The sequence below is a fragment of the Trichomycterus rosablanca genome, chromosome 2 (genome assembly GCF_030014385.1).
Source record: "Trichomycterus rosablanca isolate fTriRos1 chromosome 2, fTriRos1.hap1, whole genome shotgun sequence".
NCBI lineage: Eukaryota > Metazoa > Chordata > Actinopteri > Siluriformes > Trichomycteridae > Trichomycterus > Trichomycterus rosablanca.
In genome coordinates, this window is record NC_085989.1 from 43,795,596 (window position 1) to 44,076,247 (window position 280,652).

Genomic DNA, 280,652 nt, shown 5'->3' on the forward strand with positions numbered 1-280,652 from the left:
TGTGATGAACATTGATTCCCCAAACAAGGTAAAACACAAAGTTGGTTGTCAAGTGGCTTAAGCTGATTTAAATAGTACATTCACTGCAGTAATTGGATTTAAACCTGACTATGATAGATGTATTCAAGTGTTAGTGTGTGGTTAGAATCTGAACACCAGCCAGATACAAGATGCATAAAACAACTAGGTTTCAAAAAGGTCATCATCAGCATTTCAACCTGCTGTCCAGACATCAACAGAAAAATCCTAGCAAGGTAATACAGTCTAATCCCTAAAACTGCTTCACTTTCACTTATTCACAAACACACACGCTCTTGTTAAACACGGTTTCTCCTTTAGTGAAAGCAAGACTGTAAAGCTGCTGGTTCCAGAAGGTTCTGGATCAGAAACCCTGCAGGGAAACAGTGCCTTAAGTGATTCATAACCAAGAGTATGTCTCGCTCACCTGCTGTGCTGCTTAGGCCCGTCACAATTATGACAATTTTATAAGTGCCATTATTTTAGCCAGTTGTGAGAAATGAACACAATAAAATTATAAGATTTATTGTAATCTATTTAAAAAGTCCAGCAGCACTGCTGTGTCTGATTCAATCATACCAGCACAATACACACTAACACACCACCACCATGTCAGTGTCACTGCAGTGCTGAGAATCATCCACCACCCAAATAATACCTACTCTGTAGTGGTCCTGTGGGGGTCCTGACCATTGAAGAACACGGACTACAGTCAGTAATTGTAGAGCTACAAAGTGACATTATTTTAGCCAGTTGTGAGAAATGAACGCAGTAAAATTATAAGATTTTACATACATTTATTTTCATGTTTTACCACCACGTTATCCTGGTCAAGGTTGCCGTGGGTCTGGTTTCCTCTGGTTTACTGAATGCAATGAAGCAACACTCTAAACACCCCCTCCCAACTGTTAGTCTCAGGTAAAGATGTTGTAGTGACATCTTAGCCATTTAATATACAGTAAGTTGTATTTCATACAGTGTTCATACAATGTACTTCCAGTGCATACACCGATCAGTCATAACATTAAAACCACCTCCTTGTTTCTACACTCACTGTCCATTTTATCAGCTCCACTTACCATATAGAAGCACTTTGTAGTTCTACAATTACTGACTGTAGTCCATCTATTTTTCTACATACTTTTTTAACCTCCTTTTTCTCTGTTCTTCAATGGTCAGGACCCCCACAGGACCACCACAGAGCAGGTATTATTTGGGTGATGGATCATTCTCAGCACTGCAGTGACACTTACATGGTGGTGGTGTGTTAGTGTGTGTTGTGCTGGTATAAGTGGATCAGACACAGCAATGCTGCTGGAGTTTTTAAACACCTCACTGTCACTGTTGGACTGACTTTACATCTACAAGGTGGACCAACTAGGTAGGAGTGTCTAATAGAGTGGACAGTGAGTGGACACGGTATTTAAAAACTCCAGCAGTGCTGCTGTGTCTGATCCACTTATACCAGCACAACACACACTAACACACCACCACCAGGTCAGTGTTACTGCAGTGCTGAGAATCATCCACCACCCAAATAATACCTGCTCTGTGGGGGTCCTGACCATTGAAGAACACTGACTAGAGTCAGTAATTGTGGAACTACAAAAAGCTTCCATATGGTAAGTAGAGAAACAAGGAGGTGGTTTTAATGTTATGGATGATCAGTGCATATATATATATTTCAAATTTCCCACAAAATGTCTTAACAAATCTGAAAATATGAACAAATCAGGGCTGTCATGGACATACACTAAGAAAGTTCTGAAAAAAAGAGATGTTCAAGAATCATATTTAAAATGTAAAATAATGTGAATTTTAGACATTAATGCTGCAACTGTTTTGTGTAGAACTCAATTGTAAGGCTTTAAAAAATTATTAAACTGTACTTAAATGGAAAAGCTTCAAAGCCGTAACAAAAAAAAAAAATCCTCCAGTATAGAGACTGGTAGTTTAGTGGTTAAAATACTAAACTAGTAATCAGAAGGTTGCTGGTTCAAGACCCACCACTGCCTCACCGTTGGGCCCCTTATTTACATTTCTGGCATTTAGCGGACGCTTTTATCCAAAAACACTTACAGCTGTGACTATCATTCGTTCCTGCCGGTACAACCAGTTTAATACTCTGCAAGTAGAAATCTCACATGGCCACATAGCATCCCTGGGCAGGGGCACCAGACAAGATTCCACAGCATGCCTTCAGCCTTAAAATAAGGAAGTCAAAAGAGGAGTGAGCCGTCACTCAGTTCCAGGATGAGCTGAAAACTGTAGGAACAGCATTTACATTTGCGATCCACTCGCTAAAATAGGTTAGATAAATGTCTAAAAGTTTGTACAGTCGATGGCATGTATTATTCCAAGAACACCAGACAGTGGATGAACAGAGTTAAACAGAGGGGGACATTAGTAAAATAAAGAAATCTCATCATATACGAGAATTTACCAAGATATTGACGACATGAAAACATTTCCATACTAATTTTTGGGCTTGCAAGGCAATTTTCACTACAAACATCCAAAAGCTGAGGTGCTCCGGTGGAGCCTACACAGACGTGATTGATTATGTCTGAGAGTGTGGTGGTTGAATCACTGCAATACATACCCTGCCTTGCACCCAGTGTTTCCCCAGTGGAGCCAGGCACACCATAACCCTGACTAGGATAAACCAGTTAATAAAAATGAAGTGAAATAAACACTTTGAAACAGTTTGAGAAAGCCAAAGAGGCTTAAACCAACATTTCATTTTGGACAAGACTGGGGGTGACTAACGGCCCTTCCTCTTTAATGGGTCGTAACATATTACTGAATCGTAAGTGACCGAAACAACCTAGCTGTTGGGAGGTGCACTTGTAAGTGCAGGTCCCAAGCCTGGATAAAAATAGGGTTGCTGCAGGAAGGGCAAAAAAGTTTATGCTCATAAACACATACTGTATGTTTTTTAATACTTGAATGAAAGAAAGAATTGAAGACATGTTCTGTAAGATTCGAATTCTAATACATATATTTACACACAAACTGGCTAAATACACCGATCAGCCGTAACATCTACACACATTGTCCATTTTATCAGCTCCACTTACCATATAGGAGCACTTTGTAGTTCTACAATTACTGACTGTAGTCCATCTGTTTCTCTGCATGCTTTGTTAGACCCCTTTCACCCTGTTCTTCAATGGTCAGGACCCCCACAGAGCAGGTTTTATTTAGGTGGTGGATCATTCTCAGCACTGCAGTGACATGGTGGTGGTGTGTTAGTGTGTGTTGTGCTGGTATGAGTGGATCAGACACAGAAATGCTGATGGAGCTAACTGTCTAACTCCACTAACTGTCACTGCTGGACTGAGAATAGTCCACCAGCCAACAGCGCCCCGTAGGCAGCGTCCTGTGACCACTAATGAAGGTCTAGAAGATGACCAACTCATACAGCAGCAATAGATGAGCCATCGTCTCTGACTTTACATCTACAAGGTGGACCAACTAGGTAGGCGTGTCTAATAGAGTGGACAGTGAGTGGACACGGTATTTAAAAACTCCAGCAGCGCTGCTGTCTGGTCCACTCATACCAGCACAACACACACTAACACACCACCACCATGTCAGTGTCACTGCAGTGCTGGGAATGATCCACCACCTAAATAATATCTGCTCTGTGGTGGTCCTGACCATTGAAGAACAGGGTGAAGGCAGGCTAAAAAGGTATGTAGAGAAACAGATGGACTACAGTCAGTAATTGTAGAACTACAAAGTGCTTCTATATGGTAAGTGGAGCTGATAAAATGGACAGTGAGTGTAGAAACAAGGAGGTGGTTTTAATGTTATGGTTGATCAGTGTATATGTTTTTTTTTATTGATAATTATTTTATCAATGTAAATTTTTGGAGTAACCTGTTTAATACTGAGTATTTCTCTTCTACCATTAATGTTAATGAGTGCCATGAAGTCAATCAATGCAATAACTACATTTCATAATGCTGACAGGCCTAATGCTGCTCCATGCTGGAAAAGTAAGATAAAATCGATGGACTTGCAACTCTTACGCAGATCTTTATTTCAGGTAAATGTGAATAAAAAGAACACAAAGGCCTAGGCTTTAAGACAAATGTTCATGAAGGTCTCTGGCTTGCTTTCTTTTGTTTTTCTTTTTTTATTCTTCTTCCGCTCTCAACGACTGAAAGAAACGGGTCTCAGAAACAGCTGATGTGAACGGAGTAGCATTTTTTGACAGTAAAATACCCCACTTTTACATGTGCGTGAAAGCCGGATGAGGACGATTCCCTCCAGCAGTAAGGCATAATGACAGAAACCATCAGGAATAAAATAAAAACAGACAAACAGGAAACAAAAGCACAATAAAAATAAAACCAAAAAATAATCATAAAAAAATGAGAAATGAGGAGGTACTGTATTAGCAGCAGTTTGTCTTTCCTTTGTTATTCTTCTTCTCCTTTCCTCTATTTGTGTCTCTTTTTTTTATATTCTATTGTGAACTGGGAATCCCCATGTTGGCATAATTCTTATTAAGAGTTCAGTCAGGAGCCAGTGTTACAGGACCTCGTCACTCTCCGTAGTGTGGAGTTGTGTGTCGTCCGCGTCCGTCATGCTGCTCTCCTGCGACTCCTCCACCTCCGCTGTAATACACAACAATGTCACTACACACAACGATCACAAAAATCGACAGCACACATGAAACTGTTCAGGTTTTCTTTTAACTGTTCTATTCCAGGGGCGGCACGGTGGCTCGGTGGGTAGCACTGGCGGCACAGCAAGAAGGTCCTGGGTTCGATCCCCGGGTCCTTTCTGTGCGGAGTTTGCATGTTCTCCCTGTGGCTGCGTGGGTTTCCTCCGGGAGCTCCGGTTTCCTCCCACAATCCAAAAGCATGCATTCAGGTCAATTGGAGACAATGAATTGCCTTATAAGTGAAAGGGTGTGTGTATGTGTGTGTGTGTGTATGTATCTGCCCTGCGATGGACTGGCGTCTTATCCAGGGTGTTACTGTGTGCCTTGTTCCCATTGAAAAGCTGGGATAGGCTCCAGCCCCCTCCACGACCATAATTGGATAAGCGGATAAGAAAATAAATGAATGAATGTATATTCTATTCCTGTTTAGTTGCTGGCACTTCCCACACATTGTGTAGGTACACTATATGGTCAAAATGTATTTATTAGGATTTTAACATCATGTTTTACACACTTCGATTACATTCATGACAGGACTGGTTACACAAGATTCAGCAGTTCACAAGTTCAATGTCAAACACAGTCATGGAGACAATTTTGAATCTCCAATTCACCTCACTTGCATGTCTTGGACTGTATGAGGAAACCGGAGCTCCCGGAGGAAACCCACACAGACATGAGGAGAACACGAAAACTCCACACAGAAAGGACCTGGACCACTCTACCTAGGAATCAAACCCAGAACCTTCTTGCTGTGAGGCGACAGTGCCCCTTCTATGACCAAAATTATGTGGACACTGACCATTAGCTAATGGAAGCAGCCTGTGCGTTTCTAGGTTTTCCACAAGATTTTGAGTGTGTCTGTGGGAAATTGTGTTCATTTGTTTAAAAAAAAGCATTTTGTGAGGTCAGGTTCTGATGCAGGCCTGGGTCACAACTGATTTTCCTGGTCAAATCTTTATGGACCTTACTTAGTGCACAGGTGCATAGTCATCCTGGCACAGGAAAAGAACACCCCTACACTGCTGCCATGAAGAACAGAATAGAATGCCTTTATTTGTCATATATACACATACACATGTACAGTACAATGAAATTCTTTCTTCGGCTTGTTTGGAAGTTGGGGTCAGAGCGCAGGGTTAGCCATTGTACAGCGCCCCTGGAGCAGACCGGGTAAGGGGCCTTGCTCAGGGGCCCAACAATGGCTACATGGCAGAGCCGGGAATCAAACTCTCAACCTTTCAGTTGATAGCCCAAAGCTCTACCCACTAGGCTACCACTGTCCCTTGAAGCTATAGGCATATAATTTATTTTGAAACACATGAACAAATTAGATGCGTCCACATTCATTTGGCCATATAGTCAATGCGCATGCTATACAGCAGTCGTGGTGTGTCAAGATGCCACAGTGAGCTGTGCTTACTAGAGTAGTAGGGGAAGTCATCGGGGATGACCGGCTCCTCATCGTCAGGGAGGTAACGCTTGTCTATGGCCTCTTTGATCTGATTGTTGGCCCCTTTGGGGTCTAGGTCCATGGCCCAAGAGAAGTTCATCAGGGCTAAGTGAGTCTGACCGAGCTTTTTATAGACCTGCAGAGAAGAGCATGCACCCAATCAGAATGGCAGGAGTAATAACACTGATGATTCAGATGGAGATCTATGCCTTACCTTTCCTATTAAAAAGTAAACAAGAGACTCTTTGGGCACGATCTGTTTCAGCTCGTCGAGCTCCTGTAGAGCTGCCTGTGTGGAGAAAGAGAAAGATCTAGTCAGTAAAACTCTGGCGAGTGTGGGTATAAAGGTATAGGGCAGCTGTAGCCCAGGGGTTAAGGTACTGGACTAGTAATCAGAATGTTGAAGGTTCAAGACCAACCACTGCAAGGCTGCTACTGTTGGGCGTCTGCTTAATGCCAGAAATCGTTTTCATGAAACCAGTTTTAAGGTGACATGGCATCATTATTAGATTATAAATTGTGGCCAATAATAAAATATACAAGGTCAGCAACAATATTCAAATATGCAGTGACATTCAAGCATTGCTTGATGGTATTAAGGAAAACCTCATTACACCACCATCTCGAGCCTAAGCTTAATCATTCTATTTCTGCTTTTTTCTATTTCCTCCTTATCGACTCGTATCCAGTTCCCCAGTTATATCTCATCTACTGCTGCAGACCCCAACCATAACCGAGAAGGGCCGTACCTAACACACACCCCCTCAAACACGTGCAGTAGCCAGGTTCACAAAGGGACCCGTATCACGTACAGAGAGTCAAGCACCTTCTCCGTTATGCCTGTCTGCACCCGACCAGCCGACAGAAGAGCTCAAATTCCATCTCGAGATCCCAGCAGTGGTGGGCTAGCGCGTTAGAGCACCCTCAGTCTGGTCTTTAGACACAAGTTAGTATAGGCACATTGATTTATTTAAATTCTGACCCCACTATCTGCATGTTTCTACAGAGAAGGTGAAACTATACAGCTGGCGATACAGCTCAGCCCTTCTTAGTCAGTGTGGGGGCGGCCATAGCAGCAAATGTAAGAAGACTGGACTGGGAGCAACTAGGTGGAAGAGCAGGTTTCTCAGACGATGCAATATTTCATTTAATCTTTATTATTACAGATTCTGTAACCCTGAGTGCACTGTAGTACTGATTCAAGTTATTTAAATACAGCAAGAGTATTTAAGGGTTAAGATTCAGTCTGTTTCGTGCAGCCTTTAACCAGCCTGTGTTGATTTCATGCTTTGGGCCACTGCTACATGCTGTGTGCTGAATGACGTGATAAATACATGAATAAGCAGGTGTACAAGGGTTCCTAATAGAGTGGACAGAGAGTGTATATTTGGGTGGCTGTCTATACACTTGGATAAGCCACCAAAGTACCTAAAGGAAAAAGGTGCACTATTATGTGACTTCTGGGTTAAAATGAGAGTGTTCCAAATACGTCTGATCATAAAGAAATTTCAGCATTGTTTAACCCACCCTCTGAAAAACCTGATGTTTACTTATTAATATGATGTGTATTAGCTTACCTTGTACTTTTCATTAGCAAAGAGTATAGAAGCCCTATGAAATTTGCATAGTGGGTTCTTGGGGTCGATGCTAATCGCTCTGTTTAGCGTCTCTAATGCATGGTCAGATTTCTTTAATGCGTGCTGAACCTGTGGAAGACAAAAATAGCCTAGAATGAGATTCATAATATAGAATCATGGCAAAAATATCTATTCATTATATCACACAGACACTAACTATTAGTATAAAAGCCTATCTATAAGAGCTTAAAATGCTGGATCAGATCTACTATGCACCAAAGTAGGGATCCTAATTTTTAACTGACAGTCATTAGCTAACAGTTAATCAATACGCATTAGCAAGCTTAGAGTGTCCCAACTGGTCTATTTAGGGTGGAGTTATACTCACCACACCGATGTGACAGAGGAGTACAGAGCTCTGGGGATTAATACTCAAAGCCTTCTTAAAATGAATTTCAGCCAGGTTGAACTTCTCCTGCTTGTAGTAGATCATTCCCAACCCATACCTGAGACAACACAAGATAACATACATTCAGATTTTTAAACAAAAATGTACATTTTTTTCTATTTTACAAAAGAGCCTATAGAGGGTAACATGTACAGTCAAATGAAATAAAAGAAAAACTATGCTATATGGATAAAGTATTGGGACACCCCTTGTAATTACAGAATTCATGTGTTTCAGCCACAATAATTACTAGCAAATGTAATAAATCAATTATATAAATAAGATTATATGGTTCCAACTTTCCTGTTCCAACATGACTGTGACCCTGTGCACAAAGCAAGCTCTATGAAGACATGAAGAAAAGCTTGATTTAAATAATCTGCAGTGTCCTACACAGAGCCCTGACCTCATCCCCACTGAACAGCTTTGGAATGAACTGGAACATTAACTGAGGCTTTCTTGACCGACATCAGTGCCCAGTCACATAAATGCTCTTTTTTTTGCCAATTTTTCCCAATTTTCCTCCCAATCTAGTCATGTCCAATTATCCAATTGCATTTCGCTTCCTCTCTACCGCTGCTGACCTCCACTCCTAACACACGCCCCCTCCGACACGCACGCAGTAGCCGACTGCATCTTTTCACCTGCATGAGACGAGTTCATATGGGCCTCAGTCTTGCACTGATCCCCATTATCCCTCACCTCTGATGCAGCCAGCCAGCAGAGGCCACAATTGCATCAGTTATAAAGATTTCCCTCTGGCATCCAATCGTGATAGGACAAACCAATCATTGTCCGTGTAGGCGCAGAGCTGAGATTTGAACTCACAAGGTCGAGATGTCAGCTCCGGTGTACTAGTGTGTTTTACCGAGTGTCATTTGAACGCCCCAAACGCTCTTTTGACTGAACAGGCACAATCCCTCACAGACATACTTCCAAGTCTTGTGAGAATCCTTCCTAGAAGAGTGGTTGTTGTTATAGCTGAAAAGATCACACCTTTTGATTGACACCATTTGTTTGGGAAATGAAATGACCAGCAAGCTCATGGTCAAGAGTCTAATACTTTCAGGTATATAGAGTATTGAAATCTGTTTGAAAAGTTTTAAGTATTAGACATTATATTAATATAAACATGAGCTTGGCAAGCTATCAATCATTAATCACAGTGGTAGACACATAAATAAGGGCAGGGGAAAAAAAATAAAAAAATCACCCAGTGAAGGAAAGACTTAAAACTTTTACATGTGTATTGGTTGGACTGAACCAACCAACCAACTATCCAGGTTTTTTGTTATTTGACTGTGCCGACTACCGTGTTAGGCAGTTGTGCCAGCAAACAGCCTCTAGATATGGATTATTTTAACATTTTTGGCAACAAAACACACTCCCTATGCCACTATAGACACAAGTCTCTCTCTCACACACATACACACACTTTTTAAGAGTTCAGTATTGAGTACATTACTGATTTGCTATCTCGGTGGTACATTTACAGACCCCACCAGATCCATAATCTCCGATATATGTAATTCTGAGAATCATACCAAGCATTGTAGTGGCGTTTGTTGAGACGGATAGCATTGCGGAAGCAGCCCAGTGCTTTCTCCAGCTCCTCCGTGAGCACCAATTCATGGCCCAGCAGCGTGTAGGCATAGGCGAAGCTCGGGTCCACCTGGATGGCCCGCGTGAAGAACTTGATAGCAATGTCGTGCTCTCGTTGCAGACTGAAACAGTTCCCTGCTACACACCAGGGCTGTGAGGCAAGAGAGAAAGTAGATACACATTCTAACTATAGTATATATAGCACTACAATTCACATTTTAAATGTAACAAAACTTGCTTAGTATTGGTGTTAAAGCTAAAATAGAGATCATATATAGGCAAGTATAGGCAACTAACATCAATTACTATATAAAAGCTGCCATTTGGCACAATGATCTGATGTGCTAGTTAACCACCGCTGAGAGCATGTGCACTGGAGATCAACAGTGCTTTCGGCTGTGCCTGAGGGAGGGGATTCGACATGACAACCCCACACTGTAATCCAACTCAGCTTATAATTGAAGCAACTGAGAATTAAGGACCTGGCCTAAGGGCCCAACAATGACAACAGTAACCTTAATCCTACAATCTCATTTTCATGTTTTTATTATCTAGGTCATGGATGCCAGTAACTACTGGAAATGATGCTAACGTTACCTCTGGTGAGTTTTTGTCCATATCTGTGAGGTCTTTGGAGAGTGCAGACAGTGCTACGTCTTTCTGTAGGTGCCAGAGTGTGGTGGAATAGATTTCCATGCCTTCTACCCGGTAGCTTTCGATGCGCCGCACTTCTGAGAAGATTCTCTCGGCCTGAAGATGGACGCGAAGAGATCGCAAGTTACGTTTACACAGGTTAGACTTTTTGCGCTTCGAACAATAGGTCAAAGTTCCTCAGGTCCAGTCGTAAAGGCCCGTTGCCCTGCTGAGCTTCAAGTTATCCCTGCTCCCAGCAGGGATAACTTGAAGCTCTGCAGGGCAACGGGCCTTTACGACTGGAATCATGTAATACGATGCATTATTGTCCTTTATTCTGGTTTACCTGCATGTACTCTGCCAGTTCGAAGTGCGCCCGTCCGATCTGTCCCAGCACCCACCCAGTGTTGTAATGATGTGCAGGAAGCTGGCTGAGGATGTTGATGGCCTCTCTGCAGTTATACGAACACAGTGCCAAGTAGCCCCGCCCAATGTCTCGCATTAACGACATCAAGCCGTCTGCAACACAACCAAAGAGGAGATTTATGGATGCGGTGAAAACCGACAGAGGAGGATGTTCAGGACAGAAAACCACCTATACCTGCTGCAGCTTTCTGCATTGTGAAGGCCTGAAACTGGGGTGAGCTGATATTGCCCCTTCCCTCAGATATAGATGAGTCCAGCTTGAGGATTTCAATGCTCTCATTGAGACTGGACGGAGTGATTCCACCCTTCCCCGTTTTCGTCTTGGTCTTTCTGTTGGGGATCTTGGTGGGAAACTTCATTTTTAACTTCTTGCTGTTTTCCTGTGGAATTTAGTACAAAACCAATGGACAAAAATATTAGGACACTACTTCTCATTACTGAATTCATGAACTATTAAATTGTTAGCAGCCTGTAACGCTAGCTAACACAAACCAAGATGAGGGTCAACATGTCAGTTTAGTGTTGTAAGTAAATCAAATGACCATTTTGACACAATGAATCTGGACCTTTACTATAGTTTAGTATAAAACAGCACAGCATTGCAAACAAGCTGATAACAATAGTGTTAACAAGATTATGGTGCAAAGTAAGCATATTTTTTAGCATAAGCAGCACTTCAGTCAGCATTTTCCTTTCATACCCTCCCCCCCCCCTTCTTTTCCAGGAAAAGACACCTGTAATCACACTACCCCCTCACATGTACAGTTTACTACCTCTTATTTTTACCAACTAATCCGCTGACAGTGGGAAATCAACATAAGATGATTTGTGGTTTAGCAATAGAAATGCTTTCTGTGGGCATTCTGGTGGCACAGCGGTCCAACGTGCTAGCACACTACTGTGGAGTGTTCAAACTTGTGAGTATGAATCTCAGCAGAGCTACCAACCTGGTCAGACCGGGTCTCTCCCTGCAGTAATGTGCAATCTACAGGACTGGTTGGGGTGTCACACGGAGCTTAGTGTGGCTCTCCATACACAATACAGCTCTGTGTAGGAATTCATGCTGGCAGGTGATAAGAAGTGGTCACAGATTGGATATGTGACGGAAAAGGACACGTAGTGAGCCGGCTACCGTTGATCAGATCAGAGGTTGAGCAAGGGGCAGAGGATTAACAATCAGGATTTAAAAATGACCAGATTGGAAGAAAAAGTGGAAAAAAGCCAGTAATTTAACCAGAAATAAACCAAGACTGCAGCAAATTATACTCAACAGAAAACAGCAAGAAACTGTAAATACTGACTGCAAACTCTAACAAAGAGAGCTACACTTCTTTTCACCCTCCAGGCATTCAACCATCTCTCATATACTGCCACTGCAGCAACAAGGAGCCCACTCGACTGTTCGCTTCCTCCACGCCCAGCCGAGAACTACAACCACAAGACCTAAAAAGTTCTGCGCCACTGCACAACCCAAGTGCCTGGACTTGCAAACATTTTTTTTTTTTTTAATTTAAAAAATCTCACTTCCCATTATTATTAATGTCAGGTGTATTCTTTTTTGTTAGACTGCTGAAATTTCCAAGCTTCAAGCACACCTTCATAAGTGCATTGTGCTCTAAATAAAAATTAGACTGATATGCTGTAATGTTGCCCCGATTTTCTCAGGTTTGATCAATACATCTAGGACACAAGATCAACTCCGTTACAAACATTGCAAATAATTTGGCAGCAAGATTCATTTTCACAGTAGCTGGGTTATATCTCTTCTCCTATTCCTAGGTAAATCACTACTGTTTGTACATAGAACATGTATGTTAAGTCCTGCTGTACGGTCTCCTGTATGTGAGGAAAGTAGTGGAGGAGGACTGTACCTTGGCAGTTGAGCTGGCACTGGTAAAAAGTCTGGAACTCCGCCGAGGCTGCACGTTGGGAGGAGCAGCGATGGTAGGACTCAATACTTGAGGTGTAGTACTGCGAAAATCCACACACGAGATAAAGCATGTAAGTATTTCAACTGAAGACTGACAATTGTGCACCAGTGACAGCTGCCTTCAAGTTTCATAATTTTGAATAATTCAAGTCAAGGTGACTAATCTTATGGTTTAATCCCACAAGCTCTTAGTTTAATTTAATTTAATAACTGTATGGAAATGGCATTGTTGGGGCTAGAACTTGCCAGGGCCAATGGCATTTCATATCATTTTTTTTCTATTCTCATTAACCACTTCATCCTGTTCAGGGTTGCAGCAGGTCCGGTTCTACTGACAAACACTGGGCACAAGGCAGGGCGTCAGTCATCCCCCTCTACCTCATACATAGCTAATCACATACAGTGTATCACAAAAGTGAGTACACCCCTCACATTTCTGCAGATATTTAAGTATATCTTTTCATGGGACAACACTGACAAAATGACACTTTGACACAATGAAAAGTAGTCTGTGTGCAGCTTATATAACAGTGTAAATTTATTCTTCCCTCAAAATAACTCAATATACAGCCATTAATGTCTAAACCACCGGCAACAAAAGTGAGTACACCCCTAAGAGAATACACCCCTAAATGTCCAAATTGAGCACTGCTTGTCATTTTCCCTCCAAAATGTCATGTGACTCGTTAGTGTTACTAGGTCTCAGGTGTGCATAGGGAGCAGGTGTGTTCAATTTAGTAGTACAGCTCTCACACTCTCTCATACTGGTCACTGAAAGTTCCAACATGGCACCTCATGGCAAAGAACTCTCTGAGGATCCTAAAAGATGAATTGTTGCGCTACATGAAGATGGCCAAGGCTACAAGAAGATTGCCAACACCCTGAAACTGAGCTGCAGCACAGTGGCCAAGATCATGCAGCGTTTTAAAAGAGCAGGGTCCACTCAGAACAGACATCGCATTGGTCGTCCAAAGACGCTGAGTGCACGTGCTCAGCGTCACATCCAGCTGCTGTCTTTGAAAGATAGGCGCAGGAGTGCTGTCAGCATTGCTGCAGAGATTGAAAAGGTGGGGGGTCAGCCTGTCAGTGCTCAGACCATACGCCGCACACTACATCAAATTGGTCTGCATGGCTGTCACCCCAGAAGGAAGCCTCTTCTGAAGTCTCTACACAAGAAAGCCCGCAAACAGTTTGCTGAAGACATGTCAACAAAGGACATGGATTACTGGAACCATGTCCTATGGTCTGATGAGACCAAGATTAATTTGTTTGGTTCAGATGGTCTCAAGCATGTGTGGCGGCAATCAGGTGAGGAGTACAAAGATAAGTGTGTCATGCCTACAGTCAAGCATGGTGGTGGGAATGCCATGGTCTGGGGCTGCATGAGTGCAGCAGGTGTTGGGGAGTTACATTTCATTGAGGGACACATGAACTCCAATATGTACTGTGAAATACTGAAGCAGAGCATGATCCCCTCCCTCCGGAAACTGGGTCGCAGGGCAGTGTTCCAGCATGATAATGACCCCAAACACACCTCTAAGACGACCACTGCTTTATTGAAGAGGCTGAGGGTAAAGGTGATGGACTGGCCAAGCATGTCTCCAGACCTAAACCCAATAGAACATCTTTGGGGCATCCTCAAGCGGAAGGTGGAGGAGTGCAAAGTCTCGAATATCCGCCAGCTCCGTGATGTCGTCATGGAGGAGTGGAAAAGCATTCCAGTGGCAACCTGTGAAGCTCTGGTAAACTCCATGCCCAGGAGAGTTAAGGCAGTTCTGGGAAATAATGGTGGCCACACAAAATATTGACACTTCAGGAACTTTCACTAAGGGGTGTACTCACTTTTGTTGCCGGTGGTTTAGACATTAATGGCTGTATATTGAGTTATTTTGAGGGAAGAATAAATTTACACTGTTATATAAGCTGCACACAGACTACTTTTCATTGTGTCAGTGTCATTTTGTCAGTGTTGTCCCATGAAAAGATATACTTAAATATCTGCAGAAATGTGAGGGGTGTACTCACTTTTGTGATACACTGTATGTTTAGACATCCTGGAAAATAGCACCTATAAGATTGGAGCCTTCTGCGTCACTCAAGAAACTTGAATGTCTAAAAGCATGCCTTATTCCTATATGTTATACATTTAATACAGTCTGCACTTTAATATGCTTGATGACTGTGTCAAAAGGTCTGGTTTAATTCAGTAAACTGAAAATGCACATCAGAACAACTATAAATTTTACCTCAAGGTTTTCAGTTATGTTTGACAAACTGGTTTCTGCTATATTTGCCTTAACCAAATAGAAAAAAACCCTGATTTAAATTACTGATCCCAGCAGCCACTATGACATGAGTTTGCTGTAAACATGAAGTGGTTAACAGCCTTGTGGATATATGTGTGTGTACGTATATAGATATGTATATATTTCTTTATTCAAATATCTCAGCTTCTTTAAAAGATGGGGTCACAGCACAAAGGCAGACATTGTATGGAAACCCTGGAGCCAAAGGGATTAAGGGACTTGCTCAAGGGCCCAACAGTGGCTACATGGCAGAACCAGTATTCGAAACCTTTAAACCTTCCAGCTGGTAACCCACAGCTCCACCCACTAGGCTATCGCTGTCCCAGACAGTCTGTGCAGTATTCACTTTGGACAGAGTGAAACGTCTTCACTATGGATAGGTGTCCTTTTATAAAAACTCTATTTAAGCATACTAAATAAAGGAAACAAAAAAAGCTGTTTAATCTTTATATATAAGTGGCCTCTTCAGAGCTCTGGTTTTCTGGAACTAATTAGGACTTTAAATAAATCACCAAATGTAAACTTAAACCAAGTCAGGTTGCTGTGACTTACATAACAACATTTAAGAAATTTATAACACATGCTCACCTGGTCTGTGGTGCAGTGGTCTGTGTCTGATTAAATGGGTTTGGTATCACCTCTCTACTGTTTCCACTCTGTGCAAACACTGATTTCGTCCCCACCTGACTAATTCTACTGACAGTCTGCGAAAGGCAAAGACAAAATCCGGTAGATAATGTTAAATACTTTACAATTCAGGAATAAATACCAAAAGCACTGACTCCTTTATACAATAAACAACTTTGTTTTTAAAAATAATTAGGTAGTAAAATAGATGTGAAACCTTCTTTGTTGGGCCAGGTGGTGGTGGTGGCACCATCCCCGTACCACTGTGACTGCAGTTCTGCAGATAGACAGGGTCACCCGGACTTGGTTCCAGAGGTAAGATACCAAAACTGGACAGTAAAATAAAAAGAAACACACAGTTAGAATGTAAATGTGAGAACACTTGCATTGTTACTTAAAGGCGCATTTACATAAGGTGGCAAAACCGCTTTTGCGCCGGCTGTGCCGTTGATGCCTATGGAGTGTTGCGGTGCTGCTTGGTTTGCCGCTGCACTTCCCTGAACTGCGCATTTTTGCCATGTTGGGCTTACGTTTTCTGCGCTTGCTGCATCGCTCAAATTTCATCTGATTAACCCCTGACCCAGTTTGCCGCGGACCTTTTCAAGACAAAATGTTTGATATGACTGTAAAAGCAACTCATGAGTGAAAACCACTTAACAAGTCTTATTGTACTAAAACAATGACCAAGAAATGTCACTTGAAGAGAGCTTATAACCAATAACAACGGAGAAAACGTTAGCGCTACTGTGTCATACTTTTAATACATTAAACCATGTTAAGTTTTTTTGACTCTCAGAAAAGCTGATTCTCCCAATTTCTCAGAACCTTAAGCTGTAACACAAGTTTAAAAGTGAAACAGTGAGGAAAATAAGGCTAAATATAGATGTGGATTTGACAGTTATTGTACACAAATGCAGATTTGTGTTGTGGAACACTTTAATGACATTTTACCACACCACTCAAGCCAAGCGCTGCGCAAAGCAGCGATTTGCGCTAATGCCTAGTTCACACTACACGATTTTTGCCCTGATTTTCGCTCGGCGACTGGTTGATTGATTTTCCGGCTCGGGAGAAACTCAACGTTCGATCGGCGATCAAAACTCTGCTCTCGATCGCTAAGTGTGAACTATCCAACAACTCGACCCGACCGGCTCGGCGACTGGATTGAGTTTTCTAGCACGTCAGATATCTGATCTCAGATGTGCGACTGGGAATGAGTGACATGTCGAACAGCCAATGAGAACGCAGGATACGGGGCGAGGGGAAACGCAGGAGAGGATATAGTTTATATCAGAATACACTGGCACACACACGTTTTACAGTATTTCTGATTTGATCGTCCTCTACAAAACATAATACCCACGCTGCATTGCAAAATTATTAATTAACCTCAAACTTACTATAGAACAATCTATACTGTTTGTGTTGCCAAATCCACTCAGATTCATTTATTTTTCCTCCTTGATTTTACGCTGCACATCTGCACAAAAACACTTTGATCACTCGCTACTTGCTGACGTGCATTTTTGGACGTGGTATCATTAAACCCCTCGTCACTTCTCACGTGTGTTTTTGTAAAGAAAAAAAAGGGAGACCAGAGAGGCTCGCCTGTGATTCCAGTTGGTGATGGATCGTGTAGTGTGAACCCCCCTATCGCCGATCAGTCGTGTAGTGTGAAATATACACCGACTGAAAGACTCCCGAGTGCAAGAGATCCAGTCATGTAGTGTGAACTGTACAGCGACCTGACCACTTGGAAAGTCGTGTAGTGTGAACTTGGCATAAGGCTCACGGTGAGCAGAGTGCAAAACACTTCTCACGTAAATGCGCCCTAACACTCACAAGCTAAAAGCAAGAGTGTAGATTATATGCTTTTTATTTTGTAGTAATTAAAAAATAACAATTCAATGCTTTTCATTTCATTTTCACGTTTTACCATCACTTTATCCTGATCAGGGTCTCAGTGGTTCTGGCTTAGCCGAAATCACTGGGCACAATGCGGTTACACACCCCAAACAACCCCCACAGTGCAGCTCCCCTGATGAACCAAACCCTGTATGAAAGCTAAATTTATTGTAGTCTAGTCATTTTCAATTCCCAGTTGTGAATCTGCTGCTGCTTTCACAACCCCCAATATGATCAAGGAGAGCCTGATCACCACACACCGCCTCAGACAAGTGTCCAATCTGCAGCCACTTGTTGGATTCCCACACAAAGCCATATCACATACAGCGAGTCACATGGATATTTATACCAAGCATTATTTATGACAGAAATATAACAAACCCATACAAAGCATTAGTAAAAACACTTTACTACTACTACTCATTTTTTTTACAGTGACATTACCTGGGTGTGATTGGGCTCATTGTGGCGGTGCCTCCCAGTAGACATCGTCCACTTTTGGGTTTGTTCTGTACTTGCTTGGACAGCAGAGAGCCGCCTGTGCCCAGAGGTGCAGAATCAGGCGAGATGACCGATGAGTCAATGTAAGACATGGAGGAGTCCGTGTTTAAAGACGAGTACTTTGAGTTGGACGACTCCAGATTGAGACGATTCAGTTCCTTTAAGCAGATAAAGATGATGAAAGAACAGGAATTATGATTAGATGTGATGCATCTTTAATCTAGCAACTCTAGCATAATAAAGTACTGGTTTACAGACTATCAGTTATTTTATCAAGATCAGGTATGTTACAGGTCTGTCCAAATCTCAGTGCAACCTCCTAAAGGCGAAAAGCTAATGTAAAACATGATCAGTTGTCTCAAAGTTAAACATGCCGAGCTAATTTAATTTAATGAACTGCTTTATCCTAGTCTGGCTCCACCGGGAAACACTGGGTGCAAGATAGGAATACCCTAAACATCCCAAACCCAATCCATCACAGGGCTACCCTGGAATACCCTGGAGAGGGCACCCCCCCTGCCCAGGCATAGCCAATCATGTCTGTGTAGAAATCTGGCCAATCAATAGCACCACTGGAACTGGAACCCAAATAGAATAGACATAAAAATGAAACTCAGAATGACGACGCCTCCTCTGCAGTGACTATAAACACACTCTTCCTCCTCTGAGCGACAGTGTTTAAAAAGAAAGGTGTACCAGTGTGTCCTGAGGCGTCTCCATGAGGACCGAGTCGATCTGTCTGTGAGCTATGTTGTGGCTGGGAGTGTGAGCAGGGCTCATTGGGAAATAATTTGTGCCTCCTCCGCTGCCCCAACTGAAGTTCTGCAGAGACGTCAGTTTAAAGACCTGCTCGGGATCTGGTCGTTCACCTGCAAAGCACACGCACACACAAAAGATATATCATTTTTCTCCTTCATTCTTTTAAGGTAGTCATTTCCAATATTGTCATTTCGCCTTTGCTGCTTGCACCACCCTCACGCTGGAGTTGGTAACTGTTGGAATTTACAGCTGGCTGGCATAAAGTAGCAAAGAGCTGCACACTGTGCCCTTTGAGCGAGTCCATCACTTACAGTGGCAATAAAGAGTAACCTTGTGCAACCATCCCTTTCTCAGCCATGGCCAATTTTGTCTGTGGAGCACCCAGCCACGCAGGTAGCACTGCTGAAACTAAAACTTCAGAGTTTTAACTCTCACCGTTGGTGAGCTGGCTTTTTAGCCTACAACGCCACCTGAGTGCAGAAAACATATCTAATGCAGTTGTGTAGGGCAGCTGTGGTTAAGGTCATAAGGTTGCAGGTTCAAGCCCAACCACTGCAAGGTTGCGACTGTTGGGCCACTGAGCAATGCTCTTAACCCTCAATTGCTTTGATTGTATAGTCACCACTGTTAGTCTTATTTTCTGCAGAAGCACTGCACAGATTGGCAGAGTACCTGCTCTAATGTATCTATCACAGACACGGTGGAGAGAAACTGATTCTCACTTTCACAAAACCATGAACTGTTTAATTCAACTTTAAATTAGAACCACTGCAGCTCTTTAATAAGATTTAATTTAACCTTTAATTAACTAAACAATTAAGTTTTATGAAGACACCTAATTCTTTTCCTAGGTTTTATTTCTTCTCACGTCTCCAAATGAAAATGCTGCAGAGCGTTCTCTTATAAACGAAATCAGATTTCATACAAAATTGCATGCGAATAAACCATCAATACCATCAGTCAATATTGTGGATTGTTTTTTAAGCCTAGTGCTCGGTGGCACAGCCAACAGTAAGCAGTTTCGCCATGTATCGAAGAAAGGTGTACAGAGCAATATGTGCACAGTGAACAGAGCATAAACCATTCACATTTCCATTTCCGGCATTTAGCAGACACCTTTATTCAAAGTGACTTACATTACAGTTACTGTACACAGTATACAGCAATTGAGGGTTAAAGGCCTTGCTTAAGAGCCCAACAGCAGCAACCTGTCAGTGGTGGGGCTTGAACCAGCGACCTTCTGGTTACTAGCCCAGTACCTTAACCACTAGGCTACAGCTTGCCCACTTAGCATGTAGAAGCAGAATTAAGTGGGTGAAGGCAAGTGTGGTGTAAGACTGTACAGGTTTATTTGTTTGATACTCTGGGCCACTGTGGTTCATACTTTGAGGGTATATGGCTGGTTAACAACCACATGAGCAAAAGAACTGAAAGAGGTGTATTACTTATTATATTATAAAGTATTATTATTAAAGGTTGTTACAGATAATGACAGGCATTTATTTATTGTTTATGATTAGCATCATGTTTTATACTTTTTGGTTACACAAGATTCATCAGTTCTACACAGAAAGGACCCGGACTGCTCCACCTGGGAATCAAACCCAGGACCTTCTTGCTGTGAAGTGACAGTGCTACCCACCGAGCCACCCAACTTAAGTTTTTATATGTCCTCAGTTTAGTTTAGTATAAAAATGCATCCAAGTTTCTCAAAATAAATAAATAAAAAATAAAATAAATAATAGTAATAATAATTTGACTCACCAATCTGACAAAGGGATTCAAAGGGTGACCAGAGAAAGGGATTTTCAGTTAGACTCTTTTGATAACATTCTGCTCCTTTTGATAAGCGATCTGTTTTGCTGCAGAATAGAAAATAGGACAAAATAAGGATACAACAATTTGCAAAGCCCAGTCTCCAAGTAGTCTTTTAACTGAACCAGAAACTCATAATTCATAGTTGCCTTTTTCATTTTGGGCTACATATGGGCTATCTAGTGGAAGAAGAAGCTTTCACACACCAGTAAATTTGGCCAAGCAGCGCTAAGGTGAAACAGGAGGAGTCACCAAACTCTGTGACAATATCATCCTGGCTCTTCTGTTTGTTTAAAACGCCTCCTGTAAGGATCTGCTCACCCTCAGCCAGCCTGAGAAAAGAAACACAGCAATTTATTTTTTGGGGGAAAACCCAAATCACTTTCTAAAAAACACTTAATGCATGTACACACATGAAAAACCCTTCTCAGACACAAGCTTTATGTAGCATTTCTAATGCAGCAAGAAATACATGGAAAAGTGTCAGATTTTTTTGACTGGCATTTGCCCTTCTGTGACCCTGATCAGAATAAAATATTTAATATGGATGAACAAAGAGTTTTCATATCGAAACAGTATCACAAACAGTTTCAGTATCGATAGAACAGAGCTGATACAGCACTATAATCCAGTCTAAGTAATGAAAATGTGAACACCTGCATTTAGTTTCAAGTGTGTAGTTTCCTTTACTTTAAGCGAGTGTTGATGTGCAATTTAAATCCTAGAATGGACGGGGGAAGCAGGCTAGTCATTAGTCAAGAAACTGTAGTTTCATAATGAAGTAAATCTGCTGCCTGCTATGTTATGGTAACAAACACAGTAGATCCTCTTTGAAGGTACTCACTGGTAGCTATGCTATTCGGAGCACATCCGATCTAAGGTCCATGTGGAATCTGTAATTTCCAATTGGATCTCAGTAAAACTCAATCTGACCAGCTGAATAAGATTTCATGTGGTTTTTCATTTCATTTAGCAAGCAGAGATTTGAGTACCTGGCAAACTGTCAACTTTAATCTTTACTATAAGCATGTGTGTTTTAGAATCAGATTTGTCCAGACTGCGGTCTTCTCTATGGTTCTTTATGAATGTTAAAGTTAAACAGTTAAAAACCAAAGAAGATTGATGCTAGTGAAAACTTTGAAGGTAAAAGAGAACGACCAGCAACAAGATGAGTGGATACAATTAGAGGTATAATAAATGAGCAACTAAGAAGCCTGAAGACCCAAACAGTTTAGGTTCCAGTCCAGGATACTCTGGAGAAACACCATTCATATCCATATGTACTTTGAAACAATGTCTGTTGTATTTAACCTTGAATAAGACACAACTACTACACAACTAGATCTCTTGTAATCGGGAGTCTTTCAAGTCGGTGTTGCTTTCACACTACACGAAAGATCGGTGATAGGGGGGTTTCACACAACACCATCTATCACCAACTGGAATCGCAGGCGAGCTTCTCTGATCTCCCAAACTACGTTTCGTCCTGAAAACAAACGCGAGAAGTGACGAAAGCTTGGATGATACCACGTCCAAAAATGCACGTCAACAAGTAGCGAGCGATCAAAGTTCAATGAGAAAAAATAAATGAATCTGAGTGGATTTGGCTATGCGACCAGCAATGATTGTTCTATAGTGAGATGGAGGTTAATAAATATTTTTGAAATGCAACGTTGGTGTTTTGTTTTGTAGAGAAAAATAAGGTCAGAAATAATGTAACTTGTGTGTGTGCTGATGTATTCTGATATAAACTATATTATGCCCCTGTCCCACCTTTTTACAACTCCTCCCCTTCGTTTCCCCTCACCACGTATCTTGCGTTCTTATAGGCTGTTCGACATAGCACTCATTGCCAGTTGTGTGACTCAGATCCAGATATTTGACAAGATAGATATCTCTCTAAGAAATCTAGCGCTGACCAGTCGGCAAGCGAAAATCAGGGCAAAAGTCATGTAGTGTGAACTAGGCATAAGTGGTGAAACAATAAGACAATGATGGTTTGTATTTTAGATAGCAATCCCATGTTTACTAATCCTGGAATCACTTGTTGTGGCTTCGTAGCTCTTAACATTTAATGCATCCTTAGATTAACACAATTTTATGAACTCACTTTAATCATTTGCTGGGGTTTTTTGTGTCCTCACATCTCCAAATGACGTTCTTATACAAGCAAAAATAAATTTCGTACAAAACTGCAGGTGAAGAAACCATCAATACCAGCAGTCAATATTGTTATTGGTGTATTATTTTGCTGTGCATCATATGAAAGGTATTTAATTTAAGTACAATACGCACCCAGCTTCATTTAAAAGCAGCCCTAAGTAAGGATAACTTATCACCAGATAACTTATCCAAACATGCCAGGAATTGCTTTCCTTCTGAACACATACATAATGCTGTGCTTTTTCCCAAATGAACCAAGTAAACTGAATACTTACTTGCTGAGCTCCACACAGCACTTGGCGAGGAGGTATTTGCACTGTGGTGTGGTGCAGCTGTGGCCTTTGAGAAGATGATAGGCTTTGTAAGCTTTTCCAGAGCGATAGTAACACGTAGCCAGAAGGAAGAGTGCTTCTTCTGAATGCACTGTCAGGAATAAACAAACAAAATTATATTAAAATAACCAGTTTATCACATCATACATTATATCAAGGTTAGAAGCAAACAGTGAATAATGACTGCAGATTTAGTCAAAAATGTCAAAGTCTACTTTATTGTCAATACTGCAATTATGTACAGGACATACAGTGGATTGAAATTATGTTTCTCTCAGACCCATGGTGCAACAACAAACATTAAATAAACACTAAACGTAAAATATATACACACTGAAACTTAAAATATAGGTCTCTGATAGAGAGCAAAGTGACATAAGGCACCTAACAGATTAAAGTCTGTTGGTATGACCAGTGCAATTGTAAACAGTAGTGCAAATTGAATGAGCTTATAGACCGGTTAAAGTAAAACACATGCTAGCACACCGGAGCTGTTCAATGTTCACATAGGGGAGGGGTAGTAGTAAGCCGGATAGGGTCTCCTCATAACTGATGCAACTACAACCTCTGCTGGCTGATTGATGGCGCCTGCACAGGGGCAGGGAAAGAGTGCGTTAATCAGGGTGTGTCTCTCCGTACACAGGGCTTATCCACATTAGCACTCGTCTAGTGCAGGTAAAAAAATGCATACGGCTGCTGCCCACGTGTTGGATGGAGCATGGGTTAGCTTTGTTCTCCTCAATCAGCAAGGGGATTGACATTAGTGGAGAATAAACAACATACAAAAAAAATGGAAAAAGGATTTTATTAGAGATCATAATTAGAGATGGGACGATCGATCGGCTACGAATCGGTATCGGCCGATTTTTAATCAAAATATGCTATCGGCGATCTTTCCTAAAAGTAGCCGATCCGATCGTGTGATATATAAAGACCATGTTAAGTTAACAGCTCAGTGGATTGATAGAGACTTTGAGCTACGAAGCACCAACCATCACATCACCATTCATCAACAATCGTACAGAAACCATCGTGAAAGCTCTTACGATGTAATTTTGCTGATTGTAATATTTACTTTAAAAAGATAATTCAACCCGGTCACATCTGAGTCGATTCTATCAGCACGTTATATAATAAAGCAATAAGCCACGAGAGGCCGTGCATTACTGTGATTTTAGCACGGGGATGACGTTTTTGGCACGATGCGAAGCGGAGTGCCTAAAACTTTTTTCCCGTGCTAAAATCATAACAGTAATGCACGGTCTCGACCCTAACCCTAACCCCCCCCCCTAGGGTTCCCTTAATTAGCCTAAGACTAACACAGTGGCATGATGTTCTTATTGTGGAGTGCTAACTATAACCCTAGCTTTTGTTTAGACATAATGGGGCACATGATTCTATAAAAATACACTATCCACTATCATATCAACTTTTTTGCCCATTTGCCAATTGTATTAAGTGAGATAAATATAGCAAAACAATAAAACAAAATAAAGAAGACATTTTAATGGTTATACCTGTAAAGTATGCTTTTTATATAAAACTTTTAAATCTGTGTAAACCTTAAATGGATATTACACCTTATAAATAAATTAAATATTAGAAACAAGTGGTTGAATACTTGTGAGCCAGTAATCTAGTTAATAAAAGCATCAGTAACACGGACGTTTCAGAAGATCGAAATAGAAATGAAGTGATTGTGCGGCAGTGATAAAATGCCAGGACAGAAAAGATTGAAGTCCTTACCTTCAGCATAAAGCCTCTCGGCTAGGAACACGGCGTCTCTGTAGGCATAGTGATTTAACGCATGCCAGACAGCAGCCTATGGGCCAACAGAGAAAGACAGAGTTTGTCTGGACTGTCATTACATTCCCTTTTCCAGAGAACACAATAGCAAGTGCACAAAAATGAAGACTTACAAATATATACAGATACTTAAGTGCTTAAATAAAACATTGGTATCAAACCAAGACAAAGAAAAGTCCAATTTGACAATCATGCATTGGAACCTGGGAGCACCTTTATCCTACATAAGACATTTAGACTGAATAGTGTAAACGCTTGACTAACAGGGACAGATATCACACTGCAAAGCTTGAAGATACTTTCACAGGATACAGTGAGAAAAAAAGACCAATACTAAAAACTAAATTTTTTGTACCGGTTTAATGAACCTGCTGCAGAAGTGGCTGGGCAGCTGTTTCTATTCAACAACTGGACATTTTTGGAGATTGTACTGTTTGGTTAAGGCAGTGCCCTGTTGCAACAAGAATTATAATGTATTACTATATTCCCATATAAACACCATCACATTTTTAATTCAGTATAATCACATCCTATATTGTCACAGGGCTATGCAAAACAGGACAGGTGTTATATCAGAATGCTTCAGAACAACATACACTATATTGTCAAAAGTATTCGCTCGTCTGCCTTCACACACATATGAACTTGAGTGACGTCCCATTCTTAATCCATAGGGTTTAATATAATGTTGGCCCACCCTTTGCAGATATAACAGCTTCAACTCTTCTGGGAAGGCTTTTCACAAGGTTTAGGAGTGCGTTTATGGGAATTTTTGACCATTCTTCCAGAAGCGCATTTGTGAGGTCAGACACTGATATTGGATGAGAAGTCCTGGCTCGCAGTCTCCGCTCTAATTCATCCCAAAGATGTTCTATCGGGTTGAGGTCAGGACTGTACAGGCCAGTCAAGTTCTTCCACACCAAACTCGCTCATCTTTATGGACCTTGCTTTGTGCACTGGTGCGCAGTCATGTTGGAACAGGAAGGGGCCATCCCCAAACTGTTCCCACAAATTTGGGAGCATGAAATTGTCCAAAATCTCTTGGTATGCTGAAGCATTAAGAGTTCCTTTCACTGGAACTAAGGGGCCGAGCCCAGCTCCTGAAAATCAACCCCACACCATAATCCCACCTCCACCAAACTTTACACTTGGCACAATGCAGTCAGACAAGTACCGTTCTCCTGGCAACCGCCAAACCCAGACTCGTCCATCAGATTGCCAAACGGAGAAGCGTGATTCGTCACTCCAGAGAACGCATCCTATCACGGTACCACGCTGGAATTCACTGAGCTCCTGAGAGAGACCCATTCTTTCACAAATGTTTGTAGAAGCAGTCTGCATGCCTAGGTGCTTGGTTTTATACACCTGTGGCCATGGATGTGATAGGAACACCTGAATTTAATGATTTGGATGGGTGAGTGAATACTTTTGGCAATATAGTGTATGTGAAATTGAATCTGACAGCAGTCTAGTAAGTCAGTCCAGTGTTAGCCTTGATAATGGATGACAGCCTGCCCAATATTACCAAGGTATCATGTAAGCATTATCAAAGGAAACATAAATACAATCATATGCTCTGCAATCACAGGTCTGTAATTACTTTTCTGCACTCAAGTCAGAAGCATTTTTTTTTTTTAAAGAAGTGGCAAAAAGTCATTCATTTTTACTTACAGTAGTAACCTAATGTAAATAAAGCACCCCATCAACAAAGCATGCTGCAGGTCCAGCTTAAACAGGGAATATTTTAGCCTTCATGCTTTTTAAAATCATCAATAATGGAACCATTTCCCCTTAAAAAAAAAAAAAAAAAAAAAAAAAAAAAACCTGGGAATTAAGGATGCAAATTTTGCCAGTTTCCCTAAGCGATTAACCAACAGTTATTAGTTGAAGGTTAACAAATGACTGAGAAGCATTATCAGCTAGCATTATCAAATTATTAAACATCACTAAGCTTCATATCAACACATTTATCCTTGTGTAATGTAGCAAGTATGTAAAACATAAGGTGAACATAAACACAACGTCAGCAGAACAGTTCAGCTTTCAGATTGTAAATTTTATACAGACAGTAGTGAACAATTCAAAATAAGAGTTAACTAACCTATCTAACTATCTGTTTATTAAACTTCACCTATAAACTGGGACATAAAATATCCACATCATTTAATAAGCAGACACACACAGATCCACATGTGCGGATGGTAGTCTCATGTGGTGGTGGAGGCGGTAGCCTTATGTTCTGGGGCTATTTTGCTGCCAGTGACACTGGTGCATTGCAAAATGCAGACAGAATATTAAAGTAAGATTCCACCAAAATTCTTTAGCACAACCTCAAACCATCAGCCTAGAGGTTAAATTCTGGATACAACTGGGTGTTGCAACAAAACCCTGAACAAAAACTAAATGGCCAAATCAGAAAAACAAATAAGGTTTTCGAATAGACGTTGAGACGACCTGACCTTATCCATGTTGTTACAACAGTATGATTTTATAATCGTGAGAAGGTGCTAGACTGGCCTGGCCCAAGAAAAAGATTTACACATCATTTCTGCATTTTACTTACATTTTTCTTACAATCCCAACTGTTTTTAAATAGGGTTGTACTCCCTCTGTATATATCCAATTCAAAATCACACACAATATTTATTGACTTTGTACTACCACATTTAAACTAAAACTACATGTTTAAAGCACAAACAAACCCATAAAACATTGACAGGACCAAGTATTTAGATGCTACAAATAAAAAAAAATCACTTTACTGCAAAGCTGTCGGCAAGAGTCTACGGTACACAAACTAGACATCAGAGAATTGAAATAAGGTCAACTGGTCCTGTTCAAAATCTTGTCTATGTGCATGGCATAATTGCAAAAGAGTTGGCACCAGGACGCAATGAAGGATCCACCTTGTGACATACAGAAGTTGGCTTTGGTAATGTCCTGGTTCCAGATATCACAGGACAGCTTTGATGCCTTGTGGAATCCATGTCTTGGTGGGTCAAGACATGACAGGATACTGGAGTTGTTGGTCCTAATATTTAGGCTTATCAGTTTAATAACCACCATAATGTTAATAAAACCTTATATTAATAAATGATCAATTTCTATTGTTTATCTGGAATTTCAGCACGCATGAAGCACTGTGTGGTGGTATAGTTCAGTCTAGTAATTCAGACCAGTGTTAGTCCTGATAAGAAATGACCACTGGCCTGAAATTACCACGGGAACATGTAAGCATTATAAAAGGAAACATAAATACTATCATATGTTCTGCAATCACAAGTCTAACTACTTTTCTGTACTAAAGCCAGAAGCATAGTGACTTTTTTGAAAGAAAAAATGGCAAAAAGTCATTCATATTTACTGACGGTGATAACCGAGTGTAAATAAAGCACCCCTATAATGGTATAATTGCAGAAGAGTTGGCACCAGGACGCAATGAAGGATCCACCTTGTGACATACAGAAGTTGGCTTTGGTAATGTCCAGGTTCCAGATATCACACGACAGCTTTGATGCCTTGTGGAATCCATGTCTTGGTGGGTCAAGACATGACGAGTAAGGGAGTTGTTTGGTCCTAGTGTTTTGGCTTATCAGTTTACTAACCACCATAATGTTAATATAACCTTCTATCAATTGTTTATCTGGAATTTCAGCACGCATGAAGCACTGTGTGGTGGTATAGTTCAGTCTAGTAATTCAGACCAGTGTTAGCCCTGATAAGAGATGACCACTTTTACCAATATTACCATGGGAACATGAAAGCATTATCAAAGGAAACATAAATACTATCATATGCATATGAAGGATCCACCTCGTGACATACAGAAGTTGGCTTTGGTAATGTCCAGGTTCCAGATATCACATGACAGCTCTGATGCCTTGTGGAATCCATGTCTTGGCTACTAGGATACTGAAGTTGTTGGTCCTAATGTGTTGGCTAACCAGTTTAATAACCACCATAATACAAGCTTATATTAATAAATGATCAATGTATATTGTTCATCTGGAATTTCAGCATGCATGAAGCACCGCTATTATATTATATGCGTGTGGTGGTTTAGGTCCAAAAGCATTTACATTATACAACAACTGCAAACAGGTCAATCAATATTTGACTAATAGATAAACAGATTTAAGGATAAAACAGTCCTAATAAAGAATGAATGTTGTGTCTAGGTGACATTACAGCAACTCCACTAGTTACACATGACAAACAACATGATTCATTAAATCTGGAATTAGAATGACTTGGTATAGAAAACGACCAGATTATAAAACAAACTATCAACACACAAGTGCTAAACTTTATACACATATTACAACGTGTTTGCTTTGATTATCAGTGGCATGGTTTATTACTCAAAAGCTTTATAATTAAATCATGATAGTGTTACACATATAACACTAACAAAAACGCTTTAAATAGCTGACGTTAGTTGGGAGACCATGTAAGCTAACATGCAAACACACACCGCGTTTGTACAGCCAAACATTTACTATATTAGCAATATTAGGAATTAAAGATTAAATTTTATCCATTTTCAGGCTCAAAGCTTCAATTTTTAATCCACTTCTTCAAATATGTGTAGTGTCACAGAGTAGACAGAAGCCTTGACGTAGCGATTAGCATAGCTAGCCGAGCTGTGTAATTCAGGCCCCGGTATACACATACACAGACTGCTGAATCGTCCCGTCAGCGCCAGCAGCAGTTTATTTTCAAACATAACTCGCTCTGTGAGAGATTACAAACATTTTACTGAGAAGTTGAATTACCTGGACAGGTTCCTGCAACACCGTCATTCCTGAGCCCAGCTCCTCTCTCACTCTCTCCTCTTTAGTTTCTCTCTCTACTGCACTACAGGCCAGAAGCAGCTATTAGCACACTGCAGCTAGCATAGCAGATTTGAACGCTAACCGTTATCGGCGCACCGAACAAATCCGGAAACAGCCGAATCGAATCAACCCATTACGGAAAAGACCGAGTGGTGGCGGAACTGACGAGCGCTCGAATGTCATCAAGCTTAAGAATAATATACTGGGACACCCCTTCTAGTTATTACAATTGCTAATATAGGTAAAAAAAAAAAAAAACACAACTATATAAAGGAGATTACATGCGTCCAACTTTGCAGCAACAGTTTAGGGAAGGCCCTTTCCTGTTCCCGAATGACTGTGTCCCTCTGCACGATGCAAGGTCAGGCGGCACGGTGTCGCCTTATGCCAAGTTCACACTACACAACTTTCCAATCGTCAGGTCGCTGTACAGTTCACACTACACGACTGGATCTCTTGTAATCGGGAGTCTTTCAAGTCGGTGTGGTTTTTACACTACACGACTGATCGGTGATAGGGGGGTTTCACACTACACCATCTATCACCAACTGGAATCAGAGGCGAGCTTCTCTGGTCTCCCAAACTACGTTTTGACGTATTTTGGTGACGAAAGGTTTAATGATACCACGTCCGAAAATGCACATCAACAAGAAGCGAGCGAAGGTTTGTGCACTGATGTGCAGCGTAAAATCAAGGAGAAAAAAATAAATGAATCCGAGTGGATTTGGCTATGTGAACAGCAGGGATTGTTCTATATTGAGTTGGAGGTTAATAAATATTTTTGCAATGCAACGTTGGGGTTTAGTTTTGTAGAGAACGATCAGGTCAGAAATACTGTAAAACTTGTGTGTGCTGATGTATTCTGATATAAACTATATTATGCCCCTGTCCCACCTTTTTACAACTCCTCCCTGCGTTTCCCCTCACACCGTATCTTGCGTTCTCATTGGCTCATTGGCGACATAGCACTCATCGCGACTCAGATCCAGATATTTGACATGCTAGATATCTTGAACCCAGGGCTGGACTGGGAACAAAATTCAGCCCTGGACTTTTTTCTTGACCAGCCCACTACAAGCACATTGCGCCACACATATCACCCCCTAATCAAGTGTTAGATGATTGATATTAATAGTTTTCATCTATCTTACCACTAAAGTTAATAACTCACTATAATAAAAATTAAAATAATAAAAAAATAACTACAAACAAATATATATATTTCCAACACTTTCCTTTGGGATTAATAGTTCTATCCATCTATCACACACATAAAATTTACAATTTCTTAAATGGTTCTATTGGATTTCCCCATCCTGTCTCATTAAACCACAAGAAATAAAATTAAACCTTTCTTTCATTAAACCTTTAACACTGGTAAATATGCTTTTTTAGCACTTTTATTCACACGTGATTCACGTTTGTTCCAAATTAGTGCATTGCTCCGATGAGCAAAGAAATAAATATTGTATATGTTGACAAGGGAAATTAACCATGTGAGCTATGAACATAATCACTCTAAAAATGTCCTGAACAACTGCATTTTCCTTTCTGTATTATAGAGGACAAGATAGTGTTTACTTTTTCTGAAGAGCAGAGACTAATGGTACTATCTTAAATTATATCCACCGCCCTATGTAGTGCACTATGTTGGACATGACATCATAGAACTTTTACAAAAATCGTCCTTAACACAGCTGGTTTAAAGCCCCTGATATCCAACAGTAGCTTAGATAACTACTTATTAATCATTCAGTGACTGTTAAAAGAAATGTTTTGTACTGTTAGGAAGTACCCTAAGTAGGGCATAGGCGACATTTGAGATGGGCCCACAGTCTCTTCTTAAACGGCGTTACTAACGAAGCAGAGTCACTGAACACTAACTTTTCCTTTTCTGCTCTCTGGATATGCTGTAGTTCCTCACTGCCAAACAGGTTGTCCAGTTTCCTGCACTTTTCTGCATCTGCTTGCAGCTTTTTCTGTTTTTTTATCACGGGCTTTTTCTGCACCTCATTTACGCTTTTTCGACCCTTTCTCCATCTCGCACTCATTCATAGTTTTTGTACTGGTGCTTGTGATCAGTGTTGCCAACTCCTCAGTAAGGAAAGTAGCTATTGGCTGTCCTAAAAGTCGCTAGAAGTCGCTAAATGACGTCATCGCCTAATTTGCATATGATTCATTTGCATGTAATTGACGCTGTAGAAGAGGAATAACATCGTGGGAGAGACAAAAAGTGGGTAAAACACCCTAAATATGTTTAGAACTACAAATGAACATTCTTCTGTTAATTCGTGGTTTGTTTTTGTTTTTTAAGAAAACACTGAGCTACTCTGGGCAGGGTTGCCAGATTGCGACAGTAATTTTCAGCCAAAATGCATGAAAAAACGCCCAAAACACAGGATAAGCAGATGATGTTTAGCATTTCACAAATAATAAACCAGTTAAACCATCATGACTTACAAATGAATATCTTAAAATGTACAGATCAGTAATTATACATTATTAAGGAAAATTTTTTTTTTGCTTGCATGTCTTTAAAGTAGCCTACCAAGTTTGTAAAATGCATTATTTGTTAGGACACACAACCCTTTGCATGTAAATAAAAATAAACTTGCAAGAAATGAAAGTTTAACCTCTCGTACATATGAGAGGTTGTATGTACGAGACTTGCTTACCTTCATATTCAACTCAAATCACTTGTCTAACATATGAATCAGTGTATTTATGGGCGTGGCAACAGTGTCTTGGACTGGAAAGAATAACCTGTCAATCAAACGTTTGACAACGGGTTGGATGTGGTGGGAGAAGGGAGACCTGTTTATATTCCACCTGCTTTAGCAATAGCTTTTTTATATTCATATTTTAAGCTGCCAAAATAATTACAAACCAGCCCAAATTTTGTCCACCTGCCAAAGTGTGTTTTTCCCTGCCAATTTCCAACAAAATCCGCTCATTTTGTTGGAAACCCGCCCAATCTGGCAACACTGACTGTGATACTGACCGCCCGTGCTTTGGGACGGGGGAGGGGCTCACGGCAGGACCCACTGCTCGTTGAGGACAGTAACTGCAGAACAATATGTGTTTTCACGTTCGAGTCTCCAAAAGTCTCCAATAACACCAGAAAAAGTCGCTAGATTTGTCGCTAGTCGCTTTTTTGAAAAATAGTCGCTAGAGGGGTCTGAAAAGTCGCTAAATATAGCGACAAAGTCGCTAAGTTGGCAACACTGCTTGTGATTACGGTTTATCCTGGGGGCGGGACATTTCTGTGATTGGCCAATGGACATGCAGCGAGGATACTGTGGTGGGCCAATGCACACTTCAGGATTATTTAAAACAGAATTTATTTTTCACTCTCTCAGCAGCCCACATACAGAGCGGCCCACCGGGAAAACTCCCGACCCTCCCGATGGCCAGTCCATCCCTGCTTGAACCTCTTGAACAGTTCACACATAGCGATTGAGAGCCGAGTTTCGATTGCAGGGCGAACATCGAGTTGCTCCCTTGCCGGCAAATCTAGCAACGACCAGTCGGCAAACGAAAATCAGGGCAAAAATCGTGTAGTATGAACTAGGCATTACAGCAAGAAGGTCCTGGCTTCAATTCCCTAGTGGGCTGGTCCGGGTATTTTCTGTGTGGAGTTTGCATGTTCTCCCTGTCTCTGCTTGGGTTTCTTCCAGGAGCTCCGGTTTCCTCCTACAGTTCAAAGACATGCAAGTGAGGTGAACTGGAGAAACAAAATTGTCCATTGTTTTTGACATTAAACTTGTAAACTGATAAATCTTGTGTAACGAGTAACTACCATTTCTGTCATTAATATATCCCAAGTGTGTAAAACATGACGTTAAAATCCTAATAAATGAAATAAAAAAAGCAAGGTCTGTAAAGACATGAATAAAAGCATGGTTTAAAGAAATCCTGGTGGTCTGCACAGAGCTCAGACATCAGCCCCATTAAACAGCTTTGGAATGAACTGGAACTTTAAGAATTGAGACTTTTTTGACCGACATCAGTGCCCAGTCATACAAATGTTCTTTTGACTGTTGGGCCTGGCAAGTAGAGAAGGTGGAACTTGGACAGATAATAAGTTAATCCTTGAAATTCACTTCAAAGCATTCCCTGTACCTAAATGAAAACACTTCATGCTACACCTGGGTTCAACACTTTAAAAAGCATACCTGGGACTCAACTAAGACCCTTTCTGTTACCGGTTTTCCATGGGTAGTGTGGCAGAATTTCGAGGTTGTAGCTGTTTTTCTAAGTTTCCCATTTTTGTGTCTCTCATAAGCATTTGGGTTGAAACTCACTAGTGGATTGAGTTTGTTTGTTTGTTTGTTTGTTTATTGGGATTTTAACGTCATGTTTTACACTTTGGTTACCTTCATGACAAGACATTCCTGCAGGAACGGTAGTTACTCATTACACAAGGTTCATCAGTTCACAAGGTTATATCAAACTTAGACAATTTAGTGTCTCCAATTCACCTCACTTGCATGTCTTTGGACTGTGGGCGGAAACTGGAGCGCCTGGAGGAAACCAACGCGGACAGAGGGAGAACATGCAAACTCCACACAGAAAGGACCTGGACCACCCCACCTGGGGATCAAACCCAGGACCTTTTTGCTGTGAGGCGACAATCAGTGTTACACCTGAGTGCTCTTTTTGTTTCATCTTGAGCCTGTACCTGTTTGTTCTCTTTTTTAGGCCTGTTTCTGCTCCAGTGGTGGAATCACCTGTCTATTCTATTCTCAACTTCTGCCTCAGGCTGCTACTTTTTCTTAATTTTATTACTTTGATTACTTACAGATCTGAGATGTCTATAGGAATAATATTTTATATTTTATTTATAGCAGCACTTTAGTTCAGTTTTGAACCTGTATCTTGTTCACACTGATGAACCTGCCATTTTAAAAATGCTCCATAGCTGTTTCATGTGATACTTGTCAGGAAACAAATAGGCCATACAAGCAGCTTCACCTTCTTTTTTTTGTCTTCAGTGTTATTTTTGCTTTATCTAGAAACCTGCATTCCAGCTTCATACTTTATTGTGGGTGTGGAGGTTTTGTTTTCTTTTTTTAAATACGACAGCTTGAATTTCAGCAGAAGAGTTTTATTGTTGTTTTATCTGACTATGATTCTGATTTGTAGCTTAACGTGCAAACTTTAATTAAATGTGTGCTTATTTTTGTGCTTTTTTGTGGAGGGTGTAGAAACAGAAACGCATGCTTATTGTTCCCTTTTTAATTGTTGTTTCAACTTCTCTCTTATCTGTCTTTCATTATGTATTAAGCAAGATGCCTGATCTTATGGGGATCACCTGTCCAGGGACACTTTGTGGGTTATTGCACCAGTAGTGACAACAGTTTTAAGTTTAAAGTGTTAAAGTATTTGTAAGTGTTGTTTGATACACTTGTCATAGAAAATATTAGGATGCTACTTCACCTTAACCATAACTGCATATTGTTGCATGAAATCTCACAAATAGGAACCTCTTTGTAATGAAACCCGGTTCAAGTTGCACAAGAACAGTTTTATTTCCCTTATTTTGCACCAGTGATTTGTGAACATGTATTCAAACCAGCTCAAACCAGCTTAATAACTGTGGGGTCCTTCCTGCATTTCAGGTCTGCAACACATTCCAAAAAAAGTTGGGACAGTAAAGCATTTACCACTTTGTAATGTTGCTATTCCTTTTCACCACACTTAAAAGACGTTTTGGCACAGAGGATACCAAGTGATTTAGTGTTTCAGGTTTTATGTTGTGAAATTCTTCCTGCAAACACGTCTTAAGATGTGCAACAGTACGGGGTCGTTGTTGTCGCATTTTTGTTTCAAAATTCTCAATACAGTACATTCACTATTGGGGACAGGTCAGGACTGCATGCAGGCCAGTCCAATACTCGTACCCTCTTGTTCTGCAGCCATGCCTTTGTAATGTGTGCAGCATGTGGTTTTGCATTGTCTTAATAAAAAATGCACGGACGTCCCTGGAAAAGATGACGTCTTGAAGGCAGCATACGTTGCTCTAAGATCTCAAAGTACTTTTCTGCATTAATGCCGCCATCAAAGAAGTGTGAATTACCTTTGCCAAGGGCACTGACACAGCCTCATACCATGACAGACCCTGCTAATAACAGTCTGTATGGTCCTGTTCATCTTTGAATGAAATGGGTGGAGCACACTGTGTCCAGTACTTCCAAAGAAATATGTGAAATACTGATTTGTCTGTCAACAATATACCTGTTTATAACCTGTTTATAATATAACTGTTTGATGTTCATCCCAGATGCCTCAGAGCCCAGAGAACACAATGCCGCTTCAGGACATAGTTAACATAAGGCTTTTTCTTTGCACAGTATAGTTGTAAGTGGCATTTGATCAAACACAGATCCCTCTCACACCTCGACACCCCTGGGAACACTGTGAGGGTCATGTTTTTCGACTTCTCCAGTGCTTTCAACACGCTACAACCATCACTACTTGGAAAGAAGCTGGAGGTAGCTGGAGTTGACCGTCACCTCACCGCGTGGACGATTGATTACCTCTCCAACAGACCACAGTACGTGAGGCTTCAGGACTGTGTGTCCAACGTAGTGGTTAGCAGTACAGGGGCACCGCAAGGGACTGTCCTCTCTCCATTTCTTTTTTCCGTATACACCTCAGACTTTCAACATAACACACAAGACTGTTTCCTGCAAAAGTTCTCGGACGACACAGCCATTGTTGGATGTTTATCTGACTGGAAAGAACAGGATTACAGGAGTATCATCAAGGACTTTGTTACCAGGTGTGAACTGAATGTGTTTCATATTAACACCAGCAAAACTAAAGAACTGGTGATCGACTTCAGGAAAAAGTCTCATAACACCACACCTGTGAGCATTCAGGGTTTGGACATTGAGATGGTGAAGGAGTACAAATACCTGGGTGTTCACCTCAATAATAAACTGGACTGGTCTAGCAACTTGGATGCCCTATATAGAAAGGGCCAAAGTCGCCTCCACCTTCTGAGGAGACTGAGGTCTTTTGGAGTGTGCTGACCACTTTTAGATCCTTTTACGACACTGTGGTAGCATCAGCCATCTTCTACGGAGTGGTGTGCTGGGGTGGTGCAATATCGGAGAGAGACAGAAAAAGACTGAACAAGCTGATCAAGAAAGCGAGCTCTGTCTTGAACTGTCCTCTCGAACCTGTAGAGGAGGTGGGAGAAAGGAGGATGATAGCCAAGCTGTCATCCATCCTGGACATCACCACACATCCACTACATGAGTCTGTAGGAGACTTAACAAGCTCCTTCAGTACCAGACTCCTCCACCCCCTGTGTAAGAAGGAACGCTACCGCAGGTCCTTTATTCCCGCAACCATCAGAGCTTACAACAATAATAATATACAATAATATCACTCATTCCTAATCTTTCATGTTGGGTGTAATAACAAGTGCAATATGTAACCTATTCACAATAAGTGCAATAACTTAATATATTTTGCATGTTTTTAATGTATATATTATTTTTTTGGTATTTTATAGAGTAAATAACTACACACTATGTGTGCAATATTTTTTACTTAGTTGTATTTCTTGTATTCTTGTCTTCATACTGCTGTAACAAGTTAATTTCCCTAAGGGGATCAATAAAGTCTTATCTTATCTCTTATCTTATCTTATTTGTGCATGTAACTCCATATTGTTAGTGATTGACAAAGCTTTGCCAAAGTAACTGCCCCTGTCCTGACTTTTTTTGGAATGTGTTGGAGGCCTAAAACGCAAGAATAGATGCAATTTAATACATGGAATTAAGTTGACCAGACAAAACATGAAATATCTTGGGTTCTAACTGTCTGCAATGAAATAAAATCAAAGAAAATGTAAGAAACACTGCTTTATTAATTGCATTCTCCATCCTGTACCAACTCTTTCTTATTTGGGTCACCACAGCGGATCACTCTGGTACTCATACCTGATTTGGCATGTCAGTTTTACACCAGGTGCTCTTCCTCCTAATTTGATCATGTTTAAGCATGTTTTACCACTGTGCCACCCATATGCCCTAGCAGCAATCAGAGGAATGGAAAGTGAAAATGACTGCAAGTGTTATACTCTACTGTTACAATATACAATTAATAGTTTAATTTAAAGTAAGAACATAGCCAAGAAATGTGTACAATTCGAAATGTATACAACTGCTGTGGAATCATGTGGAGACATGACCTCCAAATCTATTCAAACCCAGACACGTTTGTTTTGGCGCAATTATTTTGGGTGTGGTGATTGGTTGTACGGTCTGGTGCGTCTTTTAAAATCGCAATTGGCGCTTAAAAACCGGACCAGCCTCTTTAACCTCTTATGTGGTATTAAGTAACGGCAAGCTCTTGTCACTGAGTCATATGACTCAGCTCATCAAAAGAGTCGACTCTTTCAGGTCTCGAACGTTTTGCTCTGTATTGTTGCCTTATTTATTTCAGCAGTAAGTAATTGTTGTAGTTTTTTATCTAGTAACATCTGACTCCATCCTATAGTGTCCAAAATATCATTATTTTGTATTGTGTTTGTTATGAAAACGATTTAATAATAAGTAAGTGTAAAACAGCACACATACACAATATGGTATAGATGAATACATTGCAGTTTGATTTGTATGGTCACTTCATTCAGATGTGCATAACCTTTATCCAAAGCGACTTACATTGCTGTAACTGTATACAGCAGTGGCGGCTCCTGCCAAATGCAATTGTTGCGATGATGGCCAAGGTGACCCGTTCAATAGGTAAATTAAAGCTTAAATAATTAACATCTTAAGTCATCTGTCAGTTTGCCCTCACAAATAACTTTGAACATGGAGAGAGACCAGCTTTACCATTAATCATAAAATTACGTAAAGCCTTCTCATTCAGTCTTCATCAGATTATATTACTTAATTGTAATTTACTTGTAATCCCAACCCCCCCCCCCTTGTAGATACTTGATGTTTAAATTTGGTCTGGGTGACCCTAATTCTTAAGTTGCTAATTTATCCTGATTACTACGATGACTGAATGGCATTTCCCTTAATGACACGATGGAGTTGCTCCGAACTGAGGTGATGGTAGTCATGGTGACGAGATCACTACACCAGGTTACGTGTGACGCAAGCACGTAAGTGTGAGCCCTCCCAGAACACATTCAGATTGTATTGCAGCGCCTGCAGTTCGAAAAAAAGAGCCTTAACATGAGAGTCTATGAGAGCAATCCGGGGCGATTTCGCCCCAAAAGGGGCGGTACTGTACGGAACACAACTCGACGCTGATTGGACTACGATATTCCGAGGCAAGACAGAACAGTCACAGCTGTGATAGAAAAATTTCTTCCCTTTCGCCCTTTGGTGGTGCGTCGCCCGATTGCCCTAAGGAACGAGCCGCCCCTGGTATACAGTCTAAGCAATTGAGTGTTAAGAGCCTTGCTCAAGGGCCCAAAGCAGCAACCTGGCAGTGGTGGGGCTTAAACCAGCGATCTTCTGATTACTAGTGCATTACTGCATTACTAGTGCATTACCTTAACCACTAAGCTATAATGTCCCTTTTTACATTAATAACATGTTTTTATTTAAAGAATTGTGTCTATATAAATGTATAAAAATAAAAAAAAACAGCATTAGTATTGATGTTAATTATTAATCCTGAATTTCCTGAATCCTGAATCCCATTTTAAAACTATTGCCTCATGACATCCTGAATATCTGTTTATGGACTTAATATGTGGATTACTACTACTTCCAGACAAATTTTTTCACTGTGAAGCCCATGGTCATAAAATATTCTTTATTAACAACACATTAAAGTTAAATAACGCCAAATTCGCACTACACGACTGGATCTCTTGTAATTAGGAGTCTACTACGTTTCGTCATGAAAACAAATGCGAGAAGTGACTAAAGGTTTAAAGATACCATAAAATAAAGTCCAAAAATGCACGTCATCAAGTAGCGAGCGATCAAAGTTTGTGTGCTGATGTGCAGCGTAAAATCAAGGAGAAAAAAAAATGAATCCGAGTGGATTTGGCAACACGACCAGCAGGGATTGTTCTAGTGAGTTGGAGGTTAATAAATATTTTTTGCAGTGCAACGTTGGTGTTTTGTTTTGTAGAGAATGATAAGGTCAGAAATACTGTAAAACTTGTGCGTGTGCTGATGTATTCTTCTGATATTATGCCCCTGTCCCATCTTTTTACAACTCCTCTCCTGCTTTTCCCCCTCACACCGTATTTTGCAATCTCTTTGGCTGTTCGACATAGCACTCATTGCCAGTTGGGCGACTCATATGCAGATATTTGACATGCTAGATATATTTATTCAGTCGCCGAGTTGGATCGAGTTGTTGACCAGTTCACACATAGCGATTGAGAGCCAAGTATTGATCGGGCAAAAATCAGGGCAAAAATTGTGTAGTGTGTAATAGGCATAAGGAACCGTTCATTTGGAAACACATTCAGGTGGAAATGTGTAAACGATTGTGTGAGTTGCCCTATGATCAATGGACATGCTTATTTGATACAGTGCATTAGTCTATATTCTATTGATTAATCATTGAATCTATGATTTGTCTTAAATAAAAAAACAAAAAACAAAAAGGAATGAAGGTAGTTGACAGCATTAACAGAATAAGTTCCTGGAAAACGAGGTTTGACCCCTTACCATCAGTCACTGCCTGTGAAGTCTGCGTGTTGTTTTTTACATTCAGATAGTGGATTGGCTACCATGAACTGCCTCTAGTTGTATCTAAGTGGCCTGTATGTGTGCATGTGTGATGCACTGCGATGCGATGGATTGACGACGTGTCTAGAATTTATTATTTATTTATTATGATTTTAATGTCATGTTCTACACTCTTTGGTTACATCCATAACAGAAACGCAAGTTATGTATTACACAAGATTCATCAGTTCACAAGCTTAATGTCAAACACAGTCATGGACAATTTTGTATCTCCAATTCACCTCACTTGCATGTCTTTGGACTGTGGGAGGAAACCGGAGCTCCCGGAGGAAACCCACACAGACACGGGGAGAACATGCAAATTCCACACAGAAAGGACCCAGAACGCCCCACCTGGGGATCAAACCCAGGATAATTGTGCATTAGCATAACCACACATGGCCCTGTTAGTTAGCCATCATGATAAGCTAATATCGTGAAAGACTGTGTACTAATTTCATACTGTGTACTAGATGCTATGATAGAATAATAACACCACCATGGGTACAGCACTGTTTTGACATAGTAGTTAGTGCAGTTTTAAATGGTTTTGGACCCAGCCAGAATAGTAAAAATATTGCTTTTTTGTAGTGCCCCTGGTGGCATTCATATACAGTAGACCCTTGAGTTATGAACGGTTTACCATACGAACATTTTGGGTTACGAACGATCTGTTTCAACTTAACGTACGAACAAATTTCGGATTACGAACCGAAATTCACGAAACACTTGACGTCACAAACAAGTTGACTCTGAGCATCTCTCTCTCTCTGTATAAATATATATATACCGTGAGCGAACATTCGGACAGCGGGTGGTGTTTTTTCGGTGTTTTCTTTATATTTTGTAAAATATTAAAATGGCCCCAAATAAGGTGCAGAGGAAGCGCAGTGGTGAGAAAATGAACAAATCTATTACATTTGTTGTTGTATAATTACTCCTGCCCGAAGCTGTCACTATGTATTAGACAGAAGGGACAGTGAGTGAGAGAGAAGAAGGAACTCGCTGAGTAAAGTATTCTTTCTTTCGTGCAATTACACCTACAAAATACAACACTATTGAAATAAAGAAGCAAATAATAGAGAAATATGAGAGTTATTGTTATTTCTGGTAAATACATTTTATAAAAAAAAAAGAAGGAAATGTACAGTATTATGGTGTATAGTACAGCACACGTACTGTACTGAAATGTGATGTGTGTTTTTTAATGTACAGTACTACTGTGTATTGTTGTTTATATTATCTATTACAGGAATGTCTATTCTATAATTTAAGATTAAGGGAAAATATACTTGTATTTATAATTAAAAAAAAAAGACCATTTAAGACATTAGAAAGGTTAGGTAAGGGGGTGGTTTGGGAGGTCTGGCACAGATTAATTCTATTTACATTATTTCTTATGGGAAAAATAAGTTTAACTAACAAACATTTTGACTTAAGAACAGCCCTTTATAACCAATTAAATTCGTAAGTCAAGGGTCTACTGTATACGCGTTAATATTTTGTTTATTAATAAATATTAATATATTGAAATATAAGAAATGCATAAATGAATAAACGAATTAATCGACTTTTTAATTGGAGTCGGCACCCACTGTACATCGAAGAGAACCGAGTTGAATAGACGACTCATAGAACCGACTCAAAGAGCCGACTCGTTCTCATATGACATAAATTGTACTTCATAGATGTGACAACCTCGGGGAAAAAATGATGGCTGGTTTTCTATGGTACTTTTTTATTATTACTATTTTACATAAGTTATGCAAATGTCCCTGTAAATATATTACAGTCTAATATTGTCGTTATTGTGTATTTGGTGTTAACTTTCGGTTTCGATACGTCACACGTCCGGTTCGTCTGTAGGGCGGCAGAGAGAAGTGTGTGTGTGGTGTCGAATTGACGCAGAATGGAAATGATCACTTACTAGCACGTTTATATCAACAAACTCCATCAGAATAAAGGTAACTCTATTAGAATACAAGGATATAAAGCTTGATTTGATTGTACAATGTGCATGAATTTAGCTGTGTGGGTGCACTGTGCACTATTAGGAAAACTAAGCAGGTCATTGTGTATCCAGGACTGACTTTGAAAAGCATTTTGCATATTTAAATAAGGTTTTCTATTGTTATGCAGGTGAATAAACAGTTACCTCGACCCACATGGATCCTCTGGATTTTTTAACAGATGAACAGCTGAGTGGCTTTTTTCACTATAAGAAGACAGAGATTTCTTGTATGGAGGAACCACAAACCTTCCTCAACCAGCTCCGGGACCACAATCTGGTACAAGAAGATCTCTACCAGGCAAGAGTTTGAATTGAATGTTACCTGTATTTGATGGGCTTTTATATTTGTAATGAAATACACTATATTGCCACAAGTATTCCCTCGCCTGCCTTCACATGAACTTCATATGAGTTCATCCTGAAAAACTTACCATATAGACGCAAGAGTCAAGAGAGAGTCAAGAGAGGTTTATTGTCATTTCAGCTATATACAAGTACATATTGAAACAAAACAACATTCCTCCAGGTCCAAGGTGCAACATAGAACAAAAGCGCAAGACAGTACAGTACAGTGCAGGTAGACAACATTACAGTAATACAAGAATGCTTAAAATAAGTAAAGGAAGACAAGACTAGAGTCAAGTGTTAGTACATGGTACTGAGTAAATAATGGTGAGGTAGATTATACACAAGCTAGAAGCACTTTGTAGTTCTACAATTACTGACTGTAGTCCATCTGTTTCTCTACATACTTTTTTTTTAGCCTGCTTTCACCCTGTTCCTCAATGGTCAGGACTCCCCACAGGACCACCACAGAGCAGGTATTAGATTATTTAAGTGCTTGTGTCATGGTGGTGGTGTGTTAGTGTGTGTTGCGCTGGTATGAGTGGATCAGACACAGCAGCGCTGCTGGAGTTTTTAAACACTAGAAGATGACCGACTCTCTAGACCTTCATCAGTGGTCACAGGACGCTGCCCACAGGGCGCTGTTGGCTGGATGTTTTTGGTTGGTGGACGATTCTCAGTCCAGCTGTGACAGTGAGGTCTTTAAAAACTCCAGCAGCACTGCTGTGTCTGATCCACTCATACAGCACAACACACACTAACACACCATCACCATTTTAGTGTCACTGCAGTGCTGAGAATGATCCACCACCTAAATAATACCTACTCTGTGGTGGTCCTGTGGGGGGTCCTAACCATTGAAGAACAGGGTGATAGCAGGCTAAAACAGTATGTAGAGAAACAGATGGACTACAGTCAGTAATTGTAGAACTACAAAGTGCTTCTATATGGTAAGTGGAGCTGATAAAATGGACAGTGAGTGTAAAAACAAGGAGGTGGTTTTAAAGTTATGGTTGATCGGTGTATATATTATAAAATACATGTACATGATAACATTTGTGTAGCATGTTGATGCAGCACTTGGTGTAATTGCCACACAGGAACATCATTGCCTCTAGTTATTATTTGTAAAAAGTTTTGCTAATCTACATGTCTTCAGGGGTTTCCTCTGGGCACACTGGTTCCCTCCCGCATTTCAAAAACATGCATAGCATGGAGTGACTACACAAAATTGCTTATAGATGTGAGAGAGTAAATGGGTGAGTTCATGTTGTTCTTTGATAAACTGGCATCCTGTCCACAGTGTATTTCTGCTGTGTTCCCAGTGTTTTTTCGGGTGGTGTTGAACCACCATGATCCTTACCAGGATTCGCGGTGACTGAAAACAGTAAATATATTACAGTCTAATATTTTGATGAAAATAGAATGGCTTTGCATTTAGTTAGATAGGTTGTTAATTAAAGATTTGCATGTAGATTTTCTTGTGTAGCACTTCTATCTTTACCAGGATAAATTTATTTGTAGTCAAGGCTGTCTCTAGATTGGTTCTCTTTCTTTTTGCAGAAGGTGATGAGGATGAAGAGTAAGGAGAGAAGGCAGGAGGGTGTTTATCAAATTCTAGACCAGCTGGAAAAGAAGCGAAAGCATTGCATTAAGGTATTTTGGAGCTGTGTGTTTCAGGATCACATCCTTCAAAAATATCCAGTGCTGCGCCTGCTTCGGAACAGTCTTATGGATGGTCAGTTAAAATATCTCCCATATTTCTTGTAATTTAGGTTTAATTCCTTATTATTATTTTGAAGGACACACTGGCTTTCATTTCAGGCTCCTTTCGGTTCTACGAGCAGCTTCCTGATGCACCGGAGGAACCAAACAAGAATGAGAAAGAATCAGTCCAGAAAGAAGAAAAGACAGGAAAGGAAATGAAAACAGAACTAAAAAGAAAGAAAAGCACTGAGAAGACAAAGGAGGAAGAACCAGGTCCTTCATCTTGCTCCACACCTCAACAGAAGAAAACAGAAAAGAAACCAAAATTTTGTAAGTTTTGTGCAAGGGATCTGCTGTTTGAATTACAGAAGAGTCGATTTTTATTGTTTTTTAACTTTAAAGTGCATTATTTATTTTAAAAGACTGCTTTATCCTTGTCAGTGTTGTGATTGGTCCAGCGTCACCTGGAAACACTTGGTTCAAGGCAAAAATACATCCTGGGCAAAGCACCAATCTCATACCAATCCCATCACACACTTCTAATCTAGTTGTGTCCAATTACCCTGATTGTATCCTCCACTGATTCTACCCTCCACCACTGACTGAAGGCACTTCCCAACTGACAAATGCCCCCTTCAACACATGCTCAGTACAGACTGCATTTTTCACCTGCACGAGTCGAGTTCATATATACTGATCAGCACTGTGCACGGAGAGCCACATCCAGATCAGCATTATTCCTCAGCCCTGTGCATGTGCCATCAACCAGCCAGCTTGCCCATAACCCTATGAACAACAGCCAATCGTTGTTCATGCCACCCAGCCCAGCCCAGCCGGGTGGCAGAGCTGAGTTTTGATACGATGTATTTGAAAACCAGCTTATTTATGTTTCCCATAGCCAATCCTAGTTTATGCCACAATTTCAGTTCCTTTAAGATGATGTACTTTATAAAGCCAAAAAAATGTGGATGCCTGACTATAAACGTATTGTATATTTTGAAAGTTTTGCTGTTTGTTGTCTTGTAATTAACTGGCGTCCAGGATTAGTTTCTGCATTCCATTTAGTGTTTTCCACCACAACCCTGACCAGATAAGCAGTTTGTGACATTTACTTTATTCTTTTTTTCAGCATCCCCATTAAAGAAAGGAGAGAAGCCGGATGTTTGGACTTGGGGACTTTTCAAAACTCAGCTCTTAGTCACATGTGGAAATAAGAAAGGCACACTGTACAAAGATAAACTGGCCAGAGGTAAAGACACATAATGGAAATCTTTATATTGCATGGAATCTAGCTTCTTTTTGGATGTGATGTTCAGTCTTAAGTGTCAGTGGTTTGAATTGTATAGTTTATTAAAAAGAGAGAAACAAGTAATGGTTAAAATGATAGAAGAATTATGACAAAGTTTTCTTTTATTATTTCTCTTAAAAAATACTGTATTTGTGCTTATCTTTTATTTATCTAAATAATGAATGTCCTTTTATTTCTGAGGTAGGTACAAACAATGCAAAACAATGCTGCACAATTCCTTTTTTGTGGTAACATGTGGAGAGATCCCTTCCTGGCCAAAAGCCATTAATATATGGTTTGTTGAGTTGAGTTTAATATGAAGGAACCCCAGTGACCTGCACAGAGTCGTGACCTCAAGCCCATTAAACACAGTTGAGATGAATCGAAATGTCGATTGCCAGCCAGTCTCTCTCTTCCAACACTAGTGCCTAAGCTCACGAATGCTCTCCGACCGAATAACCACAATAAAATCTTATGAAATGCCCTCCCTAAAGAGAGGGTGCTGTTGTAGCTTCTCTATATCATCTCCATGGATTTGGAATGTAATGTCCACAAAGCTCATTGTCAGGTGTCCACATACTTTTGGCTGTATAATTCAAGTACTGTGTCAAGAATTATTATGTACAAATTATTTTGACTTGTTCCATCAGGTGAAAAGTGTATTTTATCTGAGAAATGCTGGTTCACTCCGGGTGATTTTGAGAAGTTTGCAGGAAAGGAGAGCAGCAAGAACTGGAAACTCAGCATCCGCTGTCAAAACACCCCCCTGCTAAAACTTATAGAGGTAACAAGGACTATAATAAAGTTCATTTCAGTTTCATCAACAGCTTTATCCTGTACAGCAGTGTTTTCCAACCTTTTTGAGCCATGGCACAAATTTTACATTAGAAAAATCACAAGGCACACCACCAAGAAGTTATACTGCCCTCTACTGGAAGAGAATGTAATTCTGCCTGTCACTACACACCGCAGTACCAATCAGGTGAAATTGGATACTCTTCCACGGCACACCTGATGATTTCTCACGGCACATTTATTTGCCACGGCACAGTGGTTGGGAAACACTGCTGTACAGGGTCACACAGTGCTGTGAAAAAGTATTTGAAACGGTCTATATTATATTTCTGTGCTGTTCTTATTGGCTGTAATTCAACCATTCTGCTTCCATCAGTAGAGGGAATTCATCAGTCATAATAAATAAGAGCTGTTTATTTGTCGAAATTCAAATCACTTTCAGTATCGCGGAGAGTGCAAGCGACTCACACACACACACACACACATACAGAGAGAGAGAGCTCATTACCTCATTAATGTAAATATTATCATTTTTATTGTTATTATTTTGCACTGTTTTTATTAATATTTTATTATTTTTGCACATGTAACTGTTTTGTATATATTTGTTCTTTTTTATTGTTCTTTTTATTATTTCTGTCTAACTTGCTTTGGCAATACGATTAGTATTATTTGTCATGCCAATGAAGCTTCTTTAGAGTTAGAGTTTGAGAGCCATAACCGAGCTACAGAGAAACCATGCAGACAATGAGCAGTGCTAGTGGTAAAATGACAAATAATTGACAAATAAACTATGAACTTCTTTAATGATGTTAAATCTGATTGGTTCATGACGCGTATGTTTTAAAGCAGAAACAAACACAGGCACATCTCTGCTGCACAAGAGAGGATTTTTCTGAAACTTAATGTAATGCAACCACAGTACGTCTCTTCCCTGTAGTGTTTTTGTGTGTTAGCAGTCCGAGGGATGCAGAGTGTAAGTTTTTAAATACATTTTAGACTGGGGTGACTTAAGATTTTGAATACTTTTAAAGGGTGCCGAGACTGAAAAAAGGTTGAGAAACACTGCACTAACGCACCACCACCATGTCAGTGTCACTGCAGTGCTGAGAATGATCAACCACCTACATAATACCTGCTCTGTAGTGGTCCTGTGGGGGTCCTGACCATTGAAGAACAGGGTGAAAGCAGGTTAAAAAAATATGTAGAGAATTAGATGGACTACAGTCAGTAATTGTAAAACTACAAAGTGCTTCTATATGGTAAGTGGAGCTGATAAAATTGACAGGAGGTGGTTTTAATGTTATGGCTGATCAGTGTAGCTACTAGTTTTAATACCAACCAAGCAAGGGTGGTGCTGGGCTTGAAATGACTCAGAAGATGACTATCAGGCAAAGCACCTACAGAATTAGTATGAACCTCAAACACCAAACAAGTCTTGACAGATCTAGCATTTAAAAGTTTAAGGTAATCTGTGTACATGTCATTTTCCTAATAGTTGCTATTTTATAGTTCCTTTGTTCTCCTTTTTCTCTTATTTGTAAGATAGGGCATTTGAAGGCTCCACGTGCAAAGAGGAGCTGTGTCCGGGAGGTATTAAGACCTTTTTTTATACTTATCAAGTTTGAAATGCTTTTTATTTGTAAAGAAATAACTGATTTTGTTTTCCCTATGGGATTAGAAAGTGCAGTTTACTGACACCTCTCCAGAAAGCTCCAGCTCGTCAGGAAGCTCCAGTCCTCGTCAGTACACACACACACACACACACACACATTTTTACAGTCCACTTGTTATATTTTTACAATATTTAAATGATAGATCGGTCTGTATACAGTATTAAAAATGTATGTATTTGTATTGCTGCTCCACTCTTTGATAGAGTCAACATCCAGTGTGGAGCTGGTGGAATTAAGTGACGATGACCAGGATGAGCAGAGAAAGAAGGAAATCAGGGTACAAGAAGAAGAAGAAGAAGAGGAAGATGAAGAGAGTGAACCAGTGGTTTTGTCCACATTTGAGGCTCCTTCTTTACCAGTCAGTTGTGGTTCTTTTAGTGGGGTCTTGTATAAAAGCAGATTTACAGGTAGGTGATCAGTCAGGAGTAATGTGGTTTAACACGTGGTGCACATGATTTTGCAGTGTTATAAACAATATGAATGTATTATGTGTGTGATATGTTTGAATGTTTGTATTTTTAAATGTTTCTGCAGAAATTCAGTCCACTGTCATTTAGTTGAAAGAGGATGAACAGGGTTAGTTATTGATGCTGGACAAGAAAGCCTGGCCTAAAATAAATGTTCTAATTCATTCCAAAGGTGTTCAATTGAATTCATAATGAGAAGGGGTGTCCACATACATTTGGCTGTATGGTATATGTTAATATACACTGATCAGCCATAACATTAAAACCACCTCCTTGTTTCTACACTCGCTGTCCATTTTATCAGCTCCACTTACTATATATCTGTTTCTCTGCATGCTTTGTTAGCTCCTTTTCATGATGTTCTTCAATGGTCAGGACCCCCACAGGACCCCCACAGAGCAGGTATTATTTGGGTGGTGGATCATTCTCAGCACTGCAGTGACACTGACATGGTGGTGGTGTGTTAGTGTGTGTTGTGCTGGTATGAGTGGATCAGACACAGCAGCACTGCTGGAGTTTTTAAATACCGTGTCCACTCATTGTCCACTGTATTAGACACTCCTACCTAGTTGGTCCACCTTGTAAATGTAAAGTCAGAGACGATCGCTTATCTATTGCTGCTGTTTAATGTGATCATCTTCTAGATCTTCATCAGTGGTCACAGGACGCTGCCCATGGGACGCTGTTGGCTGGGTATTTTAGGTTGGTGGACTATTTTCAGTCCAGCAGTGAGAAGGAGGTGTTTAAAAACTCCATCAGCACTGCTGTGTCTTGTCCACTCATACCAGCACAACACACACTAACACACCACCACCATGTCAGTGTAACTGCAGTGCTGAGAATGAGCCACCACCCATATAACACCTGCTCTCTGGGAGAGACCTGACCATTGAAGAACATTGAAGTCTGGGAGACCCACCTTTCTTTGACCAGGCCAGGAGAAAAGCAATGAAATGAAAACATCTTTTAAATGGAAAGGATATGGAGGTGCCTAATTCCATCTTGGTGATAATTACTTCAATCAATATTTATAGGCGCAGCAACATTCTAGACCATATTCAGAAGTGCGTGTTTGCACCATAGGGTGCACTTAGTCCTATAAAACTGTCTGATATTTGTTAGATGGTGGACAATCTTACAAAAAATCACTTGGCCAATTTGTTACATTGACATTAGTGGAATTTAGCAGACATTTCTATCCAAAGCGAATTACAATTATCACGGAAAACAATTTGAGCAATTGAGGATTAAGGACTCAGGGCCCAACAGTGGCAACTTGGTGATGGTGGGGCTTGAATCAGCAACCTTATGATTACAAGTCCAGTACCTTAACCACTGAGCTACCACTGAGCCACTGAGCGCATTATAATCAGATGGCTGCCAATACCATTATGGTTCATCTACCATACACCATGCTTTTCCAAACATAAAGCTTTGTGCCTTTTACACCAAGTTTGAATATGAAATAACTGCAACATCTGCATAATATAATTTACAAAATAATTGCAGTTTATCATTTTTCAAAACTACTGGTTGTTACATTATTATTTACACTGCACAACAATTTTAAATTAATAGTCGTAGCTGTAGGATGACTAAATGAAATAAGTCCACCATAAACGTGTGTTTGTGTGCTGCAGGGGCACGTAGTAAAAGCATCCGCACAGAGGAGCGCTGGTTCAACCCTGAGGAGTTTGTAAACCAGGAATCCACTTTGACGGATGTCCACTGGAGGAAAGATATACTGTGTCATGGCAAAACTTTACACTTCCTGGTGAAGGTAAAGGGCAAATGTGAATTTCTTAAAGATGTTCTGGTCATTTTAACCACAGCTGTAGGATAACTAGCATGTGTTCAATCTGCAGAAGAAGATCCTGTTTTTTCATTCACTGCTGTGTCCTTGTGATCACTGCCATAACAAGGAGCCTGTAAGTCTTAAACCCATTATACAGATTGTTATTCTATAATAGATTCTTGCTTGAGGACAAATTCTTATACCACATGAACACCACAAAAACATGTTCTTGTGGTATAAGATTTATGTATGTATATATATATATATATAAATATATATATATATATATATACACTGTATATATATAGATATATATATATATATATCGGTCGGCATAACATTATGACCACCTCATTGTTTCTACACTCACTGTCCATTTTATCAGCTCCACTTACCATATAGAAGCACTTTGTAGTTCTACAATTACTGACTGTAGTCCATCTGTTTCTCTACATACTTTTTTAGCCTGCTTTCATGCTGTTCTTCAATGGTCAGGACCCCCACAGGACCACTACAGAGTAGGTATTATTTGGGTGGTGGATGATCTCAGCACTGCAGTGACACTAACATGGTGGTGGTGTGTTAGTGTGTGTTGTGCTGGTATGAGTGGATAAGACACAGCAGCGCTGCTGGAGTTTTTAAACACCTCACTGTCACTGCTGGACTGAGAATAGTCCACCAACCAAAAATATCCAGCCAACAGCGCCCCGTGGGCAGTGTCCTGTGACCACTGATGAAGGTCTAGAAGATGATCAACTCAAACAGCAGCAATAGATGGGCGATCGTCTCTGACTTTACATCTACAAGGTGGACCAACTAGTTAGGATAGCTAGCTAGTGTCTAATAGAGTGGACAGTGAGTGGACACGGTATTTAAAAACTCCATCAGAACTGCTGTGTCTGATCCACTCATACCATCACAGCACACACTAACACACCACCACCATGTCAGTGTCACTGCAGTGCTGAGAATCATCCACCACCTAAATAATACCTGCTCTGTGGTGGTCCTGTGGGGGTCCTGACCATTGAAGAACAGGGTGAAAGCAGGCTAAAATGGTATTTAATGAAATGAATGGACTACAGTCAGTAATTGTAGAACTAAAAAGTGCTTCTATATGGTAAGTGGAGCTGATAAAATTAACAGTGTGTGTAGAAACCAGGAGGTGGTTTTAATGTTATGGCTAATCAGTATACATACAATGTATATAAAACAATGAAACTTTAAAAAAAAAACAATTCTTGTATTTTCTTGATTAGGATAATGATGACATCTGCTTCATTTGTAATTCTGAAGGAGATCTGGTGTGCTGTGACGAGTGTCCTCGTGCTTTTCATGATAACTGCCATTTACCAAACCTGCAAAACGCACCTAGTTTCATGATAAAAGATGTGTAAGCTGGTTAATAAGACGTGAAATGCATTGTTTTTTTTTTAAATGCCCCTTGGACAAAATTTTAAACAACACTTAAATGAAAAAAACCTCAAAGCCATAGAAAACCCATTAAACATCCCTGTTAGTACAAATGGAAATGGTTAATGGAACTCCAATTCATCCCTTGACAAGTGCATCACACAGACTATTGTAATGCACCCTTAGACAAATAATTAGAAAGGTAGGAGTAATTTAAACAAAATTGCCAAACAGAACGAAAGCAGCAGGAACAACATTTACAGAGAACAATATAATATATAAACATATATAAACAAAATCATTTCATCTAAATTTTATCTCACTAAAAATATAATTTGTTTTGTTATCTTAGAGACTAAAATAGATAATTATTTCTATCCATAGACGTCTTGAAAGTTAAATTGCCAACAGCAGCTCCGGTGGGTAGCACTGTCGCCTTACAGCAAGAAGGTCCTGGGTTCGATTCCCAGGCGGTGTGGTCCGGGGTCCTTTCTGTGTGGAGTTTGCATGTTCTCCCCTGTGTCTGTGTGGGTTTCCTCCAGGACAGCACACATGAAACTGTTCAGGTTTTCTTTTAACTGTTCTATTCCAGGGGCGGCACGGTGGCTCGGTGGGTAGCACTGGCGGCACAGCAAGAAGGTCCTGGGTTCGATCCCCGGGTCCTTTCTGTGCGGAGTTTGCATGTTCTCCCTGTGGCTGCGTGGGTTTCCTCCAGGAGCTCCGGTTTCCTCCCACAGTCCAAAAACATGCAGTCAGGTTAACTGGAGACACTGAATTGCCCTATAGGTGAATGGGTGTGGATGTGTGTGTGTCTATCTGCCCTGTGATGGACTAGTGCCCTGTCCAGGGTGTTACTGTGTGCCTTGCTACCATTGAAAAGCTGGGATAGGCTTCAGCTACCCCCCCCCCCCCGCGTCCGTGCCCCTAACTGTACAAGCGGTTCAGACAGTGAGTGAGTGAGCTTTAAAACAAAGTACTAATGCTATTAATTTAAAATGTCTGAATATTTTCCTTGTTAATGTACTTTTATTATATTTTTTTAATGTTTAAAAACATACCTTTGTTCAAGTACAGAGTCAAATATAAGCACTGAAATATTAGATAACCAAAGCAAAAGTGGTTTAATACTGATTTGCCCAACTAGATGTCCCAACTATAAATGAATGTCTATTGCTTATTACACTGTGTGTGTGTGTGTGTGTGTGTGTAGGGATAAATGGACGTGCACCTACTGTGTGTTGAAGGCCTACCAGGGACTGTGGCTTCCCATGACCCAAAAAGAAGTTCTAAACAGGCCTTTATCTGGAAACATCATGGTACACACACACACACACACACACACACACACACACACATATGAGCTGTATAGATATGTATTACACAACAATGCATTAAAAACCAACATGCTTCTTTAAGAAATATAAACTGAACTGTGGCTTTGTAGGGCAGTTGTAGCAAAGCTAAGGTAAGGTACTGGACTAGTAATCAAAAGGTTGTTGGTTCAAGCCCCACCACTGCCAGGTTACCACTGTGGGGCCCTTGAGCAAAGACCTTAACCTTCTATTGCTTAGACCAGTGGTTCTCAAACTTTTTAGACCAAGTACCACCCATTATCAAACCAAAAGTTCCAAGTACCACCTATGTTTCTCATCACAGAACCACATATGGCACACATTAATTAGGTGTGTGTGTATATATTAGTGATGGGAATTATGGCTCCTTGAAGGGAGCCGGATCTTTTGGCTCGGTTCCTTTTAAAGAGCCGTTCAAAAAATGGCTCTTCGTTCTTCGGGAGGCGCTACTAGGTAAACTATAAGACAGCCCCGATATTAATATAAATTTTTGCTACCTTGCCTTAAATGTAGGCCTAATTCAAACAACACTTAAATGAGAAAAAAAGATTTATTTCAAAAGGAAAAAAAGTACAGGGAAGAGACGTACTGTGGTTGCATTTCATTAAGTTTCAGAACAATCCTCTCTTGTGCAGAGATGCGACTGTGTTTGTTTCTGCTTTAAAACATAAGCGCCATGAAATAATCAGATTTAACACAATTAAACAAGTTTATAGTTTATTTCTCAATTATTTGTCATTATACTACTAGCTCTTTCTCTCTCTGTGTGTGTGTATGTGTGTGTGTGTGTGTGTGTGTCTCGCTCGCTCTCCGTGATACTGAAAGTGTTTTCGGATTTGAATATTGATAATAAACAGCTCTTATTATGACTTATGATTAATTCCCTCTACTGATGCGAAGCTGAATGGGTGGATTACAGTCTATAAGAACTGCGCAGAAATAAAAGACTCGGTTCCTTTCGTTCATTTCAAAGATCCGTTCAATAGAATCGGATCATTCGCGAACGACCCATCACTAGTATATATGCAGTTACCACTTACCATTACAGTGAGAGGGGTGCGCCTGTTTAGCGGAGCAGCCTTGTGATGTCGAACGAGATCAGTGAACTTCAAACGCAGATCTGGCTCTGACAAAAGCGAGAGACCTACTGATAACTTTACTGATAACGTTTCGGAAATTTCGAGATGGAAACCGCGAACGTGAAGTATAGACGTACTAAAGTACGGTGTCTGCGTAGCCCCGAATATTTTTAAAAACACATTCGTTTTAATTGTTTGTTTGTTTGTTTATTAGGATTTTAACGTCATGTTTTACACTTTTGGTTACATTCATGACAGGAACAGTATTGACACATTACATGAGGTTGATCAGTTCATAAGGTTATATCGAACACAGTCATGGACAATTTAGCATCTCCAATTCACCTCACTTGCATGTCTTTGGACTGTGGGAGGAAACCGGAGCACCCGGAGTAAACCCACGCAGACACGGGGAGAACATGCAAACTCCACACAGAAAGGACCCGGACCACCCCACCTGGGGATCGAACCCAGGACCTTCTTGCTGTGAGGCGACAGTGCTACCCACTTAGCCACCGTGCCGCCCCATTAGTTTTAATTAAACTGATTTTCTTAAAACAGAATTATAACTTTGAAACAGATTTTATTAGTAATTTACACATTTTGTTTCATATATATTTTTTTATTTATAATTATAAAATTATTTTTTCGGTGCATGTAATTACGAGATTATCTGGCGTACCACCTCGTGCTGCACGTACCACAGTTTGAGAACCACTGGCTTAGACAGTATGGTGTCACAGTACTGTCAGTCACTTTGGATAAACATGTCTGCTAAATGCTGAAAATGTAAATGGTGTAGTAAGGGAATACAGGTGCTAGACTGGTCTGCCTGTAGACTTGCCTCCCATTAAAACTGTGAAGCATATTATTAAAAGCAACATACACAAGAACGTCTGAACTGTTGAGCAGTGTTATATCAATCAAGAATGCCACTTTTACAGCTACAGTAATTGGTGTCAGGTGCCTGATTGGTGCAATGGGCTATAACGCTAACATAACTTGCTGTGTCTAAGAAGGGAGATTAAAAATATAAGAAGTAAGAAAACTGAATAAATAAGAAAATGAATGGCACACAGTTGTGTTTTTTATTGTGTGTGTTTTTTTTTATCAGCGCTGTGAGTATTTGCTGTTGTGTTTGTATAAAGAGGATCAGCTGCGAGTGTTTACTGGAGACCCCACTGCAACAGTAAGAATCTCTTTTATTAAAGGTGTCTTGAGTAGAATTTGCCTCAACTTGTTACAAACTAGAAAAAATATTTTATGTTTTCTTTACCTAATTTTGGTTATTTTGGCCATCATTTTTTTTTATTTTCCTTACACTATTTGTGGCTTTTAGCCACAGTATTGTTCTGCCGTGGTTAAACATCCGGCAAACTGGGATGTGTAACAGGACTGTAAATGTCTTAATGGATGCAACATGATGAGTTAAATAAGTTTTATAATGAGTTATATAAGTTATATTTCTTTATATATTCTGAATATATAAATGGTGAATCGTGTACAGGTGGAGGGGTACAGCAGAGTGATCTCGAAACCCATGTGGCTGGACCGAGTGAAGACCAAGCTGCAGAACAAAGAATATAAAACAGTTGGAGAGTTTGTGAATGACGTCAAACTCATCTTTCAAAACTGCAGCAAATTTAATATGGTGAGACTCAAACACTGTGTGTATTCGTGCCTTTTTCCCTATTTGTCACACTGCACAATAAACTGCACTAAACAAAATGAACATCACCACAGAGCAGGTATTATTTAGGTGGTGGATCATTCTCAGCACTACAGTGACACTGACATGGTGGTGGTGTGTTAGTGTGTGTTGTGCTGGTATGAGTGGATCAGACACAGCAGCGCTGCTGGAGTTTTTAAATATCGTGTCCACTCACTGTCCACTCTATTAGACACCTAGTTGGTCCACCTTGTAGATGTAGTCAGAGACGATCGCCCATCTATTGCTGCTGTATGAGTTGGTCATCTTTTAGACCAGGGGTCACCAACACGGTGCCCACGGGCACCTGGTCGCCCGCAGGGACCACGTGAGTCGCCCGCAGGGCATGTTCCAAAATAGCACCAGTGACTCTAGAGCTCCGTCTAAAAATTTTATTTGTGTTGCTGTTCTTTTTGAATCAATAACACTTGCATTGGTGTAGATTTGAAAATGACAAAACTGAATATAACATTTCAAAAACAATAATGTTTGATGTTTATTTGAGCTCTGATCTCTGGGTGCGGAGTTTTAAAACGTTCGCATAACGCCGAGACAAGCGAGCTACGCATGCGCAGCTACGATACACAGCGAGATATGAGTTTTACCCGAAAAAAAAAAATTAACACAAAAAAAGCGAAAGAAAACTTAATATTTTCACAATGATTGGGAGGAATGTGGAGAGACACTTCAGTAGGCTACGTGTCACTAAAACTTCCCTGTACATCGCAGATTTTTTACAATCGTACATAACTGATAATAAACATGATTTGTTCTACAATGTTGTAAAGGTAGTGATAAGTACAAACAGGACAGTATTTGACTGCGGTAAAGTTAGTTTAATATGCAACATTCGTTTAATAAAGCAATAAGCCACGAGAGGCCGTGCATTACTGTGATTTTAGCACGGGGATGACGTTTTTGGCACGACGCGAAGCGGAGTGCCAAAAACTTCTTTCCCCGTGCTAAAATCTTAACAGTAACGTACGGTCTCGAGTGGCTTATTGCTTTTATAAAACGGCGGTCAACATAAAATACAATAAATACAACAATTTTTAATCATAAATGTATTTATTGTGTATAAACTTACAATAAAGCATTCTTCCGCGACGCAAGGTAGTCCGATTAACAGTGTTGCTAGGCAACATGAGGGCGAAAATAACATTAATTTTTTCTTTTCAGTGGCGTATTAATATGGAATGATGTGAGGTGGTCATAGGTGTGCGTTTATCGGGGATTTTACAACGGCTTCGACCGCGGCTCAGCCAATCAGATTTTAGGACCGGAACTATCCGTTTTATAACATTCGATAATTTCGATCTATATAAATGGTTGAAAAACCACCTAACACTCACTTTATTTATGATTTCTTACACAGATAAAAGTAGGCAACATACTACAAAAACTATTTATGGTAATTTTAAGATTACATGTATTTATTTACAGAAAGGTTGTAATGAAACCGCTGATCAAGCTCCCACTTCGTCTAACGAGTTAGGGACCGTCATCAAACTAACAGAGAAACGTAGGAGACGTTTACTCTGCACTTATTACACACACATAAATCCATTAAAGTCTTGTAATAATTTGATGGATTAATGTCAAACTATTTTTATACAAAGACATTAAATACTACAAACCATATTTTTTTAAAGTTTGCATTTATTTTCCATTAATTTTGAAGTATTAATAAAGTATGAAAAAAATGGTCAGAAATGTATAATGGAGATGAATAAATCTATAAAGATCTCAAGAATTTTTTTTAGCATTTATATATACAATCAACCAATGTTCCTCACCTACTACAAACCTTGTTTTTAAATTAATTTTTTATATTTATTTTATAATAATTTTATTGTGCAAATAAATAAATCTATTAAAATCTTGTATAATTTCATGAATTAATGTCAAACTATTTTATATACAAAATTAATGTCCCTTACCTCCTACAAACCTTGTTTTAAAAAAAATACTTTTATATTGTTGATATTATATTGATGTGTGATCATTTGTAAAAAAAAAAAAAAAAAAGTGTGATTTTGATCAAAATGCTACATATGTGCTCATTCATACAAAACTATCAAAGATATTTACAAAAATATCAAAGATGTGATAGCTCAGCTGTCAGCTGATATCTTTAGATTCATAGAGATAAATAATGTACATGTTGAAATATATGATTCCTACCATGGTAAATCGTTTTTAATAATTATTCTGAGGAATCATTAACATATGATCAGACAGTCTCTTCATATATATGAATATTGATAATAATAATAATAATATCATTAAAGGTGAACCGTGCAACTTTATGTTATTCAGAAAGTTTGTATCAAACAAGTAGCCCTTCGTATTATTCAGTAGCCTTGAAGTAGCTCTCATTCTCGAAAAGGTTGGTGACCCCTGTTCTAGACCTTCATCAGTGGTCACAGAACGCTGCCCATGGGGCGCTGTTGGCTGGATATATTTTTGGTTGGTGGACTATTCTCAGTCTAGCAGTGACATTGAGGTGTTTAAAAACTCCATCAGCATTGCTGTGTCTGATCCACTCATACCAGCACAACACACACTAACACACCACCACCATGTCAGTGTCACTGCAGTGCTGAGAATGATCCACCACCTAAATAATACCTGCTCTGTAGTGGTCCTGTGGGGGTCCTGACCATTGAAGAACAGGGTGAAAGGCGGCTAACAAAGTATGCAGAGAATCATTTGGACTACAGTCAGTAATTGTAGAACTACAAAGTCCTTCTATATGGTAAATGGAGCGAATAACACAAACAGTGTTAGAAACAAGGAGGTGGTTTTAATGTTATGGCTGATCGGTGTGTGTTTAATATTTTAATGTTTAACTGATTTTCTCTTTCTCTCTTTATCTGTCTCTCTTTCTCTCTATGTAGCATAATGAGGAGTTTGGCAGGATGGGATCCAGAATGAGTGAGATCTTTGAGCAGTATTTTCAAAAAGTTTTTAACATCATTTTGACCTCCCTTCTTTAGTAACCCACAGTTCAAAATCAAAAGCCAAAGAATGTTGTTTCATCAATTTTACTCAGTGAAGAAAGAGATCATGTACACATTCACACACTTCACTGAAATGATTTGGTTAAAATCATTCAGTATTAAACTGCATACTAACAGAACTAATCATTGACACATTTTACCTTTATTAATGATAATTTAAGCTAATCAGAATGGTAAAATCTTACATTTTATACCAAGCATGTTTTAATAATCACTTATACAAATGCTGAAATATACATAATATTCACAGTTACATTGGAGCTTGGAGGTTGGAGCATTTAAAACAGTGGTCCATTCCATTGGAAAGGGGGCAATGCAAGTATGATCTTTGATGTTTTAAATTTACTGTTTTAATCCAAAATGATTTAGGTATGATTTGACTTACATAATGCTGAGGAGGAATTTTAGACCATTCAGGAATACCCATCTTCATGTGATGACAGAGCATTTCAGATAAGGTTAAGATCTAGAGTTGGTATTGGGAATTCCAAAACATGTTTCTCCTTTTCAAATCCATACTGGTTTGTTAAGCATTATTGTCTTGTTGCCTCATCCAACTTTTATTAAGCTTCAAGTGATGGATGGTCTCACTGACAATTGTTGCACTTTTAAATGAATTCCTCAGTCAGTTATGCACATTGTTTAGACAGCAAACCATCCCCAATGAAGTGAAGGTTTACTTTTCAGGACTGAGATTTCTGTTTCTATTTTATTTTTATCTTTTTTATTATTATTCAATGTCAGTTGTTAAATTTGCAGGTCTTTTGGATTATTGTGTAAATTGTTTTGTTTCCTTGTCAAAACTTCTTTAAAATTATAAGAAAAATCATTTCAACATATGATAACTGTTAAAAGCTCAGGCCATTATTTTCCAAGCTGGAGTGTGAGCGGTTAATCAATATGTTTCTTATTTGTTCAGTTTTTTCCATTTCATTTTCATGTTTTACCACTGTATTATCCTGGTCAGATTTGTGGTGGGTCTGGATTCTGCAGAACCACTGGGTACAATGCAGTACATGCACTGGATAAGATGCCAGTCCATCAGTGGGCTCTTAGTTCAAATTATTATTTATTAATTAAAGCACAAAGTGTTTGTTTGTGATTATAGTATATATTATTATTGGTTTCACTTACGAATTACCAAAGCTTTTTAAGAAAAACTGTATTTGCAAAATAAAATTGAATTAACATGGACCTGTTCAACAACAAGGCCAACAGATGCCCCCTAGTGGCCCCATTCGCATGTAACCAGCTGTTAAGCAGTTGAATTGTAAAATGAGTGTTTTATAAATTATTGTTATCAAATACGAGGTATTACTTAACATTTCTGTTCCTATATGTATATTTGTAACAGAAAGTTTTAGGTTTTAGGTGTAAACATTGTTTGGCTGCTTTTAATAAAAAAATGTATTATCATTTGTGTTTGTTATGTATCTAAATAATATGTGACTTGGTGAATTTCTGCTAATGGTGATTTGGCTCTTCTTGATCAGATCAGGAATTGGAAATAACTAGTTTGGGAGATAAAAAGGGAAAAAGCAAGATATGACTTGTAGCTGCAGAAACAACCACAAAAACAATTCCAAATCATATTCCTTCCCATCCAGTTTTATCACAAATTAGTGTCCACTAAAATCCTAGGGGAAAATTGTCCGTCTATAAATTTCATTCTAAAGTTGTGCATCACTGTCTGTGCAGTCAAAATGACAAGAAAACTGTGTTTGTTCTTTGCGTCCTTGCCGTCTGTAGTGTAGTGGTTAAGATACTATTGGTTAAGGTACTGGATTAGTAACTACAAGCTCGATTTGTCAGACAGGGTGCTGGTCAAGCAGGACCAATCTATTTGCACTTCAGTGTACCCGATGTGTGGGCAGCCCTATTGTGAATTAAAAGGAGCTGTGGGAGTGGCCTGGTACACCATCTTTGGCATAGTAGCCCACTGGGCTGGACCAGGAGTCCACTGAGGGTTGTTTAGAAGAGAAGTCTGTTTCTTCCATTTTCACACTTTTTCTGTAACACACACTCCCAATAACCAGTTTTCCACAACAATTGCAATTACTTTTTTTTTTACCATTGTAACAGACTTTTCTGTGTTTGTGTTTTGACGGTGGTTTGATAGATGTTTCTGCGCAGGGTGAGTGTGTTTTGACCCTTTGGGGCTCCCATAGTGCATGGGATAGCGTGCTCGGCTAACGTGCTGACGCGAGCTGGCGTCTGTTCTGTACCGTAACAGAGAAGGTGAATAAAGTTTTATGCTCTCGAGGATTTGTAATGTGCCGTGTATTTGTTCATTTATTAATCAAGTGCATCACTTAGACGCTCGGTTACACCATTATCGAGGCAAGATGGTGGCGCATGTATATTGCAAGGCTCTGCGTTTCACCAGTTTTAGCGATATAGTGTTTATTCACTTTACTGCGTTTTCGCTCGAATCACTTGTGCGAACTACATATATGACAGACAGACACTGTTGGACATTAAAAGCTGTTTCTCATCCCAACCATGGACTTTTCACCTTGCTTCCATCTGGCAGGCATTACAGGAGCCTCCGCTGTCATACCAGCAGGCTTAGGAAGAGCTTTTTCCCAGAGGCTATAACCCTACTAAACTCTACCACACCACTTTAAAAACATCACTGCACCCTGGATCACACTAAACTTTTGTACTTTTTACAAGTGTTATATAAGTCTTGCTAATTTGCACATGGCATTATTGCACTAATCACACCAGCACAACAATAATGTACAGTATATTGTGGCGCCGGCGAGTAGGAAGGCGAGCGTCGGGGCCGCGAGTGAGCTGCCCTTGGCAGTTCACTCAGTGGATTAGGACAGACACTCATTCATACACACAGTCATTCATACGACAGACATACATAAAGGCTACTTACCCAACCCTCACCGCAGCCACCCCACTCCCAACAACGGGATACACGGCTACGGTGAGCTTAGACACCACTGCCGCAAGGCTTTCTGGGTAAAGCCCGTGACGGCCCCCTAGCGGTGACGCTACAATATATTGTATATTACCTGCTATACTTATATACTCTATTTATTTTTATTCATTTAGCCACTGTAGTCACCTTTCATAACTTTGTAATTACATACTAGTCTATACACTGGACAATCATTGTCTGTTTACTGTTCTTAATATATGTCTCTTCATTTTTACTTATCTGGTCACTTCTGCACTTTAACTGTATTATATGTAAATAATCTCTATCTTGCACTTCTGGTTAGATGCTACTGCATTTCGTTGGCTCTGTACTTGTACTCTGCACAATGACAATAAAGTTGAATCTAATCCAATCTATAATTCTTCATCAATATGCTTATCAAGCATGATTTAGGAGTTTTAATATAATATTAAAGTAGAATCTAATCTAATCCATAATTCTTCATCAATATGTTTATCAAGCATGATTTAGGAGTTTTAATATAATATCAAAATATTTTAAGAACTTTTTTAACTCACTAGAAACGTTCAAGAAATATCAAATATCCTAAATAGAAGAAACCTAAAAAACAACAACAACAAAAATGTGTAAGAGATCCCAGACCAGAGTAATCAGATAGGTGTATGGAACTTCCAATCAACACTTCATTATGAACAGTGCTGTAAGTGTGGACTAGTTGTAGCACAACTGTTTCTTTACAAGAATAGCAATTCAGCAGATAAGTAAAATTCAGAAATAATTTACTTGCCTGAATGGCATTGCCCGCATTCTCCACCATTTGATAGAACATCAAGAAATTTTAAAGAAATCTGATGTTCAGATCCTCTACTCCAGTGTCATTTGCTGCTATGAGGTTGAGAAAAAGAGCCCTGCAAAACCTGAGTGTGCATGGGAAGAGACTCATCACACACAGTCAGAGTAAACTTAAGTTTAATTACAGAATTAAGAATGTGAGCATATGTTTAACCTTGGTTTAATTATAATGAGAGCACAGATAGAATTATTTATGAGCATAGCCCAGTACCAAGTTAATGATTAGGGGTGTTGGGGTTGTTTAACATTGTTAAAACAGGTTCTGTGGTTAGCTGTTACTGAAATGAGCACCTCTGTTGTAACACAGGGGTCAGGAAAAGTTACTAAAAGTTTATGGACACCTTGGTATTTTACCTAACACTGTCTTTATTATGACTGTGACTTGGTCTACATTTATAACATTTATAAAATCTTTTGATTTTACAATTTATTACAAATCAAACATCAAGTACATTGATAAATACTAAATTACAACCCCAAATCCACACCTTTTCTATTGTTGCCAGATCAGGACTGCAGGCAGGCCAGTCCAGTACCCTCACCCTTTTGTTTCTTTGTCTTTGTAATGTAGTCAGCATGTAGTTTTGCATTGTCTTGTAAATAAAATGCATGGGAAAAGATGACATCTTAAAGGCAGCATATGTTGCTCTAAAATCTCAATGTAATTTTCGGCATTAATGCTGCCATCAAGTGTAAATTACCTTTGTCAAGAGCACTGACACAACCACATGACATGATATTATTGATTTTTGATTTGTTGCTGGTCAGGAGCACACAGCTTCCATTTTGTCCAAAAAAGATCACTCTACTTCTCAACAGAAGAAACCAGGCAAGAATTTATTACATCAACAACCAGGAAACCCCTTCTAAATTACTCATTCACACCTAGAGGCAATTTAGAGTGGCCAATCCACCTTTTGCATCTTTAAAATGGTTTAAAGTAAAAAAGAAAACATTTTTAATCACATTATATTTTCATTAAGATTGTACTGTTTCTGTAATGAATGTGGGGTGGATTGTGCCACTGAAAATAGAGAACAAAAAAAGTCCAAAATGTTTAGGGTAGAACAAAACTGTGGTTAAAAGCCACTAATGAGTTATAAATGATAACGGAAACAAACAGGCATCCGACAGGAATGGCAATACACATGAGGCATCCCAACCTCACCAACTGACACAGCCTGCACATAGTGTGGATTTAGGTTTGGGGGCTGCGCCAGAAAAGGAACATCACCCAGTTTCTGTGGCAATTTGCTGTTACATCAAGGGGCCCCAAACCACTGCAACACCGATTAAGTTCAGGACAGGAGCAAGTCCGGTATCAAAGTACAACAAAAGAGTTGGAAAGAGTGCAAGGGAGAAGAAGATATCCTTTATTTGTCATATATACATATACAGGTGTACAGTACAATTAAATTCTTTCTTCGCATATCCCAGCTTGTTTGGAAGCTGGGGTTAGAGCGCAGGGTCAGCCATTGTACGGTGCCCCTGGAGCAGACAGAGTTAAGGGCCTTGCTCAAGGACCCAACAGTGGCTGGAGCCTGGATTTGAACCGCCAATCCTCCGACTGATAGCCAAAAACTCTACCCACTAGGCTACCACTGTCCACTGTGATAGAAACCTGTGATATATAGAAAACCTTCTTACTGGAAAGAGTTACACTTATGAGATGCCCTCTTTGTCATTGAAATTTGGGAAGGCAGAGGGACGTGATTTTGTGACAGAGCAACACCGCTGACCTCCACAGGTGGGTTTTGTTTTAATTTAAATACAGATTCTACAGATTTACAGATTTATTTTAGATGGTGAATTGACTACTCTAAATTACCCCAAGGTGTGAATAAAAATAAATGTGTGAGTGTGAATGTACCATCCTGTGATGGACTGGCACCCAGTTCAGGATGTGTTTCTATCATGCTTTCAGTGTTTTCCACTACAACATTGACTACTAGTAATGACTTCTTTCCATTTTTAGCACCGCTATTAAAGGAAAGAGAGAAGCAGGATATTTGGAGTTTAATACATTTTAAAAAACAGCTTTCTGTCACATGTGGCAACAAGAAAGGCATACTGTATAAAGAGAAACTGGGGAGAGGTAAGCATATCATTACAAGGATTAAACTTCTCGAAGCAACACAGTGCAATTTATACAGAGATGTAAAATAATGTATGACAGAGAGGCTTGTATAAATGGTACAAGTGAGAGAGGATTGCAGGATGCAACAGGAATTTGGAAATGACTAGATTGGGATATAAAGGGGGAAATCTCATGTCAAGGCTTTTCTAATGTTTTTTTGGAAGTTATTTATCTGTTGGTAGCAAAGAAGCTAAAATCTTGTGTATTTTTTACTTTGGCACCAACTTCCTATCATATCAGATTTCTGTCATACAGTTCCTACTGGTCTGAGAGCCCTGCTGGGTTTATACTTGTAGATTTGAAGACAAGTAATGTTTCCTTGATAACACCAATATAAGACCAATGCAAAGATTTAAAAATAGAATTGATGTGTTCCACTGGTTTTAGTAAGAAGTTTTACAGCGGCATTGAATTAGTTGGAGTTATTTAACTGTATGGGAAGTCACTGACATAAAGAGACAATGACACTACAGTCATTTGGTGAGGGCGCTAAATATATCTGAGTATCTGCATAGCTGTTATGAGAGATGTCATACATGAGATCATGTATAGATGAAATACAATTAGTCCAGCAATCAAACCCTGAATTATTCCACAGATCATGGGCCTCCACTCGGATGTACAAAATCAAAGTAAACTTCATTTCCACATAGAGAAACTGAATAAATAAAGAAAGCTCTTTATTTAAGTAAATGTAAGAAAAAATAAATAATTAACAGATGATATAGAACAGAAAGCAGCAACCACATATGGTATGTCATCAGAAACATGTGTGTGTCAAGTGATAGTAGGAATTATATTTATTTAAGTTTATTTTGTTCCTACAGGTGACGAGTGTATCCTGTCTGAGGGATGTTGGTTCACCCCAGGTGATTTTGAAATCTTTGCAAGAAAAGGGGCACCACAAGAACTGGAAACTCAGCATCCGCTACAATATTCCCCTGCTGAACCTTATAGAGGTGACAATAGGGCTACACTAAAGTAAAATTCCCAGTCATTTAGTTCAATATTGAAATCACATTTATTCAAGCCAGTTACTAATTCACACAGTTTATTATGAGCCAGGGGGAGGGGGTCTGATCCTACAATTCTACAATCCAATCTTTACATAGAACCAGTGTAGCTGCAGGATTGTAAAGAAGATGAATATTGACTTGATTGTCCTGTAAACATATACAGTATAATAAAATTATTTTCTTTGCATATCGCAGTTTGTTTGAAAGCTGGAATTTGTGCAACTTTTGGACCCTTAACCCTCTTAGCTTCAGGGGCACCATATTATGGCTGATCCTGCACTCTGACCCAAACCTCCAAACAAGATGGGAAATGTGAAAAAAATAATTTCTTTCAAATGGTAGAAAAACTCCAGTAGAACTCAGGGATATGTTTAATAGTGAAAGTAAGCGCATTTCCACATGCACAATGTGAAGGGAACTCAAGGGATTGGGACTAAACAGCTGTGTAGCCTTAAGAAAACCACTTGTCAGTGAGGCTAACCGGCAAAAACGGCAATTTGCTAGGGAGCATAAAGATTGGACTCTGGAGCAATGGAAGAAGGTCATGTGGTCTGATGAGTCCAGATTTACCCTGTTCCAGAGTGATGAGCACATCAGGGTAAGAAGAGAGGCGGCTGAAGTGATGCACCCATCATGCCTAGTGTCTACCATACAAGCCTGTGGGGGCAGTGCTATGATCTGGGGTTGCTGCAGTTGGTCAGGTCTAGGTTCAGCAACGTTATGTGCCCAAAGAATGAGGTCAGCTGACTACCTGAATATACTGAACCACCAGGTTATTCCATCAATGGATTTTTTCTTCCCTGATGGCACGGGCATATTCCATGATGACAATGCCAGGATTCATCGAGCTCAAATTGTGAAACAGTGGTTCAGGGAGCATGAGACATCATTTTCACACATGGATTGGCCACCACAGAGTCCAGACCTGAACCCCATTAAGAATCTTTGGGATGTGCTGGAGCAGACTTTGTGCAGTGGTCCAAATCTCCCATCATCAATACAAGATCTTGGGGAAAAATTAATGCAACTCTGGACAGAAATAAATGTTGTGACATTGCAGAAGCTTGTGGAAACGATGCCACAGTGAATGTGTGCCGTAATCAAACAGTTATTACTGTGTGTGACCTTTTTTTGGCCAGGCAGTAGTATATCTAGAGAATCTTTTAAATACTACATGTAAACACAGACTACAGGGTACTCTTTGTAACACAACGGTTTATGATGCTAGCCCACCACATCTTAAAAACTGGTTTTGTAGTAGTGTCTCCTGCTTGGTTGGATAATTGCAGTTAATCATGTTTCTGTGTGTGTTATGACTCAATGTAGAAGTCACAAAAAATGAAAGAGCCCAGTGGATTTACTTGTATTGAATTGAAGGAGTTGTGTCATCTTCTGTATTCCTCTTAAGCTAGCATAGACGTTGTGCATAAAGCAAAAGCTGACAGTGCAGTGGGGGTGGACATGTCTAAATTCTTATTAAAAATTGAATATGCATATGACTATGTATAAGACTTATTCTTTAAGTCTGGGGCTTATCATGTAATGCTTCAACATTTTTTATAATGAATTTGTTGCCGAACTGGTAGCTACATTTATGTTACTTTTTGCTTACCATGTTTCAGCAGATCTACCACTTTTGCGGTTAAAGAAAAATGTGTACACAATATTAACTCAACTGGCGAATGTTGCTACTTTAAAGTTCATTTGTGCTTCTTTTTCTCGTATATGTAAGGAAGGGTACCTGGAAGCTCCATCTGCAAAGAAGCGCAGAGTGATGAGTGAGAGTGATGACCAGGACGAGCAGGGAAAGCAGAGGAAGAAGAAGGAGAAAAAGAGGGTGAACCAGTGGATTTGTTGATGTTTGTCGGTAGGTGATCAGTCATCAGAGTAATGTGGTTTAACATGTGGTGCACATGATTTTGCAGTGTCATAAACAACATCTGCAGTATGTGTGTGATATAACAGTGCAGGGCAACATTGCATTAGCATGTTGTTAATGTGCAATTATAGCTGTAGGATGACTAAATGAAATAAATCCCCATGAACGTGTGTTTGTGTGCTGCAGGGCCAAATAGTAAAAGCATCCGTACAGAGGAGCGCTGGTTTACCCCTGAGGAGTTTGTAAACCAGGAATCCACTTTGACGGATGTCCACTGGAGGAAAGATATACTGTCATGGCAAAACTTTACACTTCCTGGTGAAGGTACAGTGCAGATGTTATTTTTTTATATGGACGTTCATTTGTATGTTCATTTTAACCACAGCTGTAGAGTAACTAGCATGTGTTCAATCTGCAGAAGAAGATCCTGTTTGTTCATTCGCTGCTGTGTCACTGTGATGACTGTCATAACAAGGAACCTGTGAGTCTTAAATACAACACAAACCTCTTTACTCTGTATCATTAAATATTATGTTTTGCTTGATAAAAATTTTTTCAATGACAAATGTCCTTTGAAAATGACTTTTTTACAAACAGTTTAGTGGGGGTTTAAAAAAATTACACAAAGTGAGGGTATCAGAGCCTAGAAAAAAGGCTGTTAAAATGAAATATTTACTTTGTCACTGATAAGCTCTGACTGTGCAGTAGAGACCTCCAGTCAGAGTTTTGCAGGCTTTCCCTGTATCCATATGGGATTCCTCTGGGTAGTGGATCCATTTTCAAGGCAAGTACATACCCTGGACAGAATGCCAATCAATAACAGGGCTTTGACCATCTACCCAAGACATAGGCAATCATGTCTGTGTAGACGCCAGGCCAACAGATAGCACTGCTGACATCTCGTAACAAATGGACTAAGATGTGACAAGAGGGGGCAGACACACAAATTTACAAACGTTTATTTCTAATAATGGACAAGACAGCTTAACACAAGACAACACACTAACACATGAACTAAACTAAATGCCAATGTAAACACTTGCAATGTGACTAAATTATCCTGAACCAAAGCTAAGATATACCTTGCGTAATAACACAAATGCTAACAAAAGCTAACGCTAAACATGAACTGACTAACACACAACATGAACAAGACTATAACACTAAACAAGGCTTCATAACATGATCTCTGAGCAAGAGTATGAACAGGAGCAATCAAACACCATGACCATTCAAATATCAACCACATGAACCAAATGAAAGTCAAAATTATGACTAGGTAACAATCATGACAGGCATGACAAAAACTCTACCCAAAATCTCTGCTGAATAACCCACAGCCTCTCCTGAAATGCCTTGAGCACATTTATAGTAAAATAATTAGTTCAAAAAGAATTTTTAATGCAAGGGAATCCAGACAGCATTGCAAGAGTAACCATCATGCTACTGTGTTCAATATAGCCAGTAAAAGGTGCAAAAGCCAACATTTGTCATGGTATGTGGGGTGCATTAGAGATACAGTAAATATGCTGTCATTAAGGTGATGTCCTTTTCCAGGAAGTTCACTTAAACAAGTCAATCCAAGGCCTCAATCCAGTTGTTAAGAGCAGTTGTGGCCTAGTGGTTAAGGTACTGGACTAGTAAGCAGAATGTTGCTGGTTCAAACCCCACCACTGCCAGGTTGCCACTATTGGGCCCTTGAGCAAGGCCCTTAACCCTCAGTTGCGTAAACTGTATACTGTAAGTCGCTTTGGATAAAAGCGTCTGCTAAATGCAGAAAATGTAAATAAAAATAACCAAAGAACAAAGAAGTTGATCAGTGAAAACCTTGGAAACCTTTTCTTTCTACTTTTACCAGTTAAATAAAGATTCAAGAGAATTAACAAATCACAGATTCTTCTTTTATGGAAATTGGTTTGTATAATTCACTAAATTCACTAACTATTTTTTTCATCTCTTTAATTAGAATAATGATGACATCTGCTTAATTTGTTATGGTTACGGAGATCTGGTGTGCTGTGAAAAGTGTCCTCGAGCTATCCACAAGAACTGCCATTTACCAAACCTACAGAATGAAACACTTGGGTGAGAGAGAACAACACAAGGTGTTTTATGTAACTGGGCTGGATGCTTTAACAAACACACCTGCAAGACAGATAATAGAACCCATTTGTAGATATTTTATCAATGTGGAATAATACTGTGGCTAAAAACACTAACAAAAAAGATGTACAATCACAAATAGGAGGGTGCTCAAATTATTAAAAACTAAGTAACAAAGACACAAACACCTCCACAACCTGCTACAGAGAAAAATGGACAGATTGAGAACTGGATGTCATGATATGACAGCCTGCTGGGGCCGTCCGCGACAAAGCAGCCCTCGGAAGAAAGATAGGGAACCCTAACACAAGCCGGTGACTAATTCCATCCGTCTGGTGTCGTCACATTGCCTTTGGGGTAACTCACTCATACAGAGCAGCTCCAACCATGGTATCCTCACACTGCTGCACTGCCGGCGGAGCTCCCTGAAAAAACATACAGAATGCACAGAATGCAAAAATAAAAAAGCCTCACCAAAGAGCTTCATGACTATTAATACATATTTTTACATATTTATTGTTAATATTTAAAAAAATAATAATTAAAATATGTGTGTGTATATAGGAATAAATGGACGTGCACTTTCTGTAAGTTTAAGACTGATGAAGGACCAAGTCTTCCCATGACAAAAGAAGACTCTTTAAACCTGCCTCTATCTAAGGCCATTATGGTACACACGCACACAGTATACACACACAACATATTCACATATTGGGCTCATGGCTTGTGTGAATTTTCTTGACTTTACACCCAGTAATTTACACACACAGAGTAATGCCAACATGTGGTGAGTTTTTAATATGGTACCAGGTTCACTGTGAGGTGTTTTAAAATGTAGTTACAGAAAATGAATGAATAAACATGTGATAGAATATTAACATAGTGTTTTTTTCATCAGCACTGTGAGTATTTGCTGTTGTTTATGTATGAAGAGGATCAGCTGCGAGTGTTTACTAGAGACCCCTCTTCAACAGTAAGAATCTCTTTTATTAAAGGAATAATTAGTTAACTTAATGTGACTCAATTTCCTCAATTTCTTTTGGGATTAATAAAGTATCTATCTATCTATCTATCTATCTATCTATCTATCTATCTATCTATCTATCTATCTATCTATCTATCCATCCATCCATCCATCCATCCATCCATCCATCCATCCATCCATCCATCCATCCATCCATCCATCCATCCATCCATCCATCCATCCATCCATCCATCCATCCATCCATCTAATGACTTCACCTTCTATGTACACCAAGCCGCATGTGCACTCTCGTTGAGTACCAAACTAGCTAACATTCTATCTGCTTGTGTGCCTAAGTTTGAAGTGACAAAGTAAGCTACAAAAAGATTTTAATGATTGATCTTAAAATGGTCAAAAATCTATTAAAAGATTATACTTTTAATACATTTTACACTTAGCATTACATAGAATTGCATTTAAAAAGGTGCAGCCATCTATTACATTAACCCACCACTGCTGTGATCCGAATTATTAACTGCTGGTTCAAATCCCAGCAGTATTTTGAGATACAAGTGGTGACAAAGTGTAGAAAGCAAAGCTTGGGCTACAACCAGTAACTGAATCTGTTTGGAAGGTTTTGCCTATTAAATAATCAATGAATTTTTCACATTTACATTTTTGGCATTTATCAGACGCTTTTATCCAATGTGAATTACAGTAGTGAGACAGCATACTGTCTAAGCAATTAAGGGTTAAGGGCCTTGCTCAATGGCCCATCAGTGGCAACCTGGCAGTGGTGGGGCTCGAACCAGCGACCTTGTGATTACTAGTTCAGGTAGGCTACAACTGCTCACATGAAAACAAAGCGTAATAAAGTGTTTGGTGTGTTTACATTCAGATGACTTACATGCATAATAGCATTCCCATTTGACTATGTTAAGATGGTATGCATTTGAAGATGGGTAGAGTGAACAAAAACTCTAAAATGCTGAGATGACAGACCGGGTTTCTTTTTATTTATTTATTATTATTATTATTATTATTTAATTTTTCCCCTTTTCTCCCCCTTTAGCACAGCCAATTGTTCAATTTGCATCGTGCTTCCTCTCTGTCTATGCCGAACCCTGCCCTGACCGAGGAGATCGAAGCTAACCCATATCCCCTCCGAAACATAAGCAGCAGCTGGATGCATTTTTGCCACCCACACATTTATGAGTTTGGAGCCACCTAGCATTGCATGCGGAGAGACACACCCTAAGGGCACTCTTCCTCATCTCTGTGCAGGCGCCTCTAATCAGCCGGCAGAGGTTGTAATCGCATTCTGACAGAGAGAGACCCACATCCGGTTCTTTGTCCCGCCCCCCAACTGAGCAACCGGCCAATCGTTGCTCATACAGCCACTCAGCCTCGGACCGGTAAGGCAGAGCTGGATTCGATACGATGTACTTAGAATCCAGCTCTGGTTGCAGCGAGTCTTTTTACTGCTGCGCCACCTGAGCGGCCAGACCGGGTTTCGTCTCACTGACAATGCAAAAGCTGATCAAGGTGCTACAAAGGATGAAGGTTACATGTAGAGCATAGCATATTTCTCCCTTCAAACTTTAAAACATAAATTATACCTTTGTGATGTTTTTAATTATGTACATCAAAAAGTCACATCATTACTGTTTTTCTTCAATTACAATGTTTAACTGGCCAAACAAAATGTGTTTGTAATAATAAACTAATATTGTGAAAAGGCAAGAGACTAAAACCATCAGAAAACTCAAACTAGGATTAAATAAACAAAAATATAGTTATGTTAGTTGTTTGTAGTGAAGAGGCTTTAAAAAAAGTCAAAAAGTCAAATAAGACCCGATTGCCAACTCCATCAAAACAGTACAAAAAAACAAAACACCAACTACAAGATCAACCAGTGGCTAACTAAAAGGAAAAAAAAAACACAGATTTGATGATGCAGAGTGGTGAACAAACTAGAGCTGTAAAGCACCTACTGATCTACAGCCTGAGCTAAGTAGCTGGGTGACTGGCTGAGAAAAAACAATAACTAACATACCTGTACTCTTTTAGAATCAGCTGCTAGCCCCACATTTGCCGACTTTCTTACTGGCTTTTCATACAATTTGCAAAGATGCATGGTGCTGCAGTCCCAGTCTGCCTGACAGCTGTACTGATTAGTGTTGACTCTGTAGAAGCTGGAGAGTGTAGTTCTCAAAACTACGTTGGCGTTGGACCATGCCATCCTCTGATGGTTGAAGTTGTTGCGGGGCAGACGGCAAGTTCTTAAAACAAGTTCCTATCCGAAAAGTGGAGCCAAGTTGTGTCCTTCAACTTTAATGCAGGTTCTGGCTTTTAATGGTAGCCACAAGCTTGATGCAAGCCTTCTGGACAAGATGTTTGACCAAAGGGACACCTATGTCTGCCTATTAGTTTGGATACCCAAACTGACACTCAAATGGTGACATGCTTACTGAGGGGTTCTACAAAGTGTTATGGGCATAATAGGTGCTGGGCTCATGAAGATGGATTGGTGGAGACCAAACACTGTAGGGTCCGTTCCAGATCTTGGTTCGGACTCTAGCCTAAAGACTTGTGACTTGACTCGAGCTCTAGCCTAAAGACTCATGACCTGACTTGGACTAAAATACAGTTTCTTTGTACATCTATCACTTTAATACTGTTTCAAATGAACAAATCATAGATTTATGTTTTTACTGCATCCCAACTTTTGTGCAAACAAATGTATTTGTGTAAAGGCATTTGGCCTTTGTAATATATGTCCCTTTTCAAGACTGTAAATGTAGTAAAAAGTTAGATACAAAGAAAAAAATGTAGACAAACCAAATAACTATCCTATTACTGTATTGAAGTGTCCTATCCATCAAGTATTCCTGCACAATTTTTTACCTCTTTATCATGGTCAAGGCTGTGCAGAATCCATTTCCCTGGAATTACCATGTGCAATGCAGTAACACACCCCAAACTGGACGTCAATTCATCGCAGGGCCTAAGCCACCCTGGATATAGCCAATCATAGCAAATCATATTTTTCAATCTAAATTTTATTGAATGTGAAATTTATTACATTTCACGCCTTGTGTAACAGGAGTTTATTACCCACATTACCTATAAATGACCCATATTCTGGAATTAAAGGGTTATATACATGTTACATACATACATATAAAACAGATAGTTCCGGTCCCAAAATCTGATTGGCTGAGCCGTGTTCAAAGCCATTGTAAAATCCCCGATGCACCTATGACCACCTCACATCATTCCATATTAATACGCCACTGAAAAGTAAAAGTACAAACTTGGTTGAACACTATTTGAAGTCATGTGCTATACATGGAAATGTCCAGATTAATATAAACAGTAATCCTAATCATTAATCCAAGAAAGTTTGCGAATTTTATGTTCGCCCTCATGTTGCCTAGCAACACGGCAGTACCTGTAGTACAGTACATGAAGCGGGTTGTTCATTTTGACCCATACAAGGTCTAGCACGTGAGTCGTATTCCAAACAAAGGTCGTATACCAAGCTAAATTTTTCACATCCAAACAGGACGTATACCAAGTTGGACTTATACCAAAGCAGACGTATACTGTGGTTCCACTGTAAAACACTGTATTCGTGCTTATCTTTTCTTCATCTAAATAATGAATGTCCTTTTATTTCTGAGGTAGGTACAAACTACACTGTAAACCCTAATAAGTTAAGTTTACTCAAATAATTTGAGGTAATTCCTTGCCTCAAATGAATTAAGTTTTCGAAACTCAGTTTTTTAAGTAATGTGTAATACTGTATTGAGTTAAACAAACTCATGTCTAAGTTCAACAGACAAATCATAAGTACTTGACACTCAAAATGTACTGCATCTGTAACTTAACTTTTTAAGTCAAATTAACTATTGCACAACTGATCTAACTTGCTTGTTTAAGTTTATTGCAATGATTATATAAAGTTGTTGTCACTCATCAAAATATACTGGCTTTATACCCAAAATATTCTAAATTAAGAAGGCACTAATATTACAACTGCAAAAAAATCCAAATGACATCAAATCAATGGTATCAAATCTTATTTATTGGAAAAAAGCAGCAGTTTCACAAAACTGTAAAAAAAAAGTGACAACATTTTAACAGCAACTCACAAAGCTCCAAGTTATGCAAATATAAATCTTAAAAACATTTGCTTGATTGCACACTTCACTTAAACTTCAAACTTTAAAGTGGAAAACAAATTAATTCTGGTGCATAGTCCACCTGTCATGCAGTTCTTCAATGGTCAGGACTCCCAGGACCACTACAGAGTATTATTTAGGTGGTGGATCATTCTCAGTGTGTTGTGCTGGTATGAGTGAGTCAGACACAGCAGCGCTGCTGGAGTTTTTAAACACCTCACTGTCACTGCTGGACTGAGAATAGTCCACCAACCAAAAACATCCAGGCAACAGTGCCCCATGGGCAGTGTCCTGTGACCGCTGATGAAGGTCTAGAAGATGACCGACTCAAACAGCAGCAATAGATGAGCGATCGTCTCTGACTTTACATCTACAAGGTGGACCGACTAGGTGTTGTTGTGTCTAATGGAGTGGACAGTGAAAGGACACGGCATTTTAAAACTCCAGCAGCGCTGCTGTGTCTGACCCACTCATACCAGCACAACACACACTAACACACCACCACCATGTCAGTGTCATTGCAGTGCTGAGAATGATCCACCACCTAAATAATACCTGTTCTGTGGTGGTCCTGACCATTGAAGAACAGAGTGAAAGCAGTCTGAAAGTAGTCTAAAAAAAAAGCATGTAGAGAAACAGATGGACTACAGTCAGTAATTGTAGAACTACAAAATGCTTTAATATGGTAAGTGGAGCTGATAAAATGGACAGTGTGTGTAGAAACAAGCAGGTGCCCTCCTTCATCACACTCCACAATGAGGATCCCAGTAGCAATACTGCTGAACGTCTGCTCTTCATCAGCATCCTAAAAAATGTCAAAACATTACTCTTCAGTCATTCAAACACAATGCATTAAGTTACAAAGTGTGGAAAACGCAAATAAAAAAGAAAGCTTTTTAAAATGTAATTTGACTTCTATTATTGCAAACAGAATGAAATTGTATGTTTTCTCTGGCCAACATAATTGTATTCATAAATATACAGGAATTTTTGACATTCAGGCATGCAACATATTAAAAAAAAAAAAAAAAGTTGACACAGGGCCATTTAGGGCTAGTAAAAAGGTAAAAATTTACTAATGAGGTGATTTGAAAGACGTTACTAATTATGATTTGGTACAAAAGCAACATCCAGGAAACGTCTAGTCCTTCGCAAGGATAGGCAGATAATTGCCAGTTTAAGTTTACCCTCTACAGTGCATAACATAATTAAAAGATTCCAAATTATGATTACAGTCACCTGTTCGCATCACCTGTTTCAAATCATATCATTATTTATTTTACCTCATTACTAGCCCTAAACTGCCCCATCCCAACTTTTTTAAAATGTGTTACAGTCCTAAATGGCAGAAATGGATGTACACCTATGAATTAAATGAAGTTGACCAGAGAAAAAAACATGACATCCAAGTCTGCAATAAAATTGTAGTAATCACACATAAAAAAAATCTGCCACAGTGCAAGGTTCAGTAAATTCACATTTCAGTGTTGAATGATAAACTACAAGATAGACAAACATGAATTAGCTAGTTGTTTAAACTGCCTTGCTATAAATCCACATGGAAATCCCGTAATATTATAAAGCAAACTACACAAGAATAGTTAAAAAAGGCACCCGAATATAACTGATGTACCAATTAAAATGGAACTTAGCTCCAAAATGTAACTGCAACACCAGTTAAGATGGAACGGGTCGTCGAGATTCTAACCCGCTGGCTAGAATGCGTTTTTGCATGAGACAAGTCTTGCTTGTCGTTAAAACTTGATTAAAATGACTGGACCAACGCATTTCTACAGATAATGTCTAGCAGTCATGTTAAATAAATACAAGCTAACTTTTCTCTCTGCGTGAGACTTCAACTTGGCATAGTGCGCCTAAACTTGGGAGTGAGGCGTGACATATGAATGACTCGGATGAATCGGTTGAATTAGATGGAACCGAGCACACAGTCTATTAAACGGACAAACACGAACAAACCGCCTCAGAAAAATGAATTACATTTCTCAAGTAATCACGAGCGCTATAGATTTAATTAACTACATTTAAAATTATGTTTCCAAAATGTTTCCATTGTCTTGCTGAAAAATACATGGACGTCCCTGGAAAAGATGACGTCTTGAAGGCAGCATATGTTGCTCTAAGATCTCAATGTACTTTTCTGCATTAATGCTGCCATCGCAGAAGTGTAAATGACCTTTGTCAAGGGCACTAACACCCTATACCATGACAGACCCTGGCTTTTGGACTTGTTGTTGGTTCAGAGCAAACACATCTAAAAATGACACGCGTTGCTTTGAATCACTGTGTCGATGCTTGATTTGTTCTACAATGATCACGTGACCAATGGCGTCCGAAGCTTCATTTTGGCACACAACCACGTGTTGGGAAACCACTTCAGGGGATATGCAAAAGCATCAAATCTGGGTCCACAAGCACTCTCCATGAGCACAAAATTCTGTCAAATACCTTATACAGCAAGCGCACATGAGCCTTGCCTATGGAAAAACAGGCAATGGACTAGAGTCGTGCTAAATGTAAATGTGTTAACAAAAGCCCTGCGTGAGAGATTGTGGGTGAATAACAGAACTTTAGAATTTTATAAATATTAACAGAATAATAACATGAAGTGAAAAGTGAAAGTGAAACCAGCAAAAGTGTGAATGTAATAAGAATTACAACAGTATAATTTTTCAAGTGTGCCTTATCAAGATGTGTTCTGAGTGTATTCTATATTTATTCAGAATATTTTACTGTTTAGTGTCTTGTAATAGAATCTTCTTCTTCTTCTTCTTCTTTCGGCTTTTCCCTTTTCAGGAGTCGCCACAGCGAGTCATCCTCCTCCATCTCACTCTGTCCACTGCGTCCTCTGTCCTCACCCCAACTACTCTTTGTCTTTTTCCTGGCAGCTGCATTTCTAACATCCTTCTACCAATATACTCGCTGTCCCTCCTCTGGACATGTCCAAACCATCTCAGTCTGGCCTCTCTAACTTTATCTCCTAGTTGTTTAACCTGTGCTGTACCTCTGATTATCTCATTCCTAACTTTATCCATCCTTGTCACTCCCAAAGAGAACCTCAACATCTTCAGTTCTGCCACTTCCAGTTGTTTCTCCTGTCTTTTTGTCAATGCCACTGTCTCCAAACCATACAACATAGCTGGTCTCACCACTGTCTTGTAAACTTTCCTTTGACCTTTGCTGTCACCCTTTTGTCACAAATCACTCCTGAAACTTTTCTCCATCCACTCCATCCTGCCTGGACTCTCTTCTTGACCTCTTTACCACACTCCCCATTTTCCTGGACAGTCGACCCTAAGTACTTGAAGTCCTTCACCTTTGTGACTTCTGCTCCTTGTAGCCTCACTATTTCACCTGTCTTTCTCCCATTCACACACATGTACTCTGTCTTGCTACGGCTGACTTTCATTCCTCTTCTTTCAAGTGCATATCTACACCTCTCCAAGTTATCTTCCACCTGTTCTCACCACAGATCACAATATCATCTGCAAACATCATAGTCCATGGGGAGTCCATCACCAAAGCAAACAAGAAGGGGCTCAGAGCCGATCCTTGATGTAGCCCCACCTCCACCTTGAAGCTATCTGTCACTCCTACAGCACATCTCACCACTGTCCTGCTGTCCTCATACATTTCCTGTACCAGTCTGACATACTTCTCCACTACTCCAGATTTCCTCATACAACACCACAGCTCCTCCCTTGGCACTCTGTCATACGCTTTTTCTAAATCGACAAAGACACAATGAAGTTCTTTCTGACCCTCTCTGTACTTCTCCATCAGCATTCTCAAAGCAAAGATGGCATCTGTGGTACTCTTTCTTGGCATGAAACCATACTGCTGCTCACAAATAGTTACCTCTTGTCTAAGTCTAACTTCCACAACTCTCTCCCAGATCTTCATTGTGTTGCTCATCAACTTAATTCCCCTGTAGTTGTTACAGCTCTGTACATCACCCTTGTTCTTAAAAATGGGCACCAGCACACTTCTCCTCCATTCCTCTGGCATTTTCTCACTCTCAACAATGCCATTGAATAATTGAGTCAAAAACCTCACTGCCATCTCACCTAGACATTTCCATACTTCCACTGGTATGTCATCAGGTCCAACTGCCTTCCCTTTCTTCATCCTCTTCAAAGCTTTCCAAACTTCATTCTCATTGATCTTTCCTACTTCCTGATCCACCGTTCCTATGATCTCTACTCTTCTTTCCCTTTCATTCTCTTCATTCATTAGCTCCTCAAAGTACTGCTTCCATCTTCCCATCACACTCTCCTCACTTGTTAGAACATTACCATTCTTATCTTTGACAAGTCTAACCTGCTGCACATCCTTTCCAGCCTGATTCCTCTTTCTGGCCAATCTATACAAATCTTTCTCACCTTCTTTAGTGTCCAACCTCCCATACAACTCCTCATACGCCTTCTGCTTTGCCTTTGCTACCTCTCTTTTTGCCTTACGTTTCATCTCCTTATATTGCTGTCTATTTTTGTCAGTCCTGTCAATGTCCCATTTCTTCTTGGCGAACCTCTTCCTCTGAATCGCTTCCTGCACTTCACTATTCCACCACCAGGTTTCCTTATCATCTTTTCTCTGTCCAGATGCCACACCAAGTACCTTCCTACCTGTCTCTCGAATCACTGTTGCTGTAATAGCCCAGTCATCTGGAAGCTCTTTCTTACCACCCAGAGCCTTTACCAGCTCCTCTCTGAACTCTTCACCACATTCTTCCTTCCTCAGCTTCCACCATTTGGTCTTCTTCTCAGATTTGACTCTTTTTCTCTTCTTCACAACAACATTCATTCTACACACCACCATCCGATGCTGTCTGGCCACGCTCTCCCCTGCCACGACCTTACAGTCCCCAATCTCTGTCAGGTTTCCTCTTCTACACAGAATGTAGTCTACTTGTGAACTCCTTCCTCCACTCTTATAGGTCACCCTATGTTCCTTCTGTTTTTGGAAATAAGTGTTGACTACAGCCATTTCCATCCTCTTGTCAAAATCCACCACCATCTGTCCTTCCTGGTTCCTTTCCTTGACACCAAACCTACCCATCACTTCCTCATCTCCTCTGTTTCCTTCACCAATATGTCCATTTAGGTCTGCTCCGATCACCACTCTCTCCTCCCTGGGAATACTCTCTATCACTTCATCTAGATCCTTCCAGAACTTCTCTTTTTCCTCTTTCTCACAACCAACCTGTGGAGCATAACCACTGACAACATTCAACATCAGACCTTCTACCTCTACCTTCAGACACATCACCCTATCTGACACTCTTTTCACCTCTACTACGTTCTTTGCTAACTCCTCTTTCAAGACCACCCCTACTCCATTTCTCTTTCTATCCACACCATGGTAAAACTGTTTAAACCCTGCTCCAGTGCTGCGAGCCTTGCTGCCCTTCCACTTGGTCTCTTGAACACATAAAACATCTACCTGTCATTGTCCCCACATTTAGAGTTGCCACCCTCAGTCCTACACTCTTGACTTTCCTCCTCTCTTTCTGTCTCCTGACACGTTTCCCTCCTCGCGGTCTTCGACTAACAGTAGCACAATTTCCACCGGCACCCTGTTTGTCAATAGCACCAGTGGCGGTCGTTGTTAACCCGGGCCTCGACCGATCCGGTATGTTATCTCTTAGATGAACTCGCATGTTAGTTTTGGCAAAGTGTTTTATGTTGGATGCCCTTCCTGACACAACCCTCACCATTTACCCGGGCTTGGGACCGGCACAAAAGATACACTGGCTTGTGTTCCCTAGTGGCTGGTTTGTCTTGTAATAGAATACATTACATTATTCAGCTATCAAAGTATTTTGCCAAACCATGAATGCATGTACACCTCAGCAATGACATTTTGAAGACATGCACAAAAAACAAGTTTTATCAGTTGCTTTAATTTAAACATCAAATGTCATGTTGTTGTAAAAGCTGTAAAAAGGATTCCTTGTCTACTAGATACACAAAGCACATTGAGGTTTTGGCCACCAGATGTCGCTAATGTGCACTGTGTTATGAAGCTTCGAGTAATGAACCTTTTTTCGATACAGTTAAGAGGAAAGCTTCAGTGCTTCAGAAAGCTTCGGTTTGCCATTACTATCATTAGTCAATTCAGTCCGCAACGGGTAGTCAGAAAGTCTAGAGCAAATAAATCCAATCACACGCTAGGCAAAACAACATAATTCGCAATAACAACAAACAATAGGTCATGTCATGGTGAGATCTGAAATCACAATGAAAAGGCTCAGAATTGCAGGACGTAACAAAACTTCGCAACTAGCCTGACTGTATTCACTGTTTATATAGAGATTGTATATTGTCTGTTGTCTGATCAATACTCAGGTGAGATTGATCTCCTTGGCGTGGAGGAGGAACTGCAGCCGGTGTGACAGTAATGCAGTGTGTAAAAGGGCAGGGCCAAATGAGTAAGATGCAAATGATACCTGTCCTTGTTTTTTTTCAGTTGTTTGCTCACTCAACTGACGAGAAGAAAGAGGAAGACAGATAGAGCGAGCGAGCGAGCGAAAGAGAGAGAGGGGACAGAAATTAATATCAGAAATCAGACTCTGTGGATCAGAAATATATTTGTATCAGGTATGAGTGCTGTGTGTGTGTTTGTGTGTTTAAATATGTGAAAATTATTTGTATTTACTACCTTCAGGTCTTTGGATAATGAATATTCAAATGTCAGACCCAGCAGGAAGTGTTGTGCTCTTTTCAGATCATTACCTGTCAGACTATATGAGCTTATTCAAAAATACACTTTTGATGGCATAATAGTGGCAATGTTTTGTTTTAATACAAGATTTAAAAATAAAAAGGGACATCACAAGCTGCTCATGACTTTATGGAGGAGACTGTTAGAAATTCGGCATACAGGTATGTATGGGTGCAGCTTGGAAGACCAACAGAATCTAACTAGACATATTTTTAGGGACACTTTATCTACCCTAGAAATGAGGGGAGGTATTAAGAAAAAGAGGAGGCGATTAAGGGGAAAATAAAATGGCAAATGGAGACTACAACAAAGAATGGAGAAGTGTGATCAAAAGGGTGTTGGCTTTTTATGACGTGTAATACAAGATACAAGGGAGGGGTCAGGATACAAGATGGCAAAAGGTGTGAGGAGACAGGAGTAGGTGCGTGTAGGAGACAGGGAGTGGGGGTAATACAGGATACAGGAAGAAAAGGGTTGAACTGTCCTTTCAATATACAAAAAGGTGTTAGGAGACAGGATTTAGGGGTATGCAAGAGACGGGAAAAGGGAGTAGGTGAGGGGTGAATCAAGACCAACATGAAATGTTTTTTTTTTTTTTTTTTTTTTTTTTTTTATAGAAAACTTGAGGTAAAGGGACAGGCTAAGTCAGTATATGCTATTAATTAATATAAGCAGTAATATTGCTATTTGAAACAATATAATGTCATGTAATGAAGTCACAGTCTTTTATACAGCATTTTTGGGTCATCCTCTGTTGTCTCCCTTTTGGTGACTTTACTTTTTGTCTGCTGTCATTAGTTGCAGAAGTCAGCTACTGCACATTGTGCATATGAGCTTATTAAATGGTAGTTTTTCAAGTCTAAACAGAATTGTTTAGACTGTGTCATTAAACCAAGATTAGCATAACAACAGAAAAAAACAGAACCACAGGCTGTATCATTTTAATTCATCCTGCTAGTCAGGTTCTAGACATACCCACAGAAAGAGGCATTTCAGAGTTATGTCAATTTAGACATAATTTTACCCTTGTTTAAAATGACCTATACCCTTTGCCACTAAACAGTAACACACAGATAAAGCATTGAACATTACATAAACAGGTTTGAGCAAAAACAGAATTTATTGTAAGGCAGTAGTGTAAACCAGCAAGGTGAACGGACAGAAGCGAAGGTCTTTTGGATGTACTCTTTCATGGCTTTCTGTTCAGGGGCGTACAGGACAAAAACCCTTCCCTGAGGTGGTATATTGCTTGAGAATGATGATTGTGCAGTCATATTAGTAGTGCAGTGGGAGGATTTGGGCCTTGCGCTTGCTAAAGACTGCCCGGAGGTTGAGGTACTCAGGGGTATCTGTCCACAGGAAGATCTCCTTGTGTGGCACAGTAGCCTTAGGAGGTGTGCTCAGATCACTTTTCAAACACAGATACTGGCATGAGAGACCTTGTGAGTAACTAAGCAAGTACATCAGTCATTCCTGGGATTATGCTCCTGCAGTGATCGAAAGCTCAAAATGAGAGGCAGGTCTGAAGCTTGTGTCAAGAGTAACGTGATCCTCTCAACATGGTGACCCATACGTGGTGATGGGACGGATGTGATGGAAAACTGCTGGAATCCAACGACTGACCGTTGATGACTAAATTTAATTAGCCAGGAATGCTCTGTCCTATCTTAGTGGCAACTCCTACCAACACCTGATTCCAAATATTAAGATGTATAGACTCCTTCTAAATGTCTAGATGTATAGACTCCTCTTCCTAAAGTCCAAAATGTTTAAGGTAGAACAATACTGTGGCCAGGGTCTGTCATGTTATTGGGCTGTGTCAGTGTCCTTGGCAAAGGTCATTTACACTTCTGTGATGGAAGCATTAATGCAGAAAAGTACATTGAGATCTTAGAGCAACATGTGCTGCCTTCAAGACGTCATCTTTTCCAGGGACGTCCATGCATTTTTCAACAAGACAATGCAAAACCACATGCTGCACACATTACAAAGGCATGGCTGTGAAAGAAGAGGGTACGGGTACTGGACTGGCCTGCCTGCAGTCCTGATCTGTCCCTAATAGAGAATGTGTGGAGAATTTTGAAAGGAAAAATGTGACAACGACGACCCCGTACTGTTGCACATCTTAAGACGTGTTTGCAGGAAGAATGAGACAAAATAAAAGCTGAAACACTAAATCACTTGGTCTTCTCGGTGCCAAAACATCTTTTAAGTGGTGAAAAGGAATGGCAACATTACAAAGTGGTAAATGCTTTACTGTCCCAACTTTTTTTGGAATGTGTTGCAGACCTGAAATGCAGGAATTGATGTTTATTAATAAATGAAATAAAGTTGAGCAGAGAAAACATGAAATATCTCAGGTTCATCCTGTCTGCAATCAAATAAAAGTCAAAGTAAATGTAAGAAACTCTGTGTTGTTTTATTATTTGCATTTTTCATGCTGTCCCAACTTTTTCTAATTTGGGGTTGTATATTAACAAATGAAATAAATTGACTGGACAAAAAATCAAATATCTCAGGTTCATACTGTCCGCAATAAAAGAAACGTAATATTTCTGCAATTTAAGAAACTGCTTCTTTGCATTCAATTCACATTATAAGTATTAGTGTAAATTTACTGCACCCTTCTCAAAATTACACATTCATTATGTAGAATAACATCATATTAAAAACAATATATTATATGACATAGGGTGTAAGTTTGTCAGATCTAACCGGGTTCTGTTCACATTAAATCTGTATTTTGTCAAATATAGGCAAAGTTACAACACATGTGACCCATAAATTCCCTATAAGGGCAGGGCCAGATAAGTAACAACTAGTTATACTTGTCCTTGTTTTTTTTTTTTATTGACGCAATGAAACTGATGTAAAAAAAGAGGTCAGATAGAGAGAGCAAGAGAGAGAAGGAGAACAGAAATTAATCTCAGCTGGACTCTGTGGATCAGAAATATATTTTTATCAGGTATGAGTGGTGTGTGTGTGTGTGTGTGTTTGTTTAAATATGTAAATTACAAAATAATTTGTGTTTACTACCTTTATGTTTTTGGATTATGCATATTTAAATGTCAAACCTTGCAGGAAGCAAGCAAAAACACTTTTTTACTTTTGTTTTCTGGGTTAAACCAAATTCACACTGTGTGATCTCTGTACTTTTATCAGATCATTTCTTGTCAGACTATATGATCTTATTCATAAATATTTGGTCGGATGTTTGACACACTGTGTGATATTGTGTACTTACTGTTAAATTATATCATCAGATTTTTAACCACAGATCTGCTAATACACCATCAATCACAAATCATGTAATCAGTTGCAAAATTGTGGCAGAATTGTTATGCCTTAATACAACAAGTTTAAAACAGTAAAAAAGGGACATCATAAGCTGCTCATGGCTTTACGTAAGAGACCAACATGGAATGTTAATTTTTCAGTAACTTGAGGTGAATAGACAGGGTAAGCCATGTATACTGTCAATTATTGTGAAAGGTAATATTGGTATTTGAAACAATATAATGTCATGTAATGAAGTCACTGTTTTTCATACACCAGTTTCAGGTAATCCTCTGTTGTCATAATTGTGGTAGATTTTAGACAAGCCTTTGATTAAAACTTTCAGATACTGCCAAAAATTTTCGTCAGTCATCTTTGGTCGCAAAAGCAAAGCAGAAGTTGTCTGCTGCACATTGTGTATATAATTTTATCAAACCATGTTTTTTTCAGTCCTACAGGTGTTTTCCTTCTTCTAACACATCTTTCACAAGTCCAGGACTGAATTTGAGAATCATTTTGGTGCTTGTTAAATAAGTTTTATTTTATTATACAGGTGAATTAAAAGAAACCAAATCGACCTACATGGATCCTCTGGATTTTCTAACAGATGAAGAGCTGAGTGACTTGTTTCACTGTAAGAAGACAGAGATTTCTTGTATGGAGGAACCACAAGCCTTCCTCAACCAGCTCCGGGACTACAATCTGCTACCAGAAGATCTCTACCAGGTAAGAGTTTAAAAATAAAATTCTCCAGCATTAAATGGGCTTTTATATTACTATTAAAATAAAAGAAATTACTTGTTTAAATGTTCAGCAGTTAAAACTAATTAGTTTATATTTTTAATATCAGGAGGCAACATCTGCAGAAGCAAATGAAACGAAATAGTTAAGACTGTGTTATTAACCCAACAGTAATGTAACAATAGAAAAACAGAACCTGGCTGTATCTTTTTAATGTGTCCTGATAGTAAGGTTATAGACATGACCATAGAGCAAGTCATTTCAGAGTTGTGTCAATTTAGATGAGACATCACACCATTACCAATATTTTATTCCTGTGGCAAATGTTGTTCGCAATCACAATATAATTTTTTTTCTTCTAACTAATTCTGATCAGGAGTTATTGAAGTTGAAAAAAGTGAAGTAAAAAAAGTCCATGTCGACTTTTCACAACACACACACTTACACACCCACACACTACAAAACCATACACATTAACATTAGCCCCCACCCCCAAGAGCTCACAAGAGGCTTTATTGTCATTTCAGCTATATACAAGTACGTACATATGAAAAGAAACACAATTTACCCCATCTCCATTTTTTACGAGTGTGTAAAAAATGACTCAGTAAACGTTGTTTCTTTTCATATGTACTTGTATATAGCTGAAATGACAATAAAGCCTCTTGTGAACTCTTGGGGGTGGGTTTGACTGGTCCTGGCACACCTGAAGCACTGTCTCCCACCCACACTGGACCCACATCAGTTTGCATACCGCAGCAATAGGTGTACAGAGGACGCTGTCTCCATGGCGCTGCACATGTGCTCACACATCTGGACACTAGCAACACATACGCACGAATGCTGTTTGTTGACTTCAGCTCAGCATTTAATACCGTAATCCCTTCTAAGTTAGTCACTAAACTTGGAGATTAACTGGGTATTAACACCTCCCTCTGTCACTGGATTAAGGACTTTCTTACTAACAGACCTCAGCATGTTAAGTCAGGCCACACCTACTCCATCACCATATCACTCAATACAGGCGTACCACAGGGCTGTGTGCTGAGCCCATTCCTCTACTCCCTTTTCACACACGACTGCAGGCCTGTGCATGGATCCAATTCCATCATTAAGTTTGCTGACGACACCACGGTGATTAGACTCATCAGTAACAACGATGAGTCAGCCTACAGGGAGGGGGTACAGCACCTGGCCACATGGTGTGAGGACAACAATCTGCAATCAACAATCTTGCGAACCGCAAGGCACTGCAACGAGTGGTGAAAACGGCCCAGCGTATCACAGGGACTCCACTTCCATCCATTGAGGACGTCCAGAGGAAACGCTGTCTGCGTTGAGCTCGCAGCATTCTTAAGGACTCCTCCCACCCTGCACACAGACTATTTGCCCTTCTGCCCTCTGGCAGGCGCTTTAGGAGCCTCCGGACCAGGACTACTAGATTAAGGAACAGCTTTTTCCCCAGAGCTGTCTCCATATTGAACTCTGTCTCCCCCCCCCCCCACATCTCTCCTCCTGGCAAGGTTGCACTACAAACATTTTTATCCTTTTTCCGCTTAGTATTTCATTGGTACATACCTCATTTGTACATAAATCCCATATATACTGTATACATCTGTTTACCATGTTTTAACATACACATTCCTTGATCGTGTCCATAGCACCTTAATCACTTTAACCTGCATAGCACCTTAATATTAATCTGCACCTTAATATGTATATTGTTTTTACGAAACTGCATTTCATTGCCTTGTACTTGTACATGTGTAATGACAATAAAGTTGAATCTAATCTAATCTAAAAAAAAAAAGTAGAGTAACTGCTCTAGGTGCTGCCCAGTATTTTCAGGTGCACCAAGGAAAGTTAGTGAAAGTTACTGATCAAACAATACATGCGAATGCATAATGTATTTATAAAACACGTCACCTAATCCATTTTTACGTTCTTTCTTTTTTTTTTTGCAGAAAGTGATGAAGATGAAAAGTAAGGAGAGGAGACAGAAGGGTGTGTATCAGATTCTGGACCAGCTGGAGAAGAAGGGAGGGCATCGTTATAGGTTATTTTGGAGATGTGTGTTTAAGGATCACATCTTGCAGAAATATACAGTGTTGCGCCTGCTCCAGAGCAGTCTTATAGAATCAGTCCAGAAAGAAGAAAAGACAGGAGAGGAAATGAAAAGAGGACTAAAAAGAAAGAAAAGCTTTGAGAAGACAGATGAGGAAAAACCAGGTCCTTCAACTCGCTCTACATCTCAACAGAAGAAACCAGGCAAGAATTTGATTTCTTAAACACTCTATCCTGGTCAGGGTTGTGATGGGTCCAACATCACCAGCAAACTAGGTGCAGGACAGAAATACATCCTGTACACCAATCCATTACAGGACATCACATATTTACTTTTTCACTTATTAACTTGTAATTTACTTACTCGTGCACACCTAGAGGTAATTTAATGGCCAATCATTTTTCTAAATCTTTAGGGTGGTTACAAAGAAAAAGAAAACTTTACAGTAAAATTTTACAAAAATTTACAGTAAAATTGTACTATTTATGTTTTGGGCAGATTGTTCCCCACTCACAAGAACAAAAAAAAAAGTGCAAAGTGTAAGGTGTCTGCGGCGTCAGTAGAACCGACCACTCGTTCCTGACGTCGCAGGCATTACAGTGCAATTAAGAGCTTGGCCTCAAATAGGCGGCCAGCTCGTTAGGGCAAACGACCTGCAGCTGCAGTTCCCCTATTTAAGGGGCTGTCGCCAGGCTGCAGGCGTCGCACCTTTTGTTTGCAGATCCTTCCCTTTTGTTTAGCATGGTGGCTCTCCAGCACGCCACCACTTTCCTTTTTTAGGAACACTGGGTTAGTGATGGCAAAATGAAGCCTCATGAACCAATGGGGCTTTCCAGTCCAAACATTCGCCAAAAGGTTCATTACTCGAAGCCTCATGAACTGTTCTCACTAGTGACACCTGCTGTTAAAAGAGAAATATGACAATCTACAGTAATCTGAGCCAGAGTATCTTTGAATGTCTATATAGGAAATCAACCATCTTTGCCACTCTGTATCAATGAATATAAAAGGTTGTTTGCTAGGAAATATTATTAGGTATTAAGTGATGATAAACACTTAAAATAAATACAACAATGATGACACTGACACTGAATGTAAATGTGCTTATTAAACTGGGAGTGCAAGAGTGCTTTATGAATGATGTGTTTATTGAACTTTGAGTGAAGGACAGTAAACTACGACAAAGAAGTATGGAGAAGGGACAAATTCAACTTATTGATTTTTATTTAAAAACATAAGCTTTTTAACAGTGTTGGGGTTTAGGCGATTCCTTTTTTTGGATACAATCTCCCCAGCCTTAGAGAATACCCTTTCACATGGCACTGAGGAGGCTGGAATGCATAAAAACGTTTGTGCCAACTTATATAAATGTGGATATATATATTTATGTTTGCTCCAGTACATGAGTGGATATTCTTGTCTGGGCAGGTTTACTTCAGATAAGTATCTGTCAACTTCAATGGTTGCATCAACTATTGCACTCGAATTGTGCCTGCTCTGTCCCACATTGGAGTCCAGCAAATGCCAAAGGTCACCTATAAGTGTACAAGGGTACAAAAACAGCAATCAGTGATTGATATTACATTATACACACACATACACACACACATATGCATATATATATATATACTGTATATATATACAGTATATACAGTATATATATATATATACAGTATATATACAGTATATATATATATATATATATATATATATATATCACATATTACTAAACCGAAGAAAAACTTACCACTGTCAGATGATTGGTCTGTTTGTATGGCCTCTTGTAGATGAAGGGGGGTTGATGAGGGAGTGTTTCTGATGATTTCAGCACAATTCCCTTTTAACCTTGTTATAGCTTCTTCCAATTTAGTGGAGCTCAAGAATCCCAGCTTTTTAAACCTCGGATCCAGCAGAGTTGGCATGGTCCTGACAGTTATTGTCTCTGCCTTTAAAGAGCGGTCTATTACCCGGCGTACCAGATTCGCTCCAAGTTGCCTTGCCATGCTCGAGGTCAAGCTCTTAGTCTTGTTCTGGGTAGTGTGGCTTAGCATCTTGAGCATTGGTATTACCTTGGATGCACTTACCCATTTCTCCCCTGACAGCTCTATGGTAGCCTGCTGAAAAGCACCAAGAACCTGAATTGTCTCTTTAATTATTTCATATTCCAGAGATGTTGGAGGGGTTATTTCAGTCCTTAGAGAGGCCAGAGCTGCTCCAACTGGCTCTCTAAGGTTATACAGGCGCTCCAGCATGACATATGTGCTGTTCCACCTGGTGTCCACTTCTAATATCATTTTAAGAGATGGGAGGCCCATCTGCTTTTGTACCTGCGTCAATGTTTTCCTTGGCAGTCGTGCTGGTTCTAAAATAAGTAACCATTTTGCGACATTTTGCCCTCAACTCAGACAGGCCTGGTACTTCTTCAAAGGACTTTTTTACTATAAGATTTAGATTGTGAGCGACACATAGAGCATGTCTAACATTTAAATTGTTAACACAAGCAATCATGTTGGCTGCAGCATCTGTCACTATACATTTAGTTTTGTCCTTTATGCCCCACTCCTCCATGAATCTTGAATGAGCCATTGCTAGGTTCTCTGCAGTATGGGTACTTGGAAAATGCTCTACCCCAAGCAAAATGGTCCCTAGCTGGTCCTCTTCATCAATGAAATGACAAGTGACTGCAAGGTATGCGTCCATATTGATTGAAGTCCACATGTCAGATGTGAGGCTGACAGACACGACTTTTGGCAGTGTTTTCTTGGCCTTCTCCTTAGCCTCCTCATACTGCTTGTCCACCATTGCCTTTAGAGCCTTTAAAATCAAATATGAAGAGTTGACCTACTATTAATTTCATGTTTAAGTAGCAAAGAAAATCATAAAACACATCCCTACCATGCACACCTGTCTGGTTGGTAGAACATATGTCGGTTCCAGTACATGAATTAATTCCTTAAAGCCCACATCTTCCACAATGGAAAAGGGTTGTGAGTCTTTGATGACCATATTGACCAGGGCATCATCCACTATTTTCTTTCTGGAATCTGAAACAATATGTAATTGAAGTTATTACAAGGGCCAAACACATGATGTAGATAATTAAATAAAGATTATTTATTTATTATTTACTTTGACTGGTGTCTGGACCACTGGCAGCAGACTGTGCATGCTCATGTATTGCTCTGTAATGCCTTATCATGGAGGATGTGTTGTTGCTGTAAGTGAGCTCCTTATGACACAGCAAGCACCTTACCTGCATCATGACAGTAAAACACATTATGTATAGGTTATGGAGGATATTGTAATGATTACTTTCTGAATATACAATTTTCTGACAATACAATTATGACATACCTTGTTTTGAGCAAACAATTCAAAATGTTCCCAGACAGGAGAAGTCCTCCTCTTTCTGGGTGGCTCCATGGTGTCTATCTAGCCTACAACTAACCTACACTCTATATTAAAATAATATAGATGTATGTAGATAATATAGATGTATGTAGATAATATAGATGTATATAAATGATAATACAGATGTATATTAATAATAATATAGGTAATTAAGATATATAATACTATATATATATATTTAGTTCAGTAGTTTAGTGTTTTATATATATAAAACACTAAACTACTCAACTAACTAGTCTACTAAACCCTAACCTAATAATATAAATATTAGATATAATTATATTAATAACTGATAATATTACTGTAATAATTATAACTGATATAATCTATAATGTTATTACTAAACTTTACAAACTAACTGTAACGCACACTCCAATCGCCTCGCAACCACACCAAACAACGCCAACTCAAAACCCACAAAGTGCCTTGCGGTTCAAACCCTCTTTATGCGGTTGCGTGCCGCTACCGTAGCGGCACGCAAAATGAAACGATGACGTGTCCCACTGAATCCGAGGCCTCGTTTGTCATGAGTCACGTGATTTTTTACGTCACAATACACGCCTCGAACCGGGGCTTCATTTGACACGCCCCTTTTTGCTCGACACAGGCTCCGAAGCCTCGCTTCAAATGTCACATCACTACACCGGGTTACCCCTGGCGCCTTCTAGGGCGTTAGGGTGTGTAGATCGCAAGGCCGAGGTAAGCCAGGGTTAGTTTATTTTGTTTGGGTAGCTGGTGCGATTTCGTGCAGCCCTCGTGCTGCCTTTTGCTTGGCGTTTTGTAACCAGCCACTGCATGCAACGTTAGCTGCGGGTTAGCGCTGGGCTAACGTTCACTGTGCAGCAGCTTCTTAAGTCAAAAGCTTTAAGCAGATTCCCCTTAACCACTTTGGCTGAGTGGGTTAAGCCACGGCTTTGTCATTCCCCTCAGCACCGGTTCGAAACTGCGCTTTTTGACATTATTGCCCTTCTATCTCTTTGTCGCTCCGGCTCCTTCCCAGGATAGCTAGTGCTGGTGACAATGCCGGAGTGACTTATCAAAAGCCGTTATGGCTCTGGTTCCTTCCCAGCATAGCTAGTGCTGGTGACAATGCCGGAGTGCCGGAGTGACTTATCAAAAGCCGTTATGGCTCTGGTTCCTTCCCAGCATAGCTAGTGCTGGTGACAATGCCGGAGTGGCTTTTATCAAAAGCCGTTTGGGCTCCGGCTCCTTCCCAGCATAGCTAGTGCTGGTGACAATGCCGGAGTGGCTTTTATCAAAAGCCGTTTGGGCTCCGGCTCCTTCCCAGCATAGCTAGTGCTGGTGACCATGCCGGAGTGGCTTTTATCAAAAGCCGTTTGGGCTCCGGCTCCTTCCCAGCATAGCTAGTGCTGGTGACCATGCCGGAGTGGCTTTTATCAAAAGCCGTTTGGGCTCCGGCTCCTTCCCAACATAGCTAGTGCTGGTCACGATGCCGGAGTGGCTTTTATCAAAAGCCGTTTTGGCTCCGGCTCCTTCCCAGCATATCTAGTGCTGGTGACAATGCCGGAACAGCTTTTACTTAAAGCTGTATTTTGTTATATTTTGTTTTGTTTGTTTTCTAATCGACTGGCTTACCGGTGGGTCGGCACCCACAGCGCTCCTTATAGAGCGCAGGAGCTCTTCCTTCCCTCATGGCTAAATTTCGCGGTGAGTTAAGCGAATGCCTCGCTCCTGAGCGATCCGGGTTCGTGCCCTGCGCTTCCCCTTTTCTTGTGTGTGTTTTTTCTTTTTCAGTTGCCTGCGGCGCCAGCGGCTTCATTCGGGGTTCACCGCCCCGTTCCCGTTATTTTTCGCCTTTTATGTTGTCTTTTGTTTACTATTATTTATTGTTAAATAAAAACTAGGATTTGAATTATGATTTGTTCTCTGCATCCTTGGGTCCTTCCTCTCCCCACATAACACAAAGTTTTTAAGGTACAACAATACTGTGGATAGAGGCCACTAATAAAAAGGAAAAATCACAAAGGAATGAGCCAAAACAACAAACACAAAAACATTTACAAACTCCCTCAATGGAGAATGTGGTTACAACAAGGATAACACAGAGCTGTTAACTGTTTGTCACAGATGACCGGAGAAGCCTGTGACAACCAGCTCTCAGTTCTGTGCTTAGAAAAAGAGTAAAGAAAGGAAACCCCCAGAATCAGCCCGGGATGACTTTACACGTGAAACACTGCAACCCTAATCTCTCTCTCTATTTCCTCGGCTGCTCCCGTTCGGGGTCACCGGCAGATCATAATCCACATTATTGATTTAGCACAGTTTTTATGCCGGATGCCCTTCCTTTACGCCGGGCTCGGGACTGGCACTACAATGCACTGGTTTATGCATCTTAGTGCTTAGGTACCTAAAGGACAATTCAGTGTCTCCAATTAGCCTGGCTGCATGTTTTTGGACTGTGGGAGGAAACCAGAGCACCCGGAGGAAACCCATGCAGACACAGGAAGAACTTGCAAACTCTGCACAGAAAGGACCCGGACCGCCAGTGCTACCCAGTTAGCCACTGTGCCGCCCGCACTGCAACCCTAATAACTAGTGCATAATGTGGATTTATGTTCTGTCATGAGGTTCTGGACCAGAGCAAGTCCAGCATTACAGTTTCAGAGAAAACCAATGTATTATTTGTGCTGTTAAACCGCACAGCTTCTAATTCAATGATTCTCAACCGTTGCTATAGCTAAAGACTTGTTTATCAAGCCCATTAACAACAAAAACCTTTTTTTCTTAGATGCTAACAACAACATAAAATGTAGCCTGTACAATAAAATCTGAATTATCTGTCTAAAAATGTAAACAGCAAAACATAAAATTTCATAAGTTGCAAAGTGGCACAGCTTGTAGAGTAAGTAATGCACAGCTTCAAAGTATCAGGGACCTGGGATTGATCCTCAGTTCTGTAGTCAGTGCTTGTAAGGAGTGTTTCTCCTAAATCCTTAAAAATGTAAAAAGTGAATTCGCTATTTTAAATTACCCATAGATGTACATCAGTCAGTGAGTCAGTAATTAAATTAGTGATTGTGTGATTGTTTTCATTCTATTTTTTCACTGTACACTGTACCCACCACAATGCTGATCAGGATAAATTGGTTATTGAAAATGAATGAATAAATCAAATTTGTCATTGTTTTATTCTGTAATGAACAACAAGAAAAAAGCACATTTTTATCAACACACTGGATTACTAAGGCCCACTTGCAATCCTTAAGTCTAGATTTATATTGTTTGAGGAGCGTGCTCTCCCTGTGTCCATGTGGTTTTCCTCTGGTTACATTAGTTTCCTCTTACTGTCCAGATGCAGTTTGTGAATTGGCAGTTAATTACCCCAAGATGTGAATAAAAATAAATGTGAGTGTGAATGTTTCATACTGTGATGGACTGGCACCCTGCCCAGGATGTGTTCCTGCCACACATTCAGTACCATTAGTAATGACTTTTCTCTTTTTAGCATCAATATTTAGGGAAGGAGAGAAGCAGGATGGTTGGAGTTCAATACGCTTAAAAAAACAGCTTCCTGTTACATGTGGCAACAAGAAGGGCAGGCTGTACAAAGAGAAACTGGCGAGAGGTACAGACACATATTATTAAAAATTTTAAACACTAAATTATTTATAAACACTGTTAGTGCAGTTTATATAGAAATGTATCTACAAGGCTTGTATAAATGGTACAAGTAAAAGAGGGTGGCAAGATGCAACAGGAATTTGAAAATGACTAGATTGGGATATAAAGGGGGAAAAGTCTCATGTCAAGGCTTTTCTAATTTTTTTTGGAGTAGCAAACCCCTCAGTAGCAAAGAAGCTAAAATCTTGTTAAGTATTTACCTATTGCACCAACTTCCTATCGTAACAGATTCTTATCATAACAGTTCCTAATCATCTGAGAGCCACACTGGGTTTATACTTGTAGTTATCAGTAGGGATACTAGCAGCGTTAGACAGATATAAGGCCCCAGAACCATTCAGTAATTTAAAGACAAGATTTAAAAATCAAATTACTGTGTCCCATTGGTTTTAGTAAGACGTCTTAGAGCTGCATTTTGAATTAGTTGGAGTTGTTTACTTGTATGGGAATTCAGGAACATAAAGAGACAATGGGACCATAGTCATTTGATGAGAGCACAAAATATATCTGAGCATTTGCATAGCTGTCATGAGAGATGTCATAGTCTTGTAGGATTTGACTAAACTGAACCATGTACAGATTAAATAGAACTGGTCCAACAACCAAACACTGAAGGACACCACAGACTATAGGCATCTACTCAGATGTACAGAGTGAAAGTAAAAATTCAAAAAACATTCTGTAGGTAAATGTGAAGTGGATATACTGTAACTGCTAATTATATCAGGAATACTGTTTAAAATAAAACATTACTATTACTTAAAATAACACATTTTATTACCTTTAATAATAAAACAATATATTATACAGTTTGACAAGTTCATGAACATAAATTTCCACACAGGGAGTTTTAATAAATAAAGAAAACCCTTGCCAAAAATGTAGGGAAAAAGTAAGACACAAGAAACACTTTAACAGATGATAGAGATCAGAAAGCAATGACCATATATACAGTAGTATGCTGGTAAAGACAGAAACACAGTGTGTCAAGTGATAGTAGGAATTACATTTATTTAAGTTCATTTTATTCAGGTGACAAGTGTATTCTGTCTGAGGGATGCTGGTTTACCCCGGGTGATTTTGAGAAGCATGCAGGAAAGGGGAGCAGCAGGAACTGGAAATACAGCATCTGCTACAATATTCCCCTGCTGAACCTTATAAAGGTAACTATAGGGCTACACTGGAGTAAAGTTCCCAATCATTTAGCTAAATACTGAAATCAGTTTCTCAAGCCAATTATTCAAATCATGCTTGTTATGTCCCTGTCTGGGTCGGGCCGTAACCAGATACAGTGGATTAAAAGTGGGGAAAAGTTTAACAAATTAAGCTAAACACAAAAGTACACAAAACTCAAAAGATGCAGTTGTCGTTCTTTTATTGTACACAAAAAACATTAAGCATTGACTTCAGAAATCGGCTCACGCCCAATCAGAACTAAAAATAAAACACATATACACACACACACACACACACACAAAGGCATAAGACCTACGACCTAGGGTCTGATCCTACAATTCTACAATCTATCTGCCTCAGATTTTATCTAGAGCATCTTTAAAATAATACATATTATTATAATTAGTAATTGTAGGGTATGTTTTGCAACACAGCAGTCCATGATGGTAGCTCACCACAGCTAAATCTCAGTAGTGTCACCTGACTAGGTCCTGTTTGACCTGCCACAGTTGGCCATGTCTGAGGGAGCAACATTCGTATGGAGTATCACTAAAGTTGCCTCTGCAACAGTGACTCTTATTGTCTTTTTAAGGTGTAAGCATGAACAGAATACTTGTGATAAAGCATGTTTCTTTATTGGGTTTAATTATATTGAAGGAGTTGTGTCGTCTACTGTACTCCTTAGCCAGCATAAATGTTGTGCATAAAGCGAAAGTTGACAGTGCAGTGGGGGGAATTGGACATGCCTACATAATTATTAAAAATGAATATAAATATTACTATGGATATGACTCATTCGTTAAGTCTGGGGCTTATTATTTTTGCTCCAACATTAAAAAATTGTTACTTTAAAAATTCATCTGTGCTCCTTTTTTCTTATATGTAAGGAAGGGTACCTGGAAGCTCTACCTAAGACTGGTGTTCAGAAGGTATTGAGACCTGTTTTTAGATTTATCATGTTTGAATGTTTTTTATTTGTGAAGAAATAACTGATTTTGTTCTCCTTATAGGATCAGAAAGTGCAGTTTACCGACATCACTACAGAAAACTACAGCCCTTCAGGAAGCTCCAGACCTCGTCAGTACATACAGAAACACACAGACAAGTTCACAGTCCACTTATTATTATTTATGTAATATTGATGTGATAGATCTGTGTACAATATTGAAATGTATGTGTTTCTCTGTATTGCTGCACCACTCTCTGATAGTGTTAATATCCGATGTTGAGCCGGTAGAATTAAGTGACGATGACCAGGACGAGGAGGGTAAGGAGAAAATCAGGCTACAAGAAGAAGAGGAAGAAGAAGAAGAGAGTGAACCAGCAGATTTGTCTATGTTTGAGGCTCCTTCCTTACCTGTCAGTTGTGGTTCTATTAGTGGGGTCTTGTATAAAAGCAGATTTACAGGTAGGTGATCAGTCAGGAGTAATGTGTGTAATATGGCAGGGTCAACTCCGAAATTACCTTGAAGTAATATGTTGCTAATGTGAAATTATATTTGTAGGATGCCATGATTAAATACAAAAAAATAAGTCCCCCATGAACGTGTGTTTGTGTGCTGCAGGGAAAAATAGTAAAAGCATCCGTACAGAGGAGCGCTGGTTCACCCCTGAGGAGTTTGTAAACCAGGAATCCACTTTGTCAGATGTCCACTGTAGGATAGATATACTGTGTCATGGCAAAACTTTACACTTCCTGGTGAAGGTAAAGTGCAGATGTAATTTTTTTGTATGAATGTTCTGCTCATTTGAACCACAGCTGTAGAATAACTAGCATGTTTTCAATCTGTAGAAGAAGATCCTGGTTGTTCATTCACTGTTGTGTCCTTGTGATCGCTGCCATGATGAGGAGCCTGTGAGTCTTAAACCCATTATACAGATTGTTATTCTATGATAGCTTCTTGCTTGAGGACAAATTCTTATACCACATGAACACCACAAAAACATGTATATATACAGTGTAACTTTTTTTTTTCTTGATTAGGATAATGATGACATCTGCTTCATTTGTAATTCTGAAGGAGATCTGGTGTGCTGTGATGAGTGTCCTCGTGCTTTTCATGATAACTGCCATTTACCAAACCTGCAAAAAGAAACACTTGGGTGAGAAAGACCAACATACAGTCAAGCCAGAAAGTCTGCACGCCCCTTCCACCTTCTCCACATTTTATTATGTTACAGACTCATTCTATAATAGATTGTGTTTTCTTTTTTGCCTAAAACATACTACACACAATTACCAATAATAATTACGAAGTGAAAACAGAGTTTAGAAAATATGAATTTTTACATATCTGTACACACCTTTAACCTAATACTTGGTTGATGCACCTTTGGCAGCAATTACAGCTTTAAGGCATCTTGGGAAAGAAGCTTTGAGCTTGGCACACTTGTTTCTAGACATTTTTGCCCATTCCTCTTGGCGTATTCTTGCAAGCTCCGTCAGGTTGGATGGGGAGCTTCAGTACACACCCATTTTTAGCTCCTTCCACAGATGTTTGACTGGATTTATGTCTGGGCTCTGGCTGGGCCACTCAAGGACATTTACAGACTTTCTCTGAAGCCACTCCTTTGTTCTCTTGGCTGTGTGCTTCGGGTCGTTGTCATTTTGGAAGGTAAACCTTCGCCCCAGTCTGAGGTCCAGAGCACCATGGAGCAGGTTTTCTTCAAGGACTAGTCCTCTATCAGGACTAGTCACCCCGGTCCAGCTGCTGAAAAACATCATGATGCTGCCACCGGCATGCTACTCTGTAGGGATGGCATTAGCCAGGTGATGAGCTGCGCCTGGTTTCCTCCAGACATGACGATTGCTATTCAGGCCAAAAAGTTTAATTTTGGTTTAATCAGACCAGAGAATTTTGTTTCTCATGGCTTGAGAGTCTCCAAGCGGGCTGTCTTGTGCCTTTTACTCAGGAGTGGTTTCTGTCTGGCCACTCTACCATAAAAGGCATTATTGGAGTGCTGCCTGGATGGTTGATCTTCTTATAGGTTCTCCCATCTCCACAAGGATACACTGGAGCTCTGTCAGAGTGACCCTCTGTTCCTGCTCACCTCCCTGGCCAAGGCCTGTCTTTAAAGAGGAAATGGTCTATAGAGTCAGTAGCTTTTGCTAGATCAATAAATATTGCTGCACAGTACTGTTTAGCATCCAGTGCAGAAGTCACATTGTTCAAAACTTTGATTTAACTGTTATTTAACATCTAACAATTAAAGTAGATAGGGGCCTATAACAGTTTAAGTCAGCCTGATCGCCACCCTTAAAAAGAGGATGCACAACAGCTGCTCTTCAGTCAGATGGTAATTATGCAGTACAGATAGACAAATTCGATTTTCAGTTATTAATGTTGCAATGATCAGAGCAGCAAGTTTAATTAATAATTAAAAACATGTTGACAGTTTATAAAATGTTGATTAAAAAGATCAGCCATACAATTTTATCTGTAATTGCTATGTTGTTTTAATTAACCACCAAAACATTGCCCAAAAGTTCTAATTTTTTTTAATGGGGTGTTGTTTGACCTTCGGGGCAGCGAAGCGGTCTGTTACACCAAAAGCAGCAGGAACAACATTTTAGAGAACAGTAAACACACAGAACTAAAATAATTTAGATCTAAAATATCACATAAACATTAGGTAAATTAACATGCAAACCTCCTGACTTGAATCTAATGAAAATGTATAATGAATTTTACAGAAGATTTCCAAAAAGGAATGGACTAAAATAAATAATTATTTCTAAACGTTATTATAAAATGATTGTTTTTGTTATGTTTATAAAAACATACTTTTTGTTCAAGTACAAAGTTTAAAAAAAGTGTGTGTAAATTTGAAGTGAATATAAGCACTGAAATGATGCCTATATTGCAAAAGTGGTTTAAAACTAATTTGCCCAACTAGTTTTCCCAACTATAAATTAATGTTTCATTATTACACTGTGTGTGTGTGTGTGTGTGTGTGTGTGTAGGGATAAATGGATATGCACCTACTGTGTGTTGAAGGCTTACCAGGGACTGTGGCTTCCCATGACCCAAATGGAAGCTTTAAACAGACCTCTATCTGGAAACATCATGGTACACACACACACACACACACACACACACACACGAGCTGTATAGATATGTATTACACAGCAATGCATTAAAAACCAACATGCTTCTTTATGAAATATAAACTGAACTGTGGCTTTGTAGGGCAGTTGTAGCAAAGTGGTTAAGGTACTGAACTAGTAATCAAAAGGTCACTGGTTCAAGCCCCACCGCTGCCAGGTTGCCGCTGTTGGGCCCTTGAGCAAAGACCTTAACCTTCAATCGCTTAGACAGTATACTGTCACAGTACTGTAAGCCACTTTGAATAAACGTGTCAGCTAAATACTGAAAATGTAAATGTTGTAGTAAGAAAGAATGGGTGCTAGACTGGTCTGCCTGTAGACTTGCCTCCCATTAAAACTGTGAAGCACATTATTAAAAGCAATATACACAAGAACTCCTGAACTGTTGAGAAGTGTTATATGGGCTATAACGCTAGTATGATGTTGTGTCTAAGGGAGGGATTGATAAATATAAGGAGTAAGAAAACTGAATAAATAAAATAAATGGCACACAAAGCCATTTTATTGTGTTTTCTTTTATCAGCGCTGTGAGTATTTGCTGTTGTGTTTGTATAAAGAGGATCATCAGCGAGTGTTTACTGAAGACCCCACTGCAAAAGTAAGAATCTCTTTTATTAATGACCTTTTCCTCCTATCTATGCTAATGTACCCCAGCATTTAAGGAACTGGACTACTAATCAGAAGATTAGTAGCCCTTCCACCATCAAGTTGCAACTGTTTCGCCCCCATGTAACTTTTTGCACGGTGTGTTACATGGCAGCTGCTGAATGAGTTTGGCAGTGAGCCATGTTAAAGAGTTGTGGCCATCAGAATGGAAACTCACCTGTGTAAGTGTTAATTTACTCCAAATTAAAGTTTTTCTATGTATCATGGTTTCTCCCTTTTAGCCTTGCCAGCTCCTTTGTTTGCAAACCTGCGTTTCTCTGAACTCATCATACAGTGCTGCATGGTTGGTCTGGTTCTTTTTGGGATTCAGCCCGGTGTCGCAACATATTTGGGCCTCTTGACAGAACCGCCCATGTGGATTGCCCCAGAGATAGATAGATTACTTTATTAATCCCAAAGGGAAAGTCAAGAAACAAAGGGAAAGTTAAGAGGTGGCGTCACATCCTTTTTTTTGAGAAAACCCCACCAATAAATCCCTGCCAGTTAGTGGTGTTGGGGTGGCACTTGTGGTTTGCCATTTTCCTTACACTATTTTGTGGCTTTTAGCCACAGTATTGTTCTGCCTTGGTTAAACATGGATTATTTTCAGTTTTTGCAGGTGCAAATACATATTTTGTATGTTTAACAGGACTCTAATGTGATGTAATGGCTTAATGGATGCAACATAATGAATTAAATGTTTTATAATGATTTATATAAATTATATTTTGTTATATAATCTGAATATATAATATATATAATATATAATTGTTGAACTGTGCACAGGTGGAGGAGTACAGCAGAGTGATCTCGAGACCCATGTGGCTGGACCGAGTGAAGACCAAGCTGCAGAATAAAGAATATAAAACAGTTGGAGAGTTTGTGAATGATGTCAAACTCATCTTTCAAAACTGCAGCAAATTTAATATGGTGAGACTCAAACACTGTGTGTGCTGGGCCAGGTACAGTTCAGTGAAAAAGTATTTGTCCCTTTTTCCCTATTTGTCACACTGAACAATGTCAGATTATTATACAAAATATATTATAAAGGGGAACTTCAGTAAAACACAACACAGTTTAAACAATATGATTTTGTTTCTTCAAAGAACAAAGTTATTCAACACCTACAGTATATCACACTTGTCAAAAAACATTGACCACTTAAGTCTCTTTGTTTGAATCGTCTAATACACACTGTTAAACATTGTTTCCTCAACTACAGCAAGTTTTCTAGGCACTGACACAGCACCCCAACACCATCACATTAAAACCACCATGTCTGACTGCTGGTACAATGTATTTGCTCTTTGTCTGAAAAAATAAGATCATTTTCCTCTAAAAAAGTTTTTTTTTAAACCAGAACTGATGTTCCTTTTGTTAAGCAGTGGTTTTACCTTGCTACCTTCCCATGAATCCCACTATTTTTTATATTGTGGAGTCACAAACACTAATCTTTTCCAGGAGTAAAGACATATGCAGTTTTTCCGATGTATTTATAAAAACTGACACCCTGGATGAGTTACTGCCTGAAGAGATGTATAGCTGACTGGTCACTCCTAAGTGGATTCATCACTGTGCCAAATTTTCTATATTTGCAGATAATAGCTCAGTTCAGTGACATGATAAACCCCTAAACACGGGTTTGTTAACTGGAAGAGAATCATGTATTACAAAAATATTTACTGGAATTTTCTCCTTGCTTAGTGTTCCTGTAGAGACTTTAAGGTCACAACTGAATTTAGATAATAGATAATAGCTTGATTTAGCTTAATTGGTTTAGTGATTAAATTGAATAAACCGGTTGACCGAGTAACTATGTGGGCAGCTACTTTTTTGACAAATATTATATCATGTTCTTATTTTTTAAAATTAATTTAATTGTTTTGCAAATTGTTGTGATATATGCAATAACAGAGGTATTAACATTTGCAAAGAGGGATCATCATAAATCATGTATGGCCAAGAGTATGTGGACAGCCCTCCCTACTAGTTCAGCTGTTACAGCCACATTGTAAAGAAATAAACTACGTAAATAGTTTTTTTTTCTAACTTTCTGGCAACTCTTTTCTGGGGAAGGCCCTATCCTGTTCACAAAGCAAGGTTATTAAAACATTAATGAGTTGGGTAATGAAAAACTTTCCTGGCTAGCGCAGAGTCCTGACCTTTTAGAGCTCTTTAAGAGTGACCGTTGGGTTCTTTTAACCTCCCCAGCCAAGGCTTTTCTTGCCTCAAATGCCCAATTTGGGTGGATAGTCAACTGTAGTATGGTTAAAGGTTGTGCAAAACCTCTTCCAATTCAAGATTATTGAGGCCATTAAAGTCCTTGCAACACTCAAACCCTTCGATGTTACTTCATTTCCTCAGCCTGGTCAATGTTTTGCTACAGTTTGATCACAGAGATCCACAGGCAGATCCTTGGAATTCATTGCTTGGTTTTTGTTCTGACAATGGAATGTAAATTGTGGGACCTTGTGAGAAAAAGTGTGTACCTTTCCGAACTGTGTCAACAGGTGGACTAGTACTAGGCTTATGTTTTGACTTTGCCAATATGGTTGATTCGTTTTGATAAATGTATGGATAAAATGTAAACTATATATATTCAAAATCGAATCCACAACACAGTAAAGTCTGAATAAAGTTAAGCTTTAGGTCTAAATACTCTACTATATGTCGCTGGACATACAGTGGTGCTTGAAAATTTGTGAACCCTTTAGAATTTTCTATATTTCTGCATAAATATGACCTAAAGCATCATCAGATTTTCACACAAGTCCTAAAAGTGGATAAAGAGAACCCAGTTAAACAAATGAGACAAAAATATTATACTTGGTCATTTACTTACTGAGGAAAATGATCCAATACAGTGGGGTCAAAAAGTATTTAGTCAGCCATTGATTGTGCAAGTTCTCCTACTTAGAAAGATGAGAGAGGTCTGTAATTTTCATCATAGGTACACTTCAACTATGAGAGACAAAATGAGAAAAAAAAAATCCAGGAAATCACATTGTAGGATTTTTAAAGACTTTATTTGTAAATTATGGTGTAAAATAAGTATTTGGTCATCCACAAACAAGCAAGATTTCTGGCTCTCACAGACCTGTAACTTCTTCTTTAAAAAGCTCTTCTGTCCTCCACTCGTTACCTGTATTAATGGCACCTGTTTGACCTCGTTATCTGTATAAAAGACACCTGTCCACAGCCTCAAACAGTCAGACTCCAAACTCAACCATGGCCAAGACCAAAGAGCTGTCGAAGGACACCAGGAATAAAATTGTAGACCTGCACCAGGCTGGGAAGAGTGAATCTACAATAGGCAAGCAGGTTGGTGTGAATAAATCAACTGTGGGAGCAATTGTAAGAAAATGGAAGACATACAAGACCATTGATAATCTCCCTCGATCTGGGGCCCCACGTAAGATCTCATCCCATGGGGTCAAAATGATCATGAGAACGGTGAGCAAAAATCCCAGAACTACACTGAGGGACCTGATGAATGAACTGCAGAGAGCTGGGACCAAAGTAACAAAGGCTACCATCAGTAACACACTACGCCGAGAGGGATTCAAATCCTGCAGTGCCAGGCGTGTCCCCCTGCTTAAGCCAGTACATGTCCAGGCCCGTCTGAAGTTTGCCAGAGAGCATATGGATGATCCAGAAGAGGATTGGGAGAATATCATGTGGTCAGATGAAACCAAAATGGAACTTTTTGGTAAAAACTCAACTCGTCGTGTTTGGAGGAAGAAGAATGCTGAGTTGCATCCCAAGAACACCATACCTACTGTGAAGCATGGGGGTGGAAACATCATGCTTTGGGGCTGTTCTTCTGCAAAGGGGACAGGACGACTGATCCGTGTTAAGGGAAGAATGAACGGGGCCATGTATCATGAGATTTTAAGCCAAAACCTCCTTCCATCAGTGAGAGCATTGAAGATGAAACATGGCTGGGTCTTCCAGCATGACAATGATCCCAAACACACCGCTCGGGCAACGAAGGAGTGGCTCCGTAAAAAGCATTTCAAGGTCCTGGAGTGGCCTAGCCAGTCTCCAGACCTCAACCCCATAGAAAATTTGTGGAGGGAGTTGAAAGTCCATGTTGCCCAGCGACAGCCACAAAACATCACTGCTCTAGAGGAGATCTGCATGGAGGAATGGGCCAAAATACCAGCTACAGTGTGTGCAAACCTGGTGAAGACTTACAGGAAACGTTTGACCTCTGTCATTGCCAACAAAGGTTATGTTACAAAGTATTGAGTTGAACTTTTGTTATTGACCAAATACTTATTTTCCTGGATTTTTTTTTCTCATTTTGTCTCTCATAGTACAGGGATCTATCAAAGTCTGCTCTTCACAACACATGTTTGTGGAAGTGTATCATAACACGAACAAAGGAGATTTCTGAGGACCTCAGAAAAAGAGTTGTTGATGCTCATCAGGCTGGAAAAGGTTACAAAACCATCTCTAAAGAGTTTGGATTCCACCAATCCACAGTCAGACAGATTGTGTACAAATGGAGGAAATTCAAGACCATTGTTACCCTCCCCAGGAGTGGCCGACCATCAAAGATCACTCCAAGAGCAAGGCGTGTAATAGTCGGTGAGATCACAAAGGACCCCAGGGTAACTTCTAAGCAACTGAAGGCCTCTCTCACATTGGCTAATGTTAATGTTCATGAGTCCACCATCAGGAGAACACTGAACAACAATGGTGTGCATGGCAGGGTTGCAAGGAGAAAGCCACTGCTCTCCAAACAGAACATTGCTACTCGTCTGCAGTTTGCTACAGATCACGTGGACAAGCCAGAAGGCTATTGGAAGAATGTTTTGTGGACAGATGAGAACAAAATTTTGGTTTAAATGAAAAGCGTTATGTTTGGAGAAAGGAAAACACTGCATTCCAGCATAAGAAACTTATCCCATCTGTGAAACATGGTGGTGGTAGTATCATGGTTTGGGCCTGTTTTGCTGCATCTGGGTCAGGACGGCTTGCCATCATTGATGGAATAATGAATTCTGAATTATATCAGAGAATTCTTAAGGAAAATGTCAGGACATCTGTCCATGAACTGAATCTCAAGAGAAGGTGGGTCATGCAGCAAGACAACGACCCTAAGCACACAAGTCGTCCTACAAAGAATGGTTAAAAAAGAATAAAGTTAATGTTTTGGAATGGCCAAGTCAAAGTCCTGACCTTAATCCAATCGAAATGTTGTGGAAGGACCTGAAGCGAGCAGTTAATGTGAGGAAACCCACCAACATCGCAAAGTTGAAGCTGTTCTGTACAGAGGAATGGGCTAAAATTCCTCCAAGCCGGTGTGCAGGACTGATCAACAGTTACCTTCCGCTTGAGGATGCCCCAAAGATGTTCTATTTGGTTTAGGTCTGGAGACATGCTTGGCCAGTCCATCACCTTTACCCTCAGCCTCTTCAATAAAGCAGTGGTCGTCTTAGAGGTGTGTTTGGGGTCATTATCATGCTGGAACACTGCCCTGCGACCCAGTTTCCGGAGGGAGGCGATCATGCTCTGCTTCAGTATTTCACAGTACATATTGGAGTTCATGTGTCCCTCAATGAAATGTAACTCCCCAACACCTGCTGCACTCATGCAGCCCCAGACCATGGCATTCCCACCACCATGCTTGACTGTAGGCATGACACACTTATCTTTGTACTCCTCACCTGATTGCCGCCACACATGCTTGAGACCATCTGAACCAAACAAATTAATCTTGGTCTCATCAGACCATAGGACATGGTTCCAGTAATCCATGTCCTTTGTTGACATGTCTTCAGCAAACTGTTTGCGGGCTTTCTTGTGTAGAGACCTCAGAAGAGGCTTCCTTCTGGGGTGACAGCCATGCAGACCAATTTGATGTAGTGTGCGGCGTATGGTCTGAGCACTGACAGGCTGACCCCCCACCTTTTCAATCTCTGCAGCAATGCTGACAGCACTCCTGCACCTATCTTTCAAAGACAGCAGTTGGATGTGACGCTGAGCACGTGCACTCAGCTTCTTTGGACGACCAACGCGAGGTCTGTTCTGAGTGGACCCTGCTCTTTTAAAACGCTGGATGATCTTGGCCACTGTGCTGCAGGACTGATCAACAGTTACCGGAAATGTTTAGTTGCAGTTATTGCTGCAAAGGGGGGTCACACCAGATACTGAAAGCAAAGGTTCACATACTTTTGCCACTCACAAATATGTAATATTAGATCATTCCATTAAATAAATGACCAAGTATAATATTTTTGTCTCATTTGTTTAACTGGGTTCTCTTTATCTACTTTTAGGACTTGTGTGAAAATCTGATGATGTTTTAGGTCATATTTATGCGGAAATACAGAACATTCTAAAGGGTTCACAAACTTTCAAGCACCACTGTATAGTAGAGAAACAACTAACATAAGCTAATACATGTTTTTGTTACTGTGGATTTAATATGTTTAATATGTTAAGTAAGTGAAAACTAACTGGTTTTCTCTTTCTTTCTCTCTATGTAGCATAATGAGTTTGGCAGGATGGGATCCAGAATGAGTGAGATCTTTGAGCAGCATTTTCATAAAGTTTTTAACATCACTTTGTCTTCACTTCTTTAGTAACCCACAGTTCAAAATTAAAAGCCAAAGACTGTTGTTTCATTAATGTTACTCAGTGAGGAAGAAATCATGTACACATTCACACACTGTTCACTTAAATGATTTGGTTAAAGTATTAAATTGCATACAAAAATAACTAATCAGGCTGACAAATTTTGTCTTTATTAATGATAATTCAAGCTAATTAGAAATCTTAAATTTTATACCAAGCATGTTTCAATAATCACTTATACACATGCTGAAATATACATAATATTTTACATAACATTCTGTTCAAGAGGAGCTTGGAGCATTTTTTTGTGTTCATTGTGTAGAATTGTTTTTTTTTTCCTTGTCAAAGCTTCTTGCACTGGACAAGATGCCAGTCCATCAGTGGACTCTTTGTTCAAATTATTATTTATTAATTAAAGCACAAAGTGTTTGTCTATGATTAAAGTTTATATTATTATTGGTTTTACTAACGAATTACCAAAGCTTTTAAAAAAAACTGTATTTGCAAAATAAAATGTAATTAACGTGGACGGCTTCAACAACAAGACCAGCAGATGCCCCCTAGTGACCCCATTCGCATGTAACCAGCTGTTAAGCCAGGGGTGTCCAAACTTTTTTCTAGGAGGGCCAGATTTGATAATGTGAAAGTGCCTGAGGGCCAACAGTCCCTGATGACATTATTTTAAACAATAAAATATGCAGGCCGCTCAGGTGGCGCAGTGGTAAAGTACGCTAGCTCACCAGAGTTGGGGTTTCGAATACATCGTATCGAATCTCAGCTCTGCCTTTCCGACTGGGCTGGGCGGCAGTATGAACAACGATTGGCTGTTGTTCAGGGTTAGAGGTTAAGAAAGTCTGATCATAGGTCCTCATAACTGGTGCGACTGCGGCCCCTGCTGGGTGACTGATGGCGCCTGCACAGGGCTGAGGAATAATGCTGATGGGGGTGTGGCCCTCCGTACACAGTGCCCGTCAAGTACATAAACTCGACTCGTGCAGGTGCACTATCTGTACTGATTGTATGTGCCGGATCTGTACTGATTGTATGTGCCGTATATATATATATATATATATATATATATATATATATATATATATATAAACAATAAAATATGCATATAATATGCTGTTATTTAATCATTTTATTTTCACACAGCAAACAACATCCAAATGTAAGCATTCCGGTGCCAAACATGGTTTTGGTTTAAACTATAACACATGGCTACCTTTGGAGTTTTTTCTTGGCATATATAACCATAAGACAAAAGAGACGTTCATATTGAACAATCCTTGACACTGTGCTTAAGTTATCTGGCTAACTTAGAAATTATGCTTTTCAAAATATTTTGATCTAATATTGTGCATCAATAAAACATCAAAACACAGATACGATTATTTCATAGATCTATTAAGAAAACTTTTAATACTGTAATGTGCAGAAACAAGACTGGGAAATACTGTTTTAAATTGCCATTTAAATACCTATAAATACCTGAAACAATCAAGTTACCAGACATTATCTTTACTTTGTAAATCATGTTATTTACTGCTATAAAAAAGTTCAATTGTGTTAATAAATACAGTTCGTGTAAACGCTTAGTCGATATAAATATCAGATATAAATGTGTTTAAAAAAAAAAAAACTACAAACTTCACAAATATGAATCATGTTTACAACCATGTGATTGAATAACCTGAATAAACTGTAGAGATGAAACATTACGCAGCAAACGAGTCTCACTTCTTTCTCTAACAGACAGTACCGGCCTTTCCCAAACCGTTCCCTCCTCACTAACACTCCACTACAGAGTCACACTCCATATGAAGTCACACTCAGTGCTGTGAAGGGTGCTTCCGATTAAGGGGAGGGTCTAAATTCAGGAGTCAACTCTGGGACGCCCTCTTTGCTTTTGAGCGGAAGAAGGAAGCTGCCGTCACCATGGCTACAGATAGACGCTTTTCTCACCTTGCTGTCATGTCTTGTGCTACGTTATCATTTCAGCATCTCCAAGCGGGAATACGAGCTCAGGAGACACAAGCATCTGCTGTTTTATAACTAGTATAAATGTATAGTTATGTTTTAATTCTCCATGGTGTTAAATATGATAATAATGTTAGTGATAGTATTGTTGGGGTAAAATAATTTTGCCATTCATGAAGTTTAAGTTCACCGATCACAGATTTTATTACTTTCTTTAAAAAGACTGAAGAAGACTTATGAGGAAACCTAATATCATATTTTACTGAAAATGATGTCGGAACCTACATTTGTAAGGTGTTTCCTCTATTCACCTTTCCTAGCTGCACTTCCGTGGAGTGTGGTGGTTGAGTGTGCTCTGGTGTACACTCGCTGTTGGAGGGTTGTATAGTGCACTCCCCCTCCACCCTAATTACTTTGGGACAGCCCTTAATTTTTTATTTATTTTTTTTATTTTTTATTGAGTCAACACAATATACAATACAAGACAGGGAAATAACAATAATGAAGAAACAAAAATATTACAAATAGAAGAAAAAGCAGTGGACATCACAAGTAATCATTCAACTAACAATACAAAGTCGCAAGGCAAAAAGAAAAGGTAAAGGAAAAATGAGTAAAAGGAACAAAATGGAGCACAATTAGAACAGAAGATATTTTCTCATATTCAAAAGCAGTTTTTTGGTCTTCTTGCTGGGTTTCTTCATGAATGAAACACTACGAAAGAAATGAGTGAAGTCGCAAATAAGTAGATTAAAAGAGGGTCGACACTTTTTCCATTTACAAATGTGGATATGATATTTACCCAAAAGGATAATAACATTAACTAGATCAAACATGTGTGGCTCCTGATTATGTTTACAGAAGATAATGTCATCGCAATCAAAGGGAGACACATTATCAATTTTCAAAATTATCCAGCTGTGTAGATCTCTCCAAAACCGACTGGTATAAATACATTGAAAGAACAGGTGAACAGTTGACTCCACAGCAGAAGTACAAAAGACACAAGGCTCAGATTCAAATCTTTTCTGAAATAGCTCGCTAACTGGACATATATTAAACATAACTTTGTAATGTGTCTCTTTAACCTTAGGAGCCACTGGCAAAGACTGATAAAAATAAAAAGCTTTGTCTCGCAATGTCACCTCAACATCACAGGAAGTAGGAGAGTAAAAATCGCCAAAAAAAAAGAAACGTTTAAACTCTTTACTTATCAGTTTGTTATTACATTTTGTATCAAACAAATCAACATTAGAGACTTTTAAGGTAGGTAAAGACATATTGGACTGCAGTAAGGATCTACTTTAGGGATGTTATCCTTGAGTAAATTAAAGAATAAGTACAATCAATTGAAGACTGTTTAGATTTATATAAATCACTAAAAAAGGAATAAATAAAACTGTCAATTTTTGTCTGATTGTCACATATAGTATTATCAATGAATAATTTATTAATCGTTTTCCTGGTTTGTCTTTGTTTTTCTAAATTAAAGAAATAGGATGTACTTTTCTCTCCTTCTTCCAACCACCGCGCTCTGGATTGAATAAAGGCTCCTTTCGCTTTCTCTTTAAACATATCATCCATATCAGACTGAAGAGTTCCTTAGTTTCATCCACATCTAACGTTACTTTAGCACATAAAATATTTATTTTTCTGAAATAGCTCGCTAACTGGATATACAGTGCCTTGCAAAAGTATTCAGCCCCCTTGAACTTTTCAACCTTTTGCCACATTTCAGGCTTCAAACATAACGATATGAAATTGTAATTTTTTGTGAAGAATCAACAACAAGTGGGACACAATCGTGAAGTGGAACGAAATTTATTGGATATTTTAAACTTTTTTTAGAAATAAAAAACTGAAAAGTGGGGCGTGCAATATTATTCAGCCCCCTTGCGTTAATACTTTGTAGCGCCACCTTTTGCTGCGATTACAGCTGCAAGTCGCTTGGGGTATGTCTCTATCAGTTTTGCACATCGAGAGACAGAAATTTTTGCCCATTCTTCCTTGCAAAACAGCTCGAGCTCAGTGAGGTTGGATGGAGAGCGTTTGTGAACAGCAGTTTTCAGCTCTTTCCACAGATTCTCGATGGGATTCAGGTCTGGACTTTGACTTGGCCATTCTAACACCTGGATACGTTTATTTGTGAACCATTCCATTGTAGATTTTGCTTTATGTTTTGGATCATTGTCTTGTTGGAAGATAAATCTCCGTCCCAGTCTCAGGTCTTTTGCAGACTGCAACAGGTTTTCTTCCAGAATGGTCCTGTATTTGGCTCCATCCATCTTCCCATCAATTTTAACCATCTTCCCTGTCCCTGCTGTTTTAAAGCAGGCCCAAACCATGATGCTGCCACCACCATGTTTGACAGTGGGGATGGTGTGTTCACGGTGATGAGCTGTGTTGCTTTTACGCCAAACATAACGTTTTGCATTGTGGCCAAAAAGTTCGATTTTGGTTTCATCTGACCAGAGCACCTTCTTCCACATGTTTGGTGTGTCTCCCAGGTGACTTTTTATAGATATCTTTGAGAAATGGCTTTCTTCTTGCCACTCTTCCATAAAGGCCAGATTTGTGCAGTGTACGACTGATTGTGTCCTATGGACAGATTCTCCCACCTCAGCTGTAGATCTCTGCAGTTCATTCAGAGTGATCATGGGCCTCTTGGCTGCATCTCTGATCAGTTTTCTCCTTGTTTGAGCTGAAAGTTTAGAGGGACGGCCGGGTCTTGGTAGATTTGCAGTGGTCTGATACTCCTTCCATTTCAATATGATCGCTTGCACAGTGCTCCTTGAGATGTTTAAAGCTTGGGAAATCTTTTTGTATCCAAATCCGGCTTTAAACTTCTCCACAACAGTATCTCGGACCTGCCTGGTGTGTTCCTTGGTCTTCATGATGCTCTCTGCGCTTTAAACAGAACTCTGAGACTGTCACAGAGCAGGTGCATTTATACAGAGACTTGATTACACACAGGTGGATTCTATTTATCACCATCAGTCATTTAGGTCAACATTGGATCATTCAGAGATCCTCACTGAACTTCTGGAGTGAGTTTGCTGCACTGAAAGTAAAGGGGCTGAATAATATTGCACGCCCCACTTTTTAGTTTTTTATTTCTAAAAAAAGTTTAAAATATCCAATAAATTTCGTTCCACTTCACGATTGTGTCCCACTTGTTGTTGATTCTTCACAAAAAATTACAATTTCATATCTTTATGTTTGAAGCCTGAAATGTGGCAAAAGGTTGAAAAGTTCAAGGGGGCTGAATACTTTTGCAAGGCACTGTATATTAAACATAACTTTGTAATGTGTCTCTTTAATCTTAGGAGCAACTGGCAAAGACTGATAAAAATAAAAAGCTTTGTCTCTCAATGTCACCTCAACATCACAACCTAAAAAACATCCGTCTCTGTCAAGTAAGTCTTGGACAAAGTAGATACCTCTTTCGAACCATTCAGCTTTAAAAAGAGATTTACTGTTTATTGTGATAAACCTGTTATTCCAAAGTAAAGACTTATGGGGAGAGAAATTGTGGGTAAATATCATTTTCCAGAAAAGGAGCACCTGCTTATGGAAATGTGCTAATTTTAAAGGGACTCTTGACAATTGATAGTCACATTTAACAAGAAATTTAAGGCCACCCACCCTTTCAAACAATTTGTTTGGAATATGAAACCAAAGAGACTGTGATTTAAGAATACAATCTTCCAGCCACTTAATCCTGAGCATCCAGAGAAAAGATTCAAACTCTAAGGCATTTAAACCTCCCTGCACATAATTTTTAATTATTTGAGATTTCCACAAGTAATGAGTTTTATTCTTCCACAAAAAATTAAAGATAATAGAGTTGGCTGATTTAATTACTTTTGGAGAAATATATAAGGAATGACATGGATAAATAAGTCTTGACACTCCCTCAATTTTAGACAAAAGAATACGACCAAAAATAGACAAGTCTCTAGTTACCCACTGATTCAGCAAACTTTTCATTTTTGCTCATCTGGGAATTAAATTCAACTCCTCTCTTTTGTCAACATTTTTAGTTAAAAGAACACCTAGATATTTAACCTCTGACCTTACAGGAATATTAGCAATTTCTTTTAATGTACAACTATGAATTGCCAGTATTTCACATTTTTTCAGGTTTAGAGACAAACCGGAAGCTTTGGGAAAAAAAACTATTTTATCAATAACTAAGGGAACCATATCACTATTCTTCAAAAATAATGCTGTATCATCAGCAAACTGACTTATAACAAATTCTCTACCAAGGATGTCTATACCATGAACAACTTCAGACTTTTTGATATGTATAGCCATTAACTCTACTGCTAAAATAAATAATAAAGGAGCGATAGGACACCCTTGACGAATTTCCCTATTAATTTTGAATTTTGGTGATGAACCCTGGGTAATAGATATACTACTGTAAATGTCATTATAAAACATAAAAATTACTTTGCAAAAATGAGGACCGAATCCTAATAATTCCAGGGTTTTAAACAAGAACTTATGTTCCAACGTATCAAAAGCTTTAAAGAAGTCTAAAAATAAAATTAAACTTTGTTGAGGTATCAAAAAATCGTAGTCAAGCATATCAAGCGCCAGACGAATATGATTGTGAATATGTCTACCTTTAATGAAAGCAGACTGGGTTTCATCAATTAACCTATTCAGCCCCCTTTTCAGTCTGTTTGCGTATACATGTAAAAGCAACTTATAGTCGCAAGAAAGGAGTGTTATGGGTCTCCAGTTATTAAGATGTAATTTATCTTTGTTTGGCTTTGGGAGGAGAGTGATTAAACCATGTTTCATGGTAGGAGACATGGTAGAACTACCTATACTGTCTTTAAAGGCTTCAAAAACTAAGTTTTTTATATCAGGCCAAAAGTGTTTTAAGAATTCAACTGTAATGCCATCCAGGCCTGGAGATTTTCCATTAGGCATCCTGGAAATCGCATCGTCAAGTTCAGGAATCGTAAGATCCGCCTCTGTAGTACCAATTATATCATCATCTACTTTAGGGATGTTATCCTTGAGTAAATTAAAGAATAAGTCACAATCAATTGAAGAATGTTTAGATTTATATAAATCACTAAAAAAGGAATAAATAAAACTGATTGTCACATATAGTATTATCAATGAATAATTTATTAATCGTTTTCCTGGTTTGTCTTTGTTTTTCTAAATTAAAGAAATAGGATGTATTTTTCTCTCCTTCTTCCAACCACCGCGCTCTGGATTGAATAAAGGCTCCTTTCGCTTTCTCTTTAAACATATCATCCATATCAGACTGCAGAATATAGAGTTCCTTAGTTTCATCCACATCTAACGTTACTTTAGCACATAAAATATTTATTTTTGATAAAATGGATGACTGCCTAATTTTTCTCTCTAGTGCTAATTTTTTCCCTTCTTTTATTGCCAACCTTTTCACTTTAAATTTAAACCATTCCCACTTACTGACTGGAGATAAATCCTTTATATTTTTTACTTCATCAATCAGAGTATAAACATCCTTACAGAAAGACTGACTTTTAAGCAAATTGCCATTAAACTTCCAATGAGATCTGGAGGGTTTATAATCAACAGACCTCTTGATGGATAAAGATATAGCACTATGATCAGTTAAAGGAGAGGGAGATATATCACAATCAAAAGAAAAAGAAAAAAGATTATGGGAAATTAACCAAAAGTCTATCCTAGAGCGCTGAGAGCGCCCTGAGAAATGACCCCATGTGAACTGCTTTTTGTGAGGGTTATTAAGTCGCCATACATCAACTAAGTCCAGGGCCAAAGCAAAATTAGACATTAGGTGGTTAAAGGAATGTGAGTTAAAAGGAGACGGATATCTATCTTCCCATTCATCCGCAACCGCATTGAAATCCCCTCCAACAATAATTTTATTTAAACCATAAGTGTTTTTCCAGATATCTATTAAAGAACACAGATCGTGGAACAATTTACTATTATTAGCCCTGTTGGTGTGACCATAAACATTCAAGAGCAAATAATTGCTTTCACTAAAATTAAGAATAACCATAATCCAATGACCCTCTGTATCACTCTTGAAATCGATAATCTTACCATGTACGTTTTTAAATAAAATAGCGACCCCTGCTGAATGTGAGGAACCATGAGAAAATATTGCTTCTCCACCCCACTGAGACTTCCAGAATTTAACCTCAACATCAGTAGAATGCGTTTCTTGTAAAAAAAACAAAACAATTAACTTTAGAATGCTCCTTGCAAAAAAGAAAAAGTGTCAACCGTATTTTCAAGCTGGTCGGGGGAGTAAGGCACAATCTGTGAAAGTAGCTCGATCACTACCTTTTGAGTGTTTTCACCCTCTCTCTCGGGAACACCGTTTAACCGAAGCGACCATTTCCATTTATAGCTCATGATCGATGCATTTCTCTTTCAGAAATTCATTTTCCTTATGAAGAGACATCACTTGAGTTTTCAATTTTGTCACATCTTCAGTAATTCTTTCAGTGTTTGCATCCACTGACCCACTAATTTTAAGGATTCCTTCGGTGTTTTCTTTAAGCTGAAATTCGAAGGCATGCATAAACTCAGCATGGTCATCAAACTTACGGCTAAGGCTTTGGATTGCTGTATAAAGGATGTTCGATGAAACCTCCTCGCCTGTATCTCTAGCTTTCATTCTTTTAGGACCCGTTACTGGTGTATGTGGCATTCCTGTCAAGTCTCCCGTTTTGGCCGGGAAACTACCGTATTTTACCCCTCTTTCCCGCTGTCCTCCCGTATTATTATTTTCCCGTAAATTTCCCGTATTATACTATAATTTCAAAAAACACTCCTGTGCCTCTCCAAACTGAAATGTCATTGTGATGTTCTGTTATTTACATTGGGCAAAGGGAGACCCCTGGCGTTCATTTGTGCCTTTACTGTTCCAGTGGGTAGTTTGGACTGTATGAGGTAAGTAATCAGTTGCGGTTTTCTTACTCGGCATTATATGGCCAGGAAAACATTTGCCTGTGAGTATTTTTATGTTTAGTTACTGTATAACTTTATTTTTAGACTATCTCTGATGTAAACCTTGGTTAATGTATGAAAATAAGTTCTAAATCTCTTGAGTAATTTGTAAATGCTAACCGCTAGCATCTATATGGTTTTTTCTATAGAAGTTAGCTTTAAGCTAATGATTCGGTTCTATTTATTTTAATGTACAGTGTCACGTAAATGCACTCAGGAAACAAATGTAACTAAGACACATTTTGTATGTCTGCTTTACAGTTTACAGTTTTTTTTCTTGGGAAACTGTTATCTATCTGTCGAACTTGTAGCCACACACACGAGCAGGGGCAGAATAGTCACTAACCTCGCGAGAACTGCCACCCAGGCTGCTGCAAGTGCGGACAGCGGGAACAAACCTGGAACAGGGAGAGATGGATGGATGCAAGGACAGAGAGGGCATTCCTGCCAAAAAAGTAAAGACTGCATGTAAATATCTAGAGAAACGGGACATCGAATTTACCTTTCTAAAGAGGAGCAGGATGGGGCAGAGTTATGCAAAGGTAGGCCTATCAGATTCTGATCATCTAATTGTAGTTTGTAAGTGGTTCACAGGTGGTTATTTTAGATTTCTTGTAAACCTGTCTTAAAATGTAAGGGATACTGAACCTTGGTTGGGCTGGTGGGACGACTCAAAGCGCGTGGTGGAAAATTTCCCTTATTTTTAAATCCAAAACTTGACAGGTATGCAATATTTGAAATCTTTGGTTGAGAAAATACATGAAATTAAAATGCTATTCCCCTCGTTATTCAGTCAGTTTATTGTTTATGCATTTGTTAAGTTTTAAACATAACTTGTATTATGTTGAATAGCTGAATACCTACCTCAGGGCAGGTCAGGGCAAAATCCAAAACTTCAGCGTCGTCCTCGTCCGTTACAACTCAACTCGGAGAAGTGCGCATGCGCAGTCACAGAACGTAGAGCTTCTGAAGCTCTTCTCTTCTTACTAAAGCAAAAATAATGCGTTGAAAAGGTTTACAATTTTGAGTTTGTCTAAAATAATGTCTTTTTAGGTTGCCCAAATTCAAAAATTTGAACAAATGTAACAAACTTTTTTTTTTTGTTGTTGAACTGACTTATTATATTATGCTTAATTTACTAATGTGCTGAATCATTTTTTAGAGTGTAGCCTTAAAGATAGCAATGCACTTGGGATGCGATCGGACTGTTGCACTCCTGAACCTCCATGCTTTCCTCCAGTATTTCACTGTACATGGTAGACAAGGAATCTATTTGTGATTTTTCTGTTGGCTTGTCTGTGTTTATCTGACTTGGTCCTGGCATTTCTTCACCAGAACACGGCTCCCTTTTTGTTTGCGCACTCAACACATCCATGAGCTGCTCTCTTGCTTGTGTTTTGAATTCACTGGAGAAATAACGGTCCTTGTATCTGGCATTTAAAAAGAACACATACGGTAAACGTTAAACCTGGCTAATAAAATAAATAATATCAACTCTTTTCTGTATATGTTCAGGCATAAAAGGGCAGAATTTAGTTCAAAATGCTATTTAAACAGCTATTTCCCCATCTCACCTCGGGTTAAGGAGTGTAGCCACACTATAAAGGGTCTTTGCCTCTATGGTGCTGAATCGCTGCTCGGTTGCTTCCAAAAGGGTATTTTTTGATGTTTTGACACCATGATCCTTTTCAGAACTTTTCTGGAGAAAACGTTTTAAGGCTCTGATGGAGGGTATCACATCAGCAGCGGTAGCGCTGATTTCTTTAGTTAGCTCCTCGAATGGGGAGAGCAACGACACCATGTTTTTAATCAGCCCCCACTGATTTGCAGTGAAGGCGGCCGGCAGATCATATTCGACTCCGTAAGCACCCAACACATGTTTTTGTTCCAGTAGGCTCTGTAACATGTAATAGGTGCTGTTCCATCTTGTCGGAACATCCTGTTGAAGCCTCTTTACAGGTTGGCTCAGCTGAGTTTGGATACTCTGAAGGCGTGAATAAGCCAGAGGTGAGTGTTTGAAGTGGCCAACAATCCGTCTTCCACTTGCCACAATATCACTGATGCTGCGTTGTGACAAAACCCCTTCATTCACTACTAGCTGTATTGAATGCGCCATGCACGGCAAACTTGGTAGTTCAGCATCTTGCAGTGCTTTTGTGATGTTTCGTGCATTGTCTCTTAAGATGACATGTATTTTACTTTTTGGAATTGACCACAGCTGAAACATGCTGTCGAACTCTGCCATCAGAGCACTAGCTGTGTGAGAGCCTGTAAACTCTCGTGCATGCAGAACGGCGCTTTGTAGATCAAAGTCTTGATCAATCCACTGAGCTGTTAAGCTTAACATGGAGGTGGGACTGACGTCGGAACTCCATATATCACTTGTAAAGCTCAGTGATGTTATGTTATTTTTTAGAAGTTGGTCTATGTGGGTGTAAACTGCTTGATACAGCTCGGGAAGAGCGACTTCTGAGAAGTATTTTCTATTAGGGATGGCATAGCGTGGATCCAAGTGGGATATTAAGCGGCAGAATCCCACGTCTTCTACAACCGAGAAGGGCTGGTTATCTAGCGCTATAAATTCCATCACTTTAGCTGTGATTCCTTTAGCTTTTTGGCTGTTGCCGCTGTACTTTTCGTACCGGTCAAATGTGGTTTGCACGGTTTTCTGGGTTATTTGTTTTGTGCTAGCTTCCCGTGCTAGGTCTGCTGTTTTCTGATACTCACTGTATTCAGCCGCGTGGTGTACTCTCAAATGCTGTATTAGATTAGTCGTGTTAAATCCCTTTGTTTTGGTTCCTCCACGAGGCACATTAGTTTTACAAACTTTGCAAAGCGCCCTGGATGAGTCCGTCTCATTGACGGTAAAAAACTGCCAGACTGACGACATGTTTTCTGTCCACACATACAGCCGAAGACCATAAACTGTTTCTTTAGCCGTTTGCAATCGGCTCTCAAAATCGGCTACATTTGAAAAATATCGAACGATCGCATATTTTGAATAAAAATCGGCCGATACCGATACATAGCCGATCGATCGTCCCATCTCTAGTATGTATATTGTGGCGCCGGCGAGTAGGAAGGATAGCATCAGGGCCGCAAGTGAACTGCCTTTGGCAGTTCATTTAATGGTTTAGGGACAGACACCCATTCATACACACATACAGTCATACAACAGACAAACATATAAGCTACTTACCCAACCCTCACCACAGCCACCCCACTCCCAACAACGGGATACACGGCTATGGTGAGCTTAGACACCACTGCCGCAAGGCTTTCTGGGTAAAGCCTGTGCCGGGCCCCCAGAGCGACGCTACAATATGTATGTATGTTAGTCTACATACCTGAATGTAAAGCATACATATCTGAGACGGAAGACGTTTCATTACTTCATTTTTTTTTTTACCATTTATGCCTGTTTACCATTTTTTACTATTTATGCCTGTTGTCGCTAATTTGCAACATACCTAAATTTATATCTATTTTATGTGCTATGGACAAATGTACAATTTCCACTTAATGTAGCATCGGCTTTATAGCAAAAACACAAATAATTATTTAATTATAAATAAATTCAGTAATTAAGGGGTTTTTAAAATGACCTGAGTTTTTTCCTTTACAGTATAAAAGCAGCCAATGTCAGTTTGTTCAGCTCACGGCAAAACTCGGAAAAATACTGCAGCAGGGAACTTTTAACACAACTACAGTGTTCTAATAAATCTAATATTCTGTATAGAGGCTGTGACTGAACACAAGCTCCTCTGCACACCGACACACTCACTTAGAGAGAGAAAAAAAAGAGGGAAAAGAATGCGCATGCTCTGTAGGGGTGGCTCAAGCACAGGGCGTGTTCCCAAACGGGGGTTACACAAGTTAAAACACATATGACCCATCTCAAGCTAGGACTAGTAACTATAAAATGGAATGTACATTTCTGGTAATGTAGTGCGTGTAAGGGCAGGGCCAGGTGAGTAACAACTAGTCATACCTGCCCTTGACGCAAAGAAAGAGGAACATTGATAGAGAGAGCAGGAGAGAGCGAGAGAACAGAAATTAATCTCAGCTGGACTCTGGATCAGAAATATATTATCAGGTATGAGTGCTGTGTGTGTGTGTTTAAATATGTGAGTTACAAAATAATTTGTTTTTACTACCTTTATGTTTTTGGATTATGAATATTCAAGTGTCAAACCTTGAAGGAAGCAAGCAAAACAACTTTTATATTTGTTTTCTGGGTTAAACCAAATTTACACTGTGATCGCTGTACTTTTATCAGATCATTTCTTGTCAGACAATATGATCTTATCCATAAATATTTGGTCAGACGTTTGACACACTGTGTGATATTTTGTTCTTACTGTTAAATTATATCATCAGAGTTTTAACCACAGATCTGCTAATACACCATCAATCACAAATCATGTAACCAATTGCAAAATTGTGGCAGAATGATTGACTTAATACAACAATTTTTAAAAAGTAAAAAAAGAGATATCACAAGCTGCTCATGGCTTTACGGAAGAGACCAAAATGGAATGTTCATTTTTAAGGAACTTAAGGTGAATAGACAGGGTAAGCCATGTGGTTCTGTTGTTCGGGACAACATTAAAACCCGTTTAGAAAGTTAGAGAGACGACACTGCACACGCATGGCCACTTTGGAACTCGGTCCGTTTATTATAAAACTCCCCTCTAGTCAACATAACCTTACAAAGGTTCCTACCCCATAACTAAGCTGATACTACATCCCCCTTTCTGAGATAAGGTAACTTGTCTGGGGGTACTGTACCAAGTTAACAATTTAACAACATTGAACAATAGTGCAAACCATTTTCTGTTTCTACTATTTCCATGTTTTATTTCTTTTTCTTTTTTTTGAAGAAGGGTGGGGTGGACTACCCATCCCTTCTGCCGAGTGTGGGGATTATTCTGCCCCATTGCCCACTCAGCTCTCAGTCCTTCAACTATGTTCTGACCTTAAAGTGACCTGGGGCCCTTCTATTTCTAATGGGGTATCGGCGCTCAGGTGTCTGGCTCAACTGCTGATGTTAATCTTGAGCCGCTGGTGAAAGAAAGGTTCTGTCTGTGTCAGTCACAGTGTTTTCTTCTGTCGGTGTATCAGGTAAGTTGATTTTCAGGAGCCACCGGGGGTTGGCGAGAGATGGAACCTGTTTCTCCGGAAGGCACCCCGTGGTGTCTCCACAATGTAAGACCTGGGTGTATCTGCAGCAGACACCACTGTGCCTCGTTCCTCAGTGTCCTTTACCCACACATGTTTTCTTGGGTGCAGGTGTGTCATGTCATGTGTTTTGTGTCTACGGTCGTAGTTTTGTTTTTGCCTGTATATGTTCTCTGTCTCTTTTAGCTTACCCCAGTCCACACATCTTGGCTTGAGTTGTGATGGGGCAACAGGAACAGATGTTCTTATCCTTCTTCCCATGAGAAGCTCAGTGGGGCTGTATCCATTGGCCAGTGGAGAAGCACGGTAGGCCATAAGGGCAAGGTAGGGGTCGGTTGACTTTTTTTAGAAGATTCTTGACTGTCCTCACCGCCCTCTCTGCCTCCCCATTGCTCTGTCGAAAATGAGGACTGGACGTCACATGGTCGAAGCCCCAATTCTGTGCAAAGCGTCTGAAGCTATCAGATGAAAACTGTGGTCCATTGTCCGATCTCACCACATCTGGAATTCCATGATGAGCAAAGATTGATTTAAAATGCTGGATCGTTGCTTCTGAAGTAGTTGATGACAACTTAGCGACTTCAAAGAACCTGGAAAAATAGTCAACAATGATAAGGTAGTGTTGGTTACCATACTGGAAGAGATCAGCTCCGACGGTGGACCATGGTCTAGCTGGAAACAATGTTGGCATTATTGGTTATTTTAAGTTTATTCTTTCACGTGCACATGTGTCACAGTCCTGAATCATCTGTTGTAATTCTTTGCTAAGGCCTAGCCACCACACCGACTGTTTAGCCCTCTCTCGGCATTTTGTGATGCCCAGATGTCCCTCGTGCAACTTGTTTAACACATCCGCTTGGAGTGATGCTGGAATGACAATTCTTTCTCCTTTAAGCAGTACTCCGTTTTGCACGGTGATTTCACCTGAGAATGGCAGATAGGGCCGAATCACCCCCTCAACAAAGAATTTATCTGGCCAACCGTCTACACAGTGTTTCTTGAGCTGGCGAAGTATAGGGTCTCTGTCTTGGTGTGTTTGGATTTCTTTGAGTCTGGGCTCCGTAACTGGCAGACTTGCCATGACAGTATTGACGTAAAGGTTTATTTCTTCCTCTTGTAGTCCGTCCACTGTGTTACTTACAGGAGCCCTAGAAAGCACGTCTGCTGTTGCAATATTCTTACACATGGGAAATTGAATATGAAAACCTCATCAGTGTCATTTTAAGACGTTGTATTCGCAGTGGGAGCATGTCTAGCGTTTTTGAACCCAGCAGGGGGACCAGGGGTTTATGGTCTGTTTCTATGTGGAAGTTTTTCCCAATGAGAAACTCTGCAAACTTTTCGCAGGCCCATGTGGAAGCCAGTGCCTCCTTTTCGATTCCCCAGCACTCCTCTCACCTCGCTAATGTTGTGGGGTTCTCTCATGGCCTTCACAGCTTTCACCTTTTCCGGGTCTGCACTCACTCCTGATGCTTCAATAATCTGTCCCAAAAATTTGATTTTGCTCTTAGAAAACTCACATTTCTCGTTGAGTGTAACCCCGGCCTCCTGGAGTCGTGACAGTGCTGCACGTAGCCTCTCATCATGCTGCTGTTGGGTAGCTCCCCAGATGAGTATGTCATCCATCTGACACAAAACGCCCTCCAGACCCTCAAGGATTTGTGACATGCGCTTTTGGAAGTGCTCTGGAGCAGAAGAAATTCCAAAGCATAAGCAGTTATAACAATACCTCCCAAACGGCGTTATGAAGGTCGTGAGAAGTGAGGATTCTTTAGAAAGTGGAATCTGCCAAAACCCAGAATTCGCATCTAACTTTGAAAACACTCTGGCACCTGCCAGTTGTCCCAGTGTGTGCTCTACAGACGGAAGTTGATGTCTTTCCCTCATGACTGATTTGTTCAGTTCAGTGAGGTCAGTGCATATTCTCACCTTTCCTGTTTGTTTAGGCACTACTACCATGGGTGCACACCACTCCGTTGGCTGTTCCACTTTTGAGATGACTCCTTGCTGCTCCATTCGGTTTAATTCTTCTTTAACCTTTGGTAGGAGAGGGAGAGAAATGCGTCTGGGGGTGAGGAGAGAGAAGGGTTCAGCGTCTGATTTTAGAACAATGTTATATTCGCCCTGCATTCTCCCTAGACCATTGAATAACTTAGGGAATTCAGCCCTTACTGCTTCGTCTGTATCTAGACTGACAGCATCCAGCCTGGCTACCAACTGCAGTGCTACAGCAGCTGAACGGCCTAACAATGGTGTGGCCAGCTCCTTCACAACATAAACTTCCTGTGAGGTGCTCTTTTGTCCTTTCTTTAGTGTGGCTGTGAATATACCTTTTACCGTTAGTTGCCTTCCTCTCGGACCCTTTAGAACCTTCGAAGCTCTTTTCAGTTTACTGAGCTGGTCCTGACTGCACATCCTCTCCGGAACTGCGGTTACGTCTGCACCTGTGTCTATTTTACACACAACATTACTATGATCCATTTTTATTTCTGTCATCCAAGGGCCTTCATCTGCCTTAGCAGTAAGTGAGCCAAGGAATACCTCTTCATCTTCTACACTTTCGGTCAGTATTGCAACGTTCCCTTCATTAAGCTTTTTAGTTCGGCATACTCTGGCATAATGTCCCTTTTTTCTGCAATGGTTACACACTGCATCCTTAGCTGGGCATTGCTGCAGGCTGTGACCTCTCATATCTCCACACCTTTTGCACTGTGTGTGTTTGATGGTCTTTTTTCGTGCTGTATTGCTAACTGATAGGGATGACTGTGGCTTAGCTCGTGTGCTTTTGCGGTCCCATTGCTGCTGCGAATGCACGCTATCAAGCTGTGTGTTTGATGCATCTGCCTTAAAATGGCTTTTTAGCATCTCTTGTTTCTTTATTTGCTCACTCTGTCGTGCTCTGGTGACAGCTTTGACAAGTGTTAATTCGGGGTCCATATGTAACCGTTCTGACAGTTTAGTGTCTCTTAGTCCAACTACTAATCTGTCTCTCACCATTTCATCATGCAGTGCTCCATATCCACAATACTCGGCAAGACAATGAAGTGCGGTAATAAAACAGTCAACTGACTCACCCAACTCTTGCTGCCTCTGATTGAATTTTGCTCTCTCAAAGATGACATTTCTCCGTGTTATAAAATGTGCATCAAACTTGGTTTTGACTGTGCTGAATTCACTCGCTTCAGCAGGACTCAAATGCAGAGAAATCAGAATATCCTCCGCTTCTTCCCCCATCGCGTAGATCAGCGCATTCACTTGGTTTTTATCAGCTTGTGTTTCCAAGCCTGACGCTATCCGAAAACTCTCAAAGCGCTTTATCCACTTCGGCCAGTCTTCAGCCCTGAAAGTGAATTTCTTCGGCGGTGGGACTTGAAACAGGCTCATATTTCACTGCTGCGGCGTTAGCTCGCTTTAGCGGTTTATGCTGCTCTCCGGCACTTTTTTTTCTTTCTTAGACAAAAAATATCAGGTTCGTATTCCTAATCCCACTTCTGACACCATGTTCTGTTGTTCGGGACAACATTAAAACCCGTTTAGAAAGTTAGAGAGACGACACTGCACACGCATGGCCACTTCTTCTTCTTGTTAGTTTACTGGCGGGTGACATCTCTTTGGTGCATACCGCCACCTACTGTACAGGAGTGTGTAAAGTGACTTAGCAGGCTATGTTTCTATGTCTTAGATTCTTTTAATTAAACCTGTATCATTAAGGAAAATAATTAATGATTTAATTCTGTCACGCTGCATCCCTTCTTCTTTAAGAATATTTTCTATTGTATTCCCTGCCTCCCTTTCTTGCCATTGTTGTCTATATTCTGTGTATTTATTGCATTTAAATAAGACATGATTTACATCTTCTTGGACGTGACATACATTACATAACCCATTGCCTTTCCCTATTAACTGTAGTGTGTTATTAAGACCTGTGTGACCCATCCTTAATCTACTATATACTATCTCTTCCCTTCTGTTGATACCTATTGATGTTGTCCTTTTCCCCCATACCTTTCCTTGAATTGAATAATATTGCCTGGCATTATATTCTGCTTCCCATTCAGTTTGCCATTTCAGTAGAACTTCAGATTTAATTTAGGTTTTGGCTTCCCCTTTCCCTATTGGAATTTTAATGTCTATATGTTCTTTCTCTAGCGCTTTTTTAGCTAATCTATCCACGCATGGCCACTATGGAACTCGGTCCGTTTATTATAAAACTCCCCCCTAGTCAACATAACCTTACAAAGGTTCCTACCCCATAACTAAGCTGATACTACACCTTGTATACTGTGAATAAATGTGAAACGTAATATTGGTATTTTAATCAATATAATGTCATGTAATGAAGTCACTGTCTTTCATACACCAGTTTCAGGTAATCCTCTGTTGTCATAATTTGGGAAGATTTTAGACAAGCCTTTGGTTAAAACTGTCAGATACTGCCAAAACTTTTTGTCCGTAATCTTTGGTCGCAAAAGCAGAATTTGGCTACTGCACATTGTTCATATAATTTTATCAAACCATGTTTTTTTCCAGTCTTACAGGTGTTTTCCTTATTCTAACACATCTATCACAAAATAATAAATCATAAGCAAGTGTGTGATGGGAGAAAAAAAAACTTTGTAGGTCAGTGTTAGTTCATGACTGAATTTGAGAATCATTTTGGTGCTTGTTAAATACATTGGTGCTTAAAGGTTTGTGAACCCTTTAGAATTTTCTATATTTCTGCATAAATATGACCTACAACATCATCAGATTTTCACACGTCCTAAAAGTAGATAAAGAGAACCCAGTTAAACAAATGAGACAAAAATATTGTACTTGGTCATTTATTTATTGAGGAAAATGACCCAATATTACATATTTGTGAGTGGCAAAAGTATGTGAACCTTTGCTTTCAGTATCTGGTGTGACCCCCCTTTGCAGCAATAACTGCAACTAAACATTTCCGCTAACTGTTGATCAGTCCTGCACACCGGCTTGGAGGAATTTTAGCCCATTCCTCCGTACAGAACAGCTTCAACTCTGGGATGTTGGTGGGTTTCCTCACATTAACTGCTCGCTTCAGGTCCTTCCACAACAATTCGATTGGATTAAGGTCAGGACTTTGACTTGGCCATTCCAAAACATTAACTTTATTCTTCTTTAACCATTCTTTGTAGAACGACTTGTGTGCTTAGGGTCGTTGTCTTGCTGCATGACCCACCTTCTCTTGAGATTCAGTTCATGGACAGATGTCCTGACATTGTCCTTAAGAATTCTCTGATATAATTCAGAATTCATTGTTCCATCAATGATGGCAAGCCGTCCTGGCCCAGATGCAGCAAAACAGGCCCAAACCATGATACTACCACCACCATGTTTCACATATGGGATAAGGTTTTTATGCTGGAATGCAGTGTTTTACTTTCTCCAAACATAACGCTGTTCATTTAAACCAAAATGTTCTATTTTGGTCTCATCCGTCCACAAAACATTCTTCCAATAGCCTTCTGGTTTGTCCACGTGATATGTAACAAACTGCAGGCGAGCAGCAATGTTCTTTTTGGAGAGCAGTGGCTTTCTCCCTGCAACCCTGCCATGCACACCATTGTTGTTCAGTGTTCTCCTGATGGTGGACTCATGAACATTAACATTAGCCAATGTGAGAGAGGCCTTCAGTTGCTTAGAAGTTACCCTGGGGTCCTTTGTGACCTCGCCGACTATTACACGCCTTGCTCTTGGAGTGATCTTTGCTGGTCGACCACTCCTGGGGAGGGTAACAATGGTCTTGAATTTCCTCCATTTGTACACAATCTGTCTGACTGTGGATTGGTGGAGTCCAAACTCTTTAGAGATGGTTTTGTAAACTTTTCCAGCCTGATGAGCATCAACAACTCTTTTTCTGAAGTCCTCAGAAATCTCCTTTGTTCGTGCCATGATACACTACCACAAACATGTGTTGTAAAGAGCAGACTTTGATAGATCCCTGTTCTTTAAATAAAATAAAACAGGGTGCCCACTCACACCTGATCGTAATCCCATTGATTGAAAACACCTGATTCTAATTTCACCTTCAAATTAACTGCTAATCCTAGAGGTTCACATACTTTTGCCACTCACAAATATGTAATATTGGATCATTTTCCTCAATAAATAAATGACCAAGTATAATATTTTTGTCTCATTTAAGTAACTGGGTTCTCTTTATTTTTAGGACTTGTAAAAAGGAAAATCTGATGATGTTTTAGGACATATTTATGCAGAAATATAGAAAATTCTAAAGGGTTCACAAATTTTCAAGCACCACTGTAAGTCTTACTTTATTATACAGGTGAATTAAAAGAAACCAAATCAACCCAATGGATCCTCTGGATTGTCGAACAGATGAAGAGCTTAGTGACTTGTTTCACTGTAAGAAGACAGAGATTTCTTGTATGGAGGAACCACAAGCCTTCCTCAACCAGCTCTGGAAGCACAATCTGGTACCAGAAGATCTCTACCAGGTAAGAGTTTAAAAATACATTGCTCCAGCATTAAATGGGCTTTTATATTACTATTAAAATAAAATAATTTACTTGTTTGCACCAGTTAAATTGAAATACCTTATATTTTTAATACCAAGCAAGTACATCAGTCACTCCTATGCTGCTGCAGTAAAGGGAAGCCCAGAATAAGAGGCAGGTCTGAAGCTTGTGTCTAGAGTAACGGGATCCTCTCAACATGGTGACCCAGACATGGTGATGATCGTTGATGACTAAATTGATCAAGTTAATTAGCCAGGAATGCTCTGTTCTATTTTAATGGCAACTCCTACCAGCACCGGATTCCAAATATGAGATGTATAGACTCCTTGAAAGCATCAGCAAAATGGAATGGGACAGAAAGTTAGTGAAAATGATTTAAGTGAGTGCATAGTATCTTTACAAAACACGTTACCTGATCCATTTTATGTTCTTAATTTGCAGAAAGTGATGAAGATGAGGACTACAGAGAGAAGGCAGGAAGTTGTCTATCAAATTCTGGGCCAGCTGGAGAAGAAGCTAGGGCATAGTGTGAGGTTGTTTTGGAGATGTGTGTTTCAGGATCACATGCTGCAGAAATATCCTATTTTGCACTTGATTTGGAACAGTCTTAAGGAGGGTCAGTCTGGTTCATTTTCTTTTTTTTGTTCCATTTGTCATTCAAAAATTCTCATTTAATGTAATTTATGTTCAGTGCTTCATATTATTTTTGAAAGAAACACTGGATCTCATTTCAGGTTCCTTTAGGATTTACAAGCAGATTCCTGATGCACTAGATGAACCAAACAGGAAAGAATCAGTCCAGAAAGAAGAAAAGACAGGAAAGGAAATCAAAACAGGACAAAAAAGAAAGAAAAGCATTGAGAGGACAGATGCGGAACAACCAGGTCCTTCATCTAGCTTCCCCCCTCAACAGAAGAAACCAGGCAAGAATTATATGTATACCTTTAATTGCATTTATTTATTTATTTTAATAAACACTTTATCCTGGTCAGAGTTGTGATGGCTCCAGTCATCACCAGGAGACTAGGTGCAAAGAAGTAATACACCCTGTACACCAGACTTTTCAAGTCATCACATGTTTACTTTTTTACTCATTGACCCCACCCCTTCTAATTTACTTACTCATTTACACCTAGGGGCAATTTAGAGTGGCCAATTCACCAATTCACCTCTTTAAGGTTATTAAAAAAGATCATGAGGTCCAAAAATGCTGCAAAGGTGGGTGAAAAAAAATTAACTGGAGCAAATGAACAATCACAAGGTGCTTCCTCTACCAATCAAATTAGAGAAGGCAGAAGGATGTGATTTTATAACTGAGCCCCACTGCTGATCTCCACAGTAGGTGGGCTTGTTACAATTTCATTGCAGGCGCTAATTTTTTTTTTTAACTTACCAATGCTTCTTTTGTGCTGTTATACCATGAACCTCCATTGCCATGCGAAAACCTTCTTTATCATGCCCACAAGCAACAATCTCTTTATTGTAGCCTGAACAATAAAATCTAAATATATAAAATATCTGTACCACACTTCATCCTTAGTTCAGTGGTCATTGCTTTAAGAAGTGTTCCTCCGAAATCCTAAAAAAGGTAAAAAGTGAATTTGCTATTTTAAATTACCCACAGCTGTACATCAGTCAGTGAGTCAGTAAGTAAATTAGTGATTGTTTGATTTTCCTTCTATTTTTTTCACTGTACACTGTACCCACCACAATATCATTGTTTTATTGTGTAACACATTTTTATCAACACACTTGATTACTAAGGCCTACTTGCACTCCCTGAGTCTAGATTTATGTTCTTGAGATTTGATTCTGTGAGAAGCGTGCTCTTCCTGTGTCCATGTGTTTTTTCTTTGGTTACATTAGTTTCCTCTTACTGTCCAGATGCAGATGGTGAATTGGCTACAATTAATTACCCCAAGACATGAATGAAAATGAATGTGTGAGTGTGACAACACTGACCATTTGTAATAACTTCTTCTCTTTTTAGCATCACTATTTAAGAAAGAAGAGAAACAAGATGATTGGAGTTCAATACGCTTTAAAAAACAGCTTCCTGTTACATGTGGCAAAAAGGAAGGCATACTGCATAAAGAGAAACTGGCGAGAGGTACGCATATCATTAAAAAGATTAATCACTAAATTATTTGTTTATTCAACTTTTTAGTAATAAGTGCACAACCCTGTTAGTGCAATTTATGTAGAAAGGTATCTACAAGTCTTGTATAAATGGTCGTCAAGTCAACTTTTTTTTTATATAGCGCTTATTACAATAGACATTGTCTCGAAGCAACTTTACAGAATCCAGGACCAATCAGACCAAAAATCCCTGTTGCAAAATGTAACAGGAATTTGGAAATGACTAGATTGGGATATAAAGTCTCATGTCAAGGCTTTTCTAATGTTTTTTGGAAGTCATCAGGAGCAAAGAAACTAAAATCTTGTTTAGTATTTACCTATTGAACCAATTTCCTATCATAACAATTTCTTCTGGTCTGAGAGCCTTGCTGGGTTTATACTTGTAGTAGGGATACCAGCAGCATTAGACAGATATGAGGCTCCCAAACCATTCAGTGATTTAAAGACAAGTAATGTTACCTTGAAGTCTTTAAGACCAATGCAAAGATTTAAAAATAAAATTAACGTGTCCCATTGGTTTTAGTAAGACGTCTTAGAGCTGCATTTTAAATTAGTTGCGTAATTGTACGTGAATTCACTGACATAAAGAGACAATGGGACCACAGTCATTTGATGAGGGCACTGAATGTATGCATAGCTGTTATGAGAGATGTAATAGTCTTGTAGGATTGACTAAGTGGAACCATGTACAGATTAAATGGAATTGGTCCAACAACCGAACCCTGAAGGACACCACAGACTATGGGCATCCACTCAGATGTACAAAGTCAAAATAAAGGTAAATGTAAAGTGGATGTACCTGTGTGCCCTAAAGGTTTTCCACTAACTATATCAGCAGTACTCTTTAAAATATTTAAAAGATTAAAAACAAACTAAAAGTAAAAATAAAACTGCATTTCAAAATAAAATTACAAATAAAAAATTATTATTACTTAAAATAACACATTTTATTACCTTTAATAATAAAAATACAGTGTATCACAAAAGTGAGTACACCCCTCACATTTCTGCAGATATTTAAGTATATCTTTTCATGGGACAACACTGACAAAATGACACTTTGACACAATGAAAAGTAGTCTGTGTGCAGCTTATATAACAGTGTAAATTTATTATTCCCTCAAAATAACTCAATATACAGCCATTAATGTCTAAACCACCAGCAACAAAAGTGAGTACACCCCTTAGTGAAAGTTCCTGAAGTGTCAATATTTTGTGTGGCCACCATTATTTCCCAGAACTGCCTTAACTCTCCTGGGCATGGAGTTTACCAGAGCTTCACAGGTTGCCACTGGAATGCTTTTCCACTCCTCCATGACGACATCACGGAGCTGGCGGATATTCGAGACTTTGCGCTCCTCCACCTTCCGCTTGGGGATGCCCCAAAGATGTTCTATTAGGTTTAGGTCTGGAGACATGCTTGGCCAGTCCATCACCTTTACCCTCAGCCTCTTCAATAAAGCAGTGGTCGTCTTAGAGGTGTGTTTGGGGTCATTATCATGCTGGAACACTGCCCTGCGACCCAGTTTCCAGAGGGAGGGGATCATGCTCTGCTTCAGTATTTCACAGTACATATTGGAGTTCATGTGTCCCTCAATGAAATGTAACTCCCCAACACCTGCTGCACTCATGCAGCCCCAGACCATGGCATTCCCACCACCATGCTTGACTGTAGGCATGACACACTTATCTTTGTACTCCTCACCTGATTGCCGCCACACATGCTTGAGACCATCTGAACCAAACAAATTAATCTTGGTCTCATCAGACCATAGGACATGGTTCCAGTAATCCATGTCCTTTGTTGACATGTCTTCAGCAAACTGTTTGCGGGCTTTCTTGTGTAGAGACTTCAGAAGAGGCTTCCTTCTGGGGTGACAGCCATGCAGACCAATTTGATGTAGTGTGTGGCGTATGGTCTGAGCACTGACAGGCTGACCCCCCACCTTTTCAATCTCTGCAGCAATGCTGACAGCACTCCTGCGCCTATCATTCAAAGACAGCAGTTGGATGTGACGCTGAGCACGTGCACTCAGCTTCTTTGGACGACCAACACGAGGTCTGTTCTGAGTGGACCCTGCTCTTTTAAAACGCTGCATGATCTTGGCCACTGTGCTGCAGCTCAGTTTCAGGGTGTTGGCAAACTTCTTGTAGCCTTGGCCATCTTCATGTAGCGCAACAATTCGTCTTTTAAGATCCTCAGAGAGTTCTTTGCAATGAGGTGCCATGTTGGAACTTTCAGTGACCAGTATGAGAGAGTGTGAGAGCTGTACTACTAAATTGAACACACCTGCTCCCTATGCACACCTGAGACCTAGTAACACTAACGAGTCACATGACATTTTGGAGGGAAAATGACAAGCAGTGCTCAATTTGGACATTTAGGGGTGTAGTCTCTTAGTGGTGTACTCACTTTTGTTGCCGGTGGTTTAGACATTAATGGCTGTATATTGAGTTATTTTGAGGGAAGAATAAATTTACACTGTTATATAAGCTGCACACAGACTACTTTTTATTGTGTCAAAGTGTCATTTTGTCAGTGTTGTCCCATGAAAATATATACTTAAATATCTGCAGAAATGTGAGGGGTGTACTCACTTTTGTGATACACTGTATATATATTATACAGTTTGACAAGTTCATGAACATAAATTTCCACATAGGAAATTTTAATAATAAAAAACACCCTTGCCAAAAATGTAGGGAAAAAATAAGACACAAGAAACACTTTAACAGATGATAGGGAACAGAAAGCAATGACCATATATGGTATGTCAGTAAAGACAAACAAAATGTAAGTATCAAGTGATCGTAGGAATTATATTTATTTAAGTTTATTTTGTTCCTACAGGTGACAAGTGTATTCTGTCTAAGGAAAGCTGGTTTACCCCGGGTGGTTTTGAGGAGTTTGCAGGAAGGGGGAGCAGCAAGAACTGGAAACTCAGCATCCGCTGCTACAATACTTCCCTGCTGAAACTTATAAAGGTAACTATAGGGCTACACTGAAATAAAGTTCCCAATCATTTAGTTCAATACTGAAATCAGTTTCTCAAGCCAATTATTCAAAATATGCTTCTAATTCACACAGGTTATTATTAGTCTGAAAGATGAGGGGACAAGGGGGGTGGGGCTGTTGTTTGGGTCTGATCCTACAAATTCTGCCCCAGATTTTATCTAGAGCATCTTTAAAATAATACATGTAATTATAGGGTATTTTTGTAACACAGCAGTCTATGATGGTAGCTCACCACAGCTAAATCTCAGTAGTGTCACCTGACTAGGTCCTGGTTGACCTGCCACAGTTGGCCATGTCTGAGGGAGGGACATTCGGATGGAGTATCACTAAAGTTGCCTCTGCAACAGTGATTCTTATTGTCTTTTTAAGGTGTTAACATGAACAGAATACTTGTGATAAAGCATGTTTCTGTATTGGATTCACTTGTATTGAAGGAGCTGTGTCGTCTACTTGTGCATAAAGCGGAAGTTGACAGTGCAGTGGGGGGAATTGGACATGCCTACATAATTATTAAAAAATGAATATAAATATTACTATGGATATGATTCATTGTTTAAGTCTGGGGCTTATCATTTTTGCTCCAACATTAAAAAGTTTTTACTTTAAAAATTCCTCTGTGCTCCTTTTTATCTTATATTTAAGGAAGGGTACCTGGAAGCGCCACCTGCAAAGAAGTCTGGTGTTCGGAAGGTATTGAGACCTGTTTTTAGATTTATCATGTTTGAATGTTTTTTATTTGTGAAGAAATATCTGATTTTGTTCTCCTTATAGGATCAGAAAGTGCAGTTTACTGACACCTCTACAGAATACTGGCACTCTTCAGGAAGCTCCAGCCCTCGTCAGTACACACAGAAACACACACACACACACACACACACACACACACACACACACAGTCCACTTGTTATATTTATGTAATATTGATATGATAGATCAAGCTGTGTACAATATTAAAATGTATGTGTTTCTCTGTATTGCTACACCACTCTCTGATAGAGTCAATATCCGACGTGGAGCCGATACATTTAAGTGATGATGATCAGGACAAGGTGGGAAAGGAGAAAATCAGCCTAGAAGAAGAAGAAGAAGAGAGTGATCCAGATGATTTCTCTATGTTTGAGGCTCCTTCTTTACCAGTCAGTTGTGGTTCTTTTAGTGGGGTCTTGTATAAAAGCAGATTTACAGGTAGGTGATCAGTCAGGAGTAATGTGTGTAATATGGCAGGGTCAACCCTGAAATTGCCATTATTACCTTGAAGTAGTATGTTGTTCATGTGAAATTATATTTATAGGATGACATGATTAAATAAAATAAGTCCCCAAGAACGTGTGTTTGTGTGCTGCAGGGCCAAATAGTAAAAGCATCCGCACAGAGGAGCGCTGGTTCACCCCTGAGGAGTTTGTAAACCAGGAATCCACTTTGATGGATGTTCACTGGAGGAAAGATATACTGTGTCATGGCAAAACTTTACACTTCCTGGTGAAGGTACAGTGCAGATGTAATTTTTTTTGTATGAAAGTTCTGCTCATTTTAACTACAGCTGTAGAATAACTAGCATGTGTTCAATCTGCAGAAGAAGATCCTGTTTGTTCATTTGCAGAAGTGTTCTTGTAATTACTGCCATCTTGAGAAGCCTGTGAGTCTTAAACACATCACAAACCTCTTTACTCTGTATCATTAAATATTATGTCCTGCTTGATGGCAATTCATAAAATGACATTCATGTCCTCTGATTGTTTGTTTGTTTATTAGGATTTTAACGTCATGTTTTACACTTTGGTTACATTAATGACAGGAACGGTAGTTACTTGTTACACAAGGCTCATCAGTTCACAAGGTTATATCGAACACAGTCATGGACAATTTAGTGTCTCCAATTCACCTCACTTGCATGTCTTTGGAGCGCTGTGGGAGGAAACCGGAGCACCCGGAGGAAACCCACGTGGACACAGGGAGAACATGCAAACTCTGCACAGAAAGGACCCGGACCGCCCCACCTGGGGATCGAACCCAGGACATTCATGCTGTGAGGCGACAGTGCTACCCACTAAGCCACCGTGCCGCCCCATGTCCTCTGAAAATGACTTTTTTAAACAGTTCAGTGACATTAGAGCATAGAGAAAAGTCTATGTTAAAATGCAACATCTACTTCTTTATCACTGATAAGCTCTTCTCTGTAGTTATTTACATTTACGGCATTTAGCACACACTCTTATCCAGAGCGACTTACAGAAGTGCTTCCCTACTCTACTTTAAGTAGACAGTAACAGTCCAAGAACAAAAATCTGCTAAACTCTGTTAGAATTTTTTTTTAGAAACGAATAAGAGCATTGCATGTTAGTTTTCTGCTTAAGTGCTCTTAAGTTTTTAATCGTCTTTTGAAGACAGCGAGAGACTCATGTTCGAACAGACAGAGGAAGTTTGTTCCACCACTTGAGTGCAAGTACAGAGAAAAGCCTTGATGCTTGTCTTCTTTGAGTTCTGGAAGGAGGATCAAGGCGAGGCGGGGAGTGTTGAGTTCTGTAAGGTAGTTTGGAGCTGGTCTATTTTTTTGTATTGTGGGCGAGCATCAGTATTTTTAACTAAATGCGGGCAGCTACATGAAACCAGTAAAGAGAACGCAGCTGTGGCAGCGTTTAGGTTGGTTGAAAACCAGGCGAGCAGCTGCATTTTGAATGAGCTGCAAGGGTTTAATAGTGGACATAGGAGCACCTGCCAGGAGAAAGTTGCAGTAGTCCTGCTGTGAGATTATGAGTGACTGGACAAGAACCTGAGTGGCTTTTATAGAGAGAACCTGGCACGATCTGCTCATTTACATTTACATTTTCGGCATTTAGCAGACGCTTTTATCCAAAGCGACTTACATCACAGTGTACAGCTCAAGGGCCCAACAGCAGCAACCTGGCGGTGGTGGGGCTTGAACCAGCGACCCTCTGGTTACTAGTCCAGGGCCTTAACCACTAGGCTACTGCTTGCCTGCTCATGTTGGCTACATGAGGAGAGAAGGACAGCTGGTTATGCAGGACATCATGGTTTGATTTAAAAGTCATCAAGAGAGATGACTAGGACTTGGGTTGGAGATTGATGTACAGAAATAAGTAATAGCTCGGTTTTGCAGGGATTAAGTTTTAGGTGGTGAGCTGACATCCATAATGAGACAACTGACAGACATGCTGAGATGCAAGCTGAGTCTTGTGTGTCTGAAGGAGGAAATGACAAAATGAGCTGAGTATCATCTGCATAGGAGTACTAAGAGAAGCCATGGAAGGATGTGAGCTTACCAAGAGAGCAAGTGTAGATTGAGAATAGAAGAGGGCCAAGTACAGAGCCCTGGGGAACACCAGTTGCGAGAGTGCATGGAAGGAAAATTTGGATCCCCTCCATTACACCTGGTAGGAGCGCCCCTCCAGGTAGGAGGCCATCCATTGCCATGCTGGACCAGTTATTCCAAGGTTGGAGAAAGTGGTAAAGAGAATGCTATAATTAACTGTGTCTAAAGCTGCAGAGAGGTCAAGGAGAATGAGGACTGATGACAGTTAAACTGCTTTGACTGCATGAAGCTTCTCAGTAACAGCCACAAGAGTCTGTGGAGTGGGCTGCCTTGAAGGTAGGGTTTGGTTCCATTCAGAATTATAGGGTGTATAAACATAGCCTGGACAGGATGGCAATTAATCTCAGGGCTTTGGCCATCTACCCTAGACATAGCCAATCATGTCTGTGTAGATGCCTGGCTGGCCAATAGGACTGCTGAGATTTCAACCTGGATCTCATCAGTGGTTGACTAGTGTAACAGACCTCTGTGCCTATTACTAATACATAAAAATTTGGTAAGGGCCAGTTAAATTTAATCCAAGAGCTGGATCTGGGGCATAGATGGATCAATGTGATCTACACATTTAGAGTAAAATATGTTTTGTGTATGGAAACCACTGTTGGATGTGTATTAATTTTGAGCCCTCAGACAGCATTGCAAGAGAAACCATCATGCTACTGTGTTCAGTAAAGCCACATGGGTTCAGAATTACTTGTGAAAACCACTGTTACTTAACACATAAAGTTGTCTGGCCTTAAACTCTTTTCAGATGGACTGAAAAGAGTGACATTTTGTGCTGTGGTCAGATGAGTCCACATTTTAGCATCTTCCTGATGTTGAGTTGAAAAGGCACTTTCAGTGAAAGGTGCAAAAGCCAACATCTGTCATGGTATAGGGGTGCATCAGTACCCATGGCATGGTGACTTGCATATTTGAAGGGACCTTTGACGTGGAGATTTTAGGGATACATACAGTGGGGTCAAAAAGTATTTAGTCAGCCACTGATTGTGCAGGTTCTCCTACTTAGAAAGATGAGAGAGGTCTGTAATTTTCATCATAGGTACACTTCAACTATGAGAGACAAAATGGGAAAAAGAAATCCAGGAAATCACATTGTAGGATTTTTAAAGAATTTATTTGTAAATTATGGTGGAAAATAAGTATTTGGTCAATAACAAACAAGCAAGATTTCTGGCTCTCACAGACCTGTAACTTCTTTAAGAAGCTCTTCTGTCCTCCACTCGTTACCTGTATTAATGGCACCTGTTTGACCTCGTTATCTGTATAAAATACACCTGTCCACAGCCTCAAACAGTCAGACTCCAAACTTAACCATGGCCAAGACCAAAGAGCTGTCGAAGGACACCAGGAAGAAAATTGTAGACCTGCACCAGGCTGGGAAGAGTGAATCTACAATAGGCAAGCAGGTTGGTGTGAATAAATCAACTGTGGGAGCAATTGTAAGAAAATGGAAGATATACAAGACCATTGATAATCTCCCTTGGGGTCAAGATCTCATCCCGTGGGGTCAAAATGATCATGAGAACAGTGAGCAAAAATCCCAGAACTACACGGAGGGACCTGATGAATGACCTGCAGAGAGCTGGGACCAAAGTAACAAAGGCTACCATCAGTAACAAACTATGCCGAGAGGGACTCGAATCCTGCAGTGCCAGGCGTGTCCCCCTGCTTAAGCCAGTACATGTCCAGGCCCGTCTGAAGTTTGCCAGAGAGCATATGGATGATCCAGAAGAGGATTGGGAGAATATCATGTGGTCAGATGAAACCAAAATGGAACTTTTTGGTAAAAACTCAACTCGTCGTGTTTGGAGGAAGAAGAAGAACCCAAGAACACCATACCTACTGTAAAGCATGGGGGTGGAAACATCATGCTTTGGGGCTGTTTTTCTGCAAAGGGGACAGGACGACTGATCCGTGTTAAGGGAAGAATGAACGGGGCCATGTATCGTGAGATTTTAAGCCAAAACCTCCTTCCATCAGTGAGAGCACTGAAGATGGAACGTGGCTGGGTCTTCCAGCATGACAATGATCCAAAACACACCGCTCGGGCAACGAAGGAGTGGCTCCGTAAAAAGCATTTCAAGGTCCTGGAGTCTCCAGACCTCAACCCCATAGAAAATTTGTGGAGTCTGTGTTGCCCAGCGACAGCCCCAAAACATCACTGCTCTAGAGGAGATCTGCATGGAGGAATGGGCCAAAATACCAGCTACAGTGTGTGCAAACCTGGTGAAGACTTACAGGAAACGTTTGACCTCTGTTATTGCCAACAAAGGTTATGTTACAAAGTATTGAGTTAACCTTTTGTTATTGACCAAATACTTATTTTCCACCATAATTTACAAATAAATTCTTTAAAAATCCTACAATGTGACTTCCTGGATTTTTTTTTCTCATTTTGTCTCTCATAGTTGAAGTGTACCTATGATGAAAATTACAGACCTCTCTCATCTTTCTAAGTAGGAGAACTTGCACAATCAGTGGCTGACTAAATACTTATTTGCCCCACTGTATGCTGTCATTAGGGTATTGTTGTCTACTGTACATCTTAGCCAGCATAGATGTTGTGCATAAAGTGGAAGTTGACAGTGCAGTGGGGAAAATTGGACATGTCTAATTTATTAATAAAAATTGAATATGACTATGGAAATGACTTATTCTTTAAGTCTTGGGCTTATCATTTTTGCTCCAACATTAATAAAACTATTTTTTTTTTTTACAATGAATTTGTTGCCAAGCTATATTTCTTGTTATTTTTTTGCCTTCTATGTTTTGGCAGATCTAAAAATATGTACTTACTTACTTACTTATTTAAATGTGTTTCTTTAAAAATTCCTCTGTATTCCTTTTTATCTTATATGTAAGGAAGGGTACCTGGAAGCTCTGCATGCAAAGAAGCCTGGTGTTCAGAAGGTATTAAGACCTGTTTTTAGATTTATCATGTTTAAATGTTTTTTATTTGTGAAGAAATATATGACTTTGTTCTTCCTGTGGGATTAGAAAGTGCAGTTTACTGACAGCTCTTCAGGAAGCTCCAGTCATTGTCAGTACACACAGAAACACACATACATGTTCACAGTTCACTTGTTATATCTACGTGATATTGATATGATAGATCAAGCTGTGTACAATATTAAAATGTATGTGTTTCTCTGTATCGCTACACCACTCTCTGATAGTGTTAATACCTGATGGGGAGCCGATAGAATTAAGTAAAGATGACCAGGATGAGGAAGGAAAGAAGAAAATCAGGCTACAAGAAGAAGAAGAAGAAGAAGAAGAAGAAGAAGAAGAAGAAGAAGAAGAGAGTGAACCAGCAGATTTGTCTATGTTTGAGGGACCTTTTTTACCAGTCAGTTGTGGTTCTTTTAGTGGGGTCTTGTATAAAAGCAGATTTACAGGTAGGTGATCAGTCAGGAGTAATGTGTGTAATATGGCAGGGTCAACCCTGAAATTGCCAATATTCCCTTGAAGTAGTATGTTGTTAATGTGAAATTATATTTGTAGGATGACATGATTAAATAAAATAAGTCCCCCACGATTGTGTGTTTGTGTGCTGCAGGGCCAAATAGTAAAAGCATCCGCACAGAGGAGCGCTGGTTCACCCCTGAGGAGTTTGTAAACCAGGAATCCACTTTGATGGATGTTCACTGGAGGAAAGATATACTGTGTCATGGCAAAACTTTACACTACCTGGTGAAGGTACAGTGCAGATGTAATTGTTTTATATGAAAGTTCATATGTTCATTTTAACCACAGCTGTAGAATAACTAGCATGTGTTCAATTTGCAGAAGATCCTGTTTGTTCATTCACTGCTTTGTTCATGTGATCACTGCCATCATGAGGAGCCTGTGAGTCTTAAACACAACACAAACCTCTTTACTCTGTATTATTAAATATTATGTTCTGCTTGATGGCAATGCTTGTCTTCTTTGAGTTCTGGGAGGAGAATCAAGGCTAGGCGAGAGTGATACGTTCTGTAAGGTAGTTTGGAGCTGGTCCATTTTTTGTATTATAGATGAGCATTAGTGGTTTAAACTAAATGCAGGCAGCTACAGTGAAGAGAATGCAGCGTTTAGATTGCTTGAAAACCAGGCAAGCAGCTGCATTTTGAATAAGTTGCAGGAGTTTAATAATGAAGCTTCTCAGTAACAGCCACAAGAGCTGTTTCTGTGGACTGGGTAGGGTTTGGTTTCATTCAGAATTATTGGGTGTATGAACATAGCCTGGACAGGATGTCAATTAATCTCAGGGCTTTGGCCATCTACCCTAGACATAGCCAATCATGTCTGTGTAGATGCCTGGCTGGCCAATAGGACTGCTGAGATTTCAACCTGGATCTCATCAGTGGTTGACTAGTGTAACAGACCTCTGTGCCTATTACTAATACATAAAAATTTGGTAAGGGCCAGTTAAATTTAATCCAAGAGCTGGATTTGGGGCATAGATGGAGCAATGTGATCTACACATTTAGAGTAAAATATGTTTTGTGTATGGAAACCACTGTTGGATGTGTATTAATTTTGAGCCCTCAGACAGCATTGCAAGAGAAACCATCATGCTACTGTGTTCAGTAAAGCCACATGGGTTCAGAATTACTTGTGAAAACCACTGTTACTTAACACATAAAGTTGTCTGGCCTTAAACTCTTTTCAGATGGACTAAAAAGAGTGAAATTTTGTGCTGTGGTCAGATGAGTCCACATTTTAGCATCTTCCAAAGGCACTTTCAGTGAAAGGTGCAAAAGCCAACATCTGTCATGGTATAGGGGTGCATCAGTACCCATGGCATGGTGACTTGCATATTTGTGAAGGGACCTTTGGCGTGGAGATTTTAGAGATACATATGCTGTCATTAGGGTGATGTCCTTTCCCAGGAAGTCCACTTAAACAAGTCAATACCAGGCTTCATTCTGCATGTGCTTCAAAAGCATTTCTTTGTATTTGTATGCATGTGGTTGACTGAGCCATCTGTAGTCCAGATCTGTCTTCTATTAAAAATATATGGTGTATCAGGAAAGTAAAATTAGATGACAGTGACCATGTTTCTTGTATCAAGAAAGAATGGGGCTAAATTATACAACCCCAAAAAAAGTTGGGACAGTATGAAAAATACAAATAAAATAAAATCGCAGTGTTTCTTACTTTGACTTTTATTTGATTGCAGACAGTTTGAACCCAAGATATTTCATGTTTTGTCTGCTCAATTTCATTTAATTTGTTAATGTACATCCACTCCTGCATTTCAGGCTTGCCACATATTCCAAAAAAAGTTGGGATGGTAGAAAATTAAGGCTAGTAATGAGGTGAAAAAACTCAATAATTATGCGATTTTAAACAGGTGATGTCAACAGGTGATTGTAATCATAGTTTGGTACAAAAGCAGCATCCAGGAAAGGCTGAGTCTTTGATTAGCAAAGATAATCAGAGGATCTCCAGTTTATCAACAAATGTGTGAGAAAATTATTAATATGTTTAAAAACAATGAACCAAAGAAAGATTGGAAGGGATTAGCATATTTTTCCCTCTACAGTGCATAATATTATTAAATGGTTTAAGAAATCAGACAACATTTTAGTGCTTAAAGGCCAAGGGCACAAGTTTAAGCTGAATGCCCGTGATCTTTGATCCCTCGGACATCACTGCATCAAGAACCGCCACCAGCTGATATAACCACATGGGCAAGGGATTACTGTGGCAAAACTTTGTCATGCACTACAATACAGTTACATGCACAAATGCCACTTTACTGTGCAAAAACAGTGGAAACATGTATTGTGGTCAGATAATTCAGCATTCCAGGTTTTGGAAGAAATGGACACCAAAGACGAAAAGAACCATCCAGACTGTTATCAGCAACAAGTCCAAAAGCCAGGGTCTGTCATAGTATGGGGCGGTGTCAGTGTTCTTGGGAAAGGTCATTTACACTTCTGTGATGGCAGCATTAATGCAGAAAAGTACATTGAGATCTTAGAGCAACATATGCTGCCTTCAAGACGTCATCTTTTCCAGGGACATCCATGCATTTTTTAACAAGACAATGCAAAACCACATGCTGAACACATTACAAAGGCATGGCTGTGGAAGAAGAGGGTACGGGTACTGGACTGGCCTGCCTGCACTCCTGATCTGTCCCCAATAGAGAATGTGTGGAGAATTTTGAAACGAAAAATGTGACAACGACGACCCCGTACTGTTACACATCTTAAGACATGTTTGCAGGAAGAATGGGACAAAATAAAACCTGAAACACTAAATCACTTGGTATCTTCGGTGCCAAAACGTCTTTTAAGTGTGGTAAAAATAAATGGCAACACTACAAAGTGGTAAATGCTTTACAATTCTAACTTTTTTTGGAATGTGTTGCAGGCCTGAAATACATAAATAAAATGAAGTTGAGCAGATAAAACATGAAATATCTCATGTTCATCCTGTCTGCAATCAAATAAAAGTCAAAGTAAATATAAGAAACTCTGTGTTTTTTATTATTTGCATTTTCCATGCTGTCCCATGCTGGGGTTGTACTTGCAAAACTGCAACAGTTAGTGTCCTCAGTTTACAAGCCATTAAATAGTTACTTTAAATATTAGAATTAAAAACTAATGTGCTTCTGTAATAAAGAAAAACAACAGTGTGGCTTTAAAGACTGACCTGCCTGTCTTTTACTGAAACGTGTAGCACATTATTAAAAGCAATATACAACAGAGATCTTAAATTGTTAAGCAGGCCGCTCAGGTGGCGCAGCGGTAAAGCACACGCTGTTCACCAGAGCTGAGATCTCAAATACACCGTATTGAATCTCGGCTCTGCCTTGCCGGCTGAGGTTGAGTGGCTGCATGAACAACGATTGGCCTGTGGGACTAAGCCGGATGGGGACTCTCTCTCAGACTAGTGCGATTACGACCTTTGCTGGCTGGTTGGTGGCACCTGCACAGAGATGGGGAAGGAGTGCGGTAGAGGGTGTGGCTCTCCGTACACAGCGCTGTACTGCACTGCACTCGTCAAGTGTAGGTGATAAGATGTTCGATTGCTGTGCATGTGTCAGAGGGGGCATGGAGCAGCCTCGTCCTCCCCAATCAGGAGCAGGGACCAGCATTATTAAGAGTCCCTTGATGATTGACGGGTAGAAATTGGATGCGCTAAAGTGGGAGAAAAAAAAAAAAATAAATAGTTGAGCAGTGTTATAGAAAGCAAGAATGAAAACTACAATTATTGGTGTCCTCAGTTCCCAACATTAAAAAGTCTCTTAAATAGGACAGGTGACGGAACCCATTGCTAAACACACCCCTGTCCCAAACTTTTTGAGAGTGTTGCAGGCATAAAATTTTTTATTTGCTTATATAACCAAAGTACAATGAAGTTGATGAGTGAAACCATAGGGAATCTTCTCTTTCTACTTTTATTAATTAAATAAAAGTTCAAGAGAATTCACAGATTCTTCTTTTTAGCATTTTACAAATTGTAAAATTGTTATCTTTTAGAGAAATTAGGTTTGTATAATTCACTAAATGTAACTTCTTTTTTTTTTTTTTTTTTTTACTTGATTAGGATAATGATGACGTCTGCTTCATTTGTGATACTATTAGAGATCTGGTGTGCTGTGACAAGTGTCCTCGTGCATTTCACTATAACTGCCATTTACCAAACCTGCAGAAAAATACACTTGGGTGAGAGAGACCAACATAAATGTTACATTACTGACATGTGGTTCATGTAACGGGGCTGGATGCTTTTACAAACACACCTGAGGGTGGCCAAATTATAATAAACAAAAAATGCAAATATAAAATGGCCAAACCATAGAGCTGGGCAAGTTTTGCTGTGGTGGTCTTAAAACTGTAAACAATTAACAGTGGCTTTGCAACAATATACTTATTGCATTCATTTGTGGTGTCTAAATATTTCGTGACATATCAATTGGTTTCTTAAATGTACTGTATATTTCTTAATGTCTGATAATACATACTTTTTGTTAATAAAAAAAAAACTAATTAAAATCTGTATGTTGTATATATGTATATATACAGTCATGTGAAAAAGTTAGGACACCCCATGAGAACCTTTGTCTTTTTGAACATATTTAAACATATGGACATTTGAGCTTCATTTGAACAGTACTGAGAGATGGAGCTTATATAACTAAACAACAAAAATCTTAAAAAATACTTTTAAACTCAAGTTGTAAAATGTAATGAACAAAAATGGAAATATATTGTGAGGGAAAAGTTAGGACACCCTATGCCCTAATAGCTGGTATTTCCCCATTTGGCTGAAATAACCTCAATTAGACGTTTCCTATAACCATCTACCAGTCTCTGACATCGACTGGTGGAAAGTTTTTCCCACTCCTCCATGCAGAATTTCTTCAGCTGTGTGAGGTTTGAGGGGTTTCTTGCATGCACAACCCGTTTCAAATCAACCCACAGCATCTCATTAGGATTAAGATCCGGGCTTTGACCTGGCCATTCCAGAAGTCTTAATTTTTTTCTTTTGAGCCATTCCTTGGTGGATTTACTGGAATGTTTTGGGTCGTTGTCCTGTTGCATGGTCCACTTCCGCTTCAGTTTTTGGACAGTTTTTTACATTTTTCTCAAGCACCCTCTTATACAGTGAAGAATTCATTGTGGATTCCATAATGGAGAGCTTGCCAGGCCCTGCTGCTACAAAGCAACCCGAAACCATTACATTTCCACCTCCATGCTTCACAGTATGAGGTTCTTGTGCTCAAATGCTGTGTTTGGTTTGCGCCAAAGATGTCTTCTGTTACTGTGCCCAAATAATTCAACTTTGGAATCATCTGTCTAAAGCACATTGTTCCAGAAGTCCTGGTCTTTGTCTATGTGTTCTCAGGTAAATCTTAGTCTTGTCCTGATGTTTTTTTGACAGCAAGGGTTTCTTCCTTGCACACCTCCCATGAAAATCAAACTTGTGCAGTCTCTTTCTGATGATAGATGCATGTACCTTCCTATCAACTGTGGCAAGAGCTACCTGTAGGTCTCGTGATGACATTGAAGGATTATTGGAGACTTCTTTATGCATCTTGCGGTCTGCTCTTGGGCTGAACTTGCTAGGACGGCCTGACCTGGCCATGTTGGCAGTTGTTTTAAATGTTCTCCACTTGTAAATTATTTTCCGGACAGTGCAATGGCTGATTTCTAATTGTTTTGAGATCTTTTTAAATCCTGTCCCAGACTCATATGCATCTACAACCTTATTTCTGAAGGCCTCAGAGAGCTCTTTAGATCTCACCATGGTGATACCACTCACTTCAACAATCAAGAGCAAACCAAACTTATATCTGAGGTTTAAATAAAACTCCAATGTCCTCTAACGATGGTGTAATCATTGCAGCTAATGTGGTGCACCTGATTCTAATTTTAGACATTTTAAGTAGTATTAAATGTGGGGATGTCCTAACTTTTTCCTCACAATAAATTTCCATTTTTGTTTATTACATTTTACAACTTGTGTTTAAAAGTAATGAAAATTTTTTTTTTGGTTTAGTTATATAAGCTCCATCTCTCAGTACTGTTCAAATGAAGCTCAAATGTGCATATGTTTAAATATGTTCAAAAAGACAAAGGTGTCCTAACTTTTTCACATGACTGTATATACAGTGTATCACAAAAGTGAGTACACCCCTCACATTTCTGCAGATATTTAAGTATATCTTTTCATGGGACAACACTGACAAAATGACACTTTGACTCAATGAAAAGTAGTCTGTGTGCAGCTTATATAACAGTGTAAATTTATTATTCCCTCAAAATAACTCAATATACAGCCATTAATGTCTAAACCACCGGCAACAAAAGTGAGTACACCCCTTAGTGAAAGTTCCTGAAGTGTCAATATTTTGTGTGGCCACCATTATTTCCATGAACTGCCTTAACTGTCCTGGGCATGGAGTTTAGCAGAGCTTCACAGGTTGCCACTGGAATGCTTTTCCACTCCTCCATGACGACATCACGGAGCTGGCGGATATTCGAGACTTTGCGCTCCTCCACCTTCCGCTTAAGGATGCCCCAAAGATGTTCTATTGGGTTTAGGTCTGGAGACATGCTTGGCCAGTCCATCACCTTTACCCTCAGCCTCTTCAATAAAGCAGTGGTCGTCTTAGAGGTGTGTTTGGGGTCATTATCATGCTGGAACACTGCCCTGCGACCCAGTTTCCGGAGGGAGGGGATCATGCTCTGCTTCAGTATTTCACAGTACATATTGGAGTTCATGTGTCCCTCAATGAAATGTAACTCCCCAACACCTGCTGCACTCATGCAGCCCCAGACCATGGCATTCCCACCACCATGCTTGACTGTAGGCATGACACACTTATCTTTGTACTCCTCACCTGATTGCTGCCACACATGCTTGAGACCATCTGAACCAAACTAATTAATCTTGGTCTCTTCAGACCATAGGACATAGTTCCAGTAATCCATGTCCTTTGTTGACATGTCTTCAGCAAACTGTTTGCGGGCTTTCTTGTGTAGAAACTTTAGAAGAGGCTTCCTTCCGGGGTGACAGCCATGCAGACCAATTTGATGTAGTGTGTGGCGTATGGTCTGAGCACTGACAGGCTGACCCCCCACCTTTTCAATCTCTGCAGCAATGCTGACAGCACTCCTGCGCCTAGCTTTCAAAGACAGCAGTTGGATGTGACGCTGAGCACGTGCACTCAGCTTCTTTGGACGACCAACGCGAGTTCTGTTCTGAGTGGACCCTGCTCTGTTAAAACGCTGGATGATCTTGGCCACTGTGCTGCAGCTCAGTTTCAGGGTGTTGGCAATCTTCTTGTAGCCTTGGCCATCTTCATGTAGTGCAGCAATTCGTCCTTTAAGATCCTCAGAGAGTTCTTTGCTATGAGGTGCCATGTTGGAACTTTCAGTGACCAGTAAGAGAGAGTGTGAGAGCTGTACTACTAAATTGAACACACCTGCTCCCTATGCACACCTGAAACCTAGTAACACTAACAAATCACATGACATTTTGGAGGGAAAATGACAAGCAGTGCTCAATTTGGACATTTAGGGGTGTAGTCTCTTAGGGGTGTACTCACTTTTGTTGCCGGTGGTTTAGACATTAATGGCTGTATATTGAGTTATTTTGAGGGAAGAATAAATTTACACTGTTATATAAGCTGCACACAGACTACTTTTCATTGTGTCAAAGTGTCATTTTGTCAGTGTTGTCCCATGAAAATATATACTTAAATATCTGCAGAAATGTGAGGGGTGTACTCACTTTTGTGATACACTGTATATATATGTGTGTGTGTGTGTTTGTGTGTGTGTTTAGGGTTAATTGGACGTGCACTTTCTGTATGTGTAAGACTTCTGAAGGACCAAGTCTTCTCATGAGCAAAGAAGAGTCTTTCAACTTGCCTATATCTAAGACCATTACGGTACACACACATACACACACACACACAGTTCACAAACTGTGCACTTTCAGAAATACTGCCACCCTTGGCCCGAAAGCCAATAATTATCCCCTTTTGCAACTCTGATAATTCAATTTGAGCCACTGGTTGATCACTTGCAAGAAAAATATCTAGCATGCTAAATGTCTTGACCTGTTAATTACTCAAAATCCTGTAGTTTGAAAAGTCCTGTAGTGTTGAACAGACTAGTGAAAGGTAGTGAATGCAGTGTAATGATACTCGATGCTAGATATGGGGTAAGGGTAAGGCAATTGTTCATGCCAAACCATTTATTTACTTTAAACTCTCTCCACAGAACAGACAATCCCTGCTTTCTTTTTCCTTCTTGCTTTTTTTCGCTGCAGTGTAAACTTAGCATTAAAAACCAATGTGCTTGTAATAAAGAAAAACAACGGTGTGACTTCAAAGATTACAAGTGCTAGACTGACCTGTCTGTCTTTTACTGAAATATTAAGCACATTATTAAAAGCAATATACAACCCCAAATTAGAAAAAAGTTGGGACAACATGAAAAATGCAATTAATAAAAAACAGAGTTTCTTACATTAACATTTATTTTCTTGCAGACAGGATGAACCTGAGAAATTTAGAATGACTAGTTATACTAAAAACTACCAATCAACTACAAAGTTAATTGGTGAAATCATAAAATTTCTTGTTTTTCAATTATACAAGTACGTAATAGTATTTAGTGGAATACACAGACACTATATATATATATATATATATATATACACACACACACACACACACACACACACACACACACACACACACACAATGTATTCACATATTGGGGACATTGCTTGTGTGACTTAACTTGACTTTAGGCTGTATGTGTAAATTACTGAATGTGTAATGCCCTGCTTAGACCTTATAACCAGTTTTCAGGTGGTACCAGGTTCACCAGGAATTGTGGAAAAAAAGATGTGGTTACAGAAAATAAATAAATATGTGATTGAATACACACATGGTACATAGAGATGTGTTTTTTTTATTGTGTGTGTGTGTTTTTTTTCTTTTAACAGCACTGTGATTATTTGCTGTTGTGCTTGTATAAAGAGGATCAGCTGCAAGTGTTTACTGGAGACCCCACTGCAACAGTAAGAATCTCTTTTATTAAAGGTGCATTGAGGAGAATTTGCCCCAACTTGCTACAAACTAAAACATTGTAATGTTTTCTTTACCTATTGACCTTTACTTCCGATCTGTGCTAATGTACACCAAGCCATTTGCAGCTAAGCTAAGTGGCTACTTAGAAAACATTCTATCTGCTTTGTGCACCTCAGTTTGTAGTGTCAAGGTAAGCTATGGAAACTGTACATCATATTTGAGCCACCGTGTTTCAGATCTGAATTTAGGATTAATTTAGTATGAAAGACTACAAAATAAGAGAAGAACTAGTTAACTTAATGACTTCACCTTCCATGTACACCAAGCCACATGTGCACTCTAGCTGAGTTGCAAACTAGCCAACATTGTCTGCTTGTGTTTCTTAGTTTGAAGCGACAAGGTAAGCTACAAAAAGATTTGAACTACAGCTTAACTTTTTACTGTAATAAAATTATAGCTGTTCAAAAATCTAATACTAAATTATGCTTTTGCTGCTACAGACTGTATGATTTGTTTTGAACTACTGAGCTAATCTCTGTCACCCTTGTTTTCAATAATAATTTTAAAGAAAAACAAAAACATTTTACTATTGAAAAAGTGTCTATTACACTAGCCCACTGCCACTGTGATCCAAATTCAAAACTGTTTGTAAAAAACATCTAGCACATTATTAAAAGAATGTTATTTAGAGTAATATAAATCATATTTTTGTATATAATCTGAATATATAATTGTTGCACTGTGTACAGGTGAAAGGGTACAGCAGATGGATCTCAAAACCCATGTGGCTGGACCGAGTGAAGATCAAGCTGCAGAACAAAGAATATAAAACAGTGGGAGAGTTTGTGAATGACGTCAGACTCATCTTTCAAAACTGCAGCAAATTTAATATGGTGAGACTCAAACACTGTGTGTGCTAGATTATGTACAGTTCCGTGAAAAAGTATTAACCCCATTTTTTTTATCGCCTAGGTTTTTTGTAAATATAAATACTTTTATAAATTGCCTAAAAAAAGTTAGGACAGAGGTGTATTTACCCCTGTGTTCTATCACCTTTCCTATTAATGAGACTTTTTAGTATTTTATAAATGGAGGACACTAACTGCTGCAGTTTTGCAAGTGGACTTTTACTGCATCATTGCTTTGTTCGAGCTGGATGGAAGCATGTGTCTTTCTGAAGTCCTAATGTACCCCTCACGTCAAAAAAACAAAAAAACATAAGTGAGTACACCCCACAGTGAACATGTTTAAATTGTGCCCAAAGTGTCAATATTTTGTGTGACCACCATTATTATCCAGCACTGCCTTAACACTCTTGGGCATGGAATTCACCAGAGCTGCACAGGTTGCTGCTGGAATCCTCTTCCACTCCTCCATGATGACATCACGGAGCTGGTGGATGTTAGACAGCCTGTGCTCCTCCACCTTCCGCTTGAGGATGCCCCACAAGTGTTCAATTGGGTTAAGTCCATCACCTTTACCTTGAGTTTCCTCAGCAAGGCAGTTGTCATCTTGGAGGCTGTGTTTGGGGTCGTTATCCTGTTGAAAAACTGCCATGCGGCCCAGTTTTCGAAGGGAGGGGATCATGCTCTGCTTCAGAATGTCACAGTACATGTTGGAATTCATGCTTCCCTCAATGAACCGCAGCTCCCCAGTGCCAGCAACACTCATGCAGCCCCAGACCATGATGCTACCACCACCATGCTTGACTGTAGACAAGAGACAGTTGTCTTGGAACTTCTCACCAGGGTGCAGCCACACATGCTGGACACCATCTGAGCCAAACAAGTTTATCTTGGTCTCGTCAGACCACAGGGCATTCCAGTAATCCATGTTCTTGGACTGCTTGTCTTCAGCAAACTGTTTGTGGGCTTTCTTGTGTGTCAGCTTCTTGTGCGTCAGCTTCATTCCTTCTGGGATAACGGCCATGCAGACCAATTGATGCAGTGTGCGGCGTATGACATTGACAGGCTGACCTCCCACTTCTTCAACCTCTGCAGCTGTAACTGTAACTGTAGCTCAGTTTCAGGGTGTTAGCAATCTTCTTATAGCCTAGGCCATCTTTCATCTTTGTGGAGAGCAACAATTCTATTTCTCGCATCTTCAGAGGGTTCTTTGCCATGAGGTGCCATGTGGAATATCCAGTGGCCAGTATGAGAGAATTGTACCCAAAACATCAAATCTAACAGCCCTGCTCGCCATTCACACCTTCAACCTTGACACATGACACCAGGGAGGGACAACTACACAATTGGGCACAATTTGGACATGTTCACTGTCAGGTGTACTCACTTCTGTTGCCAGCTATTTAGACATTAATGGCTGTGTGTTGAGTTATTTTCAGAAGACAGTAAATCTACACTGCTATACAAGTTGTACACTGACTACTTTAAGTTATATCCAAGTTTTATTTCTATAGTGTTGTCCCATGAAAAGATATAATAAAATATTTGCAAAAATGTGAGGGGTGTACTCACTTTTGTGAGATACTGTATATGTGTGTGTGTGTGTAATATACAATTACATATATAGTGTTATATATATATATATATACTATATATAGTGGGGAAAATAAGTATTTGATCCCCTGCTGATTTTGTAAGTTTACCCCCTTACAAAGACTTGAACAGTCTATAATTTTTACGGAAGGTTTATTTTAACAGAGGGAGACAGAATATCAACAAAAAATCCAGAAAAAAAACTTTAAATAAATGTTATAAATTAATTTGTATTTAATTAAGGGAAATAAGTATTTGATCCCCTACCAACCAGCAAGAATTCCGACCCCCACAGACCGGTTATGTGCCCATGAGGCACACAAATTAGTCCTGTTCCTGTATAAAAGACTTCTGTCACAGAATCAGTTTCTTCCGTTCAAATCTCTCGACCACCATGGGCAAGACCACAGAGCTATCAAAGGACGTCAGGGACAAGATTGTAGACCTGCGCAAGGCTGGAATGGGCTACAAGACCATCAGCAAGAAGCTTGGTGAGAAAGAGACCACTGTTGGTGTGATAATTTGAAAATGGAAGAAATACAAGATCACAGTTAATCGCCCTCGCTCTGGAGCTCCATGCAAGATCTCACCTCATGGGGTAAGAATGATTCTGAGAAAGGTGAGGTCAGCCCAGAATTACACGGGAGGAGCTTGTCAATGATCTGAAGGGAGCTGGGAGCACAGTCACCAAGAAAACCATTAGTAACACACTTCGCCGTAATGGATTGAGATCCTGCAGTGCCCGCAAAGTCCCTTTGCTCAAGAAGGCTCATGTACAGGCCCGTCTGAAGTTTGCCAATGAACACCTGAATGATTCCGAGAAAGCTTGGGAGAATGTGATATGGTCAGATGAGACCAAAATTGAGCTCTTTGGCATCAACTCCGCTCGCCGTGTTTGGAGGCAGAGAAATGCCCGGTGGGGATGGTGTTCTTGGGGTCATATCCAGCATTTCTCTGCTCCCAGCTCCCTTGAGATCATTGACAAGCTCCTCCCGTGTAATTCTGGGCTGACCTCACCTTTCTCAGAATCATTCTTACCCCACGAGGTGAGATCTTGCATGGAGCTCCAGAGTGAAGGTGATTGACTGTGATCTTGTACTTCTTCCATTTTCAAATTATCGCACCAACAGTGGTCTCTTTCTCACCAAGCTACTTGCTGATGGTCTTGTAGCCCATTCCAGCCTTGTGCAGGTCTACAATCTTGTCCCTGACGTCCTTTGATAGCTCTTTGGTCTTGCCCATGGTGGTTGAGAGATTTGAACGGAAGAAACAGATTTTGTGACAGGAGTCTTTTATACAGGGACAGGACTAATTTGTGTGCCTCATGTGCACATAACCGGTCTGTGGGGGTCAGAATTATTGCTGGTTGGTAAGGAATCAAATACTTAATACTTAAATACTTACGTAAATACTTAATTAAATACAAATTAATTTATAACTTTTATTTAATGTTTTTTTTCTGGATTTTTTGTTGATATTCTCTCTCTCTCTGTTAAAATAAACCTTCCATAAAAATTATAGACTGTTCAAGTCTTTGTAAGGGGGTAAATTTACAAAATCAGCAGGGGATCAAATACTTATTTTCCTCACTGTATATACAGTGTATCACAAAAGTGAGTACACTTCTCACATTTCTGCAAATATTTTATTATATCTTTTCATGGGACAACACTATAGAAATAAAACTTGGATATAACTTAGAGTAGTCAGTGTACAACTTGTATAGCAGTGTAGATTTACTGTCTTCTGAAAATAACTCAACACACAGCCATTAATGTGTAAATGGCTGGCAACATAAGTGAGTACACCCCACAGTGAACATGTCCAAATTGTGCCCAAAGTGTCAATATTTTGTGTGACCACCATTATTATCCAGCACTGCCTTAACCCTCCTGGGCATGGAATTCACCAGAGCTGCACAGGTTGCTACTGGAATCCTCTTCCACTCCTCCATGATGACATCACGGAGCTGGTGGATGTTAGACACCTTGAACTCCTCCACCTTCCACTTGAGGATGCGCCACAGGTGCTCAATTGGGTTTAGTCCATCACCTTTACCTTCAGCTTCCTCAGCAAGGCAGTTGTCATCTTGGAGGTTGTGTTTGGGGTCGTTATCCTGTTGGAAAACTGCCATGAGGCCCAGTTTTCGAAGGGAGGGGATCATGCTCTGTTTCAGAATGTCACAGTACATGTTGGAATTCATGTTTCCCTCAATGAACCGCAGCTCCCCAGTGCCAGCAACACTCATGCAGCCCAAGACCATGATGCTACCACCACCATGCTTGACTGTAGGCAAGATACAGTTGTCTTGGTACTTCTCACCAGGGTGCCGCCACACATGCTGGACACCATCTGAACCAAACAAGTTTATCTTGGTCTCGTCAGACCACAGGGCATTCCAGTAATCCATGTTCTTGGACTGCTTGTCTTCAGCAAACTGTTTGCGGGCTTTCTTGTGCGTCAGCTTCCTTCTGGGATGACGACCATGCAGACCGAGTTGATGCAGTGTGCGGCGTATGGTCTGAGCACTGACAGGCTGACCTCCCACATCTTCAACCTCTGCAGCAATGCTGGCAGCACTCATGTGTCTATTTTTTAAAGCCAACCTCTGGATATGACGCCGAACACGTGGACTCAACTTCTTTGGTCGACCCTGGCGAAGCCTGTTCCGAGTGGAATCTGTCCTGGAAAACCGCTGTATGACCTTGGCCACCATGCTGTAGCTCAGTTTCAGGGTGTTAGCAATCTTCTTATAGCCCAGGCCATCTTTGTGGAGAGCAACAATTCTATTTCTCACATCCTCAGAGAGTTCTTTGCCATGAGGTGCCATGTTGAATATCCAGTGGCCAGTATGAGAGAATTGTACCCAATACACCAAATTTAACAGCCCTGCTCCCCATTTACACCTGGGACCTTGACACATGACACCAGGGAGGGACAACGACACATTTGGGCACAATTTGGACATGTTAACTGTGGGGTGTACTCACTTATGTTGCCAGCCATTTAGACATTAATGGCTGTGTGTTGAGTTATTTTCAGAAGACAGTAAATCTACACTGCTATACAAGCTGTACACTGACTACTCTAAGTTATATCCAAGTTTCATGTCTATAGTGTTGAAATATTTGCAGAAATGTGAGGGGTGTACTCACTTTTGTGATACACTGTATATATATACAGTGGGGCCAAAAAGTATTTAGTCAGCCACTGATTGTGCAGGTTTTCCTACTTAGAAAGATGAGAGAGGTCTGTAATTTTCATCATAGGTACACTTCAACTATGAGAGACAAACTGAGAAAAAAAAATCCAGGAAATCACATTGTAGGCTTTTTAAAGAATTTATTTGTAAATTATGGTGGAAAATAAGTATTTGGTCAATAACAAAAGTTCAACTCAATACTTTGTAACATAACCTTTGTTGACAATGACGGAGGTCAAACGTTTCCTGTAAGTCTTCACCAGGTTTGCACACACTGTAGCTGGTATTTTGGCCCATTCCTCCATGCAGATCTCCTCTAGAGCAGTGATGTTTTGGGGCTGTCGCTGGGCAACACGGACTTTCAACTCCCTCCACAAATTTTCTATGGGGCTGAGGTCTGGAGACTGGCTAGGCCACTCCAGGACCTTGAAATGCTTTTTACGGAGCCACTCCTTCGTTGGCCGAGCGGTGTGTTTTGGATCATTGTCATGCTGGAAGACCCAGCCACGTTCCATCTTCAATGCTCTCACTGATGGAAGGAGGTTTTGGCTTAAAATCTCACGATACATGGCCCCGTTCATTCTTCCCTTAACACAGATCAGTCGTCCTGTCCCCTTTGCAGAAGAACAGCCCCAAAGCATGATGTTTCCACCCCCATGCTTCACAGTAGGTATGGTGTTCTTCAGCATTCTTCTTCCTCCAAACACGACGAGTTGAGTTTTTACCAAAAAGTTCCATTTTGGTTTCATCTGACCACATGATATTCTGCCAATCCTCTTTTGGATCATCCATATGCTCTCTGGCAAACTTCAGACGGGCCTGGACATGTACTGGCTTAAGCAGGGGGACACGCCTGGCACTGCAGGGTTTAAATCCCTCTCGGCGTAGTGTTACTGATGGTAGCCTTTGTTACTTTGGTCCCAGCTCTCTGCAGGTCATTCATCAGGTCCCTCCGTGTAGTTCTGGGATTTTTGCTCACCATTCTCATGATCATTTTGACCCCACGGGATGAGATCTTGCGTGGGGCCCCAGATCGAGGGAGATTATCAATGGTCTTGTATGTCTTCCATTTTCTTACAATTGCTCCCACAGTTGATTTATTCACACCAACCTGCTTGCCTATTGTAGATTTACTCTTCCCAGCCTGGTGCAGGTCTACAATTTTCTTCCTGGTGTCCTTCGACAGCTTTTTGGTCTTGGCCATGGTTGAGTTTGGAGTCTGACTGTTTGAGGCTGTGGACAGGTGTCTTTTATACAGATAACGAGGTCAAACAGGTGCCATTAATACAGGTAACGAGTGGAGGACAGAAGAGCTTCTAAAAGAAGAAGTTACAGGTCTGTGAGAGCCAGAAATCTTGCTTGTTTGTGGGTGACCAAATACTTATTTTCCACCATAATTTACAAATAAATTATTTAAAAATCCCACAATGTGATTTCCTGGATTTTTTTTTTCTCATTTTGTCTCTCATAGTTGAAGTGTACCTATGATGAAAATTACAGACCTCTCTCATCTTTCTAAGTAGGAGAACTTGCACAATCAGTGGCTGACTAAATACTTTTTGGCCCCACTGTATATATACATACAGTGGGGCCAAAAAGTATTTAGTCAGCCACTGATTGTGCAAGTTATATAAATTATGGAATAATATTTTTATTCAGATACTTTTGGTTAATTGTATTTTTTAATTGTTAACACAGATTATCCTGTGGTTGCTAGGGTTGACAGATACTTGTTTGCAATGAGTGCCAGCCTTGCTTTTGCCCCTTATCTCTTACTTTTTTTCAATAAAAAATGAAAATCTTGCTTTTTTTAAAAAGTTCTGGTTCAGGTGCCCATTTATCACTATCCCAAAATGTGTTGGTGACAATTCAGGTGCTTTCTTTTTGGAGATTTTAGACCAGCATTGATGCTTTTTTATTTAACAGTGGTTTCTTTCTTCCTTTACCTCAAATAAAATGTTTTTTTTCCTATGTCTCTTTTATATGGTGCAGTCATGAGCACTAAACTTAGACAAGAGACATTAACAGTTTAATGGATGTTTCTCTAAAATTTTGTGACCTTGAATTTTGTGATTATGCTCCTGGTGATTTGGTTTTTTGGAGAACAGTGGATTTTACTGTGGTTTGGGTAACATACAAAAACTTTAGTCATGGCTTTGTTATTAATTCCAGACTGATATCTACACAGTACTGTAAGTTGCTTTGGGTAAAAGTGTCTGCTACATCCCGAAATGTAGATTTATTATTATAAATGTCTTTTCTCTTTTGCTCACTTCCTTACTGTGTCTGTCTTTCTCCCTCTCTCTCTCCCTTATACTGTTGTTCCATATAGGATAATGAGGTTAGCAGAATGGGATCCAGAATGAACGAGATCTTCGAACAGGAGTTTCACAAAGTTTTTAACATCATCCACGTTGGTCCACACAACGATTCAAGGTTTTTCCTTTTATTTAATTAGATCATAAACAAACTCAGCTGTGTTAAAAGGAGAGAAAACCTGAAAATCATTTTAAACATCTTTTTTATTATACAGACAGATGGAAAAGAGTAACATCAGCCCAAGCAATCATTTGGATTTTCTAGAAGATAACAAAAAAATATCTAGCATGAAGGAAGAAGACAACTTCCTCAACAAGCCACAGAACTACAATCTCGTATCAGAAGATCTCTGTCAGGCAAGAGTTTAAAATACTTTTGATGGGTCCACCCCACCTTCAGTCTACCCCAATCTTTACTAATCCATGCGTAATGGGTAACATCTTATGATACTATGATGAAGGAAAAATGCTACTATAATTTACCCTTGTACCCACTAAAGCCAAACTTCCACTTCATAACTGTCTGACCTTACACCAAAATGTTTATTAGGTAGCTAGTTCATATATGACCTGTAGATTTTCCTTTTTATCTAGGAAGCCACAAAAGAACCCAGAATATTTAATGAACTGTAGGCATTGCTTGAAACAACTGTATGCAACAGAAACCCATGGCAGCAAAGAGGTTTCTTCATTGTCCTGCAACAGGGATTTTTTGTTTTAAAGATAGTATTCATACACATCAGATAAGATCTAGTGACATTTAGATCAGTTACATCTGCAGGAGGCTCAATTGCTTTAACCACACCACCAATCACTGGAGAGATGGCATTAAAAAGAGTTCAGACTGTATCAGTGCAGTTCTCGGTATTCCGCAGAATCAGCTCTAAGCCTTGTCTAGCTGGATACAAGTAAGAACATTAGGTAGTTATGTACAAGTCATACCACTTTGTACTAGGTTTTTGTATTACATTTTTATCTGATGCCACGTGTGTCTGATCCCACTTACATCTAGATTAGCTTCCTGATGAAGATGAGACCGGGTACTGACACATTCATTTTACTTTAGTAATGACTGGATAAAAAAGTACAACACACAGCTAATGCCAGCCCAGAATAATCCACTTTCTGCTACCTGTTTTTATATTTAAAATTCCTTAGTTATCTTAGTTATTTCTTCTAGTTTTTAAGTCTTAAGTTTTATTTTTACTAAACATAGTTTCTCTTGCTATTTATATGTTTATATTTTATTATGTTTACACACACCGAGACCTAAGTAACTGCATTTCGTTCTAATCATGTACATGGTTTTGAATGACAATAAAGCTGAGTCTGAGTCTGTTTCATATGCTCAGTTAAAATTTTGATTAAACACGTGCTGGGCAAAGCTACAGAAGTGGTGCGTCAGTAATCAGTATGACAATGTCCTGGTTTTTTGTTAGATATAGGTGGCAACCCTGAATATACGTTGAATAAAGAGCGTGGCATTTCATCTGGCATTTGATCTATTATGACAATGTGTGTGACTGTCCTCTAACAGAATGTGACGGGCAATTCCCAATTAGATGACGGATCATCCACCTCCAGAACTCAGCTTGGAACAGTAAGAATATGTTCATGTGTCTCACCAGATATCTGAAATATTTAGAACACAGAAAGAGATTTATTTGACCATAACATGCTATTTTTGTCTCTATTTTTCAAGCTGGCTACAAATGATCTATACAAAGTCCAGCTGGAGAAAGAAATTGCAAAGTCTAATCTTCAGATTGAGCACATCAAGCTCCAATCAAAAAAGACAAGGCTAGAAATTAGGTTGCTTAAATATAAGTTAAAGGTGGGTATGGTTGTATAAATATGGATGTTCTTACTAAAAAATAAGGACAGGGAAATTAACTCGTTGGCATTTTTTATTATTTTTTTTAATTTTCAGGAAATAAAGAAATCATAAAAGTAAACAGAAATTAAAAGTCTGTAGAGATGTGAGGACTGATCCACTATGTGTAATACTGGAAGTGTGCAACTTAAGAATGTTGTTTTGTATATAATTGACTGTGATGAAAAAAGTTAATGTTCACAGAGAAATTCATCAGGAAATGACTAATGTCTAATCTGATTCTAATGACCATGATTCTAATAATAATTTGCACTTCAATATCCACTGGATCTTTGAGGAAAGGACACACCTTATTTGCATGAGTAATGTGTGTGTAACCCTGGGTTAGGGTAAAGTAAACCTGTCAGTGTTAGATTTAGAGTGTAAGCTTAATCTCAGTTTCTGAAATGGTAAACCTCTGGTTTTTGTGAGTTAACATACCTTGTTGGGTGCTTAATTCACTTTCTGGAATACTCTTTTGTAACAAATTACAATCATCTGTTGATATCACCTGTTTAAAATCACCTCATTATTCAGTTTTTTTTCAATCTCATTACTAGCCTTAAATTGCCCCTGTCTCAATTAAAGGGGGCCAGCATGAAACGGTGAGAGTTTAAGTGAGGCATCTGCAATTGCAGAAGTTCACAGAAGGCAGCAAGGACAAGCCGTAGTCTAGTGGTTAAGGTACTGGACTAGGTTGCTGCTGTCCTTGAGCAAGGCCCCTAACCCTCAATTGCTCAGACTCTATACTGTAGCTGTAATGTAAGTTGCTTTGGATAAAGGTGTCTGCTAAATGCCAAAAATGTAAGTCGTCTGGAAGTGGCAACGGCACCTCTGGAGAGCTGTGCAGAAGCAGTGACGATGCCTCTAGAAGACTGGCTGGAATTCACAAGAAAGCCAAGGGAAATGCTGAAACTGGCAAGTAAGCCAGGAGACTACCTGGAAATAATTTACCTGGTACTGGCACAAAAATGCCAGGAAAATGCTGGAATCAGCAATGGAGTCAACGGCTGGAACTGACAAGGGAGTCAAGAAGCTGGTTGGGACAAAGGAGTCCAAGTGTTGGCTGGAACAGACAGGGGAGCCTGGGTAGTCTGGGGCCTGAGTGATGGCCATGAGGACGGGTAGCATTTCCCGGAGAACACTGGAAGCCAGCCAACATCCTGACAGGCACTGGAAGCTTAAGATTAAGTGAGGACACCCTAATTATAAATGCAGCATGAGACATGCAAAAAAGACCATAACCTCATAATCAAGTTAAACAGACATGTATTGATGCTATGTTAGTTCCTATAACACATAAAACTGACTGGAAAAAAAATGGGATTAAGTTCCAGTCAGCTGCTTTAAATCAGCATGTAAGGCAGTACACATGGGTACACTTCAAAATAATAAGATATGTCAGTCATATTTTAGTCAGAGCTACTGTGTGCCTGACAGATCAATTATAGGAAGGGTCCCAGTAACAGTTCTGTAGCTCCAGCACTGTGAAACCACCCGTTTTGTCTAGACCCCCCCCCCCCCCCCCCCCTTTCAAACTACCGCCTTGTCTACAAACAACTTAAGTAAACTGTTTTTGAACAGACTTCACTGAATCTGGGGTCAGGGCTCTGTGCAGGCCACCTGAGATTCTTTAAACCAAGCTTTTCATTATGTCTTTATAGACCTTGCTTTGCACACATAGGCAAATCCATGCTGGAACAGGAAAGGATCTTCCCTACAATTTATCCAGTAAAAACATTACACTGTGATGTTATTTTCTATTTCAGGGGCAGAATTTGCGAAAAGACACAGAGAAGCTCTAATTCAGAAAGTCTCCAAAGTAATGCCATAACCGACAGTTTACTATCAACAACATAATAAGCAATGGAAAGTATGACATGATTAAAAGAGAAAAACCCACAACAACAAATGAGGACCTTGTATAATCATCCAAACAGAATTTATAAATATTTTTTTATAAAAAGATTTTATAGAACCCTCAGAAAGAAGCAACTTTTATTATTGTCTGAACCGAGTTACAGCTGATGGTAACACACTGTAACGTTCCATGTAAGTTTTATTATGTGCAAATACTTATTTAGCTGCAATTACAGAATTGCATTATTTAAGATATTTGTAAGCACTTTGTTGGTGTGGTGAAGATATAAAGGTACAGACCTCTGCTGCACAGTTAAAGGTGCAGGGTTGTAAAAACACAGCACCCCAGCAATGGCCAAATAAATCATGTACCCACTTTATTAATTACAGGAATACAACAATATTAATGTTAAAATATGTTTGATTACTACAAATACATTCTACTAGAGGTCAAAAGGTGTTACTGGTTTTTGTTTCAGGAACAGTTCAATTACATCATTAAAAGTGTGACAAATGCAGTGCTTTAAATGAGCAATTGCTATTTTATCTGATAATATAGTTACATTATGAAGGTTGTAATTGCCATCTTATTTTAATAACTGGTTGCAGCACAATTACTGTAACAACACACTCTAATTTAATATTCTTTCATGTTAATTTTTTTTGTCGCTCGTCTTCGGTTCAGGTCAGGCTTTTGAATAGGTCTTAACTAAACTTAATTGCTGTTTATTGAGATGCTTTGAGGTTTTGGATCTTTGTTAGCTACATAACCCAAGTGTGCATTATTTTAAGCTTGTATACCATATTTATAATGTTTTAAACATGAAATATTGTATTTAAAACAGGAAGTCATGGATTACTGCTTGCTAGTTACAAGACATGCTGATCATCTTCAAACAGTAAAATTTAAATAAAAAAATGCTTGTTACAAATTCTTCAAAGTATTTTAGTGGTGCCAAAAATGTAAATGGAAAAATGCTTGTTTCATATTGTTTCGAAGTATTTTAGTGGTGCAGATAATTATGGCACCGCTTTAATCTGGTCAGGGTCATGGTGGGTCTGTATGTAGACACCTGACCTGCTGATAGCACCGTTTAAATCTCTGAGGCAGTGGGCTAGCTTATTTGTGCCACCCGACCATCACATGTGGCTTTGTTCAAAATAATTCTTTCTTAATGAGAGATTTTTGTTCTTTTTTTTGTAGTTTATCTACTCTTGTGCACCTTTGCTTTGATGTATTGCATTTTTGTACTATTGTCTGCATTTTTATACATATAATAAAATATTTCTGCAAATGAAAGCACTATACTGTACTATTCCCATCCTTTCAAAAGTGATGTGTTTTTATAGTAGTTCAGTTTGAGAACATCTGAGATCACTTGATGTTAATAACGTAATGATGCAGAATAACTTAATGCTGATTCATCATGTTTGGTTCCAATTCTGGAACTTTTAATTTACCACCCCTTGATGATCTAAGAAACCTGTCATGCATTCTTTATATACAGTAGTTTATGTAGTTTATATAATATAGACTTTTTAAACACTGTTGATTTGATTTTAAATGAATATAATTATAATTTTTAACCATCAATCTACACTGAATCACCCATGATAAAGTGAAAACATGTTTAAGATATTTTGTTTCCTCAAACAACAAAGTTATTCAACACCTATATCACGCTTCAAAAACTTTGGCCGTTTAAGTCCCTTTATTTGAATCTTTTAATACTCTTAAACATTGTTTCTTCAACTACAGCAAGTTTTCTAGGCACTGACACAGCACCACAACACCATCACACTACCACCACCATGTCTGACTGTTGGTACAATGTATTTGCTCCTTGCATGACAAAATAAGATCATTTTCCTGTAAAAAGTTTCTTTTTTTTTCTTTTTACAAATATCTGACCAGAACTACTGATCCTTTTGTTTAGCAGTGGTTTTCTCCATCACAAACACTGATCTTATCTAAAGACTAAAGACATTTGAAGTTTTTCCAATGTATTGTCACGTATCCAGCCTGTCAATGCTCCTGGAGCTTGTGTATGTGCCATACTCTCTTTCCAGAAGCAGAGGCTGAAGCCAGCGCCCCTCTTTTATTTAAAATGCATTTTCTCCTCTTTTTTCTCCCTTTTTAGCGCATCCAATTGCCCAATTGCATCATGTTTCCTCTCTGCCTATGCCGATCCCTGCTCTGACCGAGGCGATCTAAGCTAACCCACGCCCCTCCGACACGTGGGCAGCAAGCCGTATGCATCTTATCACCCACACATTGACGAGTGTTGTGCCACCTAGCGTTGTGTACGAAGAGACACACCCTAAGAGCACTCCTTCCTCATCTCTGTGCAGGCACCTCTAATCAGTCAGCAGAGGTCGTAATTGCACCAGTCTGACAGAGAGAGACCCCTATCCGGCTTAGACCCGCCCACCTGAACAACCGGCCAATCGTTGTTCATGTGGCCACTCAGCCTTCAGCCGGCAAGGGAGAGCTGAGATTTGATACGATATATTCGAGATCCCAGTCTGGTTGCAGCGTGTGGTTTTTTTTACCGCTGTGCCACCTGAGCGGCTAGCGCCCCTCATTTTGATTGGTCTTTGACTTATTACCCACAGGCATTTAAGAGGACAGCTGTGGGTCCACCAGTGGAGACTATTTTGTTTTTTCCCCAACGCATTACCTGTCTGTCTGATCCTGTCTGTTTGATCCTGTCTGTCTGATCCTGTTAGTCTGATCCTATCTGTCTGATCCTGTGTGTTTGTTCCTGTTAGTCTGATCCTATCTGTCTGATCCTGTGTGTTTGTTCCTGTTAGTCTGATCCTGTGTGTTTGTTCCTGTTAGTCTGAGCCTGTTAGTCTGATCCTGTGTGTTTGTTCCTGTTAGTCTGATCCTGTTAGTCTGATCTTGTGTGTGTTTGTTAATGTTAGTCTGATCCTGTTAGTCTGATCCTGTTAGTCTGATCCTGTGTGTTTGTTCCTGTTAGTCTAATCCTGTTAGTCTGATCCTGTGTGTTTGTTCCTGTTAGTCTGATCCTGTGTGTTTGTTCCTGTTAGTCTGATTCTGTTAGTCTGATCCTATTAGTCTGATCCTGTGTGTCTGATCCTGTTAGTCCGATCCTGTTAGTCTGATCCTATCTGTCTGATCCTGTGTGTTTGTTCCTGTTAGTCTGATCCTGTGTGTTTGTTCCTGTTATTCTGATCCTCTTAGTCTGATCCTGTGTGTTTGTTCCTGTTAGTCTGATTCTGTTAGTCTGATCCTGTTTGTCTGATCCTATCTGTCTGATCCTGTGTGTTTGTTCCTGTTAGTCTGATCCTGTGGGTTTGTTCCTGTTTGTCTGATCCTGTTAGTCTGATCCTGTGTGTTCGTTCCTGTTAGTCTGATCCTGTTAGTCTGATCCTATCTGTCTGATCCTGTGTGTTCCTGTTAGTCTGATCCTGTTAGTCTGATCCTATCTGTCTGATCCTGTGTGTTTGTTCCTGTTAGTCTGATCCTGTTAGTCTGTTCCTGTTAGTCTGATCCTGTGTGTTTGTTCCTGTTAGTCTGATCCTGTTAGTCTGATCATGTGTGTTTGTTCCTGTTAGTCTGATCCTGTTAGTCTTATCCTATCTGTCTGATCCTGTGTGTTTGTTCCTGTTAGTCTGATCCTGTTAGTCTTATCCTATCTGTCTGATCCTGTGTGTTTGTTCCTGTTAGTCTGATCCTGTTAGTCTGATCCTATGTGTTTGTTCCTGTTAGTCTGATCTTGTTAGTCTGATCCTGTTAGTCTGATCCTGTGTTTGTTCCTGTTAGTCTGATCCTGTTAGTCTGATCCTGTGTGTTTTTTCCTGTTAGTCTGATTCTGTTAGTCTGATCCTGTGTGTTTGTTCCTGTTAGTATGATCCTGTTAGTCTGATCCTATCTGTCTGATCCTGTGTGTTTGTTCCTGTTAGTCTGATCCTGTTAGTCTGATCCTGTGTGTTTGTTCCTATTAGTCTGATCCTGTTAGTCTGATCCTGTTAGTCTGATCCTGTTAGTCTGGTCCTGTGTGTTTGTTCCTGTTAGTCTGATCCTGTTAGTCTGATCCTGTGTGTTTGTTCCTGTTATTCTGATGTTTTTAGTCTGATCCTGTTAGTCTGATCCTGTGTGATTGTTCCTGTTAGTCTGATCCTGTTAGTCTGATCCTGTGTTTGTTCCTGTTAGTCTGATCCTGTTAGTCTGATCCTGTGTGATTGTTCCTGTTAGTCTGATCCTGTGTTTGTTCCTGTTTGTCTGATCCTGTGTGTTTGTTCCTGTTTGTCTGATCCTGTCTGTCTGATCCTGTGTGTTTGTTCCTGTTAGTCTGATCCTGTTAGTCTGATCCTGTGTGTTTGTTCCTTTTTGTCTGATCCTGTCTGTCTGATCCTGTGTGTTTGTTCCTGTTAGTCTGATCCTGTTAGTCTGATCCTGTGTGTTTGTTCCTGTTAGTCTGATCCTGTTAGTCTGATCCTGTGTTTGTTCCTGTTAGTCTGATCCTGTGTGATTGTTCCTGTTAGTCTGATCCTGTTTGTTTGTTCCTGTTTGTCTGATCCTGTGTGTTTGTTCCTGTTTGTCTGATCCTGTCTGTCTGATCCTGTTAGTCTGATCCTATCTGTCTGATCCTGTGTGTTTGTTCCTGTTAGTCTGATCCTGTTAGTCTGAATCTGTGTGTTTGTTCCTGTTAGTCGGATCCTGTTTGTTTGCTTAATTTAATGTTTTGTTTGGAGTTAGTCTTGTTCATGTTTTGTGTTAGTCAACATTCTTTGTTAGCTTAGCTTAGGGTTTAGGTTCCTGTCTCATGCATTTAGCTTAGTAGTTAGGTTAGCAGTTAGCTTTAGCATTGTTCATGTTTGTTTAGATTAGCCTGGGAGGAGTTCTACTGGCAGACAAAGCTGTTTCTCCATGGACCACGGCCTAAACAGAGAAACCGACAGTCGTTAAGGTGCTTCGGTTCCGGACCCTTCTTGTAGTCTTCCTTCAGCGGACAGGTATCAACACTTCATGTGCTGGCCATGAAGTGTTGATATCTATACCCTTTTTATTCACATATAATATTAATCACTCACATATGCTTCAATCAGGCTCTAAAATCTCTGGTTTCTACCTACCACTCAAGATTTTCTCTCTCTTTGTCTTTTTCTCTGTCTGTTTTTTCATGTAGCATAAAGGGTTTGTCAGGATGGGATCCAGAATGAGAGATCTTCGAGCACCATTTTTTAACATCACTTTGACTTCCCTTCTTTAATAACCCACAGTTCAAAAGACTGTTGTTTCTTTAATGTCACTCAGCGAAGAAAGAGATCATGTACACATTCACACACTGTTTATCTGGTTAAAATCATTCTGTATTAAACTGCATACAAACAGAACTAATCATTTTACCTTTATTAATGATAATTTAAGCTAATTAGAATGGTAAAATCTTACATTTTCATACCAAGCATGTTTTAATATTCACTTATACAAATCCTGCAATGTACATAATATTAAATGCTGAAATATACATAATGTTCACAGTTACATTCTGTTCAAGGGGAGGTTGGAGCATTTTTTTGTAAAACAAAAGTCCATCCCATTTGAAAGGCAGCATAAATACAATTCTGATATTTGATGATGTTTTCAATGTACAATGATAAAAATAATGATTTAGGTAAGATTTGACTTAATGCTGAGGAGGAATTTCAGACCATTCAGGATTTTCTTGCACAAACACGTCATGTGATGACAGAGCATTTCAGATAAGGTTAAGATCTTGTTGCCTCATCCAACTTTTATTTCAGATTCAAGAGATTCAAGTGATGGGTGGCCTCACCGACAATTGTTGCACTTTAAATTCATTGTTCAGTCAATTATGCAGATTGTTTAGACAGCAAACCATCCCCAATTAAGTGAAGTTTTACTTCTAAAGTTCTGACATTTCTATTTTTTTCTTATTTTTTTTTTTAACAGAAAGGTCAGCAACTGCTTTATTTGAATAAGCAACTCTATCATTTCCCAGCAGTGAGAAACAATGTGGTGGCCTTTTGTAAATTCATTGTCAGTTGATAAATTTGCCGGTCTTACTGAATTATTGTGTATGATTGTCAAAGCGTGTTTAAAATTTGTTTTGATTGCAGCATGTTTCACATGAACAGCATTTTAATGAGTATAACAAACGCATGAAAATAATCATTCATTTCAACACATGATAACTGTTAAAACCCTGGGCCATCATTTTCCAAGCTGGAGTGTGAATGATTAATCAGTATGTTTGTTATTTGTTTATTTTTTTACATTTTATTTTCATTTTTTACCACCGCATTATCCTGGTCAGATTTGTGGTGGTCTGGCTTCAAGATGTCATCAGTGGGCTATTTATTCAATTTATTATTTATTAATTAAAGTGCGTGTTTATTATTATAGTAAATATTGTAATTAGTTTTACTGAGGTCATTCTTACGAATTAACAAAGCTTTTTTTATAACTGTATTTGCAAAAAGAAATTTAATTAACATGGACCTGTTCAACAACAAGGCCAACAGATGCCCCCTAGTGGCCCCATTCGTGACTTTTGTTATCAAATACGAGGTATTACTTAAGATTTTTTAAATTCCTATATTTGTAACAGAATTTTTAGGTGTAAACATTGTTTGGTTGTTTTTAATAAAAAAATTATTATCATTTGTGTTTGTTATGTATTTAAATAAAATGTGACTTGGTGAATTTCTGCTAATGGTGACCCGGCTATTCTTGATGAGATCAGGAATTGGAAATGACTAGTTTGGGAGATAAAAAGAAAAAAAGCAAGATATGGCTAGTAGCTACAGAACTTACAGGAAAAAAAAAATTTCATCACTGTCTGTGCAGTCAATATGACAAGAAAACTGTTTGTTCTTTGCATTATTTTTTGTGTGTCCTGTACCATCATATCACAAGCCACAGTAGCCCTGACATTTCTTAGACCACTCTGTTTAAAAGTTTGGACTGATATGCCACAGGCCTCAAACCCGATCCTCCATGTTCTTGTGCCAACACAATGGTAAGATATGAGCCATTTTCAGAAACATAGAGATGGAAATGCAAGTCATACCTGGGCAATCATAGAGCTGGAGCAGAGCAAACAGCTGACTTAACAGAGGGCTGCCGTTTTTTCCCACGTCCACTGTACCTTGGCAGAATGATGAGATTAGGAGCCCCTTTATGTAGAATTTGATCATATTATGAAATATCAGGAACTCACCGTCTACAGTAATTCACCAGTCCCAGTAAACTAAGCATTGCATGTAAAGTCTTGGGCTTAGAGATGTTGCTGATAAAAGCCTTTGCTGAGAGTAAAGCCAAGATATTGAACCTTTTTATTGAGTCTTTGCAAAACTGTAACTAATGCAATGATACATTGAATTCACATTGCACTAGGGTTTGTTGGAGTAAGAGAGATTTATGATGGCAGGTGTCTTTATTCTTGGCAGCAACAAGCAGGTCGTCAGCATAGGGGATGAGTGTAGAACCCGCAGGTAAGGCAGGGCCTTCCAAAACATGTCTGAACACAGCCGAGAAAACTGCTGGACTGTCAACAAATCCTTGTGGCAAGCGGGTCCATGTGAATTAGGAATTTTTAAAGAGCATGAGAGCACTGAAAAAAGCATCAGACTACTGCACATCCTGTGACTGTGGATGATCGTTTGAAACAGAGAAAACACAAGCCTCAGAAATAAAGGAAATAGTGATGTCAGGTTTATGCACCTGTTACCACTTAAGGAAGAACATGTGCATAGAACAGGTCTACTTCATCCTCCACCTGTAAATACAATAAAGGTAAAGTAGAAAACTAGTCAGACAGGGTGCTGTTCAAGCAGGACCAATCTATTTGCACCTTAGGGTCCCCAATGTGTAAGCAGCCCTATTGTGAATTAAAAGGAGCTGTGGGAGTGACCTGGTACACCATCATTGGCCTAGGAGCCCACTGTGCTGGAACAGGAGTCCACTGAGGGTTGTTTAGAGGAGGAGCCTGTTTCTTCTGAGATGAAGCACCCTTTTGTCTGCCATTGTTTTTTATTTTTTTACCATTGCCCTGGTGCAGCTGCTTAACATATTCAGAACCTGTACCATTGTCACACTGTTTTTGAGTTCTGTATGCTGTGTTTTCCACAATAATTGCAATTTCCCATTCTTCACGATCACACCCCATGAAGCATTCCGTACAAGAAACAGAAACCGCAGAGGAATTAGTATGGTTAACAGGAAATGCTCCAGCACCTTCTAGTTCACATGCTTCTGGAAGTACTCAATGCTTATTTCAGCTATTCTTGGTAGTAAACGCATAACCTGAGCATGATCTGCATGCATATTATTCAAGCAAGTGTTGATAGCAAGGCATAAGTCAGAACTACAGTATACTCTAGAATTAATCCTGCTCAATCTTTCCATGTCCTAAAGAAACAAACCACAAAAGCCATAGATTTATTAAGGAAGGGCAGTCCAGAACATTTTTTAATCTAACACTAAAATTGGAGTAATTTTAAACTAAGTAATGTTCTTGGAAGTCAGTCCAGTACCTGTACTCTTTTCTTTCCTCGTCTTTGTAATGTGTGCAGCATGTGGTTTTGCATTGTCTTGTTGAAAAATGCAAGAGCGTCCCTGGAAAAGATGATGTCTTGAAGGCAGCATATGTTGCTTAAAATCTCAATGTAATTTTCTGCACTAATGCTGCTATTACAAAAGTGTAAATTACCTTTGTCAGGAGCACTGACACAGCCACATAAAATGACATCCCTGATTTTGGACTTGTTGCTGGTCAGGAGCACACAGCTTCCATTTCTTCCAAAAAAGATCAGAGAAATACTGAATTATCTGACCACAATACATGTTTCCACTGTGTGATGATCCATCCCAGATGCCTCCAAGCTCAGAGAACTTGAAGCCACTTTTGGACATTGATAACATAAGAGTTCTTCCTTGCACGTTTAAAGTGGCATTTGTGAATGTAACTCTGTATTGTAGTGCTTGTCAAAGGTTTACCAAAGTAATCCTTTTTTACCTCATTACCAGCCCTAAATCACCCTTGTTCCAACTTTTTTGGAATGTGTTGCAGGAATTATACTATATACTATACTATAATATCTTGGGATTATACTGTCTGCAATAAAAGAAACAGGTAATGTTTCTGCAATGTAATTGCAAATTTACAGCATACTTTCAAAATTACACATTCATTACATAGAATAACATCATAGAAACAACATATTATATGACATAGGGTGTAAATTTGTCAGATCTATCCGGGTTCTGTTCACATTAAATCTGTATTTAGTCAAACAAGTTAAAACACATATGACCTCAAGCTAGGACTAGTAACTATAAAACAGAATGTACATTTCTGGTAATGTAGTGCGTGTAAGGGCAGGGCCAGGTGAGTAACCACTAGTCATACCTGCCCTTGTTTTTTCCTTGATGCAAAGAAAGAGGAACATAGATAGAGAGAGCGAGAGAACAGTAAGTAATCTCAGCTGGACTCTGTGGATCAGAAATATATTATCAGGTATGAGTGCTGTGTGTGTGTGTGTGTGTTTAAATATGTGAATTACAAAATTATTTGTTTTTACTACCTTTATGTTTTTGGATTATGAATATTCAAGTGTCAAACCTTGCAGGAAGCAAGCAAAACCACTTTTACTTTTGTTTTCTGGGTTAAACCAAATTCACACTGTGTGATCTCTGTACTTCTATCAGATCATTTTTTGTCAGACTATATGATCTTATCCATAAATATTTGGTCAGACGTTTGACACACTGTGTGATATTGTGTTCTTGCTGTTAAATTATATCATCAGAGTTTTAACCACAGATCTGCTAATACACCATCAATCACAAATCATGTAATCAGTTTGTAAGCAAAATTGTGGCAGAATGGTTATGCTTTTATACAACAGGTTTTAAACAGTAAAAAAGGGATATTACAAGCTGCTCATGGCTTTATGGAAGAGACCAACACGGAATGTTAATTTTTCAGGAACTTGAGGTGAATAGACAGGGTAAGCCATGTATACTGTCAATTATTGTGAAAGGTAATACTGGTATTTGAAACAATATAATGTCATGTAATGAAGTCACAGTCTTTCATACACCAGTTTCAGGTAATCCTCTGTTGTCATAATTTTGGTAGATTTTAGACAAGCCTTTGGTTAAAACTTTTTGTCAGTCATCTTTGGTTGCAAAAGCAGAAGTCGGCTACTGCACATTGTGCATATTATGTTTTTTCAGTCCTACAGGTGTTTTCCTTCTTCTAACACATCCATCACAAGTCCAGGACTGAATTTGAGAATCATTTTGGTGCTTGTTAAATAAGTCTTATTTTATTATACAGGTGAATTAAAAGAAACCAAATCAATCCAATGGATCCTCTAGATTGTCAAACAGATGAAGAGCTGAGTGGCTTGTTTCACTGTAAGAAGACAGAGATTTCTTGTATGGAGGAACCACAAACCTTCCTCAACCAGCTCTGGAAGCACAATCTGGTACCAGAAAATCTCTACCAGGCAAGATTTTAAAAATACATTTCTCCAGCATTAAATGGGCTTTTATATTACTATTAAAATAAAATATTTACTTGTTTAAATGTGCACCAGTTAAACTGAAATACCTTATATTTTCAATACCAAGCAAGTTCATCAGTCATTCCTATGCTGCTGTAGTAAAGGGAAGCCCAGAATAAGATGCAGATCTGAAGCTTGTGTCAAGAGTAACGCGATTCACGGGATTCTCTTAACATGGTGACCCAGACATGGTGATGGGTAACTGCGCTGGAATCCAAGGACTGACCGCTGATGACTAAATCGGCCAAGTTAATAAGCCAGGAATGCTCTTTCCTATCTTAGCGGCAACTCCTACCAGCACCGGATTCCATATATTGAAATGTATATTCTCCTTCAAAGCATCAGCAAAATGGAATGGGGCAGAAAGTTAGTGAAAACGTCACCTGATCCATTTTTATGTTCTTAATTTGCAGAAAGTGATGAAGATGAGGACTACAGAGAGAAGGCAGGAAGTTGTCTATCAAATTCTTGACCAGCTGGAGAAGAAGCTAGGGCAAAGAGTAAGGTTGTTTTGGAGATGTGTGTTTCAGGATCACATGCTGCAGAAATATCCCATTTTGCGCTTTATTTGGAACAGTCTTATTGATGGTCAGTCTGGTTCATTTTCTTTTTTGTTCCATTTTCATTCCTGTTCAATTCTCATTTTATGTCATTTATGTTCAGTGCTTTATATTATTTTGAAAGATACAGCGGTTATCATTTCATATTTGTTTAAGCTTTACGAGTCACTTTTTGATTTACCAGAGGAACCAAACAAGAATGAGAAAGAATCATTCCAGAGAGAAGAAAAGACAGGAAAGGAAATGAAAACAGGACTAAAAAGAAAGAAAAGCATTGAGAGGACAGATGAGGAAGAACCAGGTCCTTCAACTCGCTCTACTTCTCAACAGAAGAAACCAGGCAAGAATTTTATTTCTTCAATTGTATTTATTTATTTTAAAAACCACCACAACTTTGACCATTAGTTATAACTTCCTTCTCTTTTTTAGCATTAATATTAAAGGAAGCAGAGAAGCAGGATAATTGGAGTTTAAAACACTTTATAACACTTCCTGTTACATGTGGCAACAAGAAAGGCACCCTGCATAAAGAAAAACTGGCGAGAGGTACAGATGCATGTCTTTGAAAAGATAAAACACTAAACACTAAATTATTTGTGTTTAACTTTTCAAACCAATACTGTTAGCACTGCTTACATAAATGATTGATTTTGATTGTAATTGATTGATTTACTTTATTGATCCCTGAAGGGAAATTGCGGAGTAGCAGCAGGAATTACAATTACAAACATCACACAACAACATTACATTGAGGTAGGAAAGAATAAAAATTAATGTATAAAATCTAAAAAAATATATATAAAAAAGTAAAAAATAAGAATATAAAACATCCAACAGAACAAAAACTAAAAAGGGAAGAGCCTAAAGGTGCAGTTACAGACATTGTGCAATTTAAAGCTGTGCAACAGTACTATGTGTAAATTGTGAAACAGGTAGTACCAAGTGATCAAGTAGTAGGTTATTGTCTTCGTGGGTATTATAGATTCTGCATCCTTCTCTTGCACCAGTGAGAGCCATTATAGGTTGCCACAGCTGTGGGCAGAAATGACTTCCTATAGCGCTCTTTGTTGTCATGTAATGGGTGTGTGGTGTTCTCCATTATATTCAGCAGCTTATGCAAGATTCTCTGCTCAACAACAAGTTCCAGGGGCTCCAGAGCAAAACCCAGCACAGAACCAGCCTTCCTGATAAGCTTGTTAAGCTTTTTGGAGTCTTTGACTCTAATGCTGCTTCCCCAGCAGATGGCTGCATAGAAAATTGCACTTTCCACAACAGACTGGTAAAAAATATGTAGCATCTTGCTGCATACATTGAAGGACCTGAGCCTTTCTGTGGACAGCCTCGGTGTTACACTTCGCAATTATTGCAATATCAAGCAGGCTAAATTGGGTGATAAAGGGGAAAAAAGTCTAATGTCAAGTCTAATGTTTTTTGGAAGTTGTTTCTGCCTGTCAGTGGTAAATAAGCTAAATCTAGTAATGACCTGTTGCACTAACATCTTATCATAACAGATCAGTTCCTACTGATCTGAGAGTCCTGCTGGGTTTTTACTTGTAGTTACCAGTAGGGATACTAGCAGCATTAGACAGACATCAGGCTCTTGTACCATTCATTCATTAAAGACAAAAAGTAATGTTGCCTTGAAGTTTTTGAGACCCAGTGCAAAAATTTTAAAATAGAATTGATGTGTTCCACTACAGCTGCATTTTGAATTAGTTTGAGTTGTTTAATTGTCTTTATGGAAATTCACTTACATAAAGAGACATTGGGACAACAGTCATTTGATGAAGGTGCTAAATACATTTAAGTATCTGCATAACTCTTATGAGAGATGTCATAGTCCTGTAGGATCTGACTAAGTGAAATCATGTATAGATTAAATTTCAACAATCAAACCGTGATGGATACCACGGATCATGGGCATCTACTTAGATGTACAAACTCAAAGTAAAAAGGAAAAAAATAATTAACAGTAGAAATAAAACTGGGTTTTAGAATAAAACTAAACACATATTATTACCTAAATACTGCACTTAAGTTTTTTTTTTTTCCTACAGGTGACGAGTGTATTCTGGCTAAGGGACGCTGGTTCACCCCAGGTGATTTTGAGAAGTTTGCAGGGAAGGGGCACCACAAGAACTGGAAATTCAGCATCCGCTACGAAGACACTCCTCTGAAGAAACTTTTAGAGGTAACTACGGCTACACTAAAGTAAAATTCCCAATCATTTTGTTCAATATTGAAATCAGTTATTCAAGCCAATAATTTAATACATGCTACTAATTCAGACACTTCATTATAAGCCGGGGTAGGAGGGGTGTGGGCTCTTAACTTACAATTCTACAATCCAATCTTTACATAGAACCAGTGTAGCTGCAGGATTGTATACAAAATTAATATTGTCTTAATTGTCCTATATACTGTACATACAGTATACAGTATAATAAAATGATTATCTTTGCATATCCCAGCTTGTTTGAAAGCTGGAATACGCGGGTATTCCAGCTCTGACCCCAACATCCAAACAAGATGCTCACATGTACTGTATATTTGTATACATGACAATTAAATGTGTTCTATCTGCCATATATTATATCGAGAGCATCTTTTATATAATAATACATGTAAACACAGACTATAGGGTACTCTTGTAACACAGCAGTCTATGATGCTAGCCCACCACAGCTAGATCTCAGTGTCACCTGCCCGGTTGGATGCTCTACACACACACACACACACACACACACAGGCCATGTCTGAGGGAGGGACGTCAGAATAGAGTATCACTGAAGTTGCCTCTGCAACAGTGACTTCTACTGACTTGTTAAGATGTAAGCATGAGCAGAATACTTGTGGTAAAGCATGTTTCTGTGTGTGTGTTCATTCTTGCAGGTGTGGGGAACAATCCGCCCAATTATATAAATAGTACAATCCTACTCCAAATAGAATGTGATCAAAATAAGTTTGCTTTTTTTTTAACCACCTTAAAGATCCAGAAGGTGGATTGGCCACTCTAAATAGCCTGTAAATGAGTAATTTTGAAGGGATTTCATGTTGGACCCATCACAGCCCTGACCAGGATAGAGTGTTTATTTAAAATAAATAAATGCAATTAAAGAAATAAAATTATTGTCTGGTTTCTTCTTATGTAGAAGTCACAAAAAAGAGCTGAATGACTTCACTTGTATTGGAGGAGCTGTGTCATCCTCTGTACTCCTTAGCCAGCATAGATATTGTGTATTAAGCATTATTATTAAAAATTGAATATAAATATGACTATGTATATGACTATGTATATGAAGTCTGGGGCTTATCATTTAATGCTCCAAAATCAATAAAAATAATATCATTAATAACATCATTACTGGCATCGTACAACCCCAAATCAGAAAAAGTTGGGACAGCATGGATAATGCAAATAAAATTGCAGTGTTCCTTACATTTACTATGACTTTTATTTTATTGCAGACAGGATGAACCTGAGATATTTCATGTTTTGTCTGCTCAACTTCATTTGTTAATGAAATGTAAATGAAACAAAGTTGAGCAGATAAAACATGAAATATCTCAGGTTCATCCTGTCTGCAATCAATTAAAAGTCAAAGTAAATGTAAGAAACTCTGTATTTTATTATTTTTTGCATTTTCCATGCTGTCCCAACTTTTTCTGATTTGGGGTTGTACAATGCCAAACTGTTAGCTATATTACAGTTACTTTTTGCTTACTGTGTTTGGCAGATTTACAGTTTTGGGGTTAAAGAAAAATGTGTACACATCATTAGCACAGCTTGTTAAAGTTGCTCCTTTTTCTCTTATATGTAAGAAAGGGTATCTGAAAGCTTCACGTGCAAAGAGGCGCAGTAGTAAAAAGGTAACGAGCCCTGTTTTTAGATTTATTATGTTTAAATTGTTTTTATTTGTAAAGAAATATCTGATTTTGAGATATTGACCAGGATGATGACCAGGACGAGCAGGGAATAAAGGAAATCAAGTTACAAGAAGAGGAGAAAGAAGAAGAAGAGGAAGAAGAAGAGGAAGAAGAAGAACAAGAGAATGATCCAGTGGATTTGTCTATGTTTGAGGCTCCTTCTTTACCAGTCAGTTGTGGTTCTTTTACTGGGGACTTGTATAAAAGCAGATTTACAGGTAGGTGATCAGTCAGGAGTAATGTGTGTAATATGGCAGGGTCAACCCTGAAATTGCCAATATTACCTTGAAGTAGTATGTGTTTAATGTGAAATTATAATTGTAGGATGCCATGATTAAATAAAATTAATCCCCCATGCACAAATGTTTGTGTGCTGCAGGGTCAAATAGTAAAAGCATCCGCACAGAGGAGCGCTGGTTCACCCCTGAGGAGTTTGTAAACCAGGAATCCACTTTGATGGATGTTCACTGGAGGAAAGATATACTGTGTCATGGCAAAACTTTACACTACCTCTTGAAGGTACAGTGCAGATGTGAATTTTTTTATATGGACGTTCATTTGTATGTTCATTTTAACTGTAGAATAACTACGGTTCAACTGTAGAATAACTAGCATGTGTTCAATCTGCAGAAGAAGATCCTGGTTGTTCATTCACTGCTGTGTCCTTGTGATCACTGCCATAACAAGGAGCCTGTAAGTCTTAAACCCATTATACAGATTGTTATTCTATGATAGCTTCTTGCTTGAGGACAAATTCTTATACCACATGAACACCATAAATATTATTTAACATGGACATATATAATTACTGTAATTATATATACATATACATGTAACATACACAATAGATATAACCTTTTGATTTTCTTGATTAGGATAATGATGACATCTGCTTCATTTGTAATTCTGAAGGAGATCTGGTGTGCTGTGACAAGTGTCCTCGTGCTTTTCATAATAATTGCCATTTACCAAACCTGCAAAACGAAACACTTGGGTGAGAGAGACCAACGTAAATGTTACATTACTTACATTACTTACCAATTGATGAAATGTTTCAGGTGTTTTTGGGTCCCTTTCTTCCAGCAAGCATGTCTTAAGTTGTGAAACAGTACAGAGTTCAAAATTCTCCACACATTCTCTATATGGGACAGGTTTAGTACCTATACTTTCTTCTTCTGCAGCCATGCCTTTGTAATGTGTGCAGCATGTTGTTTTGCATTGTCTTATTGAAAAATGAATGGCAGCATATGTTGCTGTAAAATCTCAATGTACTTTTCTGCATTAATGCGGCCATCACAGAAGTGTAAATTATCTTTTTAAAAATGATTAACATAAGGTTTTTTCTTTGCACAGTGGCATTTGTGATCTTGCACAGACACTGGCTGCAGTAACTGAGTTAGATAAGAGGGAAGAGTAACCAAGAACCAATGTTACAATGCATATGCAAGAAAGGCCTTAAAACCAGAGAATACAGAGAACACTGATGTGCTTTTTTTAGGGTATTGGTGGCAAATCCAATAGATCAGAGATACTCTGTTGGACATTTTAACAGTCATGAGTTTAGCAGCAAGAGTAAAAGAGGAATGATTCCTGTACTGAAAGCTTAACTTTGTCTTAACCTTAAAACAGACCTACCTTAGAATTTAAAGATAGATTAAAGTTAGTAAAGTCCTGTGCAAATGAGAGTTTCTGACAACATAAGGAATATCATTAATATACAAAGAAAAAAGAGAAGGAACAACTCTTGAACCCTGGGGGACAAGTTTAGTTACATGGAGGGGATGATAAAGGTCATAAAGAATTAGTCACTGCAGCCTACTGGAGAAGTGTTTCGAGAATCATGCCAAAGAGTAACCAGAGAAGATGATACTACTTAATCTGTTTAAATGTTTAAAAGAAAATGATCTACATCAGTGGTTCCCAACCTGTGGGTTGCGACCCCCTGGTTGTTTTGGGGGATCACCGCAGGTTTTTAAAATATTTAATTTTAGTCTAATAAATTTGAAGTAATTAATTTAACAATCAATAAATCATAAAAAAGTACTTGAAGTACATATGACATGTATGCTTACTTAATTACCAAACCTCTGAAAGATGTGTAGGCGCACCAAGTTTCTGAACTCCTCAGTTCGAAACTCGGTGTTGCCTCTGGGTGGCTGGGTACCAGCTAGCGGGCATAATTGGCAGTGCCTGCAGCAGATACTAACTGGGAGAGACCCGGTTGGAAAACAGTGATCTACATAGTCAATAGCTTTTGCTAGATCAATAAATATTGCTGCAGAGTACTGTTCAGCATCTAGTGCTGAAGTCACATAAACAAAGGCCACAAAGCCATAGAAAACACATTAAACATCCCTGTCCATACAAATAGAAATGGCAGTTAATGGAACCCCAATTAATGCCTTGACAAGTGCATCACACAAGCATTTGTAATGAACTCTCAGACAAATAATTAGGAAGATAAGACAGTCACTTGAATGAAATTGACAGACTGAAAAGCAAACTGAAAGCAGCAGAAACAACATAAAAAAGGATAAACACACAAAACTAAAATCATTTACTTCTAAAATAGCACAGAAGCATCGAACATGCAAACCTCTTAACTTTAATCTCACTAAAATTTAAAATGAATTTTTCTTGTAAACTTGGTGTTATTGTTTTCCAAAAAGGAATGGGCCATAATCAAACTATAATGCTGCAAAAATATAAATATTTCTTACCATAGATGTCTCAAATGTACTAATGTTATTAATATGAAGTGTCTGAATATTTCCCTGAAATGATATTAAATAACTAAAGCAAACGTGCTGTAATAATAGTTTGCCCAACTATAAATTAATGTTTAAGACTTATTACTCTTTGTGTGTGTGTGTGTGTGTGTGTGTAGCGAAAAATGGACATGCACTTTCTGTGTGTTAAAGGACTTCCAGGCACTGTGGCTTCCCATGACCCAAATGGAAGCTTTAAGCAAACCTTTATCTGGAAACATCATGGTATATAAGAAATATGAAAACTGAATGAATAAGATGAATGAATAAATTTGTGATTGAATACTTTTTTTTGATTTTGTGTGTGTTTTTTTTTTATCAGCGCTGTGAGTATTTGCTGTTGTGTTTGTATAAAGAGGATAAAAAGCGAGTGTTTACTAAAGACCCCACTGCAACAGTAAGAATCTCTTTTATTAAAGGTGTATTTAGTAGAATTAGCCTCAACTTGTTACAAACTTTAATTTTTTCAAATGATTTCCTATCTATGTTAATGTACACCAGCATTTCAGGTAATCAGAAGAATGCAGGTTCAAGCCTTACCACCAGCAAGTTGCAATTGTTGGGCCCTTGAGCAAGGACTTTTACATTTTCGGCATTTAGCAGACACTTTTAACCAAAGCGACTTACAGTTATGACAGTACACAATCTAAGCAATTGAGGGTTAAGGGCTCAACAGTGGCAACCTGGCAGTGGTGAAGCTTGAAGTGGTAACCTTCTGATTACTGGACCAGTACCCTAACCACTAGGATACAGCTGCTGAAGGAGTTCATTCTGCAAACTTTGTTTTTTTTTTGTTTTTGTTTAGTTTCTTTTCAGTTTTTGCAGGTGTGGGGAACCATATGTGTGGCGTGTTGAGAACAATAAGGCAAACAATAAATGTTTATTTTAAAAGTAAATTCCACCAAATGTATTGGATTTGTAACATTTGTAAATGTTTTAAAAGATGCAACATGCTGAATTACCATCAAAATGAATAATATTTTTTAAATATAATCTGAATATATAATTGTTGAACTGTGTACAGGTGGAGGGGTACAGCAGATGGATCTCAAAACCCATGTGGCTGGACCGAGTGAAGACCAAGCTGCAGAACAAAGAATATAAAACAGTGGGAGAGTTTGTGAATGACGTCAAACTCATCTTTCAAAACTGCAGCAAATTTAATATGGTGAGACTCAAACACTGTGTGTGCTGGGCCAGGTGTCACTGGTTTTGTTTTAAAAAGGATATAAACTATTGTTCTTGTTTGCTCTCTTTCTGTTTATTCACCAAGTTTACAGGCCAATGGTATTATTTTGCTTAGACTGCATCCAAAAGGTCACGGCACCAAGAGATGTCACCTATGTTCAGTGCAATGTGTCATGCTGCCTTCTATCTGTGGTATTCTTCCACTGCATTGTGTTAAAATTGATGTATTACTAAATTTACATTTTTGGCATTTGGCAGACGCTCTTATCCAAAGCGCCTTACAGAAGAGCTTCCATGGTAAACATTACCTTACTCTAGTTTAAGCAGACAACGGTCAAAGTCAGTGATTTAAACTGAATGCATGCTGTTACAGAAGTGAAAAGAACACAGCAGTGGGGTGATGTGGCAGTGTTTAGCTTGGTTAAAAAACAGACGAGCAGCTGCATTTTGAATGAGCTGCAAGGGTTTAATAGTGGACATAGGAGCACCTGCCGGGATGGAGTTGCAGTAGTCCAGCTGTGATATTACAAGTGATGTCCTTTTCATTAATGTCCTTTTCTCTTTTGCTCACTCCCTTACTATCTCTGTCTTCTTCTCTCACTTATACTTTTGCTCCATATAGGATAATGAGGTTAGCAGTATGGGATTCAGAATAAACGAGATCTTCGAACAGGAGTTTCACAAGGTTTTTAACATCATCGACCACGTTGGTCCACACAACGATTCAAGGTTTTTCCTTTTATTTAATTAGATCATAAACTAACTCAGCTGTGTTAAAAGTAGAGAAAACTTGAAAATCTACAAAACAGTAGGTTACATGTTGTGAAGCAATTTTGCATATTTTAAACATCTTTTTTTTATTATACAGACAGATGGAAAAGAGTAACATCAGCCCAAGCAATCATCTGGATTTTGTAGAAGATAACGAAAAAATATCTAGCATGATGGAAGAAGACAACTTCCTCGACAAGCCACAGAACTACAATCTGATATCAGAGGATCTCTGTCAGGCAAGAGTTTAAAATACTTTTGATGGTTTTTTATAACACACAAAAAAACTAAAACTTTTAACTCTTTTCTTGCTAGTCAGGTTATAGATACACCCCCAAGAAGTCTTTATTCCACCCCATTTTTTACTGATCACTGATAAAACATGGCAGTCCTCCATGCCAAATGTACATATGATAAAGAAAACCTGCTATTATAATTTACCCTGTACCCACTAAAGTCAAACTTCCACTTCATAACTGTCTGACCCTACACCAAATAAACATTACACCAAAATGTTTCTTAGATAGTGTAGCCAGTTCATGGGATGTCCTCTTTTACTTAGGAAGACACAAATGAACCCAAAAAATTATGTAATGAACTGCAAGAATTGCAGCGCAAAAAGCTTCTCATGTGAAACGCTTACCACATTGTTTACATCTCTTAGAATGTGAAGTAATTGAGTGAATGTGTAGGTTAGAATCTGAGCTCATTCTGTTGTTACTGTATCTTGGACTTAATGAGACGTGGCTACCTCTTAACTATTTTATTTCTGCTATAAGTTTAAGCACTTTGCTTTGTGTACGGAATGCTATAAACACATGCTGCACTTTGTTTATGAAGCACTTGAGAATTTGATAATATGGACATAAACCCTGTTTACATTTAGTTTTGTGCCATATTATTATGTCATACAGTTTGTTTGGTTAAAATAAAAGAAGCCTAAATGAGATTCTGAATTAATTTTTTTGGAGGAAAATTAAACGTTTCGATTAATCGACTAATCGATAAAATAGTCTATAGATTAATCGTCATTATGTAGAAACTATAGAAAAATAGTCAATAGTGGCAGCCCTACATAACGGAGATTACTGTGTGCCAATAAATGATTTAAAAGTGACATGAACTGTGTAGTATAAAATTATACATAGTACATATGCACAGTCACATTGAATAAAACATTTATAAACCGTTGACCATGCTGCGTAATGTAACCATAATATTTGAACAAACAGCATAAAAATAACTCATACTTGTAAGTAATCACAATACAATACACTTTATAATAATAACCTCACCCTACAGTAACTTCACACATATACAAGTCACCCATGCAATGGGCACTGATGCACCCCCATAATAATGTATTACAGTGCCATCAGAAAGTATTCACACCCCTTCACTTTCTCCACATTTTGTTACATTACAGACATATTCGAAATCTGATTTGAGTATAGTTTTCTTTTAAAAATCTACACGAAATAGCCCATAATGACAAAGTGAAAAAATGTTTTCAGACATTTTTGTAAATCTTTTAAAAATGTAAACCTTTAAACATAATAGGTACATAAGTATTCACACCCTTTGCTATGATGCTCAAAATTAAGCTCAGGTGCATCCAGTTTACACTGATCATCCTTGAGATGCTTCTACAACTTGATTGGATTCCACCTGTAGTAAATTCAGTTGATTGAACATAAGTTGGAATGGCACACACTTGTCTATAAAAGGTCTCACAGTTGACAGTGCATATCAGAGCAGAAACCAAGCAATGAAGTCAAAGGAATTGTCTTCATACCTCCGAGACCGGATTGTGTCGAGGCACAAATCTGGAGAAGTATACAAAAAAATTTCGGCAGCATTGAAGGTCCCAAAAAGCACTGTGGTCTCCATTATTCGGAAATGGAAGGAGTTTGGAACCACCGGAACCCTCCCTAGATCTGGCTACCCGACCAAACTGAGTAATCGGGGAAGAAGGGACTTGGTCAAAGAGGTGACCAAGAACCCAATGGTCACTAAGGCCACTAAGGAATAAAAATTCTCTGGTCATGTCTGGAGAAAAACAGGCACTGCTCATCGCCTGGCTAACACCATCCCTACTGTCAAGCATGGTGGTGGCAGCATCATGCTGTGGGGATGTTTTTCTGCGGCAGGAACTGGGCGACTAGTCCGCATAGAGGGTAAGATGACAGCAGCAAAATATAGAGAGTTTCTTCAAGAAAACTTCAAGAGTGCTCTGGAACTCAGACTAGGGCGACGATTCATCTTCCAAAATGACAATGACCCAAAGCACACAGCCAAGATAACAAAGGAGTGGCTTTAGGAGCAGTCTGTGAATGTCCTTGAGTGGCCCAGCCAGAGCCCGGACTTGAATCCAAATAAACATCTATGGAAAGACCTAAAAATGGCTGGCTACAGACGCTGCCCATCCAACCTACCTGAGCTTGAGAGGATCTGCAGAGAAGAATGGGAGAAAATGCCCAAAAACAGGTGTGCCAAGCTTGTACAGACATACCCAAGAAGACTTGAGGCTGTGATTGCTGCCAAAGGTGCTTCAACAAAATATTAAGCCATGGGTGTGAATACTTATGTACCTATTATGTTTAAATGTTTACATTTTTAAAAGATTTACAAAAATGTCTAAAAACATTTTTTCACTTTGTCATTATGGGCTATTTCATGTAAATTTTTTAAAAGAAAACTTTACTCAAATCGGATTTCGAATATGTCTGTAATGTAACAAAATGTGGAAAAAGTGAAGGGGTGTGAATACTTTCTGATGCACTGTCTAATTAATGTATTTTCTCTTTTGCTCGCTATCTTACTGTCTCTCTCTCGCTCTCTCTCTATCTATCTCTCTCTCTCTCTCTCTCACACACTTATACTGTTGTTCCATATAGGATAAGGAGGTTAGCAGAATAGAATCCAGAATAAACGAGATCTTTGAACAGGAGTTTCACAAAGTTTTTAACTTCGTCAGCCACATTGGTCCACAGAACGATTCAAGGTTTTTCCTTTTATTTAATTAGATCATAAACTAACTCAGCTGTGTTAAAAGTAGAGAAAGCTTGAAAATCTACAAAACAGTAGGTTACATGTTGTGAAGCAATTTTGCACATTTTAAACATCTTTTTTTATTATACAGACAGATGGAAAAGAGTAACATCAGCCCAAGCAATCATTTGGATTTTGTAGAAGATAACAAAAAAATATCTAGCATGAAGGAACAAGACTACAATCTGGTATAAGAGGATCTCTGTCAGGCAAGAGTTTACAATACTTTTGGTGGGTTTTTATAACACACAAAAAAAAAAAATCAAGACTGTCTTGATTACATACGCTCTCAAAAAGCCTTCAGTCCACCCCAATCTTTACTAATCCATGCTTAATGGGTAACATCTCATGATGCTATGATAAAGAAAAAATGCTATAATTTACCCTGTACCGACCAAAGCCAAACTTCCACTTCATAACTGTCTGACCCTACACCAAATAAACATTACACCCAAATGTTTCTTAGGTAGTGTAGCCAGTTCATAGATGACCTGTAGATTTTTCTTTTATATAGGAAGCCTCAAAAGAACCCAGAATATTTAATGAACTGCAGGCATTGCTTGCAACAACTGTATGCAACAGAAACCCATAGAAATCCAGGAGCTGGGAGAGAGCTAACCAGTTCTGGTACTGACTTTAAAATAAGAGAATCCTGGAAAAGATGGCAGAGATGTGAGGCTGATCCACTATGTGTAATACTGAAAATGTTGTTTATGTATTTAATTAACTGTGATGAAAAAAGGTAATGTTCACTTAAGCAATAGAACACGAGAGGGAGTGTGTTATCATGAATAACATCACGGCTGTTATGTTATTCACGAAAACACACGACCTCAAGTGTTCTATTGCTTTTATACAACAGTTTTTACAAAATAAAGAAAGAAAATAAATCAAAGAATCCCTGAATTTCATAATAAATATGCTTTAATATTGATAATACCTTCCGCCAAAAAGTAGTTCCACAAGGAATATAAAGTTTAACACTACAAAGCAGACATCCCAAGTTGCAAAAACTCATTTCAGGGAGGTAAGAACAACAAGAAGAAAAAGGCAAGAACCTCCGAAGGAATAAAAAAAAGAAATAAAAAACCTCAGGTATCAGGTATCATGGAATCAGCAATGGAGCCAACGGCTGGAACTGACATGAAGTCATGGAGCTGGTTGGGACAAAGGAGTCCAGATATTTGCTGGAACAGACAGGGTAGCCTGGGTAGTCTGGGGACTGTGATGGCAATAAGGATGGTGGTGGATGGTAGCCTTTACCAGAGAACACTGGAAGCCAGCCAACATCCCCACAGGCACTGGAAGTCTAAGATTAAGTGAGGACACCCTAATTATAAATGAAGCATGAGACAAACAAAAAAGACCATAACTTTATGATCAAGTTAAACAAACATGTATTGATGCTATGTTAGTTCTATAACACATAGCAATAGTAGTAATAAAAATGACTGGAAAAAGAAATGGGATTGAGAGATCATTTCTAGACATGCTAAGTTCCAGTCAGCTGCTTTAAATAAGCATGTAAGGCAGTACACATAGGTACACTTCAAAATAATAAGACATTCAGAGCTACTGTGTGCCTGACAGATCAATTATAGGAAGGGTCCCAATAACAACTCTGTAGCTCTAGCACTGTGGAACCAAACATTTTGTGTAGATCCTCCCCCTAAACTACCGCCTTGTCTACAAACAACTTAAGTAAACTGTTTTTGACCTGACTTCACTGAATCTGGGGTCAGGGCTCTGTGCAGGCCGCCAAGCTTTTCCTTATGTATTTATAGACCTTGCTTTGCACACATAGGCACATCCATGCTGGAACAGAAAAGGATCTTCTCTACAATTTATCCAGTAAAACATTACACTGTGATGTTATTTCACATCAGGTTGTAGTTTACAGGCAGCCACATCTAATATGCAAGAGACATGAAGACTTTTTACATCATAAATAACATTTCAGTAATCTTACCCAATAAAGCAAAGAGTTAATAATACACATGTATTTTTTTCTATTTCAGGGGCAGAATTTGTGAAAAGACACAGAGAAGCTCTAATTCAGAAAGTCTCCAAAGTAATGCCAATAACCGACAGTTTACTATCAAGAACATAATATGCAATGAAAAGTATGACATGATTGAAAGAGAAAAACCCACAACAACAAATGAGGACCTTGTATAATCATCCAAACACAGAATAAAAATTTTTTTTTTATAAAAAGATTTTATAGAACCCCCAGAAAGAAGCAGCTTTTATTATTGCCTGAACCAAGATCTGAACCGAGTTACAGCTGATGGTAACACACTGTAACGTTCCATGTGAGTTTTATTATGTGCAAATACTTATTTAGCTGCAATTACAGAATTGCATTATTTAAGATATTAGTAAGCACTTTGTTGGTGTGGTGAAGATATAAAGGTACAGAATTGCAAGATTAAACCCCAGCAATTGCCCACTTTATTAATTACAGGCATACACCAACATGAATGTTAAAATATACTGCTTGGCCAAAAAAAAGGTCACTCACTCTAATATTTGGTTGGACCGCCTTTAGCTTTGATTACAGCACACATTTGCTGTGGCATCGTTTCCACAAGCTTCTCCAATGTCACAACATTTATTACTGTGCAGTGGCAGGAGAATTCTTCCCCAAGATCTTGTATTGATGATGGGAGATTTGGACCACTGCGCAAAGTCTTCTTCAGCACATCCCAAATATTCTCAATGGGGTTCAGGTCAGGACTCTGTGGTGGCCAATCCATGTGTGAAAATGATGTCTCATAGATAGATAGATAGATAGATAGATTCAACTTTATTGTCATTGCTTAGTACAGGTACAAGGCAACGAAATGTAGTTAGCATCTACCAGAAGTGCAAATAGTAGCATTGTGCAAAAAGACAGAGAATATTAGTAACATATACCTATGATTAATATGAATATAGAGTTATAACTATAGCTAGTTACATATATGAAATTATATCTATGTACATATTACTATATACATAATAGCAATAATAACAATAAGCATATTAGTAAAAATGAATATGTATTATAATAATAACAGTAATAATAATAAGATTAGTTAGGTATATATTAGTAATAACAGTACTAGGATAGAGGATGTGTAAATAATAACTAAACAGCTGTAACTATAACTATATAAGGATGGTGAAAAAAAATAACTATAACTATACATATATACAGTGTATCACAAAAGTGAGTACACCCCTCACATTTCTGCAGATATTTCATTATATCTTTTCATGGGACAACACTATAGACATGAAACTTGGATATAACTTAGAGTAGTCAGTGTACAGCTTGTAAAGCAGTGTAGATTTACTGTCTTCTGAAAATAACTCAACACACAGCCATTAATGTCTAAATAGCTGGCAACATAAGTGAGTACACCCCACAGTGAACATGTCCAAATTGTGCCCAAATGTGTCGTTGTCCCTCCCTGGTGTCATGTGTCAAGGTCCCAGGTGTAAATAAGGAGCAGGGCTGTTAAATTTGGTGTTTTGGGTACAATTCTCTCATACTGGCCACTGGATATTCAACATGGCACCTCATGGCAAAGAACTCTCTGAGGATGTGAGAAATAGAATTGTTGCTCTCCACAAAGATGGCCTGGGCTATAAGAAGATTGCTAACACCCTGAAACTGAGCTACAGCATGGTGGCCAAGGTAATACAGCGGTTTTCCAGGACAGGTTCCACTCGGAACAGGCTTCGCCAGGGTCGACCAAAGAAGTTGAGTCCACGTGTTTGGCATCATATCCAGAGGTTGGCTTTAAAAAATAGACACATGAGTGCTGCCAGCATTGCTGCAGAGGTTGAAGACGTGGGAGGTCAGCCTGTCAGTGCTCAGACCATACGCCGCACACTGCATCAACTCGGTCTGCATGGTCGTCATCCCAGAAGGAAGCTGACGCACAAGAAAGCCCGCAAACAGTTTGCTGAAGACAAGCAGTCCAAGAACATGGATTACTGGAATGCCCTGTGGTCTGACGAGACCAAGATAAACTTGTTTGGCTCAGATGGTGTCCAGCATGTGTGGCGGCGCCCTGGTGAGAAGTACCAAGACAACTTGCCTACAGTCAAGCATGGTGGTGGTAGCATCATGGTCTTGGGCTGCATGAGTGTTGCTGGCACTGGGGAGCTGCAGTTCATTGAGGGAAACATGAATTCCAACATGTATTGTGACATTCTGAAACAGAGCATGATCCCCTCCCTTCGAAAACTGGGCCTCATGGCAGTTTTCCAACAGGATAACAACCCCAAACACAACCTCCAAGATGACAACTGCCTTGCTGAGGAAGCTGAAGGTAAAGGTGATGGACTAAACCCAATTGAGCACCTGTGGCGCATCCTCAAGTGGAAGGTGGAGGAGTTCAAGGTGTCTAACATCCACCAGCTCCGTGATGTCATCATGGAGGAGTGGAAGAAGATTCCAGTAGCAACCTGTGCAGCTCTGGTGAATTCCATGCCCAGGAGGGTTAAGGCAGTGCTGGATAATAATGGTGGTCACACAAAATATTGACACTTTGGGCACAATTTGGACATGTTCACTGTGGGGTGTACTCACTTATGTTGCCAGCCATTTAGACATTAATGGCTGTGTGTTGAGTTATTTTCAGAAGACAGTAAATCTACACTGCTATACAAGTTGTACACTGACTACTCTAAGTTATAGCCAAGTTTTATTTCTATAGTGTTGTCCCATGAAAAGATATAATAAAATATTTGCAGAAATGTGAGGGGTGTACTCACTTTTGTGATACACTGTATTTATGACAGTTGTGTAAAGTGCAGGTGCAATGATAAATAATTACGACAGTCCAGCGTGCAGTCCGGGGTGATGTTAAAGTGCAGGTGCAACTTGTGCAATGAGAAATGTGCAATGATAAATAACAACACAACAGTCCAGTGTGTAATCCAAATGCTCCCTGAACCACTCTTTCACAATTTCAGCCCGATGAATCCTGGCATTGTCATCTTGGAATATGCCCGTGCCATCAGGGAATGTATATTGATGTAATAACCTGGTCGTTCAGTATATTCAGGTAGTCAGCTGACCTCATTCTTTGTGCACATAACTGTAAGGTTTCCTGCGGCGTTGGGGTTAACCTACCTTGGTCCCCGGCGTTGCAGGAATTACAGATCCTCTGGAACAAAGGCCTTAAATTAGAGGTCTCCTAATTAAGGCTGATGACCTGCAGCTGCACCTGCTTATTTAAGCAGGCACCATGCAGCCACAGGTTGTCATGCCTTTAGCCCTGTTTCGTTTGGTTTGTTTGCTTTTTGTTTTTTCAGTCCCAGCCACAGCAAGGTGTGGTTGGTGACTTAGCCATCAGGCTCTCCGAACTTTGCGACGGCGAGTTCGGCGTGTTCCTTGCACAATACGGGTTGGTTTCATTCCAGCTTCGGCTTGGTGACAAACCACCCGATTCCCGAACTTCGCGACGGTGAGTTCGGTGTATCCCCGAACATCGCGACGGCGAGTTCGGCGTGTTCCTTGCACTATACGGGTTGGCTGTTTTCCCCCGCCGCTTATGCGGTCTTTGGGAATTCAGCCCACGAGCCCGTTATGCAAGCGCTCCCGGGTGTGTTCCTTGCACTATACGGGTTGGCTGTTCTCCCCCGCACTGCACTGCCCCCACAGGCTTGTACGATAGGCACTAGATATGATGGGTGCATCACTTCAGCCACCTCTCTTCTTACCCTGATGCACCCATCACTCTGGAACAGGGTAAATCTGGACTCATCAGACCACATGACCTTCTTCCATTGTTCCAGAGTCCAATCTTTATGCTCCCTAGCAAATTGAAGCCGTTTTTGCCGGTTAGCCTCACTGACAAGTGGTTTTCTTAAGGCTACACAGCTGTTTAGTCCCAATCCCTTGAGTTCCCTTCACATTGTGCATGTGGAAATGCTCTTACTTTCACTATTAAACATTTCCCTGAGTTCTACTGTAGTTTTTCTATTATTTGATTTCACCAAACCTTTAAGTGATTGCCAATCACGATTTTTTCCGACCACATTCCTTCCTCGAAGATGATGTTTCCTTACTGTCCTTCCACTTTTTAATAATGCGTTGGACAGATCTTAAGCCGATTTTAGTAGTTTAGCTTCTCCTTAGATGTTTTCTCTGCTTGATGCAGCCAATAATTTGACCCTTCTGAAACAGATTAACATCTTTTCCACGACCACAGGATGTGTCTTTCCACATAGTTGTTTAACAAATGAGAAGCTACTCACTATAACGAGGTCTGTGGTAGCTGGTGAACGTGCCCCGGGTTCCCAGCGAAACAGACGTTACAGAGCTCAGCAAACAAAGGGCTCTTATACCAGACCTCCCAATTAGTGCTGATCACCCACAGCTGTGGGGCTGGCTATTTAATATTTCTATTGGATTCTCCAACCGCTGGGTGGCGACTCCGGAAAGTACTCGGTAGTCACGCCAACATCCCCGGTTCGAATCCACACTCTCTACAGCTGCCCAGCTCTCGTGTAGTTGCTGGGTAGACTCTTTATCGCTGTCTCTTTAAAACGCTAACTTTAGCTTTAGCGGCTTTCACTCCGCGCTGTTTTAGCGTTGGTAGTAATTCCGGCATCAGTGCCGTTAGTTAAACGGAACATTGGATTCTGCAACCGCTGGGTGGCAACTCCGGAAAGTAATCGGTAGTCACGCCAGCATCCCCGGTTCGAATCCACACTCTACCGTTGCTTAACCTTTCTCATTTGTTTTTCTCTTGTTTCAGATCGATGTTTGTCAGCTTCCGTCGGAGTTTCCGATTGGGTTTTGTTTTGTTTTATGTTAGCCGTTTACCTTTTCTGTTGTCCTTATTAATTAAATAAAATATCTTTTTATATAATTTTACTTCTGCATTTGTGTCCCTTTCTTCCCACGTGACAGAAAGGTGCGACCATACCATGGACGCAGCAGAAGTTCCACCCCTTACGGACGTTCTACGTCATCAAGGGATAGCGTTAGGCAGGCACGAGGTGGCCCTAAACGAGTTGGCGCAGCGGGTAGCTGCGCTCACCCTGCAGCCGCCAATTCTTAGGTCCGGTCCTGAACCCCCTGCCCACTCTCCTACCCACTCCGGAGGGTGTGGAAACCGCGACACCCCTATTTCGCCTCCCGAAAGGTATTCGGGAGAGGCTAAGAGGTGCCGTGGCTTCCTCCTCCAGTGTGCCCTTGCGTTCGAGCTGCAACCCTCTCGCTACCCCACGGAGCGATCGAAGGTTGCATACATAATATCCCTTTTGACTGGCCGAGCTTTAGAATGGGCTACTGCCCTCTGGGAGCAAAATGCTCCGGAATGCTCTTCGGAAAGCTCCTTTAAGGAAGCTATAAAGGAGACCTTTTTTCACCCTTCGGGTGGCCGTGAGGTAGGCCCTCGTCTACTCGAGCTTACCCAAGGTGCTCGGTCAGTAGCCGATTATGTAATCGAGTTTCGAACGCTCGCGGCTGAGTGCGGTTGGGACGAGGGGGCCCTTACTGCCATATTCCATCGTGGTTTGTCTGGTAAAGTGAAGGACGAGCTGGCCACCAGGGACCCTCCTACCACTCTTAAGGACTTCTATGTCCTGGCCAACGCCATAGACACCCGCCTTCGCCAGCGAGCCCGGGAACGGGGCACCTGTTCCCCGTTCACCCGCTCGCAGGTCTCTCCCAATTCTCCTCCGCCTGTCCTGGATCCTGAACCCATGCAGTTGGGGTCAGCTCGCGCTGGTGCCCCAACGGCTTCGGGCCCGACCCCGGCAGCCATTAAACTAGTAGGCCGCTCTCGAGCTAGGGACTCGGGAGTGAGCCGAACTACCATCCCTGTCCAAGGACTATTTCTGCAGGCCCGGTTGCTTTGGGGCCTGGGAGACACAGACCTTCGGGTCTGTGTGGATTCAGGCGCGGTGGAGAGTTTCATAGACATCAACCTGGTACACAGGCTGGGGATTGAGGTCCAACCGCTAACAACTCCAGTGTCGGTCCATGCTGTGGATGGCCGACCTGTAGCGGGCAGCCCGATAACCCACCAGACGCGACCTCTCACGTTGCGCCTGGAAAACCACGAGGAACGGATCACCTTTCTTGTGACTCACGTTCCTCACCTCCAGGTGGTTTTGGGGTATTCGTGGCTGCGAAGACACAACCCCCAGATCGACTGGGCCACCGGATCGATCTTTATCTGGGGAACGCAGTGTCGGGACTCGTGCTTACTGCAAGGCGGCGCGAGCCCCGAGCCGTCCGAACCCAAGATGGCGATCCCGGATTTGGCAGCTGTTCCTCCTGTGTACCATGATTTACGGGAGGTTTTTAGCAAGTCCCGGGCGCAGGACTTGCCCCCCCACAGACCGTTCGATTGCGCCATCAACCTTTTGCCCGGCACTACTCCTCCTAGGGGGCGCCTTTTTTCGCTCTCCGGCCTAGAAAAGGTTGCTATGGAGGAGTATGTGCGTGAGGCGCTCAAACAGGGGTTCATCCGTCCTTCCTCCTCCCCAGCTGGGGCAGGGTTCTTTTTTGTGAACAAGAAGGACGGCACCCTGCGCCCCTGTATCGATTATCGCGGTCTGAATGCCGTTACGATCAAGGATCGGTACCCGCTGCCGCTGATGGCCACGGCTTTCGAAGCCCTTCAGCGAGCCTCGGTTTTTTCAAAGCTCGATCTTCGCAGCGCGTACAATTTGATCCGGATCAGGCAGGGGGATGAGTGGAAGACTGCGTTCATTACGCCCACTGGCCACTATGAGTACTCGGTGATGCCATTTGGGTTAATGAATGCCCCCGCAGTCTTCCAGAGATTTATCAATGAGGTCTTGCGGGAGACTCTTGGTAAATTCGTCTATGTTTACTTAGACGATATTCTTATCTTTAGTCAGTCCATCGACGAGCATATAGGGCATGTCCGACGAGTTCTCCAGCTCTTGCTCGACAACCATCTGTTTGTCAAGCTGGAGAAGTCAGTCTTTCACTCCCCCACGGTCTCGTTTCTGGGGTTTGTAGTGTCCGAGGGCACCCTGCGCATGGACTCGGCTAAAGTATCTGCGGTGGAGAAGTGGCCAACTCCAAGTTCTTTACGCCAACTGCAAAGGTTTTTGGGCTTTGCAAACTTTTTTCGGCGTTTCATTAAGAACTTTAGCTCAGTCGCCGCCCCGTTAACGGACCTCACAGGCAAAGGCCCGTTCCAATGGACGGTGCAGGCCCAGCAAGCTTTCGACAAGCTAAAAACACTCTTGACAACTGCTCCCGTCTTGCAGTTGCCCGACCCAGAGGAACCCTTCGTTGTCGAAGTGGATGCTTCCGAGGTCGGGGCTGGGGCAGTTTTGTCCCAAAGAGTGGGGCCGTGCTACATCCATGTGCCTTCTTCTCGCACCGCCTGACTCCAGCCGAGCGGAACTACCCGGTCGGAGACAGGGAACTCTTGGCCATTAAGTTGGCGTTAGAGGAGTGGCGACACTGGCTCGAGGGGCCAAACATCCTTTTCTTGTCTGGACGGATCACAAAAATCTGTCATTCATCCAGCAAGTCAAGAGGATGAACTCCCGTCAGGCCCGGTGGTCCTTATTTTTTGGAAGGTTCAATTTTACACTGTCTTATAGACCGGGGTCCGAAAACGTCAAACCGGACGCTCTGTCTAGACAGTGGGAACCGACCAGGCCGGAGACCGGACCTGATCCCGTGATCCCCTCGACCCAGATAGCGGCCCCAATCACATGGGGCATATCGAAGGTCATTCGGGATGCCCAACGGGCTGAACCCGACCCCGGTGGGGGACCTCCTGACAGACTGTACGTACCTTCATCCGTACGGCGTCAGGTCTTCGAGTGGGCTCATGCTTCCCCATTTGCGGCGCACCCAGGCGTGACTAAGTCCCTGGTCTTGCTGCGCCGAAGATTTTGGTGGCCGTGGATGGAGAATGAGGTACGTGACTTTGTCCGTGCCTGCTCTGTGTGTGCTCTTAACAAGAGTCCCAGAGAGCGCCCCAGGGGCCTTCTTCATCCGTTGCCAATACCGGCTAGACCGTGGTCCCACATTGCCCTGGACTTTGTGACAGGCTTGCCTAAGTCCAGAGGGTTCACGGCGGTATTGGTAATTGTCGACCGGTTTACCAAATCTTGCCTCTTTATCCCACTGCCCAAGCTACCATCCGCCATGGGCACTGCGCAGATCATTCTGAATCATGTGGTGAGAGCACATGGGGTCCCCTCAGACATTGTGTCAGATCGGGGCCCACAGTTTGTGAGCCAGTGCTGGCGGGCCTTTTGCCAAATTATTGGCGCGAAGGCCAGCTTATCCTCCGGTTACCACCCGGAGTCGAATGGGCAGTCGGAGAGGCTTATCCAGGATCTGAGCAAGATGCTCAGGTGCCTGACGGCAGGGAATCCGACCACGTGGTCGGATAAGCTGATGTGGGCAGAGTTTGCTCACAACACCCTGCATCATTCGGCGATCGGCATGTCACCGTTTGAAGCTCAGTTCGGGTACCCTCCTCCGCTCTTTCCTGAGCAAGAGCAGCAGGTAGCGGTCCCGTCTGTACAGCTTCAGGTCCGCCGCTGCCGCGCCGCCTGGCGCAAAGCTAGGCAGGCACTTGTGGCCACCCAGCGCTCTGTGAAGCGCAAAGCTGACCGCAGGCGGCAGCCGGCTCTTACCTTCCGGCCAGGCCAACGAGTACTTGTTTCAACGAGGGATCTCCCCGTTCGAGGTGTTCCACATAAGTTGGCACCCAAGTACATTGGCCCGTTCAAGGTGGTAAAGCGGATTAACCCGGTGACGTATAGGTTGGAGCTTCCTCCCCGCATGAAAGTGCATCCAACCTTCCATGTCTCCCATCTCCGACCATTTATGTGCGGGGGAGTTTTACCCCCTCCCCAACCTCCCGCCCCTCGTATCATCCAGGGTGCCCCTGCCTTCACGGTTCGCCGGTTACTTGACAGCAGGAAGGTTCAGGGTAGTACCCAATACTTGGTGGATTGGGAAGGTTACGGCCCTGAGGAACGTTCATGGGTACCGGCTCGTCAGATCCTGGACCCTGAACTGATCCGCGAGTTCCGACGGAACCGTGCTGCGGGTCTTGGGACCTCAGGAGCTGTCCCTAGAGGAGGGGGTTCTATAACGAGGTCTGTGGTAGCTGGTGAACGTGCCCCGGGTTCCCAGCGAAACAGACGTTACAGAGCTCAGCAAACAAAGGGCTCTTATACCAGACCTCCCAATTAGTGCTGATCACCCACAGCTGTGGGGCTGGCTATTTAAGCCAGCTCTACACAGCAGTGGGTGTCGCACCTTTGTTTGTTTTGTGGTCTCTTGTGGCAGCTCGCCCACACTGTTGTTTAGCCATAGGTGGTAGCCCTGGTGGCGCTAGGCCATTAGGGTAAGTAAAACCGCAAGGTTTGAGGTAGTGAGGGTTTTCTTTCTGCCTCTTAGAAATAGTGTGGTGCGACGCCGCGCAGTCCTCGAACTGCTGTTTGTTTCAGCGCTAGCATTAGCTTAGCGGTCTCACTCAGTGCTCTATTAGCGCTGGTTATATCCTAGGCATCAGTGCCTTTAGTTAAACGGAACATTGGATTCTCCAACCGCTGGGTGGCGACTCCGGAAAGTACTCGGTAGTCACGCCAACATCCCCGGTTCGAATCCACACTCTCTACAGCTGCCCAGCTCTCGTGTAGTTGCTGGGTAGACTCTTTATCGCTGTCTCTTTAAAACGCTAACTTTAGCTTTAGCGGCTTTCACTCCGCGCTGTTTTAGCGTTGGTAGTAATTCCGGCATCAGTGCCGTTAGTTAAACGGAACATTGGATTCTGCAACCGCTGGGTGGCAACTCCGGAAAGTAATCGGTAGTCACGCCAGCATCCCCGGTTCGAATCCACACTCTACCGTTGCTTAACCTTTCTCATTTGTTTTTCTCTTGTTTCAGATCGATGTTTGTCAGCTTCCGTCGGAGTTTCCGATTGGGTTTTGTTTTGTTTTATGTTAGCCGTTTACCTTTTCTGTTGTCCTTATTAATTAAATAAAATATCTTTTTATATAATTTTACTTCTGCATTTGTGTCCCTTTCTTCCCACGTGACACTCACTGCATCAGTTAGGGTTAAATAACTTGTTGCCAGCTGAAACGTAATCATCTATGCAGTAATTATCCAATGGGAGGCTCTTACCTATTTGCTTAGTTAAATCCAGGTGGTGACCTTTTTTTTTGGCCAGGCAGTGTATGTTTGATTACTAAAAATACATTCTACTAGAGGTCAAAATGTGTTACTGGTTCATGTTAGAGCACCAGGAACAGTTCAATTACATCATTAAAAGTGTGACAAAAATGCAGTGCTTTAAATTAGCAATTGCAATTGTGTCTGATAATATAGTGACATTATTAAGGTTGTAATTGCCATCTTACTTTGATAACTGATTGCAGCATATTTAGTAGCAATTACTGGAACCACACTCTAATTTAATATTATGTTAATTTATTTGATGCTTGTCTTGGGTTCAGGTCAGGCTTTTTAATAGGTTTTAACTAAACTTAATTGCTGTTTATTTGCCACTAAGATGTAGATGCAGGCTTTGGGGTTTTGAATCTTTGTTAGGCTACATAACCCAATTGTGCATTAGTTTAAACTTGCATACTGTATTAATAATGTTTTAAACATAAAATATTGTATTTAAGATAGGAAGTCATGGATTATTGCTTGCTAGTTACTAGACATGCTGATCTTCAAACAGTAAAATTTGAATAAAAAAATGCTTGTTACAAATTGTTTCTATGTATTTTAGTGGTGCCAAAAATGTAAATGGACAAATGCTTGTATTTTAGTGGTGCCGATAATTATGGCACCACTTTAATCTGGCCAGGGTCATGGTGGGTCTGTATGTAGACACCTGACCTGCTGATAGCACCGTTTGAATCTCTAAGGCAGTGGGCTAGCTTATTTGTGCCACCCGACCACCACGTGGCTTTGTTCAAAATAATTCTTTCTTAATGAGAGATTTTTGTTCCTTTTTTGTAGTTTATCTACTTTTGTGTACCTTTGCTTTGATGTGTTGCATTTTTGTACTATTGTCTGCATTTGTATACATATAATAAAATATTTCTGCAAATGAAAGCACAACCTCCTGTACTATTCCCATCCTTTCAACAGTGATGTGTTTTTATAGTAGTTCAGTTTGAGATCATCTGAGATCACTTGATGATAATAACGTAATGATGCAGAATAACTTAATGTTGATTCATCATGTTTGGTTCCAATTCTGGAACTTTTAATTTACCACCCCCTAATGATCTAAGAAACCTGTCATGAATGCAGTCTTTATATAAAGTAGTTTATGTAGTTTATATAATATAGACTTTTTAAACACTGTTGATTTGATTTTAAATGAATATAATTATAATTTTTAACCATCAGTCTACACTGAATCACCCATGATAAAGTGAAAACATGTTTAAGATATTTTGTTTCCTCAAACAACAAAGTTATTCAACACCTATATCACGCTTCAAAAACATTGGCCGTTTAAGTCTCTTTATTCATCTACAGCAAATTTTCTGAAGGCACTGAAACAGCTGACAGCAGTCTGACTGTTGGTACAATGTATTTGCTCTTTGCATGACAAAATAAGATCATTTTCCTCTCAAAAGTTCCTTTTTTTTCTTTTTACAAATATCTGACCAGAACTACTGATCCTTTTGTTTAGCAGTGGTTTTCTCCATCACAAACACTGATCTTATCTAAAGACATTTGAAGTTGTTCCAATGTAATGTCATGTATCCAGCCTGTCAATGCTCCAGGAGCTTGTGTATGTGCCATACTGTCTTTCCAGGAGCACAGGCTGAAGCCAGCGCCCCTCTTTTTTCTTTTAAATGCATTTTCTCCCCTTTTTTCTCTTTTTTCTCCCTTTTTAGCACATCATGCTTCCTCTCTGCCTATGCCGACCCCTGCTCTGACCGAGGCGATCGAAGCTAACCCACGCCGCTCCGACACGTGGGCAGCAAGCCGCATGCATCTTATCACCCACACATTGACGAGTTTTGTGCCACCTACCATTGTGTACGGAGAAACACACCCTAAGAGCACTCCTTCCTCATCTCTGTGCAGGCACCTCTAATCAGTCAGCAGAGGTCATAATTGCACCAGTCTGACAGAGAGAGACCCATATCCGGCTTAGACCCGCCCACCTGAACAACCGGCCAATCCTTGTTCATGTGGCCGCTCAGTTTTCAGCCGGCAAGGGAGAGCTGAGATTCGAAACAATGTATTTAAGATCCCAGTCTGGTTGAAGCATGTGTTTTTTTTACCGCTGCGCCACCTGAGCGGCTAGCGCCCCTCATTTTGATTGGTCTTTGACTCACAGGCATTTAAGAGGACAGCTGTGGGTCCACCAGTGGAGACTATTTCGGTTGCATACAAACAGAACTAATCATTGACACATTTTACCCTTATTCATGATAATTCAAGCTAATTAGAATGGTAAAGTCTTACATTTTTATACCAAGCATGTTATGCTGAGGAGGAATTTCTTGCACAAACACGTCATGTGATGACAGAGCATTTCAGATAAGGTTAAGATCTTGGTGCCTCATCCAACTTTTATTAAGCTTTAAGTGATGGTTGGCCTCACTGACAATTGTTGCACTTTAAATTCATTGTTCAGTCAATGAATTGCAGCATGTTTCACATGAACAGATTTTACCACCTCATTTTTACCACCTCATTATCCTGGTCAGATTTGTGGTGGTCTGGCTTCAAGATGTGAGTCCATCAGTGGGCTATTTATTTAATTTATTATTTATTAATGAAAGTGTGTGTTTATTATTATAGTATATATTATAATTAGTTTTACTGAGATCATTCTAACAAATCTTTTTTTTAATTTTTATTTTTTTATAACTGTTCAACAACAAGGCCAACAGATGCCCCCTAGTGGCCCCACCCGCATAAGATAAGATAAGATAACACTTTATTGATCCCGAAGGAAATTGCAGTGTCACAGTACTTTACAAATTACACAGTTACAAGTTACAATTTACAAATTACAGTACAAATTACACAAGGGAAGACAAAAAACAACACAATTAAACATAACAGGGCATAGGCAAAAAGACAGGACATTATCAAAAAACAGCAGCATATGTATTATTGCACTAAGAGAAAAATATATAAATATATCATTTTACAAAAGATATTGCACTGATAAAAGAAATTAATCAACACTGTTCAGGTCGCAGGAGATCTGTAGTGTTTCTGGAATGGGGAGAATCATTGTAGAGTCTTACTGCAGTGGGAAGAAAAGATCTCACACGGCGCTCTTTAGTACAGCGCAGCTGTATCAGTCTACCACTGAATGTGCTTCTCTGTTTGTCCACTGTAGTGTGCAGGGGGTGTGATGTTTTGTCCATAATAGAAAGCAGCTTATTGAGTGTCCGGTTTTTTGCTACTTCTTCCAGAGTGTCCAATTTGACTCCAACAACAGAGCCAGCCTTCTTAATTAGTTTGTTTATTTTGTTCATTGCACCTTTGTTAATGCTGTTGCCCCAGCACACAACAGCATAAAATAAGGCACTAGCAACAACAGACTGGTAGAATGTCCATAGGAGTTTAGTGCACACTCCAAAGGACCTCAGTTTCCTCAGAAAGTACAAACGACTGTGTCCTTTCTTGAACACTGCACAGGTGTTAAAACTCCAGTCCAGTTTGTTGTCCAAGTGCACACCCAGGTACTTGTAAGTGTCAACCACCTCCACTTCTGCTCCATTGATAGTGACTGGTGCCAGGGGAGGTCTGAGTTTCCTGAAGTCCACCACCATCTCCTTTGTCTTACTGATGTTGAGCTGCAGTTTGTTCAGTGTACACCAGTCGACAAAGTCTGAAACCAGCTTCCTGTATTCAGCCTCCAGCCCATTCCTGATACACCCCACGATGGCCGTGTCATCGGAGAATTTCTGCAGATGGCATGTGCCAGAGTTGTATCTGAAATCCGAGGTGTAGATGTTACACAGGAACGGTGCTAATACAGTCCCCTGGGGAGCCCCCGTACTGCACATAGCCATGTCTGAAACACAGCCCTGCAATCGCACAAACTGGGGTCGACCAGTCAGGTAGTCCATTACCCATGAGATGATAGACCCATCCACCTTCATCTGCCGAAGTTTCTCCCCAAGTAAGACAGGCTGTAAGGTGTTGAACGCACTGGAGAAATCAAAAAACATAATCCTCACAGTGCTGCCTGTAGTGTCTAGATGGGAGGACATTCTGTCCAGCAGATAGATAACAGCATCATCCACTCCAATGCCATCCTGATATGCAAACTGCAGGGAGTCCAGGTCAGCTTTTACCAGTGATCTCAAGTGGCCCAGCATCAGTCTTTCCAGTGTCTTCATCAGGTGGGAGGTCAGAGCAACAGGACGGTAGTCATTTAGCGCCATTGGTTGCTTCTTCTTGGGGACAGGAACCACACAAGAAGTTTTCCACCCGAGTGGGACCTTTCCAAGGCTGCAGCTCAGGTTGAAGAACTCCACACAGTTGCTCAGCACATAGTTTTAATACCTTAGGCTGAATGCCATCCGGTCCAGCCGCTTTACACTGCTTGAGTTTCTTCAGCTCTTTCTTCACCTGGTCGGCAGTAAAAGTTGGTACCCTGCTGCTAGACTGATCCGGAGTGTGGTTGGGGGAAGGAACATTCATGTCAGGTGAGGTGTAAATGTTCGGTATGGTGGGGGTATAGGCTGTGAATGATGATGACTGTTGTTGTGCTGGGGTGTTAAGATGCAAGACAGCTGGAGACAAAGCAGAGGACAATGGGGCAGAAGGAGAGTCGTTGTCAAACCTTAGAAAGAACTGGTTTAACTCATTCGCCCATTCATGACTGCCCTCAGTTGATGTTGATGTTCCCGAGCTGTGTTGATTAAAGCCTGTGATGTTTCTCAGGCCTCTCCACACCTCACGAGCATTGTTTTTCTCCAAATTGGCCTCCAGCTTAGCCCTGTACTCGTCCTTGGCCTCCTTATTTTTAGCTCTGCTTGTACCCTCTTTAGCTCCTCCTTGTCCCCTGTCCTGAAGGCTTTCTTCTTCTGGTTCAGGAGGGATTTTAGGTTGCTTGTAACCCATGGCTTGTTATTAGAAAAACATCGGATAGTTTTAGAGGGTACAACAGTGTCCACACAAAAGTTGATGTAGTCCGTGACACACGCTGTTATCTCATCAATGTCCTGATTGTGAGGGTCACAGAGAACGTCCCATTGTGTGGCCTCAAAACAGCCCTGCAGTGATTCCACGGCCTCAGGTGACCACTTCCTCACTGTTATGGTGGATGCTGGCTGTCTTTGGACCAGGGGCTTGTACTGTGTATTGAGGAGTACCAGATTGTGGTCAGATCGTCCCAGCGGAGGGAGAGCTGTGGATTTGTACGCTTCTTTGACATTAGCATGACATTGGACAACAAGTCCAGTGTTCTGTGTTCTCTAGTCCTGCATTTTACAAACTGAGTGAATGTAGGCAGGCATGATGAAAGTGAAGTGTGATTGAAGTCACCAGACACAGTGATGAAGGCACTCGGACTTTGGTTCTGCACTTTAGCAATAGTTGAATGGACGTCACATTCGATGTCTGCGCTGGCGGATGGAGGAATGTACACAGCACACAAAACCACTTTCGTGAATTCTCGTGGCAGATAATACGGACGCATTCCGATCACACACAGTTCAATGTCCGGCTGACAGATCACTTCCTTCACCGTAATGTGACCAGGGTTACACCATCTGTTGTTCACAAACACAGCAAGTCCCCCTCCCTTCTTCTTACCGGCCTAATGGTAAACTGGCATGTAACCAGTTGTTAAGCAGTTGAATTGTAAAATGACACTGTTGTTATTAAATACGTAGTATTACTTAAGATTTTTTATTTCCCATCTTTTTTGGAATGTGTTGAAGGCCTGAAATGCAGGAATGAATGTTTATTAACAACTGAAATAAAGTTGACCAGACAAAAAATGAAATATCTCGGGTTCATACTGTCTGCAATAAAAGAAACATGTAATATTTCTGCAATGTAAGAAACACTGCTTCTTTGCATTCTATTCACATATTAGAGTATTAGAGTAGATTTACAGCATACTTTCAAAATTACACATTCATTACATAGAAGAACATCATAGAAACAACATATTATATGACATAGGGTGTAAATTTGTCAGATCTATCCGGGTTCTGTTCAAATTAAATCTGTATTTAGTGAAATATAGGTGAAGTTACACACATATGACCCATCTCAAGCTATCACTAATAACTATAAAAAAGAAAGTACATTTCTGGTAATGTAAGGGCAGGTCAAATGAGTTACAACTTGTTATAACTGTCCTTGTTTTTTTCTTGAAGCAAAGAAAGAAGAGCATAGCTAGAGAGAGCAAGAAAGAGCAGGAGAACAGAAATTTATCTCGGCTGGACTCAGAAATACATTTTTATCAGGTATGAGTGGTGTGTGTGTGTTTAAATATGTGAATTACAAAATTATTTGTTTTAACTACCTTCATGTATTTGGATTATGAATATTCAAGTGTTAAACCTCAAAGGAAGCAAGCAAAACCACTTTTACTTTTGTTTTCTGGTTTAAACCAAATTTACACTGTGTGATCTCTGTACTTTTATCAGATCATTTCTTGTCAGACTATATGATCTTATTCATAAATATTTGGTCAGACGTTTGACACACGGTGTTTTCTTTCTTCTAACACATCTATCACAAGATCATAAATCATAAGCTAACCCAGGTGTGATGGGAGAAAAAACAACTTTGTAGGTCAGGGTAAGTCCAGTATCATTTTGGTGCTTGTTAAATAAGACTTATTTTATTATACAGGTAAATTAAGAGAAACCAAATCAACCCAATGGATCCTCTGGATTGTCAAACAGATGAAGAGCTGAGTAATTTGTTTCACTGTAAGAAGACAGAGATTTCTTCTATGGAGGAACCACAAGCCTTCCTCAATGAGCTCCGGAAGCCCAATCTGGTGCCAGAAAATCTCTACCAGGTAAAAGTTTAAAAACATTCTCCAGCATTAAATGAGCTTTTATATTATTATTAAAATGAAATAAATTACTTAATGTATGTAAGTTAATGTATGTAAGTTAATATATGTAAGTTAATGTATGTACAGTGTATCACAAAAGTGAGTACACCCCTCACATTTCTGCAGATATTTAAGTATATCTTTTCATGGGACAACACTGACAAAATGACACTTTGACACAATGAAAAGTAGTCTGTGTGCAGCTTATATAACAGTGTAAATTTATTCTTCCCTCAAAATTACTCAATATACAGCCATTAATGTCTAAACCACCGGCAACAAAAGTGAGTACACCCCTTAGAGACTACACCCCTAAATGTCCAAATTGAGCACTGCTTGTCATTTTCCCTCCAAAATGTCATGTGATTTGTTAGTGTTACTAGGTCTCAGGTGTGCATAGGGAGCAGGTGTGTTCAATTTAGTAGTACAGCTCTCACACTCTCTCATACTGGTCACTGAAAGTTCCAACATGGCACCTCATTGCAAATAACTCTCTGAGGATCTTAAAAGACGAATTGTTGCGCTACATGAAGATGGCCAAGGCTACAAGAAGATTGCCAACACCCTGAAACTGAGCTGCAGCACAGTGGCCAAGATCATCCAGCGTTTTAAAAGAGCAGGATCCACTCAGAACAGACCTCGCGTTGGTTGTCCAAAGAAGCTGAGTGCACGTGCTCAGCGTCACATCCAACTGCTGTCTTTGAAAGATAGGCGCAGGAGTGCTGTCAGCATTGCTGCAGAGATTGAAAAGGTGGGGGGTCAGCCTGTCAGTGCTCAGACCATACGCCGCACACTACATCAAATTGGTCTGCATGGCTGTCACCCCAGAAGGAAGCCTCTTCTGAAGTCTCTACACAAGAAAGCCCGCAAACAGTTTGCTGAAGACATGTCAACAAAGGACATGGATTACTGGAACCATGTCCTATGGTCTGATGAGACCAAGATTAATTTGTTTGGTTCAGATGGTCTCAAGCATGTGTGGCAGCAATCAGGTGAGGAGTACAAAGATAAGTGTGTCATGCCTACAGTCAAGCATGGTGGTGGGAATGCCATGGTCTGGGGCTGCATGAGTGCAGCAGGTGTTGGGGAGTTACATTTCATTGAGGGACACATGAACTCCAATATGTACTGTGAAATACTGAAGCAGAGCATGATCCCCTCCCTCCGGAAACTGGGTCGCAGGGCAGTGTTCCAGCATGATAATGACCCCAAACACACCTCTAAGACGACCACTGCTTTATTGAAGAGGCTGAGGGTAAAGGTGATGGACTGGCCAAGCATGTCTCCAGACCTAAACCCAATAGAACATCTTTGGGGCATCCTCAAGCGGAAGGTGGAGGAGCGCAAAGTCTCGAATATCCGCCAGCTCCGTGATGTCGTCATGGAGGAGTGGAAAAGCATTCCAGTGGCAACCTGTGAAGCTCTGGTAAACTCCATGCCCAGGAGAGTTAAGGCAGTTCTGGGAAATAATGGTGGCCACACAAAATATTGACACTTCAGGAACTTTCAATAAGGGGTGTACTCACTTTTGTTGCCGGTGGTTTAGACATTAATGGCTGTATATTGAGTAATTTTGAGGGAAGAATAAATTTACACTGTTATATAAGCTGCACACAGACTACTTTTCATTGTGTCAAAGTGTCATTTTGTCAGTGTTGTCCCAAGAAAAGATATACTTAAATATCTGCAGAAATGTGAGGGGTGTACTCACTTTTGTGATACACTGTATGTAATGTAACAATGTATGTAAGTTTTTATGTAAGTTAATGTGTATATTCTTTGTAATTAATGTGTATTGGAACTGTGAGGGACTGAGCACCTAAGCATTTCACTCACCTTTCACAACTGTGTTAATGTGACGTGACAATAAAGTGATGTGATTAATGTGCAGCAGTTAAAACAGATTAGTTTATATCTTTAATATCAGGAGGCAGCATCTGCAGAAGCAAATTAAACAAAATGGTTGAGACTGTGTCATTAAAACATGAGTATTATAACCATGGAAAAACAGAACTGGACTGTATCATTTTAATTTATCCTGATAGTAAGGTTATAGACATACCCATGGAACGAGGCATTTCAGAGTTGTGTCAATTTAGATGAGACATCACACAATTTTTCCCTTGTTTAAAACTATCTATACTTTTTCCCACTAAACAGTAACCCAGTACACATTTACATAAACAGGTTAAAGCAAAAACAGAAATTATTGTAAGGCAGTAGTGTAGACCAGCATGATACGAGGACAAATGCTAAGGTCTCTTGGATGTACTCTTTCACGGCTTTCTGTTTAGAGGCATACAAGAAAAACAACCTTCCCTGAGGTGGTGAAGAATGTTGATTGTGCAGTCATATTAGTAGTGCAGTGGGAGGATTTGGTCCTTTCATTTGCTAAAGGAGGTCAAGGTACTCAATGGAAACCATCAACAGGAAAATCATCTTGTGTGGTGCAGCAGCCTTCAAACACAGGTCCTGGCATGAGAGACCCCACGAGAAACCAAGCAAGTACATTGGTCATTCCTATGCTGCTGCAGTGATTGGAAGCCCAGAATAAGAGGCAGGTCTGAAGCTTGTTTCGAGAGTAACAGGATCCTCTCAACATGTTGACCCAGACATGGTGATGGGACGGATTTGATGGATAACTGCTCAGGAATCCAAGGACTGACCGTTGATGACTAAATTGGCCAAGTTAATAAGCCAGGACTTCTACCAGCCCCGGATTCCATATATGAAGTGTATAGACTCCTCAAAAGCATCATTTACATTTACATTTTCAGCATTTAGCAGACACTTTTATCCAAAGTGACTTACACAATGAGCAATTGAGGGTTAAGGGCCTTGCTCAGGGACCCAACAGTGGCAACTTGGTGGTGGCGGGGCTTGAACCGGCAACCTTCTGTTTACTAGTTCAGTACCTTAACCACTGAGCTATCACTGCCCATCATCAAATCGGAATGGGGCAGAAAGTTAGTGAAAACAATTGAAGTGAATGCATAGTATCTTTACAAAATACGTCACTGGATCCATTTTCATCTTCTTAATTTGCAGAAAGTGATGAAGATGAGGACTACAGAGAGAAGGCAGGACATTGTCTATCAAATTCTGGACCAGCTGGAAAAGAAGGGGGGGCATAGTGTGAGGTTGTTTTGGAGATGTGTGTTTCGGGATTGCATGCTGCAGAAATATCCCATTTTGCGCTTGCTTTGGAACAGTCTTAAGGATGGTCAGTCTGATTCATTTTCTTGTTTGTTCCATTTTCATTCATAAATTCTAATTTCATGTCATTTATGTTCAGTGCTTCATATTATTTTGAAAGACACACTGGATCTCATTTCAGGTTCATCTATGGTTTACAAGCAGATTCCTGATGCACCAGAGGAACCAAACAGGAGAGAATCAGACAAGAAAGGACTAAAAAGAAAGAAAAGCATTGAGGGGACAGATGAGGAAGAACCAGGTCCTTCATCTTGCTCTACCCCTCAACAGAAGAAACCAGGCAAGAGTTATACACCTTCAATTTCATTTATTTATTTATTTATCTTTCCTGGTCAGAGTTGTGATGGGTCCGATGTCACCTTCTGCATCTTTAAGGTGGTTAAAAAAGGAAAACTTATTTTTATTTACAGTCCATTTGCAGTAAGATTGTACTATTTTTTTAATGGAGCAGATCTTGCACACCTGCAAGAATTAAAACATTTTTTTTCCCCCTTTTTCTCCCCCTTTAGCGCATTCAATTGTTCAATTTGCATCGTGCTTCCTCTCTGTCTATGCCGAACCCTGCCCTGACCGAGGAGATCGAAGCTCATATCCCCTCCAACATATGAGCAGCAAGCCGGATGCCTTTTGCCACCCACACATTTATGAGTCTGGCGCCACCCAGCGTTGCATGCAGAGAGACACACCCTAAGGGCACTCTTCCTCATTTCTGTGCAGGCGCCTCTAATCAGCCGACAGAGGTCGTAATCGCATTCTGACAGAGAGAGACCCACATCCGGTTCTTTGTCCTGCCCCCCAACTGAGCAACCGGCCAATCGTTGCTTATACAGCGACCCAGCTTCGAACCGGTGAAGCAGAGCTGGATTCGATACCATGTACAGTGTATCACAAAAGTGAGTACACCCCTCACATTTCTGCAAATATTTTATTATATCTTTTCATGGGACAATCCTATAGAAATAAAACTTGGATATAACTTAGAGTAGTCAGTGTACAACTTGTATAGCAGTGTAGATTTACTGTCTTCTGAAAATAACTTAACACACAGCCATTAATGTCTAAATGGCTGGCAACATAAGTGAGTACACCCCACAGTGAACATGTCCAAATTGTGCCCAAAGTGTCAATATTTTGTGTGACCACCATTATTATCCAGCACGGCCTTAACCCTCCTGGGCATGGAATTCACCAGAGCTGCACAGGTTGCTACTGGAATCCTCTTCCACTCCTCCATGATGACATCACGGAGCTGGTGGATGTTAGACACCTTGAACTCCTCCACCTTCCACTTGAGGATGCGACACAGGTGCTCAATTGGGTTTAGTCCATCACCTTTACCTTCAGCTTCCTCAGCAAGGCAGTTGTCATCTTGGAGGTTGTGTTTGGGGTCGTTATCCTGTTGGAAAACTGTTTTCGAAGGGAGGGGATCATGCTCTGTTTCAGAATGTCACAGTACATGTTGGAATTCATGTTTCCCTCAATGAACTGCAGCTCCCCAGTGCCAGCAACACTCATGCAGCCCAAGACCATGATGCTACCACCACCATGCTTGACTGTAGGCAAGATACAGTTGTCTTGGTACTTCTCACCAGGTCGCCGCCACACATGCTGGACACCATCTGAGCCAAACAAGTTCATCTTGGTCTCGTCAGACCACAGGGCATTCCAGTAATCCATGTTCTTGGACTGCTTGTCTTCAGCAAACTGTTTGCTGCCTTTCTTGTGCGTCAGCTTCCTTCTGGGATGACGACCATGCAGACCGAGTTCATGCAGTGTGCGGCGTATGGTCTGAGCACTGACAGGGTGACCTCCCATGTTTTCAACCTCTGCAGCAATGCTGGCAGCATTCATGTGTCTATTTTTTAAAGCCAACCTCTGGATATGACGCCGAACACGTGGACTCAACTTCTTTGGTCGACCCTGGCGAAGCCTGTTCCGAGTGGAACCTGTCCTGGAAAACCGCTGTATGACCTTGGCCACCATGCTGTAGCTCAGTTTCAGGGTGTTAGCAATCTTCTTATAGCCCAGGCCATCTTTGTGGAGAGCAACAATTCTATTTCTCACATCCTCAGAGAGTTCTTTGCCATGAGGTGCCATGTTGAATATCCAGTGGCCAGTATGAGAGAATTGTACCCAAAACACCAAATTTAACAGCCCTGCTCCCCATTTACACCTGGGACCTTGACACATGACACCAGGGAGGGACAACGACACATTTGGGCACAATTTGGACATGTTCACTGTGGGGTGTATTCACTTATGTTGCCAGCTATTTAGACATTAATGGCTGTGTGTTGAGTTATTTTCAGAAGACAGTAAATCTACACTGCTATACAAGCTGTACACTGACTACTCTAAGTTATATCCAAGTTTCATGTCTATAGTGTTGTCCCATGAAAAGATATAATGAAATATTTGCAGAAATGTGAGGGGTGTACTCACTTTTGTGATACACTGTATCTGGAATCCAGCTCTGGTTGCAGCGCGTTTTTTTTACGCTGCACCACCTGAGCGGCCCACACCTGCAAGAATGAAAAAAAGTGAAACCAAGTGCAAAATAATTAAAGTAGAACAATTATGTGGTTAAAAGGCATTAATAAAAAGGGAGAATCACAAATAAATGGATTAGTGAAAATAACAGAAACAAAGAAGCAAATAAACACATTCATAACGGAGCCCTCAATGGAGAAAGTGATTACAACAGGGCCTGAGAAGCCTGTGACAACGAGCTCTTAGTTCTGTGCTCGATAGGAAACCCTCAGAATCAGCTTGGGATGGCAATACATGCGAGGTACGCCAACCCCAATAACTGTTGCATAATGTGGGTTTATGTTTGGAGTGATCACCCAGTGTTTGTGGCAATTTGCGGCAATTTGCTTTCTCAGGGCAGTTCCAACATGAGGCCATCAAAGTTTTAGAGAAAAGTAGGTTTGCCAACAAAGAAGCTGGCAAGTCTGCAAGGGAGAAACTGATTTTTAGAAAAAAGTAGTAAATGATTATGTATTAGTACATTTTTCTCTCACATTCCTCCCTTTTTGTCATTTTATGACAAACTACCAACCTCCATATTCAATGATTCTCAACCGTTGCCATCCTAAAACCCTCTTTATCAAGCACACAAGCAGCAACATTTTTTCTATTTTTCAGTTGCTAACAGTAATATTCTAGAGAAATATAGCCCGAACAATAAAATTAACGTATTCAGTTTAAAAATGATAAATAGCCATATTTACAATTCCGTTATTAGTTGCAAAGTGGCACAGCTGGTAGAGTCAGTACCACACTTAATCTTCAGTTCAGTGGTCATTGCTTTAAGGGGTGTCTTCCTACACTAAATTACCTAAATTAGGTGTGAATAAAAATAAATGTGTAAGTGTGAATGTGCCATCCTGTGATGTGTTTCTGTCATGCATTCAGTGTTTTTCACTACAACATTGACTACCAGTAATGACATTTTTCCATTTTTAGCACCGCTATTAAAGGAAAGAGAGATACATTTAAAAAAACAGCTTCCTGTTACATGTGGCGACAAGAAGGGCATGCTGCATAAAGAGAAACTGGAGAGAGGTACGCATATCATTAAAAAGATTAAACTTTTCAAAGCAACAGAGTGCAATTTATACAGAGATGTATCTACAAGGCTTGTATAAATGGTACAAGTGAGAGAGGATTGCAATATGCAACAGGAATTTGGAAATGACTAGATTGAGATATAAAGGGGGAAAAGTCTCATGTCAAGGCTTTTCTAATGTTTTTTAGAAGTCGTCAAAGACAAAGAAGCTAAAATCTTGTTTAGTATTTACCTATTGCACCAACTTCCTATCATAACAGATTCTTATCATAACAGTTCCTACTGGTCTGAGAGCCCTGCTGGGTTTATACTTGTACTTACCAGTAGGGATACTAGCAGCATTAGACAGAAATGAGGCTCCCAAACCATTCAGTGATTTGAAGACAAGTAATGTTTCCTTGAAGTCTTTGAGACCAAAGCAATTCGAATTAATGTGTTCCAGTTTTTTAGTAAGAAGTTTTATTGAAGCTGCATTGAATTAGTTGGAGTTATTTAACTGTATGGGAAGTCACTGACATAAAGAGACAATGACACTACAGTCATTTGAGGAGGGTGCTAAATATATCTGAGTATCTGCATAGCTGTCATGAGAGATGTCATACATGAGATCATGTATAGATAAAATAGAATTGATCCAACAGTCAAACCCTGAAGGATTCCACAGATCATGGGCATCCACTCGGATGTATAAAATCAAAGTAAACATAATTTCCACAGAAATTGAATAAATGAAGAAAGCTCTTTAGTTAAGTAAATGTAAGAAAAAAATAAGACATAAGAAACACTAAAAACATTAACAGATGATATAGAACAGAAAGCAATGACCATATATGGTATGTCATCAGAGACAGAAACATGTATGTGTCAAGTCTTATCAAGTTTGTTTTTTTCCTACAGGTGACAGGTGTATCCTGTCTGAGGGACTCTGGTTCACCCCCGGTAATTTTGAGAAGTTTGCAGGAAAGAGAAGCAAAAAATGGAAAGAGAGCATCCGCTGCTCCGATATTCCTCTGCAAAAACTTATAGAGGTAATTAGGACTACACCAATGTAAAATTCCAGAATTCTGTTAAATATTAAAATTTCAGTTATTCAAGCCATTCATTTAATACATGCTACTAATTCACACACTTCATTGTAAGCCCGGGTGGGGTGTGGGGTCTGAGCTTACAATTCTACAATCCAATCTTTACATAGAACCAGTGTAGCTGCAGGATTGTATAGAAGAGAATATTGTCTTGATTGTCCTGTAAACATATACAGTATAATAAATTTATTTTCTTTGCATAACGCAGCTTGTTTGATATGCAGGTCAGCCATAACAGTGTCCCTAGAGCAGAGAGAGCCGGCAGTGGTTATTTGCTGAAGCCAGGATTTTAAACCTTTGTCATCCAATTGATAGCTCAGAAGGCTAACCACTGTAGTGACTCCTTTAGAACATGCATTAGAACATGTTTAGAATTGTACCAAGTCTAAGCAACACACATATTTCATTTTTGGGCCTTTATCCCCCCCCCAACTTCAGGGGCACCATATAATGGCTGACCCTGCGCTCTGACAATAAATTTGTTGCCTGGTAGCTATATTTTTAGGTACTTTTGCCTTTTATGTTTTGGCAGATCTACCACTTTCGAAAGAAAAATGTGTACACAATTTGTTAGTGTTACTGTAAAGTTCCTTTGTGTGTTACTGTAAAGTTCCTTTGTGCTTCTTTTTATCTTATATGTAAGGAAAGGTACCTGAAAGCTCCACCTGCAATGAAGCCAGGTGTTCAGAAGGTATCGAGACCTTTTTTATTTATTTATCATGTTTAAATGTTTTTTATTTGTGAAGAAATATCTGGTTTTGTTCTTCCTATAGGATCATAAAGTGCCGTTTACTGACACCTCTACAGAAAGCTCCAGCTCTTCAGGAAGCTCCAGCCCTCGTCAGTACACACACACACACACACACACACACACACACACACACACATGTTCACAGTCCACTTCTTATTATTTATTTAATATTGATACGACAGATCAAGCTGTGCACAATATTAAAAACATATGTGGTTCTCTGTATTGCTGCACCACTCTCTAATAGAGTCAACATCCAGTGTGGAGCTGGTAGAATTAGGTAAAGAAGAAGAAGATGATGATGAAGAGGAAGAAGAAGAAGAAGATGAAGAGAGTGAACCAGTGGATTTGTTGATGTTTGAGGCTCCTTCTTTACCTGTCAGTTGTGGTTCTTTTAGTGGGGTCTTGTATAAAAACAGATTTACAGGTAGGTGATCAGTAAGGAATAGTGTGCATAATATGGCAGGGTCAACCCCGAAATTGCCAATATTCCCTTGAAGTAGTATATTGTTAATGTGAAATTATATTTATAGGATGACATGATTAAATGAAATAGGTCCCCTATGAACATTTGTTTGTGTGCTGCAGGGCCAAATAGTAAAAGCATCCGCACAGAGGAGCGCTGGTTCACCCCTGAGGAGTTTGTAAACCAGGAATCCACTTTGACAGATGTTCACTGGAGGAAAGATATACTGTGTCATGGCAAAACTTTACACTACCTGGAGAAGGTACAGTGTCAGTAAAAATGTTATAGATGTTCTGGTCAATTTAACCACAGCTGTAGAATAACTAGCACGTGTTCAATCTGCAGAAGAAGATCCTGGTTGTTCATTTGCAGCATTGTTTTTGTGATCGCTGCCATCATAAGGAGCCTGTGAGTCTAAAACCCATAACACAAACCTATTTAATCTGTATTATTTAAAATTATGTCTGGTGTTTATAATAATAGTGTAATAGTCCATTACTAATACAGAATTGGTAAGGACCAGTCACAGGACCAGTTAAATTTAACTCAGGAGCTGGATCTGGGGCATAGACAGGTCATAAAATATACCTGTTCTAAATAGTGTGACCAAATAGCTGTAATGTAATCTACACATTTATAGTAAAATAAGTAATTTTTCAATGCAAGACTATAAATAATTTAGGTCTTTTACCATTAACAAAGATTTTACAATCAAGGGACTCCAGAGAAATTTAAGTCAGTGTGTGGCCAGGCAGGAAACCACTGTTAATTGTTTGGAGCCCAAACAGCAGTGCAAAAGAAACCATCATGCTACTGTGTTCAACAGAGCCACATGGGTTCAGAAGTATATTCTAACAGACTGATCCGAGAGTTGTGACCTCCATCATCCCCTTCACACACACCCACCCCAGCCCCTAAGAACTCACACATTTTGCACCTCACATTTGCACCCTACATCTGCTTCTATTATCAAACTGCTTGCTGCTGTGATTGACTGCATGTTTGGCATCTGTCTGTCTGTGTTGTTGTGCGCACAAGGCACACAGTAACACCATGGATGGGGCACCAGTCCATCGCAGGGCAGACACACATACAGACACACACACATACACACCTATTCACATTTAGGGCAATTCAGTGTCTCCAATTAACCTGGCTGCATACATGTCTCAACTTTTCAGAGTGTGTTGCTGGCATCAAATTTTTAATTTGTTCATTTAATCAAAGTAAAATGATCAGTAAAAACACTTTTAAGTAAAGGTTCAAGAGAATTAACAAATCACAGATTTTTCTTTTTGCATTTTATAAAATGTAACATCTTTTAGAGAAATGAGGTTTGTATAATTCACTAAATGTAACTTTTTGCCTTTTTTACTTTCTTGATTAGGATAATGATGACATCTGCTTCATTTGTAATTCTGAAGGAGATCTGGTGTGCTGTGACGAGTGTCCTCGTGCTTTTCATGATAACTGCCATTTACCAAACCTGCAAAAAGAAACACTTGGGTGAGAGAGACCAACATTACATTACTTACAGGTGTTTTATGCAATGGTGCTGGACGTCTTTACAAACACACCTGCAAGATAGAAAATCAGGGGCATAAGTACTAGGGGGCCAGGGGGAGGGGCACGCCGCATGAACTTCTGAGTGAGTACCTTTAATTCATTCTGCTCAGCTATCAGCATACAGCATATATATACAGTCCCCTCCAAAAGTATTGGAACAGTGAGGCCAATCCCTTTATTTTTGCTGTAGAATGTCATGGCTTGGGCTTGCATGGCTTCTTCTGGGACGGGCTCATTAATCTTCATTGATGATGTCACGCAGTCTACAAAAACATTTTGTCTGTTAATTTAAAGAAATATGCAACCAAACTGATTGGGAGATCCTTCATCATGCAGCAAGATAATGACCCAAAACACACTGCCAAAACTACAAAGGAGTTCATCAGAGGCAAGAAGTGGAAGGTTTTGGACTGGCCTAGTCAATCTCCAGACTTAAACCCTATAGAACATGCATTTTACCTGCTAAAGAGGAGACTGAAGAAAGTAACCCCAACACCAACAAACACCAACTGAAAGAGGCTGCAGTAAAAGCCTGGAAAAACATCACAAAAGAAGAATGCAAAAGTTTAGTGATGTCAATGGGTCACAGGCTTGATGCAGTTATTGCAAGCAAAGGATTTGCAACTAAATATTAAGTCTTATTCACTTTAATCTGTTTTAAGTTGATCTGTTCCAATACTTTTGCTTACAAGAAAAATGGGTGGGTTCAGACAAAAGGTGCTATCTTCTGAACTGTGTATCAGATCCAGATGTAAATACCTGGAAATAAAAGCTGAAATGTTGATCTTTTGTCTCATATTCATCTTTTAATGTCAAACCCAAATGTTTTCAGTCTACAGCAAAAATAAAGGGATTGGCCTCACTGTTCCAATACTTTTGGAGGGGACTGTATATTAAATTTGTTGAGGGGGGAACAAATCTTTTTTGCACTGGGGCCCATGAGCTCCTAGTTAGCCACTGTAGGAAATAGAACCCGTTTGTAGATATTTAATCAACATGAAACAATACTGTAACTAAAAAGCCACAAAAAGGTGGGACAATCACAAATAACATGGTGGCTAAATTATTAAAAACAAAAAATGCTAAATAAAAAGCTTGGAAAATGTTTGACTGTGGTTGTCCTAAAACTGTAAACAACTAACAGTGGCTTTACAACTAAGAACTTATTGCATTCATTTGTGGTGTCTAAATGTTTTTTGACTATATCAATAGGTTTTTAAACATATATTTCTTTATAACTGATAATACATACTTTTTGTTAATATAAAAAAGTAATTAAAATATATATGTTTGTGTGTATGTGTGTGTGTGTTTGTGTGAGTGTTCAGGGATAAATGGACGTGCACTTTCTGTATGTGTAAGACTTTTAAAGGACCAAGTCTTCCCATGACCAAAGAAGACTCTTTAAACTTGCCTCTATCAAAGACCATGATGGTACATGCACACACACACACACACACACACACACACACACAAACATACACATATGAACTATATGTACAGTGTATCACAAAAGTGAGTACACCCCTCACATTTCTGCAAATATTTCATTATATCTTTTCACGGGACGACACTATAGACATGAAACTTGGATATAACATAGAGTAGTCAGTGTACAGCTTGTATAGCAGTGTAGATTTACTGTCTTCTGAAAATAACTCAACACACAGCCATTAATGTCTAAATAGCTGGCAACATAAGTGAGTACACCCCACAGTGAACATGTCCAAATTGTGCCCAAATGTGTCGTTGTCCCTCCCTGGTGTCATGTGTCAAGGTCCCAGGTGTAAATGGGGAGCAGGGCTGTTAAATTTGGTGTTTTGGGTACAATTCTCTCATACTGGCCACTGGATATTCAACATGGCACCTCATGGCAAAGAACTCTCTGAGGATGTGAGAAATAGAATTGTTGCTCTCCACAAAGATGGCCTGGGCTATAAGAAGATTGCTAACACCCTGAAACTGAGCTACAGCATGGTGGCCAAGGTCATACAGCGGTTTTCCAGGACAGGTTCCACTCGGAACAGGCTTCGCCAGAGTCGACCAAAGAAGTTGAGTCCACGTGTTCGGCGTCATATCCAGAGGTTGGCTTTAAAAAATAGACACATGAGTGCTGCCAGCATTGCTGCAGAGGTTGAAGACGTGGGAGGTCAGCCTGTCAGTGCTCAGACCATACGCCGCACACTGCATCAACTCGGTCTGCATGGTCGTCATCCCAGAAGGAAGCTGACGCACAAGAAAGCCAGCAAACAGTTTGCTGAAGACAAGCAGTCCAAGAACATGGATTACTGGAATGCCCTGTGGTCTGACAAGACCAAGATAAACTTGTTTGGCTCAGATGGTGTCCAGCATGTGTGGCGGCGCCCTGGTGAGAAGTACCAAGACAACTGTATCTTGCCTACAGTCAAGCATGGTGGTGGTAGCATCATGGTCTTGGGCTGCATGAGTGTTGCTGGCACTGGGGAGCTGCAGTTCATTGAGGGAAACATGAATTCCAACATGTACTGTGACATTCTGAAACAGAGCATGATCCCCTACCTTCGAAAACTGGGCCTCATGGCAGTTTTCCAACAGGATAACGACCCCAAACACAACCTCCAAGATGACAACTGCCTTGCTGAGGAAGCTGAAGGTAAAGGTGATGGACTAAACCCAATTGAGCACCTGTGGCGCATCCTCAAGTGGAAGGTGGAGGAGTTCAAGGTGTCTAACATCCACCAGCTCCGTGATGTCATCATGGAGGAGTGGAAGAGGATTCCAGTAGCAACCTGTGCAGCTCTGGTGAATTCCATGCCCAGGAGGGTTAAGGCAGTGCTGGATAATAATGGTGGTCACACAAAATATTGACACTTTGGGCACAATTTGGACATGTTCACTGTGGGGTGTACTCACTTATGTTGCCAGCTATTTAGACATTAATGGCTGTGTGTTGAGTTATTTTCAGAAGACAGTAAATCTACACTGCTATACAAGCTGTACACTGACTACTCTAAGTTATATCCAAGTTTCATGTCTATAGTGTTGTCCCATGAAAAGATATAATAAAATATTTGCAAAAATGTGAGGGGTGTACTCACTTTTGTGATACACTGTATATACTTCCTTCTTTCTGCTGCGAATATTGACGCACTGATGCAACTTCACTGCAGAGGTGCAGTGACCATCTGTCAGCTTCAGAGCCCCATACACAGTAGGGTTTGCTGAGTTGTTGTTGTTGTAGCCCCCTGGTTTAATTTGGCAGTGAGCTGCTCCACTGTAGTGTGTCGACTCCAGCAGTGCTGCTGTGTCTGATCCACTCATACCAGCACAACACACACTAACACACCACCACCATGTCAGTGTCACTACAGTGCTGAGAATCATCCACCACCTAAATAATACCTGACCATTGAAGGAAAGGGTGAAAGCAGGCTAAAAAAGTATGTAGAGAAACAGATGAACTACATTCAGTAATTGTAGAACTACAAAGTGCTTCTATATGGTAAGTGGAGCTGATAAAATGAACAGTGTAGAAACAAGTGAGTGTAGAAACAAGGAGTTGGCTTTAATGTTATGGCTGATCAGTGTATACACACACACACACACACACACACACACACACACATTCACACACACAATGTATTCACATATTAGGGAAATGGCTTGTGTGACTTAACTTGACTTTAGGCTGTATGTGTGAATTACTGAATGTGTAATGCCAGTTGTCAGGTGGTACCAGATTCACCAGGAGTTGTGAAAGAAAAAAATAAATAAATATGTAATAAATGTAATAAATAAATAAATTAATTAATTAATAAATAAATATGTGATTGAATATTCATTATTTTTATTTTGTGTTTTTTTTTTTTTTTAGCAGCACTATCAGTATTTGCTGTTGTGTTTGTATAAAGAGGATAAAAAGCGAGTGTTTACTGGAGACCCCACTGCAACAGTAAGAATCTCTTTTATTAAAGGTCCATTGAGGAGAATTTGCCTCAACTTGTTACAAACTACTAAAATATTGTAATGATTTGTTTACCTACTGACCTTTACTTCATATCTATGCTACTATACATCAAGCCATTTGCAGCTAAGCTAAGTGGCTACTTAAAAAACATTTTATCTGTTTTTTTTAGGGCTGTCAAACGATTAAAAATTTTAATCGCGATTAATCTCAGAATTTCATATAGTTAATCACAATTAATCACATAAAAAAAAAATCTGTGTAAATGTTATAGAAAACAAGGATTTTTAAGTGAAATGTTACATTTAAAATGGTGAACACATTTTATGCTAAATGTTAAAAACTGCTGGGACAAGAGAAAACTGTAAGGGAGTTTGATTCACTCACATACTAGGCAGTAATACTATCCAGCAGAGACCCTTGACTTCGTATATATGTCAGATTGTAGGTTAAAATTTCTCCATCAGCAAACATTGTAGATCAGCGGTGCTTCAGGTGGGATAAGGCGTAGTTATTGTAACAGACTTTTCTGTGCTTGTATCGTGACAATGGTTTGATGGACGTTTCTACACGAAGTGAGTGTGTTTTGACCCTTTGGGGCTTCCATAGTTCATGGAATAGCATGCTTGGCTAACGTGATGACTCTAGCTGTCCGCTATTCAGTACCGTAACAGAAAAAGTAATGAAGTGTTTTGCTCCCGACAATTTGTGAATATACCGTGTATTTATTTCTTTATTAAGCGAGTGCATCACTACGACGCTCGGTTACATTATGTTAACAAACCGCAAATGAAACAAACGGTGGCAAGTCCGACGTTAAAACGTTGTTTCTACCAGTCAGACGGTACCCGCGCCTCAACATGAACTACGGATGACTCGCAGGGCCAAATAGAATTTGCGTTAACGGCACTATTTTTTAAATCGCGTTAAATTGAGATAGCGTTAATGCGTTATTAATGCGTTAACTTCGACAGCCCTATTTTTTTTTACATCTCAGTTTAGTGTCAAGGTAAGCAATGGAAACTGTACAACATATTTGAACCATCGTGTTTCAGATCTGAATTTAGGATTAATTTAGTATGAAAGACTACAAAACATTGGAATAATTAGTTAACTTAATGACTTTACCCAACATGTCCACCAAGCCACATGTTCACTCTAGCTGAGTAGCACACTAGCTAACATTCTGTCTGCTTGTGTTTCTTAGTTTGAAGTGAAAAGGTAAGCTACAAAAAGATTTGAACTATAGCTTAACTTTTTACTGTAACAAAATTATAGCTGACAGCAAAAATCTAATACTAAATTATGCTTTTGGTGCTACAGACTGTATGATTTGTTTGAAACTATTAAGCTAATCTTAGGCACCCTTGTTTTCAATAATAATTTTAGAGAAAGACAAAAACATTTTTAAACTTAGTGTATCATGGCATGAACACCTCAGAAAAAGAGTTGTTGATGCTCATCAGGCTGAAAAAGGTTACAAAACCATCTCTAAAGAGTTTGGACTCCACCAATCCACAGTCAGACAGATATGTGTACAAATGGAGGAAATTCAAGACCATTGTTACCCTCCCCAGGAGTGGTCAACCATCAAAGATCACTCCAAGAGCAAGGCAAGTAATAGTCGGCGAGGTCACAAAGGACCCAATAATAATTTTAGAGAAAGACAAAAACATTTTTAAGCTTAGCACTAAATACAACCCCAAATCAGAAAAAGTTGGGACAGCATGAAAAATGCAAATAATAATAAAACGCAGAGCTTCTTACATTGGCTTTATTTAATTGCAGACAGGATGAACCTGGGATATTTCATGTTTTGTCTGCCTAACTTCATTTAATTTATTAATAAACATCCATTCCTGCATTTCCGGCCTGCAACACATTCCAAAAAAGTTGGGACAGTAAAGCATTTAACACTTTGTAATGTTGCTATTTCTTTTCACCACACTTAAAATAAGTTTTGGCACCAAGGAGACCAAGTGATTTAGTGTTTCAGCTTTTATTTATCCAGTACCCGTACCCTGTTGTTCTGCAGCCATGACTGCAGCATGTGGTTTTGCATTGTCTTGTTGAAAAATGCATGAACGTCCCTGGAAAAGATGATGTCTTGAAGGCAGCACATGTTGCTCTAAGATCTCAGTTTACTTTTCTGCATTAATGCTGCCATCACAGACGTGTAAATGAAGTGTAAGTGGCATTTGTGCATGTAACTCTGTATTGTAGAGCTGGACAAAAGTTTACCAAAGTAATCCCTCACCCATGTGGTTATATCAGCTATTGTTGAGTGGCGGTTCTTGATGCAGTGCTGTCTGAGGAATCAAAGATCTCATGTGTTCAGCTTAAGTTTGTGTCCTTGGCCTTTACGTACTGAAATTCCTCCTGATTCCTTGAATGGTTTTACGATATTATGCACTGTAGAGGGAGAAATATATAAATCACTTCCAATTTTTCTTTGAGGTTCATTGTTTTTAAACATTTCAATCATTTTCTCACACATTTGATGACAAACTGGAGATCCTCTGATCATCTCTGTTTATTAAAGACTCAGCCTTTCCTGGATGCTAATTTTGTACCAAACCATGATTACAATCACCTGTTGACATCACCTGTTTAAAATCGCATCATTATTTAGTTTTTTCACCTCATTACTAGCCCTAAATTGCCCCTGTCCCAACTTCTTTGGAATGTGTTGCAGGCCTGAAATGCAGGAATAGAGGTATATTAACAAATGAAATGAAGTTCAGCAGATAAAACATGAAATATATTGGCTTCAAACTGTTTGCAATCAAATAAAAGTCAAAGTAAATGTAAAGAATGCTGCATTTTTATTTCATTTGCATTTTCCCTACTGTCCCAACTTTTTCTGATTTGGGGTTGTAGCATTTTTTTTTACTATTGACAAAGTGTCTATTACACTAGCCCACCGCCATTGTGATCCAAATTCAAAACTGTTGGTAATCCCAGTAGTGCTATCAGGATTGGGGAATTCTGATATTTGAGAGATACAGTGGTGCTTGAAAGTTTGTGCACCCTTTAGAATTTTCTATATTTCTGCATAAATATTACCTAAAACATCATCAGATTTTCACATGAGTCCTAAGAGTAGATAAAGAGAACCCAGTTAAACAAAGGAGATTTTTTATTTATTGAGGAAAATGATCCAATATTACATATTTGTGAGTGGCAAAAGTATGTGAACCTCTAGGATTCGCAGTTAATTTGAAGGTGAAATTAGAGTCAGGTGTTTTCAATCAATGGGATGACAATCAGGTGTGAGTGGGCACCCTGTTTTATTTCAAGAACAGGGATCTATCAAAGTCTGCTCTTCACAACACGTTTGTGGAAGTGTATCATGGCTCGAACAAAGGAGATTTCTGAGGACCTCAGAAAAAGAGTTGTTGATGCTCATCAGGCTGGAAAAGGTTACAAAACCATCTCTAAAGAGTTTGGACTCCACCAATCCACAGTCAGACAGATTGTGTACAAATGGAGGAAATTCAAGACCATTGTTACCCTCCCCAGGAGTGGTCGACCAACAAAGATCACTCCAAGAGCAAGGCGTGTAATAGTCGGCGAGGTCACAAAGGACCCCAGGGTAACTTCTAAGCAACTGAAGGCCTCTCTCATATTGGCTAATGTTCATGAGTCCACCATCAGGAGAACACTGAACAACAATGGTGTGCATGGCAGGGTTGCAAGGAGAAAGCCACTGATCTCCAAACAGAACATTGCTGCTCGTCTGCAGTTTGCTACAGATCACGTGGACGAGCCAGAAGGCTATTGGAAGAATGTTTTGTGGACGGATGAGACCAAAATAGAACTTTTTGGTTTAAATGAAAAGCGTTATGTTTGGAGAAAGGAAAACGCTGCATTCCAGCATAAGAACCTTATCCCATCTGTGAAACATGGTGGTGGTAGTATCATGGTTTGGGCCTGTTTTGCTGCATCTGGGCCAGGACGGCTTGCCATCATTGATGGAACAATGAATTCTGAATTATATCAGAGAATTCTTAAGGAAAATGTCAGGACATCTGTCCATGAACTGAATCTCAAGAGAAGGTGGGTCATGCAGCAAGACAATGACCCTAAACACACAAGTCGTTCTACAAAGAATGGTTTGAAAAAGAATAAAGTTAATGTTTTGGAATGGCCAAGTCATGTCCTGACCTTAATCCAATCGAAATGTTGTGGAAGGACCTGAAGCGAGCAGTTAATGTTTTCCTCAATAAATAAATGACCAAGTATAATATTTTTGTCTCATTTGTTTAACTGGGTTCACTTTATCTACTTTTAGGACTTGATGATATTTTCTTAAATAATTTGAATATATAGTTGTTGAACCATTTACAGGTGGAGGGGTACAGCAGAGTGATCTTAAAACCCATGTGGCTTGACAGAGTAAAGACCAAGCTGCAGAACAAAGAATATAAAACAGTGGGAGAGTTTGTGAATGACATCAGACTCATCTTTCAAAACTGCAGCAAGTTTAATATGGTGAGACTTAAACACTGTGTGTGACATTTTAGACCAGCATTATTGTTTTTTATTTTTTATTTAACATTGATTTCTTTCTTGTCACCTCAAATAAATAAAATGTATATATTTTTTGCTCCATATAGGATAATGAGGTTGGCAGAGTGAAATCCAGAATGGAGGAGATCTTCGAACAGGAGTTTCACAAAGTTTTTAACTTCGTCAGCCACATTCTTCCACACAACAATTCAAGGTTTTTCCCGTTTATTTAATTAGATTATAAACTAACTCAGCTGTGTGAAAAGTGGAGAAAACTAGGAATTCTACAAAACAGTAGGTTACATGTTGTGAAGCAATTTTGCACATTTTAAACATCTTTTTTTTATTATACAGACAGATGGAAAAGAGTAACATCAGCCCAAGCAATCATTTGGATTTTGTAGATGACAAAAAAATATCTAGCATGATGGAAGAAGACAACTTCCTCGACAAGCCACAGAACTACAATCTTATATCGGAGGATCTCCGGCAGGTAAGAGTTTAAAATACTTTGAATGGGTTTTTAGAACATACAAAAAAACAAAAACTCTTTTATCTCTTTTACTGCTAGTCAGGTTATAGATACGTCCCCAAGAAGCTTTCTGTCTCGGGTGCCCTACGTATACTGTACCTCTATATGCCTTCCACTATCTCCCCACTGTGAGGCAGCGGAGATGGTTTCTTCATCGTCCTGCAACAGTATATATATTTTTTTTAAGAAAGGTACCTCCCCCATGCCTTTGTTTTCTTCCTATTAGCTACGGAGCCAGAATCAGCTCCAAGCCTTGCCTAGCTGGATACAAGTAAGAACATTAGGTAGTTATGTACAAGTCATACCACTTTGTACTAGGTTGTTGTTTGTAATTTTTATCTGATGCCACATGTGTCTGATCCCACTTGGATTACATCTAGATTAGCTTCCTGACGAAGATGAGACTGGGTTCTGAATCTGACAAACCAGTTAAAAAGAAAATGAAACATTCATTTTACTTTAGTAATGACTGGATATAAAAAAGTGCAACACATAGCTGAAGCCAACCCAGAGAGATCCATTTTCTGCTACCTGTTGCATATGCTCAGGTAAAAGTTTGATTAACACGAGGACAAAGCCAGTGCGTCAGTCATCAGTATGACACTGTCCCGTTTATCTTTTTTTATAGATATAGGTGGCAACCTAAAGTATACATTGAATATAGAGCATGGCATTTCATTTGATCTATCATGATAATGTGTGTGACTGTCCTCTAACAGAATGTGACGGGCAATTCCCAGTCAGGTGATCCACCTCCAGATATCTGAAATATTTAAAACACAGAGATTTATTTGATCATAACATGCTATTTGTGTCTCTTCCTTTCAAGCTGACTGTACATGATCTATACAAAATCCAGCTGAGGAAACACATTACAAAGTGTGATCTTCAGAGGGAGCACATCAAGCTCCAAACAAAAAAGACAAGACTAGAAATTGAGTTGCTTGCTAATAAGTTAAAGGTGGGTGTAAGTGCTGTGGTTGTATAAATGTTCTTACTAAAAAAAATAAGGTCTGGAAAATTAACAAATTACAATCATCTGTTGATATATCACCTGTTTAAAATCACCTCATTATTCCGTTTTTTAAAATCTCATTACTAGCCTTAAATGGCCACTGTTCCATTTAAAGGAGGCCAGCAGGAAAAGGTGAGAGTTCAGATGAGGCAACTGGAAATTGCAAGAGTTCACAGAAGGCAGCAAGGGCAAGCTGTAGCCTAGTGGTTAAGGTACTGGACTAGGTTGCTACTGTCCTTGAGCAAGGCCCTTAACCTTTAATTGCTCAGACTGAATACTATAGCTGTAATGTAAGTCGCTTTGGATAAATTGTAAATGTAAGGCCCCTAAAGAGCCGTACGAAGTCTGGAGACATAAGACCTCTGGAGAGCTGTCTGGATTCGTCAACGACACCTCTGGAGAGCAGTGCAGAAGCTGAGATGATGCCTCTAGAAGGCTGGCTGGAATTTGCAAGAAAGCCAAGGGAAATGCTGGAACTGGCAAGTAAGCCAGAAGACTACCTGGTACCCGTGAGAAATGCTGAAATCAGCAATGGAGCCAATGGCTGGAACCGACAAGGGAGTCAAGGAGCTAATTGGGACAGAGGAGACCAGGTGTTGGCTGGACAGGGGAGCCCAGGGAGCATTTCTCAGAGAACACTAAACACTGTAAAAAAAAACAAAAAAAACCATTAAAAAACGGTATTTTTCTGGCAGCAGGGGTGCCAGAGAATGTAAAAAAACCAGGAAAAAACTGTAAAATTTAAAACAGAGATAAACTGTAAAAAAACGGTAATTATATTTACCATAATTAACATCTATCACTGTAATTTTACAGGAAATTGTCCTATAATTTCATGAAATCTTCTACTTTCAACATATATTAATTGTTAGAAGTGTCATACACCTCTAAAAAAACAGAATAATTATCTTTATAAATGATAAAGAAAAGTTTAAGTACAGATAATTACTACTGTTATCACAAAAAATTAGCATATAAAAAAAACCCAAAAAAAAAACATGTAATTTTACTTAGCAAAAGCCCAATTTTAAATTAACTGTCAGAGGTATTGCAAAAAATCTGTTAAATTTTTATTATCTAAATACATTAATAAACTGTCAAAGTAAAAGCATTTTCTTTCTCTAAAACATAAGTTAACTGTACTTTTACATTGTTATTCTTCATTTAAAAAAATATACAAAATACAAAAATTTTAAGTAGGTTAAGATTTGTCTGCATAATACTTACTGTGAAATTTTGCAGCTTTTACATGTTATATAGAACTTTAGAACATATATAGAACTTTATAAATGCAGTATATAAATAGCTTTTGTTAATTTCAGCTTCAAAATGGATTAAAATCCACCACAGTTCAGTTATTTTTGACCCAAATAATTTTCACACAAATGAACAGTAAGTGTAGAAACAAGGAGGTTTTAATGTTATGGCTGATCAGTGTAAGAATCAGATGTCTAACACAATACAGCATACAATAAGTGCAATCAGAATTCATTTCAATGGAAAATGTTTAACAAAGCAGCACACAGTTAAGTGAAATGTCTGCAAAACATGGGCATGAAACACTTCTGAACAAATCTGAATTATGTACAAAAAAACTGCCAACATTGAAGTTTTCAGAAAGTGCAACCACAGTGGAATTCGATAAACAGTACGTCACAAGTGTAATACTCAGTATGGACTACATCAGCTTGGTATTTAGTAATTGAGCTTTATGAGACAGTCTGTTAGCATCTAGTTCCAGAAACAGTTTTTGGAGTACATCAAAAGTGTATCTGAATGTAGGAGGGTAACTCAAGTCATAAATCATAAGGTTATAAATATATAAGGCATAAATCAGCCCGAACTGCAAAGGCAAGGAACACACTGCCCAGGTCTTCTAGAACCACACCACCTTCTAATATTACTCCAGTATTGGCAGGGGGGTCCATGGCTTCAGCTCCCTCAACTCTAGTCCCATACTGTAGATCCCAAGAACAGTCTCCTCAATCACCCGTTCAGTTGCAGCCATATCACCATCCTACAATGGAACAGAGGGGGGAAATCACTTTCTTGAACTTAACAGTACACAAATTTCCATTTAGGACTTAACATATCTGACATCTCACTTCAACCTTTATTTTAACTCAGACGTAAAAGATGGGGTGGTTGCTGTAACAACTCAGAGGAAACTTGTGCTTACCTTCACCCTCCTAGCGCTGATGGTATTGCATGATTGGGGGAATCCTAAATTGTAGATGAAATTGGATACTATTAAAATTATATATAAATAAAAAATTACTAAAGAAAACTAAAGGAAATCAAAATCAGCAAGACAAATATTTATAAAGAAATTACCAGCTTAAATAAGAAGACATAAAATACATAAAACAAAAAAGTAAGTAAAAGAACCAAACAGGATAAATAAGAATTTCCACATTTTTTCTTCTTCACTTAATCTAAACTTAACTCAGTGTTCAGTCAAAAGTAGCTCAATATTCTTCAATTTAGCATAAAATGTAGAAAAAAAAATTACCAGTAAAAGGTCAGTCCAACTGGAACTACACATTTCCAACCATCTGTAAACAGAAGATACAAGACAATTATTTTGTTGTAAATAACTAAAATATTATTTCTATAATAAAGACTTTAACATTACCAATTCATTGATTATCCGATACTGTTCACATGTGTGTGCTTTCGAGGATAACAGCCACAAAACTCAGGTTTGTAATGATACTAAAGTTACAGAATCACTTTGTTTTAGTTTGTGCAGAACGTGAGCGCCAAACGAAAAGCCGTTCCCCTCAGGCTCGAGCTGCCTGCTCACAGCTTAGCTAGCTAGGTTGTGTGTCCAAGTTTTTTAATGCACTGGCACCGCAAATATTACACATCTTTTTATTTTCTACCTTCTTTTAATATACTTCTGCATTAAGTAATTTAAGCCATTTTTACCTTTCGGGAAAGAACCTTACTGCCACAAGTTGAAAATACTGGCTGTTGAACTTGACTAGCTTAGCACTAGCTAGCACCACGGCAATGCAACGTTATCACACACAGCGCAGCCGGACTTAATATACAGTCAGCCAACGGCAATCTATTAAAATCTGCCTCAAGAATTTTATATGATTCACAGAAACCCTGGAAAGACGTTAATAAATAAATCACTATAAGCAGAGCCGACGTTAGCATTAGCACGCGCGAATTAGCGTTAGCATTTTTAAACAAATAAAGCATCCACAACAATAAAACTTGAATATTATTCAACTAAAGAGCTATATTAAACAATATAATAAGATAACCATCATGATTAGCATGCAATTAGACATATGGAAAAAGATTTTGTAAAGCTTCACATTACCTGAGATGCCATTGAAACACAATGTGCCTTCACGATGTATTGCGTAATGCCCGGTGCGTCATATCCGGTTTCACCGAAACTCATTGCATTAAGTAGTTCTAAGAAAATAAAGCAACTAAGTTAACTTGAGTCCACTAGAAAACATCGAATGTTATGAATGGTTCATTTATTTGAGTTAAATAAACACAATGCAGTCATGTTTAAATCTAAAATGTAACTGATTTGTGTCACACCAGCATATATTCTTTATGCAAAACCAACAGGCACTCAAAAGTGTGTAACTGGTAGGTTAAAGCATCATTTTATATCTGTGGTGCTCTGGTTGGAATGTGCACCCAACATGTTGCACAGATGGACTGTAATACCTTTTTCTGTGTATTGGGGAATGTGGGGATGGGTAAATTATGCTTGATTTAAATATTATAAATGTGAGAATAAATCACAGTTAATAACGTTTTAAATTTGACTATGGTTTTACACAGTTTGTATAAATGCACTTATTTAACAATTCAGTCTTTAAATGAACACAAATGCATAAATAAAGTAAAAGTTAAAATCTGTTTAAATTGTATTGTTGCCTGTCTCATAAGGTAAGCAATACCTTTGTTTTTCCAATTTATGTATATAAAGTAGTGGTTAAGAAATGCAAAATTACAAAATATTTCTTTCTTTGCTCACATATTTTCTTGCAATTGTACATTTTTAAATGCATTATTAACAGTATTTTTATTTATTTGACAGTGATATATTGGCATAACAAAAGGTTTCTTTTTGAAAATTACAGAACATTCTGCTATTTTTGTCAATGAAGATTACTTTATTTTTACAGTTAGTTTTGTTAAAAGTGTCATCTAAAAACTGTTAAAAAACAGATTTTTTATGTATTTCATTTATACAGAATTTTTTTGGTAAATCACATGACACTTTTCAATATACAGTTTATTCTTGTAATTTTACAAAAAAATTCTGTCTTTTATAAATACAGGGAAAAACTGTAAAAATGTACTGGGAAAACCTGTAAAAAAATGTTTATTTTTTACAGTGAAGGCCAGCCAACATCCCCACAGGCACTGGAAGCTTAAGATTAAGTGAGGACACCCTAATTATAAATGAAGCATAAGACATACAAAAAGAGCATAACTTGGTCATGATCGGGCTGAACAAACATGTATTGATGCTATTATGTATTGTTGTTCTTATAGTAGTTCTCATAGTAGTAATAGAATTGACTGGAAAAAGGGATGGGATTGAGAGATCATTTTTAGACATGAAAAGTTCCAGTCAGCTGCTTTAAATCAGCATGTAAGGCAGTACACATGGGTACACTTCAAAATAATAAGATATGTCAGTCATATTTTAGTCAGAGCTACTGTGTGCCTGACAGATTAATTATAGGAAGGGTCCCAATAACAACACTGAAACTCCAGCACTGTGGAACCAAACGTTTTGTGTAGGTCTAAACTACCGCCTTGTCTACAAACAACTTAAGTAAACTGTTTACCCAACTTTACATTTACATTTTACATTTTCAGCATTTAGCAGACGTTTTTATCCAAAGCGACTTACACAATGAGCGGAACACGAGCAATTGAGGGTTAAGGGTTTTGCTCAGGGACCCAACAGTGGCAACTTGGTGGAGGCAGGGCTTGAACCGGCAACCTTCTATTTACTAGTCCAGTACCTTAACCACTGAGCTATCACTGGCCAACTTCACTGAATCTGGGGTCAGGGCTCTGTGCAGGCCACTGGAGTTTCTTTAAACCAAGCTTTTCACATTAATGCTGGAACAGAAAAGGATCTTCCCTACAATTTATTCAGTAAAAACAGTACACTGTGATGTTCAGGTCGTAGTTTACAGGCAGCCACATCTACTATGCAAAAAGCATGCAAGACTTTTGGCATCATAAATAACCTTTCAGTACTCTTACCCAGAGGATAGACGATAAAAGTTCTAATTTAGAAAGTCTCCAAAGTAATGCCAATAAGCGACAGTTTACTAAGCATTTTATTATACTATGATGAAGGAAAACTGCTACTATAATTTACCCTTGTACCCACTAAAGCCAAACTTCCACTTCATAACTGTCTGACCCTACACCAAATAAACATTACACCCAAATGTTTCTTAGGTAGTGTAGCCAGTTCATATATGACCTGTAGATTTTCCTTTTTATCTAGGAAGCCACAAAAGAACCCAGAATATTTAATAAACTGTAGGCATTGCTTCCAACAACTGTATGCAACAGAAACCCATAGAAATCCAGGAGCTGAAAAAGAGCTAAATTTCTGGGAATTACTGTGTATCCTCACTTCTGTCTCGGGTGCCCTACGTATACTGTACCTCTATATGCCTTCCACTATCTCCCCACTGTGAGGCAGCGGAGATGGTTTCTTCATTGTCCTGCAACAGTATTTTTTTTTAAGAAAGGCACCCTCCCCCACCCCATCTTCACATGCCTCCGCTTTCTTCCTATTAGCTACGGAGCCAGAATCAGCTCTAAGCCTTGCCTAGATGGATACAAGTAAGAACATTAGGTAGTTATGTGCAAGTCATACCACTTTGTACTAGGTTGTTGTTTGTAATTTTTATCTGATGCCACATGTGTCTGATCCCACTTGGATTACATCTAGATTAGCTTCCTGACGAAGATGAGACTGGGTACTGAATCTGACAAACCAGTCAAAAAGAAAATGAAACCTTCATTTTACTTTAGTAATGACTGGATATAAAAAAGTGCAACACATAGCTGAAGCCAACCCAGAGAGATCCATTTTCTGCTACCTGTTTCATATGCTCAGGTAAAAGTTTGATTAACACGAGGACAAAGCCAGTGCGTCAAAGTGGTGCATCAGTATGACAATGTCCCGTTTTTTTGTTAGATATAGGTGGCAACCTTAAGTATACATTGAATATAGAGCATGCCATTTCATTTGATCTATCATGATAATGTGAGTGACTGTCCTCTAACAGAATGTGACGGGCAATTCCCAGTCAGGTGATGGACCATCCACCTCCAGAACTCAGCTTGTAAGTATATGTTCATGTGTCTCACCAGATATCTAAAATATTTAAAACACAAAAAGAGATTTATTTGACCATAACATGCTACTTGTGTCTCTTCCTTTCAAGCTAGCTGCAAATGATCTATACAAAATCCAGCTGAGGAAACACATTGCAAATTGTGATCTTCAGATGGAGCACATCAAGCTCCAAACAAAAAAGACAAGACTAGAAATTGAGTTGCTTGCTAATAAGTTAAAGGTGGGTGTAAGTGCTGTGGTTGTTTAAATATGGATGTTCTTACTAAAAAAATAAGGTCAGGAAAATTAACTCATTGGCAAAAATGTGTGGGCTGATCCACGGTGTGTAATACTGGAACTGTGTGGGTTAAGAATGTTGTTAATGTCTATAATTGAATGCGATTAAAAAAACGGTAACATTCACGAAGTATTTCATTAAGAAATGACAGGATGTCTAATCTGATTCTAATGACTCTGCAAATAATTTTCACTTCAATATCCACTGGGTCTATAAGGAAAGGACACACCAAGTTTGCATGAAGAATGTGCGTGTAACCCCGGGATAAATCAGCATGTAAGGCAGTACACATGGGTACACTTAAAAAAATATAAGACGTCAGTCATATTTTAGTCAGAGCTACTGTGTGCTGGACAGATAAATTATAGGAAGGGTTCCAATTACAACTCTGTAGCTCCAGCACTGTGGCACCAAACATTTTGTGTAGATCTTCCCCCTAAACTACCGCCTTGTCTACAAACAACTTAAGTGAAACGTTTTTGAACAGACTGAATCTGGGGTCAGGGCTTTGTGCAGGCTACTGGAGTTTCGTTAAACCAAGCTTTTCCTTTATGGACCTTGCTTTGCACACATAGCCACATCCATGCTGGAACAGGAAAGATCTTCCCTAAAAATTTTTACAGTAAAAACATTACCCTGTGATGTTATTTCACATAAGGTTGTAGTTAGGATACAGCCACGTCTAATATGCAAAAAGCATACAATACTTTTGGCATCATGAATAACCTTTCAATACTCGTATCCAATAAAGCAAAGAGTTAATTGTACAAATGTATTTTTCTTTTTATTTCAGAGGCAGAATTTGAGGATAGACACAGAGAAGCTCTAATTCAGAGTCTCTTCAGTAATGGAAATGGCTGACAGTTTACTAAGCAGGAATAAGTAATAAAGATTATGACATGACAAGAGCGGAAAAACCCTCCCAAGAACAAACGAGGTCCCTGTACAAATATCTTAACACAGAAGTACAAAAATCTGAGTTTTATAAAATCCTTAGAAAGAAGCAGCCTTTAGTACTGACTGATCTGAACCAAGTGAGAGTCAGTGGACTTTTAAAGCTGATGGTAACACACTGTAAAGTTCCATGTGAGTTGTATTATATGCTAATACTCATGTAGCTGCAATTCGACAGATCTGCATCATTTAGGATATTTTTGTGTTTTAATTTTATCATATTTTCTAACTATGTTAATGGGTGGGAATTTTGTTGTTTCTGAGAATGTTGTTTTATACTTACAAAGTGGACAAATCATACATTTATAACCTAGTTCACCGGGCATGTAAAAATTTAACAATCTTCATCAACCAAGTAAGCACGTTGTTGGTGTGGTGAAGATATAAAGAAACAGACCTCTGCTGCACAGTTGAAGGTACAAGGTTGTAAAAACACTTGCATGATTAAACCACAGCAATGGCCTAAGAAATCATGTACCCACTTAATTCATTACAGGCATACAACAGTATTAATGTTAAAATATGTTTGATTACTAAAATACATTCTACTAGAGGTCAAAAGGTGTTACTGGTTCATGTTAGAGCACCAGGAACAGTTTAATTACATCATTAAAAGTGTGACCAAAATGCAGTGCTTTAAATGAGCAATTGCTATTTTATCTGATAATATAGTTACATTATGAAGGTTGTAATTGCCATCTTATTTTAATAACTGGTTGCAGCACATTTAGTAGCAATTACTGTAACAACACACTAATTTAATATTATGTTATTTTTTTTTGTCTTGGGTTCAGGTCAGGCTTTTAGATGTAGGCTTTTGTAATGTACTCTTTGGGGTTTTGGATCTTTGTTTAGTTTAGGCTTGCATACTGTATTTACAATATTTTAAACATGAAATATTGTATTTAAGATAGGAAGTCATGAATTACTGCTTGCTAGTTACTAGACATGCTGATCATCTTCAAACTGTAAAATGTGAATAAAAAGTGCTTGTTACAAATTGTTTCGATGTATTTTAGTGGTGCTAAAAAATTCAATGGAATAATGCTTGTTTCATATTGTTTCAAAGTATTTTAGTGGTGCAGATAATTATGGCACCACTTTAATCTGGTCAGGGTCATGGTGGGTCTGTATGTAGACACCTGACCTGCTGATAGCACCGTTCAAATCTTTGAGGCAGTGGGCTAGCTCATTTGTGCCACCCGACCACCACATGTGGCTTTGTTCAAAATAATTCTATCTTAATAAGAGATTTTTGTTCCTTTTTTTGTAGTTTATCTACCCTGGTGTACCTTTGCTTTGATGTATTGAATTTTTGTACTATTATCTGCATTTTAATGCATATAATAAAATATTTCTGCAAATGACAGCACAACCTCCTGTACTATTCCCATCCTTTCAACAGTGATGTATTTTATAGTAGTTCAGTTTGAGAACATCTGAGATCACTTGATGTTAATAACGTAATGATGCATAATAACTTAATGCTGATTCATCATGTTTGGTTCCAATTCTGGAACTTTTAATTTACTACTCCCTGATGATCTAAGAAACCTGTCATGAATGCAGTCTTTATATAAAGTAGTTTATGTAGTTAATATAGCATACAGGTAGACTTTTTAAACACTGTTGTTGATTTGATTATAAATATACAACCCCTGGCAAAAATTATGGAATCACCACTCTTGGAAGATGTTCTGTCAATTGTTTAATTTTGTAGAAAAAAAATAAATCACAGACATGCCACAAAACTATCATTTTTCAAAATGTCAACCTTCTGGCATTAAGAAACAATAAAAAAAAGAAACAAATATAATAGTTGTGGTCAGTCACAATTGCTTTTTTTAGATCAAGTAGAGGAAAAAAATATGGAATCACTCAAATCTGAGGAAAAAATTATGGAATCACTCTGTAATTTGCAGTTTAAAAACAAAACATCTGCAGCAGATTAGATTTGCTAATTATTCTTCAGTTTAAAAAGAGTGCTTACACCTCGGAGAGCTGTTGCACAAAGCAGATTGTCATGAATCATGGTTCCAACACAAGATATGTCAGTTGAAACAAATGAGAGGATTATAAAACTCCTTCAAGAAGATAAATCATTGTGGAATGTCGCAAAAGATGTTGGTTGTTCCCAGTAAGCTGTGTTTAAAATCTGGACCAAGTACAAACAAAATAGGAAGGTTGTAAAAGGGAAACATACTGGTAGACCAAGTAAGACATCAAAGCATCAAGATAGAAAACTTAAAGCAATATGTCTTGAAAACAGAAAATGCACAACAAAACAAATGAGAAACAAGTGGCCGGAAAGTGGAGTCAATGTCTGTGACTGAACTGTAAGAAATCACCTAAAAGAAATGGGATTTACATACAGAAAAGCCAAACAAAAGCCATCATTAACACCTAAAAAGAAAAGAACAAGGTTAAAGTAGGCTAAAGAAAAGCAATCGTGGACTGTGGGTGACTGGATAAAAGTGATCTTCAGTGATGAATCGCGAATCTGCATTGGGCAAGGTGATGATGCTGGAACTTTTGTTTGGTGTCTGTCCAATGAAATTTATGAAGATAACTGCCTAAAGAAAACATGTTAATTTCCACAGTTGTTGATGATATGGGCCTGCATGTCGGGTAAAGGCACAGGGGAGATGGTCTTCAATAAATGCCAAAGTCCACATTGAAATTTTGGACGCTTTTCTTATTCCATCAGTTGAAAAGATGTTTGGTGATGATGACTTCATTTTTCAAGATGATAATGCATCTTGCCATAGGGCAAAGGACGTGAAAACTTTCCTTCAAGAAAACATATAATGTCAATGGCATGGCCTGCAAATAGTCCGGAGTCTCAATCCATTTGAAAATCTCTGGTGGAAATTGAAGAAAATGGTCAATGACAAGGTTCCAACCTGCAAAGCTGATCTGGCAACAGCAAGAGACAGTTGAAGGCAGATTGATGAAGAATACTGTTTGTCATTAGTTAACTCCATGCCTCAAAGAGTTTAAACCATTATAAAAGCCAGAGGTGGTGCAACAAAGTAATAATGGTGCAGTGTTTTCTAATGATTCCATAATTTTTTCCTCAGATTTGAGTGATTCCATATTTTTTTCCTCTACTTGATCTAAAAAAAAGCAATTGTGACTGACCACAACTATTATATTTGTTTCTTTTTTTATTGTTTCTTAATGCCAGAGGGTTGACAGTTTGAGAAATGATAGTTTTGTGGCATGTCTGTGATTTATTTTTTTTCTACAAAATTAAACAATTGAAAGAACATCTTCCAAGAGTGGTGATTCCATAATTTTTGCCAGGGGTTGTATATTTTAAACCATTTTCCTGGTTAAATAAAATAAAATAAATAAAAAATAAAAATGAATATAATTATAATTTTTAACCATCAATCTACACTGAGTCACCCATGATGAGGTGAAAACGTTTAAGATATTAAGATATTAAGTTGTTATTCAACACCTATATCACGCTTCAAAAACATTGGCCGCTTAAGTCTCTTTATTTGAATCATCTAAAACCCACTCTTAAACATTGTTTCCTCAATTACAGCAAGTTTTCTAGGCACAGACACAGCACCACAACACCATCACACTACCACCACCATGTCTGACTGTTGGTACAATATACTGTACAGTGGTGCTTGAAAGTTTGTGAACCCTTTAGAATTTTCTATATTTCTGCATAAATATGACCTAAAACATCATCAGATTTTTTATAGTCCTAAAGTCCTAAAAGTAGATAAAGAGAACCCAGTTAAACAAATGAGACAAAAATATTATACTTGGTCATTTATTTATTGAGGAAAACGATCCAATATTACATATTTGTGAGTGGCAAAAGTATGTGAACCTCTAGGATTCGCAGTTAATTTGAAGGTGAAATTAGAGTCAGGTGTTTTCAATCAATGGGATGACAATTAGGTGTGAGTGGGCACCCTGTTTTATTTAAAGAACAGGGATCTATCAAAGTCTGCTCTTCACAACACATGTTTGTGGTAGTGTATCATGGCATGAACAAAGGAGGTTTCTGAGGACCTGAGAAAAAGAGTTGTTGATGCTCATCAGGCTGGAAAAGGTTACAAAACCATCTCTAAAGAGTTTGGACTCCACCAATCCATAGTCAGACAGATTGTGTACAAATGGAGGAAATTCAAGACCATTGTTACACTCCCCAGGAGTGGTCGACCAACAAAGATCACTCCAAGAGCAAGGCGTGTAATAGTCGGCGAGGTCACAAAGGACCCCAGGGTAACTTCTAAGCAACTAAAGGCCTCTCTCAGATTGGCTAATGTTAATGTTCATGAGTCCACCATCAGGAGAACACTGAACAACAATGGTGTGCATGGCAGGGTTGCAAGGAGAAAGCCACTGCTCTTCAAAAAGAACATTGCTGCTCGTCCGCAGTTTGCTACAGATCACGTGGACAAGCCAGAAGGCTATTGGAAAAATGTTTTGTGGACGATGAGACCAAAATAGAACTTTTTGGTTTAAATGAAAAGCGTTATGTTTGGAGAAAGGAAAACACTGCATTCCAGCATAAGAACCTTATCCCATCTGTGAAACATGGTGGTGGTAGTATCATGGTTTGGGCCTGTTTTGCTGCATCTGGGCCAGGACGGCTTGCCATCATTGATGGAACAATGAATTCTGAATTATATCAGAGAATTCTTAAGGAAAATGTCAGGACATCTGTCCATGAACTGAATCTCAAGAGAAGGTGGGTCATGCAGCAAGACAACGACCCTAAGCACACAAGTCGTTCTACAAAGAATGGTTAAAGAAGAATAAAGTTAATGTTTTGGAATGGCCAAGTCAAAGTCCTGACCTTAATCCAATCGAAATGTTGTGGAAGGACCTGAAGCGAGCAGTTAATGTGAGGAAACCCACCAACATCCCAGAGTTGAAGCTGTTCTGTACGGAGGAACGGGCTAAATTCCTCCAAGCTGGTGTGCAGGACTGATCAACAGTTAAAATCTGATGATGTGTTAGGTCATATTTATGCAGAAATATAGAAAATTCTAAAGGGTTCACAAACTTTCAAGCACCACTGTATTTGCTCCTTCCTCATGTCTGTGCAGGCACCTTTAATCATCATGACACTTTTGATATCAAATATGAGGTATTACTTAAGATTTTTTTATTCCTATATGTATATTTGTAACAGAATTTTTAGGTGTGAACATTGGCTAAAAAACACCATTGGCTGTTTTTAATACAAAAATTATTATCATTTGTGTTTGTTATGTATCTAAATAAAATGTGACCTTGTGAATTTCTGCTAATGGTGATCCGGCTATTCTTGATTAGATCAGGAATTGGAAATGACTAGTTTGGGAGATAAAAAGGAAAAAAGCAAGATATGACTAGTAGCTACAGAACTTATAGAAAAAAAAACTATTTCACAAGCCACAGTAGCCCTAACATTTCTTGTACCACACTATTTAAGAGTTTGGTCCTCCATGTTTTTGTGCCAACACAATGGTAAGATATGAGCCATTTTCAGAAACATAGAAATGGAAGGGAAAATCATACCTGCATGGGCAATCATAGAGCTGGAGCAAACAGCTGACTTAAGCAGAGAGCTGCTGTTTTTTTTCCCACATCCACTCTACCTTGGCAGAACAATGAGACGAGGAGCCCCTTTATGTAGAATTTGATCATATTAAGAAATATCAGGAACCCACTGCCGACAGTAATTCACCAGTCCCAGTAAATTAAGCATTGTATGTAAAGTCTTTGGCTTAGAGATGCTGCTGATAACAGCCTTTGCTGATAGTAAAGGCAAGATATTATTTAAAGAGCATCAGAACAGTGAAACAGTTCCCTTGGGGAACAATCACCACATTCTGAGTCCTTTCTGTTTTCATTGTCTGACTTACAACAACAGTCTGCCATAGGTACTGCCATAGTCACTCATCCATATTCTTCTTATTCCCTACTTTCTTTTCTTTTTTTATACATTCATATCATATATATTTCTGTTTCTGCCATAAATCCATAATCCCAAACTAGGTCTCCATATTTGTTCTCTATACACAGTGTAGCAGTTTGCAATGTTTAGATTCAAAAGAACCTTGCCTTAGAAAAGGTTCCATATAACTGTGTTCGTATTTCATCCTAATCTATCAAGCCATGGTTTAGGAGTTTCATTGGGTTTGGGACAATCATCATTCTTAGAACTTATTTCAAACACAAAAGACAGGACAACAAATGATTTTGAGACCTTTTTTCTCACTAGAAATGTTCAAGAAATATCAAATATCCTAAGTAGAAGAAACCTAAAACAACAACAACAACAACAACAATATGTAAGAGATCTTAGATCAGAGTAATAAGATAGGTGTATGGAACTTTCAATCAACACATTTTCTGAACAGTGCTCTAAGTGTGGACCAGTTTCAGCACAACTGTTTCCTTATGAGAATAGCAATCCAGTAGATAAGTAAAATTCAGAGATAATTTACTTGTCGGATGCATTGCCCACATTCTCCGCCATTTGTTAGAACATCAAAAACCTTGACATTTAGATATTCTACTCCAGTGTCAGTTGCTGCTATGAGGTTGAGAAAAAGAGCCCTGCAAAACCTGAGTGTGCATGGGAAGATACTCATCACACACAGACAGTCAGAGTAAGCTTTCTTGTTATTTCAGGCTAAGATTAGTTTAGTGATGTGTACATGAGAATGTGAGCATATGTTTAAGCTTGGTGGAATTTTAATAAGAGCACAGATAGAATTATTTATGAGCATAGCCCAATTCCAAGTTAATGATTAGGGGTGTTGGGTTTGTTTAACATTGTTAAAATAGGTTCTGTGGCTAGCTATTACTGAAATGAGCACCTCTGTTGTAACACAGAGGTCAGAGGAGAAGGAAAAGTTACCAGTTTATGGACACCTTGATATTTTACCTAACACTGTCCTTAATATGTCATTGACTTGGTGTACATCTATAAAAATCAATTTTTCCATCATGATTTTACAATTTATTAAAAATCAAACATCAACTACATTGATAAATACTAAATTATGACCCCAAATCCACACATTTTCTATTGGTGCCAGGTCAGGACTGCAGGCAGGCCAGTTCAGTACCTGTACTCTCTTCTTTCCTTGTCTTTGTAATGTGTTCAGCATGTGGTTTTGCATTGTCTTTTTGAAAAATGCATGAGTGTCTCTGGAAAAGATGTTGTCTTGAAGGCAGCATATGTTGCTTAAAATTTCAATGTAATTTTCTGCACTAATGTTGCTATTACAAAAGTTAATTACCTTTGTCAGGAGCACTGACACAGCCCCACAAAATGACATCCTTGATTTTGGACTTGTTGCTGGTCAGGAGCACACAGCTTCCATTTCTTCCAAAAAAGATCAGAGAAATACTGAATTATCTGACCACAATACATGTTTCCACTGTGTGATGATCCATCCCAGATGCCTCCAAGCTCAGAGAACTTGATGCCACTTTTGGACATTGATAACATAAGAGTTCCTCCTTGCACGTTAAAAGTGGCATTTGTGAATGTAACTCTGTAATCCCTTGCCCATGGTGTTATATCAGCTATTGAGGAATGATGGTTCTTGATGCAGTGTCGTCGTAGAGATCAGAGATAATTAGCTTAGGCTTGCGCCCTTGCCTTTTACATACTTGTTTTTACCCCATTACCAGCTCTAAATTATCCCAGTCCCAACTTTTTTGGAATGTGTTGCAGGCATGAAATGCAGGAATGAATGTATATTAACAAATGAAATGAAGTTGACCAAACAAAAAGTGAAATATCTCAGGTTTATACTGTCCGCAATAAAAGAAACATGTAATTTTTCTGCAATGTAAGAAACACTGCTTCTTTGCATTCTGTTCACATTTGCTGTACATTTTAGAAGTATAAGAGTAGATTTACAGCATACTTTCAAAATTACACATTCATTACATAGAATAACATCATAGAAACAACATATTATATGACATAGGGTGTAAATTTGTCAGATCTATCCGGGTTCTGTTCACATTAAATCTGTATTTAGTCAAACAAGTTAAAACACAGATGACCCATCTCAAGCTAGGACTAGTAAAACAGAATGTACATTTCTGGTAATGTAGTGCGTGTAAGGGCAGGGCCAGGTGAGTAACAACTAGTCATACCTGCCCTTGTTTTTTCCTTGACGCAAAGAAAGAGGAATATAGACAGAGAGCAGGAGAGAGCGAGAGAACAGAAATTATTCTCGTCTGGACTCTGTGGATCAGAAATATATTATCAGGTATGAGTGCTGTGTGTGTGTGTGTGTTTAAATATGTGAATTACAAAATAATTAGTTTTAACTACCTTTATGTTTTTGGATTATGAATATTCAGGTGTCAAACCTCAAAGGAAACAAGCAAAACCACTTTCACTTTTGTTTTCTGGGTTAAACCAAATTTACACTGTGTGATCGCTGTACTTCTATCAGATCATTTCTTGTCAGACTATATGATCTTATCCATAAATATTTGGTCAGACGTTTGACACACTGTGTGATATTGTGTACTTACTGTTAAATTATATCATCAGAGTTTTAACCACAGATCTGCTAACACACCATCAATCACAAATCCTGTAATCAATTGCAAAATTATAGCAGAATGGTTATGCCTTAATACAACAACTTTAAAACAGTAAAAAAGGGACATCACAAGCGGCTCATGGCTTTATGGAAGAGACCAACATGGAATGTTTATTTTTAAGGAACTTGAGGTGAATAGACAGGGTACGCCATGTATACTGTCAATTATTGTGAAAGGTAATATTGGTATTTGAAACAATATAATGTCATGTAATGAAGTCACAATCCTTCATACACCAGTTTCAGGTAATCCTCTGTTGTCATAATTGTGGTAGATTTTAGACAAGCCTTTGGTTAACCTTCAGATACTGCCAAAACTTTTCGTCAGTCATCTTTGGTGGCAAAAGCAGAAGTCGGCTACTGCACATTGTTCATATAAGTTTATCAAACCATGTTTTTTTCAGTCCTACAGGTGATTTCCTTCTTCTAAAACATCTATCACAAGTCCAGGACTGAATTTGAGAATCATTTTGGTGCTTGTTAAATAAGTCTTATTTTATTATACAGGTGAATTAAAAGAAACCAAATCAACCCAATGGATCCTCTGGATTGTCAAACAGATGAAGAGCTGAGTAATTTGTTTCACTGTAAGAAGACCGAGATTTCTTCTATGGAGGAACCACAAGCCTTCCTCAATGAGCTCCGGAAGCCCAATCTGGTACCAGAAAATCTCTACGAGGTAGGAGTTTTAAAATACATTTCTCCAGCATTAAATGGGCTTTTATATTACTATTAAAATAAAATAATTTACTTAAATGTTAAATGTGCAGCAGTTAAAACAGATTAGTTTATATTTTTAATATCAGGCAACATCTGCAGAAGCAAATGAAACAAAAAAGTTAAGACTGTATCATTAAACCAAGAGTATTATAACCATGGAAAAACAGAACCGGACTGTATCATTTTAATTTATCCTGATAGTAAGGTTATAGACATACCCATGGAATGTGGCATTTCATAGTTGTGTCAATTTAGATGAGACATCACACAATTTTTCCCTTGTTTAAAACAGAATTTATTGTAAGGCAATAGTGTAGACCAGCATGATGGAAGGACAAATGCTAAGGTCTCTTGGATGTACTCTTTCACGGCTTTCTGTTTAGAGGCGTACAGGAAAAACAACCTTTCCTGAGGTGGTGTATTACATAGGAAGAATGTTGATTGTGCAGTCAAATTAGTAGTGCAGTGGGAGGATTTGGTCTTTTCATTTGCTAAAGGAGGTCAAGGTACTCAAGGGAAACCATCAATAGGAAAATCGTCTTGTGTGGTGCAGCAGCCTTCAAACACAGGTCCTGGCACGAGAGACCCCATGAGAAATCAAGTACACTGCCAGACGTCAAGTATAAAAAATATTGTGCAATAGATATTGAAGTAAAAAGGCACAAATATGCATACAAAAGAATGTGGAAGGCACGTGTGATGTGCAGCATGTTTGTTGAAGTCCGTGTGCGATTATTGAAGCGGACGAATGTGGGAATAGTCCTTATTAAGTATGGTGATGGCCTGTGGAAAGAAGCTGTGGAGGTGACGGTTGGTCCGAGTCTTTAAGGCTCGCACTCTCGGTATCCACTGGGGTGTAAACTGCTGGAAAAATGAGTGAACGGGGTGTGAAGAGTCTGCCATGATCTTCCCTGCCCTCTTTCTCATCCTAAACGAGTACAGATCTTCTAGAGTGGAAAGCTGGCAGCCGATGATTTTCTCTGCACATCGCACTGTACGCTCTAGCTTATGCTTGGTGTGCAGAGATGCCGAGCCGAACCAGACGGTGATAGAAGATGTGATGACAGACTCGATTATCGCAGTATATAATTGAACCAGCTTGAGGCAGTAGGAATTTCTTGAGCTGTCTCAGGAAATACAAGCGCTGCTGGGCCTTCTTCATAACTGCAGTGCCATGTCTGTCCCATTTAAGATCCTGTTGGATGGTCATGCCCAGGAATTTACAGGACTCGGCTCTGCTGACTGTGGAGCCGTGTATAACCAGTGGAGGCAGTGGAGAGAGTTTTTTCCTGAAGTCAATGATCATCTCCACAGTTTTTTGTGTGTTTAGCTCGAGGTTGTTTGCTCCACACCATGACACCAGCTGTGTTATCTCTTCCCGGTATGTGGACTCGTCGTTGTTTGAAATGAGTCCGACCAGGGTAGTCACATCGGCAAATTTAATGAGCTTAACTGAGTTGCTGTTAGATCTGCAGTCGTAGGTGTAGAGGGAGTAGAGCAGGGGAGAGAGCACACATCCGAGTCAGAAAGGATCTTAAATGTGGTCGCCCACCTTTACATACTGTTTCCTGTTAGACAGGAAGTTGTGGATCCAGTATTAGACAGATGGGGGGACATTGAGTTGCCATAGTTTGTGAAGCAGAAGGTCAGGAATGATGTTATTAAATGCAGAAGTGAAGTCAACAAACAGCACACGGGCATAAGTGTTAGGGCTGTCCAGACCTGTTGGCTCTATACGCGAACTGGAGAGGGTCCTGTAGAGCGTCAGTCATGACTTTGAGGTGTTGAAGTATCAGTCTCTCAAAACACTTCATCACTACAGATGTTAGGGCAACTGGTCTGTAGTCATTCAGGCAGGAGATCTTCTGCTTTTTTGGAACTGGGATGATTACAGAGGTTTTGAAGCATGCAGAAACAGCAGACATGATCAGAGACTGATTGAAGAGATCAGTGAGGATGGGAGATAGCTGATTAGAACAATGCCTGAGTGTTGCAGGTGATACGCCATCAGGTCCAGGTGGGGAGGGGGTTACAGGTGTTGGGGGTGAGGTGTGAACAGGCAGCAGACAGTTTGTGGTAGACAGACTGAAGTTTGGCTGGGGGGAGGAGGGAGATGTCCTTTGTGTTTTAAAATCAAATCAAATCAAATCAAGGTTTATTTGTCACATACATAGTCATACACAGTATGACTGGCAGTGAAATGCTTTTGTGACTGCTACGCCACAGTAATTACAAAAACTACAAAAAAGTCAAAATATATATTATACAAAAAAATATAGAAATGTTTTTAAATGTAAAGTGTAGAAAAATTCGAAAAATTAACAATATAATTTTAAAAGAGCAATTTAAAGTGAACAAGTGTGTAAAAGTGACAAGTAGTGCAGAAACTGTGCAACATAATGCTATACATAAGTGATTACTATACACAAATACAAATCTATACATATACACACACACACACACACACATATACGTATATATATATATATATATACAGTATATATACTGTATATATATATATATACTGTATATATAAACTGTATACATGCATATACTTATATACACATACATACTGTATGTCTACATACAGTGCCATCAGAAAGTATTCACACTCCTTCACTTTTTCCACATTTTGTTACGTTACAGACATATTCGAAATCTGATTTAAGTATAGTTTTCTTTAAAAAAATCTACACGAAATAGCCCATAATGACAAAGTGAAAACATGTTTTCAGACATTTTTGTAAATCTTTTAAAAATGTAAACATTTAAACATAATAGGTACATAAGTATTCACACCCTTTGCTATGACGCTCAAACTTGAGCTCAGGTGCATCCAGTTTACACTGATCATCCTTGAGATGCTTCTACAACTTGATTGGAGACCACCTGTGTTAAATTCAGTTGATTGAACATAATTTGGAATGGCACACACTTGTCTATAAAAGGTCTCACAGTTGACAGTGCATATCAGAGCAGAAACCAAGCAATGAAGTCAAAGGAATTGTCTTTAGACCTCCGAGACCGAATTGTGTCAAGGCACAAATCTGGGGAAGGATACAAAAAATTTTGGCAGCAATTTAAGGTCCCAAAAAGCACTGTGGTCTCAATTATTCGGAAATAGAAGAAGTTTGGAACCACCAGAACCCTCCCTACATCTGGCCGCTGACCCAACTGAGTGATCGGGGAAGAAGGGCCTTGGTCAAAGAGGTGACCAAGAACCCAATGGTCACTAAGGCAGAGCTCCAGTGTTCCCTTGTGGAGATAGGACAACCATCCAGTAGGTCAACCATTGCTAACACACTCCACCAATCAGGCCTTTATGGTAGAGTGGCCAGATGGCACATGGCAGCCTGCTTAGAGTTTGCCAAAAAGCACTTTAAGGATTCTCAGACCAGAGGAATCAAAATTCTGTCTGATGAAACCAAAATAGAACTTTTTGGCCTGAACTACAAGCGTCATGTCTGGAGAAAAACAGGCACTGCTCATCGCCTGGCTAACACCATCTCTACTGTCAAGCATAGTGGTGGCAGCGTCATGCTGTGGGGATGTTTTTCTGCGGCAGGAACTGGGTGACTAGTCCGCATAGAGGGTAAGATGACAGCAGCCAAATATAGAGAGATTCTTCAAGAAAACCTGCACCAGAGTGCTCTGGAACTCAGACTAGGGCAACGATTCATCTTCCAACACGACAATGACCCAAAGCACACAGCCAAGATAACAAAGGAGTGGCTTCAGGAGCAGTCTGTGAATGTCCTTGAGTGGCCCAGCCAGAGCCCGGACTTGAATCCAATTGAACATCTCTGGAAAGACCTAAAAATGGCTGTCTACAGACGCTGCCCATCCAACCTGACTGAGCTTGAGAGGATCTGCAGAGAAGAATGGGAAAAAATGCCCAAAAACAGGTGTGCCAAGCTTGTACAGACATACCCAAGAAGACTTGAGGCTGTGATTGCTGCCAAAGGTGCTTCAACAAAATATTAAGCCATGGGTGTGAATACTTATGTACCTATTATGTTTAAATGTTTACATTTGTAATAAATTTACAAAAATGTCTGAAAACATGTTTTCACTTCGTCATTATGGGCTATTTTGTGTAGACTTTTTAAAAGAAAACTATACTCAAATCGGTGAAGGGGTGTGAATATTTTCTGATAGCACATATATATACATATAAATTAGATTGTACAAGTTGTGTAAATTTAGTCCTGAATGCTATTTTCGTTGAGGAATCGAATAGCTTGTGGAAAAAAGCTCCTCCCATCCTCTCCGTTTTGGCTTTTAGGACACGAAAACGCTTCCCAGACCGTAACAAAGAAAACAGTCCATTACTGGGATGACTGGGGTCCTTTACTATCCTCCTGGCCCTTGTCCAGCACTGTTTCCTGTATATGGACTGCAGGTCAGGAAGCTCAGTCCGGATTATGACCTCAGCTGAACGCACCACCCTCTGGAGATCCTGCTTGGTGCTGTTTCCGAACCAGGTTGTGATGTTTCCCGCTATGATGCTTTCAGTGGTGCAGGTGTAGAAGTTAGGAAGCACCTTGAATAGTAGTTTTAAGTCCCTCAAGCATCTAAGGTGATAAAAACGCTGATGGCCTTCTTTGCCAGCGCAGTGGTGTGGCAAGACCATGACAGGTCCTTAGAGATGTGAACTCCAAGGTACTTGAAACTGTCTACTCTTTCCACTGCAGTGCCACTGATCATAATGGGGTGATAGTTCCTCTCCTGCTTTATGCTGCAGTCCACTATCAGCTCCTTTGTCTTGCTGGCGTTAAGGAGGAGATTACAACCCCTGGCAAAAATTATGGAATCACCACTCTTGGAAGATGTTCTTTCAATTGTTTAATTTTGTAGAAAAAAAATAAATCACAGACATGCCACAAAATTATCATTTCTCAAACTGTCAACCCTCTGGCATTAAGAAACAATAAAAAAAGAAACAAATATAATAGTTGTGGTCAGTCACAATTGCTTTTTTTTAGATCAAGTAGAGGAAAAAAATATGGAATCACTCAAATCTGAGGAACAAATTATGGAATCATTAGAAAACACTGCACCATTATTACTTTGTTGCACCACCTCTGGCTTTTATAATGGTTTAAACTCTCTGAGGCATGGAGTTAACTAATGACAAACAGTATTCTTCATCAATCTGCCTTCAACTGTCTCTTGCTGTTGCCAGATCAGTTTTGCAGGTTGGAACCTTGTCATTGACCATTTTCTTCAATTTCCACCAGAGATTTTCAAATGGATTGAGATCCGGACTATTTGCAGGCCATGCCATTGACATTATATGTTTTCTTGAAGGAAAGTTTTCACGTCCTTTGCCCTATGGCAAGATGCATTATCATCTTGAAAAATGAAGTCATCATCACCAAACATCCTTTCAACTGATGGAATAAGAAAAGCGTCCAAAATTTCAATGTGGACTTTGGCATTTATTGAAGACCATCTCCCCTGTGCCTTTACCCGACATGCAGGCCCATATCATCAACAACTGTGGAAATTAACATGTTTTCTTTAGGCAGTTATCTTCATAAATTTCATTGGACAGACACCAAACTAAAGTTCCAGCATCATCACCTTGCCCAATGCAGATTCGCGATTCATCACTGAAGATCACTTTTATCCAGTCACCCACAGTCCACGATTGCTTTTCTTTAGCCTACTTGAACCTTGTTCTTTTCTTTTTAGGTGTTAATGGTGGCTTTTGTTTGGCTTTTCTGTATGTTAATCCCATTTCTTTTAGGTGATTTCTTACAGTTCAGTCACAGACATTGACTCCACTTTCCGGCCACTTGTTTCTCATTTGTTTTGTTGTGCATTTTCTGTTTTCAAGACATATTGCTTTAAGTTTTCTATCTTGATGCTTTGATGTCTTACTTGGTCTACCAGTATGCTTCCCTTTTACAACCTTCCCATTTTGTTTGTACTTGGTCCAGATTTTAAACACAGCTTACTGGGAACAACCAACATCTTTTGCGACATTCCACAATGATTTATCTTCTTGAAGGAGTTTTATAATCCTCTCATTTGTTTCAACTGACATATCTTGTGTTGGAACCATGATTCATGACAATCTGCTTTGTGCAACAGCTCTCCGAGGTGTAAGCACTCTTTTTAAACTGAAGAATAATTAGCAAATCTAATCTGCTGCAGATGTTTTGTTTTTAAACTGCAAATTACAGAGTGATTCCATAATTTTTTCCTCAGATTTGAGTGATTCCATATTTTTTTCCTCTACTTGATCTAAAAAAAAGCAATTGTGACTGACCACAACTATTATATTTGTTTCTTTTTTTTTTGTTTCTTAATGCCAGAAGGTTGACATTTTGAAAAATGATAGTTTTGTGGCATGTCTGTGATTTATTTTTTTTCTACAAAATTAAACAATTGACAGAACATCTTCCAAGAGTGGTGATTCCATAATTTTTGCCAGGGGTTGTATTATCCTGGCACCAGTCCTCCAGGTGTTTAATCTCCTCTAGGTGGGCCCTCTCATCGTTGTTAGAGATCAGGCCCACCACAACAGTGTCGTCAGCAAACTTGACAATGGTGGTATGCTGGAAGTGGCCACACAGTCATATGTGTACAGTGAGTACAGCAGGGGGCTGAGGACACAGCCCTGGGGGCGCCAGTGCCAAGGGTGAGATGTGTTTTCCTACCCACACAGCTTGTGGTCTGTCCGTCAAGAAGTTAGAGATCCAGTGACACAAGGATGGATGAAGTCCCAGGTTCTCCAACTTGATGGATAGTTTGGAGGGGATAATTGTGTTAAATGCTGAGCTGTAGTCAACAAACAGCATTTTAACATAATTACCCCTCCCAGCGTCCAGGTGTGTTAAAGTAGTGTGAAGCAGGTAGGTGATGGCATCATCTGTCGAACAGTTGTGGCGGTATGCGAACTGTAAAGGGTCCATCATAAAGTGATAAAGTCTCTAATGATACTTTCGAAGCACTTCATCACGACTGATGTCAGGGCCACTGGGTGAAAGTCATTAAGGCAGGCTGGCTGGTTCTTCTTCGGGACTGAAACAATGACGGATTGTTTGAAGCACGTTGGTACGATGCACTGGGTCAGGGATAAGTTGAAAATGTCCGTGAACACCGTGTCTTTTCTCCTCTGGTGGGGCAGGTGATGTGCTGGTGGAAGTTTGGCACTGCATGTTTGAGGTTAGCGCTGTTAAAATCACCAACCACAATAAGCGCAGCGTCCCGGTGAAACTGTGTGAGTGTGTCATGAAGTTCACACAGTGCAGTGTTCGCCCGAGGTGGAATATAAACGGTGCTGACAATAACTGAGGTAAATTCACAAGGAAGATCTTCAAATCTTGAATAGAAGTTATTGAGTTGGTTTGGCAGCAGGGGGTCCACAGTTGCGTTTGATGGTTTGGGTTTGTAGTTTCTGATGGATTGGATGTGATGGATTGGATGGTTTGTACTTTCCAGATGGAACAACATTCATTTGAGGAGAATTTCTGCTCCAGATTTTTCCTGTATTTGTGTTTGGCAGCTTTAATTCCCTTGTTTAGTGCATTCTTTGCTTTTCTGTAAGCATCACTTTTAAAAGCCAACTCCTTTTCTATGTGCAGTTCCCTTAGTTCATTTGAGAACCAGGGTTTGTTGTTCTGATATGTATAGATGGTCTTTAACAGGATGCAAGTCTCTTCACAGAAGCTTATGTATGAGGTGACTGCATCTGCATAGTCATCCAGGTTATTGTTTGCAGCTTTGAAGGAGTCCCAGTTTGTAGAGTCCAGACATTCCTTTAAATTCTCTACTGCATCAGGAGACCATATTTTCACTGACTTCCTCTCAGGCTTTGTGGTTTTGAGCTTTTGTTTATATGAGGGGATGAAATGAATAAGTGAGTGGTCAGAGTTACCAAGTGGGGCACGGGTCGAGGCTTGGTAAGCGTCCTTAATGGTGCTGTAGCAGAGGTCAAGAGTTTTATCCTCTCTGGTGGGGCAGCTGATCATCTGTTTATATTTTGGCAGTTCAGCATTCAGGTTGGTGTGGTTAAAATCTCCCATAATGATAATAGGAGAGTTTGGGTGTTGCTATTCAGCTTCTATAATCTGGTCAGCCAGCTGTTGTTGGGCAAGGCTGGCATGTGCCGTCGGGGGAATATATACTCCAACCAGAATAATATAATTAAATTCCCGGGAAAAGTAGAATGGTTTACAGCTGATAATTAGAGTTTCTAGATCCGGAGAGCATGTCCTGTCCAAAACAGGTTGTGCACCATCTGTGGTTATTATAAAACCACACTCCTCCACCTTTAGTTTTCTGACTGAGAACAGGGTCGCGGTCTCCGAAGACGCGCAAGCACGCCGCCTTATCTTCCTCAAGTTCTCCGTCACTGCTGCTCATTGTAATGTGATGCCGGCTGGTGATCTCCCTAAAAGAGGTTACCCCTAAAAATTTCAGCTGGTATGCGCTCTAAATCCAGTAAACTGTTTAGTGGAGTTAAGCCTCTGATGTATAGAAGCTCATTCCGATTAAAAGTAATACGAATTGTGTTGCTATACACGAGTTTAACAAATAAAACAAACAAACACACGAGACACCAAAACACCGTGGCTGCCTCTCTGGGCACCATAGTAACAACCGTCAGCCTGGTGTACCAGTCTAAACAACCAACACCGGATTCCAAATATGAGATGTATAGACTCCTCGAAAGCATCATCAGAATAGAATGGGGCAGAAAGTTAGTGAAAACGATTGAAGTAAGTGCATAGTATCGTTACAAAACACGTTACAGGATCCATTTTCATCTTCTTAAATTGCAGAAAGTGATGAAGATGAGGACTACAGAGAGAAGGCAGGACGTTGTCTATCAAATTCTGGACCAGCTGGAAAAGAAGGGAGGGCATAGTGTGAGGTTGTTTTGGAGATGTGTGTTTCAGGATCACATGCTGCAGAAATATCCAAATTTGCGTTTGCTTTGGAACAGTCTTAAGGAGGGTCAGTCTGATTCATTTTCTTTTTTGTTCCATTTTCATTCATAAATTCTCATTTCATGTCATTTATGTTCAATGCTTCATATTATTTTGAAAGACACACTGGATCTCATTTCAGATTCCTTTTTTACGAGTGTTTACGAGCAGATTCCTGATGCACCAGAGGAACCAAACACGAAAGAATCAGACAAGAAAGGACTAAAAAGAAAGATAAGCATTGAGGGAACAGATGAGGAAGAACCAGGTACTTCATCTCACTCTACCTCTCAACCGAAGAAACCAGGCAAGAGTTACTGTATATACCTTCAACTGCATTTATTAATTTATTTTGATAAACACTCTTTCCTGGGTCTGACATCCCCTGCTGCATCTTTAATGTGGTTAAAAAAGAAAAAGAAAACTTATTTTTATTTACATTCCATTTGCAGTAATGGAGCAGATCTTGCCTCACACATGCAAGAATGAAAAAAGTGAACGCAAGTGCAAAATAATTAAAGCAGAACAATTCTGTTGTTAAAAGGCACTAATAAAAAGGGAGAATCACAATAGATGAATTAGCCAAAATAACAGAAACAAAGAAACAAATAAACACATTCACAATGGAGCCCTCAATAGGGTTACAAAGTGGTTACAACAGGGACAGAACAGAACTGAGAATCACAGATGGCCAGAGAAGCCTGTGACAACCAGCTCTTAGTTATGTGCTTGATAGGAAATCATCAGAATCAGCTAAGAATGGCAATACATGTGAGGCACCCCAACCCCAATAACTGTTGCATAATGTGGATTTATTTATGGGGTGATCACCCAGTGTTTGTGGCAATTTGCTTTCTTAGGGTGGTTCTCTCATGAGTCCCAAAAACGCTGCAACACTGGGTGAGTTCTGGACCGGAGCAAGCCCGGTATCAAAGTTTCAGAGAAAAGTAGGTTTGCCAGCTAAGGAACTGGCAAGTCTGCAAGGGAGAAACTGTGATTTTTAGAAAAAAAAGATTAACTGGAGAGAATTAAAACTCACAAGGTGCTTCTTTCACCAACCACATTTTGGAAGGCAGAAGGATGCGATTTCATAACAGAGACCGCTGATCTCCAGAGCAGGTGGGCTTGTTACAATTCTATTACAGACTGTGGTGGAAAAACCTTTAATAAAATACCTTAAATACCAGATTGTGAGTAGAAAAGAGTTTTAATCTTATCTGCAGAGAAGGATCACATCGACAGACTCTCACACAGAGGCTCTGTGGATGCAATATCAACTGAAAAAATAAACATCCTTATATACCTGTACATAAGAGATTCACCTTTCCCGTCTCCTACAAACCCCTAAATCCTGTCTACCCACACCTAATTCTACCCACACCCCTCTGATCACCCTTCCTCATCCCTGTAATTCTTCCCCTCAATTCTTGTGTATATAGAGTCTCCCCAGAATATGCCTAGTCAGATTCTGTTGGTCTTCCAAGCTGTGCCTATACACCTGTATGTGTTAATAAAGACTCTTTTGGATGAAGACCCGGTCTCCTGGCTCCTGTATGCAGAATTTCTAACAGCTTGGTGCAGTGACCCGGATGGCAAACTGAAACCTACTTGGTGAGTAAACGCCATTTCGGACCTAAGAGAAATTTTGGCTAAAAAGATAAAAAGGAGTCAGTAAAGGTTATCCTCTTTGACAAAGGGAAGATTTTAATGCATTGTGTTACTGGTGGTAACTGTTAGCCTCTTTGTAAAAGGGAAGATTTTAATGCATTGTAACTGATTGTAACTGGTATTTTCTCTGAAAGAAGAGAAGTTTGATTGTTACTGCATATTGTTTTAGGCCCTAGATTAACAGATATGGGTGCAGAAAAAGTTAAGCAAATACCAGCATTACCTAATCCCTCAGCTGTGATGTGTTTGTCTGTTAAAGGTATTCCTAACGACACACAAACTGTTTCTGACAGAGTAGTGACCTGAGCCCCTGTGTCTACAAGAAATGAAAAATTATGTTCCCTGATTTGAACATCAACAAAAACGCGGTTCTCAAAAACTTTACTGATAGCACACAGATAGGCTGAAGCAGCTGGGCAAATTGGTCGAGTTTCCTTGATTTCACCTCCCCTATTATGTACCTCTGATGATACAATTGTCACAGGTCACATTTGAATGTGCCTTGAAAAAGATACTTGACCACTAGCATGGTCAGAATCCTCATCAGATGAAAAGGATTCCGATCTATCAGAGTGGTCAGTTTCATTACTCAAGGAAATCACAGCTAATTCTGGGTATAGCTTATTTGATGCTGGAGGGTTTTCATCCTCTGTGTAGCATGGCTGACCTGGCAGGGGGGCTACAGGTCGGGGGCGGCACTGACGTTTCGGCTTAGATATGCAATTAGCATGTTGCTGCTCGAGCTCGATTAGTGAATGCCTAAGTTTCACACATGTTCTCTGGGCATTTATAGCAGCTGTTTCATGCTTTTTACACTCACTCGTTTGTTCTACAATCTTTGCCTCAGCTTCTTTTAACCTTTCATCCATTGATTTCAACTTGTATTCCCAGTATTGCTTATTAACAAAAAGACATTCCTTCACTGAGTCATGCTTTAGGCCAAAGCCTAAAGCTGTTTTACACTCAGCAGGAGTCCATACTTTATTAACAGTGAAACCTTTGGATGAAAAGTGCTGACTTCTCTTTTGTTCATTAATGTGTTTTTTTTAACTAAGTCATTAATTAACTTTTCGAAATCTAAATCAGTCCACTCAGGCATTTCAGTCCCTCCCTTAACTAAGGTGCCTTTTATAGTTAAAAGGTTTCCAGGAGATTTTACCAAGATTCTGGGTATCTTGGCCTTTACTAAACGTGGTGAGGAAGCAGAAAAACAAACAAACAAAGAAACTAAACCAAACTTTCCCTACTGACTGGGATTGCAGCAGAACAAAGGCACTACAGCAGTAACAAAGATTGCACTCTTTTTAAAGAAGGTGATAGTTACAAACACGTTACCAGTGACCTACAGAATTCTCAAACAGCAATAAACAGATTACTCTAACAGTAATCAACAGAGTTAAACAACAGATTACTCTATCAGTAACCAACAGAATTCAACAAAAGATTACTCTATCAGTAACCAACAGAATTCAACAACAGATTACTCTATCAGTAACCAACAGAATTCAACAACAGATTACTCTATCAGTAACCAACAGAATTCAACAAAAGATTACTCTATCAGTAACCAACATAATTCTACAACAGATTACTCTATCAGTAACCAACAGAATTCAACAACAGATTACTCTATCAGTAACCAACAGAATTCAACAAAAGATTACTCTATCAGTAACCAACAGAATTCAACAACAGATTACTCTATCAGTAACCAACAGAATTCAACAACAGATTACTTTCAAATAATAATAATAATAATAATAATAAGTTAAACTTATATAGCACCTTTCTCAATGCTCAAGGACGCTTTACAACATTTTACAATACAATACAATACAATACTTTTACAATACAATACAATACAAAAACTATGAAAAATGCTCAGTAAAGAGAAGTGTTTTAAGCAAAGATTTGAAAATAGTGAGGGAAGACGCAGAGCGGAGAGCCAGAGGAAGGGAATTCCAGAGGCGAGGGGCAGCACAGGTGAATGAACGGCCACCCATAGAAGCCCGCTTGAACCTGGGTACAGCCAATAAGTCAGAGTCAGAGGACCTAAGACTGCGGCAGGAAGAGTGATACGTTAGTAAGTCAGCTAAATATACCGGGGCCAGGCCATGTAGCGCTTTAAATGTAAGTATAAGTAATTTATATTTAATTCTCAAAGAGATAGGTAACCAGTGCAGCTTAGCCAGTACAGGTGTAATATGGTCATATTTTCAAATGCAGTAACAATCAAACTTCTCTTCTTTCAGTTACAATCAGTTACAATGCATTAAAATCTTCCCTTTTACAAAGAGGCTAACAGTTACTACCAGTAACACAATGCATTAAAATCTTCCCTTTGTCAAAGAGGATAACCTTTACTGACTCCTTTTATCTTTTTAGCCAAAATTTCTCTTAGGTTCGAAATGGCGTTTACTCACCAAGTAGGTTTCAGTTTGCCATACGGGTCACGGCACCAAGCTGTTAGAAATTCTGCATACAGGAGCCAGGAGACTGGGTCTTCATCCAAAAGAGTCTTTATTAACACATACAGGTGTATGGGCACAGCTTGGAAGACCAACAAAATCTGACTAGGCATATTCTGGGGAGACTTTATATACACAATAATTGAGGAGAAGAATTACAGGGAAGAGGAAGGGTGATCAGAGGGGTGTGGTAGAATTAGGTGTGGGTAGACAGAATTTAGGGGTTTGTAGGAGACGGAAAAAGTGAATCTCTCACCTGTATCTTGTTGGTGACCTTGTAGGACAGGGGAAGATTCCACAGGTAACATAGGAACTGGTCTAAATCAGGTAGAACTGGGTTTTGGATGTCATACAATACAATTGATGTACTTCTTATCATGTACACCATGTACACATCCAGTAACATTCTATTGTAGCAGTGTTCTTGGAATATTGGAACATGACTACTGGATCTACATTTTGTAAGTACTGTAGTAATTGATTATGTATTAGTACTTCTAGTGTAATTTAACATTTTTCTCTCACATTCTTCCCTTTTTGTCATTTTATGACAAACTACCAGCCTCCTTATTTTATGATTCTCAACCGTTGCCATCCTAAAACCCTCTTTATCAAGGCCACAAGCAACAATCTTTTTTATTTCTCAGGTGCTAACTGTAATATTCTAGAGAAATGTAACCTTGACAATAAAATCAGTATTCAGTTTAAAAATGATAAATAACCATACTTACAATTCCGTTATTAGGTGCACAGCTGGTAACGTGAGCACCACACTTAATCCTCAGTTCAGTGGTCATTGCTTTAAGGGGTGTCCTCCTACACTAAATTGTCCAGGATGTGTTTCTGCATTCAGTGTTTTCCACTACAGCATTGACTATTAGTAATGACTTCTTTTTATTTTTAGCCCCACTATTAAAGGAAGGAGAGAAGCAGGATATTTGGAGTTTAATAAGTTTGCAAAAACAGCTTCATGTTACATGTGGCAACAAGAAAGGCACGCTGCATAAAGAGAAACTGGCGAAAGGTACAGACGCATATTATTAAAAAGTTTAAACACTAAACACTAAATTATTTGTGTTTGACTTTCCAAACCAACAATGTTAGTGCACTGTGATAGTCTTGTAGGATTTGACTAAGTGGAATCATGTATAGATTAACCCTCCTGTTAGGTTATGGGTCAAACTTCTTCTGCTTGGCTTAATAAGTGAAATCAACATATAAAATAAAAATGGTTTATTTCACGTTTATATTACACCGATGCTGTTCTGGTCAATTTGACCCGACCATCAAAATGGAGCCTAAAAGGGGTCAGAAGTGTCAATTACTATTTGTTTCTTTGCAACTGTGAGACATATTTCACCAAAATCACCTCCCCCCCACGCGCACACACACACACACACCCTCTCTTTATTCTCTTGATCTCTTTGGTAAAGTGTGAGAATGCAGGTGTCGTTATGACTGTTCCTGTGTGCAAACCCCACTCACTCAGTAGGGGAGGGGCAAAACATACACTATATTGCCAAAAGTATTCACTCGTCTGCCTTCATTTTGCCCTCTCCACCAAACTTTACACTCGGCACAATGCAGTCAGACAAGTACCGTTCTCTTGGCAACTGCCAAATTCAGACTTGTCCATCGGATTGTCAGACGGAGAAGCGTGATTCATCACTCCAGAGAACACATCTCCACTGCTCTAGAGTCCAGTGGCGGCGTGCTTTACACCACTGCATCCGACACTTTGCATTGCGCTTGGTGATGTAAGGCTTGGATGCAGCTGCTCGGCCATGGAAACCCATTCCATGAAGCTCTCTACACACTGTTCTTGAGCTAATCTGAAGGTCACATGAAGTTTGGAGGTCTGTAGTGATTGACTCTGCAGAAAGTTGGCGACCTCTGTGCACTATACGCCTGACCTCGCTCTGTCATTTTACGTGGCTACCACTTCATGAGTTGCTGTTGTTCCCAATCGCTTCCACTTTGTTATAATAGCACTGACATACGACTGTGGAATATTTAGTAGTGAGGAAATTTCACGACTGGACTTGTTGCACAGGTGGCATCCTATCACGGTACCACGCTGGAATTCACTGAGCTCCTGAGCGCGACCCATTCTTTCACTAATGTTTGTAGAAGCAGTCTGCATGCCTGGGTGCTTGGTTTTATACCTGTGGCCATGGAAGTGATTGGAACACCTGAGTTCAATTATTTGGATGGGTGAGTAAATACTTTTGGCAACATAGTGTATAAAGATTCTCTGCAAGGGAGTCATATCAGAATTACACACTGCAGCTACATATACTCTCTGTCAGAGCTTTACAAAATGAGCAACCGAAGTAAAGGGCTGTCAGCCCGGGAGGTTTTGGAAGTCATCTGACGATGTGAAGACGAGTATGACCTGTGTAAAATGTGCAAAATTAATTTGCACAAAGCATGCCGTCATGACATATCACTCATGCGCTGTGTAGATGCACATACATGCACTTAGTTTAGTTCCACGTAGTAATTTTTTATAATGTATTTCTAGTTCTAAACATTGCACAGTGTTTACTGTGCACCATGTTCATATTGGTAATCTTGTTTTTTTGTTATTTTGATCATTTCTGGTTTAAAAACAGAAATATAAGTTGACATGACTCATTTGTATTGATTTTAAGTGGGTCAATTTGACCCTGAACAGAAGAGGTGTCTCGTGTTCATTTACAATCACTCCATAAGTGTAAAATCCCAAAAAATTACAAAAATCCCAAGTGTAAAATAATATTAAAAATATATCAATGATATGTTAAACTATTGTATTTAATATGTAGGTCATTCAAAGTTTTAACATTTATTTTTAATGCATTTTTTATTAAAAACAAATGAATTGTCCTTATTGAACCATGATCTGTGGGAGCTAAATAACAAAATTGCACTAAATATTGATTGAAATAGTTAGTAAGGGAGTTAATAATGAGATATAAACAATGATTATTGGGATTTTTTGGTTTCTGAAACTTTTGGAGAATTAAACATACCCCGGGTCAAATTCCAACAATCAAACCCTGATGGATACCACGGATCATGGGCATATAAAATCAAAGTAAAACGTAAAAAAATAATTAACAGTAACAATAAAATTTTAGATTTTAGAATAAAATTAAACACATTATTACCTAAAATATTGCACTTAAGATGTTTTTTTTCCTACAGGTGACGAGTGTATCCTGTCTGAGGGACTCTGGTTCACCCCGGGTGAATTTGAGAAGTTTGCAGGAAAGAGAAGCAAAAAATGGAAAGAGAGCATCCGCTGCTATGATATTCCTCTGCAGAAAATTATAGAGGTAATTGGGACAACATCAAAGTAAAATTCCCGATAACTCAGTTTAATATTGAAATCTCAGTTATTTAAGCCATTCATTTAATACACACTACTAATTCACACACTTCATTGTAAACCCGGGTGGGGTGTGAGGTCTGAGCTTACAGTTCTACAATCCAATCTTTACATAGAACCAGTGTAGCTGCAGGATTGTATAGAAGATGAATATTGTCTTGATTGTCCTGTGTACATATACAGTATAATAAAATTATTTTCTTTGCATATCCCAGCTTGTTTGAAAGTGTATATATATATATATATATATATATATATATACAGTGTATCACAAAAGTGAGTACACCCCTCACATTTCTGCAGATATTTAAGTATATCTTTTCATGGGACAACACTGACAAAATGACACTTTGACACAATGAAAAGTAGTCTGTGTGCAGCTTATATAACAGTGTAAATTTATTCTTCCCTCAAAATAACTCAATATACAGCCATTAATGTCTAAACCACCGGCAACAAAAGTGAGTACACCCCTTAGTGAAAGTTCCTGAAGTGTCAATATTTTGTGTGGCCACCATTATTTCCCAGAACTGCCTTAACTCTCCTGGGCATGGAGTTTACCAGAGCTTCACAGGTTGCCACTGGAATGCTTTTCCACTCCTCCATGACGACATCACGGAGCTGGCGGATATTCGAGACTTTGCGCTCCTCCACCTTCCGCTTGAGGATGCCCCAAAGATGTTCTATTGGGTTTAGGTCTGGAGACATGCTTGGCCAGTCCATCACCTTTACCCTCAGCCTCTTCAATAAAGCAGTGGTCGTCTTAGAGGTGTGTTTGGGGTCATTATCATGCTGGAACACTGCCCTGCGACCCAGTTTCCGGAGGGAGGGGATCATGCTCTGCTTCAGTATTTCACAGTACATATTGGAGTTCATGTGTCCCTCAATGAAATGTAACTCCCCAACACCTGCTGCACTCATGCAGCCCCAGACCATGGCATTCCCACCACCATGCTTGACTGTAGGCATGACACACTTATCTTTGTACTCCTCACCTGATTGCCGCCACACATGCTTGAGACCATCTGAACCAAACAAATTAATCTTGGTCTCATCAGACCATAGGACATGGATTCCAGTAATCCATGTCCTTTGTTGACATGTCTTCAGCAAACTGTTTGCGGGCTTTCTTGTGTAGAGACTTCAGAAGAGGCTTCCTTCTGGGGTGACAGCCATGCAGACCAATTTGATGTAGTGTGCGGCGTATGGTCTGAGCACTGACAGGCTGACCCCCCACCTTTTCAATCTCTGCAGCAATGCTGACAGCACTCCTGCGCCTATCTTTCAAAGACAGCAGTTGGATGTGACGCTGAGCACGTGCACTCAGCTTCTTTGGACAACCAACGCGAGGTCTGTTCTGAGTGGATCCTGCTCTTTTAAAACGCTGGATGATCTTGGCCACTGTGCTGCAGCTCAGTTTCAGGGTGTTGGCAATCTTCTTGTAGTCTTGGCCATCTTCATGTAGCGCAACAATTCGTCTTTTAAGATCCTCAGAGAGTTATTTGCAATGAGGTACCATGTTGGAACTTTCAGTGACCAGTATGAGAGAGTGTGAGAGCTGTACTACTAAATTGAACACACCTGCTCCCTATGCACACCTGAGACCTAGTAACACTAACAAATCACATGACATTTTGGAGGGAAAATGACAAGCAGTGCTCAATTTGGACATTTAGGGGTGTAGTCTCTTAGGGGTGTACTCACTTTTGTTGCCGGTGGTTTAGACATTAATGGCTGTATATTGAGTTATTTTGAGGGAAGAATAAATTTACACTGTTATATAAGCTGCACACAGACTACTTTTCATTGTGTCAAAGTGTCATTTTGTCAGTGTTGTCCCATGAAAAGATATACTTAAATATCTGCAGAAATGTGAGGGGTGTACTCACTTTTGTGATACACTGTATATATATATATATATATATATATATATATATATATATATATATATATATATATATATATATATATATATATATATATGTCACGCGGGGTCAACGGACCGAGGCAAAAGGGGGCGGACACACACGCAGAGATGTCTACTAATATATTTATTAATAAAGAACAGTGCTATCTACCATGACTTGACATGAGCATAAACTACTAACATGACTTGACATGAGCATAAACTACTAACATGACTTGACATGAGCATAAACTATTAACATGACTTGACATGAGCATAAACTACTAACATGACTTGACATGAGCATAAACTACTAACATGACTTGACATGAGCATAAACTATTAACATGACTTGACATGAGCATAAACTACTAACATGACTTGACATGAGCATAAACTACTAACATGACTTGACATGAGCATAAACTATTAACATGACTTGACATGAGCATAAACTACTAACATGACTTGACATGAGCATAAACTATTAACATCGTTGGTAACATAGGCTAAACATAGGCTAGGAACATAGGCTAGAAACAAAACCCCTACCGTGCTCACCAAAAGTCCACATGAAAACAAAACAGTTCCCAATGTTTGTGCTCCAGCACACCTCTTAAATAGAGGGCAGCTGGAGCCCATTAGTCCTTGGGAACCAATCGAAAGAGAGGGTGTGGCAACTAGGCCCACTGGAGCACACAAAGGCTCCTAGTGTGACATATGCCCCCCCCAAAGGCACTACTCCAGGAGTGCCTTAAAAATAGGAAAAAAAAAAAAAACAAGGAGGTCCTGGGCCCTGAGGGGCAAATTTGAAGTAATTTAAGATGTCCTCAGGCAGGCGTGATAAAAATGGTGGGACGCAGGCTGCCAACAGAAATCCAGATGTGCCGTCGGGGGGCGTCACCGAGAATTCAGAAGCGCCATCGGGGGGCGCTGACGAGAAATCAGGAGCAGCATCTAGGGGTGTCGACGAGAGTTCAGAAGCGCCGTTGGGGGGCGCTGACGAGGAGCCAGGAGCGCCGTCGAGCATCATCTCATAAACAGAAATACCATCGGAGAACGCCATCTCCGGAACAGAAGTGCCCTCGGAGGACGCCATCTCAGGAACTGAAACGCCATCGGAGGGCGTCATCTCAGGAACAGAAACGCCTTCGGAGGGCGTCATCACAGGAACAGAAACGCCTTCGGAGTACGCCATCTCAGGAACAGAAACGCCATCGGAGGGCGTCATCTCAGGAACAGAAGCGCCATCGTAGTACGCCATCTCAGGAACAGAAACGCCATCGGAGGGCGTCATCTCAGAAACAGAAACGCCATCGGAGGGCGTCATCTCAGAAACAGAAGCGCCATCGGAGTGCGCCAACTCAAGAACAGGAGTGCCGTCGCAGGGCACAAACTCAGGAACAGAAGTGCCATCGGAGGGCACAAACTCAGGAACAGAAGTGCCGTCGCAGGGCACAAACTCAGGAACAGAAGTGCCGTCGCAGGGCACAAACTCAGGAACAGAAGTGCCGTCGCAGGGCACAAACTCAGGAACAGAAGTGTCGTCGGAAGACACCAACTCAGGAACAGAAGTGTCGTCGGAGGACACCAACTCAGGAACAGAAGTGCCGTCGGAGGACACCAACTCAGGAACAGAAGTGTCGTCGGAAGACACCAACTCAGGAACAGAAGTGTCGTCGGAGGACACCAACTCAGGAACAGAAGTGTCGTCGGAGGACACCAACTCAGGAACAGAAGTGCCGTCGCAGGGCACCAACTCAGGAACAGAAGTGCCGTCGGAAGACACCAACTCAGGAACAGAAGTGTCGTCGGAGGACACCAACTCAGGAACAGAAGTGCCGTCGCAGGGCACAAACTCAGGAACAGAAGTGCCGTCGCAGGGCACAAACTCAGGAACAGAAGTGTCGTCGGAAGACACCAACTCAGGAACAGAAGTGCCGTCGGATGACACCAACTCAGGAACAGAAGTGTCGTCGGAAGACACCAACTCAGGAACAGAAGTGTCGTCGGAGGACACCAACTCAGGAACAGAAGTGTCGTCGGAGGACACCAACTCAGGAACAGAAGTGCCGTCGGAGGACACCAACTCAGGAACAGAAGTGTCGTCGGAAGACACCAACTCAGGAACAGAAGTGCCCTCGGGGGGCGCCACCCCAAAAACAGAAGCGCCAACTAGGATCATCTCAGAAACAGGAGCGCCCTCGGGATGCGCCAACTCTGGAACAGAAGTGTCGTCGGAAGACACCAACTCAGGAACAGAAGTGCCCTCAGGGGGCGCCACCCCAAAAACAGAAGCGCCAACCAGGATCATCTGAGAAACAGGAGCGCCATCGGGGAACTCCAACATAGAAACAGACATGCCAACGGGGGGCGCCAACACAGGAACAGGAGCGCCAACGGGGGGCGCCAATTCAGGAACAGAAGCGCCGTCAGGGGGCGCCATCGAGGAAACAGGAGCGCCGTCAGGGGGCGCCATCGAGGAAACAGGAGCGCCGTCAGGGGGCGCCATAGAGGAAACTGGAGCACCGTCACTGAGCTGCGAGAATTTTGCTCTCATGAGGCCCTTGAACACCTTAACCGAGTTCAGCACAACTCCCCTGTCAGACCAAAGCTTCCTGGCCCAGTCACGAGCAGGGCCCCTCAGCCTTGACATCATAAACCGAATTTTATCGGTTTCAGCTGGCTGGGGGTCTAAAAGGTTCTGCAGGTAGAGCTGGCTCTGCAGAAGGAAGCCTTCGACGCCTGAGTCGCTTCCATCATACGGAGCTGGCCTACTTAACGGAAAGGTCTGTGGGAACCTCATGGAGTTACACTCCGGGAATTCATGTACCAAAAACATCTCGCTGTGTCCTGGTAAAGGGGAGACTATTATGTAACGGTAAGTGGGCTAGACGGACACAAACGCAGAGATGTGAAAGAAACGATATTTTAATGATAACAAAGACAAGACAGGACACAAAACCAAACACACAACCTATGCTAAGCTAACTAAAGCTAAACTAAACACACAGGAAACCTAAACCCTAAGCTAAACAAGAACTAGACAGGACCATAGAACAAAACCAAAACAGAATGAACAGACCGGATGGGACGGAGCAGAGCAGGTAGGAACCAGAGTCAAGAGCTGAAACCAAACAGGAACCAGAGCAAACAGAGTTACCACAGAATAGTCTCCAACCAGCCTTTCCCTGATCCTCTCCTAAATACAGGCAGCCGGGGCTAATTAGCCCCAGCTAACCAATCAGGAGAGGGAGGCTGGCTGGAGACTGGGGAGAGAAGGGCGTGGCACACTAGAGCACAGGGAGGCTTAAAGCGTGACAATATATATATACAGTGTATCACAAAAGTGAGTACACCCCTCACATTTCTGCAAATATTTTATTATATCTTTTCATGGGACAACACTATAGAAATAAAACTTGGATATAACTTAGAGTAGTCAGTGTACAACTTGTATAGCAGTGTAGATTTACTGTCTTCTGAAAATAACTCAACACACAGCCATTAATGTCTAAATGGCTGGCAACATAAGTGAGTACACCCCACAGTGAACATGTCCAAATTGTGCCCAAAGTGTCAATATTTTGTGTGACCACCATTATTATCCAGCACTGCCTTAACCCTCCTGGGCATGGAATTCACCAGAGCTGCACAGGTTGCTACTGGAATCCTCTTCCACTCCTCCATGATGACATCACGGAGCTGGTGGATGTTAGACACCTTGAACTCCTCCACCTTCCACTTGAGGATGCGCCACAGGTGCTCAATTGGGTTTAGTCCATCACCTTTACCTTCAGCTTCCTCAGCAAGGCAGTTGTCATCTTGGAGGTTGTGTTTGGGGTCGTTATCCTGTTGGAAAACTGCCATGAGGCCCAGTTTTTGAAGGGAGGGGATCATGCTCTGTTTCAGAATGTCACAGTACATGTTGGAATTCATGTTTCCCTCAATGAACTGCAGCTCCCCAGTGCCAGCAACACTCATGCAGCCCAAGACCATGATGCTACCACCACCATGCTTGACTGTAGGCAAGATACAGTTGTCTTGGTACTTCTCACCAGGGCGCCGCCACACATGCTGGACACCATCTGAGCCAAACAAGTTTATCTTGGTCTCGTCAGACCACAGGGCATTCCAGTAATCCATGTTCTTGGACTGCTTGTTTTCAGCAAACTGTTTGCTGGCTTTCTTGTGCGTCAGCTTCCTTCTGGGATGACGACCATGCAGACCGAGTTGATGCAGTGTGCGGTGTATGGTCTGAGCACTGACAGGCTGACCTCCCACGTCTTCAACCTCTGCAGCAATGCTGGCAGCACTCATGTGTCTATTTTTTAAAGCCAACCTCTGGATATGACGCCGAACACGTGGACTCAACTTCTTTGGTCGACCCTGGCGAAGCCTGTTCCGAGTGGAACCTGTCCTGGAAAACCGCTGTATGACCTTGGCCACCATGCTGTAGCTCAGTTTCAGGGTGTTAGCAATCTTCTTATAGCCCAGGCCATCTTTGTGGAGAGCAACAATTCTATTTCTCACATCCTCAGAGAGTTCTTTGCCATGAGGTGCCATGTTGAATATCCAGTGGCCAGTATGAGAGAATTGTACCCAAAACACCAAATTTAACAGCCCTGCTCCCCATTTACACCTGGGACCTTGACACATGACACCAGGGAGGGACAACGACACATTTGGGCACAATATGGACATGTTCACTGTGGGGTGTACTCACTTATGTTGCCAGCTATTTAGACATTAATGGCTGTGTGTTGAGTTATTTTCAGAAGACAGTAAATCTACACTGCTATACAAGCTGTACACTGACTACTCTAAGTTATATCCAAGTTTCATGTCTATAGTGTTGTCCCATGAAAAGATATAATGAAATATTTGCAGAAATGTGAGGGGTGTACTCACTTTTGTGATACACTGTATATATATACAGTGTATCACAAAAGTGAGTACACTCCTCACATTTCTGCAAATATTTTATATTTTATATTTACATTTTAGTGTACTCACTTTTGTGATACACTGTATATATATATATATATATATATATATATATATATATATATATTAGGGCTGTCATGCGGCTGTCATGCGTCATGTCATATATTAGGACAGTTATGCACATTTTTATTGAAAGAACCATTTCTAGATGCAACACCAGTGATGTAACTAGGAGCTCATGGGCCCCAGTTAAAAAAAAGTGGTGCTTAAGCTTTCTGGCTAACCCAGAAATCATGCATTCAAAATATTTTAATCTAATATTATGCATCAATAACAAAACACAGATATGATTATTTCATAGATCTATTAAAAAAAGCTTTTAATACTGTGTTGTGCAGAAACATGACTGGGAAATATTGTTCTAAATTACCATTTAAACACCTATAAATACCTAAAACAATCAAGTTACCAGACATTATATATAAGTTATTGGCTGTAGCTATAAAAAGTGTTAATTAATACAGTCCATGTAAACGCTTAGTCCATATAAATATCAGATACAAATGTGTTTTAAAAAAACTACAAACATCACAAATATAAATCATGTTCATAGCCATGTGATAGAATAACCTGAATAAACAGGTATAAATAAAGTAGATTAAGCATTATGCAGTTTCACTTCTGTCTTAAACAGTACCTGAGGGAAGGAGGCGGAGCTACGCGGTTTTGATGGACAGGTCTAGCAGCCAATGGAGATACTCGGTACAGAGAGTGCATGATTTCATTCATCTTTTCATCAACACGTAAAAATAGTGAAAACTACGGTGGCCGAGAAGTGCAAAACAAATTTACATTTCAGAAAACAAAATTAAAAAAAAAAAAAAAAAAAACATTTACAATGAAAGCAAAAACTAATTTACAAGTGCTTGCGTACCCAGTGTTTGTAAATTTGTTTTGGCATATGTAAAAGTGTTTCAGCACTTGTAAATTTGTTTTCGGCATATGTAATTTTGTTTTCTAAAATGTAAATTTGTTTTGCACTTCTCGGCCGCACATTTCTAACGGAAAAGGTAGGGACAATAACACCGGAAGTGCGTGTTGCTTACCAGCTGTCAATCAAACTGTTTCTCAGCGGTAAAGTGAACGGAGTTTGTGATGGTGACGATAAACAAGGTTTGAAACACTTTTACATATGCCAAAACAAATTTACAAACACTGGGTACCCAAGCACTTGTACATTTGTTTTTGCTTTCATTGTAAATGTTGTTTTTGTTTTTTTGTAATTTTGTTTTCTGAAATGTAAATTTGTTTTGCACTTCTCGGCCACCGTAGAAAACCGCTAAAAGTAGTTTTTCATCGGACAGCGACAATAATTTATTACTTTTTTCTGTTTGAATGCGCTGGCGGGTCACAAGTAAAGCAGTTTAAAACAGAAGATGCGGCCGTATAAAACCAGATCCGGTGTGGACAGAACACCCCGGACTTTGGACATACTGCTATAAACAGTCCAGTATGATCCATTTAACAGCAGTGTTTGTAAGGTTATGTGTACAGTTCATGCGCTTTACATCCAAATTCACCTGAAATACAGTTCATTACCACAGAGACACATATTTACGTGGCACAAACAGCCAAATGAAAATATTTAGATAAAAAATTAACGCGTTAAACGACAGCCCTAATATATATACAGTATATATATATATATATATATATATATATATATATATATATATATATATATATATATTTATGTAGTAAATTATGTAGAATTATGTAGTAAACAAAAAAGTGTATGTTTTATATTTTATATTCTTTAAAGTAGCCATCTTTTGCTTTGATGACAGCTTTGCACACTTTTTGGCATTTTCTCAATCAGCTTCATGAGGTAGCTACGGAGTCAAAACACAATAACATTTACACAACAAAGAAAAGCTGACAACACAACAACATTAAGGAAAAACACGAATACAAAAAGGACAACACAAACACATTAAGGAAAAACGCGAATACAAAAAGGACAACACAAACACATTAAGGAAAAACGCGAATACAAAAAGGACAACACAACAACATTAAGGAAAAACGCGAATACAATAAGGACAACACAACAACATTAAGGAAACACGAATACAAAAAGGACAACACAACAACATTAAGGAAACACGAATACAAAAAGGACAACACAACAACATTAAGGAAAAACGTGAATACAAAAAGGACAACACAACAACATTAAGGGAGAACGCAAATACAAAAAGGACAACACAACAACATTAAGGAAACACGAATACAAAAAGGACAACACAACAACATTAAGGAAACATGAATACAAAAAGGACAACACAACAACATTAAGGAAACACGAATACAAAAAGGACAACACAACAACATTAAGGAAACACGAATACAAAAAGGACAACACAACAACATTAAGGAAACACAAATACAAAAAGGACAACACAACAACATAAAGGAAACACGAATACAAAAAGGACAACACAACAACATTAAGGAAACACGAATACAAAAAGGACAACACAACAACATTAAGGAAACACGAATACAAAAAGGACAACATAACAACATTAAGGAAACACGAATACAAAAAGGACAACACAACAACATTAAGGAAACACGAATACAAAAAGGACAACACAACAACATTAAGGAAACACGAATACAAAAAGGACAACACAACAACATTAAGGAAACACGAATACAAAAAGGACAACACAACAACATTAAGGAAACACGAATACAAAAAGGACAACACAACAACAATAAGGAAACACGAATACAAAAAGGACAACACAACAACATTAAGGAAACACGAATACATTTCCACAATGGAAATGCTCCCGGCCACTAGAGGGCATCTCTATCATTTTTTATCTGTATGAACACTGCAGCAAAAGAAGCAGAGCAACATAGTGCAGAGCATCTGGTTTCGGTTTTACTTTAACTTTCAGTGATATAATTCTAAATAAAATCGAGCTTTTGATACATTTATGTCAAACCATTTTTATACAAACACATCAATGTTTTTCACCTACTACAAACTATTCTATATTAATTTTAAATAAAGATCAATAAATCTGATCATTTTATATTGGAGATGAATTAATCTATGCAGGTCTCGTAATTTCATTTATTAGTATAAACATCAATGTTTCCCATTTACTACAAACTTTTTTAGTTACCTTTTTAGTTGTTTTATTTAAATTTATAGTTAAGATAAAAAAAATGTATGATCATTGTACTGTACATCTGTATAGGTATATATGAAAAATAACGGATATATTACCTTATTTCATATAGGATTATTGTAAATTATAGAATTATTTGATATGATTAGATTTATTAATGTAAACTATTTTATATTTACACATACAGTACATATCCCTCACCTACAAACTTCTTTATATTAATAAATCAACTATTTTAATTTCTAGTTAGGATCAATAATTGTATAATAATTATATTTTACAGTTGTGTCCATTTATGTGTCTATATAAATATAGTTTTACATGAATCTAAGTGCTTTTTCAAGCACTTATTTAAACCAGAGTGCCGAATGCGAGACGAATGTTGAATATTAAACTAATGGGCATGAGTATGTACACTTAAAACGGTTATTGATAACTAACTAATACATTGTAAATATACAGAAAATGGTTTATGACATTAAAACATGTTAAACTGTAAAAGCGTGGCACAATATGACAGTCTGGTTAAAGCTCAACTTAGTTGATTTTGCAAATATATTAGAAATTTGGCAAGCTAATAGCTGCCTGATGTTTAAAAAACAAAAAAGGTGCTATACAGTCAAACCACCGACACTAAAAAGCTCGATTTTATTTAGAATTATATCACTGAAAGTTAAAGTAAAACCGAAGCCAGATGCTCTGCACTATGCTGCTCTGCTTCTTGCTTCTTTTGCTGCAGTGTTCATACAGATAAAAAATGATAGAGATGCCCTCTAGTGGCCGGGAGCATTTCCGTTGTGGAAATGTATTCGTGTTTCCTTAATGTTGTTGTGTTGTCCTTTTTGTATTTGTGTTTCCTTAATGTTGTTGTGTTGTCCTTTTTGTATTCGTGTTTCCTTAATGTTGTTGTGTTGTCCTTTTTGTATTTGTGTTTCCTTAATGTTGTTGTGTTGTCCTTTTTGTATTCGTGTTTCCTTAATGTTGTTGTGTTGTCCTTTTTGTATTCGTGTTTCCTTAATGTTGTTGTGTTGTCCTTTTTGTATTCGTGTTTCCTTAATGTTGTTGTGTTGTCCTTATTGTATTTGCGTTCTCCCTTAATGTTGTTGTGTTGTCCTTATTGTATTTGCGTTTTTCCTTAATGTTGTTGTGTTGTCCTTTTTGTATTCGCGTTTCTCCTTAATGTTGTTGTGTTGTCCTTTTTGTATTCGTGTTTCCTTAATGTTGTTGTGTTGTCCTTTTTGTATTTGTGTTTCCTTAATGTTGTTGTGTTGTCCTTATTGTATTTGCGTTCTCCCTTAATGTTGTTGTGTTGTCCTTTTTGTATTCTCGTTTTTCCTTAATGTTGTTGTGTTGTCCTTTTTGTATTCACGTTTTTCCTTAATGTTGTTGTGTTGTTCTTTTTGTATTCGCGTTTTTCCTTAATGTTGTTGTGTTGTCAGCTTTTGTTTGTTGTGTAAATGTTATTGTGTTTTGACTCAGCGGGCCACCATAGGTAGCCACCTTCTTGCTTTTTTAATGTGTTTGAGACCATCAGTTGTACTGTGCAGAGGTAGAGTTGGTAAAATATAAAACATATTCTGGTTTGTTTAACATTTTTTTGTTCACTACATAATTCCATATGTGTTCCTTCATAGTTTGTATGTCTTCAGTATTAATCTACAATATAGAAAATACAAATAATCAAGAAAAACCACTGAAGAGAAGGTGTGTCCAAACTTTTGACTGGTACTGTGTATATATATATATATATATATATATATATATATATATATATATATATATATATACTGTATATACACACACACACACACACACACACACAGTATATATATATATATATATATATATATATATATATATATATACTGTATATATACTGTATATATACAGTATATACAGTATATATATATATAGTAGTGTCGCCACTAGGGGGCTGCCACGGGCTTTACCCAGAAGCTCTTGCGGCCATGCTGTCCAGGCTTACCGTAGCCGTGTAGCCCAGTGTTGGGGCTGGGGTGGCTGCGGTAAGGGCTGGATAGGCAGCTTTAATGCTTGTCTGTTGTATGAATGTCTATGTGTATGAATGAGTGTTTGTCCCAAATCCACTGAGTGAACTGCCAAGGGCACTTGCGGCCCCGACGCGCTTCTTCCTACTCGCCGGCGCCACAATATATACATATAGCTGCTTCGAAACTCACCAGTCATTGGATAAATGCCACAATTTTGTCCCGCCCCCGGACGCTGAGCGTCTCTGGGGGTGAATGGAGCTGTAGGCGGGTCTGGACGCTGAGCTTCTGCAAGATGATTGGAGGATCAGTCGAAAGGCTGAATCCCGTTTTGATTGACAGCTATCACTGGGAGCTTCAGTCCCATCGTGGATTTTGCAAGTGAAGTCGAAAGACAAACTGCAACCCATTTTCATTTCAGTACACAATTTGTTAAAGTTGTTACTTTCAAGTTTCTTTGTGCTCATTTTTATCTTATATGTAAGGAAGGGTACCTGGAAGCTCCACCTGCAATGAAGCCAGGTGTTCAGAAGGTATTGAGACCTTTTTTTTAGATTTATCATGTTTGAATGTTTTTTTTATTAGTGAAGAAATAACTGATTTTGTTCTCCCTATGGGATCAGAAAGTGCAGTTTACTGACACCTCTACAGAAAGCTCCCGCTCTTCAGGAAGCTCCAGCCCTCGTCAGTACACACAGAGACACACACACACATGTTCACTGTACACTTGTTATTATTTATTTAATATTGATATGACAGATCAAGCTGTGTACAATATTAAAAATGTATGTGGTTCTCTGTATTGCTGCACCACTCTCTTATAGAGTCAACATCCAGTGTGGAGCTGGTAGAATTAGGTGAAGAAGATAAAGATAAAGAAGAAGAAGAGGAAGATGAAGAGAGTGAACCATTGGATTTGTTGATGTTTGAGGCTCCTTCTTTACCTGTCAGTTGTGGTTCTTTTAGTGGGGTCTTGTATAAAAGCAGATTTACAGGTAGGTGATCAGTTAGGAGTAATGTGTGTAATATGGCAGGGCCAACCCCGAAATTGCCAATATTACCCTGAAGTAGTATGTTGTTAATGTGAAATTATAGTTGTAGGACGACATGATTAAATTAAATAAGTCCCCCACGAACGTGTGTTTGTGTGCCGCAGGGCCAAATAGTAAAAGCATCCGCACAGAGGAGCGCTGGTTCACCCCTGAGGAGTTTGTAAACCAGGAATCCACTTTGACGGATGTCCACTGGAGGAAAGATATACTGTGTCATAGCAAACCTTTACACTACCTGGAGAAGGTACAGTGTCAGTAAAAAAAATGTATAGATGTTTTGGTCATTTTAACCACAGCTGTAGAATAACTAGCATGTGTTCAATCTGTAGAAGAAGATCCTGGATGTTCATTTGCAGCAGTGTTTGTGTGATCACTGCCATCATAAGGAGCCTGTGAGTCTAAAGCCCATAACACAAACCTCTTTACTCTGTATTATTTAAAATTTTGTCTAGTGTATATAATAATATTATGACTAGTGTAATAGCCCATTACTAATACAGAATTGGTAAGGACCATTCATAGGGCCAGTTAACTCACTGTCACCCCACTGCACCTCTCTGACCATCACTTTGTGTCCTTCTCTCTCTGTCTCCCAACGCTTCCTACCTCCAACCACACTTTCACCCTTACAACACGCCCCAATCTTCACTCTTTATCTTCCTCCCTGTTGATCTCCACCATCCTAACTTCACTACCTAACCCTGACATTCTTGCTACCCTTCCACTTAACTCTGCAACTAATACTCTACTTTCTTCTCTTTCAACATCCCTCGATCAGCTCTGTCCTCCTACCCTCAAACGAGGAAAACCTTCTCACCCTGCTCCTTGGCTTTCAGACGCATTGCACAGCAACAGAAGAGAATTGAGGGCAGCTGAGAGAAAGTGGAGGAAATTTAAGCTTGGTGTTGATCTCCACTCCTACCACGATCTGCTGTCCAGGTTCTCATCTGATGTGACTGCTGCAAAAACATCTTTTTACAAAGTCAAGCTTGAACAATCTGCTGCTGACCCACGTAAGCTTCATGCTATCTTTTCCTCTCTTCTGAACCCTCATCCTCCTCCCCCTTCTGCCTCTCTCACTGCTACTGACTTTGCAACATTCTTCCAGGACAAGATTGACAAAATCAATCCTTGTCTCCGACTGACCCACTTTCAACTGACCCTCAACCCACCAACACACTCACCAGCTTCACCCCACTCACCATGGATGAGGTTACACAGCTCCTCTCATCCAGCAATCCCACTACATGCACACTTGACCCTATACCATCCACCATCCTCAAAGACCTCTCGCAGGACCTAATCCCCTTCATCACACCCATCATCAACAACTCCCTGACATCAGATGTTGTCCCTACTGCTTTTAAGAAGGCTCAGGTCATTCCCCTTCTTAAGAAACCTACACTAGACACTACAGACATCAAACAACTACAGACCTGTCTCACTCCTCTCTTTTCTATCCAAAATTCTTGAACGTGCTGTCTATAACCAACTATCTGCCTTTCTTACTCCGAATGACCTCCACGATCCGTACCAGTCTGGCTTCAAGGCAGCACATTCTACAGAAACAGCACTTGTAGCTGTTACTGAGAAGCTTCATGCAGCCAAAGCAGCCAAACTGTCATCTGTTCTTATTCTTCTTGACCTTTCTGCAGCCTTCGACACAGTGAATCACGGCATTCTTCTGACCACTCTCTCCAACTTTGGAGTAACAGGTTCAGCATGGCAATGGATGGCCTCCTACCTGGAAGGGCGCTCCTACCAAGTGTCATGGAGGGGATCCATATCTACCCCATGCACTCTCTCAACCGGTGTTCCTCAGGGCTCTGTACTTGGCCCACTTCTCTTCTCTATCTACACCCGCTCTCTGGGTAAGGTCATAGCCTCCCATGGCTTCTCCTACCACTCCTATGCAGATGACACTCAGCTTGTTCTGTCATTTCCTTCTTCAGACACGCAAGTCTCAGCTCGCATCTCAGCATGTCTGCGAGATATCTCACAATGGATGTCAGCTCATCATCTAAAACTTAATCCCAGCAAGACAGAGATGTTGCTCATTCCTGGAGATCTGTCTCCAACCCAGGACCTAGTAATTTCTCTGGATGACTTCCAGATTAGACCATCTGATAAGGTAAGAAGTCTTGGTGTTGTCCTGGATAACCAGCTGACCTTTTCTCCTTATATAGCCAACATGACGAGATCGTGCCGGTTCCTCCTGTACAACATCAGGAAGATTCGGCCATTTCTCTCCAGAGAAGCTACCCAGATTCTGGTGCAATCACTTGTAATCTCTCGGTTGGACTACTGCAACTCCCTCCTGGCAGGAGCTCCCATGGCCACAATTAAACCCTTACAGCTCATTCAAAATGCAGCTGCCCGTCTGGTCTTTAACCAACCTAAACACTGCCACATCACCCCACTGCTGCGTTCTCTTCACTGGCTTCCTGTAGCTGCACGCATTCAGTTTAAAACACTGACGCTCGCCTACAAAGCCAAAAATGGACCAGCCCCAAGCTACCTTCGGGGTCTAATCAAACCCCGCTCTGTACCACGCAACCTCCGAGCCTCTAGTCTAGCTCGACTTGAGCCTCCATCCAGGACAAAAGGAAGACAAGCATCAAGGATTGTGCCCAAATTGTGGAACGAACTTCCTCTGTCTGTCCGAACAGCTGAGTCTCTTGCTGTCTTTAAAAAGCGATTAAAAACACACCTTTTTACTAAACACTTAGGCTGATTTGTACTTATTTACTAACATTTTTTTCCAATATTTTCCATTTAAAAAAAAAAAAAAAAAAAAAAAAAAAAAAAGGCACTTTGGTTCTAACAGGTTTTTAGCAGAGTTGTGTTCTTCGACTGTTGTCTATCTAAACTTAAGGAATGAAATGTTCACTGTGGAAGCACTTCTGTAAGTCGCTCTGGATAAGAGCGTCTGCTAAATGCTGAAAATGTAAATGTAGACAGGTTATAAAATATACCTGTTCTAAATAGTGTGACTAAATAGCTGTAACGTGATCTACACATTTATAGTAAAATAATAAATTTTTCAATGCAAGACTATAAATAATTTAGGTCTTTTACCATTTACAAAGATTTTACAGTTAAGGGATTCCAGAGAAATCTAAGTCTGTGTGTGGCCAGGCAGGAAACCACTGTTAAATGGTTATGGCTTTGGAGCCCAAACAGCAGTGCAAAAGAAACCACCATGCTACTGTGTTCAATAAAGCCACATGGGTTTGGAAATATATTCTAACAGACTAAGGAGCAGCTTTTTCCCCAGAGCTGTGACCTCCATCACCCCCTTCACACACACCCACCCCAGCCCCTAAGAACTCACACATTTTGCACCTCATTTTTTGATATTTGCACCTTATATCTGCTGCAATTATTAAACTGCTTGCTGCTGTGATTGACTTCATGTTTGGCATCCGTCTGTCAGTGATGTTGTGTGTTGTTTTCCTTTTATATGATTCATGTTAAGAAGTACCAGGCAGTATTTTGTTGTACTATGTACAATGACAAAGTGTCTACTCTATTTTGTTACGATGATGTCCTTTCCCAGGCAGTGGTAGAGCCAGACAATTTTCATAGGGGTGGCCAGACTGAGACCATTGCTCACACAGGGGTGGCACAGAAACTGATACCTTTTTTATGTGGTCACTCACTCATTTACCTATACAGGCAGTAAGTGCCATGTAGAATTACATCACGAAGAATAATAAGCTTTTTTTTCTCTTCATTTTCTCTGACAAGTGAAAAACCAAAATATAGCCTCTAACCTTAACATTATGAGGAAGAATTTCAAAGATATTCCTTTGCAATACTTTATCATTTGGCTGCCAACTTGTGTGTAATGATGAGACTCATTTGAACCCCAGAACATGCTAGTGTGAATGCATGGAAAACAAATTTAAATTTTCTTTCAACAATATGATACAGACTGACCAACACTATTAAGCCAAATCAGCATTGAAAATAGACTTTACTTTTAATAGCCTTCTACAATGCTGGAGCTTCTTAAAATGGAATATATTCTTTTAAATAGAAGTGTTATTTAACTGCTATTAAATTGTTTTCCAACAAAATCCACCCAATTAGGCAGATAACCGCCCAATCTGGCAACACTGGAACGTGCAGAGCCAGCTGGCGCCTTTACTCGTAGCTCGCCACAAATACTACTAAATAGTAATAGTAGTACTAGTAGCACTAAGTAGTACTACTTCTGTAATTGTGTTGGTGGTTGACATTTATGTGAGTGTATTACTGCGCTGTTTTAGTGGAGAACTACTTCTTTGAGGTGCGTTGTTGAATTGCATCCCTGTGAGAACACCTGCGTGCAGAAATGCTTCCGCAAAAAAGTTGCCGGCAAAGTGGTGATGGGAGGGCCGGAGGGGTGGCCGAAGATTCATTTATGGTGGCCATGGCCACCACTGGCCACCCCCTGGCTCCGCCCCTCTTCCCAGGAAGTTCACTTAAACAAGTCAATGCCAGGCCTCATTCTGCATGTGCTTCAAAAGCATTTATTTGTATTTGTACGCATGTGGTTGACTGTCTGTAGTCCAGATCTGTCTTCTATTGAAAATATATTGTGTGTCATGAAAAGGAAAATCAAATGACAGTGACCATGTTTCTTGTATCAAGAAGGAATGGGGCTAAATTCTACTTGCAAAACTGCAACAATTAGTGTCCTCATGTCACAAACCATTAAAAAGTCTCATTAATAGGACGGATGATGGAACCCAGTGATAAACACACCCCTATCCCAACTTTTTTTAGTGTGTTGCAGGCATCACATTATTAACTTGTTGATAAAACCAAAGTACAATAAAGTTGATCAGTGAAAACATTGGAAACCTTTTCTTTCTAATTTTATCAGTTAAATAAAGATTTAAGAGAATTAACAAATCACAGATTTGTATAATTCACTAATTGTAACTTTTTCTTTTCTCAATTAGAATAATGATGACTTATGCTTCATTTGTAATTCTGAAGGAGATCTGGTGTGCTGTGACGCGTGTCCTCGAGTTTTCCACAAGAACTGCCATTTACCAAACCTACAGAATGAAACACTTGGGTGAGAGAGACAAACACAAGGTGTTTTATGTAACTGGGCTGAACACTTTTACAAACACACCTGCTAGATAGGAAATAGAACCCACTTGTAGATATTTAATCAACACAGAATAATACTGTGGCACTAACAAAATAGGGGGACAATCACAAATAGGAGAATGCCCAAATTATTACAAAGTAACAAAGAGACGAACACCTCTGCAATCTGCAACGGAAAAAACAGACAGTAAAGGGGACACTGCAGATTGAGAACTGAATGTCACAATATGACAGGCTACTGGGGCCGTCCGCAACAAAGCAACCCTTGGAAAAAAGACAGATAGACAAACATAACACAAGCTGGGGACTGTAAAACACAAGTGTAACACAGTGTAACTCCATCCGTGTGGTGTCGTCACACTACCTCCGGGGTCACTCACTCATACAGGGCAGCTCCAACTATGACATCCCCACACTGCCACAATGCCGGCTAAGCTCCCTGAAAAAAATAAAAAGGTTAACCATAGACCTGGAAAAAGTTTTAATTTTTAAACTGTAGTTGTCTTAAAACTGTAAACATTTAACAGTGGCTTTGCAACAAAAAAATTTATTTGTGGTGTCTAAATATTTATTGACTATAACAATTACTTTTTAAATGTAATTTTTTTTCCATGATTAATAATACATGTCTTTTAAAATATATATATATTTAAATATTTAAAAAATTATTTATTTGTGTGTGTGTTCAGGGATAAATGGACGTGCACTTTCTGTATGTTTAAAACTGAAGAACCAAGTCTTCCCATGACCAAAGAAGACTCTTCAAACTTTCCTCTATCTAAGGCCATTATGGTACACACACACACACACACACACACACACACACATATACTGTATATATACAACCCCAAATCAAAAAAGGTTGGGACGACTATATTGTGCCTCTGTAATAAAGAAAAAACAGTGTGGCTTCAAATTAAAAGAGTACAGGTACTAGACTGACCTTTTGGTCTTTTTCTAAAATGTGTAGCACATAATTAAAAGCAATATACAACAGATCTTAAAATGTTGAACAGTGTTATTGAAAGCAAGAATGGAAAACTACAATGATTAGTGTCCTCAGTTCCCAACTGTTTAGAAAACATTGTTAAAAGAAAATGATTTAACACAGTGGTAAATATGAAGCAGACATCAAATTTAAAATTACTGTATATATACAAATAACTACAAAGCTTATTAGAATAATGACATTTCTAGTTTTTCTATCAGTCAAGTACATAATAGTATTCAACTGAACACAGACACAGATTACACGCACACAACATTTACATATTGAGGACATGGCTTGTGTGACTTCACAGCAAGGCATTTAAAAATGATGTGGTTACTAAACATGAATGAATAAATATGTGATTGAATACTCACATGGCACACAAAGCTGTGTTTTTTAATTGTATGTCGTTTTTTCCTTAGTACTGCGAGTATTTGCTGTTGCATATGTATAAAGAGGATAAAAATCGAGTGTTTACTGGAGACTCCACTGCAACAGTAAGAATCTATTTTATTAAAAATATTTCACAATTGGCAGTGCATGCAACAGACAAAACTGCCCCTAGTCTGCTGGATGGAAAAAGACCAGACTTAACAGGGGCAAGGTCTTTGGCGCTGTATAAGGACCACAGTTAATAGCCCAAGGTGCCTGTACTTTATGCAGAGATCAGGGTTTGAGTCTTCATGCATGAGACTGGCCTCATGAATCTGTCGAAGTATAGGGGAATAAAAAGGGGTCGGTGGACTGTGCATGCATGAGAGGCAGTGTGTGTCAGTAAAACATACCCTCCTTGGACGCGATCAGGGTACCCAACAGCAAGAGACTAATTAGCAATGCTACATTTGGGGCAAATCAGGGACAAAACAAATAAATAAATTGGTAAAACAACAAAACAAATTAAATTTAAAAAACACCCAATATGATGGTTCATTTTCAGTTTACTTGCAACACCTGTGTCAAATTAGACATTAATTACTGTCAAGAAGACCAAAAAACTAAAGCTATAATAAAAGCTGTAGTCAAAATTTAGAAAAGCTGATAAAGAATGATTGTAGCAAGTTAGTAAACAAATTACTGTTTTAACATATACCTGTTTGAAATATGCTTGCAGTACAAAGCCTTGTAAAGAAATGATAAACCATTAATCACAAGAGCCCAAGGTAAAGGCAAATAAAATCAATGTCAACTTCAGTCAACTTCAAACACAAATATGTACTAGATATAGTATCTAAGTAGATCAAAAATTTGTCAGATTACAACATAACACTAGCTTTCTCTATATGGCATATGCTTTTTTCCCCAAATTATAAACTGTTTAAAAGCTATTTGTAGTAAATGGGTAGTGAAACAATAAGCGTCATATAATTAAGACCCAACTGCAGTAACTGCATCAAATCAAAACAAAATCAACCAGTGGCTCACTAAAACAATGACAGTGGACAGTAGTAGCTTTGGGCTATCAACTGGAAGATTGGGGGTTCAAATTCAGGCTCTGCTATGCAGCCACTGTTGGGTTGTTGAGCAAGGCCCTTAACCCTGTCTGCTCCAGGGGCGCCGTTTGAAGGCTGACCCTGCGCTCTGACCCCAGCTTCCAAACAAGCTGGGATATGCGAAGAAAGAATTTCATTGTACTGTACATCTGTATATGTATATATGACAAATAAAGGATATCTTCTTCTAAAAAAATTAAACACAGATTCAGGCAGCCAGAGCATAGATTGAACCAGCACTGTAGAGCATCAGAACCTAATGCTCTTGAGCCTAAGCTAAGCAATTGGTTGAGGAATAACAACAGCTTATAAAAAAGGATAACACAAAGTTGAACCAGACAGACAACAAAGCCAATCTGGTCTTACAAGAGTAGATACATTTGGCGTCTTGATTGTACAGCAAGTTTTTGTGTTTCTGACATTGTAATTGTTTGCTGGAGGTGAGATGGTTGGAATAGAAAGCTCGGGGTAGAGTTTCTGGTGTTGACCAGAATGCTGAGACAACATCGACCCCAATGCCTATATTTCAGACATCCATCTCCACATCAAACACCATGTCAGGATCTGGCAGTCACAGGACTAGCACTGAGATCATACGCCAGTTGTAACAGGACTTAAATGTAAATGTTTAAGCTAGTGCAACAAAATACATTACCATTTAAAGCCACGCTTTTTTATCCTTCAGATCCTTGTTATAGCCATAGTATTAACCTTGAGATCCTTGTTATGACCATAGTATTAACCTTGAGATCCTTGTTATAGCCTAGCCTGAGCCATTACATAGTCCTTATTCTGTCTTTGTTATTGTTGTTATCATTTTATTATTGTTTTGTCCTTGATCGTGTTCTTGCCTTAGTCCTTGTTTCCCCTTAGGTCTGTTTCCAGAAGCATAAGCATTAGCTTTATCTTAGATGTAAGCATGTATTTAGAATAGTTTAGGGAGTTGCTCTAAGTGTTTCTGAATAAGTATCACCATTTAGCATTAGCCTAGCATTAGCGTAGCCTTGGGAATCTCTCCCTGGTGTTCATAGTGTCTTGTCTTGTGTGTTCCTTGTTCTGTTTTCACAGTTCTTGCATTGCAACTCTGTATTAATGCTCATGATTTTGAAATGAGATGTTTCTTATTTCATTTCAAAATATGACATTTTCTTTCCCCCTTCTATTTTGCTCACTGTGTCTCTCATACTTATACATTTTATCTATGTAGGACACTGTGAGAATGGAATCCAGAATGAACGAGATCTTTAAAAAGGAGATTCACAAAATTTTTAACATCTTCAGCTATGTTGGCCTACTGACCTACAATGATTCAAGGTTTATAATTTTTTCAGCATATCTAATAAACTCAAAGGTGGTTTTAATACTTAGATCCTAAACTAACTCAGCTGTGTTAAAAGTAAAGAAAACTTGAAAATCACATCACATTTTAAATGTCTTTTTACTATACAGACAGATGGATTGGAGTAACACCAGCCCAAGCAATCCTCTGGATATTTTAGAAGATGAGAAAGCAACATCTAGCATGGGGGAACCAGACAACATCTGCGACAAGCTCCAGAACCACAATCAGGTATCAGAAAATTTGTACCAAGCAAGATAATTTTGATATATAATAATATGATGATGACTGTCCACTAGCAGGCCACAGCACAGCAGCAGTCTAATATCTATTTCCCTTACCATTTCTTGCTTTTTCTCAGTATTTAATTTCTTAATTATCAGTTATGATGAACGGACTAGGACCCAAGGTGCAGAGAAAAATAATATATTTTATTTCAACAAAAGGCAATATAAACGGAAAAAAACAGAAAAAATGAAACAAAAAACAAAACGGGAGAATCCCGATCGAGCCGCTGGATACGCAGGCGAAAGAAACTGAAGAGAAAAGAAAAAATGACAACGCTAAAGTCGCTCGGGTGCTGAGTGTTCGCGCTAACCGTAACACCACCCACTGGTGAATGGTGACGAAGCCCAACACGCTAGCGCTGGTTGAGGAAAAAAAATAAATAAACACTCCCAAAAAGGGGAGATCCCGATGCAACTAGGACGTATCAGGAGGACAGGATCGTTGGTTGCTCCTGAAGCACGTATCTGGTGTTAGGAGCCAGCCGACCTGTAATACACAAAAGGTAAGAGTTAATGTGAGCTACTTAGGCGGATTCAAACCAGGAATGCTGGCGCCGGGGGCAAGCGCTCACTGAGCTGCGCCACCCAGGATACAGCGAACTGTTTTGACTTAAGCTCAATTGAGTGCTGTAAAAACAGGCCAAATGGCTGATGCAATCTCCTGCTGAAGCTGCAGGAGTGTTAGCGCTACACGCTAAAAACAAACTTCAGCGCGAGGGCTGAACGTAGTCACACCAAGCTTTTCCTATCGGAGGAAAAACAAAAGGACTAACTACCTCAGCCTTTCAGCTTACTTACCCGACCGGCCTTGTACCATTCAGGCTACCTTCTTTCACTAAAAAGGGGTAAGTTGACGCTTTGACATACAAACCAAAAGATACAAAGGTGCGACGCCCGCTGCTGCAAAGCAGCGGCCTACATAGGCCAGGTGCAGCTGCAGGCAATCCACCCTTATTGGCAGGCCTCCTATTAGAGGCCTTTGTTTGTCTTGCTCTGTAATGGTAAGTTCGGGTAAGTTCACCAGCTACCGCAGGCACCCTAATATCAGTATTAAATTTCTTCTCGAAATAACAAGGAAGCTTTGTGTGGCATTTAGTGTGGCACAACTTTTACCAAAAAAAATTAATTATGGTGCAGCAAGCATTATTTGTATTTTTTATAAAGGTGTACAAGTGTAATTGATTTGCAATTTTGGGTCAGTCACAGTTTAACAGTTTTTGCTACATGAAGGGAGATATTAGGTGGCATGCTGGCAGGTTGTGTTACCTCAGCCCATTGATTTGTTTGGTCTGAAGCTAACTCTATT

General features: G+C 39.7%; 8 protein-coding genes and 1 long non-coding RNA gene across 9 annotated transcripts; 6 read left to right on the top strand and 3 right to left on the bottom strand.

Moving 5' to 3' along the window:
- Positions 1 to 4,046: 4,046 nt before the first annotated feature.
- cdc27 (cell division cycle 27) lies at positions 4,047 to 29,898 on the bottom strand. Its single transcript, XM_063016130.1, has 19 exons — positions 29,755 to 29,898; positions 24,920 to 24,995; positions 23,117 to 23,264; positions 20,885 to 21,010; positions 20,628 to 20,725; positions 18,801 to 18,973; positions 18,048 to 18,262; positions 15,916 to 16,027; positions 15,660 to 15,775; positions 12,707 to 12,806; positions 11,011 to 11,215; positions 10,756 to 10,928; positions 10,374 to 10,526; positions 9,719 to 9,927; positions 8,115 to 8,232; positions 7,727 to 7,855; positions 6,364 to 6,438; positions 6,120 to 6,285; positions 4,047 to 4,646 (listed from the first exon to the last, which is right to left on the bottom strand). The coding sequence occupies exons 1-19, from the start codon at positions 29,779 to 29,781 to the stop codon at positions 4,561 to 4,563; spliced, it is 2,505 nt and encodes an 834-aa protein (XP_062872200.1). The 5' UTR covers positions 29,782 to 29,898; the 3' UTR covers positions 4,047 to 4,560.
- A 12,516-nt stretch (positions 29,899 to 42,414) lies between these two features.
- LOC134301697 (nuclear body protein SP140-like protein) lies at positions 42,415 to 60,613 on the top strand. Its single transcript, XM_062986530.1, has 16 exons — positions 42,415 to 42,502; positions 42,678 to 42,847; positions 44,458 to 44,632; positions 44,719 to 44,931; positions 45,731 to 45,850; positions 46,540 to 46,673; positions 48,230 to 48,277; positions 48,366 to 48,426; positions 48,564 to 48,767; positions 50,468 to 50,607; positions 50,693 to 50,765; positions 51,883 to 52,015; positions 53,210 to 53,351; positions 55,581 to 55,655; positions 55,974 to 56,117; positions 59,075 to 60,613. The coding sequence occupies exons 2-16, from the start codon at positions 42,704 to 42,706 to the stop codon at positions 59,171 to 59,173; spliced, it is 1,905 nt and encodes a 634-aa protein (XP_062842600.1). The 5' UTR covers positions 42,415 to 42,502; positions 42,678 to 42,703; the 3' UTR covers positions 59,174 to 60,613.
- A 25,238-nt stretch (positions 60,614 to 85,851) lies between these two features.
- Positions 85,852 to 107,650, top strand: LOC134301703 (nuclear body protein SP140-like). The gene is made up of 14 exons (XM_062986541.1): positions 85,852 to 85,995; positions 87,975 to 88,287; positions 94,953 to 95,072; positions 96,161 to 96,291; positions 97,192 to 97,233; positions 97,315 to 97,381; positions 97,515 to 97,712; positions 97,870 to 98,009; positions 98,097 to 98,159; positions 98,289 to 98,407; positions 100,269 to 100,374; positions 100,936 to 101,010; positions 101,844 to 101,987; positions 107,555 to 107,650. Exons 1-14 carry the CDS (start codon positions 85,852 to 85,854, stop codon positions 107,648 to 107,650), a joined length of 1,758 nt encoding a protein of 585 aa, XP_062842611.1.
- Positions 107,651 to 121,276: 13,626 nt separating this feature from the next.
- On the bottom strand, positions 121,277 to 125,578 carry LOC134333964 (uncharacterized protein K02A2.6-like). The gene is made up of 2 exons (XM_063016140.1): positions 123,732 to 125,578; positions 121,277 to 123,487 (listed from the first exon to the last, which is right to left on the bottom strand). Exons 1-2 carry the CDS (start codon positions 125,184 to 125,186, stop codon positions 123,263 to 123,265), a joined length of 1,680 nt encoding a protein of 559 aa, XP_062872210.1. The 5' UTR covers positions 125,187 to 125,578; the 3' UTR covers positions 121,277 to 123,262.
- A 2,559-nt stretch (positions 125,579 to 128,137) lies between these two features.
- LOC134333973 (uncharacterized) lies at positions 128,138 to 162,363 on the top strand. Its single transcript, XM_063016151.1, has 24 exons — positions 128,138 to 128,281; positions 128,744 to 128,918; positions 129,037 to 129,225; positions 130,293 to 130,412; positions 133,293 to 133,426; positions 134,100 to 134,147; positions 134,229 to 134,295; positions 134,454 to 134,642; positions 134,803 to 134,942; positions 135,031 to 135,093; positions 139,654 to 139,701; positions 139,789 to 139,831; positions 139,968 to 140,189; positions 140,351 to 140,490; positions 140,581 to 140,640; positions 144,337 to 144,455; positions 148,084 to 148,189; positions 149,257 to 149,331; positions 150,091 to 150,234; positions 157,374 to 157,477; positions 157,575 to 157,716; positions 158,897 to 158,959; positions 159,062 to 159,193; positions 161,002 to 162,363. The coding sequence occupies exons 1-24, from the start codon at positions 128,138 to 128,140 to the stop codon at positions 161,035 to 161,037; spliced, it is 2,703 nt and encodes a 900-aa protein (XP_062872221.1). The 3' UTR covers positions 161,038 to 162,363.
- A 9,094-nt stretch (positions 162,364 to 171,457) lies between these two features.
- LOC134301712 (uncharacterized) lies at positions 171,458 to 197,744 on the top strand. The gene is made up of 19 exons (XM_062986553.1): positions 171,458 to 171,601; positions 172,072 to 172,255; positions 172,349 to 172,581; positions 172,662 to 172,764; positions 174,276 to 174,409; positions 176,041 to 176,088; positions 176,171 to 176,363; positions 176,525 to 176,664; positions 176,776 to 176,838; positions 177,021 to 177,139; positions 179,033 to 179,138; positions 179,236 to 179,310; positions 179,938 to 180,081; positions 180,724 to 180,830; positions 180,970 to 181,111; positions 189,237 to 189,354; positions 190,840 to 191,864; positions 192,084 to 192,217; positions 197,732 to 197,744. Exons 1-19 carry the CDS (start codon positions 171,458 to 171,460, stop codon positions 197,742 to 197,744), a joined length of 3,225 nt encoding a protein of 1,074 aa, XP_062842623.1.
- Positions 197,745 to 202,789: 5,045 nt separating this feature from the next.
- On the top strand, positions 202,790 to 223,381 carry LOC134301722 (nuclear body protein SP140-like protein). The gene is made up of 17 exons (XM_062986566.1): positions 202,790 to 202,933; positions 206,021 to 206,195; positions 206,310 to 206,468; positions 209,657 to 209,755; positions 210,657 to 210,787; positions 211,488 to 211,535; positions 211,618 to 211,684; positions 211,843 to 212,022; positions 212,184 to 212,323; positions 212,407 to 212,479; positions 213,450 to 213,567; positions 214,956 to 215,061; positions 217,484 to 217,558; positions 221,921 to 222,064; positions 222,190 to 222,296; positions 222,437 to 222,575; positions 223,334 to 223,381. Exons 1-17 carry the CDS (start codon positions 202,790 to 202,792, stop codon positions 223,379 to 223,381), a joined length of 1,953 nt encoding a protein of 650 aa, XP_062842636.1.
- Positions 223,382 to 225,026: 1,645 nt separating this feature from the next.
- LOC134309224 (uncharacterized) lies at positions 225,027 to 227,019 on the bottom strand. Its single transcript, XR_010011011.1, has 4 exons — positions 226,967 to 227,019; positions 226,142 to 226,184; positions 225,809 to 225,852; positions 225,027 to 225,646 (listed from the first exon to the last, which is right to left on the bottom strand). It is a non-coding gene; the product is annotated as an uncharacterized LOC134309224 (long non-coding RNA).
- Positions 227,020 to 240,374: 13,355 nt separating this feature from the next.
- Positions 240,375 to 256,981, top strand: LOC134301731 (uncharacterized). Its single transcript, XM_062986577.1, has 7 exons — positions 240,375 to 240,518; positions 249,355 to 249,554; positions 249,660 to 249,808; positions 250,941 to 251,112; positions 253,919 to 253,938; positions 254,542 to 254,661; positions 256,827 to 256,981. Exons 1-7 carry the CDS (start codon positions 240,375 to 240,377, stop codon positions 256,979 to 256,981), a joined length of 960 nt encoding a protein of 319 aa, XP_062842647.1.
- Positions 256,982 to 280,652: the final 23,671 nt, after the last annotated feature.

What these genes read in the sequence shown, in the direction of transcription:
- cdc27 (XM_063016130.1), bottom strand. Translation starts at nt 29,781, where the DNA reads ATGACGGTGTTGCAGGAACCTGTCCAG. An exon ending in AAACGCCACTACAATGCTTG is followed by an intron (nt 8,233 to 9,718) that starts GTATGATTCTCA and finishes GTGTTGTCTCAG; the next exon opens with GTATGGGTTGGGAATGATCT. An exon ending in TTGCTAATGAAAAGTACAAG is followed by an intron (nt 6,439 to 7,726) that starts GTAAGCTAATAC and finishes TTCTCCACACAG; the next exon opens with GCAGCTCTACAGGAGCTCGA.
- LOC134301697 (XM_062986530.1), top strand. Translation starts at nt 42,704, where the DNA reads ATGGATCCTCTGGATTTTTTAACAGATGAACAGCTGAGTGGCTTTTTT. An exon ending in TCGGAACAGTCTTATGGATG is followed by an intron (nt 44,633 to 44,718) that starts GTCAGTTAAAAT and finishes CTTTCATTTCAG; the next exon opens with GCTCCTTTCGGTTCTACGAG. An exon ending in AGAAAAGAAACCAAAATTTT is followed by an intron (nt 44,932 to 45,730) that starts GTAAGTTTTGTG and finishes TCTTTTTTTCAG; the next exon opens with CATCCCCATTAAAGAAAGGA.
- LOC134301703 (XM_062986541.1), top strand. Translation starts at nt 85,852, where the DNA reads ATGGATCCTCTGGATTTTCTAACAGATGAAGAGCTGAGTGACTTGTTT. An exon ending in CAAAGAGAAACTGGCGAGAG is followed by an intron (nt 95,073 to 96,160) that starts GTACAGACACAT and finishes CATTTTATTCAG; the next exon opens with GTGACAAGTGTATTCTGTCT. An exon ending in GCTGCCATGATGAGGAGCCT is followed by an intron (nt 98,160 to 98,288) that starts GTGAGTCTTAAA and finishes TTTCTTGATTAG; the next exon opens with GATAATGATGACATCTGCTT.
- LOC134333964 (XM_063016140.1), bottom strand. Translation starts at nt 125,186, where the DNA reads ATGAGCCTGTTTCAAGTCCCACCGCCGAAGAAATTCACTTTCAGGGCT. An exon ending in TGCCTAAACAAACAGGAAAG is followed by an intron (nt 123,488 to 123,731) that starts GTGAGAATATGC and finishes CTTCTGCTCCAG; the next exon opens with AGCACTTCCAAAAGCGCATG.
- LOC134333973 (XM_063016151.1), top strand. Translation starts at nt 128,138, where the DNA reads ATGGATCCTCTGGATTGTCGAACAGATGAAGAGCTTAGTGACTTGTTT. An exon ending in CCCTCAACAGAAGAAACCAG is followed by an intron (nt 129,226 to 130,292) that starts GCAAGAATTATA and finishes TTCTCTTTTTAG; the next exon opens with CATCACTATTTAAGAAAGAA. An exon ending in AGAAGTCTGGTGTTCGGAAG is followed by an intron (nt 134,148 to 134,228) that starts GTATTGAGACCT and finishes TTCTCCTTATAG; the next exon opens with GATCAGAAAGTGCAGTTTAC.
- LOC134301712 (XM_062986553.1), top strand. Translation starts at nt 171,458, where the DNA reads ATGGATCCTCTAGATTGTCAAACAGATGAAGAGCTGAGTGGCTTGTTT. An exon ending in TAAAGAAAAACTGGCGAGAG is followed by an intron (nt 172,765 to 174,275) that starts GTACAGATGCAT and finishes TTTTTCCTACAG; the next exon opens with GTGACGAGTGTATTCTGGCT. An exon ending in GTTTCATAGACATCAACCTG is followed by an intron (nt 191,865 to 192,083) that starts GTACACAGGCTG and finishes CACAACCCCCAG; the next exon opens with ATCGACTGGGCCACCGGATC.
- LOC134301722 (XM_062986566.1), top strand. Translation starts at nt 202,790, where the DNA reads ATGGATCCTCTGGATTGTCAAACAGATGAAGAGCTGAGTAATTTGTTT. An exon ending in GTATAAAAACAGATTTACAG is followed by an intron (nt 212,023 to 212,183) that starts GTAGGTGATCAG and finishes TGTGTGCTGCAG; the next exon opens with GGCCAAATAGTAAAAGCATC. An exon ending in TAAGGAGCCTGTGAGTCTAA is followed by an intron (nt 212,480 to 213,449) that starts AACCCATAACAC and finishes TTCTTGATTAGG; the next exon opens with ATAATGATGACATCTGCTTC.
- LOC134301731 (XM_062986577.1), top strand. Translation starts at nt 240,375, where the DNA reads ATGGATCCTCTGGATTGTCAAACAGATGAAGAGCTGAGTAATTTGTTT. An exon ending in TCTGATTCATTTTCTTTTTT is followed by an intron (nt 249,555 to 249,659) that starts GTTCCATTTTCA and finishes CTTTTTTACGAG; the next exon opens with TGTTTACGAGCAGATTCCTG. An exon ending in CTCTCAACCGAAGAAACCAG is followed by an intron (nt 249,809 to 250,940) that starts GCAAGAGTTACT and finishes TTGTGTATATAG; the next exon opens with AGTCTCCCCAGAATATGCCT.